Below are 282732 nucleotides of genomic sequence, written 5' to 3'. Positions count from 1 at the left end.
AGAAATGCATTGGCAAAACGCAATATAGATAAATATGAGCGTTTACTTTGTGTGTGTGAAATTTTAAGCAATTTTGTCTAGTATTTTGTTTAAGTCACTTGGCATCCCCAGTCTCAGGACCTGTGGACGTCTCGAGGGTCATTCTGAATTTTTCAGTTACTACAGATGTTCCTGGTGGGAGGCAAGCTGGGGCTTCACGGGCCACGTGACAGAACCTCCTCCTGTGTTCTCTGCTCTCTGGAGAGCTGGGCCCCACAAGGCTTTGTTTGTGCTGTGCCCTGGAGATCTTCCTTGGGAACTCCAAAGACAAGATGAAACGGAACAAGAATATAAGGTGTGCTTCAGTTTTCAGAGCTCTCTTTACATCATGATAACTTCAGCTTGCCCTTTTGTCAGGTCTCTGAAGTGATAGAGGACAAGCCCACATCTCAGTCCCCCCAAAGGGAGAAAGGGACATTGTAATTGGATGTTATCATTGTCAGTCATCTTGGGGCTTAAAAGAGGGAGACAAGTCACCTCATGGGAGAGGAGCAGTGGCTGGGCTGGGTCCACCTTTGTCTACCCTGGTAAAGTGGGCAGCACTCCGATATCTGCTTGGACCTTTGGACAACTCAAGTTGAAATATGGATGAGAGGGTGTAGGAAGCAGTGTGAGTGAGATCTGAACACTGTCATGTTACCCTGAGTAGAAAACAAAGGGACTTTATTAAAAATCCCATTTGAGCATGGCCTCTAAGAAATTCAGTTTCTTAGTCACTGACTTTTTTTTTTAATTTTGTTTTTTTGTGTGTATTAGTTTCAGGTGTACAAAACAATGTAATAGACATTTATCATTTATATCCCTCACACTGTGATAACCCCCCTCCCCCCATCCACTACCCCTCTGCCATCGCTCACAGCTATTACATTTCCACTGTCTCTATTCCTAATGCTGTACTCCACTTCTTGTGACTATATATATATATATATATATATATATATATATAATTGTAGTTGACATTCATTAATATTCAGTTTCCACTTCAGGTGTATAGTGCAGTGATAAGGCATCTACATCATCCCTGAGGTGGTCTCCCTAACGAGACAAGTGTCTATCGGATGCCCTACAAAATCTTTACAACATTATTGATTACAGTTCCCAAATTGACTTTCGTATCCTCGTATCAATCTTGTGGTTACCGATTGAGTCACTGACTTTTTAAAATAGGCTATTTAACTAATTTGGGGTCTGCCAAGGTAAAGGAATCTTCCCTGGTTTTTGGGAGCAAATTCCCCTAAAATAATAATTCAAGAGATAACAAAAATCCAACTTCCTGTAGAAGCAGGGAGACAGTAGAATAAAAATAATCACTGGAAGAATGTCCATGTTTTGAAAACCTAAATCACCACTTGATGGCACCAAACAATAAGAAACCCAAAGGGCTTCTGCTCGCCTCCTGGTGGCGTCATTTAAAACTCCATTCTCCCCGGACATGAGGGACGCATGCTATTTTGTGAACTGTGTTTGTTTAGTTCTTGGGAGAGCTTGTCCTTGACTCTCTTCCCCGGCCTGGGACAGACCTCTTTGCCCAGGCTGCAGTTTAAAACAGTTTAAACAATGATCGCTGCGACAATTAAGAGGTTTTCCTTGTTCTTGAAGGCAGAGCTGTAAATGTCCGTAGGTCTGACCTGGAGGGCTGAGACGTGGAGTGTCTGTTTTCAGACAGACTGTGGCGTGGAGGCCATGAAGTCTCTATGGAGATGAGCTGGGCGTACGGCCTGGGGAGGGAAGGGGGCAGGAATGTGAGACACTTGGCACCATGTTTAAACCCCAGGGCGTGGATAGCCCAGGAGAGGTGGCCCTGCTTTGCTTCCTGCCTGGGACCCTGGGTGGAGGGGTCCGGGGGCGCCCTGTGCAGTACCAGGTGGCAGAGGTGGGCCAGGCAGTGCCGTCGTGTGTCCCTCAGCAGCCTGGGATGGCCTCCCGCCTTGTGCAGGGCTGGGAAGCACTTAGGTTACTGCTGGGGATAGAGGTGGGATGGAGCAAGATGTCCTCCAGCCACGTTGGGAGGGTGCTGCAGAGGCCAGAGGCCGGCAGCTGGGTGCCAGCTTTGGGGAGGGCAGTGGCAGTGGCAGGCAATCCGCCTCCACAGGTGCCCTGAAGTCTTGCTTCCTAGGTGCGGTTCCCAGCCCAGGCTGAGCTGCGGGATGCTGGGCAAATGGGACTCTGCTGACAGCCCACTTGGGCTCAGGGGTGTCCCATTAGCCTTGCTGACCCTTCCTCGTCTGCACGCAGGCCAGGACCCGTCCACCAGCCATCCTTCCTGTCCCTTCGCACAGTGTCAGATCTGCTCTCCTGGCCTGCTGCTCTCGTCCGTTCTCTCCCACAGGTGTTGCCCGCAGTCCTGTGCTTGCATGTCACCCCTACCTTGTGTTGGACTCCTAGGGACTGGCTCACACACCCCCTAAAGCCATGAGGTCCCATAAGCCAGACATAGGACAAGTACTGCATGATTCCACTTACATGAGGTGCATAGCGCAGTGAACTTGTAGGGACAGAAAGCAGATTTGAGGTTCCCAGGGCCTGGGGAGGGAGGAATGGAGAGTTGGGAAGCTGCAAAAGGCCTGGAGATGGATGGTGGTGACGTTTGCTCAATACTGTGATTGTACTTAATACCACTGAACTATACAGTTAAAGAATGGTTAAAATGGTAAATTTTATGGGGTTTCTTTGGTGGTAAAATATATACAAGCTATCGAACTGTTATATAAAACATGTTCTCGCCTTCTGCCTTGACAAAGACACTTTTGTAATGACTGGAAGAGCAGGTGCAAGTTTCGAATGCTTGGACTGCGTGGACTTCTGTGCCGGAACACGGCCACACTTGAGAGCTGGCCCTGGCCCTTGTGCAGCCCTCTTCTCTTCCTGCATTTGGCCCTGGCCGTCCCCATGAGGGGCCTCAGCCACACGTGTGGGTGCCCCTGTTGCACATCTGAGTTGCGTGCACATCCTCTGCGAATAGCCGCCCCTCGGCTCAGGTGGACCTACGGGCAGCGTAATCACCACCGAGGGCGGCCCAGGGCCACGTTCTGTACAGGCCCTGGGAGCAGCTCCGTGTGTTCGGTCCAGAGAACCAGGGTCCCGGGCACCCAGAGCATGACGTCCGGCACCCAGAGCTGTGGAGGGCCACAGCGTGCAGGCAGGCCCGTGGTCTGCATCCCACGGACCTGTGGGTGGGACGTGATGGAGGTGGGCCATTGCGGGTCTTTCAAGTATAGGGCACAGGGCAGGGGCCCCACTTAATCAGGCCTTGTGCAGTATTGAATAGCTAGGGGCACATGCTATCTGTGCTAAGGATTGCGGTGGGGCTGGAGAGGCCCTTAAAACCTGGCATGGATCTTTGTCTCTCCTGTTGGTCACCCAGAACCTGGACGTCTTCACACACGGTTGGCATGGGGTGTGGATTCCCCGCCACATGATAGGCTCACGTTCCTGACCTCGCTTCCTGTGGGCTGTGGGCATTTGATGTTGGCATGGCCGGCCATATTTGTCTGTGTCTGACTGCCTCAGCTGCTGGTGACCAGGGAGAAGACACAGAGTCCTCTCTGGCGGGGGTGGGATTCGGGAGACTGAGAGCCCAGGGCAGCAGGACTGGCGCTAACAGTGCATTGGGCTCTGGGTGCCGGTGGCCGTGGGGGAGCAACTGAGTCACCCGTGGCTTGGCCGAGGCATCTGCAGCGTCTTGACGGAACCAATTCTGCACAATTTTAGCATCATGCAGTTGTTTTTGGCACCCTGACTTAGGCTGGATTTTTCTGTCCTGGAGACTCTGTGAGCTAGCTGATATTCTTTTAATAAATCCCCTTTCTACTCAAATTAACTGGAGCCTATTTTTGTTGTTTGTAATTAACCCCAACTGGTACAGGTCCCTTGGCACAAGTAGCGTTTAGGGCCAGAAGTATCTGCAAAGTACCTTCTCTGCAGTTTTAGGTGAAGTATACACCACACTATTGACTCCAAAAGCGTCCCGGAAAACTCGATGGGAAGAAGGGTGTTTGGGCGTTGCTTGATGAGCCTGCCCCCTAGTGGAGCATTCGTAGAAGTGACGTCCTCCAACAACCCAGGTGTCCACCAGTGGACGAATGGAGGAACAAATGTGGGACAGACCCATTCCACTCCATACCATAGAACGATACTCAGCCTTTAAAAGGCACAGAGCTCTGACACAGGCTGTGACATCGGGGAACCTTGGAGGCATCATGTGAAGTGCTATCAGCCAGACACAGAAGGACAAATCTTACATGACTCCACTTGCATGAGGGACCTAGAGTAGTCAACACTGTAGGGACAGAGAGCAGATTGGAGGCTTCCAGGGGCTGGGGAGGGAGGAATGGGGAGTTGGTGTTTAATGGGGACAGAGTTTCAGTTTGGGAAGGTGAAAAGGGTCTGGAGACGGATGGTGGCAATGGTTGCACAGCAATGTGATTGTACTTAGTGCTGCTAAACTGTACACTTAAAAATGGTTAAAATGGTAAATGTTATGGTATATATATTTTAACATAAGTAATTACATGCAAAAAAAAAGTCCTCCAAAGGACAGTTTTGTGTATCAGAGTCTGTCTGAGAGCAAGACTTGAACCCTATATCAAATTAGATTTCCCAGCGCTCAAGTCATCCCTTATATAAACGGGGTGCAGGATAGGAGAATGGGGTCATCTTTGTGGTGAGGATGATAGAGGGCCCTTTACATAGCTGCTCAGTGGGCCAGAACAGGTGCTCGCGGTCCAAGGCGGGCGGCCACGTTACCTGCCTGAGCCCAGGATTCAGTGTGATGGAGCTGCCGCGGTGAACGGGTGCCGCTCCCGCAGGTCTCATGTATGGATCACTGACACCTCCCCGGGAAGGGCTCCAGCTGGGCCGCGGGCCCGCAGATATTCCTGCTGCAGCCTGACTGAGGAGTCACGGCTGAAAACTCCACGCACCAGGCAGGACAGGAAATGGCGCCGGCGCCGGTGGGTGGTCCTGCGCCGAGGGAGTCACCAAACAAAGAGCAAAGCTTTGTCTCCAAGGGCCTCAAAGTATTACTGTGGAACTAAGTAGAATGCAGTGTTGACCTGGGCACTTCTGAACCGGGTGCCAGGTGGGTGGCAAACAACTAGTTTTTCCTCTTGAGAAACATTCACGCTTCTAGAGGCCTCAAATGACGACTGTGGACTTCTGGGAAAGCACACGTTTGGTACAAGATGCTAGGCTGTGGCCACTCTGAGCACATAGGGCCTGCTGTTCGTAGACAAGTAGGATTGACCGCGGCGCCACTTGGCTGTAGGCTCTTCAGAGCAGGATGTGAGGGGCGTTGCTGTGCCCAGACCCTCGTCCCTGGGGCATGCGTTGGTGTCTGCCCAGGTCGCCTGTCGTGCATTCACCCTGGTCCAGAATTCCAACATTTCACAGTATGGAATCCTCTCCCATTCAGGTGCTGGACAGGGCACGTACCTCAGCTGGCGAAGGGCAGAAATCTAGAACCGTCCACTCGACACTCCCAAGGTAACCTCAACTGGGGAGATCTAACTGAACTTCTACAAATGTTGGGCATTAGCATGTCCATATGTCTCTGGAGGCAATGCCACAAGACTTCTCGTGTTGGGGAACTAGGCTGCCCATGTCTGTCTGGAAAGAGCCAAGACACAGGAAACATGATGCAGTGGCTGCTGATTTCAGAAACACACGAACTGCCACGAATAGCCACTGACATACCGTGGAGCACGTCAGACTGGAAGAGGCACCGGCTGGATGACGGATGAAGGCTTTGGTGCTGTTGAAGGGCAGCGAGCTGCTGGGAGCCCAGGGCTTGGTCAAAACGGCCATCTGCTGAAACCCCTTGGTCTTGTCTCGGAACAGTTTAGGTCCTTACCCTAACTGGCCATTGTTATGACTGAATTGTGCCCCCCGCAGATTCATATGTTGAAGCCCTAAGCTCCAGCACCTCAGAATATGACTGTATTTGGAGACTGGGCCTTTAAAAAAGTGATTAAATTAAAATGAAGCCATCGGGGTGGCCTAATCCAGTATGACTGGTGTCCTTATAAGAAGAGGAGATCAGGACACAGACACACGCAGAAGGACAGAGAAGCCAGCCGTCTACACGCCAAGGAGAGAGGCCACAGAAGGAGCCAACCCTGCTGACACCTTGTGTCATACTTCTAGCCTCCAGGACTGTGAGAAAAAAACTGCTGTTCTTTCAGCCACCCAGTCTGTGGTACTTCGTTATAGCTGCCCCATCAAATGAATATACCCATGCAAAGTAGGGGAGGAGAGTAAAATAGGGCAAAATATCATAATCCGCAGAAAAGAACCTGCCCGTTAGGGGCATCCTTGGTGCATGCCAGTCAGATCGGGTCGGCCATTCAGAGGTCCTGACAGCTTTCCCAGAAGGTCTCAGCTTCTGCTCCTCCCTGGGGAGTCTGGGGGTGGGCAGTGGTCGGCCACAGTGGGGAGGGAGGGAGCGCTGACCTTTGCATCAGGAAGCCAGAGTGCATGTGGGCCACGGGCAGGACTGAGCCCCTGGGCACAGCACAGGGTGGGCTCAGGGTGGGCACGAGCGGAAGGGCTCACACAGCCTCTTGCTGGTGTGTGCTGGGACACGGGAAAACAGCTCTGGAGAAAGAGTTTGGGGACGTGTCGCAGCTCCTCTCTCATTGGGGAAAGCTGGGATAGGACAAAAAGATTTTCTAATATTCCCCTGAAGGCTCCTCCACAGCCCGCATTGCTCAACATAATTATCTACTGGTATTACAGGCGGAAAAAAAGGCTGCAATTTCCCAAGATGGAAAGATCAGGCGCATATTTGCAGAGCAATTTTTCCACTGACAGTGGCTGGATAAATGGTAACAGGCTGGGAAGAAGCACAAGTAGAACCACATGGACCAGGGAGTTGGGGGCATGTGCTGGGGGTACTGGGAGTGCAGGGGCTGCCTGGGCAACCCTTAGCTGCAAGACACCTTGATTTTGGACTTCTGGACTCCAGAACTGTGAGAGAATCCATGCCTGGTGTTTTAAGCTGCCCAGCCTGTGGACTTGGTTGCGGCAGCCCCAGGAAACTGATACAGTACACACATCATGCCACCCACAACGCAGTCCCATTCTGCTGTCTCTATCCCACCAGCCAAGAAGAATTTGTTGAGCCCTGTTTTTTTGGGGTTTTTTTTTACTGCATGTATTATAAAAACAACTGAATGACTTATTGAAAATATAGACCGAATTTCAGGTGACACATTCTCTGGGCCACACTGGAACACCCCACTATAGCAGCAGAAGCAGCAACAGCAAAACAAAGCTAGGACTCCTGAGTACTTACTATGCGACCTTCCTACCTCTCCCCGGCTAATTCTCACACATCCTTAGGTGTGTGGCATTGTCCCCATTTCACAGATGAAGAATCTGAGGTTTTGCGAACTTGATTAACTGGCTCAAGGTCGACAGTGGTTAAGTGGGATTGGGATTGAAACCCTGGGCCGTGCGAGCACAAAGCCTGTCGTGTTCTGTGGGCCCCCTTGTCCCCCTGCCTCCCCCTTTCCTTCTGAGTCCCTACCTTGTCCACAGGACCTCACGGTGTGAAGGTCTGCTCCGGGGTGAACATGGGGAACAGGCTTGCCCATATGTGTGACTGGATTGTCCCAGTGCAGTTTGAGGTATAAATGGCCCAAGCAGCACTTAAAGACCCACCTTCTGGTAGCAGCAGGCAGTCAGATATCCTGTTCCAAGGCTCCCTGATGTACTGATGGGGAGAAGAATCTCTCAAATTTAGTCTTCTAGCAGGGCAGCTCCCGGGGTGGGGGCAGGGCGCCTTCATCAGAGAAGCACTGAGTTGGATGACATGGCCTCTCATTGACGCTGTGCACCCAGGTCAGGGAGAACATACGGCTGGAGGACCGTGCCTGAGGAGTCAGTCAGGAAAGACTTCTGATCCTAGAACGTTGCTATTCTAGAACTTTCACTGCAGATTATTCCTTTACAGTTCCAGGGTATCAGAATACTGTAAGGGATGTGAGTGTAACTCTGATTAATGATGACATCAACTGAGGCTGGGCTTAGCTTGCCCTATATCAATAGGTCTCTGCCCACTACACGTCACCTTTCCCTGTGGATTCCGGGGGTTCCCTGAGGGTTGGAAGTACACATCCCAGGGGTCACTCGCTTTTACCTTGTTCATGGAGGCCTTCTTTCTTCATCATCCTCTCCTTCTCAGCACTTAGGAATCTACTTCTGTACCACAGTCCCCCTTCCCGCTCCCCCTCACCTCAGGGCTTGGAAGACATATAGTGGTCAGATCTTCTGACGCAGGATGGTGACGTGAGGTGACCTAACACATCCGTGTCAGCAGAGCACAAGGAGAAAATGTTCAATGGAAAATATTGAAAATCCCTCAATCTCATTTTGGCCAATAGTACAACCCTCCTCTCCAGCACATTCTCTAAGAAGAACACGAATATGGCGGGCTTACCCATCTTGTTTTTTTGGCTCACCTTTACATAGCGGTGGGTCTGTGGAAATGAGGAATGAACAAACACTGAAAGACCAGGTCAAGGACTGGGAGGGCCACACCGAGTGGTCCATACTGACCCACTGGAAGTTGACTGGACTTTCCTCTTTATCCTGAGCAGTGATTCAAGTTGGGACAAAATTAAGAAGGTTGATTTTATTTATTTTGCCTAATTTACACTGTTGTAGGCTGAATATTTTTATTTTTTCCTGATAAAATTTGTGTAACTAAGCAGAGGGTAACTGGGTAGCTCTAACGTAGCTACAGTTGCCAGAAACCCAGCTATTATTTTCTTGGCTACAGATGCTGAGTGTTCCTCCTTAGGGCGCCGTGTGGATATTGACTTACCAAGAATGAGCCCCGTTGATGGAATTCAGGTTGTACAGGTTGCTTTCAGACAACTAGTTGGGTACATTTTCATCTTTGTAATCTGCCATCAAAATCGTCTAGTAAGTGCATATTAGACCACGATAAGACACTCTGGTTTTACAAGAGTTAACAAGCTTTTACCCTCTAAAATACAACAGGCAGTAATGACAGAGGTTCCCCACACACCCAAAACAAATACGAGCCATCAGTGTGATACCGTGTTATATGCATGCGAGGGTTTACTAGGGGCCACTTATGGTCAATTGGGACAGCTTGGTTCAGCGACACACCAGCCTAGGGCGCTAGTAGGTCTGCTCTCCATTACGTGGAGCCAGGCGTTTATCAAACCATCTATCAGTGTTCAGCCCCGCGTCTTCTCAGCACCGTACAAGGCCACACAAGGATGTGTAGATGCTGTTTTTCTCCCCATATGACTTTCAGTTTAATTGGGGAAATCAGAGTAACACTGAAGAAACATGGGAAAACAACCAATATTGAAAATTGTGGTGCCGATTCTAAACATAGTGGATTTATCCAACGTATCCTTTTGCTTGGCCACTACTAAATGTGATGGGACAATGCCTCTGCCTCAAGGAGCTGTGTTTTGTGGGGAAAACAGACACAAACAAGTAACTAATAATATAATTTAATACGTGCTGTCATAGAATTTAGAGGACTCTTTTCTCATGGACCCAGAGTCACTGCTGTTTAAGTTAGCCAATTGTAGTAGTCCCAATGTGTAAGTTGCTATCATTTAGAGGTGACTTATTGTTTTTAGTCTCCTTGAGGATATGGTAGGTGAAAAAACATTGTTTGCCAAAACTCAGAGTCGTGGCAGAAAAAACAATGAATACACGTTTAATGGTGCCCAGATTTGATCTTTGACTAAATTAGTAATTTCAAACATTTTTCTTTTAAGTAACCATGTGGTCTATTTCCAAAAGCAGGTTAAATATGTGTCTTCAGGCTTCCTGGCAGGAAAAGAAAAAAAACAAAACAAAAAACGTCGACACACTTTTTGGTGTTCTGTTGGCACAAACATTGGCTGCTTGCGGCTCAGGAGAAACTCAGCTCCTCCTGGTGTAGAAATCTCCAAGAGTCTCGAGACTAGGTGGGGTGGGAAGTGTTCTAGCCAATTCCTACAGGGACGCAGTTTTGATCTTTTTATGACTCTTTTTTAAAGCCTCTAAATGCTAGCTGATGAATATCTCCAAAGGATAATTTAGAAATTACAGTCTTATGAAGAGCCAACACAGTGCTGGCCAAGTATGCGAGGCTGAACCCAGGGTAATATTTAGAACAGCTAGAGGAATGGATAGACTCCATGTCCCAAGGCAATGCTCCAAAAATATTCTTTCTCACAACTGCATGTTTTCGTGGTGTTTGGACAAGGGAGAGCACACGATTACAATCTAGGTAGGGAATCCAGAGGGCACAGTGTCTGTATAGCTGATTAGGTGCTGATTCACAGGGCAAGGAGACATTTCATTTATTAAAGCGAGGGAACCTGCTCAGTACTTTTGTCTATAAGGATGACTGCCATGCGTGCTCTCACTGCCCCTTGGCACGGAGAGCCAGCTGTCTTTGATGAAGCACTGCTGGCCTCATTTTGGGTCATTTCACATTCTCCTCATCACTCGGCAAAGACAGGAAGAGTCTCCTTTCTAGCAGATTCCAAATGGGGGGAGGGGAAGTTGGGGGAGACTCAGGGTTGGAGACCCAGCTTCCCACAGCTGGGTTTAATCTGCAGCCGCAGTCTGTTTTGGACCTTTCTCAGGGTTTATTCAGAAGTTTATCAGCTCTCTTAACTTCCTCGTGGGTTTGCTTTCTCCTGTTGTCGTACCTGCTGTGGTTTTTGCATCAGCAGATGGGCCTGTTTAGTTGGTAGAAAACAAATGACATGGGGGAGAAAATGCCATTTCTCTTTAAGATTTGTTGTTTAAGAAAAGTGCACTGAAAGTAAAGATGGTTACTTGGGAGAGACCCAACAAATCCCAGGATAGGGTAGGCTATGAGAAGCCTGGAGAAGATTCCCCAAGGCTGATGGGATTCAGATGAGCCTGGGAGAGTTATGTTCTCAGGGTTTTATCTTGGACTTTTATCTGACCAGTGAGATCTGAAGTCTCTTGCAGGACTGGAGGGCAGAGGGCGGGGCCAGCCCTGCTCTGAGATCCTGTCAATCAAATGGATGGGATAAAGAATCACTCATCACTCTAGTCAAGCTGGCAAGTCCAAATTTCTAGCATACCTGCTGTTTCCCAGCCCTTACTCTGGAGCCTGTCATCTTGCTATGAGAAGGGACACTCCCACCTGCCCCACCCATTCCCGTTCTCTCTAGGGGTGGCCCAGCCCCTTGCTCTCGAAGTCTCTTCTTTCTGACTGGGGTTTGTGAGGTCGTAATTAATGGCTTTGTCCCTAACAGCTCAGCATCTAGGGGAAAGTAGAGTTCCTTCCAGATGAGGCATATGTTATAGTCTGTGAATGGAATTCACTTTGCTTCCCTGGGGTTAGCCCTGAGCAAAGCCCCCATGGCATTGAGAGAGTTTGGAACCTAAGAGTAAACTCCTGATGGAAGAAAAGAATTCTGCCACTGATGAGGTCTAGTACGTATTGTTCCACCAACTGGTGGGATCTACCACTTACGGGTCTACAGCCTTCTGGGTTACTAAACTTCCTTCCTTGCTCCCATAAGGTCCTTTCCCAGGCCTCCTCCACCATATTTCCTTGTTGTTTTATGAGAGAAAGACGGATGTCTCTCTAGGAAACTTTGGAAGGTGTGACTTGACTTGTGGAGGTGAATCTAGAACTTCCTCCACATGGGACTTTGACGACCACACTTCACTTCCGCTGGCTCTATACACCTCCCTCGCCCCAACTGTCTTTACCTCTCCAGGAGAAGGATTACTCACAAAGACAAGCCAGGCACAGACATAGCCCACCTATTTGTGGCTTAAATGCAAGCAGTTTTATTTTTACAGAGAATTGCTATATTTCCTCTCAGTGTAACTCATTTATCTATCACAAATGAAACTCCAGCTCCATCTGCAATAGTTCCTGCTTTTGTTAGTGGTGCCAATTAGTCACAAAACAATTGGCATCTTCTACTGCCCCCTCAATCTGGAGGAAGAGAGCGCGGTCTCTCCCAGGCCCCCCCTGCCTAGCCATTGCCCCCCCGTCTACCTGTACACCATCTGGCCACTCCAGCTTCCTGGCGGCTCGGTCCTCATTCACCTTGTGACTACTATCAATTTCCAAACTGGGTGACTTGTTCTCTGCCAGTATTAATGCGCAGACTTCTCTGTTCTGTCAGGAGCTGGAAAAAGCAAATTGGTGAGGCCCTCTGTCCTGTTGACTTAAATAGTGACGTTGGAGTCTTCCTTCCAGTTGGTCATTCTGCTCAGGGTTTCACAGCCCCGTAGGGACAGGGTGAAACGTTCATCAAATCTGGACAGTCCCTGAGCTTCTGAGAAGCAGCAAATGTGGAGCAGAAGAGCAGGGCAAGTCCTGCCATTGCACCTTGTTCTTTTTCATTCCTCCTTTCTCCCGGGGGGAGCGCTTCCTTCCCGACTGTGACTTTGGGGCCATCTCCGCCAGCCCGTTCTTTCTGTCCTCCTCATATTAGCTGCCGTGCGTCTGACTCCCTTTCCACTAAGTGCTCCTTCATTTCTGCCTCGCAGCTTGCTGCAGATGGTTCTGGTTTTCTTTTCAGTTTCTGATTATCCTCTGGGGATTGTAAAGTTCTTCAGGAGGCTGACCTTCTCCTCCCTTGGAACACCATAACCAGGTAACAAAAACGTACCTCCAGCTTTTCGAGACTGAGGTCACCTGATTTTTTGATCTGCTGCTCAGCCCCTGCCGACCTGGCAGATGCCACGGTCCTCACTTTGTTTTGCCTGTGGCTGAAGGTCTTTAGGTGGACCCCCCGGGTCTCCCCTTTCTGCTTCCCACAGGTCAAGCTTCCCACAGGAGCGTTTGGCTGGCCTTTGGTCTTGCTGCTTATGAAAACAGTCTGAGGAAAGCTTCATATTCAGGTTCCCAAGTCTGCTTTCCCACAGAGTCTGAAATTGCCTTCTCACCCTGTTTTGATCTAATCGGTCCCAGGGGTCTGTTACTACTTTGACACAGTTAACCATGAAGGAATACTTTTGAAAATGAGGAACTGCTGCCATGATGGGGGGGGGGGGTCTTCACCACAGGGCTTGGCTAGTCAAACCATCCAGAGTTCTCCTGCTCGGCTTTTGCGCCTTCACATTGGGTCTGTTGAAAATGGCAACAGGGGTCAGGGGGAAAGTCACTTCTTGACTGCGGGGGGGGGGGGGGGGGGGGATGTGCACCTACCAGACACAGCTGCTCCCAGCAGCAGTCACTGAGGCTGAGATCCCACCTGGGCAACGCCGACAGCGTCCCTCCAGTCCTGGAACTTGGTCCCGGGCTTTCTCCCTCTCCTCTGTTCATTGTACTTACACATTGACGTGCACGAGACTCTGAAAATGCGTTGTAGGGAGAGAACGAATATTTAATTATTGAGCAGTGTGACCCTCATTATGAAGGTGTATACAGACGTCTCATTGAATCAGTGCAACTTGGTGGGGTGTTTTGCCATTACAAAAAAATGGTGATGTGGATAAATCTTTGTTCATCCATTATTGAAGGTAATCATTGCAACTTTTTGCGGTCATATGATTGGCTCCATTTTACAGGTGACAAAACTGAGCTTTGGCAGAGCCCGCATGGCTGGTTGCAGGCCGAGTCAGGAATCTGAGCTGGTTCCATCCTTCCGATACACGTGATTTTGTGCTTCCATAGAGCCTTTCTCTGGGCCATCTCTCTCCTTAGCCCTGTCTGGCCCTAAGGGGTCAGCCACCTCCATATCACCAGCCTGTTCCCACTCTAGATCAGCGTGAAGATTTTTACTGGAGTGTGTCACTGAACGATGCCATTTGAACACGGCTTCTGCTGATAAGCGTGGGACCATCTGCTTGACACATCTCAAATATTTTCAGCAGTGGGAGAGCAGCACTGATTTGTTCAGAGAAGGGAGGCTGCAGCCATCCTTGGAGAAGACGTTGGGACCAGAGACCCTGCAGGCTGGTGGGGCAGCGGTGCCCCAGGATGCGAAGGGACAGCCTCCCTGCTACCACCTCTGACCCTCCTGAGCGAATGGAGCTAGTGAGTCTGCACCCCACTTTTTCATTGTTCAGCTGCCCTTGACTGCCCAAGTAAGATTTTCCCTCTTCAGAAAGCTATTGCCTGGGCAACTCTTTCTGTGCTGGTTGTTTTTACAGCGTGTTAGATGTTTGGTGTGTGTTGGCAAAGACCTTTGTCTCCTCCTGCCTTTGTTTTGGAAAATTGGCTTCTTTGCTGGGTTAACTGTCCCCAAACATTGCTTTTCAACTTCAGGGTTGAAACTCCTGCGTTAGTTTTTTCTTTTTTTGACTCATGGTGGGGGTGAGGTGGGCAAGGATCTTCAGATCAATTCGTGGATCTGATGTGGACCTGGATGTGTTCAAGGTTGTTTAATTAGATGTTATGAATAATAAAGGAGTTGGGGTTTGAAAGGGTAGTTACCATATTTGATTCCTCTGGGGAAATCGCTTGATTAAAAGCAGCTGGGCAGGGCCGGAGGCAAGTTGGATTGATTTTTCTTTGCCTTTCCTTAGTGGGTATAGTACTGGCTTCTGTTGCTTTTAAAGTCAGGTGTGCAGTGCTTGGGTGGCCAGGTGTCTGTTACAAGGAATCTCCTGATCTTTGATGTATCTTGGCGATGTTTCCCAGGCAGGGTGGGTGGGGGGAAACTGGGGAGAGAATGTGTAAAATGTTGTTCAATTGCTCTGTAGGCAGCAATGAGAAGGTGGAAACAAGCCTTCCTCCAGAGCAGGGTTTCTCACCCTCGGCACCGTGACACGTTGGGCCAGACAAGTCTTTGTTGTGGCGGCTGTTCTGCGTATTGCAGGGCATTTAGCAGCATCGCGGGCTTTGACCCACTAGGTGCCAGGAACCCCTTCCTCTCAGTTGTGACAATCAAAATCTCCAGACGTGCCAAATGTCTCCTGGGCACAAAGATCACACACAGCCCCTGCCTTTTTTGAGACCAGTGCTCTAAGCTGATCTGACTGTACACTTACTTGGAAAGGCAGTGAGAAGTTTCTGCTTCTCCATGCTGGTGGCTCAAGTGTTAGGAAGATGTGAACGAGGCCTTTAGTGCCAGGGCAGATGTCCCTGCCCTGCACATTCCCGTCAGCTCCTTTGCCGACCATGGACATTCCAGCTCACATATGGGTTTCTGTTTGTCCAGGTCACTGCACACACACACACAGAAGAATTTGCCCTTTTCTCTGGACCTGCACACCTGGAAGGTCCAGCCTAGGGTCAGGCCTCTCTTTTTCGGTTGCCTAGGAGCAAGATAAGGTCTCAGATGGCCCGACCTGAAACCCTAGTTTTGTTGGCTTTTCTCCCTTCCCTTCCTTCTTTCTTTCCTTCCCTTCTCCCTCCCTCCCTCCCTTTCTTGTTTTTTCCTCCCTCCTTTCCTTTCTTCCTTCCCTCCTTCCTTCTAAGAATGATGTGCTGGACTGGGAATCCAGAATCATGGGTGGACTATGGCCAACTAAACAAGAATGTGGAAGGGGATATTCATTTCTTAGATCCCTAGAGAAAACTTGAGCAAGCACAAATGTGTAGTATTTAAAACTCTCTGCATTATACCTCAATAAAGCTGAACAAACACTACAACTAACTCTGCCTTCTTTGATTCTCCTTACTTTCCCATCTTCTCACTTTTGTTGAGAGGGAAATGCAGGCAGCAATCCTGAGGAGCCCGGCCAAGACACAGGCTTTGCCAAGCCCGCATCCGTACACATCTGCGAAACCACCGTACTTGTTTCCCTGCTTGCTGATTCATTATCTCAGTTTGACATTTCCATGAGACTCGTATTGCCTAAGTGCTGTTCAGTCTCTAGCTTTTCTTACCCCCCAGCCTTCCAGAAATGCGTTAAGCTGCCAACTATGTGAAGGAGCTGAGGTCCGAGGGGCCCCACTGCTTCGCTTAGGACTCACATCAAGTGGGCCGTTTGATGGAAAGAGTGGCTTCCAGGCAAAGCAGCCTCAGGCACCGGCAGAACTGCAGTCCCCTCTGCAGCATAACTTGAACAATGCCAAACCGCTCTTCTGCATTCAGATGCCGTGCTGCCTACAGTTCTGTTGAGTTTTGCGGGAGGGTGGTGGCTGTTAAGTATACCTCATACTATAGTCAGCCGGCCTCGCCATGGCTTGTGTGAGGCACTGGAGCCTGCGTGGGTGAAAAAACCCACATGGGGGCAGTCCAGCTGGGGTGAAGGTGGTGGTGATGACATGGAAGGGTCTTCATGGGGGGTCGCAGAGACCTGGTGCCAGGTTCAGGGTTTCTGCTAGGTGAGGAATGTGTCCCAGGGCAGGGGGCAGTGGCTGCAGTGGGCTGACATGTGGTGACAGAGCCCCATAAAGTGAGAAGGACATCTGTGCAAGGACGGGGAACAGGCAGTGATGACATAGGAGATTGTGTATCTATGGGTGGATTGATCAAATAAGTAAATACATTGAGGCTATTGGGGTCAGGTTTCTCACCATCAGAGAAGGGAGTTACAGATTTGGAGGGAGAGAAAACTAAACTGAGCTCAGTGGTGTGGGATCAAAATTGGAGATATTGGTGTGAATTCATTGGCATTCAATATACACAGTTGACCCTGGACAATCCATAGTTAGGGGTACCGGCCCCTACATAGTCAAAAATCCACATAGAACTTTTGACTTCCCCCCAACTGAACTGCTAATAGCCTACTGTTGACCACAAGCTTTACTGATAGCATAAACAGTTGATTAACATGTATTTTGTGTGTTACATGTATTGTATACTGTATTCTTACAATAAAGTAAGCTATACACTTTAAGAAAATGTTATTAAGAAAATCATGAGGAAGAGAAATACGTTTATAGTATTTATTGGAAAAAAATCTCTGTGTAAGTGGAACCACGCAGTTCAAACCTGGGTTGTGCAAGGGTCAACTGTACATATAGAAAGACATAGGAATACAGATCTCCATGTGTGTATGTATGACTGTATATATGTATTTATATACATATGTTCCTTAGCTCCATCTACTGAGGAGGCCTGGGAGCAGTGACGCCCTGATAGCAAAGGGGACACCCAGCACCCAGATCTTGGCTTCTACATACCCTTCTCTACTGCTTGGAGAAATGGTGATTCTAGGGACTGAGGCGGCGAACATACAAGATGAGTAGTGCCTGGTAAAACATCCAGTTTTTTGCCTTGGAAAACTGGGAATACCAGCGGAAGCATGGAAAAGCAGGGACGGTCTCATTTCTGTTTTGGATCAGCTGAGGCTGGTGTGCTGTCATGAGAGGCCCAGTTGGAGATGTCCAGGGCTTCTGATTACAGGGTCTGATATTTTGGAGAGATGTCTGAGTTTTAGCCATAGATTTGAATTTCATCGGTATATGGTGGTAGTTGAAATGAGGGGGTTGGATGAGGCCACCCAGGAAGAGACTATGGAGTGAGAAGGGAAGAGGGCCAGGAATGGAGCCTGGAGGCCCAAAGGGCAGTGTACACAGAGATCCAGGAAAGGAGACAGAGAAGAAACTGCAGAAAGGCAGGACGAGAGCTGCAGAGAAGAAAGCATGTGTAGGCAATGGTGTCATCTCAGAGATGGCAGTGAGGGGAGATGGAAGAGATGGAATAGCATTCCATAATATACTTGGGGAGGGGAGAACAAGACCGCATTTTCCTGCCTGTCGGAGGACTTGTCTGAAAGTACATGACGAGTGGACCAGCTCATTTCTAATATTTTCAACAGAGGTGATGACTGTGGGTCACTCCATTTCACAGAAGATCAAAAGAAACTGAAGACAACTCATTTCTGTTTGTGTATATTGTTGTTATGGTTTTGACCTTGGGTAGATGGTTCTTTAATAAATAAAAATCTGTCCTCTAATAAATGATACTCATTCTTTAATAAACAAAAGGCCATTCTTTGAAGCTTTCAATAATTATCATTAGTGACAATCAAGTTGATTGTGGAATTGGCTTCTGGTGACAGTAAAGCCATTGTTAAATGTCCCAAAAGTTCTAGTCACATGCATGGGTGACTTCACGTATAAGTGACTGTTGACAGAGGACTAGTGTGAGGAGTAGAAATAGTGCCCGTGTGGGCAATCTAGGCTCGGTTCTGGCTTTGCTGTGAACTACATATGAAAGCTCGGCTGGTTGTGTGTTAACTTCCTCACCTGTAAAATTAAGCGTGGTTTGCAGTGTCTACGTGATTCCTTCAACCTCTAAACCACAAGCACCAGCGGCGTCCAGGCAGGCTTTAACTATCAGGAAGAGGTTTTTAAAAGACTCCAAGCTGCATGCTCTTACATCCTCTATAAAAATACCCCAGTTTCTGGGGAAAAACAATTTGTAACATGACCAAGTGTTATATTTATGAAGAATTCTTGCAACTCAATAAAAGAAATGGGCAAAAAACATGAAAAATAATCAATCATAGAAGAAATACAAGTGACCATTAACACGAAAGGTCATCTCAATTCATTAGCACTCAAATAAATGCAGATTAGAACATGAAAATTTTTATATCACCATAACTTTGGAAATTTAAAAAAAATGGAGTGGTGGGGGGAAAAGCATATATGTGCTGTGAAAAACAAAATCTGTGTACTGTTGATATCAGTATAATTGGTACAGTTTTTTGGAAGACAATTTGTTAGTATGCTTTAAAAAAATTTTTTTTTAAAGATTTTGTTAGAGAAGGGGTACAGGACTTTATTGGGGAACAGTGTGTACTTCCAGGACTTTTTCCAAGTCAAGTTGTTGTCCTTTCAATCTTAGTTGCAGGGGGCGCAGTTGTGGGAGTGGAGGAATTGAACGGGCAACCTTGTGGTTGAGAACCCGTGCTCCAACCAACTGGGCCATCCGGGAGGCAGCGCAGCTCAAGGTGCCATGTTCAATCTTAGTTGCAGGGGGCGCTGCCCACCATCCCTTGTGGGACTTGAGGAATTGAACTGGCAGCCTTGTGTTTGAGAGCCCACTGGCCCATGTGGGAATCGAACCCGCAGCCTTCCGAGTTAGGAGCACGGAGCTCCAACTGCCTGAGCCACCGGGCCAGCCTATGCTTTAAAATCTTGAAAAATATTTATACCCTTTGATCCAGCCATTCCATTTCTAGAACTGTGTCCTACGGAAATAATTAAACATGTGCACAAAATCTAAGAAATGTTCATTATAGTGCTTTGCTTTAAAAAAAAAAAAAGTGAAAATCACAAGCAACTGGTATGTTCAAGATTAGAAGACGATTAAAAATAAGTTACGGTACATCCAAATAGTGACTGTTAAAGTCATGTTGTTAAAGTATATACTGACAAAGAACATGTTTATAATATGATAGAGTGAACAAAAGCAGGTTATAAAAATGCAATCTCGGGGACGGCCCGGTGGCTCAGGTGGTTGGAGCACTGTGCTCCTAACGCCGAGGTCACCAGTTCGATTCCCACATGGGCCAATGAGCTGCGCCCTCTACAGCTAAGATTGTGAATAACAGCTCTCCCTGGAGCTGGGCTGCCGTGAACAGCTGGAGGTTGGCTTGAGTTGCCATGTGCTGCTGTGGGCTACTGTGTGCTGCACTGTGTGCTGCCAGGAGCTGCCAATGTCCATGGCCGGCAGCGGGTGAGAGCTGGAGTGAGCCGCCATGAGTGGCCGACCAACAACTGGCGACCGACTCGGGGGGAGTGCAAGAGTCATAATACCAGCATGGGCCAGGGAGCTGTGTCCTACACAACTAACTAGACTGAGAAACAATGGCTTGAACCGGAGTGGGGGGAGGGAGGCTGAAAAAGGGGGGAAAAATAAAGAAAACAAGGCAGTAAAAATACCCATTTGATGTTCAGATTACACAAACTGTGAAAGGACCCTATTGGGTGAGCAGTGTTTTCAGAGGCGAGCCCTTGTGTACAGCAGGGCCATTTAGTCAGTACCTACGGCTACTTTATTCCCAGTGGAATTTAAATGCTTATGCTGGCAAAGTCACAGATAGAAATTAAACAAGCCTTTGGGGAAGAAAAAATTCCCTATAACATCAGGGAATATCGTGCCTTCAATTCCTTAAGTAGGAAGCAACAGAGGCAAACTAGATTGGAAAACATGTAACTGAGAGGCTATAAAAGGTAAGGTCTTAAAAATAGGATTAGGCCCCAGGGCAGAGTGCGAAGGTCTCCGGAGCGAGGAGCGCCCGGCTCCCGGCTCCCTCCAAGCACTGTGAATGCTGGCCTCTCGTTTAGTGTCTCTGGCTTCCACGCAGTGGTCGGGGAAGTGGGGTGTTTGATTAGACCAGCGGTTTCAGACTTTTTCCAAATGGGAGACTGGCTCAGCTCTCAGTGAGAAGTGGGGACCTGGATTCCTGCTAGCTGGCTCTGTGGTCAGGATCCCTGTGAGTGTTTGGGCCCTGACACCTGCAGGGACCAGGCCGCACCAGACACGGTGAAGGACGGGGGCAGGGGACCCGAGGAGTTCAGTGACCCAGTGGCTCTGAACTTGGCCTGCTTGTCAGTCCTTAGCTTCTCCTCTATAAAGTGGGAGCAGTAACACCTTCCTTATCAGCCTTCCAAGCTGGCTGGAGGATGCAAAGCTGGCAGGGAGGGTAGGTGCTGGGGCTCTAAAGTCCTACACAGCCACCTTCTCGTGCTCCAGGGTATTGCTTCCTCCACAGGGCTCCTGTTATGAGAAGGAAACGAGGATGGGCAGATGCCCTATGAGGCTGCCAGTGGTGCTTACAGCAGTGGTGCCATCACCTACTCTCCTTCGTCTTCTCTGTTCTCAGCTGTTTCCTCTGCCATGTTGCTGTGTTACTGACCACATCAGGGGCCTAGAGGGCTGCTAGGAGGAGCTCCCTTCCACCCTGGACTGTCACTGCCAGGTAACATGCATCCCCGCAGATAGGATTGCTGTCTAAACACAGAGCTTTGCTTGTCTGGGCACAGAGCTCACGGTACTAGAACTGGGTTGACAGGAAGGCGAGGTTCCCACAGTGGTTAGTTCCATAGTACAATTGCTTCCTCTCGTTGTCACTGACCACTCACTGTGTTCAAGCCAAAACGAAATTATTCGGAGCTAGACTGTTTTGTCAGCTAGCAGCAATTGCCCTTCTATTCTCCTACACTTCCCAACCTCAAATATTCTAGTCGTCCACCCATGAAGATGAAGAATATGCAAAATGACTGAGGAGCCCAGAGGAGGAAAGGGTTCGGCGGGTGGTGAGCAGGTGGGACCAGCTGCGTTCTAGGCGCTTCTTGCCATCCTCTGTTGCACTTAAGGGGCTGAAGTTCGATTTGGTCCAGTAAGACTGGGAATGTGACTTTTACAATGTGTTCATTTAAATGAAACACCACTATAACAAAACGGCTTGGAGAGTTATCATTAGTTTTTAATGAGATTAGTTTAATGGGATTTTTATTTGCTTTCCAATTACATTATGATCAAAATCTGCCTAATGTGTGATTCATGAGTTCTATTCTAACAATCATTAGAGAACTTTTTAATTAGCTGCAATAGCATGGGTTTTTGGGGCAGTGGTTTTCTCTCACAGGTGACCAGAGTGCTTGTCAGGACTGTAGTGATGGGCTTTATTTCGTGGAATAATTCAGTAAGTGTTTATTGAATGTCTGCACCAAGTGCTGGAGACCCAGACATGAGTGAGATAAAGTCCTGTCTTCGAGGAGTTTGCTGTTTACTGGGGGAGGTATCATTTTAACTCTACAAGAAGGAATGTTCTAAAGATCTCATGTGTGTGTCTATATTCTTTGTTTTATTAAGTTCGGCTTATTACAAAATGCAGACCCTTGAGAGCAGGACGCACAAAGTCAAGCACACCTGGGATCTGATCCTTACCCGCGCGATCCTGAGGCTTCATTCTCAACGCACCGCACACTGACCCCTGGCTCTCCACTCTCCCAGCCCCTGCCCTCCTGTGCTTGGTCTCAGCCAGTACTTCAGCTACACAGCCTCCTCGAGTGGAAAACAGCCCTCTGACTCCTCCTGTCCCTTCCCCTCACGGTCACTGAGGCCTGACCAGTGTTCTCTGAAATGTCTCTGGAATCCATTCTCTCCTTCAGCCATTATGCTCGTTATTATTTGTCCCCAGGAATATTTCCACAGCCCTTGACTGGCTTCATAGCTCCATCCATCATCCCCTCCCACCCAGCCTTTAGACCACAACCAGGGCAAACTTTCTCAGACACACAGTTCAAGTGATACTGCAGCCCTGCCTGAAAACCTTTAACAGCTCCCTAGTGCAAATGGCAGTGTTTTCCAAACCATGGCCCATGAACTACCTGCGTTAGAATCCCCTGGGCTATGAAAATTCAGATTCCAGGGCCCCATCCCAGGCTTTCTGAAACAGGGGGGCCCTGGAATTTTCATTCTTTATAAGCAACCCCAGGTAATTTTTAAGCTCTAAAATTGGATAAGCATGGCTTGTAGAATAAACTTGACATTTCACAAAGTATCATAACCAGGCTTTGCTTTCATGCTTCAGTCCAGCCGTTCACTTCCTCCCTGGCTGGGTAGTCAGACCTCCACCCAAGGTCTGCCAGACTCTTCAAACCCCGTTCACTGTTGTATCCCAGTGCCTGGAACAGTGCCTGGCAGGAAGTGGGCACTGAATAAATACGTGATGGGTGAATTTGGGAACAGGGCTGTTGTACCTACACACTTCTAACAAAGCTGGTCTCTACACAAGTCTTTGGTCAGCCATGCCATAGTATTGTGGACTCTGGTTCTTGTGTGGGGCTCCTGAGGTGTTGGGGTCCTGAGGTATAGCTTCTGTCTCATAAAATGAAAGAAGGCTCTGCCCCAGTGAGAACAGTGTCCAGTACCCCATCGGAATGGCTGAGGGAAGTGTTAGTGGGAACGTGGGGTCAGGACAGTGGAGGCAGGGACCGCTCTGGGTTTCTGCATCACACCACTGGGGAGGGGTAACAGCGGCACTGAGACCCAAACTCGGAGCCCTGCCAATGCTGGGGTTCTGCTGACTCCATCCCGGAAATGTCTAGTATCAGACCATTTACGTTCCACAAAATACCACATCGATGTCCTGCTCTGAGCAAAAGGCAGGTATCTGCTAACTTAAAATATTGTTTTGATCAACTTCCTAAAGGTTAATTATTTGCACATGTGGGGGTCCTGGTCTGCAAGGACAAATTTCAAAAAGCAAAAATCAATATTTTAGCACCCCAAGGGAGATAATCGCCATGGGCTGCCTCCCAGTCTTTCTCCTGTGGTATAAGTGACTTATATATATTTGTTATTTAAGAGGAAGAGGGTGGGGACCGTGCAAATATTTATTTTGCAATTCAGAAAGTATGAAGGAAAGTCTCTGAGAATCTTTGCTTTGCAGTCTAAAATATTCAGCGCTTCTGTTGGTTTCGGGTTAGGGCTTTGTTTAATGTCTGTCAGTAGTGTTCTCCTGCGTGGGTCTGGCCTGTGGTATGGGGGGTGTGATGACATCTCATAAAAGCTCACCATCTACCATAGAGGGTTGGTTTGCACAGCACACCTAGCCTGAGGAGGTGCCCATCTTTGTCACAGATCCTGAGACCACATAAAAGAAATGCTTTCTGATTGTTCACCCTTTCGCATATATTGGTACACTATTGAACATAATTTTGCCTGCCATCCACTCTCATTTACCTAACACTTATGGCACTTTGTGCCTTAAAAAATGACAGCAACAACATTGCCCAAACATGTATATCGTCATTGCATTTTAATGGTTGAACATTGACAATGTGCCAAGTTCCTTGGGCCAGGAGCTGGAGGTACAGAAGATGAGATGATTTTCAAAACACCATTCAGAAAGCTTGGGCCAGAACGGAAGCGGAGCCAGGAAAGGATTCTCTTTGGTGGACCCTCTTTGCTGGATCCTTTTGGCACCTGGGCACAATCAAATAATAATACATAATTAAGGGCTTTGGGGGGATCAAAAATGTTATTAAATCAGTTCTCTCTCTGTGAAATTGTCCAATTTTATCATCATTAAAAAGAAAGTTGTACAGTCTATTAAACATTTTTTTGTATAAAGTTACATGTATGCAACCTTTTATATGATCATAACTTTTGTGTGATCGTAACACGAAGGCTGTGATCCATAGCTGATATTCTCCTTTTTACTCCAGTTCATCAATGTCCATTTATTTTTTTAACTTACTTACAGAAAATTACCTGAAGAGCCCTAGCCTGAGGCCTCCTCATGGATGAGTCAAACGTGACCTCCTTTGTTGTTGAGGAGTCCGCGAACTCCTCAGCCAGCAGGAACACCTCCTCTGGGGATACACATCAGAAGATCCCAGTCTTGTCCTGGGTGATTATGAGCATCTCCCCTCTGGGGTTTGTTGAAAATGGAATTCTCCTCTGGTTCCTCTGCTTCCGGATGAGAAGAAATCCCTTCACGGTCTACATCACCCACTTGTCTATCGCGGACATCTCGTTGCTTTTTTGTATTTTTACTCTGACTGTCGACTATGCTTCAGATTATGAGCTCTCTTCTGGCTATTACTACACAACTGTCACATTACTGGTGACGTTTCTGTTTGGCTACAATATGGGCCTCTATCTGCTGACCGCCATTAGTGTGGAGCGGTGCCTGTCCGTGCTGTACCCCATCTGGTACCGATGTCATCGCCCCAAGCACCAGTCGGCATTTGTGTGCACCCTCCTGTGGGCACTCTCTTGCTTAGTGACCACCATGGAATATGTCATGTGCATTGACAGTGAAGGGCGGAGTCCCTCGCAAAGTGACTGCCAGGCGGTGATCATCTTCATCGCCATCCTGAACTTCCTGCTCTTCACCCCACTCATGGTGGCGTCCAGCACCGTCCTGGTGGTTAAGATCCGGAAGAACACACGGACATCCCATTCCTCGAAGCTGTACATCATCATCACGGTCACCATTGTCATTTTCCTCATTTTCGTCATGCCCACGAGACTCTTCTACCTGCTGTACCATGAGAATTGGTCAACATTTGGGAACCTGCACCACATTTCTCTCCTCTTCTCCACAATCAATAGCAGTGCCAACCCTTTTATTTACTTCTTTGTGGGCAGCAGTCGGAAGAAGCGGTTCAAGGAGTCCTTAAAGGTGGTTCTCACGAGGGCTTTCAAAGATGAAATGCAGCCCAGGCACCAGGAAAGCAATGGCAATCCCGCCGCCATCGAGACGGTCGTCTGAGGATGGTGGGGGAACAGTCGGCAGAAATGGTGGGACACAGGTCATTTGTAGCTTGTGCTCGAAAGACAACTTAACTGTCTCCTAAGTAATATAGAAGGACCCCCCATCCTCTATGCATGAGATGCTAATTAACCACGAGACTGTACTCTTGTACTCTATCTTTTGGAAATGCCTAAATATGTGTCGTACCTCTGTCATATCCGTACCTATCAAAAAAACACTTTCTCTTCCTCCTCAGCCCTTCCAGCGGCATTTTCCCATGAACTGTAAAAATTATTCTAGCAGGAAAGGCCGCAGATGTGTACAGGAAAAGGTAACAAAAATATTTGTTGGAACTTGAGGAGGTGGAGGCATGTCGCGGGAAGAAGACGGGTGTTGGACTCAGGTTGGTTTTGGCATTTGCTGCCTGTGTGACCTCAGGCAAGTGGGTTAACCTCTCAGAACCTCGCTTCTTCACTTATAAAATGTTTGACAGTGATAGTCCATACCTCCTGGGCTTGTGGTGAGGATGAAATGGGCTGATAACGTGTGCCAAGCACTTGGCACATTGGAATGTTCAACAAATGTCAATCTCTCCTCCCTTCTTTAAGTGGAAGAAGAAATACGTATTTCTGTGCTGTAAAGTACACACACAGCTCTGTCATACAAATATCATTATGTGTTTTTAAATGTTGAACATACATTTACAAAGGTCTTCTTTCTGCTTGCAATATGAAAGCAGTATGGTACAGCACCGCTATTGAAAACGTCTGCAGATGTTACCACATCCAACCAGCTCTGTGTTACAGCATCATTTCAGGTTGTGAAGACAGACATTTGGCCACCAGTAGAGGGGTTTCTCATGACTTCCCTTCCCTCTGTGGGAATGCTTGATGCAGGGGAAGTCTGTTTTGACATCCTTTGCTTGACATAAATTTTCATGAATGGAATTTAATTCACAAGTTCATGAGGGTGAGTGTGCTTTTGGAGGCCCTCTCCCCATGAAGCAGTGGGTTATTTATTTATAACCACAGAGTTCTCACCTATAGGCAGGCACGGGTTTCTGCACCTCTGGGCCTTCCCGCCTTCTGAGCATTTGTGGGTGTCATTCCTGGAAGGAGGCTCATTGGCAGGGGCTGCTGAGAGGGTGGCCACATCTTGGAGGAACCTTGGCAGGAATTCCTCAGCATCTTGGTGCTCTGCTGCTCACCTGCTGTGACTTGTGTCTGGGTCTTCAGACAGCACACCCCAGGTTTGAGCCTGGACACCCGTCATGGTCTCTAGACTACATTAGGTTTAGTTTCCTTCTGCCTCTTCCAGGCGCCCCACGAAAATGGCAGTGCTTCATGTGGCTCTGTGGGGAGTCAAGTGTTCACGCCGATTAGTATTGATTTTAACTGTCTCAAAGGGTCAGAGAAGGTGTGATGGAAAGGTTCTCTGTTGCCTCCTGTTTCTTTTCCATCCTCTCCTTTTCGAAAGACAGTTGCCTGTAAGCATGGGGGCAGCTTCGCTGCGGGAGACGTGCCACTCTCTCCTGCTTGGATACAGACGGCTTTTCAGTGGGTGATGACATCTGATTCAGAAATGAGGCAGCTTGCTTTGAGGAGCCCCAGATGGGTGTGGAGAGATGACATTCAGAACGATCTTGTTTTTGATTGAAAACAGAGCATCTTCACTGGGAAAGAAGAGAACCTGGAGGTCAGAGTGGACCTCCTCTGTTTGCTGTCATCTCCCAGATGCTGCGCTGGTCTCTTGGTCAGTGAAAATAGGATCAACCTCCTCTTGTCTCAAAGGGAGGCTGGTCTCGAAGAAAAACTTTAAGACTCTTAGAAACAAGGAATTTTCACCCAAGGAAAATATAGTGAACTAATTGGAAGCTCCCATTAATTGCCTTTCTTCAGATAAAGTGGCGGAATTGAATGTCTTAAGGAATATAAAAGTTCTTCTAATGTTTTAAAGAGTCGTGACTTGCAAAGAGGTAGGATTCAGGCTTTGGCAGTGTTGTAAGGACAAATTCCTCTCTTTCTTCACCTAGATTCATCCCCCAAAGTAAAGCATAAGGTAAAAATGAAAACAAGATCTAAGAACATATGCACAAATGGAGCGTAAACTAAATACCCGTTGACAATATGCGTAAGTCACCGTAGGTTAGGAGGTGCCATTTCTGAGAATTCCCTGGGTGTGGGGAGCAGGGTGTTGGGCATGATGCCTCTCCTTGACAAAGAGGAAGGGTTTGTAACATTCATGCTACAAATATTCATGGATGGCCTTCTCCACCAAACTCCATGATGTGAGCAAGGCCCAGAGGAGCAAGTGGGAGCCTCTGGGGTCTGGGGCAGAAGAAGCCACACACAAATCAATGCAGCTCCAAGCTGCACACAAATCAATGTCAGGAGAGCATTATAAACAAAATTGTGTGGCAGTCAAGAGGAAGGTGAAATCATATGTTCAGCAGTAAAGGAATGTTTCATGGTGGTGCCCTTGGGTTGTTTGAAGGCAGGTAGGATTTTAAAAGGCCAGAGGGAGGGGATTCCAGGCAGACGACAGGCAAGGATTCGAGGGTTCGGGAGAAGTCCAGTCACTTCACTTCTGTGGATTGGCTGGAGAAGAGACCCTTGGAGACCCTCGTGTTCCTGCTCACCACCCCCTGCCCTTGCTTTGCTGTTGTTATCTTTGTCCTCTGGCCCCACGTTCTTCAACTTCCTTGAAGTATGGCTGCCAGGCCTTCTGTCCGCATCCACTCTCATCACCCAGCCTTGCCGTAGTGACCGTTCTTATCTCCACAAGTCCTGCCCTGGCCTCCATCTCTGTGTCAACTCAAGTAACCTCAGCTCCTCTCCTTTCTGAGCTGCACTCTGAGCCTTGGTGCATCTCAAACCAATCTACTTCTGAAAACTAGAATTCCTCAGTCCCGTCTGACTGTGATCTCCTGTCCTTCACATCATTCACTTTCTTACCTCCACTGCCCCTGGATTTCTACACCACTGAGACCTCTTGTCTCTCACCGTTGAGTTTGCCACGTCGGTGAGTCCCTTCTGTGGCATCTCTGTCCCTGTCAGTCAGACCCCTGTCGTCCCTGGTCCAGGCACTCTCACCATGCTCCTTGATGCTCTTGCCCCCTTGCCCTCTCATCCTGCCCTCCTGGTCTGCCTCTGCCACCAAACAGCCTTCTGTGCAGTGCAGAGAGCTCTCACGGCCATCAGATTAGGGCTCCTGCAGTCATGGTTTTAACAGCTGGTCTCTCATGATGGCCCCAGAAACCTGTTCTCCCTCCCCTGGGCAGCTCTTCCAAACTCCCTTTCTCTCCTCAAACTCTCTATCTGGCACCTTTTCCCTCACTGTCCTTATCTCCTCACTAGCTTGCTTCATAGATCACTGAAGAAACGAAATAGCACCAAGGCTACAAGGCGACAACTGTCAGGTCCTCCCTACCATCTAGGAGAACCCCATTCAACACCATTGCTTTCCTCCTCTTCTCCTGTCTGAAGACTTCTCTTCCCAATTTTCCTGTCCACCGGCCTCCCAGTCAATAATCTTACTGCTGTATTAGCAACCAAAGGGTGTGTGTGTTTAAAGTAAAAACCAGGTCCTCACAGTGGGCTACAAGGTTCTAGGTGACCTGGCCCCTGTGGAACTCTTGGCACCCCCTACGGCCTCCAGGGTTGGCATGGCTCACTCCTCCAGCCACTCCTGCGTCCTTGCAATTCTTCGAACGTGCTAAGTGCACTCCTACTTCTGGGCTTTCAACTTCCTTCTACCTGGAGTGACTCCCCCAGGTCTGTGCTCCTCTCCTCCCTTCCCTCAGGCTTCTGATCAGATGTCAGCTCAATAGGGAGGCTCTCACTGTCCCCTCACACCCAGCCACCACCCCCGTTTCTCCTCCGTGCTCATCACACCCTCATGTTACACATGGATTTGTCATTCTAGAGGATAAGCTCCTGGAGTGCAGAGACTGTCCTTTGCTCCTGGCTGTGGTCCTAGCCCCTGGAAGAGTAGATGCTCCTTCTGTGCTGCAGTGATGGGGTCCACTTGTCCCCTCTCTGGGAGAGTTCTTTTCCACATATACACAGGCTTAAATTGCTCCCCTCTTAACACAGGCAACAAACTAAAACCGTTCCCTACAGTCCTATTCAGCTCCTGTCCCATCTCTCCCTCCCTTCACAGAACAGCCTTCCGGAAAGCTTCTCCCACACTCATTGTCCATACTTTCTCCATTGCAATTCACCCCTCCACGCCCAGCCAGCTGGCTGGCGACCCTCCCACCGCATTGAAATTGGCACAGCTAGGAATACGAGTGACTTCTGCATCACCACATCCTATGGGTTCTTCCCTACTGTTACCTTCGGTGGCCCTTGACACGGCAACCACTCTTCTTGACAATGTGCCTTTCTTGATTCTAGTTAGCCATTTCCCTCTGCTCCCATCTGAATCCCGTCCTGCCTTCTCAGAGTCTTTCCTCTTTCATTGCTCTTTGGCTCATCCCTTCAATGGCCATGTTTTGTGGCTTCAGGGGCTGGGCCTCTGCACTCTCCTTCGCCACCCTCCCCCTGGGTGTGCTGATCTATGATCACTCATGTATTAGTGACCCTGAGAACTATACTGACCAGAACCTGTTGCTGCGCTGTGTCTCCTGCATGGACTGATGCCCTGCCAACACTTCAAATGCAACCCGTCCGGTTGCCCACCATTTCTCCTCTATTCTTTTCTCAGTGAATGACACCGCTAGTCACCCTGTCACCCAAACGATGTGACCCTTGGCACAGATTGCCCTTCCTTCTTTTTAATCTAACAAACGCTATCCTTCTACATCCAGCTCAGAGTCGGTGTCTCAGGAGTGCCTTCCTGGAATGACCATCTCACACCTTCTCTTCTAGTCTTTCAACAGCTCTTTGTCGCCCTCGCTCTCAGCTGATGGCTTTCATCCCTTTTCACAAGAAGGGAAGCAACCAGAAGAAATGTTCCATACATTACCAACATCCTATCCACTGATCAGCTGCATTTCTCTGCATAGAGGCATCTCCCCTTCTTACGCTGGTGGAACTCAGTGTGCTCCTGGCTGAGGTGAACGCCCACACCTGTGCTACAGCTCCCTCCCCCTGGTTCCTGCCCAAGGACATTTCTCCAGTAATTCTCCCTTCTTTGTTCTGCATCATCGGTTTTAGTCCAGACCAAGAGAGGACAGATTTTCAAGAAGCTGGATGGGGGAGGGTTGGTGAACTGTCTCATTGGCCTGGACTACCTGCCCCCACAATGTGTGCCTGTTGTTTTTCTGTATACAACACTGTATCCATGAGGTAACAGCTGGAGAGCCCCAGCCTTCCCATGTCACTCATTTGTCACCATCTTGCTGCCCAATGTAGACATTCTTGGAATAGTTAGTTGCCTTCATGGAGTTGTGTGAGGAACACCTAGCAGATGCCTTATGGGGTTCCTACAATTTAACCACTCATGAAATAATCCCTTTAGGTTAAGTTTGACGTTTCACTCAACTCTTGTACAATTAGAAATCTTCCCTGGAAGGGAAAACACACCAAATCACATATCGCTCTTCCAGTGCTTTTCCTTGTGGAGGGAGCATTACAAGGCTAGATACCCAAGTGTTAAGGCTGCTGAATCAGGGGTGGGGTGGGGGACAGGGGTGCAGAAAGGAGGATGAGGGAGCCATAAAGTACTAATCTCTGGATACCGCATACAGGAAGCTTCTTTTTGTTTCGCATTTGACTCTAACATTACGAGGATGTGTGGAAAATAAAAGTCCTCAAAACATGAAAACATTAAGTACCAAATGTATCACTTATAAATTTGGTTCCCACCAAGCCTCCCTCCCTGTTTGCAAAATATTCAGGATTCCCTGAAGTTGGTAAGAGAGGTGTCAGAGAACTGCTGCAATAACTGCTGCAAACTATTGACAAAAGAGCATGTGGGCAGAGTTGTACCTGTTAGCAGTTGAATCAGAGGAAAATAAACAAGGATGGTGGTGGGGTGAGAGCTTCTAAATAGCAGTATTTTAATATCAAATGTTGAAGGATGCTCTTAGAAAAGCTAATGAAGTCCTCAGGTATTTTTACAAAAATTATCCATTGTTTTGATATTCAGGAAAAATCACTATGAAATAAAGAACATCATATTATATTGCACAATTTTGACAGAAAAAATATGCCAAACATTAACTCTTTTCGTGTATATAATGATATATATACATAACAACAATGTATCGTTATTTTTCAAGGTTCTGTGAATTAATTGAGCTCAGCTGGATGCTTCTCGTTTGGGGTCTCTTGCATCGCAGTCAGATGTTGACTGAGGCAGTGGTGATCTGAAGGCTGGACTGGGTGGGACACCAAGATGGTGCCCTCACCTGGTTCGGGGGCCTGGCTGGAGAGGCCATCAGCGTTCCTACACATGGCCTCTCGTTGAGCCTAGTTGCTTTCAACACAACTGCGTCTGAGAGGCACCTTCCTGAAAACAGTAGAGTTGTGAATGAATTTTTCCAAAAGGCCCCAAATCAACCACCAGTTTCTCACTTTTTCAAAAGAATTAGCATGTGGTTGAAATTGCAATACATTTTGATAAAGGCAAACTAAAACATTTTTTTGATAATTTTAATTTTACTTTTCAAGATAATGTACTAAGGTCTTTCTTTCTTTCTTTCTTTCTTTCTTTCTTTCTTTCTTTCTTTCTTTCTTTCTTTCTTTCTTTCAGGGTTTACTGTGAAAATTTTGGTCCTCATTTTAACAAGATTCTCTTTTAACAGATGTTTACTAAAACTATCCGTCCTTAGATAAGGAGATCCTCTCACACTAATTATTATCTTTAAGTGTGTATGTATGAGTGTTCACACAAAAGGTTGAATTGCCAAAGCAGATTCAATGTGAATTATAGATCGTACCCAACAGAAAGCTAATGATTCAAATGACACAGGCAAATGCAGGCACCAATGAGACATTCTTTTCTGGAGGAGCCCAAAGCTGAGATGCAGTTTCCAAAACGTCCCCTTCTGCATGAGAACATGAGAACATGAGAACATTGTTCAGTTTTTCAGATTGACTGGTGAGTTTTGAGCAATGTAGGCAGACATTGTTCTCGAAGGAAGCCGGTTAGTTTTGGGGCCCCTCTGTTTTATACTCTGTATTACGCAGGTAGAAAACGTGTGTGTGACTACTCCCCGTTCTCTAGTCTGCCACACCCCATCAGTCTACTATAAATTTCAAATTTATTTCCAATAAGCAACCCTGACAGGTCAGGTATATACTGCTGAAAATAGGACTAGTTCCCTGAGTACATTTTTACAAAGCAGTGTGATTGAGATTAGCTCTTTGCAAGGAGCCCTGGCTGAGGTCATGTTTCCCCAGGGCACTCACGGGAGGGAAGCAGTGAGTTACAGGCAGATGCTGACACTCCCTTTCTAATACCTCAGCCAACACCAGACTGTTAATGCCTGAGGCATAGACTTCTCTTACTACCAGGGGAGCAGTGAGAAGGACACTTCACCTGGAGAAAGAAGACTGGGACTAATAGCCAGACTCTAGTTAGTAGCTGTGCAAGAGTCGACAAGTTCATTTCTCTAACCCTTAATTCTCTACAATTGGTGACTTAGTTAGAATTCCCCCAAAGCAGATCCTGAGGTAAGGATTTGGTGCAGGTCATTTATTTAGGGGGTCATGGAGAAGGAGTATGAACTCAGACAGAGAAGGGAGGAAGCCACCGCATGGTGAGCTGCTGAAAGCAGGGGCCCAGGAAAGCCAGGATCCTCTGAGACACATGTCATGTCATGAGATGCCTCTGGTCCATCTCAGAACCGCCCTGCTGGAGCGGTGAGGGTGGCGCTGAACTACCATCTCCTGCCCTTTAGGCAAGAGTCACGCTACAGTGACAACTCCCAGCTTTTCAGGACCTGCCTTGTTCTCGGGAGCAGCACAGTGAGAACACTTGGAGGCAGAGAGGCTGAGGGAGCCATGGCCAAGTGCAGGATCTGACTACAGGTGACCTCAGGGTGGCCTTGGGGCTAACCGACAGCATCCGGTCTAGTGGGATAAAAATAGCCTGCCTCACAAAGTAGCTGTGCCAAGTAGGTGAGATCATATGTGTGAAGTGAAATAAGCCAGAGACAAAAGGACACATACTGTGTGATTCCACTTATATGAGGTCCTTTGAGGAGTCAGATTCATAGAGACAGGAAGTAACAGGGTGGTTGCCAGAGCCTGGGAGGAGGGAGGAATGGGGGGGTGTTTAGTCAAGTTCTGGAGACGGATGGTGGTGATGGTTGCTTAACAATGTGAATATATTTAATACCACTGAATTGTACACTTAACACTGGTGAAAATGGTCAAAGTTATGTTATATAATTTTGCCACAATAGAAACAACTGGGTCTTATACTTTCAAGGCACTAGGAGTTCTCCTCAGCATCCTTGACAGTATCTGGCCCAATGAGGGCACCCAGCCAACAGTACTGATGGCAGAGAAGCCAGACAAGCTCCCTCCATCACTCCAGGGGGCGTGGCACTGGCACGTTCTCCAGTGACAGTGCAAAGACAGAAGGCTAATTAAACAATCCATCTCAGAATCTGGATTTTCAAATGAGCGTAGTTTCCTCTGGGAGCCCCCCTACACGATCCCAACGCAGGCACTGCAGAGGCCCAGAAAGACACCATTTTGGGCTTCCCAGGCCATAGTGTCTGTGTTGCGTGGACTTACCTCTGCCCTTTTTGCATGAAAGCAGCCATAGGTAAAACATAAATAAATGAATATGATTGTAAAAACTTTATTCACAGGTATTAAAATGAAATTTCATGGAATTTTCACGTCATAAAAATTCTCCTTTGTTTTTCTTCAAACATTTAAAAATGTAAAAAACTACTCTTAACTTGTAGCCACACACAAAACAAGCGTTGGCCAGCTTTGGTGACAGTAGGAATTTGCCACCCCTGGCCTAGAGTATTTTGGAAAACCCTCTTCTGGAAGTCCTTTCATGTGGCCTCAGCACATCCATTTGCAATCCTGACCTCGAGGTGGCCAATCTTCATTGTTTCCTGGAAAGTTGACTTTGCAAGAGAACCATCAGACATCTTGACTCAAACCTGATGAATGAGGTATGTGTAAAGCTGAGAAATTCCATTTTTGGCAAATCATAAGGTGATCCTAGGAAATGAGGGAGAGATTTTCTTTGGTAGCTAACTTGGCTGTAGATATAATTCCAGTTCTATGTTCCAGGACCATTTTATTCAGTCATACCAAACTGTATTCTCTAGGTTCGGAGGAAATTATTGGAGTTTTTCAGAGACCAGGAATGAAATGCTCATGCATAAGGGTTCTTGTTGGGTTTTTAGAAGGATAAAAATCTCACATATGGCTTTTGAGTACAGCATGAATAAATTCTGATTGCTAACAAGTTAAAAAACAAAACAAAAACAGAACATTCCTAATATTGGGTTGATTAGCACTTGCAAGCTTTGTACCATCGCCATCCTAAACAAGAAATATAAGCCTTGTCCTGAGTTGTGGGATAAATATTTCAGGATATTATTAATGCAAAAGTTATTATCACACTGATTTATTGATGCATGCTTTTGATTAAAGTGAATTCTTTAGAATGATTTGCCTTTAGGCAAATGTAGAAAACTGAAAACATTCCTTAAAACACATAAAAGAAAATAACAGCACAGTGAAACCTCGTTAAAAATCCTTTAGCCTCATTGGCTCTGGTTGAGTGTGGTTGAATGTTTATGGGAAACTGAAGGGAGCTTCTACCTTTCTTCTTCCAAGGAGAGAGGACATGGTGAGGCCCAGGGGTAGGGGGGCCATTTCTCTTCCTGAATCTGACTGAGCCAGGGACTCACTTATCCAGCACTGATTATATTTTTGGAGGGCTTGGCACCCCCAAATTTTGCCTTTTATTTCTACAGAACAAGAACAAAGTATACACCAGTTGAATTTCAGGTTTGAAGGGCCTTCTGTTAGACATGTGAAGTAGAAAAATCACTGTTGGTTTTACACGGGTAGAGCTTGTCCATCAGCCCGTGGCTGGCTCAGTCCTCCACGTCCAGCCATTTCTGCGGGCCTATCGTCGAGGGAGGGGCGGACAGCTGCGTAGCACCCGCTCCGCAAGACCCTTCAAGTATTCTCGCTTTCAGACAGTTCCTGCTGGCTTTGACTTTTCCTTACAGACCTTCTTCTCAACTTTCAATCATTTTCCTTATTTGTCTTAAAGTTGGGTGAACTGAAAGGAGAGAAGACAAGGGCAGGAGAGCAAAGCATTCCCTAGGGCCACAGACATATTAGAGAGTCTCTGGGTCCTTGTGCGTCCCCTCCCCGCACAGATGATTACACTGTGGGGATCAGAATGAAATTATAACACTGGGGAAGTGGCCTGGGAGACGTGAAGAACCTGTGCACTTTCCCTCTGGGTTACAAAAGATGACCTTGAGTGACCCTGAGTGACCCTGGAGATGCTCTTCAAAGCTGATTCGAGTTCAGGAAAGGGCCCGTTCGGGAAGACCAGGCAGACATTGATGTCTTAGGAGCTTAACAGTGTCTGTTGGATGACTGGGATTTCTACAGGTGAAGGTTTCTCAGGAGGTGTCCCCAGAGAGGCCCCAGCCCCCACCTCAGTCCCAGCCTGTGATGAGAACAGGGTTTGACCCAGAGAAAGATTCCCCGTCTAGACTGGAGTAGCTCCTAGACTGGTTCCTGGTCCACCGTGAGACCAGACCAGAGGAAGCGTTGAGAAAAATTTATAGTGATTTGACAGAATAATTTCATGGCTGTTGAATCTAATAATTAAAATATTAGACTTGTGTTTTGTATGACTTTGTTTTTTATTTCATTTTCTAAGTCACTTATTTTTATTATATTTTGCAAAAGAAATGGTCTGTAATGGATTGGAAATACAAACAAATGGAAAATGTCCCTTGTTATGGCTTGTTGGGAAGCACTGCTTTAGGGTCTGTGAACTCAGATAGTCTTGATTTCTTCTCCTTTCTCCTTCTGGGGAGTCGTGCATAACTGTAAAGTTATGCTGTTGTATTTTGTATCATATCATATCGTATTGTACAGTACTGTGTTGTATTGTATTATAATGTATTCAATTGTACTGTATTGCATTGTACTGTATTGTGTTATGCTAGGTCTAAAGAAAAGCTGTCATCGATGACCTAAAGAATCTGGAGCTGTTGTTGAGGTGCGGAATTGCCCCATCAGGCAGAGAATGGTCAGGCTGCTGCTGCTGCGGCCCACACGGCCCGCACTGCCTGGACACTACCTGGAAGCCAAGATGCTGCTGGCTGCTGCCTCCCCGTGCCACCACAATTACATTCAAATCACTTATTTGTCTGCAAAGTCCTGGTGACAGTGGCGCTGAAAACGCCAAGTTTATACATTTACATCCCAGCTGTTGTGGGACAGGCAGAGGGAGCATCTGCCCCTTTCACTTCCCCCGCGAAACCTGGGCCTCTACGTGCCACAGATGCTACACATAATAGGACACTCTAAAGTGACAAATGCCTGTTAGAGTCCAGGCCTTTGGCTGCCCAGCATGCCCCTGTCCCCATTTGTAAGGTCCCCCACACCCTCCACTCACATCCCCATCTCACTCTGCAGCTCAAAGCATTTCCAGGTATCACATCAGCTCCAAGTCCAGGATGTCTGGGTGACACTCATTTCCCTTCCCTCTTCTTGCCCTGGAATCCTTCCTTTGGGTTTCAAGAGAAGCAATGAAATAGAAAACCCGAGAAGGAAAGAAATCACAGGGTCACAAACATTCGTCACCTGGGTAATTTGTCTCTGAAAAATTAGGGTGTATTTCCTTTAACTTATATTCTGTCGAACATCCAACTGCACACCTAGGATGATGAGTCCTGTGGTACAGTTTTTGCATGATCTACATGTGAATGCGTCCATGATAAAAATTGTACGATGGCATGCTATCTAAGTTTTTTCAATTCCATGATGTTTCACAAGAAACTAAGGGAACAAATTTTCTTATTGTTTCTAGAGCCGTGGGCAGCTTTAAGATTGGGTATATCCTTGTGTTTTAAACAGCAAAGGGAGTTGATTGTGTACAGTGACTTTTCCACAGCTCGCACAGCAAGATTCCTTTCTGGGAGGCACATGAGTTCAGAAGTAAGACCTACTGGCCAGGGTTGTGAGACTTTATTTGTATAAATAATGATATCTACTTCGTGAGAAATTGAGATTAATATTACTAACTCAAATAGCTTGCTATTTGCCAGGCATTTTTCTTAGGGCTTCACGAATCTATCTCGTTTAACACTCACAACCAACCACGTAAGTATCCTATTTTTATCTCCAGTGTCCTCAGACCGGTTACTAGTAGAACCAGAATTCAAACTGTGACAGCTGGACTCCAGAGCGCCTACTCTTCACCTAACACAAGTAATGACTTTTTCCCCCTATTGACCAAGGATTCTCTTTCACTATTACTCCCAAAAAGGAAGTCGAGAAATTTATATGTCATGTAGATGACATGAGGAATCCCTGGGGAACTATTAAGATGTTCCTTCAAGCTCAGTATCTTTCAGAGATAAGTAGCGCAGAGTTTAGCTATTAAGAAAACAAAATTGTGGCATTCTGGCTCATTAATCGTTTCCTTGTCTTCCTCCTCCAGCCCAGCTGCTGCAACGTGGTCTGTTATGGCTAAACTCTACAGAGGAAATGGAACTGGGGCTGCTCCAGTGTTCTCATTTCAGCTTTTGGCGGAAGGTTCTGCATAAGCTGTGCAGCCACTCCCTACAGACAAGACAAGAAAAACCCAGGTAGTGGAGAACCTAGTTCAGTGATCTGGGTACCAGTTCTAGGGAGTATCTGGAAATTCCTGCTGCATGGGTCATTTTCACCTTGTTCTTCCTAAAAATGGATCCTGTGGACCTGTTTCCTGAAGGAAGCAAATGAAGTAAGTGTTCCAGTGCAGAACCTGGCAAGTTGGAGGGTACAGAGTGAAAAATAGAAGACAGATGGGGCTGGAAACATGAAGGGCAGTTCTAAGGCATGTTGAGAAGAATAGGAGAGAAATTAGATGATAAAACATAGGCTAAAGGACATGAACAAATGCTCAAGCTGATGAACTAAGATGAATGAGATTGGTTTGAGAGAGATAAGAATTAAGAGTACACAAAATTATGAATAAAAATGAATTATGCAGTAGTTAGCAGGAATCTATATCTTCTTGCATCAAAGAACTTAAATGTTTTAAAATAAATAAACAGTCTTTATGCATCCTTACCCCCCTCCACAATTTTTGGAGCCTCTTCCTTTTCCAGAATGCAATAGATTTTTGCTCTTGTCCTATTTTTTTTTCCTTTCTTTTTTTTTTTTTTTTTTTTTTTTTTTTGGTGTGCTTGGCAATTTTTGGTTGCATTCTGGACATTGTACATGATAAATGTGTCAGGACCCCTTTGTTAGTCTAGTGAAACCAGCAGACTCCTTTTTAGAAGAATATTTTTAAATGAAGATAATAAAATGCACGAGATTACAAAGAAACCAATTATACTGAATTGCAATCCAAAGAACCTGGGGGTCCACAGACCCCAGGTTAGGAATGGTGTAGAAGTTCTGCATGATGTTATCTCCCCCAGACAGGGTTCACTGCAGACTTTGGTGAGGCAGAGAGAGTGGAGTTTGATCACCTTAATCCAATCATGAGCTGAGCTGATTTGAAGCTGACCTGTAGATTTGGGTGGCTTTGTCTACCTCTGGTTTGCACTCCCCTGCTAGGTGCACCACTCTAGGAGTCCCAAATAGGGACTTATCTGAATATTAGATTACTTCCAATAAAGAGAAAATAAAGGGAATATTTGGCAGAAGCAAATACATTTCCACAGATAATAGCCTCAGACAGATTGTAGATATCAAGACAATTAATCAGAGGGTTCTGACATTGTAAGACTTGGGAGTTTGGAGTGGCATTGGCTTTCAGAGACAGGCAGAGCTTAACAAGCCAAATAAATGATTCTTTAAATAGCATTTTACTAGTTCTATTTGTCATCCTTTTATGAGGAATATTAACTATTCTCTCTAGTAAAATATTTTTGTGAAAGAAGGAATGAAGATTTCCAAATATATTTATTAATTACCAAATAAGACAAATGAAAGATCAGAGGTCAGTTGCCTTCTGTCCTTTCTTTCAGTGATCCAAAAATGGCTTAAGATATTTTTAACGTATAATTCTGACCTTTTAGTTAATTTACATTGGATTTTGGCAACAGAAAGCTTTATATAATAACGTAGCCTCCTTCTACCAAATAAAGATCTGAGTTTTTAAAAAATATATCACTATTTAAATTTAGAAATATTAAATGTTTGGTCAAGAAGGAATTTTTTAAGACTTTGTTTTTTAAAGTAGTTTTAAGTTCACAACAAAATTGAGGGGAAGGTACAGCGATTGCCCATATGGTCCCTGCCCCGACACATACAGTTTCCCACGTTATCAGCATCCCTCACCAGAGGTACATTGGTTACAACTGATGAACCTACATTGTCACATAGTCACCCCAAGTCCATAGTTTACATTACAGTTCAGTATTGGTGTACATTCTGTGGGTTTGGACATGTCATTCTATAATGACATGTATCCATTATTATACAGTCATGCAGGGTACAGTAGTTCCTCATTACTGCAGGGGATATGTTCCACAACCCCCGGTAGATGCCTGAAACTGTGGATAGTACTGAACCCTACACATGCTGTGTTTTTCCTATACATACATGCCTTATCACTTAAAGGAAGTTCTTTATGGCTTCTTTTTGGCATATCCGAATTGCCAGCATCACTTTGGGGCCATGATTAAGTAAAATAAGGGTTACTTGAATATGCAGGCCCTGCGATACCATGACAGTCGATCTGATAACTAATGGGCAGGGAGTATAAGCAATTTGGAGATACTGGACAAAGAGATGATTCACATCCCGGGAAGGACAGGGAGGGAAGGCACACGATTTCATCACATTACTCAGAATGGCAGTGAATTTAGACTTATGAATTGTCTATTTCTGGAATTTTCCATTTAATATTTTCAGACCAAGGTTGACCATGAATAACTGGAACTATAGAAAGCAAAGCAGCAGATAAGGGGGCCTACTATATTTTCACTGCCCTAAAAACTCCCTGTGCTTTGCCTATTTATCCCTTTCTGCCTCCCAATCTCTGGCAATTACTGATCTTTTTACTGTCTCCCCAGTTTTGCCTTTTCCAGAATGTCATATAGTTGGAATCACACTATGTAGCCTTTTCAGCCTGGCTTCTTTCATTTAGTAATATGCATTTAAGTTTCCTTCATGCCTTTTTATTACTTGATAGCTCATTTCTTTTTAGTACAGAATTATATTCCATTGTCTGGATGTGTAAAAGTTTATCCAATCACCTACTAAAGGACACCTTGGTTGCTTTCAAGTTTGGGCAATTATGACTAAAGCTACTATAAACATCCATGTACGGGTTTCTGTGTGGATGTAGGTTTTCATCTCCTTTGGGTAAATACCTAGGAACACAACTGCTGGATCATCTGTTAAGAGCATGGTTAGTTTTGTAAGAAACTGCCTAATTGTCTTCCAAAGTGACTGTACCATTTGCATTCCCACCAGCAATGAATGAGAGTTTCTGTTGGTCCATGTCCTTGTTAGCATGTGGTGGTATCAGCATTTTAGATTTCGACCACTCTAATAGGTGTGTAGTGGTATCTTATTGTTGTGATGTGCATTTCTCTGATGATATATGATATGGAGCATTTTTTCATATGCTTGTTTGCCATCTGTATAGCTTCTTTGGTGAGGAGTCTGTTAAGGTCTTTGGCCCATTTTTAAATTAGGTTTTTTGTTTTCTTATTGTATAGTTTTAAGAATTCTTTATATATTTTGGATAAGTCTTTTATCAGATGTGTCTTTTGTAAATATTTTCTCCTATTTGTGGCTTGTCTTCTCATTCTCTTGACATTGAATTTCACAGAGCAGAAGTTTTTAACTTTAATGAAGTCCAGTTTATCAATTATTTCTTTCACGGATCATGCAAGAAGGATTTTCTCCCTTTTGATATATTTTTACAAGCTTTTCTTGTTAAAAAAAGAAACAGCTGTAAATAGTATACCACATTATTTCAATTGCTTGAGGTCAGCTGGAAGAAAAATATAGTCTTCCATAGTATGTGACTTTAAAATGGTCATTATAATTCTACCTTATCTACTATTCAAATCAGTTCAAACATTTACAGAGCATCTTCTACATGCCATCCTCTATGCTAAGCATAAATGGTGTGGCCTGGCTCACAGGATCTATATTTTGTACCATGCTTGAGTGTAAGCAGGACAGGATTGCTCCATAGGCAAAATGTGCCAACCAGTCAGGGATCAAAACATTTATTTTTTATAAAGTTATTTAGAATTTTGCATACAGAAAAATCTAGAAATTATTTTTAATTCCAACACATTATTTTTAATTGTTTTTAATAAGCTCTGAGTTTATGGTTTAGTAATAATTATTTTTAATAAGCTCTGAGTTTCATGGTTTAGTATTATTCATATTTTGAAGTGCATAGAGGGCAGGTGGTGGGCATCAACTGTTTCTGTGCTGGGCGCCACTAAAGGTCTCAGAGTAGTTTAAGTTCTGACTTTGCTGACTTGTTTGAGAAGCTAGGAGATGGAGACAGGCGACTTCCTTCACCCTGCCTGCTTCTCTTCCCCAACACACCCTCTCTCCCAGAATTCCTTGGGCGAGGGATAAGAAATCCAAGGAGCTTGAGGACTGATTCGATGCAGTGAACATCATTTGAAGGTGATCGCTGTCTTCTCAAGGATTTGAACAGGGACAGGAAGGGCCATAAGAAAGTTCTTCCATGGTACAGTGAAGATTATTGTGGTCTGTTGGAGGGTTTCAAGGCTGAGCAAGGAAGAGATACGACCACCAGATGGCAGTGTTGCACAACAGCTTCGTTGGACGGAACTCGGACAAGTTGCATACCCGGGAGGTCCCTAACAGCAGGCACCCTCCAGAGACAGGGGGCAGCGGGCCACCACTCAGAAGGAGAAGAGGGCATGGGAACTCTCAGGACTGACAGGAATCAGAGAGGAGGTTTACATGTCCTAATGAGGTCACTTAGCTGCAAGGTAAGGAGTCTCTGGGTCAGAGAGATCCCAAGGGCAGCAGTCGTTTGGGGTCACGAAGGTTAATTTTCTGCATAAGCTGACTGGGCCACAGGGCGCCCAGATATTTGGTGAAACATGATTGTGGGTGTGTCTGGGAGGGTGTTTCTGGATGAGACTAATATTTGAAGGGGTAGATGAGTAAAGCAGACTGACAGGCCCAGTGTGGGAAGGCCTCTTCCAATCCATTGAAGGCCTGGATAGAACAAAAAGGCTGAATAACAGTTCGCTCTCTCTGCCTGATTGTCTTCAAGCTGGGACATTGATCTTCCCCTGCCTTTGGACTTGGACTTAAACTGAACTTATACCATCAGCTCTCCTGAGTCTCCAGGTTGCCAACTGCAAATCTTGGGACTTAGCCTCCATAATTGCATGAACGAATTTCTTAATATCTATCATCTATATCTATCTATCTATCTATCTATCTATCTATCTATCTATCTATCTATCTATCTATCTATCTATCTCCTATTGGTTCTGTTTCTCTGGATAACCCTGATTAATACAGGGTCTTTTATAGCTACGGGGTTTGTTTTATCTGTGGCTAACAAATGGTGGGTGCAGTTTCATGGGTTATAGAAAATGGGTGGGCTCTCAATGGCTAAATATATATATATATTTATTTGAACTATATGTTAAGTAGCTGAATGTGTAAGAATTCGAGTTGGTGCTGGTGGGCTTTGAGCTAACAGTCCGAGCCTGCTATGAAGAAGAATACAACACGGAGACCATTTTAGGCCAACACAACTATAACAATTATGGAGGGAAAAGAGGAAGGTCTCAAATTAGTAAATATCGTAATGGCTAACAGTGTTTTACCTAATTCTGTAATGTTCTCTGTTAAGGGATGGCAGTGAGCTGGGGGTCTTATGTTTCATGTGAACTCTCTGTCACCCTTGCTTGTCCACACCATACCAGCCTGGAAAGGGAAGCAAGGGCTCAGGTAACCATAGCAACAGTAACAAAAATAGTTGCGTCTTCTGAGCCACCGTCTGTGTCCTTACTTTTCGCTGGCAGAGGCCCAGGTAGCTCCACGTGTTCTCCTTGGCTGGCAGCCACTTGAGTGCCAGTGCTGCAGTCACTGCTGTGTTTGCTTAATAAAGTTTATCTTTTTTTCTCCTTAAAAGATATTAAATGCTTATAGAGGATCTGAGAAGTAGAAAAATATAAAGAGAATTGAAAGTGACTCATACGAGATAATTACAAACATTTTTATATACTTCATCTAAGTCTTTTTCATGGCATGTTAATAAATGTTTAACATCATTACTATTTTGTATTCAGCTTTTTGCACTTTAAATTAAATTATATGATTTTCCTATGTCATTAAATGTTTTTTTCTCTAAGAAACAGGGAATTTTATTCAGTAAAATATAATTGATGAAATGGATAATCACAATTCTATTTTCAAATACATGAAAAATATGTTTTGTAAAAATTAAATTGGTCATGATGTAACATTGTATGAGATAATATTTGTTTTTTAAATATGTTTTAGAAGGATAATTGCTTTGTACACAAGCAGAATACAGGAAATCTTGGCCAAAAGATGCCCTGAGTTTGCTTAACTTTGTCCAGGAAGCCAGGTAGCCCACCCTGTCCACTGTTCAATGCAAGGACCAGCTAGGTCTTTGGTCCCATGGAGGTTTTTTTTCCTTCAGGCATGAAAATGTAAAATATAGTCATAAAAACAGTGACCTAACCTCTGCCCAGAAATACCGGGGATGCCAAAAAAATGTATACACATTTTAAGAGATTTTATCTATGCTCAAGCAGTAGTTCGCCATAATCAGAAGTGTCTGGGCACTGATGGTAACCACTTTGAGCACCTCTTGTAATTGCAGAAGTCAAACATGACTTGTATTCATCTTTTGTTATCAGTATAGAGTATTACAATTGTAATAGTTTTTTCCTTTCTTAAAATGTGTCTACATTTTTTTGGCACCCTCTGTATATACTTTAAAATAATTACACTTAGAAGCATAATTTTTAACGCCATCATAAAATTGCACTCTATGGTTGTAGCATAATTTATCCAATTGTTGGCTATTTAGATTGGTTCCCACTTGCCCAGTGATAATGCTCGATCACTGTGGGAACCCTGGCTGCCCCCACTGGTGTTCCAGATGAGGGTGAGAAGGGTTCTCTCCCCTGTCAGTGTTCATACTTGTAGCATCAAAGAAGATGAAAGAGCTTTCTAGGTTTCTTTCTGCATCTCCAACCTTACAACATTCATTAATTTCATTCTACCAGGAGGTACAAGCTCTTCTGAGAAATGTTGAAGCTGCCACAGCCAATAAAGCAAACTGGTTGGGAAAGGAGAGAAGAACAGGGCCGACTGGAAGTTTGCAGGGTGACAACTGAGGCACTGTTTCAACAAGAACAATGTCTGAACGCGTGGTTTGATTCTATTCTAAGATATGGTTAGAAAGTTATTCTTGCTCTGGAAGGGCTCTTCTCTGCCTGAGAAGGCCATGCCCTTCAATCAAGGGAATATCTTTGCATACCTGGCCCCAGGCCAGGTGGAACGCCTCCAGTTCCGCCAGGCGTTGGGAGTGACCTTCAGAAAGCTACAGGTGGTCAGGGCACCGTAAAGAGGAGGGTGACCCAGTGGAGGTGGTGATGTGAAAGGGGCCAGGGAGGGGTCGGAATCCAGGCATCTGGGAGAAAGACAGAGGACCCCCAGGCTTTAAGAGGGTTGGGGGGACAGGTGGTGGAAAACGTAAGGAAGGAAAAATGAGAGGGGTGGCTCCCTGGCAGTTTGGTCCCTTTCTTTGGGGACACTGCATTTACTCGAGAGACAGCAGAACGTGGTGATGGGGAACCTGACGTGGGATCCTTTGCCTGAGTCTGTGTTCTGGCTGTATTAGCACACCAGCTAGTTACTCCAAAGTACCTTAGCCTGCGTGACTCAGTTTCCTTATCTACACAGCAGGAATGACTCATGACAGCGCTCGTGTCCTATGAGGGTGTGAGGGTTAAGTGTTCTGTGTGTAAAGCATTTAGCATTTGGCCCACAGTAAGTGCTGCAGTGTCAGTGTTTATTCCATAAACCCTCGAGCCTCTGCTGTGGGTGAGGGGAGGTGACTGTGGATGTGGAATTGGCTCAGACAGGCACCCACATATTTACTGAACAGCTTAGACACAGCTATCACCCATGTCATTGGACTTGCTCGCCATGGCGAGGTTGCAGGGTAGCTATTATTACTTTTATTCTATACGGGAGAAGTTGAGGCTCAGAGAGGGTATGTTGCTCTGAATCACACGGCAGGACTTGACATTGTACTTACTTTCTCTCCTCTCTCTGTACCCTCCCTCCTCCCGTGCCCCGTAGGCCTTCGGGGAATTGTAGCCATCCCGAAGAGCATGGCTACTGAAGTAGAAAGGGGGAGGCCATGCAGGAGGCAAACGCCATTTTCCGAGTGCCTGACCCGTGACACGCCCCTTACTCGTAAGGGCCTCGCTCTGTGGTGCAGCCACTCTGAGGGCACCAGGGCCCCTGTGGGGTCAGTGAGCAGCTGTGTTCTGACCTCAGGAAGCCACTTTCACATCTACTGCCTTTGGAAACTTCCGGTGCTCCTGGACCACCAGTGGGCTTGACAGAAATCATGACAACGGAAGGGAGAGAGCAGGAGACCTCAGGGAAGTTACAGCCACTGAACCTAGCAGAGCACCCAGCATGAAACTGGTTTCTCAAGCAACTCAGTTATTTGTGTGTAAAGGAGGGTATCTGATGGCTTAAGCTCAAAGCTTTGTTCCACTAAGAGAGCCTACATTTCCATCGCTCTATGTGAAAGACCTACAAGCATTTATGAGTGTAGGGGGAGAGAGACAGACAGAGAGAGAGAGAGAGAGAGAGAGAGAATGAATTCTTTTTTTCTTTAACAGGTTCATATATGTTATTCTTTTGTTCTTGATTGTGAGAGTAATTCAAAATCCCAAATATGCACAAACCATTTGGAAATATTTTAAAAGAACAGCCAAATAGGTGTTTCTCTTCCAAATAAGTTTGATTCCACAGCTGGATTTTTTAAAACTTCTTTTTATCTGCACTAGTTATCTAACTTTGATTTTGATGCTTTGTCACTGAATAAATATTCCTAAACAGATGAAAAGAACAGAGATCATCCAAAAACATTAGTCAGACAAGGCCTCTACTGATAAGAGTCCTGAGTTGAGGACGTTTTGTTTTTGCCCTGTCATGGCGGGGTGACTTTGGAAGCCACTTACCTCTGTGAGCCTGTTGCTTCCTCTGTCAAATGAAGTGGGTTGGACTCTTAGGTGGGCAGTTATTATTTTTTGGATGTTCACTTTCTGTCTCCTTTTCCTTTGGGTCACAGGACCCTGGGTTTCCTTGGGAGAACCACTCTCTTCCGCCATCATGCATTGTAGAAGGTGCTCCACCACGAGCTTGGATTGGGGGATCCCCTCTATGGCAGTGGCAGTGGAGGGAAGGGTCTCCTTCTGGTGTGAAGGGACCGCCTAGAAACAAAATTTTAATATTTTAAAGTAAAAGTGGATAACATGAAAGTATTTCTTACTCTCTCCATTACTTAGCTATTTGCCGCATAACAAATTACCACCAATTTAGCAGCTTACAGCAGCACACATTTATAATCTCGGAGTTTCTGTGGGTCAGGAGACTGGGCATGCTCCTGGATGCTTGGCCGCAGCACCTCACCAGGCTGTGGTCAAGGTGCTGTCTGGGGCTACAGGATCACGATTAGATCCACTCGGGGAAAATTGGCTCCCGAGCTCCCTCAGGTTGTTGGCAGGAGTCATTGACTTCTTGTTGCAAGGCTAAGCCACAGTTCTCTGCCACGTGAGCTTCTCTAGCATGGCCATTTACTTCATGGCCAGTGCGGGAGAGTCTAGCATGTCTGCTAGCAAGATGGAGTCTTATAATATATATAGTAGCCTAATCAAGGAGAGACATCTCATTGCCTCTGCCATCTCTTGGTTACATGCAGGTCATGCGTCCCACTCACAGTCAAATGGGCGGGGATTATACAAAGGTGTGAATCCCAGGAGGTGGGTTTCCTTGGGGGTCACCTAGGGTCGTCCACCACCTTCTCCATCAGACCTTGGAAGCCATGGAAGGATTGACTTGACCTGTGAATGAATATGTGATGCCTTTCCCATTCCATTGGTAAGTACCTCGAAGTGTCCAGCTGGATGACCCCATGCTAGGAACACTGACAATCTTTGTCCCTACAGGAGAATGCTTCTCCCTGCCCATGGGCGTGCCATTTGCTTTAAGCTTGGTTCAGGTGCTGGTTTGGGAAGTGAGGTGCAAATGGTGGATAAAGTTTTTGCAGAGTTTCCACCATTTATATTCTCCACAGAATATTCTCTGCTACAATCTTTGTGGCGGCTGTTCTAAGACCATTTGAGCAAAAGTTGGATCATGCTGACCTCTGGGAAGAGGATGCAGGCTTTTCCCTTGTCCTGGGAATGGAGGAGGGAAGTGCAGGCTCTCCAGGGTGGAATGGACCTCGGGGCCATTTTTTAAGCTTCTCATCGCACCTTAACCACTTCTACTGCAATCAAAACAGTGTGGCATTGGCATAAAGATAGATGAATAGATCAGTGGAACAGAATAGAGTCCACAGACAAACCCACGCATATATGGACGGCTGATCTTTGACAAAGGTGCAAAGGAAAGGCAATGGAGAGAGAATAGTCTTCTCAACAAATGGTGTGGGAGCAACTGTGTATCCACATGCAAAAAAATATGAACTTGGATTCTTAACTTGGACCATATATAAAAATTAGTTCTTATTTGATCATAGACCTAAATGTAAAACCTAAAACTATAAAACTTGCAGAAGAAAGCATGGGAGAAAATCTGTTACCTTGGGTTAGGCAAAGACCTACAACACCACAAGCTCAATACGTAAAATAAGAAATTGATAAATTATACTTCATCAAAATTAAAAACTACTCTTTTAAAAATTCTGTAATGAGAATAAAAAGGAAAGCCATAGACAGGGAGGAAATCCTTGCAAAGCATATATCTGAAAAGAACTTGTCTCCAGAAACTATAACGATCTCTCAAAACTCAGCAATAAACAAACAGCCCAATTTTAAAATGGGGAAAAGCTAGCCAGATAGAAGACATAAGGATGGAAAATAAGCACATGAAAAGATGCTCAACATCATTAGACATTAGGGAAATGCAAGCTAAAGCCACAATAAGGTAACACTACACACCTAGTAGAATGGCTAAAATTTAAAAGACTAATAATGATATCCAGTGTTGGAGAGGATATGGAAAAAGTGGAACTCTCGGACACTGCTAGTGGAACTGTAAAATGGTGCAACCATTTTGGAAAAACAGTTTAGCAAGTATCTCAAAAAGTTAGACATATACTTACCATACGATCCATCCATCCTACTCCTAGATATTTACCTAGGAAAAAAGAAGACATGCGTTCAAAGGCATGTACACAAACATTCCTAGCAGCCAGCCCAAATGTGCATAGCAGATAAACGACAGTGGTACAACAGAATATTCGTCAGCAATAAGGAGGAATGGAGTACTGATATGTGTAACAACATCGATGACTCTCAAAATCATTATTCTGAGTGAAAGAATCCAGACAAAAAGGAGCACATACGAGATGATTCCATTTATAGTAAAGTCTAGAAAATGCAAACTTATCTATAGGGACAGAAAGCAGAGCTGTGGTTGCTCGCAGGGAGGATTACAAAGGAGGGGCCAAGGAAACTTCTGGCAGGTGGATATTTTCACTATATCTATTGTGGTGTTGGTTACACTGTATATATACATATATCAAAACTTATCAAGTCGTCTGCTCAAAATGGACAGCTTATCATATGTCAATATGCAATTTATTGCATGCCAATGATGCCTCAATAAAGCTATTTACATTAAATAAAAAAAAATTCCTCTAACTGAGCAACTGCCAGGGACTTTTCAGCAAAGCTCCCTTTATCAAAATCAGAGATAAGATGGTGCCAAAAGCTGCAAACTAAATGGAGTTATTTGTACCAAATGAGAGGAGATTTTGGAGCCACGTGAGCGTTCTGTGAAAGGATTAATCAGAGGAGATGTTAGGATGGAGAAGACTGGGCTGGTTGGCACATCCAAGAGCCTTCATTTCCTCGAGCTGAGTGTCCTCACCTGTAAGACAGGTTGATGTCTACCACACAAGGCTTTGCAGTACAGTGGAAATATCCTGCAGGTTTCCTTTGGACGAATCTGAACTTGAAGTCTGGCTCCAGCAAGCACTGGCCATTGTCTTTGTAGCCCTTGACCTCTCTGACCCTGATGTCCTCAGTCAGCCAGGGGAGATTATTAACCCCTTGTGGACTGTGGGGCGGGTTAGTGGATTGACGTTGAAGGGGGCCTGGTCTAGAGCAGGTGCTGAGCGTGTGCTTATGTGTTTCCTTTTCCTTATTCTGCTGGGTGTGAATCCCAGTCTGCTAAATCAGATGTGCCGGAAATCAGAGTGTTTTCTTTATGGTTTTTGGTAATGGATTTAATTTCTATTTTAAGCCATCGATCCACTGGAGAGTAGAAATTAATCAATTTCATCAGTGCCTTTACCTCAAAGTAACTTCCAAGTTTTCGAGGGTTATCAGGGGCCATGGCGGGGTGGTGGGGTGTGGGTCTCCCCCTGGCCGGGGTCTGCTCGGCCTTGACTGGCCTTTGTGGGATAATCCACGTGACTCATCGTTGAGTCATAGCTGTGGGACCTCAGCCGTCTGCAGGCCCCACTCTCCTTTGCTTTCTCCCTGCCCCATTCAGGGAGGCAATTGGCACAGAAGTTAGAGGCATGGGCCTGGCGATGGCTTGGATGCGAAGTCCTGCTCCTCCATTTCCTATGCGGGCAGAAACTTTGTTTTCACACCTGAAAAGAATGGGGGTTAAAATAATTTAACTCCTCAGGTGGTGGTGAAAATCAAATGACTCAGAACTTAACGCAGTGCCTGGAACTTGGTGAGTCTTCAATAAATGACATTTATTGTGTCCTGCTGGAGTGTGGGGCCCTGTCTGTCCTTCCACTGGGCTCTCGGTCCCTCCAGGCTCCACCAGGATAGGTGACACTTAGCCCTTCTGGTCTCGTCTCCCCCATATAATCTGCATGTTACGAGGGATGGACAGGACAGGGCCGCATCGTAACCTACTCACAGAGAGGCCCCACCTGGGAAACTCCCTCTGGTCCCGGGGAGAGAAGGTGAGGGCAGAGCTCCTCGTTACTCCTCATCGTGAGTTCTTCCAAAAAATACATTAAAAAAAAATACCTCCAACAGGCTCTAAATCTCAATGCCAAGGACTGATCTTTGTTTGTCCGCATTTCGCTTGGTGCAGAGCACCGGGGATGAACCACCCATGTGGGTACCTCTGACAGAGTGTGGGGGGCTCACAGGTACAGAGACATGCAGGGGGCACCCTTTGTTCACATTTCCAAATGTTAGCTAGCCTCTGCCTGGGTGTCTGGGGTCCAAGAGGAGGTGCCTGGTGCAGAGTGGACGTTGCCAGTAGAATTCACCCCGGCATCTTGACCCCCACTGAAGTACTGAAGCTGAGATGGCTGCATTAGACGTCTCCATGTGGGACCAGAGCAGCTCAGTCAGCATCTCCAGTAGCATGGGCTGAGGAGAATGGCACTGCGTGTTTACCAAGTGCCCTTTGCAAAGGTCAGGGCTCAGCAGAAAAGGCTGAGGGTGACCCAGGAGTAAAATCATCTCCAACTCTGCTTTCTTCGGGGGACACATGACATGTTCTAAGGTAGCCGCACGGGTAGGCTAATAATGTTCTGGAAGAGAATTTGAAGCTGGAAAGTATGTATTGAAGAGCAATGTCGTCCTGCCACCTTGTGGTAATATCCTGCTGTGAATTCTTTTTGTTCCTGTGGCCTGTGGCTAGCGACTGTCAGGGAGCATTGAATTTTCCTGAGGATCCTACACAGTGTTGTATTAAGAACCATTACACTCTCTATGAAAAATAGATTATCGAAAGGTAAAATACATCATTAAAGTCAACCTTGAGATGTCTGATACTTAAAATAGTCATTCAACAAACAGTCGTCTTCCTGAATGCAAGGAGCAGTGCTAAGTTCTGGGGGGAAGACACATAGTCTCTGTCCTCAATGAACTTAAAACATGCCAAAAATTGAGATTTTTCATAAATATCTATACTACAAGAAAAACATGTATATGTCACATGAGGCGCTCTGGATAAGCGGGATAAAAGTAGATAACAGCGTGGGAAGCTGGGAAAGGTCTAATGATGGAGGTGGCATTTGAGCCTAGGGAGTCACCAAATACAGAAGGAGTGGGGACAGAATCCCAGAGAGCAGTTTCCAGGCTCTCGGCCTCACGTCGAAAGGTGCTGGCTCGGGTAGTAGATGGCCATCAGCTGTGGCTGGTTGGCCATCAGCTGTAACCAGTTAGCCGTTGGCCACTGACATAACTGCCGTGGCTGAGTTAGCAAGGGGTTGGTTGGTGGGTTGGCAGAGAAGCAGATGGCGGGATCGTGAGGCTCCTGCTTCCTGTGTCTCCAGCTCAGCCGCCAGCAAGAATATAGTGGTATGACTCCCCTATCTATGGCTCCGTGGGTGTTCCGTTTTGGCCTCACCATATCTTGTGTTCTTGTGCAGGGAGTGGGACTAGAGACCCTGCATGACAGAAGGGACATAAGAGGATCTGTTTGGTAGAAAGGTCACTGGATTATAAGTGGAGAGCAGTGATCTGCAAACTTTTTTTGACCATGCACCACTAAAAATTGCACAAAGTGAGCATGCATTTCACCAAAAGCATTTTATTTATAAATTATAAGCATTTCTACATATTGCATGTCCATTATAAGGCATATGTTAAAAGGGACAGTCTAAAATAATAAAGAGAGAAGCCCTAGTATTTGCTTCGCATTGGATTGTCAGCCCTCCCCCTGCCACGCTGAACGTCACAGGTATAGACAAGCACGGGCAGGAAGATGGAGAAAACAGAACCAGACCATGTGGAGGCATTAGGACCGTGCAGACAAGGGGTAGTGTGGACCTAAGTAAGTGGAGACAGGGATTGTGAGAAAAGTACACGTTTTAGAGACAGAATTAGAGAATGGCCCGGAGTTTAGGCAGAAAGAACAGTTGAGTGTAACTGAGTTGTTTGCTAGGAAGATGGTGAATCATTTACTGAAAGAGACAACACAGAAGAAAAGGCAGGTTTAAGGAGACGATAATGAGCTTGTTTTATATATGTTGTGCACCAGTGATATCGGTCCAGCTTTCACAGGAATCTGGAAATTTCTGAAAGCCAGAGTGGAGTAGTGTCATCTGACTCAGAGAAGATGGCCAGGTGTGGGAGGTATGAGGTTCCCCAGCGAAAGCGTTATAGAGTGAAAAGAAAACACAGCCAAGGACAGACGCCCAAGGACGTCAATTCCAAGGGGTGATTGTGCGTAGGTTCCCTGGGAAACAGACTCTGAGACAGAGTTGCAAGCAGGTATTGTGTTGGGGGGTGTCTTGGGGTCAACACCTGTAAGGCATGAGGAAGCAGGATTGGGTTCAGGGAGAAGACGCACAGTGATGTAGTTTCAACAGGTCACAGCTGATCCTATGGGAGCCCTGAATCCATGATGGCCCTCTGAGAGGTGAGCAGTGGCAAGCTAGACTGGTTCCAACCGGCTCCTGGGAGTGACAGCATGCATTTCCTTCCAGCATCTCATTCAGTGATGTCAGCTTGATCTTGAAACTGGCCACGGTGGGAGATTGGAATCTCTCAATGTTACAAACCAGGACTGTTTTTCCCAGAGCTGGTTATTAAATACTTACCAGGATACACACCTACGTCCTAATGAGGTAAAGGGGATGGAGCCTTTGTATCTTTGGAGGCTTTGTATCTTTGCAGTGACTAATCATTGGCTGTGCGCTGCCCCCAGAGAAGGGCTGTTATCTCGGGTGGGACAGCTCCCTTCAGGTGAGGGTCACACTGGAAAACAACAGAGCTGTGAGCCCTCAGCAGATATATTCTCGGTATCTGGGAAAACCAGTGCCTTGAACGTGAAGGGGGAATACGGACAGTGTACCATCACCTTTTGTTCAACTGCTTCATACAGTGTGTCCACCTCATCTGGAAAGAGCTCAAGGGTCCAGGTTAGACTCTTTCCTGGGGAAACCTGCGCGAGTGAGGATGGTCTCCCTCGTTGCAGGTGGTCCTGAGGCTGCATGCTCTTCATCGTCTCCCTCCTTTTCTGTCCATTCTAGACTCCCCACCCCCTCAGCCAGCACCTCCGCTGGTCTAGGCAGCTTACCTGGTAGGACGACCCAGCCGCTCATCTCCAGGGGTGGAAACTGGTCATCATGCCCGTCTCAGGCTGTTGCCACAGTTGCATGATGCCTAGTTACCATCAGAATTAGGCAGAGGAAGACCAAGAGACACCTTCATGGTGCACCAGTGTGCAAATGTAGTCTTCCATTGCCCCGTGTGGAAGGCAGACCCTCCCAATGATCGGGGTCAATCGGCCCTGCTGGTGTGATGAGTCCTTTCCTTGCCAGTTCACCTCTTGGCCAAGGAGACCTGGTGGGCACCTGGTGAAAGCATTCCTTCTCTGGGAGCAAGGGCCTCTCACCTCACAGATCCAGGATCCTTCTGGGGTCCATTCATCCACTTGGACCGTGTGTGTTCCGACTGCAGTTTTCTTCAGGCTGCAAGAAAACGACTCTGGCTTTGTCTTTGGTGGGGGTTGAACCATTAGCCCATGGTTTGGCCTCAGAACAGGGACACAGCTGTGCTTCTTTTAAAGGATGCCCCTAACTGCTGTCTGTGATGAGTGGAGCTCCTCCTCTCTCGTTAACAAGAAGAGGAACAGGAAGAAATGTGATTCCTTCTGTTCCAACAGGTCTGGTAAGGAGTCAGGCCATCTCCACAACGAACGTCGTGCACTGGTCAACACTAGGGATGGGGCTTTTCTGCCTGTCTATTGTATAATATTTCCCTTTCCATTAGTAAGTAAAGCATATTCTCTTAAGTAAACTATGTCACAAGTAACATGGCATTTTCATCATGGACCTTCATCGTATCCCTCCCTCCTGCCCCCACCACCCTGTTTTAGAGTTTCTAGCCCTGATTTTGAGATAAGTCCAGGTGTCTCCATCTCAGGAGTATATAGAATTCTCAAAATGAAATTAATTTTAATTCACTTAAAGTTCCACACCACACAATTATTAAGGGTGGAGAAGAGGAGAGAGAGGAGATGAAGATTATTTGAACGATCAATAGAAAGATGTCACCACCAAAATATTAAGAATGATAACAATAGCCTGAGTCTTACTCTTTAATTGCTCAGGGGTGTTATTTTTGCCTCTCCACCTAAGTTGTGGATCCTTTGATGCTTCTGACTTTCTGTGGTGTTTCCCGCAGCTGAGGAAAGGTAGAGGGCTGGTGATAGTAAATGCTGGATTGAATCACTCGATTCTTGACAAAGAAAAGTTCACTGGATTGACTTGATTTTCAGCTTCATAATGAAGAAGCCATAACAGATTATTCTACTGTATGGCCCAACCCTTCATGTTAGGCCATTTTGCCAAAAGCCTAATCTAAAAGCTCCTCCGAGTACTTATCCCGCTTTTCTCACTCTGTGCTCAGGATAAATAGAAACTACTCCCTCACTGGAATATTACTTATTCATTCATTCATTTACCACCTGCTTTATTGGATTCTTCTCATGTGCACAGCGTTGTATTAGCCACGTGGAGGAGACAGTGGTGAATGTGTTCCTGGCTTAAAGGGGCTATGACTCCAACTGGTACAACACAGTTCAACCTTGCTTTCTCCAGAATAGGTATGTTTTCCATTCTGTGTGTGCCTGATCTTTATCATTATTACATAAAACCGGTTTCTGAGACATAATTCACACACCATACAACTTTCTTATTTAAAGTGTACAACGATTTTTTAAAGTATATTCACAGATCTGTGCAACCATAACCACAGTCAATTTTAGAACATTTTTATCACCTCAGAAAGAAACCCCATACCCTTGAGCTACCCTCCCTCTGGGCCCCACGTGATTCCCCATTAGTCTGTGTTCTCTATAGATTTCCCTTTTCTGGACATTTCGCATAGATGGAATTGTACAATAATTTTGTATAATTTTGTGTCTGGCTTCTTTCACTCGCATGATGCTTTCAAGGATCCTCCATGTTGTAGCCCGTATCAGTATGTCGCTGGTTTTTAGGGCCTAATGATATCTCATTGTATGGCTATACCACCTTTTCTTTAGCCATTTGTTAGTTGATGGACATTTGGGTTATTTCTACCATTTGGCTATTATGAGTAATGCGGCTATAAACATGAGTTTTTATGTGGACATCTGTTTTCATTTCTCTTGGGTATATACCTAGGAGGGAAATTGCTGGGTCATATGGTAATCATTTGAGAAACTGCCAGATTGTTTTCCAAAGTGGCTGCACCATTTTACATGCCCACCAGGAAGTGTACGAGGGTTCCAGTGTCTCCACACCCTCGTTGACACTCGCTATTATCTCACTTTTTTATTTTAGCCAGGCTAGTGAGTTTGAAGTGGCATCTCGTGGTTTTGACTTGCATTTCCCTAATGATTAATGACCTCAAGCATCTTTTCGTATCCTCTTTCGCCTTTTGTGTATCTTCCTTGGAGAAATGTCTAATCAGATCTTTTGCCCGTCTCTAATTGGGTTATTTGTCTTTTCATAATTAAGTTGTAAGAAGGAGCCTGGTCTTTTCGGGGAGCTAATATTGAAAGCAGCATATCCCAGTCTGGGCTCACATGGTCCTTAGGGGTTTCATGTAGGTATCATGCTATTTTTAAACATTTCCAAAAAGTGTACATATACCAGTCATGAGTTCTCACAGAATAATCAGATTCCTGTCCTTCCTTCAAGAATTATAACAACCCAGAGTGGTCACATAAGTAATGTCGTGCTCATCTAGACTGATGACAGAAAGTTTTCCAGGGGGAGTTTGAAGGTCCCCACGCAGCGGACAGCGCCACATCTCAGGTTCCATAGCTCCTGAACCGGACAAAAGCACACACTCAGCCTCAGCTAAGAATATAAAGTGATACACCAAGTCTTAGCAGCAAGTATGATCACTTATTCAGTCAACAAGCAGTTGACATTTTGTTGGTGTCAAACTATGAGAACAAGTTGCAAGGCAAATGGTTGACTTCATTTCTCTCTTCTGTAAATGCACACTTTCTTATTTGAAAAGAGACCACTTGTATTATCATTTCTCTTTAGCATTCTTCAAACTAAAGGTAATCCACTCCATTTTCTCTTACCTGGTTATCATTCATCCTGCTCGCTCCAGGGTCTTTTTTTTTTTTTTAGCAAATCTACAACTTGCATCAAGTATGTGCTTATAATTTGGACACATGGCTCTATATAGACCCTCACCAGTGGGGCAGCAGAAGGCTAGGATTATCAAAGCGTCCCTATGTCTTATTGATATACTCTAGTATCCCACTTATACTCCAACCCCCACCCTTCTCCAAATCATGGACATTACAGAATTTTAAAGCTGTGCTAAGTGCTGTTCTCTCTGGATTTTTTTCCTAGTATACATGTGCCTTACCTACCCTTGTCTCTTGACTACAGCTGGTTTTCTCTCCCCTGCTACATGCTGTGCTCCTTCTGTGAAGCCTTCTCTAGATCCACTGAGCAGAGTTAGTCATTTCTGGCCTTGAACTTCAAGTACACTTTCTGGAGTCCTTACTTAAGCTGCTTGGTTAATTTGTTTGCTTATCTACCCATCTGTTCCACAAACACTTGGCAGGTGCCTACTATATACTATATGCAGGCACAGTGCTGGGAGAGGCGGTGCCATGTGAGCACAGTAGGCAAAATTCCCACCCTCATGGAACTGATGGTCCAGTGGGGGTGACAAATCATAAATAAACAAGTGTGTCTAGAGTGTGAAATGCTATGGAGGGAAAAAGAAAAGAGTGCGGAGATAGAGATTCAGATGTAGAGCGAGCAGCTCCTTAGCTCCGTTGTAGCCAGCCTCACCAAACTTGAGACGGCGCCAGTATCCTCTGCTGGGAGGGAAAGAATGCTCCTGGCAGAAGACTGTAGACACAGAAAGCTTGAGTCAGGAAAGACCTTGGCGGGTGTGCTGGTCACAAAGGAGACCAGTAGGACAAAAGCTGAGTAAGGGGAAGCGTGGAACCGGGAGGACAAACAGGTTCTCGGTCCTGGAAGCCAAAGGCCAGAGTCTGGATAATTGACAAGTGCAATGGGAAACAATTCTACTGTTTTAGCGGGAGATGGCCATGACCTGGGAAACGGCATACATCTCTCCATCTGCTACCTTGGGTGCACAGAAATGTGACTTCTCTAACATTGAACTCAACCGAACTGACAAGTTGCCATTTCTTCTGATGGAGATCTTTGTCTTGCCACAATTCAGTTGCCTCCAGTTTCCAGTCTCTTTCAGGAAACTGCTCAGTTAAATGGGGGTTCTCTCCACTCTCCCCCTTCTCTTTTCTCTCTCCAGATGATGTCTGGGCCTGGGGGAGGCTCCGGCACAGTCCTGCTGTGGGGGACGGGCGTTGTAGTCCTTAGGTATCTTGTTCTCACAGGCCTCCAGGCAGGTACACCCTCCCACAGGCCACTCGCATTGGGCTGACTTGGGTGGTCTTTGTCCCAACCAGGAGAGCCACTTTGGGACCCCCGGGCCTCTAACTACTTTAGCCATTTCCTTGCTGCCCCACCTTCCGTGAAGCTTCTCCCCAGCCCACCTGCCAAGCACCCCATCATCACCACCCAACCACTCAGACCCCTGCCCTGTGGGCGTGGAAACTCCCTTGGGTTTGCTGCCTGGGGGGCTCTGTCCTGAGGGCCAGTCATTCCTCAATTTGCCTGGAATTTCCATCACACTTTCTGCGCTGTCCCACTCCAGCAGTCAGCTCAGAGGGAGGGTGCTGGACCCCTTTCCAGGGGCCCCCAGCGGCTAATCTATTAACGACTTTCAATTCTGTTTCTCACCTGTAGGTGGAGCTCTGCCTTTGGGGTGGGAAAGGCTGCTGTGTGTTTCTGTGTTTCCCAGTCTGATGGCAGTTACCCCAGTCCTGGGAAGTGTAACAGGCTCGGTATATTCCACGGGGCGGGGGTGCGAGAGTGGGGAGGGATAAAACTGGTTCCATCTAAGCCTGTCTTGGTCAAAGGCGACTTCCCTTCATGCCGCCCAGCCCCCACCCTCTGCGTGCTCACCCCACAAGCACCTCTGTCCTCCATTCCAGGGGACTTTGGGGTGTCCTGGGCCCTCACACAACGGAATGGGGAGTCTTGAGCCACAGGTGTGATTTAACTAAAACCAGGTAATTGGTGAGCTACAGGGTGGCGATCGTCAACAAAGGGCAGCGGGAAGTTGGTCTCTCCACCGCTTTCAGACTCCAGGCTGCCTGAGGCCCACTCTTGGCTTTCTCCCAGAGGACCCACCCCTTCCTCTCTTCCCTCAGCTCCTGGCCTATTTATCTCAGCTCTGGGATCTACAAACTAGCTCTAAATCTGCATCTGAATCTTGCATCTGGCCCTGAGGCCAGCGACTCCTGGGCCTGGCAGCCAAGTATTTGCAAACTCTGTTCCTGGTGTGAAATGAGTGACTCAAGCGGGGGCGGGGGCCCGTAGGAAAGAGAGGCCCTGAGTTACCAGTGAAGGACTTTCAGGTGGGGGTGGGGTTGGAGAGCTGAGAGGGAAATTTCACTGGCAAGGGCTTTGAAATCTGATTCTGGAGCCTCTAAACATTCTAAACCTTCCCAGTAGCTCCCGCGTAGCAGCAGAGATGGGGAAAGGCAAGTCTGGAGACTAGATCTGATGGTGGCTTTGTGTGTGTGTGTAGAAAGCTCTGGAGACGGGAGAGAACACAACTGGGATGATTTGTTTTGCGTTTGTGTGGACCCCACTATATTGTGTGCGCCTCTAAGTCAGGGACCTTTTTTTCTATATTTCAAGCCCCTTGGAGACTAGTTCCACATGTTTGTGGAATTCATAAATGCTATTTCAGTCCATTAACCTTTTTCAGCCTTTCAGGGTCATCTTGATTATATTCTTGTTCTGCCAAAGACTAGCCACTCCACATAAATTTTGATTAACGGCAACAACTAGCCAAAGAAAGCAGATGTCTTTTGTAAACACTCCCAGGATCTACTTTATCTCCTGAATAGTCCTATGCTGAGGGAATGCCTGTAGGAAGGGACCTGTTTGTAAGTGATTAGACAGTTAAGGAAGCTGCATAATTAAAGAGGAATGTGCATTTGCTGTTCCCTCTTGAAAGGTGTCTGGTTTCTCTCTTCAGCCTAAAGCTGGCAAGTTCCAGCATTCGTTCTGGAAAATCGGAGCCCGATTAGCCTTGGCAGAGCCCACGCAAGCTGTCTTCCTCGTGTACCAAAAAGGAAAGATTTGCTGGAGGGGTGCCAAGGTCAATGGAGACACGTCCCTGGTGCTTCTGTGCCTCCTGCTGAGATTTCCTGTCTCTTTGGTGGCAAAGCTGCCCCCCCTTCTCTAACCATCCCACCATCTGCATCGAGTCTGCGGAACAGGAAAACGTGAGGCAATAATCCACATATAATTAGCCCAGCCCACCCAGCATTTCCTAATGTCTGCAGCCACGGCCTGATAGCAAACTCTTGGGAAACAGAAAACCATTGTAAGAATGCTCAATGGAGCTATTCCACAAACTCGAGAATAGAACTGCTTGAAGCAAAGCACAGTGTTCAAGGTGGAAACTCAAGTGCAGAGCAAAGAGACAGAACAGCTGCTTTGCAGGGACCGTCTTCTGAAATGGCAGCCTGTAACTGGGGGCATTTTTCTTAACCTAAAAGGACGAATTCTTCCATGAGAGTGTCTGTGGGCCTGGAGCAGGGAAGACATTGCTTGTCTTGCAACTGTAATTGTGAACAGGAAACCCGCCAAGACTTATTTAAACAGACCCATCAGAAAAATGTATTCTCAAGTCAAAGGGCATCCTCCCCACTGCTCGCAGGGCTTTATAACAACATAATGGAGACTGTGCGGTGACTTATGGGTGAGTGTGGGCCAGGGGATGCCTCACAGTGCACTTGGAAAGTAAGTGCAGAAGCATCTAGGTCTGGGGCTCCTAAACGTGTTGGTCTCAGGATTCTTTTGCATTCTCAGGAATTATTGAGGCCCCAAAGTGGGTTTTTTTGTTTGTTTTTCTTCCCGTTCTTCCGCCTCTCTCCCCACCACCCCCACTCAGGTTCAAGCCTCCCACTCCGGTTCAGGCTGTTGTTTCTCAGTCTAGTTGTGCAGGACACAGCTCCCTGGCCCATGCTGGTATTATGAGCCTTGCGCTTCCCACCCCGCACCCTGGCTGAGGCAGTCCGTCGCCATTCGTAGGTCTGACTCTCACGGTAGCCCAGCTCATGGCAGCTCAAGGCAGCTCATGGCAGCCCATGGCAGCCCATGGCAGCCCATGGCAGCCCATGGCAGCCCATGGCAGCCCATGGCAGCCCATGGCAGCCCATGGCAGCCCATGGCAGCCCATGGCAGCCCATGGCAGCCCAGCTCCAGGGAGAGCTGTTGTTCACAATCTTAGCTGTAGAGGGCGCAGCTCACTGGCCCATGTGGGAATCGAATTGGCAACCTCCCGTTAGGAGCACGGCTCTCCAACCACTTGAGCCACTGTGCCGGCCCTGTTATTTTTTATTATTATATTTTTTAATGTGGGTTATATCTACTGATGTTTCCCATGTTTAAAATTAAAACTAAGAAAAATTTAAAACACAGGAATATGGAAACCCTCAACTCATTAGCTGACAGATGACAACTCAGCCTCTGGAAAAGACAGCTGTATATGTGCAAATGAGTGCAAACAGCAAAGCACATCTTATTATTACAAAAGTAGCTTTGACCTCACAGACATCTTGAAAGGGTCTCAGGTCTCCTCAGAGGTCCCCGGACCATACTTTGAGAACTGCTGACATAAAGAAATGTAAATGGCTCCTGGGTCCCTGCTGGATACCACTGAAGAACTGAATTCTGCACAGTGGAGCACTCAATTAGTGCTGTTTAGTTTAAAATCTATAGCTCAAAGAAAGGTTTGCAATACCATGTGGAAAAGAAGATGATTCCCATTTCATAGGGATTAAAGATATATCCCCCAGAGCAGCAAGATATCAGCAAAGTTGAATGTGATGTAAACACCTCTGTGCATTCAGTGGCCTATAGGAAAAGGCTCACACATCTAGATCCATGAGGAAAGGGTTCATTTGGAACATTGTAGGTACTTTATAAATTAGAATAGCTATTGATTATCTGTTTCTGGTATATTATACCTATGATATAGTTACAAACAATGCAAGCTATGAAATGTCATATTGTATTAATTTATTTCTTTGTTTCAAATTTCAAATCATCATGAAACTGGGTCATCATGGAAAGATAAAGGAAGAAATAGGAAAAAAAAATACTGCTAGTTATGCTAAACCTCCCCAGGGGGAGTGAAGAGTCAGAGGGAGGCAGAGAGAACGACAGTGTAAGTATGTATGTTAACTCGATAAGGTCCTCAGCACTTTTTGATTTTACTAAATAACCACAAATCCCTATTTATACCTTTTAGATACTAGATAATATTACTTATGAGGATTAGTAATATTTAGTATGTAATGATTTACTCAGGGGCAGAAGTTGGATAGTCAAAGGAAATCAATTTTTTTAAAACATTTTATTTATTTAAGTGTGTTTTTTCAGGACCCATCAGCTCCAAGTCACATAGTTGTTTCAATCTAGTTGTGGAGGGAGCAGCTCACAGTGGGCCATGTGGGGATCGAACCTGCAACCTTGTTGTTAAGAGCACCGTGCTCTAACCAACTGAGCAGACTGGCCACCCCCTGAAGAAGACTGATTTTTGACTCCAGTCCCACTCCCCTCAAACTCCAGTTTCTGCATTGCTATTATATTTTTCCAGAAAAGAAAGAAAGGAAGGATAGAAGGGAGGAGGAAAAGCAGCAGAGAGGGAGAGAGAGAAAGGGAAACTATAAGAACCTTCATGGCAACACTTTGACAGGCTAATAACTACTGTTGGTTTGTTTCCATCAAGATTTTTTCTTAGGTAGGTTGGGAATCTCAGGCTAAAAGAAGTCATAGTTTACTTTGTTGTTGTTGTTGTTAATTATTGAAGAGAGATGAAGGATTTTTATTTTCAATGGAATATGATGTATACAGTCAACGGGATTGAGACCCAGTGATGAATGGGGTGAGGGGTTTTTAATGATTATTTAAGTATTATATTACCAATATTCATGTTGGTAGAGCTTTATAATTTACATGTCATGGTCACATGATCCCATTTGGATTTCATAACTACCCTTTGAATAAAGTTTTCACTTAGGATGCCTTTAGCTGAAATAACAGATGACACAATTCAGAGTTAATACAGAGAAGTTAGAAATTTTTTTTAGCTCACATGAAAAGAAGTCTAGAAAAAGGCTTCTCTCTGCCATTCACATTGTCAAATTGTTCCTAAGGCTGGTAGGATAGCCGCTAGTGGTAACTGGGCCTATAGGATTTCTTGTCCATGCCTGGGGTAAAGAGAGGCTAGATTTGTGTGGTAGCATTTTCTTAAGAACACGGTTGCTGGTCTCCCAGAAGCCTCCAGTATCCTCTCATCATGTCTTATTGGCACAGAATAGCTTACGCATGCCCATTTCTGAACTAATATGGCCCAGGGGATAGACATCTTGGATTGGTTTAGACTAATCAGATAGGATGTAATAGATAGTATTGAGCACGCAAGCATAATGTCCTCTTACCTGCATCCATTTTCTACATCAGAAGTGGCAGACTATAGCCCTTGGACCAAATCTGACTGACTGCCTGTTTTTATAAATAAAGTTTTATTGAAACACAGCCACGCTTATTTGCTTACGTATATTTACAACTGCTTTCATGCTAAAATAGTAGAGTTGAAGAGTTGTGACAGAGTCTGTGTGGTCCACAAAGCCTGAAATATTTCCTCTCTGGCCCTTAATAGAAAGTTGTTTGACCCTTGTTCTAGATGAAGGAAGTGTGGTTAAGTTAAATGGTCTATCCAAAGTCGAAGAGTGAAGAAGAGGCAGAGACTAGATTCTAACTCAGGTGCCCAAAGCTCTCTGCTACCAGCTCCAGGGGGAGAATTTCCTGGAATGAGCTTGCCTTTTTTGTGATGTGTGCCAATGCAGCCTTTTATACACAATGACAGTGACATAGGCCTGCTGATGTAATACATCTATAATGACTAATTCAGTTCTAAGGAACAATACGTTCATGTGCTATTACAAATAAGGAATAAGCTGGGGCATGATAAAGCTGATGGGAATATTTACAATTCATCATAAGTTTGGTCGACATTTTAAAAGACACAAATTATCAACTGAAATAAGATTAAAAATTTTCACTAACCATTGAGATAAAATTAGAGATTTTTAAGAAAATAAGCTCAAATATATGACATGTTGATTCATGTTACTTTGATGAGTTTTATTCACAGAAAGTAAGTTTTAAAAATGAAGGGAAAATGGGGCGGCCGGTTAGCGCAATTGGATAGGTGCTCTTAATAGCAAGGTTGCCGGTTTGATTCCCCACATGGGCCACTGTGAGCTGTGCCCTCCACAACTAGATTGAAACAACTACTTGACTTGGAGGTGATGGGTCTTGGAAAAACAGATTTAAAATAAATAAAGGTTAAAAAAAAATGAAGGGAAAAACTAGTGAAAGGAATAAATATAGTATTCACAAAAAAGACACACATGTGACATTTGTTTTTCCTTTATTACGCCTTCAATACCCCCTCCCCACTGTCCCCTCTGACTTTCTGTAGTAGCCAGTCTTAGAGATGGTTCCTAGTCACACTCACCTTCTGGCATTTGTGCTTTTGTGTAGTTCCCTCCCTCATTATATAAGGGTTGGTCTGTATATAAGGGTTGGTCAATAAAACATAGCCAGCATGATGGTGTGCCACTCTGAAGCTCTGACACAGAAGGCATCACAGCTCTCCCTTGCTTTCCTGAATTGCTGGCGCTGGGGGAAGTCCAGTCACCATGCTGTGAGGATACCCAAGCAGCCCTGCAGAGAAGACCCCATGGAGACGCACTGAGACCTCGCACCACCAGCCACACCAACTTGCTGACCACGTGAGTGAGGACCTTGAAAGCAGATCCAGCTCCAGTCAAACCTTCAGGTGATGGCTTACCTCCACCTGCAGCCTACGAGAGGACTCCTTGCTGATCTACAGAAAGTGTAAGAGATCGTAAACCCATGTTGCTACTTTAAGTCATAAGGTTTGGGGGTAATTTGTTAAGCTGCAATAGATAACTAATACTCATTTTTCCATATTAGGTCAAAAGAGCAGAGGTAGAATAGGCAGGCAGGTCAGAGTGAAGGGTTAGCAATAAACGAAGGACAAAGAAGGAGGCAAATAAGTAATCAAATGAAATGAAAAGAAGGGGGGAAAAAAGGAAGATATGTCCAGTCTTCAGAGTACTACAAGTTCATTATTCTGATAACTATAATAATAAGTAGCATTTATTGAGCACTTACTCTGTGTCAGGCACTGGTGGTGGTATCTGTAAGCACAGTTTCTTTAAGGGACCGTGGGTTGTGATTTTGTGGTCTAAAAAATATGCACCTTAGAATAAGGGAAAAGGGAGGGAATAGTAGATATGAGGGATAAAACAGCTGGACAACAGAGAACATTGAAAATAGGCTACACACAAAAAAATATTTAGATGGAACTTTAAAAACTTGGCGAGATAAGGGGAAAATGTTGAAAATACCTATGTGTGTATTATAAATGTTTAAAAAACCTGTTCTTTTCCCTATTTTATTTAGTTTTCACACTCATCCAGTAAATATCTGTTATAGGTGCTGATCTGTCACAGTTCTAGACACCAGGAGTCAGCACTGAGCAAAATACTCAGAGCTTTTGTTCTAGGCGCATTTTCTCTTTTTCAGTGGATCACCTCACCAAATACCCGGTCATCCTACCAGAAACCCGCGAGCCACCCTAATTCCTGTCACCTTCAACTTCCACAACGTGCCCCAGGATTCTGAGTACTTCTTGCCAGCCTCTGTTCCCACTGCTCTTCCACTTGAACTTTCATCACCCTCATCTGGTCCTTTGGTTTCCTGGTACCTCTGTAACAAAGTACCACAAACTGGGTATCTTGGAGCAACGAAATTTTTCATTGCACAGTTCTGGAAACCAGAAGTCTGAGAGCAAGGTGTGGCAGGGCTGTGCTCCCGCTGACGCCTCAAGAGGATCTGTTCCCGGCCTCTCTTTCGTTTCTGGTAAGTTCCTTGGCTTATGGCAGCACCACCCCAGTCTTCACATGCCCATCTCCCTGTGCATGTCTGCCTCTTCACGTGATGTTATTTTTATAAGGTGTTAAAAAAGCGATGACAGGCCCAAAATGGAGTCACTTATGCAAAGCCGCACGTCACTGAACTGAGACTTAATAACTAACTTAATTGCAGTTTCAGCCTCTCCCAGGAGTGGGATCTTAAACCAGTCAGTCTGGAATTACCTGGTCGGCGCTAATGAGGTCATCTGCCTGATAGACCCCTGAGTCCCTAAAGAAAGGTGACCTTGCCACAGCCCGTCCGCTGTTCACTGGGGTGACTTCCTTGTCCTGCTCCCGTTTGCCTCTAAAAAATCTTTCATTTTGTACAGCTTCTCGGAGCTTCTTTTCTGTCTCCTAGATGGGATGCTGCCCGATTCATGAGTTGTTGAATAAAACCAATAAGAGCTTTCAAAAAAAATTTTTTTTTTATTTTACTGGGGAAGGGAAACAGGAATTTTTGTTGGGGAACAGTGTGTACCTCCAGGACTTTTTTCCAAGTCAAGTTTCAATCTTAGTTGTGGAGGGCGCAGCTCAGCTCCAGGTCCAGTTGCTGTTGCAAGTTGCAGGGGGCACAGCCCACCATCCCCTGCAGGAGTCGAAACTGGCAACCTTGTGGTTGAGAGGACGCATTCCAACCAACTGAGCCATCCAGGAGGCAGCTCAGCTCAAGGTGCCGTGTTCAATCTTAATTGCAGGGGGCGCTGCCCACCATCCCTTGCGGGAGTTGAGGAATCAAACTGGCAACCTTGTGGTTGAGAGCCCACTGCCCCATGTGGGAATCGAACCGGCAGCCTTCGGAGTTAGGAGCATGGAGCTCTAACCGCCTGAGCCACTGGGCAGCCCCCGAGCTTTCAAATTTGTTCAGTTGAATTCTAGTTTTAAAAAGGACACTGTCATGTTGGATTAGGGGCCCACCCTAGTCAGAATGACCTCATTTTAACTAATTACATCAGCAACAACACTATTTACAAATAAGGTCACATTCTGAGGTCCTGGCGGTTGGGACATTCATCTCTTTTGTTTTTTTGGGGGAGGGGACACAATTTAGTCCATAACACCTGGTTTATGTTACAGTCTTTCCACCGGCCTCCCTGCTTCAGCTAATCAATCCCTGTCACCGGGTGGTCAGTGTGTCTGCCTAAAATAAAAATTGCATCATGTGGCCACTCAGCAAAAAATCTTCCCAAGTTTGTCTTCCGGTTACCAAAGCACAAAGTTTCTCAAAACCTGCCTGCACCTCACTCTCTAGCCCCGCCCCCACCACACCTTCATTCTCACCTGTATTCTGGCTACATCAACTCAAACCATCTCCTTTGGGAATCCCTCCGGTTTCCCCTGACTGACTTAGAGGAAATTCTCTGTCTCCTTTAGCTCCCTGTAGGTAATTACGAGTACTTACCTACTTGTCACACTCAGTACTAGTTTACTTGTCTCTCTTCTTAAATCTGCAAGTCGCTTGAAGCAGGGCCTGTGCCTTTTTTGTACCCTTAGTGCCAGGTATAGTATCATCTAAAAAATAAGTACTCAATATGTGTTTGTTGAATTAGCCTTACTGTCTTCTCTTGGAATTATGGTTTTGTAGAGAGTGAGGAGAGAAGAGAAAGACGGTGGGCCAGGGAGTCACCTCATTCCTGTCACAGGTTTGTGATAGAACTCATGGGTGTAGAGTCCTGCTAACAGAGATCTAATGGTCTCTAGTTATTAATGAGCTCTTTGACTCTCCTTGTAGAGTTAGATCATTACAGACTAAGGAAACTGAGGCACCTGTCTCAAACCAGGTAATCATTTATTTAAAAGGACACTGTCGGGCGGCCGGGTAGCTCAGTTGGTTAGAGCGCGGTGCTGATAACACCAAGGTTGCCGGTTCGATCCCCTCATGGGCCACTGTGAGCTCTGTCCTCCCTGAAAAAAAAAAGGACACTGTCTACTTTTTCATCTTCTCAGTCACATGAAGTTGTCCTGCTTCCTAGCAGAACTCAAATCATGGATGTCTCTGATTAATCTGAGGACTTCGCTTTGCAACCACCAACGTAAAAGTGATATTCTTGCTGGAACTACCCAAACACAGCTGCCACCATTCACTTTCATAAGTGTTTCTCATAACTGAGCTCCACTCAACCCTCAAGTGGAACTTCACAAGAACTTTCTTTTCCTTCTTGGCCCCTGGGATTCCCCTTGGTCCTCTTTTTTCATCTCTGCTCCTTTTTTGGCTTGTTTTCTCTTCCCCATAAATTCATTCCTCCCCAAGTGTGGCAAACTGCATTTTCCAAAGATGACCATACCTGGATTCCCCCCCCCCCCCCCATTTCACATTCTCTTCTTATGATGTGACTGATGCTCTCCCATTGAGAGCTGGGGTCTAAGATTCCTCCCCTTGAATCTGGGCAGTGGCTGGTGACTGCCCTGATAAATAGTGTGTGCCCAAACCAGTGTCACGTGACTTCCAAGCATAGTCTACCTCTCTCCCTCATCTCTCTCTCTTCCTCTGCTTTACTTGGAACCCAGATACCATGTTTGATGGAGCTCAGGCTATATGTGGAGGCTACACTCAGGCATTCCAGCTGACGTCTCAGCTGATAGCCGGCACCAACCATCAGACGTGGGAGTGAAAAAGCATTCAGATGATTCCAGCTCTGAACCTTTGAATCTTCCAGCCGAGGGCCAGAAGTCATGGAGCTGAAAAGAGCCATCCCTACTGGGCCCTGTCTGAACTTCTGACCCACAGAAACTTGTAAGAATTAATAAATGATGATTGTTATTTTAAGTCACTAAATTTGAGGGTAATTTATTACATTCTCATAGATTGCTAGTACACCAAGAATCTCTTTTCTCTTTTGTTCTCTTTCCCGGGGCAATTTTTTTTTTGGGGGGGGGAGGGGAACAGGACTTTATTGGGGAACAGTGTGTACTTCCAGGCCTTTTTTCCCAAGTCAAGTTGTTGTCCTTTCAGTCTTAGTTGTGGAGGGCGCAGCTCAGCTCCAGGTCCAGTTGCCGTTTTTCTAGTTGCAGGGGGCACAGCCCACCATCCCTTGCGGGAGTCGAACCAGCAACCTTGTGGTTAAGAGGACGCATTCCAACCAACTGAGCCATCCGGGAGCTCAGCAGCAGCTCAGCTCAAGGTGCTGTGTTCAATTTTAGTTGCAAGGGGCACTGCCCACCATCCCTTGCGGGACTTGAGGAGTTGAACCGGCAACCTTGTGGTTGAGAGGATGTGCTCCAACCAACTGAGGCATTCGGGAGGCAGCTCAGCTCAAGGTGCCGTGTTCAATCTTAGTTGCAGGGGGCAGAACCCACCATCCCTTGTGGGACTTGAGGAGTTGAACCGGCAACCTTGTGGTTGAGAGCCCACTGACCTATGTGGGAATCGAACCGGCAGCCTTCAGCGTTAGGAGCATGGAGCCCTAACCGCCTGAGCCACTGGGTCGGCCCTTTCCCGGGGCAATTTCATTTACTTTGCTGATGTCCTGCTCCCATCACCAACTCTCCTGTCTGCCAGTGTCTCCCCCATAATTACTTCCAGTTCTGACTTACTGTCTGTGTTCAGTGTTGTAATACCAGTTGCCTGCTGGGAACCTCCTCCTGGGTATTTCTCCGACTTGCTATTGCACAGAAAGACACTTAGCATCTTTCTCCTTAAATTCATTTCTCTTCTTCTGTTTCCCTCTTTCTGTTCTTGGCAGCACCAATATTCCCATGTAGAAATTTTAATTATCACTAATGCCTTCTGTCCTATCTAACCAGTTGCTAAATGTTATATTGGGTCACTTGGTATGCTTTTGGCTGCAAATAACACAAAAGCCACTAAACATGGCGTAGCAATGTGAATCCAATCAGAAGATAGAAACAGGGCAAGTTTAACATAAAGAATTATTAAAAATGACAAAAGAACCAACTTTAAGAAATAAGGAAACTCTATAGGGTACCCTAGGGCTGAAGGAGAGGACCCAAGGAAAAACAAGCTTGGAAGGGGTACAGATCTCATTGGAGAAGGTACAATTCAGCTCACTGGATGGCAGAGCAGTTCTCTGGAGTGGCCAGGCAGGAGCTGGTCTGTAGGTGCAGTAGGTCACCCTCTGGCACGCAGGTGGTGAGCAGGTGAGCAGCAGCCAGTGTGAATGTGCTGGGCACAGCACGAGAACCCCTTCTCCTGCAATGTCCCTCCAGAGCGTGTTCTATGCAGAAAACTTAACATCCTGCTCACTTTAAAGGAAACTACTTACTAAAAAGAATTCCTTTATCACAGTGCACATATTGAAGGGTATATTTGGATCTGAGTGGCAATATATTATAGACTAACACACATGGCTTACGCAAATTTATTTGCTGTGTCACAAAGCATATGACCAGATACTGGCCAGTTCTAGGGTTTTGGTGAAGTCCTCACAATGGCATTGAAGAGCCTGACGTTTTCCATGTTTCTCCCACAGGGTTGGCTGGCTCTTCCCTCAGAGTTCCAAGGGACTACCAGCTACTGGGCCTTATGCAGACAGTACTACATTCACACACAAAAGGAGTGCGGCGGGGGCGGGGGGTGGTGGCGGGTTTCCTCCTTTGCATTGCTTTTTATTAGGGAGGAGAGCAGTTTGCAAAACGTCCCAGGAGACTTCCCATCAATTTCCATTGTCAAGATTGGGTCATATGCCCTCCCTCTGGTTGTAAGAATGGCTGGGATGCAAGACTCTCACACCTTTAGCTTCTTTATTGGGAGGTGGGCTTTGCCTGCAGGAAGCGAGCCAGTCATGCCTGCCTCATACCTCTATCCCTGCCCCCTCCATTCCTGTTCCCGCTGCTCTTAGGGGCTCACGGGGCCTGAGTACCACTCTGGGCCAGGTGTTACCAGTTCTTGGGGAAAGCCAAAAGGCTTTCTGCTCTCTCTTTTGTCACTTTAATTCTGATACTTTTTTTGAATCCACTTCCTGTCCATCCTGCAACCAGATGGATAACTGACTATCTCTCTCTCTCTCAGGCTGCAAATCTCTAAATGAGGAGGAAGGTTATGCGTTAAAATTATGGGCTTTCTTACCAGGTCATACAGCTCCCATTGAGGTTCTGTCTCTTACTAATTGCATGACCTTGGCAAAGTATTTAATTTCTTTATGCCTGAATTTCTCATCTCTTAAATGAGGATAACAAAAGTACCTGTCTCATAGGTATGCTAGGAGGAGTAACTGATATAATACAGGATGGTTTTTGACAGATAGTGAGTCTTCAATAAGTATTCTTTTGTCAGCTATTATTGTTCCTCACTTTATATCCAATTAAATCTAAATTTCTTAAGTGACCATTTAAGATCCTGTAGGAGCTGACCCCAGTAAAATTGTTCCAAACCTATATTAAAATGGACTAGCGTCCCTGTTAAGCCATGAACTACTTGAAGGAAGGATTATATTTTATAAGGCCAGGATTTAGCACAATCTTTGGCCAAAGTAGTTTCTTTCTATTCCCAAATGGTTTTCACTCAAGCAAGAAGGCCTGTTCATCACACAGCTTCTGTCTGCTTCTCCCTGTGCCTTGCTTTTGCTGTCTGCAATGGCCTTTTTCTATATCACCCCCACCCGCATCCTTCTAGGCTCAACTCAAAAGTAGTCTCTTCCATGATGAGGTCTCTTTCCCAACTCTCGTTTGAAAAATGTCAAACCTCCAGAAAAGTTGAAAGAATAGTAGTACAAGAGCATTGACACAATTTTTCCCTATGTTTAGCACTTGTTAATATTTCTGACATCTGCTTTCTGTCTGCACACATATCCTTTTCTTTTCTGGACTATTTGAAAGTTGCCAATATCATGACACTTTACATTCCGCACATACCACCCAAGAAGAAGAACTTTCTCCTCCATAACCACAACCTTGTTATTTCACCCAAGAAATTTAACATTGATTTGACAATACTATTTACTATACAGTTTCCCCCCCACCTGGGCAAACAGACTGTTATTCACTGTAGGAATTAAGAAATGTATTCCCCAAATGGCAACGTGCCTTGAGGGTCTTTAGTACAATTATGTTCTCCCCTGGGTGTCCAGAAAAGTTTCTGGAATTTTGTTGCATCCTCCTGCCTGACAGCTTTCCGAGCACCATCAGTTTGACAGCTGGTGGTTTGTGTTCCAAAGGGGTACCCCGTAGCTTTGCCTGCAGCTACTACTGCTCCAGATACCGAGCAGAGACATCCACAGCTTGTCACCTGAACCTGTGTTTCCAAAACCAGGCCAAGTGACAGGTGCAAGAAGATTGAGTCTTCACAGTAGTGCAGCGGTTGGAGCGCCTGGACGCCACGTCTGGATCTGTCCTATTAGTGGAGAGGTGTGCTCGTATTCTAGGGCTGTCATAACAAAGTACCGCTTGGTTAAAACAGAAATGTATTGTCTCACAGTTCTAGAAATCCAAAATCAAGGTGTCAGGAGGTCCATCCTCTCGCTGAAGGCTCTAGAGGAATATTCATCCCTTTCTCCTAGAAACTGGTGGTGCTGGCAACCCTTGGTTCCTCGGCTTGCAGACGCTACGCCTCCATTCTCATATGGCTGTCTTCTCTTATCTGTGTCTGTGTCTCTACTCTACTTCTTATAAGGTCACCAGTCATATTGGATTGAGCCCACCATACTCTAGTATGGTCTAATGTTAACTAATTACATCTGTGACAACTGTATTTTCAAATAAGGTCACATTCTGAAGTAATGGGGATTAGGACTTCAATATAGTTTTTTAGGGGACATAATTCAACCCACAACAAGGGGTTTGGTCTAACGTCTCTGAGTCTCCATTTTCTTGAAGGTTTGCTGCAAAACTTAAATGAAATATGGGAGTGTTATGCCCTATACCATTTGACTTTAGAGTTTCTCACATATAATTTTTATCCAAGTTTTTCCAGTTATCCCCAAGTGTCCCTTATACCTTCCTCTTGAGGAAGGCTTTTCTTGGGCCCGGACTCCAGTCAAGGGTCATGCATTGCATTTTGTTGTCTTGTCTCTACTCTCCTTTAATTCAGGACAGTGTTACCCAAACCTTCACGTGTGTTAGAATCTCTTGGAGAGCTTCTGAAAACTCTTTTCTGGGGCCCATCTCCCAAGGCTTTGAGTCGACAGGTCGGAGTGGAGCACATGAGCTGGCATTTCTAACACGCCGACAGGCGATGTCAGAGCTGCTCGCTTAAGCACAACACTTCTGCAAACCACTGGTCTCAAAAAGAGGTTGGCAAACTTTTTCTGTAGAGGGCCAGATGGTGAAATATTGTATGTGCTTTGCGGGCTCTGTTGAAACTCCTCAATTCTGCCATTGTAGGCAAAAGCAGCCACAAAGACAATAGACCAGCATGCCAAAAAAATGTATACAAGTGGACACTGGTCAGCGTTGCTCAAGCAGTGGCTCGCCGTAATCAGAAGTGTCTGGACGCTGATGGTAACCACTTTGAGCACCTCTTGTAATTGCAGAAGTCAAATGTGACTTGTATTCATCTTTTGTTATCGGTATATATTGAGTATTACAATTTTAATACCGTTTTCCTTTCTTAAAATGTGTATACATTTTTTTGGCACCCTCTGTATAAACAAATGGGTGTGGGTTCCAAATGACACTTTATTTACAAAATAGCTGCCTGGCCAGAGTTGGCCCTCAGCCTGTTGTTTGCTAGCCTGATCTAGAACAGTACTGCTTTATTTTTTGGGGGCAGCGGGGAGGATATGTCTTTCAGAGCATCAACATTTTTGAATTGTCCAGTGCGGTTTTCTTGTAGAATGTTTCACAATCTGGATTTGATTGTTTCATTCTGATTACATTTAGGTTATATCTTGGCAAGAATACCACATATGTAAGTGATATTTTGTACTATAGAGAAAAATTGTGAAAGACTTTGAAATGGACCAAAAATATTATTGGGTAACTTCAATGGAAAGCTGGGCATTGTCTAGTGCACCCTCTGGGTTATCTGATATTATGAAGGGGTTTGTGCCTTTCACTGTCTTTGAGCTATTTTACAACTCTGTAATTTGTAGTGTACTAATGATATTGTCTATGATTCTTCCCTTTAGAAATGCAAATTGCGTCCATTAGGTATACAGCTGATTTTTGACCCACCATTATTGACTAATCTTCCATCTGTCAGGCAAATTAACTTTAGTGTTCCTGACTGCCTATGTACGCGTTGGATTCTCTCTGGTGTCTCTTTTGAACCAGTTGTAGCATGTTACTAGCTCTCACATTAGTCAATCAGTTAAATAATATCTTTGACACGTTCATTTTACATCTGCATCTGAGTCATGATTATACTGTCTTTTGAATATTATCCTTTAGCAGTATTTTTCATTCCATCACTTTAGAAGCAGAACATGTTAGTTTTTCCAAATATTGGTGATACTAATTGTAATTACTTGATTAAGGTGGTCTACCAGAACCTTCCATTGTAAAGATATACTGAGGTCTGACAATTAAGTTTGCGAACTTGTTGCAATGATGTTGTTAACCTTTTTTGATATCAGAATGATTACTCATTATGAATTTTACCAACTGGACAGTTAACCAAGTTTACTATTTGGGAGTGCTGAAAAGGCTGCGTGAAAAAGTTACACAAAAACGACCTGAACTTTTCACCAACAATTCATGGCTCTTGCCTCAGGACAATGCACCAGCTCACACAGCACTGTCGGTGAGGGAGTTTTTAGCCAGTAAACAAATAACTGTATTGGAACACCATCCCTACTCACCTGATCTGGCCCCCAATGACTTCTTTCTTTACCCAAAGATCAAGGAACTATTGAAAGGAAAACATTTTGATGACATTCAGGACATCAAGGGTAATACAACAACAGCTCTGATGCCCATTCCAGAAAAAGAGTTCCAAAATTGCTTCAACTAGACACTGACGTCGGTGCATAGCTTCCCATGGGGAGTACTTTGAAGGTGACTGTAGTGATATTCAGCAATGAGGTATGTAGCGCTTTTTCTAGGATGAGTTTGCGAACTTAATTGTCAGACCTCACATTTTTCTCCTTATTAGGTAAAAACACTTTGAGACAAAGTGAATATTCTGGTTTGCAATAATTCTTCACCTGGTGGCTTGAGTATCCACTGAAGATCTTTGCCTGTATCAATTATGACATTGGAATTGAAAAAGATGACCCTGAAGGGGAGCAGAATATGCCACTCAGAAATGTGACACTTATTTTGAGCTGAAGGCAATCAAGACCCAGCAGACTCAAGAAAAACTTTTACCTCTCCCATAACTGCCCAAAAGAAGTTAGATAGGGGGCCTGGCTTAGAAAGAACTATCACCGGAGATAACTATTTAATCTGAAAGACTTACCTGCAGATCAAGACAAACATCTGATTACCAAACACCTGCTCTTCTTATGGTCCTGTGAATTACCCTCCTCCCCTATGAAGCCCCAGACTACCTTTGCGTGTCATATTTTTATGGAGCTGCCGTATGGAGAAATTAGTTTTTCTCCCGTTAATTTGTTTTATGTCAATTTAATTATTAGACCAGCCAAAGAACCTCGAAGAGTAGAAGGAAATGTTTTTGCCTGTACACATGCTTCCTTCACGCCCACAGTTGGACATGTGAGTGCTCCCTTTGAGCCACTATTGTCACACTTTCCTTCGGTGGGTTGTTGTTCTCTTTGGCAGTACAGCGTAGTGGCTATGCCACAGGCTCTGGGACGGTCTGGCTTCCACTCACACCCTGGCCTTTTCATTTACTAAATTCATGACGTGCAAGTCATTTAATCTGTGCCTCATTTTCCTTATCTGTAAAATGGTGCAATAAAGATACCTGTCTTGTAGGATTGCCTTAGGATCAAATGAGCTAAACAAAAGCACCAGAATGTTGCTTGGCACATAATTACCTGCTCAATAAATGTTAACTCTTCTTGAATCATGATTATTTGTATGTGTTTGAACTCCAGCTTTGCCACATCTCAAAATATCTTTGGATGGGTTACTTAACATCTCTGTGCCTCCACACCTCATCTGGAACAAGGTTCCCACCTCAGAGGTTTCCAGATTCAAGCTTGCTAAGTGCTAGCAGTCTGGTAGGAGTAGGTATTAAATAAAGATGAGCTGTTACCATCGTGATTTTTCTGTATGTTCTATTTACTTTAAGAGAAGGTAAATTGAGTTCAAGTCTTTTCGGATTTATCTTTTCACTTTCACTGTGCTGAGCTCAGAGATATTCACATAGTATGGGGTCAACAAAATATTTGAACAGAGGAATTAATAAAGCTTTGTTGAGTGGCACTCGCTTGACAGTTACACTTTTGCCTCCTGTGTTTCACATTCCTGTATTTGTGCCTTCTTCCTCTTTGGAAAATGCCCACGCCTGGGAAATAACACTCCCACAGAAGGTTGTGAGAGGCGCTAAGAGGCAAAAGTTGGGCGGCCCCGCACGCGGCTCCGCTGTTTGACTCAGTAGGGCGGGATCCAGAGCGTCACGGCTGTGCGATGGCATTCACCGCTGGGCACTTGAGTCTAAGCCCTCTCATTTCCTCCACGTCTGTCCGTCGAGGTTGGGAAATGGTTACTCAAAGTTGGGGAGCGCCCACGTGGCGACCCAGAGTGCCCACTAGGAGACACTGAGGTCGGGGCTGGGTGCCCAGAGTGGGCAGCAGCCCACGAAGGCCTCCGCTTGCACCTGCGCCCGGGTGCCCAGCCGCGCCGCTTCCTGCCCCGCGCGTGGGGCGTCACGTGACCGAGCCTGGGCGGAGCCCGGCGGGCGGGCGGGGATCACCTGAACAAGGCGGTCATGTGAGCGGGGCGGGGGAGGGGGCGGTGCCGGGCGGTGGTCACGTGACGCGGTTCCGGGGCCGCTGCAGCCGCCGCCGAGCCCAGCCGAGCCGAGCCGCGCGCCCCTCGGGCTCCTGCTCCGCTCCCGCTCCTCTCGCACTCCTTTCCGTCTCCGCCCTGGCGGCGCAACCATGTCCCGGGCGCGGCCCCAGGCAGCTGCGCGCCGCTAGCCCTGCGTTCGCCTCGCAGCCCGGGCCCGGAGAGATGGGGGCCGCCGCCGGCGGGAGCGCCCACCTGGGGCCCGCGCCCGCCGCTCGCCCGCCGCGCTCCCTGCTCCTGTTGCAGCTGCTGCTGCTCGTCTGGGCCCCGGGGGCCGCGCGGGCCCAGGGCGCCGAGTTTCCCGAGCTGTGCAGGTGGGTGGCCCGCCCGGGCGCAGGCTTCGCTCGCGGTGCCCCGGGCGCGCGGCGGGGCTGGGTGGGGGGCGGGGGCGCTTGGGGGAGGGGCTGGGGTCCCGGAGTCGCCGCTAGTCCTGGCTTGGGTCCTCTGGTCCTCGAGGGAAAGTTGCCCGCATGGTGGTGAAGGAGGAAAAGACAGAGGGAGGGGTCGTGCCCGCGGGCGGGGGCGCGGGGGGCGCGCCGTCCTGGCGCTGGTCTGGGGCGGGGGCCCTGCTTGTCCACTTGTGGTTGTCACTAAGTCCGGGGCTGCTTTGTGTGCGAGCGGCGGGCCGCCGCCACCCGACCGGGTGACACACTGCGGGCACCCTCACGCCCAGCGCCTGCCCTCTCACAGCGGAGCGCCTGCGAAAGTTGGAGGACGCAGGAACTACAGCTTTGCTTTGTTCCCACTCCACGTTTTCTCAAAGTTCCACCAGCGGGCCTTGGAGGGGCCCCTAAGTGTGGAAAGGCTCACCCGCACAAATGGCCCCGGCGTTGAGGTTTTGGTTTCAATTGCTGATTGAGTTCTTCCATGTGGGTTTTTCATTTTATCTTTAAGTAGCTTTCCTGCAGAAGGCGACTCTCCCCCTTTTTTTTTTTTGTTGGGGGACTAGGAGGTGGTCATCCTGTATTGTCTTTCAAGACTTCACCCTTCACTTTTCCAAGCCTCACTTCCTGTCTAGTTGCTCACATGATGTCATTGTCTCGTATGGATTATTCTAGTGGAGTCTTTTGCTCTGGGAACCATGATTGTACAATCGCTAGTCCTGTCGAGGTCTCTTCGTGTTCTGCGATGGCGAGGAGTCCCGGGGCTGGGGAACTGTCAATGCCGACAATTTTCAGACCAACCTTCTCTGGACAGTTTAGGATGATGGAAAATCCAGCTTTTATTTATTTTTTAAAACTTTGGTAAAAAAGGAAGAAGGATGAAAAAGTTCAGTAAGACTAATGAACAGTCCACAGTTGCCTCTGGCTCCAGCAAGTTACTTCTCAGAATGAAGTTGAGCCCACTTTTAGCTGAACTTTTAGTTTGTGGGATTCTTATTCTTCCCTTGTATCATAAGAGATGGTCTTATTAGTACCCCCACGTTCAGAACTTGCAGAAATTATTATCCTACGGAGAGTGAGGCTGAGCTCACGGTAGAAACTCTTTGGAAAGACCCATATTCTTTTCCCTTTTTTGGAAGGGGAGAGGGTAGCAGGAGTGAGAGTTTACTGCACATTGGTTTATAGGCCAGTTAGCTGCTCTAAGATACATAGTTACTCAAGTAATGAGCACGACAGGGAGAAAAGGGCGGCAGGCTGGCTGCAAGCAGACATTGTTGAAAGGAGGAAGTTTTGGAATAATGGCTGCTGCGCCCAACCATATCTCTAAGAAATTAACCCAACTGGGCTAGTGGTTTTGAAGTCTTGGTCTTGTTTGCAAATTGGATTTATTTCATACTTGTTAAAGTCGAAGTGGCCACGTGGGCAGACCCATACGCATGGCTGCTGCTGGAGGCGGCCCTTATTTTTGCATTAGGTTGGTCATCGCAGTGCCTCTAACCTTCGATCGTTAACTTCATCACCAGGTGGAACACAGTCTCTCAGTGTAGTAGAAAATGGCCTTTGTATCGTTAAATACTTCTCCCTACTGTCATATGCGGGCATAACGTAGCAAATGCTAGCGTGCTTTGAAGGGTGATATGCCTGGGTAGTGTGAGACATGTGCCCTCTGCGGTCTGAGAATAGCTTTAAAGTTGGTGTGTTTAATTTTCCTTAGGACAGCAAAGCCCCCAGTCAGTTCACAGGGCGTGCACACATTTTTCCCCCTCGTCTGTTACTGCTCTGTGGTTTCACATTGGGACTTCTCCAGAGCCATATGTGATCTCTTTCTACCCAATACCTGCCAAGTGAAGTTCTTCCTATTTGTTCCTGTTTTAAATGGATACTTTGGCCTAAATACTTGAGACTTTTTTTTTTTTTTTTTTTTTTTTTTTGGTGGGGGAAGTGTGTGAAAAAAAAGCTGTGTACTTTTTTGAGATAACACTGGCCAAAAGTTCTTTAACTTGAGCACATATTTGAAGAGTGGGAATGTTAGCTGATCAGTTTTTAATCCAGTATGAAAAGTTCTATGAACTATCACCAAAGCAGGATGTGTTAAGCTGCCTTTTTATTCCATCGCTGGGTGTCCATTTGGCTGAAATGTAAACAACTCACCCAGGTCTCCATTGTGAGTGTGAAAAGTAGCCTTCACGAATGTCACGGTTGGTGCAGCTTGTCTATGGCGGCTGTCCCTGATAGACTCAGGGTCACACTCCAGTTGTTTGTACATTGGTTGTTTGTAATGTGGAACCCATTTTTCCACTGAAGTTGTCTCACTCATTGTGGTTTGGTGCCCAGGGCAGTCCCCAGGAACCCGTCACCCAAGACACATGTTTGGAGCGCCCAGACACTGTCTGGCTTTAACTAGAGCCCTAGTAGTACATTCTCAATGCCTCTAAAACGTGGAGGTGGATTTCCGGGGACACCACCCCTCCCCTAGAACCTGAGAGGGGTTTTTCATCTGCTATCCCATAGGACCAACGGAAGTCCCAGCCTGCCTCTGGGGTGCCCGCAGGTGGGGGGCAAAGCTTTGGGGCCAGCTGTGGCCCTGACTGCTCGTGGGGTAAGAGTTAAGAGTGGTGGGCAGGCGTGCAGTTCCTGGCACCGTCGGTTGTCGGGAGAAACTGTTCCAGCAGCAGCGTGAACTCCTTTCGTGCACATGGAGAGAACAGGCCTCTCTGCTGCTTGTGCACTGAAAAGCAGGGACCACACAAGCACGATTCCCAGGATTCCCAGGATAGTCTTTCTAGCTCTACGTGGCACTTATTTAAAGTGCTTGTTCTCTGGAGTGTCTCAGTCATGTTTTCTAAGTGTCAAGAGGATTGCCGTGCCAGGTGAGAGTCCTGTGCTGTGGAAGAAGTTGGTGATTCTTCATTATTCAGCTGTTTCTCGGGAGGTGGTGTGCTGGCAGGAAGGACTGTTTCCTGAGGCCAGTATGACCGGTTGGGACAGGCACATGCAGAGGTCCTGAGGCCAAAGGACTGAGGAATTTCTGAGGGTCTGAGGGGCTGGACTAGTGGAGTGGGGAGGGGGCGCAGAGGTCAGGCCACGGGAAGTCACCAAATGTGACCAAAGTGCCCTCTGTTTGTCAGCAGCTTTACTCATTACTGTGTGAGTTACACTTTCTAAGATGCTATCTTACATACATAATAGGGTGAGCTTTTCCCCTTTATTTAGGTGTTAACATCCTTAATGAGTGAGGTCTTAACAGTTTGTACTAGTTATAAAATAATGCATTGGGCTGGCTTAATTTAAGTAGTTAAGTACTTTAAAATTTATTCAGAACCAGTTTTCCCCCAATTGTTTGGGTATAAATCCTGGAAGTTTTTTTATTATATCGAGGACAAGAGGAGAATGAAGCCAGCTGGGAGCTGAGGTTGGTTTAGTTGTCGCTAGGTTTTTCTTTTCCTTGCGATTTTTCCGAAGGAATAATGCTTATATGCGTAATTTGGGCCACATGTTAAACCTGGATCACATCCGTTTGTGTGTGGACATTTCTTGCAACAATAAGTGTGTAGAAGCCCAAGATTGTTAATTATTGGTATGTTAGATCTCATGCATTACTTCTTAGAACAGCTTCCTGACAAATTCCCAGGCATTGAATTCCTGATGGGGCTGTTTTATCAGTGTTTCACAGAGGGATTTCTAAAAGATGGATTGGAAATGGGGTTTTCCGCAGTAATCCCAAACCAATGTTTTCTAGTGTAAAATGGATACATTTTATTACTGAAGGGGAAGAGAAACCAAAAATATAGAAGCAGTATTCAAAAATGTAGCTGCTTATAGTAAAAAACAGGTATAGTGTATTATGTACTTTTGCCTAAAAACTTGTAAAACTACTTTTTAACATTGATTACAATATTTTTGCTTGGAGAACAAGCAGGAAAAATGAGTTCGAGTATTTTATTAAATGACACTGTTGAATGTGAATTGATTTGAGGGAAAACCTTGAGGAAGGAAGAGCAATTACTGGCCTATTTGCAGCTACTTTGCCTCACAGTTGGATGAAACTGGTGATGTTGGAGATTATAGATTTGTATTTGGCAGAGATGAGGAAGAAGTGCTTGACGATCCTTTAGATGTTTGGTTCATCGGTGAGAGAAGAAAAGCATTTCTCAGGTAGAGCAGAAATCAGCAAATTATGGCCCGTGTAGTTTTTGTATGGCCCATGAGGTAGGAATGGTTTTTGCATTTTTCAGTGGTTGAAAAAAAAGTCAAAAGAAGAGTAATATTTTATGCTATGTGAAAATGATACGAAATTGAAACCTCTATATCCACAAATAGTTCTATCAGAAAACAAACAAACAAAAAGGACGGGATTGAGAAAAATAATTCAGATGGTCTCATCTTTATTTTGTTGAGGGCATGTAAAACTGTATTGTGCTGGGCAGAGAGAGTTCAACAGGGTCGTAGAAGTGCAACCCATGGCAGAAAGTAGCTCATTACTTTGCAGGTACTATTCTTTTTATTTTCCTCCTCTTTGTTGTCCGAGGAACGGAGACTTCTGGGTTGTGCCCTCCCTGATCATGGGTGGTGTTTGAGGAGGTAGAGGAAGCTGAGGTTGGATATACTCATGGTCCTTTGTGTTGTCCTCATAGCTGACTCAAGACCAATGAGGGAGAAAGGCCTGAATTTATGTTAATAGTGTCTCCTCACCTTTAATCCTGGCAAGGTGACACAGGATTCATTTATTCTCCAAATAGTTCTTAAGCATTTCTGAAGCAGAGGGGAAAACTGGGAGGGGCCAGAGGTGGAATGGCGACACCACAGATGGAATGTCACACTGGGATCCCAGAAGACTGCTGGCCACCCCTGCTGTCCCCGGAGATGGAACAGCCGTGAACCCTCCACCCCTTGTTTTTGTTAACTGTAAATAATGTCATCTTAGTTTTGATTTTCTCTTTGATCCAAGAGTAATCTAGATGTTAGTAGTTTTTGGCTGTTATGAATAAAGTTGTTGTGAATATTGGTGTATAACATTTTGTGTGGACGTATTTATTTCTTTTTTGGGGGGACGGAAGGAAGATGCCAGAAAGGTGAGTGAATGTTTAAGTTTGTAGGAGCTGTCAAACGATTCAGAAGTGGTTGTTTTACATTCCCACCAGCGAGAGTTCCAGTTGTTCCATATCCTGTTAACACTTGCTCTTATCAGTCTTTTTAATTTTGGCCATTCTAGTGGGTTTGCAGTGATATCTTCGTGTGATTTTAATTGTCATATCCCTGCTGAGTCACGATGTTGAATATCTTTTCTTTGTTGGGATGCCTGGTGATGAACATCTTTCATGTGCTTATTGATTATTTAGCTATGTTTTGCAGTGTTGGTTAAAAACAATCTTTTGTCCCCATCCCTTAAAAAATTTTTTAGGGGTCATCTTATTGCGTTTTAAGAATTCTTTATGTATCCTGGCACAAGTCCTTTCTTAGGTATGTGTGATATGTGTTATAACTATTTTTGCCCAGTCTTTGGCTTGCCTTTTTGTTTTCTTAATATTTCCTTTGAAGAGCAGATGTTTTTAAATTTTGATGAACTTCAATTTATCTTTTTTGTTTGTTTTTAACGGTTTGTGCCTTTTGTAGCCTAAGAAATCTTTGCCTACCCCAAGGTTTCTTAACCTCAGCACTACGGCCATTTGGGCAGGGCAATTCTTTGTTGCAGGGCTGTCCTGTGCGTTGTGCAGTTAACCGGCAGGCCTAGCTTAACAGCAGGCCCTACCCACCTGGTGCCGGAAGTACCCCGCCCCCACACACACCCAGCTGTCACAAACAACAATGTCTTCACACGTTTTAAATGACTCATGGGGGACAAACTTACTTCTATTTGAGAACCACTGGTCTACTCTAGGGTCAAACAGATTTCCTCCTGTGATTGTTTCTAGAAGTTTTATAGTTTGAACTTTATGTTTCACCCTATGATCAATTTTTTGAGTTAATTTTTATGTGTGATGTGAGGAAAGGGTGAAAGTTTCTTTGTTTAAATTAGTATATCTAGTGCTGTTTACTAATATGTAGGATGCTTGCAGCTGTTTTCAAGTGAGATTGGGCTGTAGTTTTCTTCGCTGTGCTGTTCTTGGCTGAGTTAGTATCAAGCATATGTTTGCTTTGTGGTAGCTTTTATAGTATTTTATATGCTGTGTAACAGTTTTTATACAGGATTGACATTTTTCTTAAATTTTGGTAGAACTCGCCAGTTAAAACCATCAGGGCCTGGTGCCTTTGTGGAGGTAGATAGCAGTGAAGGGGGAGTTTTGATTATGGATTCAGTTTTATCTGCTTTATTTGGCTTTCCTGCTTTTTTCTTGAGCCAGTTTTGGTAATCAGTATTTTCCTAGAAAATTGTCCTAATTTTAATGATGTGTTCACATACAAATATGTAGCAAGGTAGCTACTCTTATACTTTTTGAAAATACTCTTTGTATCTGTAGGTATATTAAAAAAATCCTGATGTTTATTTGTGCACATTTTCCACCTTAATCATATTCACCAGATATCTACCTTTTTTACTTAGTTTTTTCCCAAGAAGTAGCATTTTGTTCACCATCTCTAGCACCATTTATTTTTGATTGTATTAATTTCTGCTGTCTGTTAGTAACTTCTACCTCATTTTTCCTTTTCTAGTTTGAGTTGAAAGTGTAGATGTTTTATTTTAAGTCATTTTATATGATTAAGAGATGAATTTAAAGCTGTATGTTTCTTTGTCCTGAGGACCATACTATTCATAGGTTTTGATACAGTTTTTAATCCTTCAATTCGAAATATTTCCTTCTTGGACCTAAAAGTTCTAACTATTTCAACTTCCTAGACTCACTAATTTTTAAATAATCTTCCCTCCGTCCTCCCCACCCCATCCCTGCTAAATGTATTTTTTCCCTCATCGTGGCTGGTAAATGTGGTAGAATTTGACATTTTCCTGTGGCCTAGCACCTAGGTTGCTAGTGTTTGGAAAAAATGTTCTCATTTTTCATCAGTTGTGCTGTTCGGCTTTCCTTTATTGTAACTTATTATTTGTCCTGCTTGATTTGCCTTTTATACTTTGTATCTGGCTGCCCCTTTGGACAGGGCGCCAGAAGAATGTCTTTGTGTCCTGTCTCCCAGCTTAGCAATTCTGTTGTTTATAAACCCTTCAACCTTTCTGTTGTGTCTTTTTAATTTCAATAAGGTCTCTAATTAACGCGTACTCATAGCCGCCTGTTGTTTCTTCATGGATGCCCCTCGGAAGATGCTGTAAAGTTTTGCTTGGTTGCTGTCTTCATTCTCCTTCCGGAGGCCCAGTTTCTTTGTTGGAGTTTCTCATCTCGTTTTCATGGTGTTGGTGCCGTTGTGGCCACTGGTGATTCCCGAGTGTGCTCCTTGCAGTAAGGCTCCCTTGGAACATTTGTTGCCTCTCTGTGCAGCTGTGTGGAGTCGGGCTGGAAGCAGTTGTTGGAGCTTGGCTCTAAATTGTTTCTGGGGAGGCTGGGGGATGGGCAGGGCGTTCCTCTCGCTGGTGTGTCTTTGTGGCTGGCCTTCCAGCCTTAGGTGCTTTTCCGCCCCCACCCCCGACCCCCAGTATGACCCCCAGCCTGTTCCTGCCAGGACACAGCTGCTCAGCCCCTGTTGATTGCGCTTGGCAAAGTGCAGTGTGTTCCGCCTGCAGCTGGAGACGAGCGGCATTATTGAGTTGGCTGTGGCAGATCACTTCTTTTCTCTGGATCACACTTTCCTCCTCCAGAGAGGTGGGAGTGGAGGGAAGTCGCTGTGCTGGTTTTGAATCCGGACTCCACCCTTCACTCGTTGTGAGGCCTCAGGCAACTTAGTGACCCTCTGAGGGCTTGATTTCCTCCTGTGTCCAATAATGTTTTTAGGATTAGTATGAGAATTATTAGACTGCGGGTTAGGTGGCTGGCCCGTGCTCATTGTTCAGAAATGGTGGGGGTGGCAGCGATTGCTTTTTCTCTGTCAGTTGGGGTGCCGCATTGTGAGATCAGTGATGGTTTTAGCCTGTTGCTCTGCACCCAGGTTCCCGTCAGCGCGGTCGGGCCTCTGCTTCAACCAGAGTGCGTTTCTTCATCTGATGCATTGACACTCCACGTAGGAATCCTTTGGAGAAAGCAGTGTTTCCCTCGTTTAAAAAAGTTATGAAACCACGGGACTGTGTGATTCTCGGGGTTCATTTTGCATCCAAAGTTCTGTGGTTCTGAGGTATGCATCCTTCAGGATTCCTTAAGTTGTGAGCAGCAGAAAGCCCAACTCAAGTTCCCTTAAACAAGGAGGAGTTTGAGGAGAGGAGGTGTGGGGTTTGGGCGGGTGCCAGGGGCCATATGTCAGGGCCGGCCCCAGGCCCTTTCCTGCAGTTTCCTTGGCTTCGTCCTCCTTCCTGTTGTGGCTGCGGCACTTCTGTCGGAGTCAGAAAGTCCCAGCCGGCTCAGCATGGGCGTCAGTGGTCAGAAGGGGCTCCTGCCCTCACTTAGACCTCACTAGGCTTCTTTGGAAGGAGGGAAGGGGATGGGTGATGGGTTCTGGGGCATCTGTAGTCGGTGGGAATGGGACCGAGAGTGCAAGACGATGGGATGACGTGAAAGCACTTCATGAGCTTGCTCCACTTTCGTGTACAACTTAAAACAGCAGCTGCTGCTGGTGAGGTTTTTGAGGTGCCCAGAGCGACACGTCATATGCCTATTTTTGTATTTGTGTTAACTGACAGGGGCGGTCCGAGAGAATCCTCCACACTCGGGGAAATCCCGGGCCCTGAGACTTGCCCTTTAGATCAGCTAAGAACTCTGGTGGGTTTCCCTTTTCCTTCCGTGTGCTTAGATTCCTGGGGCCGCCAGCCTTCAGAAACACAAGGAGGGCAGCTTGCTCAGGGCCAGGGAGCAGATTCCTAAAAGTATTTCTGTTCATGGGGCCAGGAGAGTTGGAGGAAATCAGAGATTGTGAAAGTAGCAATCTCAGTTTTGTTTTAGGACATGGAGAGGGAAGACCAAGGAACGTGGAAACAGTGAAAAGTGGCTTTTGCAATTCAGTTGCCGGTGGGCGGCCTGGGAGGAAAGTTTAGATGCTGTCTTTCAGTCAGAGCCTTTGTGCTCTGATACTGCAAATATTCTTCACACACGTGTGCAGAGTGCACGTGGAGAGCTCGGCCAGGAGGCCACTGACCACTGGATTTTGATTGTAAAATTAATTTGTTGTAGGTTATCTCTACTCTGAAGTCAGTTATATGTTTCAGAACGCTGTTGTGTACTACGACACGCCGTGTTCTTTGCCCCTGGCGTATACACAGAAACCCAAACCACTGGAGTGGAAGCGCTAAAGGAGTGGGTTCCTAGAAGTGACAAGGGTGCGTCTCCACTGAGTCACCCTTAGGTCCCTCAGGCTCCACCCTGTGCTGTCTGCTGTAGAAATGTTGCCACGAAGTGAGAAGCCGGCACGGCTCTCTCTCCTGTCTTTTTATAGTAGGTCCCTTACAGGGGGCAGTGGGAGTTACTGGCTTTGATTGACATTGTGAGGCAGGAGGAGGGGCGGTGGGGTGGGCGGCTCTATACATGGGGTGCGTGATCCCAAGGCTGTTTTGTAAAATGACATTTCAGTAGAGACCGTGAAGGATGTGAGGGTGTGAACTGTGCCCCTAATGGTGGGGGTGCTGTGGCAAGGAGCATGGCTGACATGGTTGGGAAATGGCTCAGGGGGCTGTTGTGGCTGGAGCAGCATGAGTGACGGAGAGAATGGAAGGAGAGGGCTGGACAGTAGGCAGAGAATGAGCTGGGGGCCCGGCCCGTAGGCCATTATAATGACTTGCTTTTCTTCTGAGAGAGGTGAGACCTGAGAGAATGGGGAGCCTAGGAGGGATGTAGGGGAGGGGTGGCCCACGGGGGAGGCTGGGATTCTTGGTAGCCAGGTAAGAAATGATAATAGGTTGGACCAGGGTTGTAGCAATGGATGTGGTGAGAAGTAGGCAGATTGTGGAGCTGACAGAATTTGCTGATAATTGGTTACAGGATGTGAGGAGAGAAAGAAGAGAAAGGATGACTCTTAGATTTTTGATCAGTGCAATTGAAAGAATGGAGTCGCCATTTTCAGAGATGGGGAGGGCTGTGGGAAAAGCCCCTTTAGGGGGAAGAGAAGCCGTTTGGCTTGGCCATCTCGATGTTGAGATGCCTGTTAGACATCTGAGTGGGGAGATCGAGTGGGCAGGTCGACCTGTGCCTTTGGGTTTAGGGTTGTGCTGTGGGCTGGGGACGTCTGGGAGCTGCCATTGTGTAGATGGAAATCCACTGCTGAGGTGCTGAGGGAGTGATGGAAGCAAAGCCTGAGGTACTCAGTTCTTAGAGGTCTCCCAGATGACTGGAACCAGCAGAGGATGAGAGCCAAGAGAGTGGTGTCCCAGAGGAGGAGACTGGTCAGCCGTGTCATGCTGTGCATCGAGTAACACGAAGACCTAGCCTTGACTGGTAGATTTTGCATGAGGAAGTCTTTGGTGAGGATGATGGGGATTTTGGTGGAGAGGTGGGTGAAAGTCTGGTTGGATTCGAGGGAGAGTGAGGGGACAGGAGGACATGAGAAGGAGACAGTTGGTCTGGACCACCCGTATGAGGACTTTGCTCTAAAAGGCATCAGAGACGTGCGTGGATGGGGGGTTAATGGAAAGTGTTGTAAAAAGTGGGATGGATTACAAAAGGTTTGTATGCTGAGGAGAATGCTGTGGCACAGAGAGAAAAATTGGTGATCCAGGGAGAAAGGAGAGGAGGAAGGAGAAGAGAGGAAACAGAAAGTTTGTGGGAGTGCTGTCCTCAAACAGCGGAGCAGGGCACAGGTTCAGGGTGAGCCTCAGCAACGGGAGGGAAGGCAGAGCGTGTGAGGACGATGCAAGTATGTTGGTAGACCTGATGGACATGTGGAAGTTTCTAGTTCAGTTTCCTCAATGAACTAGGAAGCAAGATCTCCACTGAGGGTAGTAGTCTTTTCTCTTCAGGCTGTGTTTAAGTTGGTGAGCGACAGTGTTTGCAGATCATTCCGTGAAAGTGAGGGACATATTGGGGCTCAATGAATGTTCCTCTTGTTCTTTTTGAAAGCCTTTAAGGATTAGATGAGATAATGCTATTCCTTTTAAAGGAACGCGTACAGGTGATGCCTGACGTGGCACGACAGGAGTGTGCTGTGTGTGTTTCCTTTTCCCCGTGGGGTGTTGGGTGTTGCTGAGCCCCGCGTGCCAGTCTGACATTTGACCCAGCACCTTCAAAGCAGGCCTTTCTCCTGCATCACCTCATCACCCAGTGAGGAGGCCTCCTGAGCACCAGGAACTAACCAGCTAAGTTGACTGCCCAGAAATTAAGGAAGGCAGACCTTCCCTTGTCGTTTGAGCTGTGAAGGAGGGATACTGCATCTGGAAGGGATTTCTGGGCCATCAGTGACGGCCGACTAGGGGACTGAGCGTGAAAGTTTGAATTCTCTGCCGCGGGCTGAGTTGAATTTCAAGGTAGCTGAGACATCCATATAATCAAGAAAGAGGTTTAACCTACAATCTAACCCATCTTTATGTATGTGAGGAACAAAGTATGAGAATATCCAGATAATTACTCCTATGTAAAAAAAATCCTTACAGAGCTTTTAGGGTTTAGGGTTGAAATACCGGCGTGTGGCCTGGTACCATAGAGTTGATTTGAGCAAAAGTGCAGCTGGCACAGCAGAGGGTGGACAGGCTGCCGGTCCTTTTTGGTATCTTTATGTTGTGGAGGAGCCCTGGCCAGCTGACTAAGAAGTACACACCTTGCAATGCAATGAAACCTCTTTAGGAAGAGTGTGTCCTGCCTGTCCTTTTCCCTCTGCTCCTGGCAGAAGTTTTAGGCTCAGGAGGCTTCTGTTCTGGTGGCCGCTGGTGGCTGTGTGGTACAGGCTTGGGGTAGGCTCAGTGTGGCTGTCGTGTACTGAGAGATCCCAGGAGGCTGTGTGTGTGTGTGTGACCTGAGCCCCTAAGCCTGCTCGGGGCTGTGTACGGGTCTGGTCTTTGTTTTGTGCTCCATCAGTTCTGTGCAGATGGCCCAAGATAAGGGCCTGCCGCTCTACCTTTCCTCTCCAGTTCCTTGCCAGTGTCACGTGACATTCCTTTAGGAGGCCCCAAACCAACACTTTTTGTGAATGCGATTTTTAGCATCCTGAATCCTTCTGTTGATCCAGATGAAAGCCTTCAATCATAGTCTCTCAAAAGCCCTACGTTCCCAGTCTCTGTTTTCCGCCCAGTGAACCTGGCGGGTGGCTCGCTTTTGTAGACGAGGAAGTTGGGGTTCAGAGAGATTAAGCATGACCCACACAGCTGGTTAGGGTGGGGCAGGAGTCAGGGCCAGGTCTGTGGGCTCTTCCCACTGTTGCCACACGCCTTTCAGAGTGACACCTCCCTCTTTCACATGACGTCTATTAGTCACTCATGATGTTGGTTTTAAAGCTTTGCTGGGCCCCCATTCCCCCCCCCCCGCCCATGCTCTGGTGCTGACCTAGAGCCTTGCTTCCAGCCGGATCCCTCTCTACCCACTGGCTTCCTGCTCCCAGAACCTGTGGAACTACCCGGGAAACACAAGGACTGTCTGGCACTTCCTTGCGTCCCCCACCCCGCAGGCGCCATATCTTTATCCACAGCTTTGTGGGTTTGTTGGAATAGGAAGTGAAGTACTTCCTATATACGCTTTGGCCGTGCTGTGTCAACCTCATGTGTCCCCTGGCCTTCGGATCAGGGTGCCGATTGTCATGCCAAGTCAGGTTTTTCTTTAGTGTCAGCAGCAGAGAGCTGGTGGACAACAGTGGTGACATTCTGCTGCAGATGTCCGTTTTGTACATTCTACCTCTTTCCGTGCCCTCCTTTCCTCTGGCCCCCTGCTTCCCTCAACCCCCTTCTTAGTTTAGGAGCCTGTTCCAGATTTTTGAAGGTTACTGGGCTGGATGTATGAGCTGAGAAACTCTCTGATCGTGATAAGGGGCAGTAATGAGCCAAACGATTTCCTGAATATTCTGTTAGAGGGCTTGGATGCAGGCCAAAGTATGAAAATCTTTTTTGATGTTCAGGTTGGAAAGACTTTGCATTCCCCTCGTCCCCCAAATTTTAGATTTGCTGCTCACTCTAGATTGAGAAAAACATTCCTCTGGCCAGTGACCACGGTATGTGAATTTAGTTTGTATTTCTCCAACTGGGTTTTTTTTTTTTTTTTAAAGGAAACCAAATTACAGATTCACAATGCTTAATTTTATCACGGATCCCATCGTGCTTCGATCCTGTTTAATATACCGATGATTCTAGCCCAGTAATAAAATGTTTAATAGTTGCATGACCATTACCGTAACCCCGAGACTCACAGGGGATGGGTGAACTAAGATATATTTCAGAAGTGTAGCTGTGTGGTCGTCCATGGGGCACGGAGAGAAGGAGAGTTCATGGAGCTATTCTGTGTGGGAGGAAAGGAACTCAGTTTTCTAAGATGTTTTTTCTTTAGGGGGTTGGGCATAGCTTACACTTTATAATTGAATTTTATATACTTTATTTTAGATGTTTGCTGTTTTTAAAATGCAAGAACCCCAAATTATATTTTACAAGGTGTTGCAGTTTTGCAGGTACTCAGTGATGACATGTATGAAAACTTGAGAGGCACCCCACGAACACACTCTTGTCAAATAGTTAAAAAACGTTGTCCAGTTGTAGCCCTCTGGCCTTTTCTTTTGAATTTTCTCTTGCTTTTGGACAGGCATGTAAACCTCCGTGAGTGGAGATGGCTCTGCCTTCCTCTTCATGGGGCTTTCTGAACTCTGGGCAGTTGTGTTGGCTGGCGAGGTCGGCTTCTTCCGTGCTGCGCCTAGCTGGGTTCAGTCTTGACCAGATGGGTTCTAAACGTGGCATTTGCTGGAGCGGTACTGGGAAAGTCAGAATGCCTTCCTGTCTCTGGGCTGGTTGACAGTGCGCTACTTGTGTGCTTCCCTGTAGTTGGTAATCTGCCAACACCTTTCAGGATATTATGAAATTTAAACCAGATGAGGTTAAAATGGGACCTCTGTGCCACTGAACAGACGCAGCCTGAGTGCAGTAGTCCGCGATCATTTCGGCAGCGGCAGTGGGATTACACTTAGGGGCAGACAGTCTGAAGCTTTCTTTAAGGGACGGACCCAGCCTGTGTGCTCAGCATGTATGGTGAAATTAACTGTCCGTGTCTGGGGCGTATTTCAGCCACAGAATTCACTTGAAAATCAGATCTCTCAAAGGGATTTGCTTGGGTGTGACTTCTGTTGCCCTCCTGGTCCCTGCTGGATCTGATGGTTTGATGGCGGGCTGTTTCTGAGTTACCGATGACACTACTCCTGGACTCTTGGTTGGGGTTTTTGAAGGGCAGCTCTCTGCTGAGCTAAGTACTCGTTTTAAAGGAAAGTGAATCTGAGACGAGGAAAACAGTAGTGATACGTTCCTTCTTAGTGGACTCCTCAACCAGCGTGGGGACAGAGTGAGGCAAGGGCAGCCAGTGGGAAGGAGGGGGCTGAGGGAATTGCTATTCTTTCTATGGAAACCAGTTGGACGAGGGAAGAGAGGTTGCAGAAGGTGGTGCCTCTGGTGTTTGGCAATTCAGACAGCAAAAGAGAAAGCAGAACTGGACCGGGTGGTGGGGGTGGGGGTGGCAGAAAGAGCAGCAGAAGTTTAAAATGTGGGGAAGAACTTGAGCGAGAAAACGTGTCTGATCATTGATCAGCGTGACATGGTCCCGCCTGGATCTTCAAAAAGTTCTCAGCTTTACCTCAGGGGCTAAACTCAAATGGACTCACTCTGGAAATCTCTACACAGTACAGAATCTGTCATTTTAATGGCATTTATTATGACAATATTGAAACTCTAAAGTTTCGTGGACTGTTTTGCCAGTTTCAGTGTTGTAATTGAAACTGAATATTTCCTAAAAAGTTAAAAAACTTTTAAGAATTGAAAATAAGTGCGGCTGTCTACTGTAGTGGTTAAGCATTTGCCCTTGGGGCCCAGATGGACCTGGGGGCTCGATCCTTTTGAGCCTTGGACTCTCTGCCTCCAAAGCTGAGGAATTCCGGAGTGTCGAATCCTGTTGGCAAGCGCTTGGGTGGCTTTGCTCGGGAGATGTTACCGCCTGTGTTGAGTGTTGTGCTGTGATGGTTGTTCGGCCACTCCACCCATCAGTGAACATTGATTCTGTGCCTGCTGGTCATCATTCAGGGAGGCCGGGCGGTTACTGTCCTGAGTAATTTTGCAGTGGGGTCCTTGAGAAAATCTGGCATTGAGTGGTGGGAAAGGCTAGCAGGGCCGGCATCAGAGCTGTGGACCGGGAGAACTTAGCGTGTGTACCTGCATTTCTAGCATTGGCAGGTTAGCTTTGAAGTGAATTTGGATTTTTCTGAGAGTGGGAGGGGTGTACATTTTACCCTCTGGAAAATGAGGTGAAACGGCAAGGATTTTGCTTGCTTTAGCTAATTTTCAAAGCCAAGGTTCTTGCACAGATGGTTTTGTGTCCAGAAGAGCAATTCTGACTTGGAATCGGCTGCCTCCTTTGAGGATATTAACCACATTTTTCAAGGCTGGGATAGTGGGCAGGGCTTCTGGGTGATGTTCCTGTTGACCATCTGCTTCCTTGGGCCTTTGGGGTCCTCTCCGCTCTCCCTGTTTCCCTCAGATGAGATGGAGGCTAGCCTGCAGCCTTAGTGACTTTTAGAAGATTCAACACTGAGATGGGTGGTAGAGTTTCAAGCAAATGCCCACTGGGTTTTCATACCTATCCTACTGCAGGAGATGCTAGTCTAGCAAATATATGTACAATGTGTGTGTGTTTAACACTACATTTCCACACAGCTTGCAAATATTTTTCTTCCAGAGGTTTGTTTCTTGCCAAAATTTAAAAATTTTAATATACAGCTTAGTTTCCTCTTTGATCAAATATGTTGGTCTCATTTTTTCTCCTGTCAGTTTTTATTCCCCTTAAGCCTTTACTTGTGTAAGCCCAAATAGCTTTGTCTGGGATATAGACTTTTTTTTCTGTGAATCTCAGCGGAATGGTCTCACTTGGCTGTTAAATGAGTCATGTTGTTGGGTTTCCTAATTTTGGCTGTGCCTGTTTACTTCAGGTAGAGCGTTTTCTAGTGGACAAGCTTTTGAACAAAAGTTTATAATTCCTCAAAGATATCATTAAATTTAACTTTGTCTGTGATACTTTTATTGCTTCTGAAACCACTTTCTGGTTCTATACTATGATCATTGTGCTTTTAAATGTTAACATAAATTTAAAGAATGATTTCAGCCTAGGCCTTTCTGGTGGCTTGGCCTTTATCTGGCAAAGAGTCTAGAATCAACTGGTTTCAAACACGTAATTTTCTTAAACAGTGCTATCAAATATTTGTATGACCTCCAAGTTTATTGTGAAATAGTCTTTAAAAAGTATTTAGTACCAGTGGAAGCATATCTAGATGATAATTTAATCTCACTAGGGTGTATACCAGAATACACACTAGTTTTTGGAAAATAATTCATGAATTTTCAGATAGATTATTTCAACCAAGTGATTATCCCCGCGCTCCTCGTGTCACGAGGCCTTCCACTTGGTTGTTTTAAAGCAGACATACGTCCGTCGGACTCAGAATGTCTCAAGTATGGACAGCCTGCAGATGCCTTGGTCGTGTAGTGTAGGCACGTGTAGATGGCCTTGGCCGTCTTTTAAGTGACGTGACTAAGGACATCAAGTGCTACAGGTTGGGAGTGAGTGGCCTTGAGGGTGCCAGCCTGGAGGGGCTGCCCTGTGGCAAGTGGTTAAATCATCCCCCTGAAACAAAGCCAGCACTCAAGTGCTTTGGTAGGACTCTCCCTTCCTGCTCATGTCACCACTGATCACTTTGGTAAATCTTGACAAAGCAAATATGAATGGAGCAACGCTTTTTATTTCTAGGGACCCTAATTTCCAGGTAAGCAGGACAATATCCCTCATTTTATTGTTTTTCAACTCTTTTCTCTGCTCCCTAAACACATACTCTGTACATCTACCTTATTTAAACTTCTACAAAAACAGCAGTGGATTTCTGTTTTTAAGAGAAGCATAGTATTTTAAGTATTGTATGGATTTCTTTAGATTTGATTTCTACCAGTCGACTCATTCTAAAATGATACCTGTACACACCCATCTCGTATGTGTAGGATTGTGAAGCTCCTGAATGATGACACTGCTAAGGTATTAAATTTGATGTCTAGTATCCTGGAAGAACTTAGTCATGGCTCCTGAATAAGAGGTTAGCAGTTTCCTCAACTAACTGTAATTAATGGAAAAGTTTTACTGCATTGTACTCTGCAAATAAAACACTGGGTTAAAATTTTAAGGAAAAATCCACAGTGTCTTCTCTTCGAATGGCCTTCCTTTGTTTCACATACAAAGTCAAAGCTGCTTCCGTTAATCTGCAAGGCCCCGCGTGGCCGTGCGTCTCCGGGTCTGACCACACCTGTCCTCAGCCACCCGCTCCAGCCACGTCACACTCCTGTCTCTTCCACCAACGAGGCTGAGTTCATTTCGGCCTCAGGACCTTGCCTTGGCCAGTCAGACTGCTGGAATATTCTTCCCACCATATCTACCCCTGGGTTGTTCCTTTTTGTCATTCAAGCCCTGGGCAAATATCCTCTCTGAAGACGTCCCCGACTCACGACTCACGTAGCTACGCAGTCATTTTCTGTCAAGTGAGGCAATTTTTTTTGGTCTGAGCAGCACAGGATTAGTAGCTGGGATTATCCTGTATGTTTGTTTTCCTGTTTATTTTCTCTGTTCCCCTGGAACACACACCAGGAGGGCAGCGCCTTTTTGTGTCTGTTTTGACCATTCCTGTCCTCTGTGCCTCTGCAGTTAAGTACTTAAGGATATTTGTGAAGCAAATGAATAAAGGGTAGTGAAGTCACCGGAAACAGGCCTTTAATGATGACTTTCTCCTGCCTGGAAATACTTGGGTTGTTTTCTTGTGCCGTTGCACCCTCCTGACTGGAGGAGATAGCTCTGAGGTGTTCCTCTTGAGCGGGTGGAGGAGGGTTCCTGGCAACTCCTTTCCCGCTGGCGTCACCCCAAGGTGGGCACTCCACAAGCACACCAGCCTGTTTTTCAGGTTTCTCACAGTTTGGTGGTTGTCAGAACTTCAGGGGAGCAGTCCACCACCCTGTCTGAATGCCTTCGTGTGCGTATGTCCCTGGGCTTCTTGGCAGGTGGATGTCAGACTGACGTTCAAGAGAATGCTGGGCGCCTTGCCTGTGAGCAACCCCATTGCGGGCTTCCTCCATTGCTGGAAGGGATCCTGGGGAGACGTCCAGGCCGGAGGGGGTGTTGCCTGGTGTTTTATGCCCAGTCATCCCTGATGCCCAGTGGAAGGGCAGCTCTGGGGAGTGGACTGCTCCTTCGGTGAGGGAATGCCTTCTGTCATCCAGGTGATACTGCTGTGGGTAGAAAGCTCCTGAAACACGAGTGGTGACCTTACGTCTTCCCCCTAGGCCCGCCCCAACTCCCAGCTAGGCTGAGCCTACTGTGGGATTCTGAGTTAATTTATCTCCCTTCCTTTCAGCAATTCCGTTGAGTTAACACAGTATCTTTGCATTTCGCAGGGAACTTTTTAGTCACGTTCCTCATTTCCTGTCTCTACCCTGGCTGAGGAAATGACCCCCTTTACAAAATGGATGAAACATTCTCCCACAGTGGAGAATTGAGAATACTTGTTTTGACAGAACTGAGAAGCCATTATTTTGTCCCAGCTATGCAGATTGATTTATTAGCAATTAGTCAATAGCTACTTTGTCAGAAGTTTGAGCAGACAGTGAGTGTTAATGTATGTAAAATGCTTGTCGCTGTGGGTCAACCCCAAAGTAAAAGTCTGATTTTGAGTCAGATAGTCAGGCACTCATTGCACAACCTCGTCTTATCAGCTCCAATCTGAACTGTAGCTGTAAAAGGTAAAACCAGAAGTAGAACTGTCTTTCATACCACAACTAGTTTTTAAATAAAATAAATAAAGTAAAAAAAAAAAAAACAACACTCCTTGGACTTTTCGGCATTCCAGTGTGATCGGATCAGTTACTGTCTTATATCCATATGACTCTTGAGCAATTACTTATCTGGGTTGATATTCTTAAGTTAACGGTAGGATTTAAAAAATTTTGATCATCGCTGAGTCTTGAGGTGGCTTCAGGGCGGATTGAACCAGAGCAGGGTGGTATTTAGTGGTTTCTGCCCTGGCTTCTATTCAACTTAACATATGTAGTTGACTTCAGTATTTTTGGTTAATGAAAGTTGTGGTCCTCTTAAGCAGATGTGGCTTGAATGTAAAACTAGAGAAGTTTAATTACTGGCAGATCAGTGACAGTGACAAATTGTTTTTCCTCCTTTTTAGTTATACTTGGGAAGCTGTTGATACCAGAAATCACATGCTTTATAAAATCAGCGTCTGCGGAAATGTGGGTATTGCCCAGTGTGGGAAATCAAGTGCTGTTTGTGTGCACGACTTGAAGACAGGCAGCTATCGTTCCGTGGGTAAGTAAATCTGTCCGTAAATTACTGGATGTGAAGAATCCCAATTTTGCAAAAAATGACTCTGTGTATATAGGTATCTACACAATTTTAATGCTTATAATCCAAAAGGTACGTTTATGTTTTATAATTGTTACAAGTGGTAATAATTTAAGTGTCCACCATGAGATCAAATTAGGTTACTTCCAGCTAGTGGATACCATGTAGTCAATCATTACAAAGAATTATTTGCATTTGTATTTAGTGATATAAAAGGATGTTTCCTGTGTAGCTTTGCCTTCTCATCTCTTTCTTAAATGCTCTCTTTTCTTCTCTCCCTCCTTCACCTCATTTCCTCTAGTGTCCAGTCCCTTTCTCCCTTGTAATGTTCTGCTTTCTTCTGTGGTGGTTTGATTCTTGGGCAGCCTGTAGTCACACGGGGTCAAAGATGGCCATTGGCTTTAGCTTACATGAACAAGTCAATAGTCCTAAGGACTGGCAGTCCCAGGGGAAAAAGTGCAAGTCCACCTTTTCTAGGGCTCATGTTATTTCCCCATATGCCCTCCTTTGGGGTCAGGATCCCTTCCTCTGGTGAGGATGATGGATCCACGTGGGCTGACAGCCCTACCAAGTGATGTGGGGTGGGAAAGGGGCAGATGCCTCCATGAAGACATAGGTGTGGGGCAGACATAAAAGCAGCCACTGTTGTCCTAGGATTTGGTAGCATGGATGTCAGTGGTGACTTTTGACCAAGGCAGTTTGGTGAAGTCTCATGGTGAGGGACCGTCACGCAGTGGAGACAGCGCGTGACTGGGGATTGGCTTTGGGAGGTGCAGCTCCAATGGTAGTAGCTCTGCCTGTCATTTTGAATGGAAATGCCCAACACAGTTAAAAGAGCTTTCTAGCAAGTCATGTTTCGAGTAAGGAGAGGGAGGTCTTCAAGTTCTGCTGGTTGAGGCCCGACTCCTGTTCGATTTTCCTCTCTCCCATGAAGGAGACTGTTGGACTGAAAACACGGTAAGAGGGATTTGCAGCCCAGGATAGAGGTCTGAGGAAGCGCCAGGTTGCTGTGAACCCTTGGGTCAGACAAATTGTATTATTTTGCGATATACTTAAAAAACTTGCAAGTGAGATTGCCGTTTTCCTGGTTGGGATTTTCTGATGATTCACGGAGAGAGGCCACAAGTGGACGTGTTGGCTAATGTAGCTCAGGTTTTCAGAAAGAGGAAGAGTAGTTTTCTTATTGACTTTATTATAATGCTTGACTGTAGTATTTTTGGCTAATGAAAGTGTGTCTTCTAGCTTGTGGTAGTCTGGTCTAGTCTAGTGTAACATAGACCAATACTAGATGCAGACAGGTCGCTCGGAGGGTGATTTGTGAGGTTGGCATGGCTGGACAAAATTTGAGAATAACCAAGTTAGGTAGGCTTTGAAAGCCAGGCAGGAGACTTGATACATTCTGGTGTTGGTAGTGGATCCATTTTAGATTCTTTGTGATGGTAATGGGGGAGGTGATCTGCTGAAATGCATTTGTGGAAAGCTGGGCCCAATGGAAGAACAGAGGGGGTCGAAGTGTCTTGAGAGGCTGAAGGTAACTAGATGAGTTAAAAGCTTAGCTACAGGTTGACGGTGACATAAACCAGCAGTTTCCAATCTCATTTTACTCCCAGACACACATGACAGAGACGTTTCCCAGAGCTTCAGACTCTGAAAGGGAGAGGAGTCTGCTAGGTGGTGAATACTTTCAGCACTGTCCACGGTTGCCCTGTCCTTCACCTCAAGAAACCAAACTAGTGTGAGTGGGTGACAGTGACATTAATATTAGCACACAGGTAATCTTGAATCGGATCTAATTTTGCTAATTTGTGTTATTCAATGGAAATAACTAAAATTGTTATTACACATTTTGTTTTATAACAAAATAATAACTAAATTTCTTGTGCACTTACGTGCCAGGTGTTATGTTTTTAAGTAAAATATCTCATTTAATCCATGCAGCAACTTTTGGAAGTAAGTAATTTCATTCCCCTCATTTTATAAATGGAGACACTGAAGCACGAAATGAATAAGCCGCTTGCCAGAGGTTGCATGGCTATGAATTTGAATGCTGACAGGCCAGCTCCAGAGTCTGTGTACTTATTTAGGGCTCTGTTGTTTGAGAGTCATAGAGGCGCTCAGACAGTTATAGAGCTAAAATGGGAACCATGACAGGAAATCTGAACTCCTGAGAAACTAACTCCTTATGAACTCTCTAGAGAGGGAAAAAATGTGAATTTTGAGAACAGCCGCAAAAACTCCCGATAAATCAGAGGAACAGGAGAGTTAGTATGGCACTAAGTCCAAATAGATATGAGAACTTCATGTATAACCAAAAATTTCGGTATAATTTAGGTATTTTATCTGTTAGCAAACAGCATCAGTCCTCTCCATATCATATAACAGAAATTACAGATCAGTTATATTAAAAGTGAAAAAACAATAGGACATTGGGAAAAAACCTAGTAAAAGTAGAAATATAATCTGGAAGAGCTAAGAGCTTCTCTTAATAAACGGTAAGACAAACAACCCAGGAGAAAAATGGCAGTCTAAGAATAGGCCTTTTGCAAAGAGCAAATCCTAATGGTCAGTGCAGCTTCACTAGTAAGCCAGGTGTAAATGCCAAGCAAAGCAAAAATGAAATTCATTTTTTCCCCAGTCAAATTGTAATCAGATCGGCAGAAGTTTAAATGGTTGCATCATATCATAGAGCGCTGACAAGGAGCCTAGAAACGCGCATTTCATGTATTGCTATAGGAGGATAGTTTGCAACTCTTTAGGGAAGATAATCGTGATGTGAGTTTTATAGTGCCCACAAGGGCAGTTTTTATACTTAGAAAGGAATGATAAGACCCCAACTTTGGTTTAAATAATATTACAATAATGTTACATTATTTTTGATTTAAAAAAGTCATACATTAGTTAGTTCTTCCTTCGGCAAATGATATTGTTAGATATATCAGAGGTTAGCATTCATTTTTATCAGGCCTGTGAACAACATTTGGTGTCATTTATAACCTAGTTGAATCATCTTCAGATTTTTAAATGATTTATGCATTTTATATATTTGAGTCCCTTTTAAAGTACTTCAGATATGTGAACTGCCAATTAAAACTTAAGCTCTAATAAAAATGTAATACTTTAAACTTAAAATATTTACTACTTTGAACATAAATGTGATGAACCTGAAATTCTCTTGGATGTTCTAATAGCATGTCACAGTCTAAATCAGTTGCTCAGTTATAACCTTTGAACTGGAGTTATAACATTAAACATTGCAAGTTTGTGAAAATGCTGAATGTGTTCACATTCCTTCTGACATCCTAAATATGAATACTATGGTTTTAACTTAATCTTTCTGAGAGTTAAAAGCTATATGTCCACTTCAGGAAGCCTGTTACCAGCCCATTGAACTGAGGGAATGTGCCCACTAGGGAAGAGTGTTAATTGAGGTTACTCACCACCAAAGCCTGGAATTCTGGCTGCCTTCCTGTTGGTGACTTGGGTAGGACACAGTGAATCTGATCATAGTCACTGTGTCAAGTGACCTCATTCACTCAGGAGCCTGGCCCTTACTTCAGGTGATACTTATATTGTGCGGCTCCTGTGTGCGCTCACAGAATTCTACAATAGCCGTCAGGGTGAGCACTGGTGTGAATTTTGCATCTCTCACTATTAAGATGTGAAAATATCTTCTTACACCCTATGTTCTTTCATTATTTTCTTAAAATGATACAATTCTATTGGATATTTTAAGATATCTGGTTGAGTTTTAGATATAACTCATGTTTTTGTTCCATTTATGGTCTCTCCTGATAGTCTGGCAATATCTGCTAAATTTTAAAACATATTCCTGTAACCTACTTTTGTAAATCTTACCAATAGATAGAGGAGTTGGTACTGTACATAGATTTTTGTACAATCTTTTTTTGTAGTGTTAATTGTGGCAGATATGCGGGAACAACTAACCATATGGGGATGGTTCAATAAATTGTATATTTTATTCTGATTTACTTGGTTAATTCACATCTTAAAATATATATGAATAAATTATATTTTAAAACAGCAAACACTTAATATTCATTTATTTATAACAAATACTTGAATGAATCAGTCACTAAAACAGACAAAAATCCCTTTTCACATGGAGCTTACAGACAAAAACAACAATGACTAGTAGTATATTAGAATATGAGTGCTGTAAAAAAGAAAGGGAAGGAGAGTTCGGAGTGCTGGCGGTCTCAGGGGTGTGTTCAGGGATATTAAGTGGGGTACGTGTTGCTGAGAAAGTGACATGTAAGCAAAGACTTGAAGCTGAGGGAGTGAGTCTTGTGGCTCTTGGGAGGAAAGCCGGTGCAGGGGACAAGGGGCAGTATCTGAAGGGGATAATCGGTGGTAGCAAGAATAGAAATCTCTTTTAAAGAGTGTTGATATAAAGAGCAGAAAAATGAGGCAGTAGCTGGAAGGAAATCTGGGTAGAGAGGATTCTTTTTCAATTTGGTGAAACAACTGATGTGATAGTCCACTTTGAACTGCACGACACGATATTAGACGGGAGAGTGGGTAGCGAGGGAAGCCTTGCTCGAGCACACTGGTGATTAGCATGGAGAGGGCTGTCTGCCTGCCTGGCAGGCTCTGATGGATATGTTGGCGAGGCCCGGGGGCCGTGCGGTGTGCCCTGGGGCCGCTCGCGAGGTTGGGATCGCTAGGCCTTGCAGCCTCAGCGAGGCCGAGTGGCGAGCTCGGCTGGGCTCGGCCGGGGACGCCGAGGGTTGCAGGCGAGGCCTGGGAGGCCCGGAGCGCGGCCTGGTCTGGCGGGCTCTGGTGAGCGCGGCCTGGCGCGCAGGGTCTGGACGACCCGGCGCGGTCTGGCCTGGAGAGCGTGGCCTGGTCTGGCGGGTACGGGCGAGCGCGGCCTGGCGGGCCTGGTCCGCAGGGTCTGGAGGACCCGGCGAGGTCTGGCCGGTAGAGCGTGGCCTGGCCTGGCGGGTACGGGCGAACGTGGCCTGGCGGGCCCCCTGGTGCGCAGAGTCGGGAGGACCTGGCGTGGCCTGGCCGGTAGAGCGTGGCCTGGTCTGGCGGGTCCTGGCGAGCGCGGCCTGGTCTGGCGGGCCCGGGCGAGCGCGGCCTGGAGGGCCCGGCCTGGAGAGCGCTGTCTGGCGGACCCAGCGCGCGGTCTGGCGGACCCGGCGTGGTCTGGCGGGCCCGGCCTGGAGACCGCCGTCTGGTGGACTTGCCACGGCCTGGCGGGCCCGGCAAGCACGGTTGGGTCTGGCGGGCCCAGGCGAGCGCGGCCTGGCCTGGCGGGCTCCGCCTGGAGACCGCGGTCTGGCGGGTCTGGCGCGCGCAGCCTGGTCTGCAGGACCCGGCCTGGGGAGCGTGGCCTGGAGGACCCGGCGCGGTCTAGTCTGGTGGGACCCCGCCAATGCGGCCTGTTCTGGTGGACCCGGGCGAGCTCGGCCTGATCGGGCGGAGCGGGCCTGGAGAGCGCGGTCTGGAGGACACGGCGAGGCCTGGCGGGCCCTGGAGAGCGTGGCCTGGCGGGCCCGGTACGCAGGGTCTGTAGGACCCGGCGCGGCCTGGCCTGTAGAGCTCGGCCTGGTCTGGCTGACCCGGCCTGGAGAGCGCCGTCTGGTGGGCCTGGAGCTCGTGGCCTGGTTTGGAGCACCGGGCCTGGAGACCGCGGTCTGGAGGACCTGGCGCGCGCTGCCCGGCGCTGTCCGGAGGACCCGGCGCGATCTGGCGGGCCCGGCGAGCGCGGCCTGGTCTGGCGGGCCCAGCGAGCGCGGCCTGGTCTGGCGGACCCGGCCTGGAGAGCGTGGTCGGGAGGACCTGGCGCGCGCGGTCTGGCGGGCCTGGCGCGGTCCGGCGGGCCCAGCGCGTGGTCTGGCGGACCCAGCGCGCGGTCTGGCGGGCCCAGCGCGCGGTCTGGAGGACCCAGCGCGGTCTGGCGGACCCGGCCTGGAGAGCGCGGTCTGGAGGACTCGGCGCGGCCTGGCGGGCCTGGGCGAGCGCGGCCTGGTCTGGCGGGCTCGGCCTGGAGACCGCGGTCTGGCGGGCCTGGCGCGCGCAGCCTGGTCTGGAGGACCCGGCCTGGAGAGCGCGGCCTGGAGGACCCGGCGCGGTCTGGTCTGGTGGGGCCCCGCCAGTGCGGTCTGGTCTGGCGGACCCGGCCTGGAGAGCGTGGTCTGGCGGGCCCGGCGCGCGGTCTGGAGGACCCGGCGCGGTCTGGCGGGCCCGGCGAGCGCGGCCCAGCCCATTTGGCGCCGTCCTCGGGAGCTGGCCGTGGGCCTGGCGTGCTGGCCGCCGCCCCGCAGTCCTCGCCCGGCTCTTGTCCGGGGAGGACGGCCAGGCTGGCCGGTTGCCGCGGTTCGCTGCCGCGGTTCGCTGCGGCCTCTCCCGGAATGCCCGGGTCGGCAGCCGGTCTCGGCCGCTGGGCGGAGCGGGCAGAGGAGGAAGGCGAGATGGATGGGCAGGCGCGATGCCGATGGGGCCTGATGCTGAGGGATGCCGGTGCCCCGCGCTGCGGCGGCAGAGCTCGGCTGGATCCCTCTCGGCCCAAGGCCAGGGACCTTCTCGTTTCCTTTTCAAGGTGGGCTCAGCAGTTATGAGGAGGCCCCAGGAGCTCTGGGCACAGGGCCGGAACGGGTCGCAATGTGGGGGACAGGAGGCGTGGGGGAGGGTCTTCAAGGTGGGGGGGCTGCGGTCTGTGAGCGCCCCCTTGTGACCGCAGCGCGCGCCGCTTCCCACCAGCCTCGCCAGCCCTCAGCGTCTCCTGGAGCGCAGGGCTGCAGGAGCGCACCAAAGCCCCGCCCCATCTCCCGGCCCTAGGCCTGCCCACTGTGGGCGGGGCTACGGGAGCTGTCCACAAGGCGCTGTCCTCGGTCCCGGAGCAGCGGCAGGGCTTTTGTACCCTTTTGACCGAAAGCAGATTTTCGAACAGACCTCGGAAATTTCAGGCAGACCCTTGCACGTAGGCAGGCAGGACAAAGGACCGCTGTACTGTCTAGCTTGATGATGTGGGGCAGCTCTGAAACCCATTACCCTTTCTCCAATTGGCATCTTAATTTTCATCCCTCCTCTTCCTTTTCTCTCTCTTCCCCTTTTGAGGATCTCAGGTGTATGTATTGAATTGGACCACATATAATACTGACTTCATGATATACACTGATCATTAATCTGTGGACCAACCTTTTTTCTCTTTGTTTTTTTAAATTAGTTGTTTTGGATAATGTAACGAACCATGTCTCCAACAAGAATTAGGTATTTGACAACCACTATCTATGTGTTCCTCCATACCTCTACGTGCCTTCACTGGAAATAATTATTGGCCCATATCCTTTATTTAAATTTTTCCTTCCTTCCTCTCTTCCCCACTCTCCCCTCCTCCCACCCCCACCCCAGTCTCTGTGTGTGTATGTGATGTTTTTAACTTTCTTGGGACTTAAATGGTAACAACAGTGTTATATTGGTAAAATCAGCTATGTTGTTACCTTTTACCGTGGCTTATTTCTTCTACCGCCTGTGTAATGCTGTGTGGGTCTCCCAAAGTTAATTGATCCACTCTTCTGTCGGTGGGCATTTGGGTTGTTTCCAGGTTTTTGCTGGTGTGAAGAACATGATATGCTCTTTTCACTTGCTTCTTGTTAGATACGTGTGCACGTTTCTTTTTCTTGTGTATATACCTAGGAGCTGAATAACTCGGTCGCAGGATATGTGAGCGTTCGACTGTAGGCATCATGCCATGCGGCGCTGGAGGGCTCTGGCCCTTCTCCTCTAACATTTGGGATTTAATTTTTTTTGTCAATGGAATGGTGGTAATTGGTGTGCCATGTGGTGTGGATTTGCAATTCCTTGTTCACCCATGATGTTGAACATTTTTTCATATATTTATTGACACATGTTTTTCTTCTGTCTGATCATGTCTTGTCCATTTTATATTGAGCTATCTATTGCATGTGACATACTCTTTTTTTCCTAGAAGCTTTAGAATTTTTTCTTTGCTTTTGACATTAAAGTTTACCATATCTTGACTACGTGTGTGTTTTTCTTCCTCCTCTTTTTGAGCTTCTCTCACTCAGAGGTCATTCATTTTCTTTTACTTCCTAGAATTATAATTTTTTTTGTTTGTGTGTGAGTATATATATATATTCTTAATGCCAGTGCTTTGCCAGCTCTGTGTATCTCTCAGTTTATAACTTGTTTCTGTTTTTGTTAAGCTAGTTTTTGATGAATATAAACTTTTAAATTTAGCAAGACAAATTTATCAGTTTTTTTTGTAGTTAATGCTGCTGTATCTTAAATATTTTCCTACATAATGATCTAAAAGATAGCTATATTTTCTACTAAGAGTTTTAAAGTTTGTTTTTTTGACATTTACATCTTTAATCCATTTAGAGTTTATTTTTGTATATGGTGGTACATAGGCATCCAGTTCTAGTTCTGTCTTTTTTCCCATATGGATTGGCATTTTGTTTCCAGTTCCGTTTATTAAACAGTCTCTTCTTTGCCCACTGATCAGATATATTACTTGTATCTCAGATTAAAGTTTGATTTGCACAAATGTCTGTGCTCTCTGTTCTAGTCTCTATTCCAGTCTGTCAGTTACTCTGTTCCTATGCCAACTACCATCACCATATTGACATTTTATAGATTTTATTTTTTATTCTGGGTTATTACAGTAACGTCCCAGGCAAACTGAGACATGATCACCCTACTTTTGGGCCATTCTAAAGAATTTTGATTTTATTGCACTTATGATGGGGAGTTATTGAAGAATTTCAGCAGCTGAGTTATAGGTTCTGATGTATATTTTTGATGATCACACTGCTGGTGCAAGATGGTTGGGGCAGAGTGTATGGTGAGGGATGAGACGAGTGGAGGCAAGGGGACCAATTAGGAGGCTGGGGCCAGAGTACAGGTGAGAGATGATAGTTGTTTTAGTAGTAATAGACATGGAGAGATATGGATGGATCTGAGATGGAGGTAGAACCAACAGGACTTGCTGATGTATTGAATGTAGTAGATGAGAGAGAGGACTTTGTGGAATATGTTTGGGGCTTGAAGAGCTGGGTGAATGGGGAGGCTATTCCTGAGATGGAGAATTCTGGGGAAGGGACAGTTTGTAAGTTTATAAGCTTTCAGATGAATTAGTGCCACTTTTAATTTGCTTCTGCTTGGCAATGGCTTTATGGTTGTGAATATTTTATAGCTTGGTCATACTCTTTCCTCTCCAAATAGGTGACTCTCTTTTGAAAAGTGCAACCAGAACTCTTCTGGAATTCAACACAACAGTGGACTGTGATGTGAAGCAAAGCAGAGGCCATAGAGTCCAGAGTAGCATCACCTTCCTGTGTGGGAAAACCCTGGTGAGTCCTCGGAGCCGCTGTATAGTCCTTATTTGGTTAAAACTGTTTTCCCTGTGGGAAATTTTAATATAGTGATGCTCCAGGAAGAATAAGGGAGCAAAATTGAAAATATAAACAGATAAACAGAAACCCCAACCAAATCACCATCACTATTAAGAACCAATAAGTAAAAAATCCTAAGTCTGTAGTTACAACTTTTAAGTGAAACTCGATGCACAGCCTGTGTAAAACTACAATTCAAAACACTGTTTAATGTTTATGTTTCAGGAATAATTTTTTTTTTCTTTCTAAAATCTCTCACTGTTTTATTTTGATAGGTTTTAGGCAATGTGTATTTTTTTTTAAATGTTTTTCTTTCTTCATTTACATTAAACTGGAGAGACGGACATCTGTCTAGGAAACGCCTTTGCCAGTGGCTAATGGGGAGCCCCACCTTTTTGGGTATTCCTCCTGTTGAAAGAGGCCGTCATTGTTCTTGCTCTCTGCATGTTGTATGTGGTTTTTTTATTTCAATCTTTACTATTTAGAAATGGACTTTCAGTAAATAATTGCTAGCTTTTAGGAAAGGCAATTTGTATACAGATCTTATGAATGTTCTCTAATCAGAGTAAGAACTCAAACGTTTAGAAAAATCAGGTTGAGTGAAACTCATGTGGCTACCAGATTGCTTTAAAATATTATTTTAGAATTCGGTGCTGTGACTGTTGTATCCTCAGGCTCACAGTGTATCATCTGAGGAACTTTAAAAACAGAACTTGCATTAAGTTTGGACCAGGCTATCAACAGCACTATTGCCTATGCTGAGACCTTGGGGGAAAAAATCTGTTTGCAGTAGTATGAAATATGGAGGTCTGCGTTACTGAATAAGCTAGCTGCTGCTTTAATTTTAACTGATTTTCTTCAAGAAGTCTGTGTTTATCATAAAAGTACCAGAATGGCGAAGAACTCCTTAGACTAGCACATGGGAGCATAGAGGTAAATTCTCGCCATGTTGTGTACCACCCAGAAATGCTGTCTGTGGTTCAGTTTGGAGTTAACATTGGTTGTAGTCTGTTGGGAGGGGCTGCTTTCCAGCACGGGGGTGTCTGAAGCGAGGCTGGTGTAGGAACTCGGTTGGGTTTGCATGGGCCTCCTCCCTTGGCTTACAGGAAACATGAGGTCACATTTTCTGGCTTTGATTTTGTTAGCATTTGGTTTAGAGAACATTTGGAGTTTGAGAAGAGAAGGACTCCGAGGATTACTTCCCATGAGTTTACTGTACTTGCATAGTTGGGGCAGTAGAACAGTTTTGGCCCGATTATACTAAAATTCCAACATGATTTCATGAAGCTTTTGTCTCAGAATTTTTGGGTTTGGGAACTTCGTCATGACCTTGTTGAACTAGAACAGTTGGGTTCACCGCCCCCCCCCCCCCTTGTTGCTACTTTAAAAATTTTCATTAGCCTCTACTGTTTCTAACTTTAAAGAAGAAAACTTTACAATATGTAGTATGGTTACTTTTTATTTTATTTTTAATAGGGAACTCCTGAATTTGTAACTGCAACAGACTGTGTGCATTACTTTGAATGGAGGACTACTGCAGCCTGCAAGAAAGACATATTTAAAGCTAATAAAGAGGTAACAAGGGCATTTCAAGGTTATATGCTTGTGAAGTACATTCTGGGGCCCTTAAGGTTTGAAATACTGACACAAACCTTTTGGGGCGGAAATCTTTGTTTCGTTTTCAAACTCCACGTCATGTGATTTAATTGTTAAAATTGTGCTGGATGGTCCTTATTTTTAGGACAGGGCGTTTAAAATATCACAGAATGTGACTGAAATAGAATGGCTCACCCACGTAAGCCAAGTTAGTTCTTGGTTTCTGGTGCTATGCAACTCAGTGACTAAGTAACATGGTTGAGCTGGGGAGTAGATGATTCACTCTGCCTACAGGTGCCATCTCCCAGCTTTGGGGTGGCTTCTGGATTGTGAATTCAAGCCCTCCAGTTCTTTGCCAGCTCACCTCAGAGACTGAAGGACTATTACTGTTCCTTCCACTCTTTCTCTGGTCAAGTCCTTGTTGGTGATCCATGAAGATCCTGTTCCCTAGAGGAGAGGCTCTGGTTCTGTCACGTGACTCGGCCTGGCCGTGGAGGAGAGCAGACGGCACTTCCCTCGGCCGCTTCTCCTCTCCCACCACCTGGGTCTTAAACGTGGTTTCCTGTGCTCATCTAGACAGTCTTCGTGGGTTCATAATTCTCACTTTTCTTCATTAGTTTTCTGTTCTGAAGGATTGAGTTCAAAAGCTCTTTTAGGAGCTAGGAACTGCCAAATGGGAGTCATTTTCACTAATGGCAAAAAGAGATAATATCGTTTAAGAAGGGCAAAAAAAGACGTTTGTTTTGAAAAAAAATAAACCAAATTAAATTGTGAATAATAAATGATCATAGGCTTTTCAAATATGGCAATCTACAAAAGATAAGACAGTGAGATGAGGGTGAGGGGAAGGCAAAATGCTGCTTCCCAGAAAAGAGCATAGGGACTGGTCAAGGAGAAAAAAGCTTCAAGGGTGAAAAGAAATAAGGCCTAATGAAATGACACGAGAATTTAGGAGATGGTGTCAAATTTAAACTAAGTTTTAAAACGGAGGTTGAACTGTTTGCCAGTAAACAGTTAGTGGCAGGAGAAGCATCTCAGAACTGCAGAGAGGTTTGCATTCTGCTCTCCCGTGAGACGCCAGACCTTTCCAGGCCCCACGGCTGTTCCCTTCAGCCCTAATTCTGCAACCTGATCGGGATACCCATTTTTTCTGGTTTAACTGAGCGGCTGTCCTCATCCCTTGCTTTGCTAAACGGACAGTTGTGTCTCCCATCACCTAGGGAAAAATTTGCTTTCCAAATTAAAGAAAGAAAGAAAGAGTGATTACCCCCCCCCCCTTTTGTTTATGTTATAGGCCAGAAGTCACAAAGTACAGCCTGTGGGCCAAATCTTGCCGTGGTCTGTGTTTGTACAGCCCCAGTACTAAGAGTGGTCTTTACATCTTTATAGGATTGTAAAAAAGCAAAGAAGAATACGTAGCAGAGACCTACGTGACTCATAAAGCCTAAAATATTTATTCTGTGGCCCTTTATAGAAGTATGCTCTGTTCTAAACTGTTTTTTTGGAGTGGAGTAGGGAGGTATAGCTGTTTTTCTCAAAACACTGACATTTAATTTCTCTGAGAAGAAGCCGATCTAAAGGTGCCTGAGCAATGTTGCAGTTTCACTGATCGTCTCTAGCTCTCGTCCGCAGCTGGGGCTTTATTCATTTAGTTTCCATTTATTGACGGCCTGTTGTGGGCTAAGCAGTGGGAATTTCATCATGCCTTGAAATTCTTGCTTTCAGGAGCCCTTGGACTAAAGGTATGGAGGGCATATCTGTTCACAACCTGAATTTCTTTCTGCCTTCGGTGTAGGTACATTAGACAGAAAAAACTGACGAGCGTGATGGCTGCTAAAATAGCCTTGCTGTCCCTGTTAGCAGAGCTGCTAGCAGATCATAATAAAGCACACTCCCTTTTCTCTGTCTTCAGTTGTATTTGATTACACCTACAGGCTATGGTATAACTTCAAAAAATTACGTTAAATGTTTTATGTACTTGTAAAACACTCCACATTCCTTAAAAAAAAAAAAAATCCAGATTTGGTTTCGAGTTGGTGTAGTCTCGATTTGCACACCTGACTGATGTCTCCTCATTTCCTGTGTTAGTATTGCCGTGTCAGGTTTAGAATGCTTTGATGGGCAAAGGTCGTGGTAGTTCCAGACAGTGCCTTGGAAAACGACCGCTATAATGCTTGTTCGGTGGATTCTGGTAGGGTTTGTCTAGATAATAATTTCTTTAAAACATTGTGGACAGACGTCCCGGACCTACCATAGCACTCGTGGGAACACAGAAAATTCAGAACGTACCAGAGTTACATAAATATGGTTAACATACATGCAGCGTTTTGTAACAAGGTTGATTCAGTGTGTGGAGTATGGAGCTGGCAACCACCTCCCTCCCCCGGCTGCTCGGTCCCTGCTCTCATGAATGTTTCCTTTGCTTTGCTCAGTGGGGCAGGAAGTGGGAGGACGTCCCCCTGGAGCCTGGCCTGCCTTTCCGAGGTACACTCCAGTTCTGTGGGGCGCTGCACTGGGTGTGTCTGCCAGTCCTTCCTGGAGTGGAGAGCCGGCCAGAGGTGGCTAACTGCCTTGTGCTGGGTGTCTGTGGCCTCATTTCCTGGAATCCCTCAGGCCTCTTGGTGGAATTGAGCTGATTCAGAACTGCGAGTTCTTTCAAGTGGGGCCCCACCGTTCCCTCCAGCCACGGGCCAGCCTGCTTGTTCCCTTTTCTTTCAGAGGCTTTCATTGTGTAGCCGGGAGAGGTAATGCTTGTCTCCCATTCTAACCAGTCAGCGGAGTCGCTCCCCTCTTGAGTTAGTGATTCTGTATTACCTTGTTGGGGGAGGACAGGCCTTCAATTTGCAGGGTTGTGGACACTGGTTACTTTCACTAGAACCTAGTGATGGCCTGTAGAAATACCTTTCTTTTCTTTTCATTGCCTCTCAAGTGGGACATAGCGTTAGGTTTGGCATCTGGCCGGCTTCGCGTGTGTCGTGCCAGACGTGCCAAGCTCCTCCATTGTCAGTGGGATCTCTGATCAGCAGCACAGGCCATGGGGGCTTTGCCTTGAGGATCTGGTTGGAATGAGTGCATGTTGTTCCCTGAGGCTGTGAGGAGGTATCGGTTGTTTGATGTGATCCATTAGTTCGCCATGAAATCTTGGAACACAGGACTGGGGAAAAAGGTCACTGGGTTAGAGCATTCCTGCAGGTTGATAGCATCTCTCTAAGAAAAATCTGAAAGCTAAATATTAAGCAGTTAACCTTTGTAAACATGCCTGTGAATAGCTGCAATCCAAAAGACTAAATTTTAGGAAAATTATCTACAGAAGATGATGAAGCAGACTACTTTAAAATGATTGCAGAAAACATGAGTTTTTAGGCTGTTCCTTTGCAGGGGCGATTAAAATGATGCCAACGTATTATTTTGGAAGCAAGACTTACAGGGGTGTTTCGAATAAAGACTTAGCAGTAGGTGGTGGTAAGTAGGTGACCGGGGCCTTTTTTAGTCTTGGATACATCTCGGGGCTTGAATGTGTTGCCTTCAGACATAGGCAGAACTTTTAAAGCATAGGATCTTGCCAACTGTAATGGGCTCCTGGACATTTTAGAAAGCAGAGGCCATTAGTTGATAGAGATGCAAGGTTATAAACGAGAGCCCAGGAAGGGTGGACTAGGTGCCCAGAGGAGGCAGTTGTCTTCATGTCTTACTGAGCGGAGGTGAGGGTCTAGGCATTGTCCTGAGTCCTTCTCAGGGCTACAGCAGTGCCAAAGGCCTGTCCCAGGCAGTGTACACTCTTGCAAGAGGAAGGCGACAAGTCAGCCGTGGCCGTCCCTGGTGATGCATAGCGGTGCTGTGAAGAAAAAGAAGGCAGGGCAAGGCACAGGGAGAGGTGGAGAGCGCCACGCTAGAAAAGGCCTCACTGAGCAGGTGACCTGGACGAGGTTTAGAGAGCCACATGGATATCTGGGAAATGCATTCCAGGTAGGGGGAGCATCAAGTTCCACGGGGGCTGAGCTGCACCGGGGGTCGTGATGCTGCGTGCAGTGGTCTGACGGGATTGTGTTCTTCGTGAGATGGAAGCCACTGGTAGATTTTGAGCAGGGGAGCTGGTGGTTGTGGAGACATAGGCTGCAGGGTCAGGGGCTTGTAATGTGGAAGCAGGGACCAGTTCAAAGGGGCTATAGCAAGAGGAGATTACGGTGGTTTGACAAGGGTAAGAAGTGAGTTGATCCAGAATCTGGTTTTGGGGTGGAATTCACGGTTGGGATGTGGGGTGTGTGGGATCTAGGGTGCCCGTAAGGGTTTGGCCTGAGCAGCTGGCCGAGGGGTGGCACCATGCTGAGATGGGGCGCACTGAGGTAAGAGCAGGTTTTGGGGGAGAAATTGAAGTCCCATTTTAAATATGTTATATTTGAGATGCTTTTGTGTATGTCAGTCACAATGATAAATAACAACTACAACAAGTAACACGTGTACCAACTTGTACAGCCACGTCTTAACCTGTTCGTTCCCACAGCAGCTCTGTGAAGCCATGACTGACATGACGCATGGGGGACACTGAGGCACAGAGGTTGGATGGGCTCATGGTCATCCCAAATGTCAGCACCACAGTCTGGGCACAGCATTTTCTCTCGAGTCTGTTTGTAAACACAGATTCTGCTGTGGTTGGCTGTTAAGTCTGGAGCGGGAGGAAGGTCCCAGCTAGAGACTTGCATTTGGGAGCCAATGGTGGGTATCGAACGCAATGCGTGAGATCACCCTGGGCATGAGTGGAGACGGGGACGTGGTCTAAGAAGCCAGGTGTGGAGACTCTGCGTTTGAAGTTAGTTAGAAGGAAGATGGGGAATGTTCCAGGAAGCTGAGTAAGAGCGGGTAGTGGGCAGAGGGAAACCAGGAGCCACTGGGGGGCCAGGCAGCAGAGTGACGAAAGGGTTTGGGCCAGGACGGGAGGATCGGTGGCATCAAATGCCACTGTGAGCCCAGCAAAGGGAAAGCTAAGGCTGAGAGTGAGCATCGGATCTGACTGGTGGTTGGTGGTGGCCTGGCAGGAGTGGTTTTGGCGGAGTGGGGACAGCAATCTGCCGTGACTGCATTCAGGAGTGAACGGAAGGGGAGGAAGAGGAGGAGGTAACGAGGATGGACAGGTCAGGGGATTTTGCTGTAAATCACCAAGCTCTGGGATGACAGCCGAGGGGGCAGAGGGACAAAGGAGGACATTTATAAGGTGGTTGGTACTTCTGCATGGGGAGGGAAAAGGATGCCCATGAGCTATGATGACTGCAGGAGCAGAGGCCTGGCGTGGGTGAGGGGAGAACTAACTGTGCAGCAGCTGACGCGCTCGTCAGCCTTCGCTTTGTCAGAGGCCATCACAGCCTCATAGGTCCTGAGCCCTGGAGGCCAGTGTTACGAGACATCGGCTGTAGGCTCTGCTGAGCCACTGGCCCCAGGAAGGTGTGTGTTGAAGACTTACCTTTCTTTCTCTCCTCTCTTCCAGGTTCCGTGCTATGCATTTGATGGAGAGTTGAAGAAGCATGATTTAAATCCACTCATCAAAATTAGTGGTGCTTACTTGGTGGATGACTCTGATCCGGACACGTCTCTGTTCATCAACATTTGCAGAGACATAGGTCTGAATCTGGGTGGGCATGGGCGTGGGGGTGAGGCATGTCTTAGAAGGTTTCAAAGCCTGTGTTCTCCCCCCTGTATTCACCTCCTTGGATAGTCAGGTCACTGACAAAGCCCCCTGAGAAGGTTTTTGTCCCAAAAGATATTCTCTGTGTACAACCCAGTCCTTGGCCCCCAGTAAATTGATTCCTTTGCAAATTCCCTTCGAACGATTGGTCCATCCCAGTGTGTTCTCTCTGCTGGACACTTTGGGTTTCAAGAGTCTCCAGTAAATCTTACTTCCAATGAGATGGGGGAGAGTGGATTGATTTGGTGTGCTGGGGCGCTGAGGATGGCTGGAGCGGAATGGAGTCAGAGTTCCTCGGCGGGGTGGGGGGTGAAGGAGTGTCTAGCCAGCTGTTTGCACCCAAGTCCCTTGGCTTTGAGTTGCAGGCTGGGTAAAAGAGAGAGGGATGCCCAACATCCTTGGGCACTTGGTCACGACGTATATTTCGTTCTGGGCCGACTTCTTTCCTGGCTTTCTCTGAAGGTGGCGTGAGAAGCTTGGGTGTCTTTGACAATTAACTGAAGGCTGTACAAGGTCTTTATCTAAAAAGGGCCATGAGAAGTTTTACTGAGCCCGTGCTTGTTCTAGCAGCGATTTCTAGAACCTAGCTTGGTGTTTCTTTCAAGGGCTATGAATTGTTAGTCCTGTAGGCCAGGACTTGTCCACCTGCTGCCTTGCTGAGATTGTGCCACGAGGAAATCTTGCTCGTAATTAACTAACAAAAAGATCATCTTTCTGTTTTTTTTTTTTTTCCATTCTTATTTCTCACACAGCATGTAGGACTTTGGCCTTAGAAAAGCTTGGAAAAAAAATTTAAAAATAAACTCAGTACGTGAGGGTCTTGTTGGGTAGTAAGTACGTGAATATTACTTTACAGTTATTCTTCAAATTGTACATATACATTATGTACCATTTTGTTTATTATTGCTAAACTGTTTTAAAAAGTGAGTATACCACATACATGGTTCGCCAAGAGTGGCCAGTGATCATTTGGATTTTTTTGTATGTCAGGTTTTTTTTTTTTTTTTAAATTTCCAAAAAGTTTTTATTGGGGAGCAGTGTGTTTTTCCAGGATCCATTAACTGCAAGTTAAGTTGTTGTTTTCAATCTAGTTGTAGAGGGTGCAGCTCACTGGCCCATGTGGGAATCGAGCTGGCGACCTTGGTGTTATGAGCCCTGGGCTCTAACCACTGAGACAACCGGCTGCTCTGTGTCAGGTTTTTTTTAATCGTCATTCTTTTGTCTTCAAAGGACAGCTTTTATTCTTTTGGAAAAAGGTAGATAAAGTCTTGGTCTTAAATGGGTCTATAACTAAAATTTGGTTATAAAGTTGAAGAGTCTTATAGATTATTGAATTCTGAAATAATATGCCATTTTAGTTTAGATGATTTCGGGGATTATTTGAATTCACTGGGTATATTCTTAGAACAGTATTTTTCTTTTCAATTGACTGGCAATTCGATTTGTACGTCAGTGACTTTGGTTCATACTAGAGGTGCCCCGATCTTTGCCCAGATATTCTCCATCCCCAGGAAATTGCCCCGAGCCTTGGACCATGTTTGAAAGTGACCCTCCAAAGCTCAGGAACAATTGTGGCTTTCCTGCTGTCTGCTTAACTCTTTGCACCCTTGGGGGCGCCTGCCTCCCATTTTATCTTCTGTAAGCCAAGCAGCTTGTCCATGTGTCACTGTGAGGGCGCTGAGCCCACGGCAGGCACAGCACAGCTGGGTATGGACCGAAACTGCCTGTTGCTGCAACTTCATAGTACAGACTTGAGACCATAAGGTTCGCTGTCCTTTCCATCAGCCTGTGGCTCCTCTCAGCAAACTGGAGAAGATGTGGTGACCCTCCCCCCTGTGATCGATAAGGCTTTAGTTAAAACCCATGCGAGGTGATGTTTACTCACTCGTGGGGGAACTCAGTTTTGAACCCCTGTTATGTGCTAGGCACTAATTGAGGAACTGAGTGATGGCAGTGACCACACGGAAGCTTCTGCTCTGCTGGAGCAGATAGTCAAGTGGAAGAAGGTGCATGAAACAAGTAAACCCCGTGATGGATAAAACATCAGGTGATGTCACAGCGATGCAGTGGAACCGGAAGCACAGCTGCAATAATCATGGCTTTTGTGGCCGGTAGTCTGTAAAGTCCGGGAGTTGCTCTCGACACACTTAGTGTGTTCTTTTTCTTGTTCTTCCCCCAAGCCTGTGAGGTGGGGCACCGGCCATGAGAGCTGTCGTTAGACCAAAGCTGTAGCGGAAGTAAGTGGTGGGTCTAAGATTTGAACCCAGAACCGTCTGTGTGTTCTTTCCACGATTCTACTCACCTTCGCACACGAATCCATGGAGAGCCCGCGTTTTCTGGTCTGTGTAGAGCTTGAAAGGGGCTGACGCTGAAGTTCCCTAGCAGGGAGGTGCACTCCTTAACTGCGATGAGCGCAACCTCCCCTGTCCATTGGGCACCTCGTGTGACCAGGTGCAGAGTGAATACCTTGCGTTCCTGCTCCCCACACTCCCAAGAGCCCTGCAGGCAGGTGGTGCTATACGAACTTCTTACATCCAGAGAGGTCACTGGCTTGTCCAAGGTCTTCCAATGGCATGTGATCCTAGTTCCTTCTTATTTCCAAACTTCTACTACCTTATGTTACTTACGGCGACTTAAAAAAAAATTTGATAAAATTTTTAAAGGGACCCTGGGCCTTAGATTAAGCATGGTTACCACTCCTGACGCATCATATGATTCACTGTCCTGTGCAACGTTTTGCAGACTCACTGCGGGACCCAAGTCCACAGCTGCGGGCCTGCCCCCCTGGTTCTGCTGCCTGCCTGGTGACTGGGGGCCAGGCATTTGACGTCGGCCAGCCCAAGGAGGGACTGAAGCTCGTGAGCAAGGACAGGTCAGTCTGCCATTGCTGTTTGTCCTCCTCAGCAAGATCCTGGCTTTTCAGTTTGTTGCAAGAGAATTCCTGTAAAATGACCGCTTCATACGTGCTTGTAAAATTCATGGTCCTTGCTATGAGCCCCGTAAGGCTGGTGGGCTCGTGGACTTTCTAATCGCGTGTCTCATAGAGCTGTGAAAACCTCTGTCTTGGTCCAGCCCATGTCCACACGTGTATCGCTTCCTAAGTGACAACTACTTTAAGGTGTCTGCTGATATCTTCCATGGCGAGTCACCGTGAAGTTGCTGCTGTGTCCATATTTATCTGTTCTTCATAAACACCATCCTCTGGAGGGCGAGAGGCAGGAAGGGCAGTTTGCTGGCTTCCTTCCAGGGAGCGAGCTCTGCTTCCTGGCTGGGGCACGGCGGCGCCCGAGTTCCCGGGGGGGTGGTTGTTTCTCATGGGAAGCTGTGCTACTTACACATGTTCTTCTCCTGCCTTTGTACCCGGACTCGGCAGAGGGATGTTTTTCTCCAGTGGTCCACACATGACCACAGCCTGAACTGGGATCAAGGATTTTGATTTTTGTCCCCATTCCAAGGGCCTTTGATAAGACGCCGGGTTGCAGCTTGCTCTGGTCTGTAACTAGTGTCACGTCACGGCTGCAATTATACATGGCACTTCTGTCCACGAAAAACACGAGCGTACTGAAATTTAAAAATGTGTGGGAGATTTCTGTGTATGTGTCTGTATTAGTTTGCCAGGGCTGCCGCTAACAAAGGACCACAGACTGGGTGGCCTCAACAACAGAAATGTATTGCTCTGGGTTCTGAAGGCTAGAAGTCCAAGGTGTCAGCAGGCTGGCTCCTCCTGAGGCCTCTGCCGTTGGCGTGTAGACCGCCGTCTTTCTGTGTCCTTACGTGGTCTTCCTCTGTGTGTGTGTGTGTGTGTTCCTGCCTTAATCTTCTTAGAAGGACACCAGTCATCGGCTGACGACCCAACCTAATGACCTCATAATAACTCAGTCATCTCTTTAAAGGCCTTGTCTCCAAATACAGTCACGTGCTGAGGTGCTGGGCGTTTGGGCTTCAACCTATGACTTTTTTTTTGTATGTGTGTATGTTGGGGGGGGTGCATAATTCAACCCTAAGCTTGTCCTAAGGGTCAAATGAGTGAATCTTCATACTGGGAGGAATAGAGAGGCCTTTGTAAAATGTGGGTATTGAATGAATGGAAGTCGGAGCTTGTCTCCAGAGAAAAGGCATGCTGTCAGTTTTCGGTGGCTGTGTGGCCAGTGCACCAGGCCCTGAGGCACATCCCCAGGGAGACCTGCACCCCTCCAGTGGCCCCAGGTTCTTCCCGGCTGTGGCTGTGGGCGGCCACGGCGGCCAGCTCGCTTGGCTAACTTCAGGTTAAGAAAAAATGATCTTTGGCTTGTACTTAGAAGCTGTTGAGCGAGGAAGTGGTTGTGCAGCCTTGTGGGCAGAAACATGCTGGACCTGCTCTGCTGTTTGTTTTGCTTGTTAGAGTATTTACATTTTTTTTGTTTGTTTTACTCAAACAGCTTGTCTTAGTATTTAAATTTACATGTTGGTCGTTTTATTTATTTTTTTAAGAAAGTAGCACACATTGAAGTTTGTTTTTAAATGTGTTTTTTTCAAATGGAAATGAATTAAAGTTATTTTGTACTATGACTTCTTTTACATTTTTAATCTTTATTCTGTTACCCTTCCCAAGCACCCCCTCTTCCCCCCAAAATGAGTGGGCTGAATGCTTAGGGCACCAGATTAATTTGAATGCGAGTGATAGTTTTGTTAACACTGTTTCTTCAATGTGTGTCATCAGGCTTGTGCTGACTTACGTGAAAGAAGAGGCAGGGAAGCCAGACTTCTGTGCCGGTCATAGCCCAGCCGTGACTGTGACGTTTGTGTGCCCGTCGGAGCGCAGGGAGGTGAGTGGCTCGTCTTCAGGGGACTTCCCAGCAGCGCCTGTCACCTCGGCTGCTTGTGAGCACAGGTCTGGGGCTGGGCAGTGTGGCGGCTCTGGGTCCAGGTACGGAGCAATAAAAAGGTGCCTCGGCGGACGCCCAGGAAGAGGTGCTTCCTGGGATGGACTCGGGGGCTCCCGGGAGAAAAGCGTGGTGTTTGCTTTTTCAAGGCCACCTGGAGGGCCTCTGGATATGAATGTACAATAGCCCTTTGTTCTACTGTTGCAGGAGATGATTGTAAGTGGCTCAAGGACAGATTTTTAAAATTCTCATAGTTATGCTGATTTGAATGGATGTTTGAAACACCACACGCACTATCCCAAACACATGATTTCATGGCTGTTATTTAGGATGAGGCAAAGTGAAAATAGCTAATTAGTGTACAGAAACATAGGAAGAAACAACTAGTACAGATGGTATGCAGACCTGGCAGCAGTTGTGCAGGCCAGTGACCGACTTTGGGGGCACCGACGTAGGAGAACTATGGCCAGAAGGAAGGTTCCTGCAGGCTTAAGTGGAGCGTTTCACCCCCTCCCTGCTGCCTCCCTCCTCCTGAGCTCCCATGCAGCTTGATTACTCTGTCCTCTGGCTGTTTACTCAATTCTAGCACAGCTGTAAACTCCGCGCGGGGAGGGCCCGTCTGGGCTGTCCTTGGGCGGGTGCCAGCGGTGGTGCACGCACGCGTTGCACGTGTGCTGGTTGTTTAAGTGTTTTAGCAGATGTGGGTGCTGATGGAAGGGATGCATCCCCCAGGGAGGAAAGGAAGGGCTTTCCTCTAATTTATTTCTGTCTTCTCATAATAGAATGAAGGGGGAGGAGTGGAATTCTTCTGCTGGGGAGCCATACTCCTCCTCCCCCAAACAAACGTGGAATTTGCTCTGGTTTCGGGCTGGCGGTTGGCCTGTTTTGTGTGGTGGGATGCAGAGACGAAAGTGCTATCCCAGCCAGCTTTCCATTTGTTGTGCCCAGACTTCCAGGGCGGTGTGGGGGCCATGGGGGCAGCTCACTGAAGACCTGCCTGGCTGGCTGACCGGTGCCCGATGTTAGTTCTGAAAGTTCAGGAACATTGGGTTATACTTTCCATTTGTACCTACACATGTGAATGGAAATCTCTTCGGCCCAACAAGACATTCCAGGCTGGCAGTGGTTTTGGTGTTTCCCTTTCTTATTTGTTTTACATTCAGTAAGAGTCGGTTCACACGCTCACAGTGGAGAGAATTGGGAGCCTCCCACGTTCTTCTCTCTGGGACATGGAGCACTTAGTGGTGTTAGCAGACGAGGCTGATTGGCTATCAGTGGAGCTAGAGGGTCCATTTCCAGCGCAACTTACATGGGATACCTTAATGTAATACTTGAAGGTGTATTCAAGCGTTTACGCTGGCTCATCGAATGCTTTTAGGAGCTGGGATTTTAGTAAACATTCATTCACCTTGTCATACAGCTCTTTTTAAAAAAGCTTTATTGAATTTACAAACTGTAAAATTCACTTGTTTTAAGTACAATTTAATGGTTGCTAGTATATATAAACAGAATGGTGCATTCATCGCCACAGCCTAATGTTAGAACGTTTCCATCACCTCCAAAAGAAACCTTGTATCCAGCTGTAGTCACACCCCATTCCTGCCTCCAGCCCCGGCGACCACAAGTCTCCTTTCTGTCTCTATGGACTTGTCTTTGCTGGACATCTCAGACGAGTGAACTGTATGTACACTGTGTGGCCTTTGTGTTCGACTTGTCTCACTTAGCTCTTGACTTCCCTGAGCTGAGTGGATAAAGCACCGGTTTTGAGTGAGACTGACAGAGCTGGACTTGCAACTTTTTCGCTTACTTAGCGTGTGACGTGTGTTTGCAAACCTAGCGCTGAGGACTTGTGCCTGGCATGTCGCAGGTGCTGGGTACACGTTTGCAGAGTGGTGGTGCTTAGAAGCAGCCCAGCTGTGCCTGATACTAAGGCCAGTAACATGTGTCTCCCACTGCCCGCCAGGGAACAATAGTGACCTCATAACATCCATCACGGTTCACACCAAAGGCAGAGTCACGTTTGTAAAAGCAGTTCTCTGCCAGAGTCTGGTGCATGGTGGGTGATGCCAGGCTTCCCACAGGGGTAGGAGCAGATACGAGTACAGATGAGGTGTACCCAAGACCCCCTTGATAGTCTTAGGAAAGGAGTTATGGACCATCCCCTTAGACGCTCACATGCACGGCGGTTCCCACTCCTTGTGGGGGTTTATCTGGCCCAGGCTTGGCACCACCTCTGATTGGAAGGAGTGAGCGATGCCACGCCCTTCACAGAGTCAGGGCTGCTTGCCGAGGTTGTGGGTGTCAGATGACGTTGAGATCAGAGTGGGCTCACTGGATGAAGCTTGAGTGTGACTCTGAAAGTGACCGGACACGTTGCAAGTAAATGGAGACAGTCAAATAATCAAAGTATGTTAAGGGCAATTATGATTCAAAAACATGGAGAGGAAAACGTAAAAACCAAATAACTTACTTTTGAGCTTTTCAGAAGCATGGGAAATCTGCATTTAAGCTGCATTTTCAAAAGTTAATTTTGCTCCTTTCTGACCCTTCCTGATAGGGCACCATTCCCAAGCTCACGGCCAAATCCAATTGCCGCTACGAGATTGAGTGGGTCACTGAGTATGCCTGCCACAGAGATTATTTGGAAAGCAGCAACTGCTCCCTGAGCAGTGAGCAGCATGACATTGCTGTTGATCTCCGGCCACTCAAGCAGGACAGAGGTGAGCGGGGCTGAGTTGACCCCGGCCACTAGGGTGGGCTTTCGAGAAAGGATTCAAGTTTGACTGACGTAATAATGCTGTAACTCTAACCCCTACGGATGTAACAAAACCTCTTCTCATTTGTTCTCCTTTCTTTAGCTCATTCTTATACCTCAGATGGAAAGGAATATATTTTTTATTTGAATATCTGTGGAGAAATTGAAGCAAAGCCCTGTAATGGGAAACAGGCTGCAGTTTGCCAAGCGAAAAGGCCTGATTTTACTCAAGTCAAAGTGGCAGGAAGATTCCAGAATCAAACCCTCCGGTGTGTAAAAACAGCCTTCACGTACTTTTTAAGTGCATTGTGTCTATTGTGAAACATAGCTGCCTCCCCTCTTCCTCCTCCATTCTCCATAAGGCACAGAAATCTGTCAAGCCAGCATTCCTTCAGCTTGACTTAGGCACGTTGCCTTTTGTCACTAAACAGTTGGATGTTTTTCCTGGCTCGACAATAAGAGTGCTTCTGTTAAAAGTGTTTGCTTTACAATCCATTGTTTGAAAGGAACCATACTGTAGGGAAGTTATTTAATTAGTTTATAGCTGATGTGGCTTTTGTATTTTAAAATTTATCTTTCCGAGGAGTTTTCATTTTTCTCTGGCACTTTGAGACTCTGAAATGCCATGCGCATTACTTAAAAGTTTTAAACAACTAAGATAAGCATTCAGCGTGATTCTTGTGACCCTTAACTTGGTAGTTACCATCACAAAAGCATGACCAAAATGTAGTTCTCTGAAAATAAGTATTGTCCGGGATCCCTTAGGTAAAACTGTGTTTGTGGCAGCTGCTGGAAAAACTGTGTGCTTCTTGGCCATTATTTATTTTGTACAAAACCCAAAACGGAGAGCAGAGGAGTCTCCCTGCTCACAGCAAAACTTTTCAGCGCTTTCTTCGAGCCAGTTATTACTTTGAAGAAAAGGACGATAAGCCTGTACATTTGGAACTCATTTCCTTTCGACGTTTTCCCCAGCTGGCACAAGAGCAAGCTGTTCTGTGTCAGTACTGATTTGTTGATGGTATGCCAAGGACTTAAAGTAGAGATATTTAAAAATTCGAGTTTCTTCCCTGGTTCTACCAAATGTGTATGTGTGTTACCAAAATGTAGATATTCCGATGGAGACCTCACCTTGATCTATTTTGGAGGCGATGAATGCAGCTCTGGCTTCCAGCGGATGAGTGTCATAAACTTCGAGTGCAATGAGACTGCAGGTGAGTGTGCCCTGGGGTTTTATTTCTTTTCTGCATTGATGGGTGGGTGTGTTCTTGGCAGCTGCGGGGAGCAGTCAGACGTCCTCCTTTGGGCGTGGCCACCTCTAGTCCCCAGACTAGGAGAAGAGTGCCCTGCCAACGACACACACCCGTTTGCATTTTCCTCCACTCTGTTTTGGGAGTGGGCCCAGCACCAGGCCTGCTGGGATGGAGGTGCTGTATTGAATTCTGGCTCACGCCACAGGGCACACAGATCCAGCAAGGTGGGTTTACTTACCAACTTCCTGTGGGTTGTCACTACACCACTCCTTTTTTACGAAGTTTCAAGATGACCCTTTCAAGATGGTGGCCCTGTGGTAGAGGCTGGATTTGGGGATTGCAGGAGGTCACAGGGCAAGTTTGGTTTTTCTGAGCGATTAGGATACCTTTCCTTGAAGTCTTGATGGACTTGGCTTTCCAAAAAGCCATGTTGCTCTCTATATCTTGAAGATGCCAGACATGGTTTGCATCTGCCAAGAGGCGATGGGATCCCATCATCAGCAGAGAGCTGTCGTAGTGGTTGACCTCCAAGCTGTGACCCCGGCCAGTTCAGCCTCCCACAGAGCTCTCGTTCTGGAGCTGACCAGGTTCCTGCCCTGTCTGTTCAGAGGCTCAAGCCCATGTGGCTGCCCCACACCCAGGGTCTTCCTGGCCCTTCATGCTGTTTGTTTTGTGTGTTTCTGTGACCGAGCTTTTGACCATTTGGTTGTGAGCCGGTTCTGACGTGGTTCACTGTAGGGTCTGGGAGTGGCAGCTGTGCGTGGCATGAAAAAAATACTGAGGACCATTTCTTTTTCTCTTTTACTTTTTATTATAAAAATTTTGAAACATAGAAGTAGAAAGAACATCACAATGAAAATTTATAGGCCCAACACTCAGATTTAATGGTCATTAATGTTTTGCCAAATTTGCTTCCTATAAACCCTATATCACTAATGGATCGTAACACTCCACCCCACCTCCGAGATGGGGCGTTCCTTCATGTAGCCTCAGACTTGACAGAATTAACAATGATGCCCTAATGTCAGAAACTCAAGTGTTTTGCTAGGCTATTTTCATTATGATTATGACAAGGAGATCCGATAGTGAGATGTTAGATGTTTTGTGAGAGATTTTGAGCCTGCTCTCAGCCTGGAGTTGGACTGTACAGTGTTTAAGACTCCTTTCAGCTCTGTGATTCAGTACTCCAAATGGAGCAAACTGTATATACTGTAAAATTATTTCATTATTACTTTGTCCACATTTAAATTTAGAGTTTTTACAGAAAATCTGTTGGTGGATTCTGTGTTAATTGGATAAATGTAGTAATGTGTTTTTGCATATGAATGGGTGTTAATTGGCTGTGTAATGTAATGTGGTTTATAGTTTAACTTGGATCTCTAGGAATTATTTGTGCTTATGAGTCTAGGGTTCATGCATTTCAGGACATTAGGTGCACAAATTTCCTTTTTTAGCCACAATATATGTATTTTTAACCATTTGTTTCAATAATTTACATCTGGTTTCCTATAATGTAGTACCTTATTGTTGGTAACGCTGTCAAGGGATTAGATCATTCTTTTGGGAAGAATAATGTATTGAGATAGACTAGTAAGAAATCCACAAATTTAAGTGGCTCATTACATTAAAGGTTTATTTTCTTTAGCTCAGTTTAGGTCATTGTAGGAGCTGGAGGTGGGAACTCTGTTCCACGTGGTCATTCAGGGACCTTCTCATTTTCTTTTTCCCCCCATACATATATATGTGTATGTGTGTGTGTGTATGTGTGTATATGTACACGTACATATACATGTATATGTATATGTATATGTATATGTATATGTATATACACACACACATATATATATTCACAGGAAGTGGAGTACAGCATTAGGAATAGAGACAGTGGAAATGTATTGGCTCATTTTCCATCTAGTGTTGCTGCTGCCTGTAGACTTGGCCTGCAAGGACTCTGCAGAATGGGAGCAGCATTTTTTTTTTTTAATGGGCTAGAAGTAAGTGGCATGGCCCAACCTCAGAGGCAGGAAGGCTGGGAAATGTAGCTTAGCTGTGAGCCTAGAGGGAAATTAAGCCACTTTGGTGAATAGGGAGCACTGTCTTTGCCACAGAGGGTGGAGAAATGGGTGCTGCCGCTACTTCGCCAGAAACCTCCTTGGTTCTACTGGGAAAATCCACTTCCCTCCCAGTTGCTCATGGAACCCACATACGTGAGGCCATGTAAAGTGATGTGCTAGGAACAAGCTGTGGACGCGGGACTTCCAGGATGGCACTTTCAGGACTGAGGGACTGAGGGAGAGATAATGAAAGGCTAACACTAATCGTGCTGATGGGTGGAAACCATCGCCCTGCCCCCACCCCTACAACCGTGGTCCTGAAGGCAAGGCCCGCTGTGTGTAGAAACAAATAAATGTGGCTTGGTAGAGAGGGGTTTTATCTTACTATTCTCCTAAAATGGTTTGAAGAATTAGACAGGTAAGATGTACCCCAATGGTTATGTAATTGACTCTGCAGACCATTAGTAAGTTTTAGGTGCAAAATCAGCTCTGAAGTACAGACGGGAGCTGGAACATTCCATAGTCTTATTTAATCGTTTGTAAACAAATCTGGTAAAAGACAAATACAGGGAATGCTTCAAGTTTGCAGAAACACAGATCTTTTCCAAATAGTGAACTAGAATTCCAGTAGGAGTCAACCCTAAGTAAACCATGTGGGTGGAGAAGAGAGGCAAGTGAGTGTCATAGCTTCTTCAGTAGTGAAGCGGTCCCAGCTAAAGGGTGGGTGTTGTGTTGTCACAAAGGAAGTCCGGAGCACTGATTCTTAGAGAACGGTTTAAAATATTTCCTGTAAGAAAGAAGGCAAAGAAGAAGAAGAAGAAACCCACAGTAGAGTATGGAAGTAATTGCCTTGTGCTTACGAGCCTGGCTCTGGGGCCAGACCGTCTGGATTTGATTTCTGGCCCCTCTGCTTTCTAGCTATGAAACCATAGACAAATTATTTAGCCACCCTCAATCTACTAAATGGGGCAAAAATTGTAGCTGTGCCATAGGATTTTTAGGATCAAATGTGCTAGCGTTTATAAAGGACTTAGCTCGGAGCCTGTTTTCTGCAGCCTGCGCCCACGTGGCACTGAGATGCTTGCCTAGCGCCCGGACCCAACTGCTCAGCACCGGGTAGCTGCTGCTGCTGGTGTTACAGTTATGATGTTTACAATGTGAAATACTGAATATAAATTGCAATTGGAACATTTGCCCTTGGTGCAAAATATTACTTCCCCTTCCTGGAGAATACTGTTAGGAAGCGCACCAAACCTCAAGCAAGGTGAGCATGTTGGCGTCCAGAAGAGATTGTTAAACCTCCAAAGGGTGGGGGATGGGCCTTGTGCCAGCGGCCTACCAGCTTGGAAAGGTGAGGAGAGAGCATTCCTGGGAAGGGGGAAAGTCAGCAAAGGTCACAGAATCCCAGGCTTTGTGGACCAGGCAAGGGACCCCGGAAGAGCTGGCTTTCAGACCAGATCTGAGCTGTTAGGGCTCCCAGTTGGGATACCTGGGGGGCTCCTTTGATGTGGTGGGCCAGGAGACCTGATCTGAGTAGGGGGTTAGAGGCACGTGCATTGATGAAGGCCCTGGGATCAAGGATGCTGGCACCTCATGGAGGTGTGCCCCCAGCTTTGTGAGGTTCCATGGACCTCAGCGTGCTTCATTTGGGAGCTCCTGTAGATATTGTCACGCTCTCATTTTAGGGATGAGCCCCAGGGAACTTGTCTTGCTCACACTCACCTCATCAAGCCAGTGGCACTCCTAGAATGGGAGCTCTGGTCTCTGCCTTCCTTTCTGTGAAGCCCTGGTCTGACCCAGAGGCTGCTCACGGGCCTTTTGGAGGCTGCCCGCAGCCCGTGAGCAGCAGAGCCCTGCCTGGTGGCTCCCACGTTCCTCCTTGGCACCTGTGCCATGTCCCCATGAAATGTGTGGTAAACAGCCTTAGGGCGTATTGAGACTATCCTATCAAGATGAAAGGCACACAGGCCTGCCTTTCCGGGTTTAGGCTTATCTGAGACTCGGCAGGAGCCGCGCTAATCTCTGAGCCCTTTGATCTCTAGGGTTTGGGACTGGAGTTTGTTTAACCGCACATTTGGCATTGGTGTCCTGTTTGCTGTTTCTTCCCTTGCTTGCTCCTTTGACATTCCTGAGTTTGGTCACATGATGACGTGTTCCATTTTTCCTTGTCACATTGCACAGCTAATGGTGGGAAAGGAGCTCCTGTATTCACTGGGGAGGTAGATTGCACCTACTTCTTCACGTGGGACACGAAGCATGCCTGTGTGAAAGAGAAGGAAGCCCTGCTGTGCAGCGTCACCGATGGCAAGAAGCGGTACGACCTGTCGGCCCTGGCCCGGCACTCAGGTAGGGCTCTCCGGCCGACGTGCGTCTCAGCCATGTATTCATGGGGGACTCTCTTGCCTCTTTCCCCATGAATATGTTTGGAAATGCTGTTACTGTTTTCTTTGTCAGCTGGCCTCCCCTTCCCCCTTTCTTATATAGTAATACGAATTCCTAGAAATGACATTGAATCAGAAGGCAGAATATCTGAACTTGAGATTGGCATTACAGTTTTCTACTTACGGTACTTTGGGCTAATCTTATCACAGTTTAGTAAAAACTGCCAGTGCCTGCTGTGTGCCAGGTCTTGTGTGTTATGTGATTAGAACCTTCTTCTTCTTCTTTTTTTTGTTTTTTAAATTTAAACTCCTGGTGGTAAGAGAGCAGATCTTAAAAGTGCTCATCACACACATTTGTAGCTCTGTGTGGTGATCGATGTTAACGAAAGTTAGTGTGGTGATCATTTTGTAATATATCCATACATGCAGTCATCAGGTTGCGTGCCTCAATCTAATACAGTGTTAATATGTCAGTTATATCTCAATTGAAAAATGTAAAAAGACGTTTAAACTGTTATGACAGCCTTCAGGTAGGCAGTGTTGCCACTAACACGTGGACAGACTGTCAGGCTTAGAGGGTGACAAGCTTGGTGTGAAGGTTGGTGCCTCTGACCCTGTGCTTTTCCCCTTTGTCTCGCTGCCTAGTTCCCCGTCTCTGAAAGGGGACCAGCATCCCTGTCCAAGCTGAGACTCTTCGGTGAGGTCAAAGGAGAGGGGATGTGGGAGCCCCTGGAAGCCAGTGCAGGGCTGTATCAGTGAGAGGAGGTGGGGTTTGCCGCAGAGGCCTGGCTCGCCTTCACGACAGATGCTTTTATTTGCTGCAGGAATTCTCGCTGAGCATTAGTTATGTGCAGGCACAGGTTCGGTGCTGGGGAGACTAGCCCCATGGGCCTTAGTAGTTTAGTGGGGCAGAGAAGAGTGGTGAGAATGGGCCTTCCCACGGATAACCGAATCTAGTTGGGAAATTTCTAGTTTTACCCTTTTAGCAGTCCTGGAATTTGACATATATGTATGTGAATTGCATCTGTAAAGTGGAGAGAATACCAAAAGGAGAGAGAATGACTTGCCTGAAGTCACAGAATTACCAGCTGCAATAGGAAGTTGTGTCCTGACTCCCACCTGGTTTGGAGAGTATAATATTAGGAAGAGGAATTCTTCTTCTGTGGAGTAGTTGAGAGTTTTCCTTTAACACGGGACTGCAGAAGTCAGTGCTCTGTGTGCTTTAGTAGTTGAACACCCGTTAAGCTGTTGGGACACACGGTGCCATGCTTAACTCTGGTACACGCGTGTTCATGAAGAGATTAGTTTTGTGCAATGTGTGGAGAAAGCTCTCCCTTCTGATCAGAGACTAGTCTGAGGACTGGGGTGGCCGTATCCAGCCGTGTTTACTTGAGCAAGTTGCCTGTCTTCTCCCCGCAGTTTTCTTACAGTAAACTGAGTGGTGGTATTAGAGCCCTTTATTTAACTTTTTTTTTTTTTTAAACATCACTGTGCAAGACACAACTTAGGTCTGTGAGGGAGGCAGAGATGCATTCATTTACTCAGGTGACTTCTGCCATCGCTCTGGTTCTGTAGGAACCTGGAGTATTTTTGTAGCATTTCCACCCAGATGAGTCTAAGGAAGCCATGAGGAGAGAGCTGAAAACTTTTCCTGTCTTACGGCTCTTCAGCTCACCCCACTCCAGCCCAAACTTGCAGAACACTGTCCTTGCTTGCATGCGTGGCCAGCATGGGTTCTTCTGGGTGACTGCCAGCGTCACTGCACCAGCCCTGAGGAGCTGTGGGGCTTTCCTCTGCAGCCCCGTCTCCAGTCTGGAAAAGGAGCTTCACATCTTTCGTCCTGCTTCACACAGCTTACCTCATTCCTTCAGCGACTCTTTATGGGATGGCCCGCCTTTAGTGACCACCCCTGGGATTTGCTGTCATGCTTTGAGCACTCAGTAGGTGCTCCGTCTGCCTTCTGTGGGTTTTTGATCCGTTTGTGTTCATATATGACTGGATCACAAACCATTTGTGTCCAGGGACCTGGACACTCACATCCTGTTTATTTTCTGGTGGCACTGAGCACTTGTCTCACACTTGGGCTGCTTGTGTGGAAGAGCTGGCAGGTTTTTTGTAGCTGCACAGGACTTCTTGATGGTCCTGACGAAGGTGCGTTGCTGCTGGCGTGACACGGTGCCAGGCACCAAGACATGGTGCTGTCCAGATTTGCTGATTTCCAGTTTCTGATCTTGTGCTCTGGGGCTTGGGAGAACCCTGCTATTTAATGCTTTGTCCTCCCATTACGCCTGCTTTTCTGAGGAGGTATTGGGCACAGTTCGTTTCTGTCACATTAAATGAGAAGGCTGAAAACCTCGGGGAATGGCTGTGTCTGCAGCCGGCTTGGGTCCAGCAACATGAGTGCCTGAGGTTCAGCGGGCACTGGCTTCATGAGCTTTGGGCCTTTCCCTTCACTTAATCATCATTTATGGTGTGACTCACAGAGAAATAATCACTGCCTTTGGCTAAAGAAGCTTTTTTTCTTTTTTTTTTAAGCAGAACCGGAACAGAATTGGGAAGCCGTCGTGGATGGCAGCCAGAAGGAAGCAAAAAAGAAGCATTTCTTCATTAATATCTGCCATAGAGTGCTGCAGGAAGGCCGGGCAAGAGGCTGTCCTGAAGATGGTGCCGTGTGCTCTGTTGGTAAGTGGTGCCAGCGCGACGAGTTGGGGACCAGTTCTCCCGAAGGAACTGGCTGCATCCAGTGAGTTAGAAAAGCTCCCTGTGGTTTATCTCAGCCTCCACTCTCTGGGGCCAGCATGTAAAGGATGGTTAAAGAAAAACAATGACCCAAATGGAACTGCTTGGTGCGGTTTGGAAACAAGAGCTCAGGGGCCAGAAGTTGGCCGCAGCCGTCTGACATTGGCAAATGCCACGATTGGGAACGGGAGGAACCATGTGGGAAAATACTTGGTTATGTATCTTCTCACTTTGGAACCTGAAGAATCACATTCCTGGGACTTGTGTAAAACTGAGTATAGTTTTTTGACACCTTTACCACCTGAAATTGTTCAAAAGTTGTGGTGTAAGGTGACTGGAATCTCATATTGTAGGCTTCGTGCCAGAGTGCCGTACTCCTTAGGTGCCTTCTGCTGTAATGGTTGGTCTGTAGCTGACCTGCAGAAATATCTCAGTCTGATGTACATATGTAGCACGTTAGTTGTCACTGAAGACTCACCTTGAAAATGACAGGCAGGGAAAGTAAATAGAATCTGCTACAACCATGAGATGGGAATTGTGAACCCAGGTGGGGTTTTAGGAATTACCCTAGTATTTGGAATTGATGGTGTGCCTTTAAAGCAGTCCAGGCATGTCCATGCCTTTATTTAAGAAGGACGTGGTGCAAAGTTTCAGGACTTGATAGTAAAAATCAGCTTAACCAAGAATTCATATGGTCGCCTTCTCAGCTTGCTGAACAAGTTTAGTTTCTGCTTTGTTCATGAGACACACTCTAGCCCCTTGGCTATGGTTTTAAAAGACCTGTATCTCAGGGGAGCTGAGGCCCCGCAAAATGGGGCAACAGTGTTACTTTACAGGATGCCATGCTTGCCTTTTTGCTTCCTGTGGCCACGAAGGATGTTGTTTATCATTCTTATATTTCCTGCTAAGCCTGGAGGTGGCCTTCGGCTTTTCAACATGGCTGCCACCAAGGTCAAATTTATTACTCAAGAAAAACCCATCGATCATCTGGGCCAGGCCATGTGAGCTGAGAAAGGGGCCACGGCACACCTGCTGGGTCTTGGCTAAGTTTTGGTACTTCTTTGTGTCATTATCAGTTTTAATCATGTCTTCTGTTTTTCTCCCCTTTCTTTTTTCCAGATAAGAGTGGAAGTAAAAACCTGGGCAAATTTATTTCTTCTCCCACGAAAGAGAAAGGAAACATTCAACTCTCTTATTCTGATGGTGATAGTTGCGGTGATGAGAAGAAAATACAAACTAATATAACACTTGTATGCAAGCCAGGTAAAAATTTAAAAAAAAAGAAGAAAAAGATGAAACTTGTGTGTGTGTGTGGCTTTTACCCACATTCTTCATTTCTCTATTTCTCGTTGGCCACGGTCACGGTGATAAGGTTGAAAGGGATGGTACCAAGCATTTCAGGTTTCAGAATCTTTAGTAGTGGTCATCTGGATTTGATTCCCCATCCCCTGTCCCAAACCACGTGGTGTCCAAGGGGGGACATGTTGTAATTTTCCAAATGAGTCTTGGGTCTCAGTGCAGCTTCCTCTCCTTAGGATTGATACAGAGTGACCAGGTGGCCGCTTAACTTCTTCCAAAGGAGGAAATCGTGAATGATTTAAAAATGCTGTCCAGGACCTCACCATTAAACACACGCTCTTCTTTACTTTCCTTTATCTATAGGTTTACATTGTTTTTACAGGGTCAAAACCTACATGCATTCTTACATTTTTATGTTCCTCGAAATGTAGTATTTTCTGAGTACTCTTCTATGTTTCACAGTATTTTTTATAATTTTTAGGGACTTCCTTGTTGATAATGTTGATAAAGACTTGGGTTTTCTATTTTTAAACATTTTCCTTATTGTTGGATTAATAGCATGTTTCCAGCGTTGGTAATTGTGCTATCACATAGCCTCTCCACATCCTGTTGAAATACTTCCTTTGGATAAATTCTCAGCTATGGGATAAGGTACAGGGCTAGGACTCTTTTTTTTTTTTTTTTTTTTTTTTTAATTAGGGTAAATATACATAATATAACATTTACCATTTTTAACAAATTGTAGTAAACCTCATATAACAGGAAATTCACCATTTTTAAGTGCACAGTTCAGTGGCATTACGCACATACACAGTGTTGTGCAACCATCCCCACCATCCATCTCCAGAACTTGTTCGTCTCCCCACACGGAAACTCTGCAGCCATTGGACACTAACTGCCTGTTCCCTCCCCTGGCCCTGGCAGCCACCCTGCTTTCTGCATCCGTAGTTTGCACTACTGTGGGAACTCATGTGTGTGGAATCATACAGTATTTGTAGGACAGTTTGCAGAATAAGATTTTTCGGGGACAGTTAGTGATGGATCTTTTCCTCCCCACTGACAGGTGATCTAGAAAGTGCTCCGGTGTTGAGGACCTCCAGCGATGACGGTTGCTTCTACGAGTTTGAGTGGCATACGGCCGCTGCCTGTGTGCTGTCCAGGACGGAGGGAGAGAACTGCACCGTCTTTGATTCCCAGGCAGGTGTGTATCTCAGCAGCTCCCTGGTGGTTTAGCGTCACCTGGACCTGCTTTTCTATAAGTGTTTTAGAGGTACCTACTTTAGAATTATAGTGTTACTATTTGACCCAAATTCTGAAAATCTGACATTTGGGGCTTATTTGAGGTAATGAAAAGCCTTAAGTTCATGGTTGAGGTAGGTTTGCTGAATATAAAACCTGAGGGTCCCAAGGAACTAAGTCATGTTTGAAAAGGCTTTTCGCATGAGTTTCTGGCCAAGAAACTCACCTCGGAGAGACTTTTCACAAAGGTCATTGTATTGTGGTCGTTCTGCTTTGAACGTACTAGTTGTGTATTTGACCAGCAGTTACAGGCTTTGAATAGAATTTTAAGGTTAACAGTGTAAAATGGTAGTGAATCCATCTCCAAGGGACACGGCCAGAACTGTGGTTCTGGTGGCCCAAAGGGAAAAGCCTCTTTTCTGCCTTTTTGGTGCCCCTTCCCCTGGGCAGTGTCTGGGAGGAATGTTTATCCTTGAAGCTGTGAGCTGAGGTTCCCTTCTTGACTGTGGTCGACTGACCTTCCGCACTTGGATTGTTTTTACTCTTTCGCAGGGTTTTCTTTTGATTTGTCACCTCTCACAAAGAAAGATGGCTATAAGGTTGAGACAGAGAAGTATGACTTTTACATAAACGTTTGTGCTGCGGTGTCTGTGGACTCCTGTCAGCTGGGCTCGGGAGCCTGTCAGGTAGCAAAAAGGCAAGTCACTGTTTTCAGTTACAGGTTTTCCCTTAGGTGTCTGTCGTATGCTCACAGGTATTTTATTCAGGCACAGGTGTGATCACTGCTAACGCCATTGCTTTACAACGAGCATCTAAACACTGAGAAGAGCTGACCTAAAAACTGGAGGCTGTTCGAAGTTTAATTTCCCAGAGAAGGAGCAGGCCACACCCTTGGAAAAGAAGCATGAATTTACATAATACCTTACTTCTGTGTAACTGGCACTTCTCAGTTGTTAGATGTTTACGTACATGTTTCGTTATTCAGTGTTGTGTTAGTTCAAATGAAGTGAGCTGTACCGTGAACCAGCTATGGGTTTGGGTCCTGGATTGGGGGTAGGGTTGTTGTCACACCCACTGTGCCTAGACATTCTAACTCAGGATCAGGGTGGTCTGTGGGCCAGGCCCTAGTCACAGCTGCGCCCCCACATGGCACATTGGCCCTTCCTCCAGCGTCACAGCGTTGCAATGTTTCTGGTCTTTTCTGAGAGACATTTGTTTGTTTTAGTGATAAGAAGGCTTGGAACTTGGGACTGAGTAATGCTAAACTGTCATATTATGATGGGATGATCCAGTTGAATTACAAAGACGGTACGCCCTATAATAATGAAAAGCACACACCGAGAGCCACGCTGATCACCTTCCTTTGTGACCGAGATGCTGGAGTGGGTGTCCCTGAATATCAGGTAGGAATGTGCTGTGTGTGCACGTGTGTGTGCTGACACCCTGTCAGGGCAAAGAGGAGAGGGCGTCAGGCTCACCAAGAAAGGCAGGGGAAGAGAAGGGGGGATTACGACAGGGCGCACAGCTTTTCTAGGGTAAGATGAGGTATGACCATAGGTGGGCTATGAACTGGGGTGTTCCTCAGGGACGAGCCGTCAAGTTTCTGCTCCCCAGGAGCCTGCGTGGGTCCTTTTTTAGAAGCAGAGCTACTGTTAGTCTGTTTTCCTGGCCAAATGATCATTTCTTGAGAATTTAATTAATCCTTTTAGATTTGCCAGGGTACATAGGCAGTATTCATTTTCTGAGCTGTTTCTTCAATGGGCCATACTCGTCAGTGATAGTCTACAATTCTGTTGGTTTTGGGTACAAAACACACAAAAGCATCAAAACCATCCCTCATTCCCGCTTAACGGAAGCTAGATTTCCGTCTTAATTTATTACTAGTCAATCTTCCATTTAAAAAAATGAAGGAAGGTGGGCGAAGTAAACTTTCTTTCCTGCAGTGTTTATTTATAGAAAACGCTCCTGTCATTTTTCAAATGCTACCTTTGTGTAACATCCCCTGTTCTCTTTGCCATCCCCCCGTTTCTCCTTGTCGTGCGATTAGGAGGAAGATAATTCCACCTACAACTTCCGGTGGTACACCAGCTACGCCTGCCCAGAGGAGCCCCTGGAGTGTGTGGTGACTGATCCCACCACGATGGAGCAGTACGATCTCTCCAGGTGAGGTGGGGTCAGCCAGCCCTTGGCGTCAGCCCAGGTCCAATTAGTGCTGAGGTCGGTTAGACCTTGCTGGTGAGCGTGTAAGTGAGTCGCGATAGGGAGTCCGTTAGTGCTGGGGTGCAGGCCCACGATGGGGAGTCTCAAGCAGAATGAATTCTAATGATGGTCTGGTAGCCTTTGTGAGATCAACCTGTTGTTGCCACTGCAAAGCTTCAGCCTTCAGCTGCTTCGTTCAGTGACTGTGCATCCGAGGGGCTGGGGGCAGTTCAAGGTGTGCTGCAGTCCGAGCTTAGTGAAAGTCACGTGTGCGCCTGGGTGGCACAAGTCATGACGAGCCAACCTCCGTGGTATGACGGAGGCATGTGTCACTCTGTGTTTCTCTCTAACTACTTGGAAATGAATTGTCAGACTGAAATCTGCAGGCTTCAGAAACATACATTTTGCTTTGAAATTTTAGTCTAGCAAAATCCGAAGGTGGTCGTGGAGGAAACTGGTACGCCATGGACAACGCAGGGGAACGCACCACGTGGAGGAAATACTACATAAACGTGTGTCGGCCGCTGAGCCCCGTGCCGGGCTGTGATCGATACGCATCCGCTTGCCAGATGAAATACGAAAGCGGTCAGGTGAGTCTGCCTTCCTGGTCGCCCGGTTCTCCCTCCCGAGCACATGCCTCAGAGGGCAGACATGCTTATTTTGGGACTCCCAGGTCAAAGGAGGCCTGGCTGCTGAAGTGGGGCCTCTGAGTAAACTCATCTGCCCCCCATGGGTGCGATCGTATGGAAATCACTGTTCAGATGTAAACCTTTAAGCAAGCCTTGGTGTTGGTGACCTCTGATCACAGAACAGGGCAGAGGGAGCCTTTGATGGAGCGTCGCGCCTGAATTCAAAGGCACCTTTGAGTGACCAGCAGACATCCATAAAGAATGGTTTTTGCTTCCAAAAGCTCTTGCTTCTGGCTAATTAGTGGGGAAACCAGCTCAGGAGAGCTGCTGTGGGTGAACTGGATCCAAGCGCGCATCGTCGATTGAGTGTGGTTACTGCCAGAACTTTGATACGTTTCCGTGTGCTCCTCACACGGTGACTCTTAAAATAAAGAGGGATGTGTGCTTCTTTAAAAATAGCATCTTGGGAATGTGCTTTTCCTGGCGTATGTTGCATGGCAGCTTGGAGGCGTCTTGAAGCTGGCACACACTCTGTTGGTTAAGAATTGCATTCCCTGTTGATACACGGATGAGTGTGTGCATGCGCTCTTTGTGGGAGCAGTGGCCTCACAGTACGGACTGGCTCACTCACAGATTCTGTATTTGCGGATTCATTTCTCGCTAACATTTGTTACCCAAAATTAGTCCTCGCAGCTCTTTGGCAGTCATTTGGGACATGGACAGAGTGGCCCAATGTGCATGTTCCCGGCTGAGGTGGAACAGGGTGATGCTCTGTGTTCTTGTCTCATTCCTACTGAGATGACCAGAGGATGGGGCAGTGTAGGGCCAGAAGCTCCTGGCTCCGGGCCAGTTGGACGGGGTTTGAGTCCCACCTCTGATTCCTGTTAGAGGGGTGGCCTCGGACAAGTCATTTACCACACCCGAACCTCGTTTATCCATTTATAAAATAAAGAAAATAGAACCTACAGCATGAGCTGTTTGGAGGATTTAAAATCATATTTTAAGTGAGATGCATAGACGGATGTATTTCCCCTGTATGTGAAAACAATGGTTCTGTGTTCACTAATTCAGCATTCGCAGCCACTTTATAGACCACAGCTACCGGGAGTAATGAGAATCAGCTGTATTAGTAATGAAGTCAGCTGTTTTCTCTTCAGAGGGGAACCTCACAGACATGTTTGTTTGCAGGGTTCATTTTCCGAAGCAGTTTCCATCAGTAACTTGGGAATCGCCAAGACAGGCCCCTCGGTGGAGGACAGCGGCAGCCTCCTTCTAGAGTACGTCAACGGCTCGGCCTGCACCACCAGTGATGGCAGGCGCACCACCTACAGCACCAGGATCCATCTCGTCTGTTCCAGGGGCAGCATGGTAAGGCGCTGCTCCTCCCATGACCTGGGTTGTTCTGCGTTCTTCTGTGACCAAGTACCTCCTCATGTGTCTCTTAACAGAGACCAGTGAGTCTGGGGAGGGGGGGGGTGCAGAGGAGTTAGGTTGCACTTAATTCTGCTTTAGGGCAGCATATGATGAGGCACAGAGCATGCAGTGGTGCTTTTGTGGCTGTAATTCCAGAAGTTGAAGCCAATTGCTGGTATTGTGACATAACACTATATGCTGTTCTACAGACTCAAGTTTTATCTCTGAGTTGTACAGGCACTGTCTCGCCTATTAGTTTTTGTGCATTGGTGATCTGAAGATCATGGCAGCAGAATGGGTCTTAGAGGTGGTTCATTCTCTAAGAGTTCACAGATAAGGAAACGGGGGCTCGGTTCAGCTCAGGCCCATGGGCAGACAATGAGGGATATATGTGCAGCTCATTGGCAAAACAGGCAGAAAAATTAAGGCCAGGAAATTAAAAGGTGATGGAGATTGCTTTTGGCTCTGAGTTCCTAAGCTGGGATAGAACAGAAGAGAAAAACTCCAAATATACACGCTTTACGGTCATTCTGTATAGTCCCAATTGCTTTTTTAGTGAAAACTATGGCAAAAAACATGTAACATAAAATTTAACATTGTAACTATTTTTAGGGGTACAAGTCAGTGGTGGTAAGTTCACTCACAGTGTTGTGCGCCCATCACCAGTGTCCGTTTCCAGAACTTCATCATCCCAAACCCAGTTCCTATTTCACCTGGAGTTTGACGTGTATACCTGATGTCATGGTGTTCGAGTAATTGCCAAACTGTTAGATAAATGCAGAGTGGAGATACTGGAATCCATGCTTATTATCAAATTGTTTTCAAGTCTGCCTTTCAAGGGTCCGTTACAGCTTCTTCTAGCTTCATTGTAATGGAGTAGCAAAAACTCCCTTCAGCAGTCCGGTGGACTCTGGCTTACATTCCAGTCGTCCTGCAGAGCCCAACTTCTCTATGTTGTTTGCCAGCACATGATGTTTTCCAAACAGATTATAAGTTACTAACAGTTGCGTGGATTTTTCACAAATTGAACACATCTGTCTGTTGTGTTACTCCACCTCCACCACCCTCTGCCATCCAGAAATACAACCCTAGCAGAGGTACCCATGAGCCCCCTTTGTACCCCCTTCCGGTCATGTCTCTCTCAGCCCCTGTCCTGACCTCTAACACCATGGGTCAGTTTTGCCTGTTTCTGAGCTTACATAGATGAAATCATACACACTGTAGTCTTTGGTGTCTGGCTTCTTGCATTTTACACTCTTGGTGGAGAGCGTTTTTCAAAACTTCGGTTTGGATCCCAGTTCTACCATTTTCTGCTGGCATGATCTCAGGTAAATTTCTTAGCGTCCAAGCATAAGAGAGAAAATCTCCAGGCTAGGAATAATGAGGATGTTAAATTGTAATTAGATAATGCTCATTAAGCACCTAACATATTGACTGACTATATATAAAAAACTTTCGGGAGGGTTGGGCTATTTTTATATATCCGCTGGAATTCTTTGGGTTAGATTGAGTTCCATTTTCTTAAATCGACTCTTCTCCTGGATTTAACCTTTCAGAATACCCATCCCATATTTTCTCTCATTTGGGAGTGTGTGGTCACTTTCCTGTGGAATACAGAAGCTGCCTGTCCCATCCAAATAACAACAGACACAGACCAGGTACGTGCGCCGCCCCGGGGCCTCTCGCCGAGCTGTGCCTGCCACCCAGGCAGCTGGCTGTGCACTCACCCCTTTTCTCGTGTTCCCAGTCTGTTACCAGCATCCCCATTTCCTCTGCGTTGGCATCAGGCATCTGGAAGTCATCCTGCGTTCCTCTCCCATGCCCAGCTCCCACATCCTGGGATAAGAACTAGGACCTTCAGTTTCACTCCCCGATTACTGTAGATTACCTGCTTGATGTGGTAGTGGCAGCCCAGGGGGCTCTGGGGTTCTCTGTCACTGCAGAGATCTGAGTTGTTAATATATGACTCCAACACCTGAAACATTCCTGTGCCCTGTCACCTATAGGATACAGCCCAGGTGTTTTAATGTGTTATTATCTATAGGACACAGCCATCTATTTAATGTGTCATCTATAGGATACAGCCTGTATGTTCCAGTGTATCATCATCTGTAGGGTACACCCATCTGTTTTGTTGTGATGTTACCTATCGGAGACATCCCATCTGTGTCAATGTGATGCTCAAGGTGTTAACGCTCCGATTCCAGCCGCTCTCCCACCATCTCTTCCTCGGCCATGTGCCTGCTGCCGTCCGAGCTTGTCCACCCTTCGGCCTTGGCACTTGCTCTTGGCCTCTGTGAGCTCTCTCCTGCAGAACATCGCAGCAGCTGCTCTGCACGGTGTCCTCTGACCTCCTAAGGGCAGCTCCTGTTTTCATAGCACTGGGTGTTTGTCTTCATAATGCAACGTACGAGATGTGATAAAAAATACGGCGAAGCTTTAAATAAAAAGTTTTTACAGTAAAAGACACATTGCCATTAATCCCCCTCAAAATACTCCCCCTCACTTCGAACACACTTATCCCGTCGTTCTTGCCACTTGCTGAAGCAGCTCTGCAAGTCCTCTCTCTCGAGTGTCTTTATCCTTCACCACTACAACGCTCTGTGTCACACATCGCTTCTGGTATGGCAATTTCTGTCAAATAAAAACATTACGATGTGTCCTGATCCACTTTATTTCCGGATCTGGCACCGTGCACCTTCTGGCTCTTCCCCAAAGTAAAAATAATTCAGGACATCGAGGCAGCCAGGACAGTGCAACTAAAGACACTCATGAAAGAGGACTTCCAGAACTGCTTCAGAAAGTGGCAAGAACTGGGATAAGCGTGTTTGAAGTGAGGGGGAATATTTTGAGGGGGATTCATGGCAATGTGTCTTTTACTGTAATAAGCTTTTTAAAATTTAAACATTCATCGTATTTTTTGATCACACCTCATATTTCCCTCCCTCCCTTTTAAAAATCTCCGCTGGGCAGCAGATCCTTTGAAGGCAGAGCCCAGGTCACCCAAAAGGACGGTCCTGGCCTCGCGGGTTCCCGGGCAAGGCGGGGATGACAGGATACTGCAGCCCGTCCTCCGTCAGCGCTTTCTGGGCTGTGGCTGCTGCTTGTTTCCCTGCATATGGCAGATGGGGCAGAAAAAAGACAGGTCGGGTGTGGGGGGCGTTCCTGACACCTAGAAGGAGAGAAGGGACAGTGAGGCATCTCATTGTCCTTCCATCGTTTCCTTTTAAGTGCATACCTGAGACAGAAGACAGAACACTTAGATCAACTTCCTTAAGTGGATTTTAAAAAATGATGTATGGGTCTCTTGTGGTTCCTCACTTTCCCCGCAGAGGTCAGCAGTGGTCTTAGTCAGGGACATACAGCAGCCTTAAGAGCTTCTGGGTAAGTTTACTATCTGAGCCCGGTGTCACGCGTGGGCAGACTTCAGGGGCCCGCTCTGGAGGGCTGGTGAGTATGCCCGGGGCTGCTCTTCTCACAGGGGTGTAAGTCAGTGGAGAGAGCGTGGTTTGCGACGTCCCACGTATGGGTTTGGGAGGTGCTCTGTGTGCCGTGCTCTTCAGGACTTGGTTGATCGTGTCTCTTCCCTGCCTTGTCCCTGCAGGCCTGCTCTATACGGGATCCGAACAGTGGGTTTGTGTTTGACCTTAACCCGCTGAACAGTTCCCAAGGCTACGTGGTCTCCGGCATCGGGAAGACCTTTGTGGTAAGTTACATGATGAACTCCCGTTTGCTTTGAAATGAGGGTAGCATGCGTTAACGCCACCAGCAGCTGGTGACCGGGGAGGCAGGTGTCCTTAGGAGTTGTCCAGGGCGCTGGGATGGAAGCTGTCACCCAGGAGAAGACAAGAGAATCCAGATTTAAGGAGGAAATGAGGTAATGCCATCACCCCCATCCTGGTACAGTGTAAACACAAGGGAGTCATTCTTCAGAAAATCAGTTATGCCTGATGTTACTGAGTGTCTAGAGCAGAGTTCCCTGGGCCAGCTGCCTTGGTATCGCCTGAACTTGTTAGAAACACAAATTCCCATGGGGTGGGGCCAGCCCTCCAGGTGATCCTGGTGTCCACTGGAATTTTTGAGGAAGCAGTAATTATATTACCCAGTGGAAGGGGAATGAGCTGGATGGCTGCGTTCTAGAATCTTTTGACAGCACTGCCATCACAGACAGCCCTGACGGGATGTCTGGAGCAGCGAGGTGGAAAATCTCCATGTTAATGCCGCTGTGATATGAACTAAGCACCACTAGAAAGGGAGAAAGCTTAAAAAAAATCCTTGTTTTGGTTTGTTTACATTCTTATGGCAAAATCCACTTTGGAAGAAGAGAATAAGCTTTGAAAACAGGAAGTTAGGATGAGACTGTCTTATAAAAATGTGATGCGGAGGGGAGCTTGGTGGGTACACCTCATGCAGAGCAGCGCACAGCCTGTCCTGCAGCCCAGGAAAACACCTGGATGGAGAGTCGCCCGGCGGCACTTGGGGTTGTTCCCCACGCTCCACTCCAAACTGCTACTATAGAGTCGGGTTTATACCAGGAGGTTTATAATAGGTTTGTTATGGGTGAGAGTGAGTTTAGCTGCCTGTAAGCCTGGGAGAGGCAAACCAGAACCTCTTTGGACCCCAGAGAGAATAGTTTAGATAACATGAACCCCTAGAGAACATGCTGGAAGAGATGAACCCTGACTGCTCGGCATTGCACTAACTGGCCATTTCTTAAGTATAGGAATCTTTAAGAAAAACACTGTACGTAGGCGTTAATTTTGTATGTATTGTCCATCAACACTTAACAGATATAGAAGGTCTTTCTATCTTCGTACCAAAGAGCATATTCTACTTCATTTTGGCAACAACAGTGAATTTAACTGAGTTTAAGTGGAATGATATCAACATCTTTAAGAAGTATGGGTATCACATTATACTCGTTTTTAATTAACATGATTTCAACTATGTAAACTTGAATATAACTTAAAATACTGTAAAATTGTGGCTTATGTATATCCTCTCGTATATGTTGCACTATTATCTGCAGTGTGTCTTTGTGCATTTAGAGGTACAGCGCTACATAAATAAACACATACTGAGCCCCAGCGGCAATTTATGGGCGTTTCCGTTGGGACTTTGATGGTTGCCTTTTGTATTTCTAGGACTTAAACTGCCCAAACATGGAAAGTTCGTAACTTGCATAGTAAATAACCACTGTGCGGCCTGGCAGGCCTTGAGTTGCTGGGCTCTTGTTTTGTGGTGAGTTCTGTACCCTGAGTTGGTGTGTGTGGTTCTTACCGTTGGCCTACAGTTTAATGTGTGCGGCACGATGCCAATCTGTGGGACTTTGCAAGGAAAGCCAGCTTCCGGCTGTGAGGCAGAAACCGAGACAAAAGATCTCAAGGACCTGAAGCCAGAAAGGCTGGTTGGACTCGAGAAAAGCCTCCAGCTGTCCACCGAGGGTTTTATAACTCTGACCTACGAAGGGTCCCACTCCGCTGCCAAAGGTGAGCCCAGAACCATGTTGATTTTGTAGCTAACAAGGGCCCTAGCTGTTCTGTGACTAAACCTTCCTGAGTGTGTAACATAAGTGTCCTCTCAGTCCGCCGCCTGTGGCACACGTGCACCAGCCTGATGCGTCCTCTTGAGCTGTCCCAGGTCCCTCAGGTGTGAGCCCGTTGGCTCCCTTCTCCCAGGCAGCCTTCTCAGCCTCCTCCAGTTGTTCCTCTGATGTGCAGTGTTTTCACTTTTCCTTTTAATCCCTTTTATTCCAGATACTGAAGCAATGATGGGTGACAGTAATAAAAATTAGTTTCTTTTTTTCCTAAACTTTTTTTCCCTCCTCTTCTTTCAATCAGTCATCATTATATCTTTAAATACCATTTTGCTGCATTAAAGTTGTTAACATTTTGACTCTTTTCTGCAACTGGGTTGTACAGCAGAAACCTGGTGTCAAGCGCCAGGTCAAGTCAGACCTTTGGGAGGCCGGTGGTGGCGCTGGCGGCACAGCTGCGCTCTGTTGAGTGCTTCCTGTGTTGGAACTCTGGGTGCCCGTTCGCCGGTGGATTCTCACCCAGCCTTGTGCCTCTTGCCCGCCCTGGTGCTCATGCCCTTCTGTTTAACCACCTCCTCACTTTACAAGCGACGAAGGCCCTGTGCCCTGGACAGAGCCGGTAGCTCATTGGTGCAGAGCCAGGGTTGGGATCCAGGTCTCTTGATTCTAGTCCTGGCTCTGCCAGTTAGTGCAGGTGAGGAAACTGAGGCCCACGGAGGTGCAGTAATTCGCCCAGGGTCTCAGCGAGTAAGCAGCAGGGCTGAGATTTGAATCCACTTCTGCCTGGATTGTAACCTGTGCTCCTCCCACTGCACCCTGCTGAACCCAGGAGGGGGAGTCGTGCGATGTGGTGGCTGGAAATACAAATGCCATCTTAGACGATGTCAGAGAAGTTAGTGTCTGGAAGGGAGTGGGTGATGGCTCTGCTCTCCTGGATTTGTGGCAGTCTAGTCATTGTTCCAGAGGTGGCTGTGAGGCTCGTTCCCAGTGGGAGCGTTGTCCTGGGCCTGCGCTGTGATTGCTGCTGTGTTACAGACTGGCCTTCTTGTTCCCCAGGGACCAGCGATGCTTTTATCATCCGCTTCGTGTGCAATGATGACGTTTACCCAGGAACCCCCAAGTTCCTGCATCAGGACATCGCCTCGCACTTGGGGATCCGAAACACTTTCTTTGAATTTGAAACTGCGTTGGCCTGCGTGCCTTCTCCAGTGGATTGCCAGGTCACGGGTACGGCCGGGAGGGCCAGGCTCTGAGAGGCTGGTTAAAGTGTGTGTGTGTGCACATGTGTGAGTGTGTGTGTGTTGTGTGTTTTATTTGACAGGCAGCATGCCATTCGTGTTACACGTTTTCTTTGATGCCTAAGAGTTAATGCTTCTGTTGAAGAGAATCTGGGTATCTAATTAATGGCTTTAAGCTCTATTTTGGGATCAGAAGCTGCTTAAGAACAGAGAAGAAAACGTGGGGGGAAAAGTCAAACACGCTGTCAGAGCTCCTTATTTGAGGATGAAAAAAAGGAAGAGGATGAAGCTGTGTGAGGTGTACCCCGCAGGCCGAACAGTGTCCCCGGGACCCCTCGTTCTCTGTGGCTTGGCCCTGTATTTCCACATCGATGGTGCTTCATTAGCACAGCAGTTTTTGAGGGTCAGAGTGGGTGTAAGTTTCTGTAGGGAAAGCCCCTGGCTTCCTGTGGATCTCATTTCTGTTGTGACGGTGAAGTTTGTGCACCATCGGTCTTCAGTTGGGGTAGAAAGGTGGTGGTCCAAAGCTAACAAGAAAGACATATCCAGCGTGTTTGCACTGCATTTCAGATGTTGCTGGAAACGAGTACGATCTGAGTGGCTTAAGCAAAGTCAGGAAGCCTTGGACTGCTGTGGACACCTCGGCTGATGGAAGAAAGAGAACTTTCTATCTGAGTGTGTGCAACCCTCTCCCTTATATTCCTGGATGCCATGGTGAGTGGATAGCATTTGACCCCCCAAGTTCAGTCGGCCTCCCCTCCCATCCTCTAACCCAAATGAATTTCCCGGCTCTTCCAGGCAGTGCCGTGGGGTCTTGCCTGGTGTCGGAAGACAGCAGCAGGAACCTGGGCGTCGTGCAGATCAGTCCTCAAGCCGCAGCTAACGGGTCCCTGAGCATCGTCTACGTCAACGGCGACAAGTGCGGAAACCAGCGCTTCTCCACCAGGATAACGCTCGAATGTGCTCACACCTTGGTGCGCGGGCGACGAACTATCCGTGTCTTGTCTTGTCTGCCTGTTGCCCATGGCCTTCTACTGTCTGAATCTTCTACCTAATTTAAAGCTTGCCTGTGTTTTCATGGGTTTTAGGCCATCAATAGGGTTTGACAAGAATGTGCTATTTCCCCCAGGCCTTACGTGGTTTGTAAGTGCTGTATATTTTTCTCGTGGTGGTTAAGAGTTGCATATGAATGTGGCTGTCATTTCACTGATTTTTTTTTTTTTTTTTAAATAAATGAAAACAAAGTAAACTTTTGATTTCTACTATAGGGATCGCCAACATTTCAGCTTCTGGATGACTGTGAGTACGTGTTTGTCTGGAGGACGGTGGAAGCCTGCCCTGTTGTCAGAGCAGAAGGTGAGGCCCAGGGCCCAGCTCACTAATGGCTGTGAATGTATGAAGTCGCCGACATTCTAAACAGCACCTTACATGTGAAACCCTGCAAAAATGGCCACACATGTGATCATGAAATGCTTATTAGTGGACAGATAACTTTTTTTTACTATTATCGAGGGATTTTTTTTTTTTTTTTCAATTATAGTTAACATACAATGTTAGTTTCAAGTGTAGCAATTAGACGTGGACGGATAATTTCTTATCTTTGAGTTTTTTACTCCACCACATCACTAACTTCACCAGTGATGTTTTTCTCATGTACCTGGATTGACAGGTCAGTGGCTTCTCACACTTGAACACATTAATGTGGGGTTTTGTTTTGTTTTGTTTGACTAAGTGAATCTTTATCTTGTGACCAAGGCTTTTCTAGAAATCTGTTTGCCAGGCAATTTGTATTTATGTATGTAACCAAAATGAGATCATGTGGAAATGACATTTAAGATAGTAGCACTTGCCTGATTAATAATTATGTAACTGTTCGCCTCAAAGCATGAATGCAATTGGCCTTCACCTCTCATGTGTTCTTGAAGGAGACAACTGTGAGGTGAAAGACCCGAGGCACGGCAACTTGTATGACCTGAAGCCGCTTGCCCTAAATGACACCATCGTGAGTGCCGGCGAGTACAACTACTACTTCCGGGTCTGTGGGAAGCTGTCTTCAGATGTCTGCCCAACCACTGACGCGTCCAGGGTGATCTCATCGTGTCAGGAAAAGCCGGGGCCACAGGGATTCCAAAGAGTGGCAGGTACCGTGATTTTTCTTCTGCTCTTGTTGCAAAGCAGTGTGATTACGTATTTAAGATGTTACGCTGAAGAATATGTCTAATTCTTGGGCGGGAAGCATGACTGTTGTGTTTTCGTAAAATAGCGTATTAGTGATGTGATTTCTGACATTCTTAACCAGCATACATGCTGACGAGTGTTGTTAGCGTTCATTTCATTCTTATTTAGCAATACCAGTTACTGATTCTAAGGTCATATTTCTTTATTGCAACATCGGGACCCACTGAAGTAGCCAGTAATGGGTGTTCAGAGGCAGTACTTTCTAGAATTGAGTCTAAGTAGACGTGCTTAGCACGGGGTTGGGCTGTAAACCTTCCAGGGCTGGCTGTTGGTTGGCACGCTATCTCAACAGCTGGGCAGATGATAATAAGTTTAAGAACCTTTAAGAAAGATGTTGAAGTAGCTGCCGTGGTGAGTACGTGGGCCACCCTTCGGGGCCACGGAGGGGACGTAACATCTGCACAGCTGATGAGGCTGAGGGGAGTCTGAATGCCATCCTTCCTGGGGTCAGTCTGTAATGTCACAACTCTGAGTGAGAGCAGCCTGGTGTTATCCTTCCTGCTGTGGAATGTGACAGGGAGCGGGTGGTATAATCCTGCCAGGCCAGGTATACTTGGTCGTCTGTTTATACAGGGTGTGCGATGTAATGTGTCTGTTATGAAAAGCATGGCGACCTGGGGACTTCTGGAACCAATCCTTGTTTAATGAGCTGCTTCTTGAACAGGTCTCCTTAATCAGAAGCTGACTTATGAGAATGGGTTGTTGAAACTGAACTACACCGGGGGGGACATGTGCCATAAGGTGTACCAGCGCTCCACAACCATCTTCTTCTACTGCGACCGCAGCACCCAGAAGGTGAGGGCTTGGAGCCCGCAGGAAGTCTCTGGGGTGGTGGGGGGGCCTACCTCACCCTCCCTGCTGCTATTACCTTTATAAAACGAATCTGCTCCTAGGTTTCATCAAATCTGCTTACTTTAGTTTAAATGCATTATTTACAGAAAATATGTTGAGACCTTGATCCATTTGCATAGATTTTAATGAATGTAATCATCCCTTACTAGTTTCATCTTTAAAAGTCAAAGTATAAACTAACGGAAGTTTCCGTGTCCTGTGTTTGTCTCTGACTTTTCCAGCCGGTGTTTCTCAAGGAGACTTCAGATTGTTCCTACTTGTTCGAGTGGCGAACACAATATGCCTGCCCACCTTTTGACCTGACCGAATGTTCTTTCAAGTAAGTTAACGCACATGCTGTTACTGCTTTGGGACAGTCGAAAACTTGATGGGATTTTGCTTTAATGGTTAATGGTGTGGACGATGGGATTAGATTAGTCAGGTGATTTCTCTATGCCTTAGCAGTAAAATGAGGAGTTGGATTAGGTTCACCCCCAAAACCGCCACAGCTGAGAGCCTGTGATTATTTTGCGTTGCACATGGGGAAGTGATTGGAGTCCAACCAGAAAACCTTGCATGATTCATAGGTGTAAGTGGAATAGAGTGACCAGGAAGTCACCTGGCCTCTGCTGCTCTCTTAGACCCTGCTGGTCTGGGGACACAGCCGTGAAGAAGGCGTGGAGAGTGTGATGGCAGACGTGCACAGGTTGGGCTGTCAGCATGAGGGGTGACACCCAGCCTGCAGGTTCTCAGTGGTTGTCGTTGGCTCCCAGTCTGTTCTTACCTGGGGCTCAAATGTACTCCTGAAATTGGGTGCTGGGCAGCTCATGCGATGAGGTGGAGGGCTTCACTGTGTGTGAATTCAACAGTCAGCCTCAGAACTATTACAGAGTGGCTATGTCTTGGGGCCGTCCCTGGAGATTTTGGTTTTGTAGGTCTGACGTTCTGAATAGTTGAGGGACCTGCTGACAGTTCTGTGAAGACCCACCCCAAAAAGAATTGCTGAGTTACAGCATCCCTCCCTGGGGAAAAATTGAGTCATTTCCATGTTTCCTCCCAGTTTTTATCCTGTCGTGTTACTTGTATATAGACAAAGTAGTAATTTTTGAAGTTTTAGTAATGTATGGAAGTGCATACATTTAGCAACTTAAAATCATAATTTAAGTTTAATAATGTTACCTGTTCCACTTAATGTTTTGTAAGCATTTTCATGTGAAACAAATTCATCTCTCCTTCCAAATGAATATGCGCTGTTCTTCTGGGTGGATGGCCATAATTTGCTTAGCTATTCTCTTACTGTCATTTGAGACTGTCTTCAGCTTCCTGATATTTGTGTACGAGGAGTATTGTTTCGATATTCTTTGTACATAAAGCTTTTTTCCAAAAATAGTTGTGCTAAGTTTTTAAAAGTAGAATGAAGTCAAAGGAAAATTGAATAATTGGTTAAGATGGAAGTTTATATATATATATTGTAATAAATTCATACGAGCACAAAAATGTATATGACGAATTAAGCTTCCCCCACCCCTGTTCTCTCACCTCAACCTCATTCCACTTTTTATCACATCTTCTTGTAGTTCTTTCTGGAGCTTTCCATGACTCTAAATGATATCTATACCCCAGTTTGTCAACCTCAAATGGTATTGATCTGTCTTAAAAGACGAGAAATTTAATTCTTCTTTGCTATCCTCCTTTCCTGTCTATGCAGCTCCACTTTTGTTCCATTTTTATTTGTTATCGGCTACCTGTAGAATATTAGATACTATACTCCAAGATCTATTTCTTGTTCCCTCACCTTTACACAACACCTCTTTACTCCCTGCTGTGTAAGGTGAGGGTCTCAGATGCTGCCGGCCCCTCGGCCTTCTCCTCTGTCTGCTTTGCCTCTCCATTCTCACCTTCCTGTCACAAACCATCACTGGCACATTGTCAAGGTTTAGAATATTTATATTGTGTTTGGTAACTCTAATGGTCTTCCCTACTTTATTCACAGGGTGATTCTAAAGAATTAAAAACTAACAAACAGCATTTATAATATTGGGTGAACATCATTTACTGCAAAATTGCATGGTGTGATTGGATCTACAGAGAATGGCATAATCCCGTGTCACTTAGCCTGCTCTTTTGGAAGGAAAACAGGCTGAGTATTTAGGTCAGGAGGTTCCCATTCCTTCTGTTTCATAAGTTGCTCCAAAGAATCATGCCACATTTTGTTTTGCTTCCTATTTGGAACTTGGCTATCTCGGTAGCTTTTTAATCTTGGCATTTTGTACTATCTTTTTCTTTTATTGTTGACAGAATAATTGGCTTTCCCTTTGTATCTAAGATGATCTGGTTCTTTGTGATGCTGTGTGTACGGGTGAATCACATCTGCTTAAGGAAGGTCTGTGGTTCCCAGTTCTGATTTCTGGTCTTCTGATTAGTGCTTGTTCTGGAGTCACTCTGGGCTTGGATCCGCACTACACTGCTTCTTGGATTTCATGTCCTTTTTCATTTGGTTAGAGTACATTCTCATATACTTAAAAAGAACCCCTGGGATTTCTGAAAATGCCATTGTTTTGCTCTCCGATCTATAGGATTAGAGATTCAAAATAATTTCCCCACAGTTTTGAAGGCAGGTACATGGTATGGCTGGTGAAAAGTTTGTTGCTTTTATCTTTGCGTTTTTCCTCCATTCTGGAAGATTTTCTGAATTTTTCCTACCAACTATCCTTTGGAAATTTACATTTTAAATTTCGAATAAGTAATGATCTCTGACGAAACTAATTATAACTTTTTTTTGTTTTCTTTTTTTTTAAACTTTATCGTCCATTCCCTGAATTATAATCCATTTTCTTTTAATGGTTGCCTTAAATATATATCCTTGACTTAACAAAAACTAAAGTTAATCAGAACTCTACCCATGTCTTTAGTGATAAAATAATGTAGAATGCATTGGCACTGACCCCCTGTCCCATCTCCATGGTCTAGTTGTCCAGTGTTTTAGCAGTGATTCATTTTCTTATTGCTCAAAGAAGTCATTATTGTGGTTGTTCAAAAATAATCATTCGTGGCTTGACTATATAAATTTCTTTTTATAAAAAGGAAAAGAAATAAATCTATCACTTTCTTTGACTTGCTATTCCTTTTTGCATATTACCCCTTCCTTTTGACTTCATTTTCCTCCTTCTTTAAGAACTTTGTTTAGTGTAGTGCTTCTCTTAGTGCTGGTTTGCAAACTATTTGCTACTGGTCTCTGATGGGACGAGGAGCTTGCACCAGAATATAAATCAGTGGTGTCACCCTCCCCCTGGACAGCGAAGGAACCAGTGTATCGAGTCATTGCTTTGCTTTCTGGCTCCTCATGCTTGCTGACTGGTCTTGGGGTACAAACCACACTTCGAGTAACACTGCTCAGTAGTTCTAACAGAGTCTGTAGAATTAAAATCCTGTTTATTTGAAAAGCCTTCATTTTACCCTCACGAGCTGAGTATGGAATTCCATCATCTTCCAGTGCAGACTATTGCTGTTAGAGAGTCTGCCCTCTGTCAGTTCTGTTTTCATTCTTCTGTAGATAAGCTATCTTTTCTGTATACATTTTTCTTGTGCTTGTTCTGGGTCTCAGTATGATTGGTTTATGTGCGGTTTTATTGTTATTATGTTGCTTGGAAGGTCGTGCTTCCCAAAACTAAAGATGCATGTCTGTTATTAGTTTCGGAATGTTTGCAGCTACCGAGTCTTTGAATGTTGCCTCTAATTTCTTCTGTCCTTTTCCTTTGGAACTTCTATTACCCGTGTCTTACTCCCCGTTCTGTCCACATGTCTTTTAATGTCGTTTTCATCTGTTTCTGTACAGTATTCTATGTCCTTAGACCTATTTTCCAATTTGCCTGTTCTCTTATCCGCTGATTTTAATTTGCTGTTTCAGCAGTTCGTTGCCTTTTTAATTTTCATGACTTTCTTCATTCTAGGAGTTCTGTTTGGTAGTCTTCCTCGCTCATCATTTCTTTCCTCCGCGTCACCCTACACTGGGTTGCATCCTTTTGTTATCATTTCTATTCCTTCTTTTAGGTCTTTAACCATTTAAAACACATCTCTATCGGATACTCTGTTACCTGAAGTTTTTGAGGTTCTGATTCTGCAAATCCCTGCCTCTCCCACAGATTCCATAGCAGTTACCGCCAACTCTGTCCTTCACGCCTTTCTCCCTCACTTCCCACTTGTGGCCCACCGACCTTCAAAGTATCTAGAATTCTCTCTCCTGGCAGCAGTGCGCCACCTGCTTCTAACCTGCCTTCGTCTCGTGCCTGCCTCACCGCAGTCACCTCTGGGTCAGGCCCCTCGCTCCTGCCCCTGCCATGCATTGGATTAGTCCAGCACAGTGATCTCGGTGGTCCTGTTAAAATGTGTGATGAGGCCACTCTTTTGCTGAAAGCCTTCAATGCAGTGCTTCTCCGGTCTCATTTGGAACTGCAAGCTGAATTCTTGCTATGAGCTGAAAAGCCCTACGTGATATTACCCTGTATTACCTGCAGCCTCACCCCCTGCTCTGTCACTCACATTCGCTCTGCTCCAGCCACACAGGGCTCCTTGCTTTTCTTCGACGGTGCCAGGCTCCCTGTGCCTCAGGCCCTTTGCCTGTGGTGCTCTTTACTGGGTCCCTGGCCGGCTGGCTGTGCCATGTCTTTCAGAGTTTATTCAGAGGTCACCTCCCAGTGAGGAGACTTGGTCTAAAATCTCAGCTCCTGTCCCCGCTCACCCCAGACTTCAGACCCCCTTTCCCTTCCTTTGTCCTGTTCAGCCCTCATTGCCTCCTGATAAACTATACAGTTAAAAACGTTTATCCTGTTTATGATCTTTTTTCCCACTAGTAATTTCTATAAACTTCGTAAGAGAGGTGATTTTTGTCGTTTTGTTCAATACAATATCCCCAGCTTAGCTCATATTTTTTGAATGAATGACTGCTTTTCATTCTCCTCTGATACGCTTGGACCTAATGAAGTGGCGTCTGTGATTATTCCGTCCTCACCTGGACCTGGTGCTCCACGGGGACCACGTACCAAGTGTTGGTCTTAACCCACCATTGACGGCACCTGGTGTGGGGTAGGCTCTCGGTCACTGTCAGCATGTGGGGTGTGTGCAGTAAATAAACCTGCAGCCCGAGCATAACGGTCAGCACCGACCCATCGTAGTTTCAGTGACTGTTGGTGGCCTCAAGGTGTCAACAGCAGGTGGCCTGCTAAGAGCGGTCTGTGCTGGGGGTGCTCCCTGTGTGTTAGCTATTTACTAGTGTCTTTGTTCTGGGTCTCTGGATGTCTTCCATCCTGAGCATGGAGAGCACGCACTTTTCAGGCTTGGTGTTCAGTGTGGGTTTTTTTTTTTTTTTTTTAATATATATTTTTATTGAACTCAGTCTTGAAGTTTCCTGAACTCAAGTTGTTGCTGATTCCGACTGGAAGTGGGAGCGGGCCAGTCCAAAGTTCTGTCCCTGGGGGACGTCTGACTCCCAGGCTGTCAGGGTGGACTGCGCCCCTCGTCCTGAGCCTGTCCAGACGGCATCGGTCAGAATACAGGTGAACCTGATGCAGTGTTCTCTTCCCTACAGAGACGGGGCTGGCAACAACTACGACCTCTCGTCCCTGTCAAAGTACAGTGACAACTGGGAAGCAGTCACGAGGACAGGGGCCACCGAGCACTACCTCATCAACGTTTGCAAGTCTCTATCTCCTCAGCCTGGCTCGGGTAAGAGGACTCTCGGGGGCCTGACGGCCTGGAGTCATTTTATGGGGGGAGGTCGAGTGGGGACGGCTCTGTGCAGGTGCATTCCGTCCCGTGACATGAGTGGTTTGGCCAGGAAGCAGCAGGAGGCACAAGTGAAGGGTCTTCATGGCCAATCCCTGGTGTGGCCCAGGATAAGTCAGTGCTGAAGCCTCTGCTGGGAACATTGTAACCTTTTGTGAATGTGAGGAGGTGGAGGTGGGTAGAATTAATCACGGTGGCAGGTAATTCTTCTTAGTAGGTGTCGTGCAGGGAGGCCTACGGGGTCTCTGCTCCCACTCCCCACATAAGAACGCAGGATATGGTGAGGCCAAAAAGGAACACCCATGGAGCCATAGGTAGGGGAGTCATACCACTATGGTCTCACTGGAGGCTGGGTTCACCGGACATGCGACCTGCTGTCCGTTTTTCTGCCAACCGACCGACGACTCTCCTCCACTCTCCTCGGCTCTCCTCTGTAGCCGCAGCAGTTATATTAGTGGCCAATGTCTCACTGGTTACAGCTGACGGCCAACTAGCCACAGCTGATGGCCATCCAATCACAGTTGATGGCCATTTACTACCTGAGCCAACACCTTTCTATGTGAGGCCGAGAGCCTGGAAACTGCTTTCTGGGGCTCTGCCCCCACAGTAGGACAGGAGGAGATAAGAGGGTGTGGAACAGTGTGTGTTCGTTGCATTTATTGAGAGTAACGTGGGTGAGTGGTCCTTTTACGATGCAGAAGCCAACTCACCCAAACCTTAGTGCCGGTGGTGAGACTAGAAGTCAATTCTTCCTGTGGGACCAGGAGCAATCCGCAGTAACCTTGGTGCCATCCACGGCCGCTTGAAATCCCGAAGAGGCCACTTGTCCCATTTTCTTGGAGTTTCATACAGCCTCACCCACATATTCTGGGGCTCAACTCGAAGGGGGCACTGTTTTTTTTTTTTTTACCTAAAGTGGTTTCTGTCCTCCGCACAGTGTGAGGCCGTGGGCCCTATTCCCTTGCTCTGTGCTGGGAAGATTGGTGACACCGTGGTCTTAGTCCATGAATAGTACTTCTGTACCCAGGGCAGGTGGCACATATGTTTGGGGACCTGGGAACTCAGAGGTCTTGGTGACTTCTTGATTAAAGACAGCGCACAAATGTATGCCATTTAAAATGTGCCTTTGGCTTTATGTAGTGTAGCTTCATTGCATTTGGGGTTCAGAAGTAATTCAGGCTGTTGCACCTTGGATTCTCCCCACACCCCATGCGTACCTGAGTCCATCTCCGGTCAAACAGCATTTAAATGAGCGAGAACTCGTGGTACCGTTGTCGTCTGATGTATGTAAAAGAGACAGATTATTTTGGAGTGACTCTTAGAATCAAGGGAGTGGGTTTGACACCACTTGCCAGACAAAGTTAAAGTCAACACTGGAAAATAACCAAAGGTGACTTCTGTGTCTTGTTGTGTTGCAGAGCCATGCCCTCCGGAAGCGGCCGTGTGTCTGGTGGGCGGCTCCAAGCCTGTGAACCTTGGCAGAGTGAGGGATGGTCCCCAGTGGAAAGATGGTATCAGTGTCCTGAAGTACACTGATGGCGACTTGTGTCCAGACCAGATTCGGAAAAAGTCGACCACCATCCGATTCACCTGCAGCGAGAACCAAGTCGTAAGTGACAGCTTTCTCAGCCCTGCTGCTGCTGCTGCTTTGGGGACAGTAGGACTCAACGGTCACCAACATCTTACTTCCCTTGGGACGGGAGTTGGAGAGCTCAGGATGACTCTGCCTGTCAGCTGGTGGCAGTGTGGCATCCCATCGGCCTGCAGTTCTCTGGCTCCTGAGATGCCTGACCTGGCAATTCTGACTTCAGAATTCACTGATTCTCTTTAAAGTTTCACTCAGATCCCCAAAGGCTGTAGAGAAAACCGATAGTTGACAACACGCCCTTTGTCTTCATGGCGGCTGCTTGGGAAAAGCAGAAGGTTGGGTGGATCTGGCTCAAAGGCAGCTCTTCCGCTTGCCACCTGGCGTCACTTGGTTAATTAGTTAGACACTCGAAACTGTTCACCCATTAATAGCACGAGACATGCTTATCTTGCCACATCTCTGTGAGGGTTAGAGAGAAGAGGTGTCAAGTGCCGGGTGTTGTTTCTGGTGGGTGGTCGGTGCACAGTAAACGGGGCTGGTCCCATCCCCGTGATGTGACTGGTTGCTTCCCTGTGGGTTGGTCTGGGCAGCTAAGCAGGTGGGCTAAAGTAATGGTTTCTTGGGACTGTTTGTCACCACAGGAAGATGTCTGCATGGGAGATTAATGTGAAGCCCCACGTGCTTTGTGTAAGATTGGGGTTTAGCTGGTTTGGGAGAAATGGCAAGCTGGGCCAGCCCTCTGTGTGTCAGGACAGCGTGCCCACTCGAGCTGTGTCTGGGAGCAGTGGTGGGCGGAGGCAGGGCGGGGGCAGCCTGGGGGCCTGGGGCCGGCCCTTTTGATGGAAGTGGCTGCTGAGGTTTCTCTTGGGAAGACTGTGCAGAGCTTAGCCTAGACTTGAGTGTGAGCTGCTGGGGTGTGGATAGACCGTCAACTCCCGACCTGAGCCCACAGGTTCATGGCGGTGGAGGAAGAGCTGTCTGACTTGTGATAGGAACGTGAGGGCCACAGGAGAGGGGTTCTGCACGTGGTGCCAGGAGGCTGGACTGCAGTGTGGCCGAGTCGTGGCCGGGCAGTCGTCACGGGTATATCTGGGAGGGGTCACCTGCTGAGTGAATCTCAGTAGCTCCGAGGTGGACGAGAGGCATTGCATTGCAGACGCGGACAGAGCAACTGGGGGATTTGAAGAAATGACTGACGGGTCTTTGTTTTGTTCAGAGTAACAGATTTCAGTTCATTTGTTTTTCAGTGTTATCACTTATTTGCTCATTTGTGACTCACAGTAGCCCTTTGAGCGTCTTTGTCCAGTCTGTCCCCAACCCCTGTCACAATGCTGTAGCACTAGGAAAGCCTGCCTGGTCCCCCATCGCGGGTTTCCGGATCTGGGTACGTCTCTCTGACCCTGCGTGTGTATGAAGCCTCCAGTGGTATCTCAGGAACAAATCCTGACCCTTTGCTTTTTCTAACTCTGCTGTCACCCGTAGACATTGGGACAGAAATTTCATGTGTTCGCGGTGTGCTGCCAAGAAGCCTGCTGTACGGTACATTATCACAAACATCAGCCATCAGCCGTGTGCCGCTCAGCAGCTCTCTGTCCTTTGCTTCTAGAACTCCAGGCCTATGTTCATCAGTGCGGTGGAAGACTGCGAGTACACTTTCAGCTGGCCCACTGCAGCCGCCTGTCCTGTGAGGAGCAACGTGCATGGTGACTGCAAGGTCACCAACCCCGCCACAGGTGAGACCTTGCCCACCATCAGCCCCCCCGAGCAAGGGAACCTGCCCGCCACCAGCCCCACAGTGAGGGGCCCTGCCCGCCACCAGCCCCCCAGAGCAAGGGACCTTGCCTGTCACCAGCCCCACAGTGAGGGACCCGGCCTGTCACCAGCCACCACAGTGAGGGACCCAATGTGAAGCTGGGCAGCAGGGCCCCCCCTAAGCGACAACACTCTGTCCTGTGTGTGCATGATTGGCTTTTTCTCGGGCCTGTCCAATCTGTTGGCTTGTGGCTCCCCTTCAGTGGAGAGGAGATTAACCATTTCATGAAAGTCGTGCTCCCCGTGACTCTTGTTTCTGAAGGATCCAGTCACACCAGCTGTAGAATTGCAGAGCTGGCTAAGTCAGCGTCCTTGTCACCTTCAGAGTTAGCATGGGGCGGCGAGGAGACCTCCAGTGTATGTCTGCACTGGGGACCCGGGAAGATGCAGGTGGCAGTTCATAGCAGCTGGAGTGTTGCCAGTGGGCCTCCCACGTCCCCCTGGAACCCTAGTGGCTTCTGTGGCCCAACTCCAGGCGGAGGAGGATGCTTGGAGCTGCTCTTTTCTGGGAAAAGACAAGCCAGCTCAGCAATTGGGGGACTGATGGCCTTGTGATACGGGCCAGACAGTCAGGCTTTTTAGGGCTCCGTCAATGAAAGGCGTGGTGTTTCATGGTGAGAAGTCGGAAGCCCTACGGCCATTGTGATCCACGTGTGACACTGATGATGGGCCTCCTGAGTCTCAGGTCCCTGGAGTCACTGTGTCCCCGTCCCCTTTCAGGACACCTGTTTGATCTGAACTCTCTAAGTGGCAGAACTGGATACACTGCTGCTTACAGCGAGAAGGGGCTCGTCTACATGAGCATCTGTGGGGAGAATCAAAACTGCTCCCCCGGCGTAGGTAAGGGCTGCGACTTCCTGCCTGATGTCTGTCTGTCCTGTCTGTGAGGTCACCCTCACACCCTCATTCCTCCAGCAAAGGGCTGAGTAGAAGCCAAGATCTAGCCGCTTCCTCTCCCACAGCACTGATCTCACGTGGGGGAGATAGGTGGCCGCATGATGTATGCACGGACAGGAGATGTGTAACATTTGCTAAGACCGCATCGCCACTCAGAATCACGACTGTTAACTATGAATGTGAAAGTCTAGATTTGCAGAAAGTTGTCCTCAGAAACTTTGTCATTTGAACCCACAATTGTGTGTTTTTCCTTCCCCTTCCATGTTTGGTGCAGGGGCCTGCTTTGGGCAGACCAGGATCAGTGTGGGCAAAGCCAACAAGAGGCTGATGTACGTGGATCAGGTGTTACAGCTGGTGTATGAGGATGGGTCCCTCTGTCCTTCCAAATCCGGCCTGAGGTACAAGAGTGTGATCAGCTTTGTGTGTAGGCCTGAGGCCGGGCCCACCAACAGGCCCATGCTCATCTCCCTCGACAAGCAGACGTGCACACTCTTCTTTTCCTGGCACACGCCTCTGGCGTGCGAGCAGATGGTGAGTGTGGGGCTGGGCACGTGTGACATTGAGAAATGCATGCCCGAGGCCTGGGTGCACCCAGGTTTCATCACCAGTTTTACTACAGTCCACTTGGCCCCCCAGCAGATGCCCAGCGTATCTCATCCACCCCTCGTGGTCCCAGTAATAACTGGTTCAACGTGCCCAGTGTTACGTAACCAAACGTCTAGGGCCATTAATTCACCCTTTGTGCTTTTTCTGTTGTTGATCAGCTTTTAAATTCTTTTGGGTGACGTAATGGGAAATTTTACTTTGACTCCAAAGAACTCTTTCCTCTTTAACAGCCAGAATGTTCCGTGAAGAATGGTAGCTCCATTATCGACTTGTCTCCCCTCATCCACCGCACTGGGGGTTACGAGGCGTATGACGAGAGCGAGGATGACACCTCCGACACCAACCCCGACTTCTACATTAACATCTGCCAGCCGCTGAATCCTATCCACGGGCTGCCTTGTCCCGCCGGAGCCGCTGTGTGCAAAGTGCCGGTCAACGGTGCCCCCATAGTAAGTGTGGGGAATCCAAGCGGGGGAAACAGTTGTTGCAAGGTTTGTAACAGTAACCTTCATGTTGTGTCCCTTGCTTCCAACGGAGTTACTCAAGCAGAAAGAACGGAAAAGTGGGGCGGGACTATGTATGTTCTGTGACCAGGGGCAAGAGTCATGGCAGGATTAGTGCGTTGAGCTATCAGCTGACGACGATACGCAGGAGGTCTTTGAGTTGTGGAAGAAAATGTGAACACACGTGTATAGGCACATTGTTTTGTATCATGTTAGGAGTCTCAAGGGTGACTCTAGTGGAGAACTGTTTTACGTAATGTGCAAGAAAGAACATTGGCAGAGCTTGGGTTTCTTTGAAATGCAATGTCTTGTGTCATTGAAACGTTTGTGAAATGCAAGCACTTCCTTTGCTAAATGAGTGGTAATTAAGGACAAAAGCAGATTTGCTAATGGCTAAATATTCTGCTTTGAAAGCCTTGGTTTTACACTAGCATTTTTTAATTACAGAGTTTGATCTTCAGAAGTCGTCTTCATGAGTTATATTCATGTTTTGTCAAATCCTTGGTAGGCTTTATTATTTGAAATGCAGCACAAAGGTGGTTTTTCTCTTTTTATTCTTTAAATAGTGAGCCCTGTCATAAGGCATCTCGATGTGTTTTTAAAAGCTGGACATTATGTGCGGCATCGTCATGGTGCGGTGCTGGGAGTGGGCAGGGAAATTGGCCATGACGTGAATTTAGCAAAGCCACAGCTGTGTGGGGGTTGGGGGGCCTGGATGAAGCGTGTGTTAGTGTCATCCAGTCCAACAGTGCAGGTTGGGGTGTTGATGTGTGAGTCTTTCTCTGAGAGGTTCGAGCTGCTGTATTTTATTGCCTGGCTACCCTTTTTCAGATTTTGAAAATTGTAGTAAGTTCTCTTAACTGGAGAATGTGTTGCGTTGTCGTGGCCTCCTCACACTCACTCATCCCAGACATACATACCTCTCCTTGCCGTTCATCTGTCTCTCATTCCTGTGTTCATTTCCTCAGAAATACTGACTGAGCGGGCAGTGTGTGTCAGGTGCTGTGCTAAGTCGTGGGAGGGAGCAGAGAACAAGCTCTGCCCTCCCTGTGGACAGACTGGGGGGCATTGCCGAGTAAGCGGGCAGTCCCGGTGCAGCGCCAGGTGTGAGGAGACGGTCAGCATGGGACATGTACAGGGGTTCTGCCTCCCACCGTCAGGTCATAGAAGACTGTGTAGCATTCTTGATGTGGCTGGAGAGAAAAATTCCTGTAGCCTGGAGTCTTTGAAAATGGACTATGAGTAGAAATAGAACAATTGTACTAACCGTAGCATCAAAACTGATAACCCCCGAAACACTGAATTTTCTGTGTAGCATCTGATTGTCAAGGCTTGCCAAGTACTCAGTGCTGTAACCCAGTTTCTTTAGGGGCTACTCATGTTCCAAACTGGTGAGGTCTAATTTTTGCAATTCTGTATGAACCTGGGGAACAGTGAATTTCCTGAAATGTTTATATTTTTCTTTGTTTAGGATATTGGCCGAGTCTCAGGACCTCCAATACTCAATCCTGTAGCGAATGAAGTTTACTTGAATTTTGAAAGCAGTACTCCCTGCGCAGCGGACAAGCATTTCAACTACACCTCCCTGATCGCATTCCACTGTAAGAGAGGCGTGAGCATGGTGAGTGTGCCGCCTGTTTGCAGCCTGGACACTGAGGTGTGGATGAGCTGGAAACCCACAGAGTGTTTCAGATCTAAGGATGCCGTAGTCACAGCATCCCCCTTGGAGCACACGTGGCAGTAGAGCATCTGAGTAATTTAATGAATGAATTTAGCAGTGAGTAAGCCCGCCCTGAATTAACACGGCGGGTTTTGCACATGCAGGCTTACTACCATTTAAAAACATGAAAACTTAAGTGTAGACGTGGTATTCACCTTGGCCTACCAGTGTATAAAGGGGTCATAACCTTTTCTTTTTTTAAAACCATAACATTACGCATTCTATTCTTACTGGGAAGTCTGACAGACGTTTGGCAGCTACAATCACCTGAAATGCAGAACTTAGCAAGCAAAAGAAGACCCTTGGAATCAAAATAGGTTCCACAAAGTTCTACATTTGACTTCTGAGGAGGTTATTAGTTTCTGTTTTACATGCATTTGAAAAAGATACTACTGGCTTCTATCATAATGAGTACCATTTTGTTATAGAGTTTTTGCGTCTGTTTTCTCATGACCCCCTCTGTGAAGAAGAGAGAAATGGGAGAGTATGGTCCCTTTTCTCTGTGACTCAGAACAGCTGAGTGACGTGCCTGACATCACACACCTTGCAGTGGCAGCCAGGCCCCTGCCTGCTGCTCAGGGGGGAGCTCTCTGCTCTGGACAGCTCGGCTCCCCAACCCCTCCCTCACCTGTGCTTCTGAAATCCACGAAGCATTGCAGATTTGGTCATGTGGCCTGAGGCTGCTTATGGTCTATATTTGTCCCATCTAATGTGAATATTCATACATTTCTTGCTACTGGAGTATTAACGTACTTGATACAGGAGTGTGTGTGTGTGTGTGTGTGTGTGACGTAATAGAAACATATTCCAAATTGCCTCTTATAATGCTAATGATGACGAATTCTAAGGCTCCGCTGGTCCTAGGTGTTCAGGTAATGGACGGTGGTTCTCTAATGTGTCTTCTATTTTCAGTAAGATGACTTGACTTCTGATTTCTTGGCCAGTAGCAGGTTTGTAAGGGAAAGGCTGCCAGATATGGCAGGCAGTGACCTGGCAGTAGCCTGCCAAGGAGGGGCAGTACAGTAATAGAGAGAGGGGGAAAGACAAATGATTGCCACCTGGGGCCTCTCCACCCAGAGGCCGCAGGCACCTGAGCCGTTGGACGGCCCCTGTGCACACATGGTGGGCAGTGAGGATTATCTGGCCTTGTGAGCCGTCAGCTCCTTTGTCGCTTAGGCGTGTCTGTGTGTTTGTGTGGGTGTCTGAGGAACGCTTGCTTATCTCACGTTGCCAGATAAACAGCGTGTGCCTGCTTAGCTCTGCAACTGCCGGCAGAGCCACAGGTCAGACGTGCCCTGGACTTTGGTCAGTTCTCAGGGCATCTGCTCCTGGAGACTGATCAGTATTTATGTGTCTGTAGAGATGAGGGCCCCCACAGTGAATGTTTATTCCAGTTCTGGAAAGATTTTAAAGCCATTTTCTTCCCCTGTGGTTTTTATCTTAGTGGAAATACTTTTCCACTTGAGTTTCTAGAAAAAATGATTCTCAGCAGTAATGAAAAATGTAATCCCCCACCAGCTGCCTCATCTGTGTTTGTGGCTGTTGTTGACTGAGGGAATAAATACATGGATTGAAAAGCCTCCGTCTGGCTGTGGAATGCCTAGCCCTTCTTGTAAATATCCTGTTTCTAGAAATGTTGGAGTGGAGACGCTGCTTATGCGCGTGTTGAAGCACTTGTGCAGTTCCCTCCTTGCCATGGCGGGGTCTCAGTTTCACACACTCTGTGTCGTGACATTTTCCCCCTCCCCCCACGCCCTTTCTGTTGCACTGGCAGCATGGAGCGTGGAGTCTGTCTCTAAGTGCAGGGGACTGCCTGGAGGAAGCGAGGGTCCCGGGTGTGCGGCGGGCTGCCGGGCAGTGCTGAGAGCACAGTGTTGGTTACTGGGCATGATGAGTGCCCCTCCCTTTTGGGGACAAGCTGCTGTGGGTCACCCAGAGCACCGAGCTGCTTGTAGCTGTGGCTGCAGCCCCTCTGGCAGGTGTCTCGGTGCTTGTCGGGTTGCAGAGCGGTGCGAGGATGCCATGCCTAACCCACGTGGGTTTTTAAGACCCGTGTTCTTTTTCTGAACAGGGAACTCCTGAGCTGCTGAGGACCAGTGAGTGTGACTTTGTGTTCGAGTGGGAGACCCCGCTTGTCTGTCCTGACGAAGTGAAGGTGGAGGGCTGCTCTCTGACGGATGAACAGCTGTATTACAGCTTTAACTTGTCCAGCCTTTCCAAAAGCACCTTCAAGGTAATGCCGCTCACCAGGCCCAGCGATCTCGGGCAGCGGCCTGGATTCCTTCTGCTACCCACTGTGTTTTAGGTAATGTGACGTCTGTGACCACTGGAGGACATGTTGCCACCGAGGCAGTGCATGGAGGGATGGCGGCGGTCTTAGCCCCTGTACTGGGGACCCAGATCAGCCTGTCGGGGGTTCTGGGTTCTGTGGCCAGTCAGCCACAGCTGACTCTTGAGTTGTGCTTGCTGATTCAGAGTTTTCCATTCCTTATGGCTTTGTGAGGCTTAGATGATCTAGTGATGTCAGCAGGGGGCCCTTATATCGCAGATGAAGAGCTGGAGGTGGCTTGGGACGGGCTTCAGACCACGTACCCTTAGGGGCAGAGCCAGGTCTGGCGCAGCTGGCAGAGGCCACATGGAATGCCACTTGGTGTAAGCCTGGCTCTAAGAGAAACGGGCTGCTACTTTGCTGACCACAGAGGATGGGTGTAGGGAGCTAGCAGGTCTCCCAGACTTGAGATGTATTTGGGCGAGCGTAGGGCATGTCTTGCTCCCAGCCTGAGTGTCGTGGACTGTTTGTTATGTTGATGAGGCTGTGGCCATCTCGGGTCACTGATGGTCAGGGGACCCTAGAACTCTAGGCCTACGATCTAATCATACAGCTGTGGGCCATGCCCACAAGATCCTGGCACCTCCCCAGGGATGGCAGCTGGTGAGTGGTCAGCTTTGAATCATGTGCCCTGGGTCCTGTAACAGAGAGCTGGCCTGGGCACAGGCCCTCCCAACAGGTGCACAGCAGGTGTGAGCCTGCAGAGGCCAGGGCAGGCGAGGAAGGTAAGGTACATATTTCATCTTGGAATGTCACTTGAGGCTCATTAACTTAGTCCTCACCACTCCCCGTGTTACAGGTGGGGCGACGTGGTGTCAGGAAGGGGGTGAGCAGCCTGAGTTCTCACAGCTGGCTCCCTACCACAGGCCCCCCGTTAGTGCATGCTGCCACTGGGATGGGGCAGGGGGAGGAAGCAGGCCAGGCCTGGGGTGGAGTGGGGTGTGGGTCCTTGCAATGGCCAGAGGCCATCACCCTCCTGAGGAAGGCCGGGACTGGAGGGAAGGGAGGTGAGTTCCGAGGCTCTGACGCACGGCACCAGGTACAGCCCCGCTTTCCTGCACGCGCCACCTCCCTGCACTGCTAGCTCTTTCTACCTGGAGACCCATCCACAGCCCCACATGGTGTTGTCTGTCCAGGTGACTCAAGACTCGCGCACCTACAGCGTGGGGGTGTGCACGGCGGCAGCGGGCCTGGACGAAGGTGGCTGTAAGGACGGAGGTGTCTGTCTGCTCTCTGGAAGCAAGGGGGCATCTTTTGGACGGCTGGCATCCATGAGACTGGATTACAGGCACCAGGATGAAGCTGTCATTTTAAGTTATGCGAATGGAGATACTTGCCCTCCAGGTGAGTCTTTGCAACGGGGAACATTTACATTCTTAGTAAATGCGAAATTAGACAGAGCTGCGGGAGAAAACTGAGGAGTGACGTTCCAAATCCAGTGAGTTCTGTGGTCCCGATTGCACCGCGGGACACCCCAGCATGCGCGTGCTCAGGCCCTGAGCACTCTCTGGCCTGTGAACGGCCTGTCACACTGTGGCGGGAGGCCTGCTGGTCCTGAGGGTGGTTTAGGGTGACCCTCCTAGGAAAGCCTTGCTGGGCAGTTCTGCGCGTCGCAGCGGGCAAAGCGCAGCCGCCGCTTGGTGGCACTCTGGGTTATGCAGGTGTTCTTCTTCCCAGAAACCGAGGAAGGTGACCCCTGTGTGTTCCCCTTCATATTCAATGGAAAGAGCTACGAGGAGTGTGTTGTGGAGAACAGGGCGAGGCTCTGGTGTGCCACCACCGCAAACTACGACCGAGACCATGAGTGGGGATTTTGCAGACACTGTAAGTAGTAGCGCGGTGCGTCCGGCACAGGCCGGTGCGGTAGACCCGTGGGCTCCCTTCCTGTGGCGCTCACTCTAGCTCCAGGTAATGGCAGGAATTGCGTTACACATTAGTTTTTTTCGGTCAGAGCGATTTCCTGTAAAGAGAGGACAGTTGTAATCGTTCTGTGGGATGTACTGCATCGCTGTATAGACCACAGCAGGGCCGACACACGAGCTGGGTGGTGAGCCAGGCCCCTCACTAGCTCACGAGGCTTGTGTCCGCACACCAGTTGTCAACACTGGTGGTTCAGATTCGGGCCTCAGCGAGACTGCCCCTTTTCCTGGGTCTGCAGGGTGGAAGAGGGGTAATCAGGGTTAGCAGTGGGCTTATTCATCGACTGTGCTGTGTGGCAGGCATGGGCCAAGAGCTGGGGGTTTCATGGTGAGTCACACTTAGCACCCTTACACCTGCAATGTTTAGAGCCCCGTGGCAGAGAATGCTACTAGTGTGTGTGGGACAAACTGAAGTGAGTTCCCAAGGAAAGCGAGGTGAGATAAATGCATAGAAAATGATGTAATTCTTGTATGTGATCAGGGAACAAAGTGATACGTGTTAAGGAATTATAAATGTTACACTTACCCGGGATTACTGTAGTTTTGTTTCGAGGCTTATTGTGACAGGACTTTTCTCTGGTGTGTTGGATGACACTCCAACATTTTTAAGTAATTGTGGATCTCTTATTGTTACTTTGTTTAATTTTTTGTTACCATTTGTGTGTTAATCAAATTTGAATACGTGTCGTCGTCGGGGAATTGTGCTTGTGCTGTGAGGTTATTAAGAAGCACAGTAAGAAACACTTGGTCTATTTAGGGTTAAGATGTATGTGAATGAAACAAGCACGATCTGGCCGGGGCATCCGTGATGGCAGGCAGGCCTGTTACAATGCGGCAGGGCGGGAGGAGGTTGAGAACGGGTGTGACACAGGCCATGTGTGGTCTGACCTTTTTCCCGTGTGCCGCTCCACAGCAAACAGCCACCGCACATCTGCTATCATCTTTAAGTGCGATGAAGATGCTGACATTGGAAGGCCACAGGTCTTCAGTGAAACTCGTGGGTGTGAAGTGACATTTGAGTGGAAAACAAAAGTAGTCTGCCCTCCAAAAAAGATGGAATGCAAATTCATCCAGAAGCACAAAACCTACGACTTAAGGCTGTTGTCCTCTCTCACCGGGTCCTGGTTCTTTGTCCATCAAGGAGCCTCGTGAGTACCTTCGCCACTTGCCAGTGATGTCATCCTCTCAGGAAGGGGGAGCCTGCCATTCTTGATGGTAGTGGGTCATGGTGGGTCACCTCCGATTCTCAAGGTGGGCCTGCCACGTCAGTCTGAAGTGTAGGGAGGCTTGGATGCCTCTGGCTCCTGGGAGCGGCCCAGAGCTGTCAGGCGTGGTGTAGAATGCAGAGGTGAATAGAAATGGAGCCTTCAGAACCCAAAGACGCAGGTGATCAGCTGTTGGCCTGATCCAATTAGTCTCTTTGGTTTATGTTTGTGAGGGGCGGCCGTCCGATGCTGGGTTTCTGAAAGGCGTGTTAATGTCTCAGCTCTTGGGCACTGACTCCTTAGGCTGTGCTGCCCCGGGGTTCATTAATTGTGCTGACAGCTCCATGCGTGGAGCGCCTGCTCTCTGCCAGGCTCCTTCGTCCTTAAGTGTTCCCCTCAGAGGGGGTGTCGATTTGGAGGACTTGTCACCTTGAGTAAGGCAAACAGCTCACCAGGATTTGAGCCGCTGTCTGTCCCAGCTCGAAAGCCTCTTGAAACTATACAGTGTCTCAGGATTTGCCCCCGGGTGCCTGGTCGACATACCCCTTCATCAGTAGTTAGCGCTCCTCAGCCTGTCTGCATCTGAAAATGTGTTTCAGTGCTGTGGTCACAGGCGCTGTGGGACCCGTGTTATTGGAACAGTGACAGTCATCGTTCTGGAAGTAATGGAAAGAGCTGCACCCGAGTGTCGGGGCTGGCACTGACCTTTCCCCTGGCCCCTCCCTTTGTGTTGTTTCATAGGTACTACATAAATTTGTGTCAGAAAATACATAAAGGGCCCCTCGACTGCTCTGACAGAGCCAGCATTTGCAAAAAGAGCGCCTCTGGGGACGTGCACGTCCTGGGGCTTGTTCACACACAGAAGCTGGACGTCAAAGGTAAGGCCTGGGTCCTTGTCACGCAGTTACAGGTACTGCGTCTGAGTGGGGCGGTGAGGTGTCCCCGAATGGCCGGGAAGGGTCAGCAAAGGCTCTGGGTGAAACTTCAGGTACTATTCCCATGTTGTGAGACATTCTGGCAACCCCTCGAATGTTAAAATAAGTGCTACTTTGTCTTTCCTGAGACGACAGCCCTTGAGCGCGTGTGTTTAGAGGGTACAGCTCTCTGGTGAACATTCTTCGAACCAGAAGGAAGGTTTAGGGTTCCTCGGAATCCTTGCTCCAGCGGGGGGTTGAGTGTGTTTATGTGGGAAAGCTGACCAATCACACAGGAACATGGTAAAGATAACGGGTATTTTTTTTATAATGTCTTAACAATTTGGGAGGTAATAATGGAGCTCTTTTTAAATAGAGTTAATAGAAAATCATCTTGCAATGGGTTGTTGAGTGGGAGGTGCTACCTTTCATTGTGTAAAGGACGAAGGTAGGCCTCACCTGGTTTAGGAACAGTCGGGCTGTGTTGTGGGGACCAGCAAAGAGGAAACTTCACCTTTTCCTGTTAGATTAGAGTGGGGTTCCCGAACTGTCCTGATTGAACCACAGGTGACATGTGTCCACCTGACGTGTTGACATGGAGAAAGGCAATTTTGAGGGAACTGCTGTCACCCTTGATGAAAATCAAGCCTGACTCTGCAGGTTCTGGGGGGGAGTCACCCCACAGGCAGGAGTGTCAAGAGCTTTCAGTCCACAGTTTGCCTTCCTTTGCAGGATTTAGCTACTGCTGCCCTGTCCACCTGCTCACAGAGGGCTGGGGGGTGGACGGCAGCTCCTCCTCGGCCATCTCATGGTCACTTGTGGCCACTGGACTAGTCTTGCCTTCTGTTTCCCACAGCCAGCTGAGAAAGACGGGGACATTTAAGGCTTCACTGGAAGTCGAGCTATCAGGAACCGCCTGGTCCCCGACACACCAGGGGGAGCTTGCTCTTTGGCCCCAACAGCACAGCCGTCTAAGGACAACCACAGGGACCCCCACATTCATTTAGGAATGCACCCTTAAGGGGGTGGAGAGCTGGACTCTGTCCCAGGATTGAACGCGTATGAGCCACGGGGCTGTATATGTGTGTCATCCTCAGCAGCCTCACGGGGTGGGAACCTCACCTGTATGGCCCAGCAAGTGTGGGGTGTCTGCATTAAGGCCGACCCTTGTCTGGTTCCAAACTGCAGCCGTTTAAGAATTTAAGGCCGTGAAACTCTTTCTTCCAGAATTTTACACAGAAGCCCGATACTTATAAGGTTGGTACAAAAGTAATTGCGGTTTAAAAGGTTAAAAACAATTGCAAAAATCGCAGTCACTTTTGCACCAACCTAATTAAACAATTCACCTGGTGTTCAGGTTTGAATTTGGGTGGCGCTGGCTGCGGGCCAGGGCCTCACCAGCACCGTCAGGGCTGAGCAGCCATGGTACCTCGGGCCGTGTCCCATGGAGACCACTGGGCATACTGTTTGCTCTGCATCCCCTGCCTCGGGCGTGCCTGTGTGAGAGCCAGTGGGCTCAGGGCAGCGCCAGGTAGCCACTCGCAGTAGCTTGGCACCAGCACGAGGGAAAACCTGTCTCACTCTTCTCTTAGACCCTACAGGTGAGGCATCTCAGTGGTTTCTTTCACCACGTTATTTTCAGAAGCTGAAAGAGCTCAATGTGGAGCCAGAAGATGTGAGAAAAGCAGAATTGTTCTGTATCTGGCTTTTCTCTTTGTGGAGTGGACATGTGCCACCTGCCCTTTGATTACTGGGGGGGCTCAGATGAGAGGACATGTTAGGAAGGCACCTAAAATGACACAGAAATGGGGCAGGATTGGAGCAGTGATGACAGCTGCAGTTAATTGAGGTCCTGCTCTGTGTACACACATGTGCCAGGACTTTCCATGCTCCTTGGAACCTGCGCACTGTGGGTAGTATTCCCATTACACACGTGACGAGACTGAGGCTCGGACGGTCACAACTGGAGTCATGAAACTAGTGAGCAGGAGCCTGGGATTTGAACCTGGGTCTCCTCTTGCCGTGTAAGTGATGGCGCTGCCAGGAAGCTGTCACCGGGCTCTGCCCAGGTGCTGGTAACCCAGACAATAAGTTTTCAGAGAGCCAAACATTTTTTTCTGTCCTGGTCCTTAATATAGATTTTGACTTCCGACATGGAAGGTTTTTAATAATGCACTAGAAATAACGTCTGTTCCATCATTTGTGTGTTTCAGATGACAAAGTCATTGTAACTTATTCCAAAGGTGATCAGTGTGGTAAAAATAAGACTACATCTACCGTCATAGAATTGACCTGTGCAAAGACAGTGGGCAGGCCTTCGTTCAAGAGGTGAGTTCAAACGGGAGCCATGGAGACTGTGCACCGGGAGCTCTTCGGAATTTCTGTGGTTTTCACTTGGGGCGTTGTGATGTGGGAGTGGGGAGAAGGTGTTCACAATGCAGAGGGGACTGGCTGCTGAGTTAGGGCCTGCGGTGGGGCCAGGGCTGCTGGTTATCAGTCAAGGCCAGTATTCAGGTGACCTGTCTTGGACCCACGGGCAGGTGGGGCCAGTACCTGGTATGCTTTTGGGATATACTAGAATTCTCCAGGCAATTCTGTATCTGCTGGTGCGGGGGGTGTGGTTGGGAAGTTTGACCAGCAGAGGGAGCATGTGAGCTGCTGTTCGTGATCAATTGTTTCCTTCCAGAAGCTGGTCTTGGACAAGAGGAGACCCAGGAATTTAGTGAAGTCATGAGTCTAAAAGGCTTGTCAAATAAAAATTCAAAAATCTAGGAGCAAATTTTTTCAGCCTTTAGACATTGCAGTTTCTAAATTTAGAAAAACCGTATGAAACCCTTGCCTACTTTTTCACACTGCTGTTTTGCTGTCCTCTTTCTTAGGAGGAAAGCAAATAAAACAGCCATGCTTGCCCAGCACGGGAGGGCTGGGCAGTGGGGTGCTTGTGGGGCCCTGGGACTCAGGGAGCCAAGCGTGAGGTCCCTCACGCAGCCCCCATCTGCTGGGTTTGACTGCGCCCCTGCCGCCTCCTTCCAGGTTTGACACCGAGACCTGCACTTACTACTTCAGCTGGGACTCGCGGGCTGCCTGCGCTGTGAAGCCGCAGGAGGTGCAGATGGTGAATGGGACCATCACCAACCCTCTCAACGGCAAGAGCGTCAGCCTCAGAGACATTTATTTTAAGTATGTAAAGCATTTTCCTTTGACCACGGCTTGTATTAAAACATAAAGCAGCAATTCATATCTTGCCCTAGCGGGGAGCACTGCAATAAATAGGCTGTGTGTCATAGTTACAGTTTCCAGGTAGTTGTCATAGTTTGCTTAAACCAAGGGAAAGCTATTACTCAACTATTAAGTTTTAACACCAAAGATGGTGAATGCTCTCTAGTGTAAAAATAAAGCTGCCCATTCCTACCTCACTTTATGATAAGCCCAGGGGTTGAAGCCCAAACCTACTGAAACAATGTTTGATTCGGAATCTGTGGGCTTATCATCTTATGAAAAGAAAGTCAGTTATTAAGCAGTGTCATGGGGGTGGTTCTTGGGGTCCAGTGGCCAAGGTGACTGGCCATGCCTGCTGGCTGTGCCTGGGGCAGGGTGAGGTGGGCGTGGTGCTGGACAGTTTGCTCAGAACAGAGCGTGGAGCAGTGGGACGATGGGGATGGGGCCCACCGGAATCTTCGTGGGCTCGTGGACGTGCCACCCAGACTGGGAATGCAGGACAGCAGTGTCCTGCAGCCCTGTGGTTCCCAGGACTTCGGGTCTGTAATGAATGGTTTTCTTAAAGGACTGCCGAGTCACCGCCATCTTTTCTGTCTCTCAGGCTGTTCAGTGCCTCTGGGGACATGAGAACAAATGGGGACAAGTACCTGTATGAAATCCAGCTTTCTTCCATCACAAGCTCCCAAAATCCAGCTTGCTCTGGGGCCAACATATGCCAGGTTAAACCGAACGACCAGCACTTTAGCAGGAGAGTCGGGACTTCTGATAAAACCAAATACTACGTTCAAGGTAATTTCCTTTTTTCCAGTATTGTTCCATATTTAACTTCCTCAAAGAAAGAGCTTTAAAATTTTTGTGAACCAACCCTCTTCAACTGGAATGTCAGGTACATTTTAAAGCAAAAGCCCTGGTTTGATTCTGGTTTGATGTGCATTCATCCAAATGGATGGAATAGCCTGGGCTTCTGGCTGTGGCTGACTGTGACAGTGTGAGCCACCTACGGAGTTTGGAGGGGGCTGAGTCCACACAAGGCTCCCTTACTTCTGACGCCAGCTGCAAGTTGGGGGGGCTGCCATCACCAGCCTCAGGCTCCGTAATTCACTAGAAGGGCTCAAGAGAACTCACTGAGAGCTGTTACAATTATAATTTATTACAGCAAAAGGATCTAGATTAAAATCAGCCAAGGGAAGATGCCTGGAGGGCAGAATTCAGGAGGGAGCCAGATGCTCCATTGCTCTCCCGTGGAATTGGGGGGCGTTACATTCCCAGCGTCAGTGTGACAACATGGTTGGGGTATCGCTAACCAGGGGAGCTCACTGCCCCTTGGTGGCCATGGCTTTTATTGGGGCTCCATTGTGTAGGCTTGGGTGATTGGTTGGTTGGCTGGCTGGTTGGTTGGTTGGTTGGCTGGTTAGTTGGTTGATTAGTTCCTCAGACCTCTTTCTGGGCAAGATTCAAGTCTTTCCTGCACACTGACTTAAGTAGGGGCTCCATAATATGAGTGAAGTGGTCTGTGAAGAAGAGCAGACCTGGGACATTTGACACAGGATCCTCATGTCCGATTTGAAGTCTATGTGAACCTCTTATAGCCTCTGAAAAGATAAACGCGGCTTGTCATTGAAGTGGTGATGGTAACGTTGCTGGGGTTGTGTGTGCGCCTTTCTTTCTGACAGATGGTGACCTAGATGTGGTGTTTACCTCGTCCTCTAAATGTGGACAAGATAAGACAAAGTCGGTCTCTTCCACCATCTTCTTCCACTGCGACCCGTTGGTGAGGGATGGGATCCCGGAGTTCAGCCACGAGACGGCTGACTGCCAGTACCTCTTCTCCTGGTACACGTCTGCCGTGTGTCCTCTGCGGTGAGTGTGGCATCCGGGCTTGGCAGGGGCTGACTCTTGGTCAGTTTCCTCTTTGCATAGATGGTCACTTAACATCCGTACCCTCACCTCCTCTCTCACACCTAAGCTCAAGCATAAGTTCGTGTGTGTGTTTCCCCCCAGTGTTTTATTATGGAAAGTTTTCAAACATACACAAAATCCAGAGGAAGTGGTAGAAGTAAACCCCACATAGCCAGCACCCAGCTTCAGCTGTCCGTGTCGTGCCCTCTTGGTCCACGCCGCGTCACTCCCAGTGGCATCAGCCGTCTGCCTTTGTGCGCCCGGCTTCCGAGCACCTCTCACGTTCCTTCCATCTTCCTCAGCTGATGTTCCCCTCGGTGGCTCCTGGAAGGTGGGGGCTCCGTCCTGTCTTTGTTCCCAACGTGTCTTTTCTTCGTGTTCTGGTACAAATTGTGTGGTAAACATCACTTTTACTTGATGGAAGTATTTTCACATTTGAATGAAAACCTGTTCTATGGCTCTTGACAATCAGATGTAGGCCGGGTTTCCATGGGAGGTAGATGTTTGTGCTTTGAGGTCTTTCTGGTGAGAGAAGGGTGACCACGGCCTCCACGGCCTCCATGTCGCCTCGGAGAACCTGCCTCTTGTCATGTCCCGGGGCCTTTGTTCCCTGGCCCAGTTACACTGTCATGTTTAGAGACCCTCATCCAAAACAAAATATTATAAATTGCTTTCCTCTTGGATTTTTGTTTTCTTTCTATTTCATCCAGGTCACCATCTTACAGAAGCTTTATGTTCTCTGCCCTGAGACTTTAAAATCAGGAGAAAAATGAGTTCTTGCCGTCTTTCTTTATCTCTTGAAAAAGGGATCCTATACTCCGCAGAAAACAGGGGTAGGGACAGTGCAGGGAAAGTCGAGATCATTTAGATGTTAAATCCGTTTTGTTTTTTACATTCTATGGGTGCTAGCCCAGCAAAAACACACACACACACAAAAAAACAGCTTTGTCCTAAATTTTCCAGGACATACACGTAAGGCAAATCTCGACAAATTTCTAAATGTTGGTGCCATATAAATAACATACATGATGCAGTTAAGTTAGGAACCAGTAACAAGAAGTTAACTGAAAAAGAGAAATATATTTGGAAACTAAAACACGCTTTTAAATAATTCATGAATCACAGAGGAAACCAAAAGTGGAAATGAAAACACACTTAGAATGGAGTGATAGGAGTATGTCCCATCAAACACTGGCTGTGTCTGAAGTGTCCCTGGGTGGCCCTGGCTGGTTCTGCCTCAGCTGGTGTCTGGCTTTGGGGGCAGAGTGCTCATGTGTGTTTGTCATGTGGTGATGTCCCCACTTGAATAGACGGTAACAAACACATCCACGCTGGAACTAAACTCCATCCTCTCTGAGGGCTTGGAACCCAGATTGTTTGGCTCAGGCTGAGTTTTGATTAGAGCAGTTATCTTTAGGTCAAGTCATCGGTTGCCCTCTGACCCAATTATTTGAATTAAATATTTTTCTGAATTAATAGCCAGCATCTTAGCATCCAACTTTGTCACGTGCATGTGGCCTCCCTTATCCCGAGCTGTCCAGATACCACCACCGTCTGCTTCTCGGGATGGGGGAGAATTTCTGTTCTGTGGTTCTTTACTGTCGGCCTGGTGAGCCTGAGTGACTGAAGGCCAGAAGGACCAGAAGTGTCAAGTCAGTACTCAAATGTCTAGTTCTCTGAGCAGAAAGGGAAGTCAGTGAAGACGTTTCTAATATTTTATTGGTTACCTTCCTGGAATGTTTAATGTCATGGAAATACACTGCTTTTTCTCACCCATGAGTGGGGATTGTGAAATCTTAGCTGATTGAACCAGCTACTGTGTTTGTCACTAGCCCGGCCTCCTGGGACTTAACAGGCCTGGATAGAGAATAATGGCTCGATCGGGTGCCCATTCTGTGCCCGCAGTGGCCCGTGGAGGTCCCCCGACCCCGAGAGGCACTGAGCCTATGTCCCACGATGAGATGGTGGGAGGGAGAGGCTATTACTGGGCTGTCATCACTGTTTCTTCCCAGAGAACAGACTGTGGTCCTGGGAGAGGAGTGGTGACTGCTTATCCCCCCAGGTCTTTGCTTCATTAGACCCATGTGCCCTGAGAGCCCCCCAGAGGGACAGGCAAGGACGAGGAGGGTGTCCTCAAAGCTCGGCTCTTCTTCTTCCCTTAATAATGGTCCAGGTAGCTCGAGGCCGTGTCTTCCCACCTGTTTTCCTATACTCCTGCCTAAACTCGTTATCGGAAGAGTTTACCACTACTGGTCTCCGTGTCTGCTGCAGCTTGTGTTACGCTGTGCCCTTTGTCTAGTCAGGCCGCTCCCTTGGGGATTGCTGGGGTCTTTGCTGTTGCAGAGTGTCCCTGATTGATGTGGCTTCTTTCCAGAGTGGGCTTCGATGACGAGAGTGCCGGAGAGGACACACAGACGCACAGGGGGCTCTCGGAGAGGAGCCAGGCCGTGGGGGCCGTCCTCAGCCTGCTGCTGGTGGCGCTGACCGGCTGTCTGCTCACGCTGCTGCTCTACAAAAAGGAGAGACGGTGAGGAGAGGGGGGGGTGGCTGCACGCCAGGGCTTCAAAGTTGCACCCTGGGCTCAGTTTTCTGTTTTGGTTTTGAGCCCAACAGCAGCCAGAGTCCTGAGGTTCTAAGTGAAAAGTGTGGAAGGGGCCCCCAGATGTGTTCTGTGCATGTCTGCATTTCTAGGACAAGGTTTCCCATTTGACTGGAGCCTTGGAACCTGTCCCAGGTGCTTGAGTCAGGTTTTGCCGCTCATGTCACATGGTGGACACTCTGCGGACCCTCGGCCTGGCCCACCCATTTCCAGGACATCGGTCTCTGGATGTATCCGAAGACGGACAGAAAATTAATTAAACACCAGCTGTCATGAGCAGACTCCCCGTGTAGTCTCTGCGCAGCCTTGGTGTTCAGGAAGGTGTGGTCTCATGGCATTTACACCTGGAAAAGCAGAAGCACGAGTGTCCAGTATCTTGCCCTAGAGTTGCTAAACCACTGAGAGGTGGAGCAGGATTTGAGTCCTGTTCTGTCTAATTCTAAAGTGTTCTCACCTCTGAACTGGTTCATAACCCTGCCATTGTGGGCGGGTTGCTGGTCGAGCGGGAGGGGCACCGCCTTCCCTGGTAGCCGCCACCTGAGGAGCCAGGGCTTGGAGCAGCTGGCCGGTAGGCCCCTGCCCCGCGGTTCCGCCTGGACTGACCACGGTTGGTCTCTTACAGGGAATTGGTGATGAGTAAGCTCACCAGCTGCTGCAGACCCAGTGCAAACGTGTCCTACAAGTACTCGAAGGTAATTTCCTGTCTCCCCCTCCACCCCTAGAATATTGAGCTGTGGATATTGTTATAATGCCAGTCGGTGACGAGAAGAAAAATGTCATCATAGGCACTTTGAAGTAGAAAAGGGAAAAACGTTATCACCCGTTGCTTTTAACCCGAACACTCTTTTGTCTTTTTTCATTCAAGTTTTTCTCATTGTGGTTGCAGCTGATTTCCTTACAGCGTTTAATATTTGGGTGGCTCCTACTTTTTTGGCTATTCTGAAAAAATACACATACGTGCTGATGAAAATTTGTGTGCATCCGGCATTTGGATGGTTTTCTTCAGATACGTTTCTAGAAAAGGAGCATTATTTGGACCGAAGGGCATCAATATGCTCATGGCTCTTGATACGTGCTACCACACTGCTATCCAAAAGGCTTGTCTCAGGCAGACTCAGACACGTGTGCTCCGTGTGGCTCCTCTTCCTGGCTGCACGCCCCTCCCGCCCAGGGCACCTGGCTGTTGATCAGTAGCGGGAGGGGCCCAGACCCACTGGCCCACTTTCCTGCCCCTCGTGCCGCTGTGTGCTTTGGTTGGGCCTTAGCAGGAGCTGGCAGTTCCAACCCTTGTCTTCTTCTCCCTGGGGTCCCAGGACCATAGTGGCTGTGGTGGGCAGGGAAAGAGGGTCCCCGACTCGGGTGGGTCGTGGGAGGAGGGTCCTGGAGGAACAGAATGGGTTCTCAGGTGGGCTCCATGAGCTGTGCTTTGTCCCCGGCAGGTCAACAAGGAAGAAGAGGCAGATGAGAACGAAACTGAGTGGCTGATGGAAGAGATCCAGGCGCCGGCCCCGAGACCTGGGAAGGAAGGGCAGGAAAATGGCCACATCACCACCAAGTCCGTGAAAGCCGAAGCCCTCACCTCCCTGCATGGGGACGACCAGGACAGTGAGGATGAGGTCCTGACCATCCCAGAGGTGCGAGTGCACTCGGGCAGAGGGACTGGGGCAGAAAGCGCCAACCAAGTGAGACACCCGCCGAGGAAGGTGCCCCGGGAGCGAGTGGACGACAGGGTGGGGCTGGTGAGAGGCGAGAAGGCGAGCAGGGCCACGCCCAGGGCTGCAGCGCCGAAGACCGCGGCCTCGGGCACCCTGGCGTCCTTCCACGATGACAGCGACGAGGACCTCTTGCACATCTGAACTCCTGGTGCCTACACGGGGACGTGGGTCGATGGCACAGCCAGGCACCTCCAACCAAATAAGACTTCAACTCGATGATGCTTCTATCATTTTTGCCTTTAATGAAAACTGTTTCAAAAGGGAAGAGTTTTTGTGATGGGGGAGGGTGAGGAGGTCAGGCACCGCTCATCCGTGATTGGTCGGTCATTGGAATGAGGCATCACTCCAGTTGCCAAAGGCGGTGTCAGGGGCCCCGGGTTTTGTCCCAAGTCCTCATTTAATAGCATGGCTGCTGTGCGCTTCATAATACGCGCCTGGGCCAGCTGCATCTGGGAACAGAGGGCTGTATTTGAGAAAAACCCTTGCTGCTTTAGGCCCTATAGGGTATTTGACCATTATATTTTAGCATTTAATTCTCTCCTTCTATTTATTGACTTTGACAATTACTCAGGTTTGCGAAAAAAGAAAAAAAAAAACCACAAAAAACAAAACAAAAAAAAAACAAAACCACCCAACAGTTTCTTCCTGTAGGCAGAGGATAATGTACTAGCTCATCTGTTGTCAGAAGGGGAAGCTGTCGGTGTAATGGGTTGGTTTCATACGAGATTTTGAACTAGTCAATAATGTATCCTCTAAGTTAGAATAATCCATTCTGTCTCCTTTCCTCTTGGCTTTCTGTTTCTTAAGGGCACACGCACGTGCACGCACACGCCGCACGTACGGGGTCCCTGAGTGCCTGGGCTTCAGAGGGTTCGCCTGTTCTATGCCTTCAGTCAGGAACGGCTGCGGCTTTTTGCATGACATCCTTAATCCTAGGTGCACAGAGAACATTATCCAGTATTTTTTTCACCGGCTGGTGAATTCAAACAACCCACCCAAAGATTGATTTTGTGTGTGTGTGTGAGAATGGAGTTGAGATGTCAGAGAAAAATAACTTTTTTCCAGATTTTGGGTATAGGTCTCACCTCTTCAGGTTCTCATGATACCACCTTTACTGTGCTTATTTTTTTAAGAAAAAAAAGTGTTGATCAACCATTTGACCTATAAGAAGCCTTAATTTGCACAGTGCGTGACTTCATGGAAATTGCATGAAAGCCGATGGGCTGGAATCTCGCCCTAGTGTTGCACTTGGACTCTAGCTGCGGGGCAGCCGAGGTCAGGCCTCAGGGCTGCAGGACGGGCAGCGCCGCTGTCTCTTCCCCGCTGCAGGCTCCTTTCTTGAAGTGTTTAACGAATGACTTTTCTCTTATTCTAGAATTGTACATAGACTCAGTGGTAGTCATATACTGAAGGCAAACCGCTCTACAGGATTCCTTGGTTTGTACTCAGTTTGGCTGGCTTATTTGATTTCAACATGAGTGTATTTTTAAAAATTGATTTCTTTCCTCATTTTTTTCCAATCAAATTTACTGTAATATAAAGTATTCAACAATTTCAATAAAAGATAAATTATTAACTGGGTGTTACTGCTTTTTCCCCTTAAGACTGAAACGTGCCCGAGCTCCTTGCCAGTCTGGCTGCCCACCTGCTTTCCTGGGAAGTTACAGATGTTTGCGTTTTAACTGCAGTGTCCCAGCTGAGTCTCCCCGAGTGGCACTTGTGTCTTCTCTCTGGAGTCTTTCCCCTGTGTAAGTGCTCGCTCTAGGTCCACCTCGTCTCCGCGTCCCCTGGGTCTGGTTTCTCCCGTTTCTGAGAAAACAGACCTCGGTGTTCCCTGCTTACCAAAGCAACCATGCTAGAGGGCAGATTCCGACGACACCACGAAGCCCCACCATGTGCAGCCTTGTGTCTGGTACATGGCGTGTTTTCTCTTGTGCAGAGTCCGAGTCTTCCATCGGAAATTACTGACCAGTAACGAGCGATTCCTAGGTGTTCGCACACATGCAGACAAAGAAGGAAGTTACCACACGTCAAACTAGACTTCTCAGCGTCAGCATGCTTCCCTTCATCTCACTGACTAATTATCCAGTTGGAGTTAGTTACTTACGATGATTATTTTTTAGGGTTTTACACTCTGTCTCCTGAAGGACACTCTGGGGTCTTCTAAAGGTTTACATTATGAGCCGAGAGTTGCTGGTCCCCGGGCACTGTGTATGGGGGCCTGTTCTCCAAGCTGCCCCTTTCCCACCAAGACACAGGAAGCCCTCTAGGGCAGGAGGGGCCCTGGAAGACACTTGCTGGCCCTGTTGGTCACTCGATGGCAGGAAAGTTCTTCGTACCCCGGGTTGCCTGCAGAGAACAGGAGTGACCATGGTGTATGGCAGGCCCTTGAATTGCCTCTTCCTAAGTGTAATAGGTAATGTAGATTACCTAGGTAACCTACACAATCTCACATCCTTAAGCCCCTGAAAACAAACTGTCCTTGCCAGCTGTTGTTACAGGTAGTTTTAGGAAAACATGCAAGAACAGCAAATGGGAATTAGAACCTTAGCAGGGAAATAATTTTATTGATAAGAGTACAACTTTGCTATTTAGTTTCCTTTTAACCAACTTTTTGAGACTGTCCTTTGAATAGCAGAGAAATGGAGTAAGTGGGCCATAAGGATGACACAGGCAAACCCTATGCCAAGGGAATCCAAGGAAAGAGGAAACCTGGCTCTTACATGAACCTTGAAAAAGCATTCGAAACCAGTATTCCACCAACTGCTAAAATACACATCGCCCATGATGAGTCCCTCAGAAAGGTTGGCTGCCACCTGGGCATAAAAAAAAAACTTTGCGCTTAGTCCCATCTGTTACGTGGGTCAAAGAACTGATGGCATGTAGATCTTACCTCTTCTTGGGGATCAGGTCACAAGGGGATGGTGTGCATGTTGGGGGCAGGTGGTGTAGACAAGGTGATATTTATAGAAACCCCTTTCACACAACTTACTTCTCCAGCTGCACTTCATCAACTTGGGGTTGACCTCTCACGCCCTTGAGTTAAACTTGTGGTGCCTCCTAGGAGAGTGTGGTAACCAGGGAGAGCAGGGCTTCTGTGGGTACTGGGCTGGGCATCCTGGCGGGGGTTCCTGTGGCACCTGTAGAGCTCGGGCAGGCAGCGAGGTGGCACTGTGTAGGTAGGTCCAGAGAGCCATGTTGAGTTTGGGGACAGAATGGCTGGAGGGCTGGGTGCCGGCCCGGGGAAGCTGGCCTTGCACTGACAAAGGAAGTGATTGGCGGTGGGCTGCTGGAGACACACAAAGAGCACAGTGCCCCAGAAAGAGCCGGAAGAAACTGGAGGGCCAGGTCTCAGACAAACCTGGTGCCCTGTGACTTCAGATTTTTTTTCCTCTCTCTCTTTTAAATTTTGAGACAATGAGAACATACAGAAAATTTGAACAAACAGGACAAATAACTTATTTTCCCTGAATCCTTCAAGGCTGGATTTCCTCTCTGATGCCTCACCATCCCCGGACAATTCAGGGCGTCAGTCCACGTGAGCACAGAGCAGCCACACGACACAGAACACGGTGTGGATCCATCACTATAGCTAAGCCTCACTCAGGTCCTGTCGAGGTGTTACCAGCCGTCATAGCAGTGCCCTTTTCAGTAAAAGGACCCCGTTCAGAATCTCATGTTGCACTCAGTTTCCATGTCTCTTTAGTTTCCTTTAGTCTAGAAAGTTCCTCAGCCTTTCTTTGACCTTCATGACCTTGGCATGTGAGGTTGCCCTCCTTGCGGTGCTCAGGCTCTGACACCCCTGACAGGCCACCCTCACCCACCTCACCACTGGGACATGCCTGTTCTGCTCCGCCCCACCTTGTGGCTTCAGGAAGCGGGGAGGGCGGGGGGAGGAGCCTCAGGTGTAATGAAATGATACTTGAACTAGAAAATCTTGTTAGCATACATGCTAGCTGGATTGTCATACAGCAGCAGTTCCCAAAGCATACCGCATGGAACACTTGTTTGCCATGATTTTAACAGATGTTCTACAAAAAATGGGAAGGACCCAAGCTCAAGTCAGTTTGGAAATGATGCATTAAAATGAGCATTTCTTGCTCTGAGACCTCCCGGAGTCTAAAAGGAGAGACTGCCGTGTGTACATGAAACTACACTAGAAAGTGTGGTCAGGGAACCTCCAAGAAGAGGGTATCATGCAGCATTTTCTAAATGTTTGCCCGTGTCCCCTTGGGGACCTGGTGGTGTGTGAACAGTCCATGGGGAAGTGCTGTCGCCGTGGGACACAGCTCAGTTGTCTTCAGGAGGATCAGGTTGGGTAGGTTGTACGAGAACACACCGCTGATTGACAGTGAGGGCCAAGAGAAGACGGTCACATGCTGCTCAGAACCTGCTCTTCCCACAGGAAGCCCCCGCCCCCTCAGCCTGTCGGCCTGGCCCCTGCCATCTGTGCCCACCCCCAACACTCCTCGCCCCTTTTGGGGCAAATCTCCAGGAAGTTGACCTCAGCAATGATATTGTTGAAGTACTGGAACCACTGAAAATGGTGCTTCTGACCCATTCCTCCATTTACTCCCCCTCGTTTGAATGCCGGCGTGTTGAGATTGCGTGTTGAGGTGCTAACCCCCAGAACCTCAGAAGGTGGCTTTATCCAGTGTAGGGTCTTTACAGAAATAATCAAGTTAAAGTGAGGTCAGGTGGGGTGCGCCCTAACCCACTATGACGGGTGTCCTTATAAAATGGGGAAATTCGGACACAGAGACAGATCCGCACAAAGAGAATGTAAAAACACGCGTGTGTGTGTGTGTGTGTGTGTGTGTGTGTGTGTGAAAGCCGGCCGGCTACAAGCCAAGGTGAGAGGCCTGGAGCAGAGTCTCCCTTACAGCCTCAGAAGGAACTGACCCCGCCCATACGTTGTGATTTGGGACTTCTGGTCTCCAGAACTGTGAGGCAATACATTTCTGTTGTTTAAGCCTCCCAGTCTATGGTACTTGGTTACGGCGGCTCTAGGATGTGAATCCAGAGAGTAAAGGCCCATCCCCTGGCCGCCTAGAGGGGTCAGGCGGTGAGGAGACACACGGACAGTGACACACGGCCACGTGTGGCTGAGGGGCGCCAGGCGCTGGCCGCAGCCTAGGCCTCCTGACCGTGACTGTTCAGTGCCTTCTTGAAATTTACAGAAAACATGATGCAGAAAACCCATTTGCTTTATTTGTTCATCCATTCAAAAAGATGGTTCTGAGTGTCTAGGCCAGGTGCCACGAGAGACACTGGCGGTAGGAAGCCGAGAGTGACCGTCCTCACGTGAGTTCCTCCTGAAGGAGACACAGGACCGGGTGGGGCTGCGGGTGAGCAAGGTGGGGCGTTTCTAAGGCCCCTCATCCTGAGTCTCTTTCCTTAACTGCTTTGGATTTTCATCAGAGACCAGTCTGGGAAATGCTTTCAATCCCAGCTGGGGAATTAATGGTCAACCAGCAAGACATGAGTCGCAGAAATCTCTTCCTCCTGTTGTCATAACAATGGCTACCAGTTTGCTTTGAACTCCGACCCTGAGCCAGGCCTGAGCATTAAGTCCTTCATCTGCCTACGTATCCCCATCACCTGCTTTGGTACGGCCCACAAGCTAAGAACTTAAATGATTGAACAAAATAAAAAACTAATATTATGTGACACATGAAAATCAGATGAGATAAAAATCTCAGTATCCCTGAATGAAGCATTGTTGGAAGCCCCCACCCTTGCTCATTTACGTCTCCTCTGGGGCTGCTTTAGCACGGGTACCCCAGGCATGACAGCCGGCAAGGGACTGACTTCTTGCGCCTTGGTTTCGTGTTAGGTGATGAGCAGTGTGCTCAGCGAGGTTCCTGGCCCGTCGATCTAGAAGCTCAGTCAGGATGGGCACAGGGCCTTTCCGGTTGGCCTTGGCCACAGACCTTCGTGACCATAATCACTTCTCCCCTTTGCAGTTACGATCCCTGGGGATGTCCCAGCCACCTCCACATGGACCTGCACCAGGCCTGGGTGAGGCAGAAAGGAAGAGATGCAGGGCAAGGTGAGGGCCCCGATCTCGGGTCCAAGTGAAAGAAAGAGTGCCCAGCCCTCGGAAGAGTGCGGAGGGGGGCAGCTGTTTTTGCCAAGGAAAAACGTGAGCGAGGAGCCTCACATCTGGGATGGCATGGCGTGGCGTGGCTGCTGGGGACAAGGAGGGACCCTGTTTTCTCCCCAGGACGTGCTGAAAGCAGGAAACTTCGTACCGTGGCTGCTTCCCAAGCAGAAGACTCATGTCTGGGGAGCCGCCACATTTGGGGCTGGTAGTGTTAGAAAAACCCGGTGGCCTTCCTCCTGTGCAGGGAAAAGCCCAGTGCTTCCTTCTCCTGTATGTCTCCTTTACTGCTCACAGCACGAGTCCCGTCCGACACCGCTGATATCAGATGTGTGGATTTTCTCCCACACCAAGAAATTCTCTGTGACACCCGCTGGCTCGTCTACATTTTAACTCAATGCGGACACTCTCTAGCTGGAGACAACACCAGTTCCCACAGGTTAAGGGCTCAGTCCCATGAGGCTGACCCCCACAATCACAAGATGCCAATCACAGGTAGCAGGTCCCCAGGTTCCCCACAATTCTTTGTGACTTGGCTGCAAATTGGGGTTTCCATGACTCCCTCCCCCTTGGATTTGATTATTTGCTAGACTGGCTCACAGATCTCAGGGTAACACTTAAGTTGACCAGTTTATTAAAGGAGATGATAAAAGACACAGGGCAATAGCCAGGTGAAGAAGTACACAGGGTGAGGTCGGGGACGAAAAGGGGGTGTCGCTAGCATAGGAGTTTCTGTCACTGGGGAGTTGGGCTGTGTCACGTTCCAAGTATGGATGTGTTTACTGACCTGGGAGTTCTCCGAGCCCTGTACTATTGGATCTTATGGAGGCTTCCTCACGTAGGTGTGATCAATTATTAACTTCGTTTCCAGCCCCTACCCCTTCTCAAGAGAATGGGATGGAAAATTCCAACTTTCTAATGGTGTCTTGGTCTTTCCTGTGACCAGGAGCCATCCAGGAGCCACCCAGAGTCACCTCACTAGAACAAAAGACACTCCTTTCACCCAGGAAATTCCAAGGGTTTCGGGAGCTCTGTGCCAGGTACCCGAGGAGGAGACCAAGACAGTGTGTTTCCTGTCACACTGCCGAGTGTGCTGATGACCTGCCTTGGAGAGGTCGCCTCTGGCCCTCTTTCTTGAAGCCTCTTTCCCTCCCCCCCAGCCACTGCTTACCCTCTGGCCACAGCCCAAGTAGGGAGGGGATCTCACAGAGGCAGCCCCCAGGGAAAGGGCTGTGCTTCTTACCAAACCTCTTCTTACCTGCGCCCCAGGCCAGAGGACTGGTTAACTGGAAAACCAGAGACTGCTTTCCGGGCAGCCTTGCGTTGCTGAGCTACAACCAGTTAGCACCCATGTTCCGGCTCCGCCACGTATGTTTTGGGTGGCTTTGGGCAAGTTGCCTCACCATTCTCAGCCTTGGGGCCCTCATTGTGAAATGCAGGAAGAGGATGTGGGAGTCTCTGCCTGTGTTTGGGGTGCAGTGGTGGGAGGACCCAGTTGCTGGCTCCCAGCTCTGTCCCATAGCGACATACAGTGCTCTGTATTTCCTAGGGCAGCACAAGGTGGCTCAGGATGCCCCTCTGCCCCTACCCTCTGCCCCCAGAACAGCCACGAGGCAGGTGTGTGTGCTGATGGGCAGAGGGAAAAGCTGCCCACGTCCTGGCCTCAGAGGGCTGCTGGCACCCAGGTGTCCCGGAGGGCTGTGTGGAGCGTAGGTGGAAGGCATAGCCTTGCAGACAGGGCGGTGCACAGGCCCACGGAAGTGGGGCCGTACTCATCCCTCCAGGTCTTTCAAGGTCCCACTGCCTCCAGGAGCCCGAGCCATTTCTCCTGGTCCACTGCCACGAAACCACATTACCCTTGATTGAACCCTGTAAAGCCACACCTTTGCCTCCCAGTTTCTGGGGGGCTGGAGGGTGACCACAGTGTTGCTGGACCCACTTCTGAGCTCACGTGTTTCCTGCAACTGTAGGACTAAAGCTCTCTGTCAGCTCCTTGCCACGCGGCCCTCTCCAACAGGGCCACTCACTGTCTCAAAGCCGGCAACGGGAGAGGGACTCCCAGCATGACGGCTGTTACAACCTTATGTGATGTAATCACAGGAGTGGCCCCACCATGTTTGCCATCTTCCACTGGGTACAACCCGGTCTGAGGTCCCATGTGTACTCAGGGTACAAACACCAGGAGGCGGGGCCATTGGGCCACCTTACTGTCTGTCTGCCTCACCTCCTGTCCCCCCCCTTCATCCTGTTAACTTGCCGAGTATGAGGAGCATGCCAGGCGAAGGGGCCAGTTTGGGGCTCCCTTGGTGCCCACTGCCTGCTGCTGTCCCTTTCTGAGACTGTCTCCCATGGACTGTAAGCTATTTGGAGTTAGGGACTGCTCCATCTCTGTGACCTAGAGCCTAGCACTGCTTGAAATGTGCAGGGACTCAGGGAATATTTGTTGAGTCAACAAATGAACCAACACTCGAGCTGGTGAGCCAAAGGCAGCTTCATAGATTAAGAACTCTTGCTATGGAGCAGTCCAAGTTCATTCAGTAACAGTGTGAACTTAGAAAGTTGTTGTTACCTCCCTAAATCTGTTTTCACAGGTGTGCAATGGGGACAGTCATAGCATCTATGATGAAGGGTGTCGTGAGGAGGAATTAGGTAACACACGTTTGAGCCCCAAACAGGTGCCCCAAAAAGGAGGCCGATGCTTTCCTCCCTGACTGGTTTACCTGGCAGATGGATGGCTGGGGTCTCGAGCGATGGCTTGTGGTCATTCACTGCTTCCTTTTCCATGAGATTCTGGTCTTCAGAGCCCTGACAGACAAACAGAAGTGGAGTCTGGGAGGCAAACACGTGCTGCTCAGCCGAGGCGTGCTCGGGAGCCAGGCTTCGCCGTGGGCTATGGGGCCAACCAGTTAACGGAGTGAAGGCTGTGGGATTTCACAGCCCCTGTAGCTCCGTCTAGCAGTCAGTTTGCTATCTTTGATTTACCAGTATTACAAAAAGAAGTTTTCAAATAGATCTCTTTGGAAGAGCCCTCAAGATGACTGAGAGTTGACACGCCACCTCCTGGCTCTCTCCTCTTGCTCTGTGAGTGAGCTCTAATTCAAGAGAATTAGGACCTCAGCCTGGCTGATTCACTTCCTTGCCAAGCAATTTGCAGTCACCTTCCTGTTTTCCACCTGTGCCTGATGCCGGCACCTTGGGGTAAAAGATTATTTCTAATTGGTTGGCGTCCAGGTGTATCATGCTTAGACAGCAACTTGAGTTCAAACCAGCCCATTGCGGAGAAACCCACATGAGACATTGACCTTGGCCACTGCAGCCAAAGCAAGTCTGGCCAAAGTGATGAGGGTGCCGGCCCAGTCATGCCCACCGTGGATGACGTTCTGGAGCAGGTTGGGGAGTTTGGCTGGTTCCAGAAGCAAGCCTTCCTGACCCTATGCCTGCTCTCAGCTTCCTTCGCCCCCATCTACGTGGGCATCGTCTTCCTGGGCTTCACCCCGGACCACCGCTGCCTGAGCCCCGGGGTGGCCGAGCTGAGCCGGCGGTGCGGGTGGAGCCTGGCAGAGGAGCTGAACTTCACGGTGCCGGACCTGGGGCCGGAGGGCGAGGCCTTCCCCCGCCAGTGCCGCAGCTACCAGGTGGACTGGAACCAGAGCGCCCTGGGCTGCGTGGACCCGCTGGCCAGTCTGGCCTCCAACAGGAGCCACCTGCCACTGGGCCCCTGTCTGCACGGATGGGTGTACGACACGCCCGGTTCCTCCATCGTGACTGAGGTAAGAGCAGGCCCTGCATTTTGGGGAACGGGTAGGTGTCAGGGGCAGGGAGGAAATACACAACAAATTTTGCAAGTTTTAGCTTCACATCGGGAAAGAGGGAGGGATTATATGCACTGAACACTTAGTGTGTGTCAGGGTCTGTCCTGGCTGGACACTCTGCATTCTTCCCTGTTTAATCCTTCACAGGCTGTGCGTGTTAGAGGAGGAAACTGAGGGTCAGAGAGACCATCGCAAGCCAGGCTGAGATGGATTGTTTGGACATAGTCTATGGAGGGACTGGGGTTTCTCCTCTTGCTGCCCCCACTCCCTGGCCTCTCCAAGATCCTACAGCATTCACCTGTGTTCCAGCTTCCTCATTATTAGAATTGTGGGTCCCCCTCCCTCCTGTTCAGAGTCATGGACACATGACAGCTAAACACCAGCTGCTGAAATGGTGTGGAAATTGCCCTGGCTTGGGAGTCAGCTGGTTTGAATTCCAGCCAGGCCTCGCGTTACCTGAGTATCACTGAGTAGGTTACTCAGCCTCTCTGAGCCCTAGTTTCCTCACCAGTAAGCCAGGAATGATAATGACCCCCTCATAGGTTGTGAAGTTCAGCTGAAAGTGCTTTGTGCAAGTGCTGACCAAACATAAACTGAGTTCCACAGGGCGGCCCTGTGGGTGGCCTATGGGCTAGAGCGCAGTGGGGTCAATGGACCTCGCTTGGACAATTTAATGGGTGATATGAGCATTTTGCTTTGAGAATATTTTAGTAAAAAGCCGCCAGATTTTTTTCCTTCGTGGGCCCTTTTGAAATTGTTGCACTGTGACAAGTGTGGGCACTGGGGAATGAGCACCGTGGTCACTCGGCGGAGCCACAGGCCAGAACCTATGCAGAGGCTCTGCGTCAGCAAAGCCTGTCTTGGCGAGGGCACAGCTTCCCTGAAACAGCAGGTAACTTAGTGGTTTCAGGGTCAACACACTTGGGGCTGTTACTGGGGGAAAGCACTGTGTCCCTTCTCTCCTGCCTGACCAGCACGCTATCTGGGAGGAGAGGGGACAGAGCAGCAAGTTTCCCCTTCAGGAGAAGCAGACGCTGGTGCAACTTGCCTTTTGTGCCACTGTGTGGACACCTGGTGTCCAAGGTCCCATCCAAAGACAAAACCGGTTGGATGACACATCAACCAGGGGCACTAAACTGTGCAACGTTCTGCTGGGACTACAGAAGCAGCCCACAGCGGGTCACTTTGCTCTCTGTGTCTGAGACATACTCTGCCTGCAAAGTATCAAATATAGTCACCTATCTGTTCATTCAATAATCGCGCTCTGAGCTGTTCCTGGGTTCTGGCACTGGATGTGACGCTGGGAGGGGCACAGAGAAGAAAGCTATGAGGTTCTTTCTGGTTTGCAGTCTCTGGGGGAGCGAGGGAGGGAGGGAGGGGCTGGTGAGAATAAGACCACTTGTGGGCAAATGCAGAGGGGCCAATGGCTCCCTCAGGAGGGGGATCTTAGCTGCTGAGCTGACCCCTGGAGTTTTCTGGCAGGAGGTGGCATTTGAATGGAGGCTTGGGTGGTATTTTGAGCAGCAAGGAGAAAGGGAACAGGACGGAGAGAGGGAGCACATGCGACATTCAACATTCGGGGAGCAATGAGTTGTTAAGTTGACTCAGACTCAGGGTCCTGTGGAGGAGTGGGGGGGCAGTTGGGGAGAATGATGGTGACATCCTCACCTTTGGGCCAGAGCAGAGTCCTTATGTCCGGTCACCAGATAAAATACAGGGCACTCAATTAAATTAGAATTTCAGATAAACCATGAACACTTTTTAGGATAATTATGTCCCAGATATTGCACAATATTTGGTACTGATGCTGGAGGCAGGGAACACAAACATTACATGGGACATACTTATACTAAAAAAAGTGTTGTTTATCTGAAATTAAAGTTCATCTGGGCACCCTGGTTTTTTTGTTTGTTTGCTTATTTGGTTGTTTGTTTTTGTTAAATCTGGCAAGCCTGCCTTTGTGCCAAACAAGGGAATTTGGTCTTGTTTAGGCAATGGAGTGAGACCTTGCTGGGCCTTGGCAATGGTCTGAACGCAGGGTATTGGTGGGGATGGAGTGGGCGCCCCTGGAATTCTCCCTGATGACTGTGTCCAAACTGCCTTTGCCTCCGCCCCTCACGCTATGCTGAAGCTTTCTCCTGGGGAATTCACCTTAGTTACTCATTTCTCCAGAAATAATCTTTAACTCAGCCTTGCCTTGGCCGTTGGAATTTGCTGAGGGGAGGACAAAGAGGCAACTTGTTTGAATTACAGGTTTCACCCCCCTCGGGGCCCCCGGGGAAGGATTGTGTATTCCTGCTATTGACTCCCCTGTCGGGAGGCCTAACCCTCTCAAATGCAGCTCCAGCCCTGCACCAGACTAGGGGTGCCTGACCTTGAGCATGGCTTCTGAATAGTCCAAGAAAAGACGGACCCAGGGCATTTCAGGGAGGGTGGCCGGGGTATCTGACAGACACTGATTGCAAAGATTAGAACAAGAGACAAAACACAGGGCCCTGGGGCTTTAGTGAAATCTAGTGTCCACAGAACATCGTCTTGGATAATGTGGGTGGGGGCTACAAAGAGAGAGTTGTGCAGTTTGAGATACAGACCCTGGGGAGCCAAGTGACACCCAGAGGGATCTGTCCCCATGTGTCCTAATGCCAGCGCCCCCGGCAGGCTGGAGAAGCTCCGTGGGGAGGGCATGATTCCAGCTGGAAGGGCATGAACACCTGGATTGGTAGAGAGAAAGGCAGTAATGCAAGTGGTAGCTGTCGGCCCCCCAGAACTGAACTACTCCGGGAGTAGACAGCGGGGTCTGGACGTAAGACAGATAATAGGGCTGATTATCAGTTTCTGAAAGTCAGGTGGTAGCACGGAGTTTTACCTATATTTTATTTTAAAAAGTGCTCCTCTGAAGGAAGTCAGCGGCCAGTCAGGTAGAACTCCAGGCTGGCTGAGCGCAGAGGCTGGGCTCTGAGTGACTGACGGTGACATGACTCAAACTGGTAAATTCAGAGGTTTGAGGGTGGTGGGTAATAAAACAAGTTAAATAGCCTGTTATTTACCAAAACCATTTTCCAGTGACTTCCCTTCTAGGTTCACAGTAGCTTTGTGAATGTGACAGAACAGGCACAATACGTTTCAGACTGGGAAACTGAGGCCCAAAGTTGCTAAGTGACTACCCTGCTGTCAGCCCCCCAACCCCCAGGGTTGTCTGGTAGGATGGGGACGTGACTCCGTAATAAATAGGGAGGAAAGGGAGAATGTGTCTCTGGATACCCCCCATTGGGCTGTACCGAGAATGGGGTGGGGTGAGGGCTGGCTGCGCCCCCGCAGACCGTCTCCTCTCCCTGGATCTGCGTCCGTCTGTCTGCCCTCTCCGAGCTCTAATGAGGAGAGGTGTTGCTACCACATTCAGGCCTCCCATGTGCCCAGGTGTGAACAAGCGTCACCCATGCTTGTGCCAGGCACGGGGGACTTCCTCTAAACCCGAACAAAAAGAAAGCTTCCCCAGGCAGACCTTGCCTGCCTGTCCTCTGTCTCTGCCCCCCACCCCTCCCCTTTCCTGGCTCTGGGCATGGGCCCGCTCTGAGGCTCCCCTAGCCCTGGGCCCCGCCCACACACTGCGCTAGAGCAGGTGCTGCCCCCAAGAAGCCCGCCTTCTCGCCCAGCGTCTTTGCTCAGTTTTTCTCACGTTGCCACTCACAGCTCTGTCAGTCACAACAGAATTTGCAGAATTATTGGTGGAATTTACATGATTAAATATGTAATAAATATGTATTTAATTAAGGACTTTTGACTAATTCTGGAAAACATGTTATATTATTTTGGTACATTTTTGTTTTTGGAAAATTGCTTTGCTGTATTTCTTTTTACTTTGCTGTATTTCTTTTTAGAAAAGCTACCAGCCATGCTGTCCTTTGATAACCAACTATCAGTGGCTGAACACTTGATGATAGCCTGTTTAATTAATATATAGTGAGGATCAAAGATATTAGGCATATATTGAAATTGAGATTCACCAGAAATCTTGAATTTGTTTAGTGAAAATGTGGTAAGAGAAAATGATGTGAAACACCCAATTGATTAACCTTAAAAGAGCCACTGTTCGCTGAGGACGGACGAGTGGGTGCTCAGGTGGGGCAGTGATACCCAACAGACCCCACTATCCCTCAGGAAAGCAGTGACGTGCACCTCCCGATGGGGACTCTTGCTTTCTCATTTGCCCATCTGACCTCAGATACCCAAGGAGCCCACAGTTTGTGCTATGTATTTGCTTTGTCTGTAGAGAGGATGGAAGGTGACGTTTGACTTACAAACGGTCTTGTGTTTGCGCCCCCTGCAGTTTAACCTGGTCTGTGAGAACTCCTGGAAGGTGGACCTCTTTCAGTCCTGTGTGAATGTGGGCTTCTTCCTAGGCTCTCTGGGCGTCGGCTACATCGCAGACAGGTATGTAAAGGCCGATCCAACTACACAGAGTGCCGACGCGATCAGGGGAAGGGCTTTTCAGGGACAGGGGTGGAAGAATACAGCCAGTTGGAATCTACTGCAGAAGTTTCTGGAGACAACACGGTAGCTCATGCTTTGGGCTACTGTGGGGAGCAAGACGGAAAAAGGTGAAGATTTACGATGGCTTTTGGAGGTTGAAACTGCATGCAGATTGTGTAGTTAGAGTGGGGTCTAAGAGAAAGGGGGACAAAGCCGACGGTTATGCTTTGAGCAACTGGATGGGGGTGGGACCATCTTTTGAGATGGGACAGAGTGGATTAGGAGCAGAATTTGTTGCAGCTCTGTGGGGGAAGGGGTGGGAAGCCATCAAGAATTCTGTCTTAGACGTGTTAAGATCAGAGATGTGTTAACAGTAGCCTGTGAGACATAGAAGAAATGTCAAGTAGGCAGCTGTAAATACGGGTGCTGTCAGATGAGAGGTTTTGCCTAGAGTTATATATTTGGGATTGGTCACCAGTAATTGGCATTAAAGCTATTAACCATGTGTTAGATAAGCTAGAACAGGGTATAGAGAGAGGACTTCAACATGTAGAGGTTGATAGAGAAGGGGTTGCTGGCAAAGGAGATTTAGAAGAAATGGCAGCGAGATAAAAGGACAGTCACCTACTGGAATAGTGTGATGCTACGGGAAATGAGAGAAGAGACCGGCCCGAGGAGGGGGAGTGGTCAGTCTGTGGACATGGCGGCCGCGAGTACCCATGACAAGAATGGTGTCAGTGGAAGGTTGAAGAAAAATGAGAGATGAGAAAGTGGAGTTTCTACGCGTGGACAAATTTTTAAAACGAGTTGGCTGCGAAGGGCAGCTGGAAATGAGGGTGTACTGGAGAGGTGAAGGGTCTAGGATAAGTGTGACGTCATCGTGGAGAGAGCGAGGGAACAAAGGGGCATAGACAAGGGGCTGTCTGAGGGCAGCAGGTGGAGTGGCCTTTGCTAGGAGACACGAGACAAGATGGAGGGGATGGACGCTGACGCTGGTAGGTCTGAATATTCTGAGGTGAGAAGATGTGGGCTTCTGATGAGAAGTTTCTATATTTAGTAAAGGATCAGGAAGTTTATTGGCTGGTGTGGGTGGCGTGGGGAAGGGACAGGAGATTTGAGGAGAGAGGATATGGAGTAGACAAATGAAGTGAAACATTGGAGTCTAGGAAGGCGGATGACAGAGAAGAGGAGGGCACCTGCTGGGCCAGGGGAGAGGTCTTGGGTGAGGGTGAGATCATTCTGACCGCATATGAGGTTGGGCTCTCGTTTCCTTTCTTACTGGGAGAGAATGAGGGATAAGATAGAAAAGATCGATCAATAAAGCACGATGCTGGGATGAAGCTTTAGCAAGTCACTTGCCAACTTCATTCATGAAAAAAAGGAAAAATAATTCTCAGAAGTCATACTATTAGAACTGAATATTTTCCCAGAAAAGCTTTTATGACCATTGGTAAGTGTGGGGAAAAGCCTGGTTTCTGGTACACCCTGTTGAATCCTGTTGATAACAATGCAGTCTGTTGAATACAAAGGTCCTGAGAGGAGACCAGTGTGGGAACTGGGAGAGTCGCTGAGGGAAGCCACCCACCCATGTTGCTGAGAGTGGCCAGGATTCCTCTTTAGAGAAAATTGATTAACCTTAAAAGAGCCACTGTTTGCTGAGGATGGACGAGTGGGCGCTCAGGTGGGGCAGTGATACCCAACAGACCCCACTGTCCCTCAGGAGAGCAGTGACGTGCACCTCCCGATGGGGACCCTTGCTTTCTCATTTGCCCATCTGACCTCAGATACTGCACACCCCCGCCTTACCTCCCTGTCTCCCTGCCTCGCAGGTACGGCCGTAAATTATGTGTCCTGACCACCACCCTCATCAGTGCCATCTCAGGTGTCCTCACAGCCGTCGCACCTGACTACACATCCCTGCTGCTCTTCCGTCTGCTGCAGGGGCTTGTCAGCAAGGGCAGCTGGACGGCTGGCTACACCCTGAGTAAGCATCGCTGGCTTGAGGTTTCCATACATTATAAGGAAGCACGGAGGTCAGGTAGTGGAGTAGAATGGATGGAGCCAAGTGTGAAGGGGGGCTTTTTTTTTGGGGGGAGGGGTGTTTGTGGGATCTGGAGAAATCGTAATAACTCTAGTTGTGTTGTCTGTGTGACTAGGGCAGGGCATGGTGGAGGGATGGCCTCTTTTTCTTTCTTTCCCTCCTTTGACCCCCCCCCCCTTTTTTTTGTCTGAAAGACACTTAACCACTTAAATAGATCAGTATTTCCATATCGACAAATCTGTTTGGGAACAAAAACATCACATGTTAATATGTTTAGAGAAGTGGTGGTGCATGAAGGAGAGACATGTGGGACTGTGTTTTAACATTATAAATATGAAAGAAACAGCATCTCCCAAAAGAAATACAACCAACTGAACTGGTTTGAAGGACATTCAAGAGTTAGGAGAGCAGACATAAGAGGAAATAAGAGAAGAGACAAACATCATGATTTAAAAAAAAAAAAAAATTGAGGTGTAAACCAATGTCAGTAATTCTTTTTCCTTTCAAGTCTATGAAGGGTAAGACTAGCAAGTGAAAAATACTTTCTTAGAAGAAAGTCGTGTAAGAAGCCGTCTGTGCTTTGCTCAGCCCATGGATGGGGCATCTCAGACAGCAATGAGGATGACCCACATTTTTGCTCATTTGTGGAGAACAGAGAAGAAACAGCCACATCTTGCCACCTCTGAAAGCTATGTCCTATGGTTTGGCATTCTGAGAAATGGTTCACTAAGGCCAAGAGAAATCATGCTCCTCCCTTGAGAAACCATGAGCACGTTGGTTAAGTTTAATGAGGTCAATGCACATTTATTGAGAGCCTAGTCATGTGTACGCAGAACATGCACTGTCTGGCTCACAGCTAAGGGGGTTCACTCAGGGTCAAATCCACGCCCCTAACACTGACGGGCTCTGTGATCTCGGGCAAGTTCCGTAATCTGTAATCTCACTGAGACTCCTGTCCTCAAAGTGGGAATGACTGTGCCATGAGGAGTATATCTACAGCTACCATGTTTCCCCTAAAATAAGACCTCGCTGGACCATCAGCTCTAATGTGTCTTTTGGAGCAAAATTAACATAAGACCCAGTATTATATAACATACATGATATGATATGATATGATATTATATAAGACCCGGTCTTATTTTACTATATAAAATATGATTTTACTATATGATATTATATAAGACCGGTCTTATTTTACTAATATAAGACCGGGTCTTATATTAATCTTTGCTCCAAAAGACGCATTAGAGCTGATGGTCTGACTAGGTCTTACTTTCGGAGAAACACGGTACAGCTTAGAACAGTGCCCGCTGGTCATCTTCCTGCAGTGTCACTGTTGGCATGTGGCAGGCGCTGGGGCAGGACTGCAGGCACTGGGAGATATGGTAGACTTCCTACCTCCAGGCAGCTCAAGGGCTAGACAGGGAGGGAGATAGACGCTGGAACTCCATCTGTGATGGAGTGAGAGCTTACGGCTGGCTTGCGTTTCTCCAACGGGCTTCCCCAGTTGGGTGCAGGTCACATGCTCCCTGGTCTCTGCTGGTGTCTCCTTCTCAGTCTCCTTTATTGACTCCTCAACGTGGCAGGACCCAGGACTTTGTCCTCCCCCACCCCCAAACCTAGTCCACCTGCAGACCCCACCCCCTCAGTCTGCAAAGTGCTGTCCGATCAGGCGCTCAGGCCGGATGGCTTGCAGTCAGCGTCTCCTCCACAGCCGGACTGCGCCTACTACCCCCTGAACTAAACTCCCTGCCACCTTTCTTTAGCCACGTGGTCCCTCTCTTTATGGTCCTTTCTGCCTGGGATTTGCTTTCCCCGTGCGTGAGGCTGACTCCTGCACCTAGCGGTCTTTCCCAGGTTTCACCTGTGATGCCCACGCCACCGCTCTCTGAAAAACCAACCCCTCACCCTCGACTCTCCTGATTCCCCTTCTGCACTTAACTATTTGTCTCCCCATTGCACACATTGAATTCTAACCAGGCATCTAATTTACTCACTTGCTGTGTGTATTGTCTGCCATCTCTCATGAGAATGCGAGGTCACAAGGGCAGGACTCTGCCCATTAAGTCCACGGTGCAGTCCAACACCCAGAACAGGCCAGGTCCCTTGTAGGCACTCAAAGACATTTGTCTAATTGATGAATACTCCTGGGGTCATGAAGAATATTCTAGCTCTGTCTGGAGCTTACAGGAGGAGAGCCCCGTAACCTGATAATGAGAACTATAGCTGGTCAATGAGGGGATGGGAAAAGGGACAACTGGAGACAAGCTGGGACAAAACAGCGTGGTGTGTGTTGGGGAAGCTTGAAGCCGAGTATCAGCAGGGCAGGGGGACGAATCTAGGTCTTGGGCCAGGTTGTCATTTGGGGCAGGAGAAATGGATGACACACCTGAGAGGAGCCTGGGGAACAGGCGGTGGGGGCAAGACTGGGGCTCACGAGGAGGAAAGGAAGGGCCTGGGGACGCCCCGCGTGTGCCTTCTGTCCTCTGAGGAGCCCCGATAGTGATGTGCCTCTTGTTTCAGCCACAGAGTTTGTGGGCCTGGGCTACAGAAGAACGGTGGCGATCCTCTACCAGATGGCCTTCACGGCGGGTCTCGTGCTGTTCTGCGGGGTGGCCTACGCCATCCCCCACTGGCGGGGGCTGCAGCTGGCCGTCTCTGTGCCCACCTTCCTCTTCCTGTTCTACTACTGGTACTGCCTTTCCAGTTCCTGACACCACACTCGGTTAACCGAGGACTGTACGCCGACCTCAGCTGCCACATGGGCTGTCCCCCAAATGGCCATGGTGGCCACACGCATGGCACAGGGCCGCTCGCAGTGCCCAGTGTGTACCGCCATTTGTGCCATTTGGGGTGTCCTAACATAACAGGCTGGCTGGCCCGCATGGCACGGGGACCTACTCTCTAATGGAGCTTCTTTTAATTCGCATCCTCCTAGATAGAGCGTGTGATGCTACAAGGCAGACAAAAATGTACCCAGCCACATAGCAGGCATTTGCTCTTTGTTGACTGAATGGATGGATGGATGGATGAATGAATGAATGAATGAAATGTTCTCTGGGGAATGTGCACCTTAAACCATTATGAAGCAAAACCAGCTCAAATGAGATATTAATCTCATTATCTATGAGCACATGGCAGGGTCTGAAGGAATAAGCAGACAGATGAGTTTGTATTGTGGGAGAGGAAAGAGAGGACAGCAGAGAAGGAGGTAGAGAGAAGTATCTCATCCACGCACCTTTGTGACACTAAGTAGACTCAGTCTCCCTGCATGAAGGCTGGCCCCTCGGTGTGGTACATTTACATTCGGGAAGGGCCTGCCTTGTCCTTGTCAGTGTGAGACAAGCAGCTGTCCAGTGGGAAAGGCCTGCTTGGCTGAGTCGGGACGGCGGGCGGGATGGCTCTGTGCCTGTGCCTTATCAGAGACTCTCAGTCTTTGCGTTGTAACATCCTCTTCCCATTTGACATAGACAGCCTGGTGTCCATCTGATGTTAGTGAAAAGTGAATGCAGTTTTTGGGTTTTGTTTTGGAGAGATTTTGAGACTTGTTCAATAGCGCTTGTATACATGGAGACATCCTGCTGTAACACAAGCGTGGGGGACATGGGACATGTGGCACATCTATTATGTGTGAGAAATTTCCCAGACGGACAGACTACCAGCTTCCAGGAGAGACCAGGACCTGTGCTTCACGGAATAAAGGCTACAGAGGGCAAGTTCCCTTTTGGTCAGTAACTCTTAGCAGGTGGCGCTGAGAGCACCAGTGGCACACAGAGCTCCTGCGTGGGCCTCCCAGGGCAGCACTGACGACCCCGGGTCCTTGTCCACGAGAACTACCATCCCCACGTGAGGAGGGTGCACTGCTCTGAGCAACAGCCTCGCGCTGATCGGGGCTTGATATCAGACGAGCTCTGGGGAAAATGCCGCATACTGGCGATCTGTCCACAGGTGTGTGCCCGAGTCTCCCCGATGGCTGTTATCGCAAAAGAGAAACTTTCAAGCAATAAAGATAATGGACCATATTGCCCAAAAGAATGGCAAACTGCCTCCTGCTAATCTAAAGGTGACCAGCTAGCAAGGGGTTTCTCAGGTCACTGAATTTTTGGGTTGGGTGTATGTGGGGCTGCCTTGGGAAGCAGGTAGGCCCGGGCGGGTTTTGGGGTGATGGATGCAGAGTGCAGCCAGCCATGGTGATGGTGACCTCAGGGGGCCCTCTGACGGCTTTTCCTGATCACGTTGCTTGGAGATGGGTGGATGCTCTGATTCTCTCCTAGATGCTCTCTCTCGAAGAGGATGTCACCGAAAAGCTGAGCCCTTCGTTTGCAGACCTGGTCCGCACACCGCACCTGAGAAAGCACACCTGCATCCTGATGTACCTGTGGTAAGGGGCCTTTCTTTCACCTTCCCCCAGACAGAATTGGCGTGCTGCCCACACACGGGGGTAAAAGTCAAAGACAGTGGAACAACTCAGGGAAGAGAGATGTGAAAAGGAATTTTAAGATGGTTTTTGAGTAGTCAGAGAGCTCTTAGAACGACATCCTTATTTCTCCCTTGAGGACTGAGTAATGGGGGAAAGGCCTCATTTTAGTAAGAAGAGGTTCTGACACATGCGAGGTCAGCAGTAAGATGAGTGAACAATGACGAAGGGTTCCCAAGGTTGCCTCAAGTCCCACATGGCTAGTCTTTTGGGAATAGCCAAGGTTCGACCTAGCTCCAGCAGGTGGATAGGATTTCAGTGGCTCCTGGTGCTTTCAAGGGGGAAGAGCCCTTCCTCTCATTTTAGAACTTCGTCTACCCTGCCTGAGAGTGTTTGTGCTTTTGTCATCCACCAACTAGGAAACTCACATAAAGGTAGAGTCAGCCACGTACCCCTCACCCGCACCAAGGGTCTGCATCCCCCTCCCAGGTTGCTGTCTTGAGGGGGACGTCTCACTCTATTTTCTCAGAGGACATTGGGTGGGCTTCCCAACTTCAGGGCTTTCTCCTCAACATGAAGGTGGTTCCGGTCACCCCCCCAACACCTGGGATGAGTAGCTGGACTCTGGGCTTCCCGACTCCCCCCATCAGCCGCTCTGCTGCTGCTACACTTGTGTGCACTCCCATGTAAGGTTCTATTGGACCTAAGCATCTGAATGAATATGGCCATGCCTGGCACACAGTATGCCCCTAATAAATATTTGCTGAAGGTTGAATGAACAACCGCAGTTCCGCAGAATCCATCCCCAGTTTTGTAGACGCAGGCTCCCCACGCCCTGGGAGTCCTGCATGTAAGCCACGTGACTGCCCAGGAGCCTTTGCCAACACACCAGGGCCGGGTGCATTTCTGCTGGTACTCGGTGGCGTCTCATCGGTGTAGAGGCCGGGACCGCGGCGGAGAGAGACACCTGCTCCTTCTCTTGTGCCGCTCCGTCCCCCTCGCCATCCCCAACACGTGTTTTTGACTCCTCTGTTTTCTTACACTTCTGCACCCAACCCTTCAGCAAATTATGCTTTCTTGAAAATATATTCAAAATCAGCCATTTCTCATCACCTGCTCTCTTAGCGCCCTGTTCGAGTATCATAAGCTTTTGCCTGTTTTACTGGAGAAGCCCCGTGGCTGGTCAGTCAGCTCTCACCCTGGTGCCCCTCAGGCCCTGGTCACAAAGCAGGCCGAGGGAACTTCCTTTTCAAGCTTAACAGACCAGGTCACTCCCCTGTTCACACCGTCCACTGGCTTCCTAATCCTCTGAGAATAAAAGCAATTCCTTTCCATGGACCACTCGACGCTACCTGATCTGGCCTGGAGGCCTTTGCTCACCTTCCTCTCTCATTATAGCAACTGGAGAGGTGTGTCCACCACCTCATGGCCGTGTGGCTTTGGGGAAGTTTCCTAACCTCTCTGTGACTCAGTTTCCTCATCATCCAAAACAATAACTATCTCATGGGCGTTTTGGGACAATTAATGAGATACTATGTGTAAAGGGGTTAGAACCGGTGTCGACATAGATACTGGAAATGCTCCCCCACCAGCTGTTCTTTTAATGTCTACATGCAGTTCATGGATTCTGCCAGAAGGTGGCAGCCCTGCACACTTGGTGACTGAATTTTTGTTTGTTTTGGACAAGAAAATCTAGGTTACCCGACTCCTTTCGCCCAAATCAATCTCTTTATCGGTAATAGGTCAGTGTTCCCATTGAACTGGCTAAACGGCCTGGAGGGGGCACCTGGGCATGTCTAGACTCACTGATTTGCAGTAAGCACCTTCCTTCTTGTTCTCTTGACACTTTTGTCTAGTCCGGAATAATTTGGGACTAGAAACAAAAGCATTCCAGGGCTTCTCTGGTACAGCTTTATCGAACCAGGGGATTATATTAATAAGAAACATCAGTCGTGAGCTCAGTTTTGGAGCTGATAGGGAATTTCCATGCTGGGAGATGATAGTAATTTCTTATGAACCAAAATCTTTTCTCAGAGAGCAAATACCAATATAATCATAAAATGGTTCTGTAATAGCCTCCAAAATTAATACATTTTTTTCCAAAAGTGACACATGGAAGCCTCTAAATTTTCCCTGGAGTGAGAGCGACTTAGCTGATCCCCATTGGCCTATGTGCCATATTCTGAAACATGGCTCTTCTTTCCTTGAATACGGATGGAGGGGTCATGCAGTGGGCTATGGGGTGGAAGACAGTAAGTAAATAGCACTCGTTAAAGGCAGTGCGATGTGGTAGAGGGAGCAGCACTGTGGAGATGGAGAGACTTGGCCTGTGTCTCTGCTTCGTTTTGTTCTGGATACTTGATCTTGGAAATATGACAAGATGACAACAATAAAAGCTCCTTTACTGAGTGCTTTACTGAGTATGTGCCAGGACCTATACTAAGGACTTTTTGTCCATTAATTTAATGAATACTCAAGACAGACCAATGTGGTAGGTGCTATTATTGCCCCATTTGCGGACGAGGGACTTGAAGCACAGAGAGGTTAGTGAATTTACTTAAGGTCACACAGCTCATACAGCAGTCTGATTCCTGAACTGGCTCACTTACCACTGTCTTCTGCCCATTGTCTCGGAGGCCTGTTGGAGTATTAGATGAGGTAGGGCATGTGTAGTGTTCAGTGCTGGGCCAGGGACCTAGCTATACAGTAAGCAGTGGCAATCATCATTTGTGACCTCCAGGAAATGTGGGAATATCCTGGAGTTCATACTCTCACATAAACTGTGAAAGGAAGTTTTCATTCAGGGCCTTTCTAGGATACCTTTTCTGATATTTACCCCTCTCTTCTCATATTGCTCTAGGACATTCTAAATCAGGGGGCACATGCTTCTCTCCAGCTTATAGGGTCCTTTGTCCTCCTTCCAGGACCCTCGCTCTCCTCTTCCATGGAGCTTGCCTTTGACTCGGCTTCTCTTTGCTCAGGTTCACCAGCTCTGTGCTCTACCAAGGCCTCATCATGCACATGGGTGCCACGGGCGGGAACCTCTACCTGGATTTCTTCTACTCCGCCCTGGTGGAATTCCCAGCAGCCCTCATCATCATCCTCACCATTGACCGCGTTGGCCGTCTCTACCCGTTGGCTGTGTCAAATCTGGTGGCAGGGGCAGCCTGCTTCGCTATGGTTTTCATCTCACATGGTGAGTGGTCCATTTTCATCATCTTCCAGGTAACTGGATTGTGGGAATAGTGTTTTAACTGTTTGATAAGCTCCTGGAACAAGAACAAAGGCAGGGTGGGACCGTAGCCTACAATTACTTGTTTTTAATTTTAAATTGAGGCATAACATACATACAGTGAGCAAGTTATAAACGTACAAAGCGATTAATTTTGACATATTCACTGTATATAGCTGGGTACCGCGACTCGGATATAGAATTTCCAATACCTCAGAAGGTTCCACCTGCTCCTTCGCAGTCAATACTCACAACTCCTCTGATCTCTGCCCCCGCAGATTAATTTTGACTGTTTTCAAACTTTGTGTAAGTGGAACCATCCAAGTGTACTCTTTGTGTTGCCTCAGTTCATTCACGCATCGTTACGCCTGTCAGATTCATCCGTGTCATCACATGAGAGTGTAGTTTGTCCTTTTCATTACTGTGTAACAAACATCCCACTGTCTGAATACCACACTCTATCCATTCCCCTGTTGAGTGACACATGTGTGGTGTCCAGGTTCTGTCTGTTGGGATTAAAGCTGCAGTGAATGTTCCAGCACATGCCATGTGGGATGTGTCCAGGAATGCATTTGCTGGGTTGAGGGGTGGCATAAGTTTAGCTTCAAGTAGAGACAGCAAGACGGCTTTCCAAAATTGAACCAGTTTGCAGTCCCGCAGGCGAGGCATGTGTGTTCCAATTGTTCCACACCTTCAGCAGCACGTGCTGTTGCTAGTCTTTTGGTTTTTTTTTCCTTCCACAACCATTTGCTAGTCTTTTTAATAGCAGCCATTTTGGTGGGTGTGTGCTTCAGTCCACAATTCTTACGCTCCAAGATAAGCCAAAGCAGATTAATTTTAGCCAGTTTTAATTCAAGTGCACATGTTGCCTTTCTCATTTGTTACTTTTAGAAATGTTGTTAAATAAATACTAAAGTGGATTTGCTATTTCCTCAGCTTTTATAGCTTGTGCTCTGTACTTGTTGGTTTATTGAGTCATTTTGACAGGGATTTGGCCAGGGTATTGTGGGAAATGTCCCATAAAATCTGCACAGATGATTTTCAATTTATGATGAGGTTACATTCCGATAAACCCATCATAGCTTGAAAATAATGTAAGTTGAAAATGCATTTAATATACCTAACCTACCGAACATCATAGCTTAGCCTAGTCTAACTTAAATGTGCACAGGACACATTATCCCCAAAAATGCTGGCGACACAGTAACCTGTAGAGTGTGGGTTGGTTACTGACGTGCTCGCGGGGCTGAGTGGGAGCTGTGGCTCGCTGCCACTACCCAGCTCAGGAGAGAGTATCTTGCCACATGTCGCTAGCCTGGGAAAAGATCAAAATTCAGAACTCAAAGTATGGTTTCTACTGAATACGTGTTGCTTTCACGCCATCATAAAGTCGAAAAATCGTAAGTTGAACCATCATAAATCGGGGACGGTCTGTATTCTCAAGAACCAGGTTGTACAGGTTGGAAACAAAAGAGGTGGAAAAATAAAGGTCAGTGTTCTCTGTCCTTGCATGAGGAGAGATCCAAGAAGACAGGGAAAGGGCAGAGTGCACCTGAAATAGGTTTTACCCATTTTCTCCCTTTTTTCCCCATTTTTTGGAATCCTGGTAACACATAATGAATGGGTAGATTTTTGTTTGTTTTTTGTTGTATGTTATTTTATCCCATTTCCCCCAACTACTAAAACAAGACAAAATGGTGGAAACAATCTCCTACTTGTAGTTCTAGATGCAGATGATAAAAAGTGTTTGCATACATTTAATCAAGCAGAATAACTGTGCGTCTTGATTATCTGTCATTAAAATAAAAAAAAAGCTATACTTCAGCTCTTGGAAAATACTTGACAACTTTAGTGACAGAATAACATTTTTTCTTTTTCTTTTCCTTTTTTAAAAAAAAATAAGGTAAAAAGGAATCACATATCTGAGGCAGATTTTTTTAAGTGACAGCACTGAGGGCTGGGGAGCCTGAGGTCTGAGTGGTCATTTATCCTCTGGGCAGAGCCCAGGACCTCCTCCCAACTCTCCACTTGCCTCTACTTAGTCCTCTCCACATTAGGTGATAAGCATTCATTGCTTCCTCCAGGAAATATTTTGAGTACCTTCTATGAGGTCAGCAGGTGTCAAGGTACTAGGATCTCAGCAGTGAGCAAAGCAGAGAGCATTCCTGCTCCATGGAGCTTACATTCTAGAAGGAAAAAGAGATGGGGAGGCAATTCTTTGTATGGTGGTCAAGGGTAGCCTTAGGCGCCCTGGAGACATCTTGGGAACAGCAAATGTGAGGACCCTCAGGAGTGGAGAGGGGCATTTGAGGACCGGCAAGAATCCTGTGACTAGACTTGGTTGGCAAGGGCAGGAGTGGTGGGAGTGAGGTCAGGTGGTAGCAGGAGACAGCCAGCCCCTGATTTTATCCCGAGTGTGATAGGAAAGCACTGGTGGCTTTGAGCAGGAAAGTGACGTGACCTGACTGCAGTTCTAAGTGGTTCCGGTGGAGAGTGGCCCGAGAGGACTCAGGGCAGCTCTCTGAGGGTCACAGTGCTCGTGTCCAGTAGAGCATCTCGCCAAATTAAAGGCCCCGAATCTGTGAGCAAGGCCCTCTCTGGGTCTTTTATCTTTTGGAAGCTGGGGGAGGGGGTGTATGTCCTTAAGTAAAGGCTCCCCTTGGGCTCTCTACCGGGTGGAGAGCAGCAGGAGGCCTGGAGAGACGGCTGGGTTCAGCAGGCGAACTTGTTCTTAGGCCACTGCGTCCTTCCTCTCTCCTCGGAGCCTCACGCTGGCTGAGTGACATGAAGCACGTCTTCCATTAGTCGTCAGTATCTGGGGACAAGGGTCATAATGTCTGTGACCCCAGAGGCTTTGCGAGTGAGCTGGCGTGTCACAGGAGCCACTGGCATTTTAGCGTTTGGGGTAATCCAGGTGAAGTGGATGATGCGTCCAGCCCTTCGATTGGTCCCCAGGAAGGAGGGGGAGCCCTGGACCTGCAGGTAGTCAGAACCCCACAGCAGTCTACCGGGATGGGACGGTTTCGCCTCCCTAATACTCACCATCTGACACTATTACGAGAGATGTTTTGGTTAAAAATTGTGTTCGGAAGTGAACATGAGCTTGAGGATTAGAAACCTGGTCTATCAGTTCCAGGCCTATTGCCTAAGAGAACCGTGTTTATTGAGGACCTACTGTGTTTCTGGTATTGTGCTAGCAGCCACACTATTGCATAATAATTAAAAAGCCAGCACTTATGGAGTGGTCATGTGGACATTGGGCATATATTTCTCTAAATCTCACAATAACTTATAAGCCAGGTATAATGATTCCTATTTTACAGCAGAGGAAACTGAGGCATGAAAGCAAACAACCTGCTTAAGTCACGCAGCTGACAGGAGACAGAGCTCAGATTCAAAAAGCACGTTCTTTCCTCTGCACAATGGGAGGCTCCCCTCATGTGTGTTTATTGAGTGCCGAAATCTCTCAGGACTCAGTTTACAAATCCAAAAATGAAGGGTTAGATAAGATAAACTTTCCAGCCTTTCCAGGTCCGAGTCCTAGCTTCCTGCGGGAGGGAACTCCATGGGCACTGTCCCCATTCGAGTTCTACACCCTCTGTGTTTCCTGTCCAGATCTACACTGGTTAAGCATGGTAGCAGCTTGTGTTGGCCGGATGGGGATCACCATCGTGTTCCAAATGGTGTGCCTGGTGAATGCTGAGCTGTATCCGACGTTCGTCAGGTGAGTACACAATGGTGACAGTGGGTGGCAGCCACTGAAATAGCTGTGTGCCAGTCAGGCGTAGTGAGGACCAGCTCTCCAGAGCAGCCCCCAGTGGCTGATCCATTTGGACATTGAGATGGGGGGTTGGGCTTCAAAGAGAAGGTCAACAGCTAAGTAGAGCAGAGAATGTGCAATATGGAGGTTGGAATAGCTAAGGGTCACGTTGTGCCCTGTGCAGACGGTGGCACAAGAGGAAAGGTGTCTGGTACAGAGGAAAACACTGGGCAGGGAGTGGGAGGCCGACTCATTGTACAAACGTTAGCACCAGTGCGGTGTGTAAACTGCAGCCCCTCCACTGACACCTCTGGACATAACCTGCTTAAATCGTTCATATTTGTATAATGATACACAAAGCAGTTCCAGACAGATGATGCAGTTTAGCCCTCAAAATCACTGTTACCCCATTTTACATGTGAGGGAGCTGAGGTTTAGAAAGGGAAATAGACCAGCCAAGAGCCACGCAGCTAGGAAGTGGCAGGACATCTTTCTGACCTTGAAGCTGGTGCCTTTCCCGTGACACAACAATACTTCTCTGTAAACTGATGGCAGGCCCAGAAGACTTACTGTGTAAAAAGTCAGGTTTAATGAGGTAGCATTTTCTTAGAGCAAACTCACTCTGGAATGCACGGTTTGATGAGATTTGAGCGTATACGCGTACATTCATTTAAGCACCAGCGCCATCAGTGTAGAGACATTTCCATCAGCTCCAAACGTTTCCTCTTTCCCTTGGCAGTCACTCTCCTCCCCCGCCCACCTCCAGCACCTAATCTAATTGTTCTCCCTCTGGTTTAACCTTTGCCAGAATGTTGTGCAAATGAGATACGGCACATAGTCTTTTGTGTTTGGCTTTTTTCACGTAGCACGACGGGACCCATCCACGCTGTTGCGTGTACCCGGGCCGAGCAGTTTTCCAGGATTTGTTTATCATTTACCAGTTCATGGACATTTGGGCTGTTTCCAGTTTGGGGTGATTAGAGTACAAGTGCTAATAAACATTCACATCTTTGAGTGGACATATGTTTTCATTGCTCTTGGGCAACAACTTAGGAGTGTGTGTTTAAATTTGTGAGGGACCGTCAAAATCTTTTCCAAAGTGGCTGCACCATTTTGCATTCCACCAGCCATGTGTGAGAGGTCCGGTTGCTTTCCATCCTCATAGGCACTTGGTATTGTCAGTTTTTTGTTTTATTATTTTAAGTCATTCTTTTCTTTTTTTCCCTCTTCTTCTGCCTCCCCCACCCACCACTCCACTTCAAGCCGTTGTTTCTCAGTCTAGTTGTGTAGGACACAGCTCCCTGGCCCATGTGGTATTATGAGCCTTGTGCTCCTCCCGGCTGAGGCAGTTGGTCGCCGGTCATGGGTTCATGGCAGCTCATGGCAGCTCGTGGCAGGTCACAGCAGCTCATGGAAGCCCAGCTCCAGGGAGAGTTGTCGTTCACAATCTTAGCTGTAGAGGGCGCAGCTCATTGGCCCATGTGGGAATCGAACCGGAGACATCGGCATTAGGAGCACAGTGCTCCAACCACCTGAGCCACCGGGCTGTCCCTATTTTAAGTCATTCTTGGAGGTGGTGATATTATTGTGACTTTAATTTACATTTTCCCAGTTACTAGTAATGTTGACCATCTTTGCAATGTACCCACTGCCGTCTGTGTCTTAGAAGACTTAGTTGAAACAAACATTATTTCACCACTTTATTTAAACTTAATTCTGATCTTTGTTAGAATTTGGCGTATTTCCTTAAACTCTTTTTTTTCACTCTCTGTATAAATTGTTTCTTCTCCCCATGTGATCAGACCAATGGTTTCTGAGAACTAGTCCAGTTCCCCAGTCTCCTCTTACACTCGCACTGCTCTCTGAGCCCCTCGCTGAGCCATAAGACACAAGAATAGTGCTCATTCAGTCTCCTCTTTCCTCCCCGTCCCTTTATTAAAAGTCTCATACTCTCATTTGTAAAGGTTGCTTGGACTGAGTACTAAAAGATGAAGGCAAGTTAATGAGAAAATCTTCCACATTTGGCACGTCCGAGCTCACAGTCTAAAATAGCCAGGCCAAATAATCCCATTGCCATGGCCACGGGACCCAGGGGGCTGACTCAAGATGTAAACCATCAGAGGTACTGAATAGGAAGACCAAGTAACCCTGTCCCGAAGAGCCCGGGACCTCCATGCAAAGCCAGCTGGATGAAGTTTCTTAGTGACAAGGAAGGATGTTCAGAAATAATTGTAAACTTGATCCATACACACACAAAAATAAGACAGCCATGAACATTCCAGTATTTTCAATCAGTGTAAGCAAATCTAAATTGCTAAAAAAAAAAAAAAAAAAAAAAAAAAAGAGGATGATTTCTGTTACTTTATTACTTTATAAGCACTTCAAATTCAAATAGGCACTATTTCAACCATGAAACCCTGCTTCTTCAGTAGCAGGGGGCATTGGGGTTGAACAGCACCCATCTTCTGTTTGCAGCACATGTTGTCAAGAACATTCTGTTGGCATCAGTATGCACTCCCTTGTATTGAAAGTTGTCTTTTTATTTTTACCTCCTTACTATGTTATGAACACCTTGAAAACAGGAATCTCGTATCGTACATCTTTGTGACTCCTGAAACTGTTTAAAGCTCTACTAACTGGTCACTAGCCCTTGTAGAATGACTGACTGAATGAAGTATCACAGGCATGTGAATTTTAAATAAGGGACCTAGTTTTGTACTTCTTATAGCTTCTGTGTGCTTATCAAAAAAAAAGTTAAGACTTATTTTCTTAAAATAGTAAAAAATAATGGTGTCTCTTCTTTCTCCTCTTGGGAACCATACTAAAGCTATTAGAAGAATGAGAAGGCAAAAAACCCTAGAGATGCCATCTGTGAAACTAGGATGACCCTGGAAGACAATACATATGAGGAAGGGCTGCCTAATGCCGTGAGGTTTAAGAGGGCCTAGAAGAGTCCAAGGAAGCACACCTGTCACAGCAAACTTTAGGCAAGGCCAGCAGTTTTCCAAAACAGGAAGTATAGCTTGAAGGGTATAACCCACGACCCCTTGTTTGGAATAGCAGGATGGATGCAGTGGCTGGAGGTGTTTTCTTTATTCCCTGGACCTTGTGTGGCTGGTTGTGAAGCAGGGAGGGCAAGGCTATGAGAAAACATTCAGGGAGCTTTCAGATAGCAGCATAGGAGAGAGAGAGAGAGACCTTGCATGGGGAGGGGTTCTGCACAGTCCAGCTGTAGAAAGGGGATAAGAGAGGTCAAACCTTCTAATCACATATAACTCTGGCCAAAAAGAAAATTTCTGCTGGCTTAGAACGTGGCCTGGTCCCTCCCCACAAATTCTTCTGAAATTGCTGCACAGGAAGAAATCACCATATTAAAAGATGAATAATAAACAAAAAAGTAACTTGCCCAGGAGCTATACAAATATATCATGAGAATAAAAGGAGAAACGAACAGGAAAAGCAAATGGAAAAGTAAGAATACTCATCAGAAAAATATTGTCACAAAGCAGATGGAAAGTGTAACCAAATGTACTACAACTAAAAACAAAATATTAATGAATCATTCATCTCTATAATATAAGAGTTTAAAGCAGAGATAGTTCTTGGGAGAATATATGCAAGACAACAGAAGAAATTAAAGGCAGCTCAGGAAAGAAACAAAAATAAAGTTAAAGCATTTCAGAAATGAAAAACAATTTAAAAGCAGTACAAAGGAGAATTGGTATAATAATGGGAAGGCAAGACAGGACTGAGAATTGAAAACTAAAATTGAAATAAGCAAAAAGGCTAAAAAGCTTAGAGATTATGTTTATATATATATATATGTCTCCAAAGAGATAACTGAAATAATGAAACAAACAAACAACAACAACAAAACTTTAAGAAAAGTTCTGGAAATGAAAGAATGCTTAAATCTATGATTTGAAGGGGCACACTGTGTAACAGGAAAAACGGACCCAGAATGAACAATGTTAAGGAATATTCTAGTTAAGTTACTGTACTTCAGAGATACAGAAAGACTCATCAGGCACCCAGGCTGACAGTTTAAGTCATGTGTAGGTAGAGAAAATCAAATTGATATCATGTGATGAAGACAGTGAAACAATGCCTGCAATGACCTCAAGGAAAGTGTAACTCAGTGAATTTTATCCAGTCAAACTCTCATTCCTATAAAAATAGCAGCCAATGATTTTGAAATTTTCAAAGAATATGGTTCCTATAAACCTTTCCCCAAAAAGCTGTTAGAGAAAAAATTCTCAGTAAAAAATGGAATAATGCATCAAAATTATTGTTGATGATCACTGAATCTGAGATTTAAATAAATGTGGTTTTGCCTGTAGAACAGAATATAAATGTCATAAATTTGACAATAAAGAAATGCTATAACTAACAAAGATTGGAAAGGAAAAGGAAAGAGAATGTGAAATGTGGTATAATACACACTGATTTCCTCCAAGACCTAAGAATCTCAATAAATTCCAACACACAAAAAAAAAAAATCAAGAAAGGCACATCATAAAAAAATCTTAAAAAGCAGTCAGAGAACAAAGACATCACAAACAGGAACAAAGATAAGAAGGACAGTAGATTTCTTGTTGAAAACAATGCAAACAAGAAGATAATAGAAAACATTTATAAAGTACTGAAAAGGGAAAATACTGTCAACCTAGAATTCTTGACCCAGCAAAAGTATCTTTCAAAAAAGGATGGAAAATAAAGACTTTCTTAGATGGTACAAAAGCAGACTTGCACTACAAGAAATGTTAAAGTCTTTCAGAGAGAAAAAAAATGATATCAGATAGAAATCTGGGTCTACACAAAAAATGAAAAGCACTGGCAGTGGTCACTACATGGGTAAATAGAAATACTTATTTTTCCTGGTAATTTACTTGAAAAGATAACCAATTGTTGAAAGCAGGGATTGGCAAAATTTCCTAATGAGCCAGATAGCCATGTTTTAGGCTTTGTGGACCATATGTGGTCTTTGTTGCATATTTTTTTCTTTCTTTTAAAAACTCTTTAAATATGTAAAAAACATTCTTAAGTCAAAGGTCATAATAATGCTGGATTCGGCTGTAGTTTGGGCTATAGTTCGCTGACCTCTGATTGAAAGCAAAAGTAACAGTATGTTGTAGGATTTGTAACTTATGTAGAAGTAAAATTGTGCAACACTGAGAGGAGAGAAATGCAAGTTTACTCTTGTACGGTTCATATATAATCCATGAAGTGGTATAATAGCAATTGGAGGTAGACTGTGCTGAGTTAAAGATTAGTACTGTAAACCCTAAAGCAAAAACTAAAAAATAAAATATTTTTAGCTATTAAGCCAACAAAGAAGATAAAATAGAATCATTTAAAATATTTAATTCATATGAAGGCAGAAAAAGAGGAAAAGGGTAACAAAGGACAGATGGAATAAAAAGAAAAGAAATAAAAGATGATAGATTTAAATCCAACCACTTCAAGAATTATAAGAAATATTACTGGTCTACACACCCCAGTTAAAAGGCAGAGATTGTCATATTGGACAAAAAGTGAGACGCAACTATTATCTGTCTATAAGAAACTCACTTTATATTTAAGGGCAGACAGTTTAAAAGTAAAAGAATAGTAAAAGATGTTATAAATACAGATAGAGTAAGAGTTAAAGGATGGAAAGAGATAATCCAAGTGAACACTAATCAAAAGAAAGTGTGTCTGTATTCACATAAGATAATAGCTTTCAGAGCAAAGACTATTACCAGTAAGGATAAGGGTTGTTTCAAGTTGATAGCTTCTCTACGTTTCTCCTCTAGCTTTCTTTGCCTTCCATTCCTTAATATCTTCTCTCTACTCTTCCCTATATCTTCACGAAAAAGAAAAAAATGAACACAACCAATTCTCCAACTTTCCAAACACCAACTAGGTGTCCTTTGATTCAATCCTGACATTACCTACCTGGAATTAGTGCAGACTTGTAGGTTAAGGGCTCAGTCCCACAAGACTGTCCCTACTTCAGAAGCCAGTTGCAAGTCCTAGATTGTCCATCTGTACTTCTGACCAATTGGCTATAAATCAGGATTCCCATGACCCCCTCCTCAAGTTCAATAATTTGCTATAATGGTTCACAGAACTCAGGAAAGCTCTTACTTACGTTTACCAATTTATTATAAGGTATATACTGAAAGATATAGATGAACAACCAGATAAAAAGTACATAGGGAGAGGTATGGAACAGTCCCAAACACAGGAACCTCTGTCCCTGTTGAGTTGAGGATGTGGTGAGCCACCTTCTGGGAATATAGATGTATTCACTACTCTGGGAGCTCTCTAAACCCCATATTTTAGCGTTTTTATGGAGGCTCCATTACATAGGCATGCTTGATTAAATCACAGGCCATTGGTGATTAACTCTACCTCCAGTCCCTCTCCCCTCCTTGGAGGATGGGGGCTAGGGTGGGCATTGTGTTTGCTTAAAGATAAGGTTAACATCTGGAAGCATAGAAATGTCATCTTTTTTTTCTCTGTATTTTATCAGGAACCTTGGAGTGATGGTATGTTCCTCTCTGTGTGATTTGGGTGGCATTATCACCCCCTTCTTGGTCTTCAGGCTGGTGGAGGTTTGGCAAGGCTTGCCCCTCATTTTGTTTGGTAAGACTTCATGGGACATTGATTATTTCTTCTTTCCAGCCCAACATGAGTCCTCAATAAGTATTTGACAAGTAAATGATATCCCCCACCAAGTTTACAGAAGGCAGGATGGCATCACCTCTTCTGTTGCCTCCTAGCTCACTCTTTCATATTTCATGGGAAAGACTGGATGTAATTTCTAGAAGGCGGGCCAGAAGTTTACATACTTTGGTTCTGGAGTCCAATAATTCATCCCATAGGACAGGATCTGAGAGACCTTCTGACGTAGACTCCTGCTTTCTTATGAATTTGAGTCCCAACTCTTGTGCCTTTAACATATACTTGCTGGAGGTTGAAAGATCTAAATTGTCACTCCTCATCTGCTTCCTGATCTTAACAACTGAGAACAGACACAAGGAGACAAAAGGGAATCAGAGTTTAGTATCAGCTTTGTTACTGTTAAGGTTGAATTAGAGAAGGAGCAGGGGACTCCTCCTTTCCTCTCCAAACCTGGACCTGCGATACCTCGAAGACCCTACTTACCCACTTGGTGAAAGGCAGAATGGTGGCCCATGTTCAGAGAGCTCCCATGCCTAGGCCAGGGGAATCCATGATGAAGAGGGCGGAAGAGAAAGGGAGAGAGAGGAAGAGAGAGAAGAAGAGAGAGAGAGATGGAGGGAGGGAAAGGGAGAGAGTAACAAGAGAGGCTGATATATATATATATATATACTCTGTATAGCATATATGTATAATAAGATAATATTTATATATAGTAACTATAATATATATCCTATCAACATATATGCAGTAACTAGTCAAAATAGAATTTCATATTGTTCTTGAGGTACGTGAAATCAACAAATCCCCTAATACTTAAACATCAGTTACTATAGAACTTTATACTTACATAGAAGTAAAATGAAGGCAATATTCCCTGTCTTATCTGGCATTTCCTTATTTATTTTATTACTTTAGTTTTCTAGATGTTCCTGACTTTTTTTTTTAACAGTGTCTTTCACACATGCGTTATCTAGGCATCTCTTTAGTTAGCTGTCACCATTCCTGTAAATGGTATTGGCTGTGCCCTAACGGCTCTCTGTGAAATCTGTCTCTTTTGAAGCGGTGCTGAGCTTGGTTGCCGGGGGAATGACGCTGCTCCTTCCGGAGACCAAGGGGGTTGCATTGCCAGAGACCATTGAGGATGCAGAGAACCTGCGGAGGTGAGCCCTGTGGTGCTCAGGACTTGGGGGTCCCACGTTAGACTGCCCTCTGTTAGACCTATACCTCCACCTTAGAGGTGTAGGGCAGCTTTACAGATATTTGTGTGCCTTCTTTTTTTATAACTGCTGAGCTGATATGTAGAAAAACACAACACAGTAGCCATTGGCTTTATAAGGAAAGAATGGAAAAGCTTGGATATGCATTTTTGGTTGACAGTTATCTGTTCTAAACTGGGGGACAGAGAATGATTTGTCTGTGATGCTGACTGTATGAGCACCGAGATCCCTTGCTCACCCCAAGGGTTAATGGCTGTCAGTTGAGAACTATTTTTAAATCAATCTTCTGTCCTCTTAGCGATTGGCTCAGATTCCTTAGCGACTTGCTTCATGAGGAAGGATGACTTAAAAGCGTCATTCTTGTGACAAGGACAAGTGCTTTAAAGGAGTCTCAGATTCTACTCTTAAAGCAACAAGAAAGGAAAGAAGAGAAATGCTCGATGAGGTGATCTCTCAGGCCCCTTTCCAGGCTGGCTTGCATGGATTCCGTAGTAAGGACAAACGTGTCCCTGTGAAGTAAAGACAATGGTTTGTGGAGTCAGAGTTCTGGATGTGGTTACCAACTTGGCCACGTGGCTTTGAGCATGTCATTGAACCCTACAGAAACTTAACTTCCTTGCCTGAACAATAACCACAATAATACTTAATTCAGAAGGTTACTGTGAATATTCAATGAGATAAAGTAGGTGACAGAGACTACTCCATTGCCTAGCACATAGTAGGTGTTTAATAAATCTTAGATTTTCTCCATTCTTCTTGCATATGGTATGATTTCCTAAGTGGTTCTCAAAACTTAATATGCAAAAGCATCGTGAAGGGAGCTTACTAACATTCAGATACCTGGATTTTCTAGGTTTTTGACTTAGTAAATGAATGGTGGCACCAGCGATTCATGCTTTTAATAACCTCTGCTGATGATGCCTGCTTAGACACCCTATAAACCCCACTTTCAGAAATTCTGCATTTCTCAGTACTGATAAGGGACAAATGCCCTATTATAACTATAATCACATTTTGTAATGACTGACAATATGCTTCTTTTTTGGTCCCAAGTAGAAATATATAGCTAATGTTGATTACATGATTTTTAAATGTGTCACTATAATTTTTTAATAGGCACTTTGTCATCTTTTAAGATGTTTCATTTATCCCTGTACTTTGTCGTCCTAACCATCTCTGCCCTGCCAGAGGAATCTGGGTGCTCTCCCTCTGAGCCCCACATCGCCCTGCATACCCTCTGTTTTCGACAACACTCTTCATATTTCATAATAATTTCTTATTTCATTATCTGTCTTCTCCACTGCACTGATTTCATAAATAGCAGCCACAGTCTATTACCAGAAATATCATTTCAATTACTCCTTCTTCCCTACTTTCCAGGGGAAAACCTCAGGGAATGAGAGTAACAGTAACCTCCGCTAACATTTATGGAGTGCTAGACTTCACAGACAATCTCATGTGCATTCTCACCCAATCCTCTCAACACATTATGAGGCAGCTGTTATTGTTATCATACCCATTCTACAGATGAGGGAAATAGTGGCAGGTACCCCCAAAGTCCCAGATTCAAAATGGCATGTTGGCTATAATATGATGGAGGTAGGCAGCAACACAATAGGTGCTCTACTTCCAGTGTCAGCACATTTTTCTGAAAGGGCCAGGTGGTAACTATTTCCGGCGTGGGGGCCACACAATCTCTGTGGCCAGGGCTCAACTCAACAGCATGAAAACATCCATAGATGGTACATGAATGAATGGATGTGGCTAGGTTCCAGTAAAACCTTATTTATGGATGTTGAAATTTGAATTTCATCTAATTTTCAAGTGCCAAGAAATAATATTTTTATTTTGATTTAAAAAAATGATTTAAAAGTGTAAAAAGCCACTCTTAGCTCACAGGTAAGTTGCGGGCCAGAATTGGCCCACAGGACATAGTTTGCCAGCTCCCTTTTTTCTTTGTTGCTTGTTATCCTTGTTTTCTCCTTTTGTTTTGAGACTTATGCCCACGTATAACTTTGCAACAGTTTCTTAATCAAGACATTGATTCTTTATTTTAACTTTAATTTTTATTTCCAGTTTCTACAGGAAAGCGAAGCCCAAAGAAAAGAAGATTTACCTTCAGGTCCAGACATCAGAAGTACAGACACCTGAGAGAGACACTTCCCAGGGGGCTGAGGGGCAGAGATGAAGACGGAGTTTTTCATGTTCAGAAGCCCTTACTTTTCTATGCTCTTCCTTGTTCTTGCCCCAAATTAATATCAATCCTGAAGAACACCAAAAGTACTTTTTATTATTTTATTTTATATTTTATTTTATTTTATTTTATTTTATTTTTTTATTTTATATTTTATTTTATTTTATTTTATTTTATTTTATTTTATTTTTTTATTTTATATTTTATTTTATTTTATTTTATTTTATTTTATTTTATTTTATTTTTATTTTATTTTATTTTATTTTATTTTATTTTATTTTATTTTATTTTATTTTATTTTATTTTATTTTATTTTATTTTATTTTATTTTATTTTATTTTATTTTATTTTATTTTATTTTATTTTATTTTATTTTATTTTATTTTATTTTATTTTATTTTATTTTATTTTATTTTATTTTATTTTATTTTATTTTATTTTATTTTATTTTATTTTATTTTATTTTATATTTTATTTTTTTGTCTTAAGCCCCTAAAGCCCTGATTATCTTTCTAATGGGAGCTGTTGATGGTTACCAGGTACTTAATTATTAAAGTGATTTGAAGATGCAATAGAATTTAAACATTGCTATAAAAGAGGCCCTGTAACTGGTTTCTTAGAATAGTATTGATTTATTCACTCTCTGAAAGAAAATGTCTTTGTGTTTGTAGGTATCTATGTTGGCAAAAGCATTTCAACATGCAGATTTCTTGGAGGGCACTCGGTTTTTAAATATGGCGGCTATTCAAGCAAACTACACCTTAATTACGTGTACATATGTGTGACAGAATAAAATATGATCCTCATTCGAAGGTCAGAAGTATTATGACCTTTTTAGGAAAGAAGTTTCCGCCACCTATGTTCCAGCAATATTTTATTGTTTTCAACCTTGGTTTTGGTTCTCGTTGGTGATTCTAGAAGGTGAACTCATATGCCAACTATGAAATTTCACAGTAAATATATCCAAAAGAGTTCAGTTTACTACAAGTTATATAGCAAGTGTGATTTCCTTCCTGGAGTATACGAAAAGCTTTATTTTAAAATTTATTTCCCCATGAGACAAACTCCAGAGAAACATAACAGCCAGTCTTCAGAGTACATTGAGGAAAAAAATCCTAATGCCAGTTGGAGGTATGATGAGAGACAATTGGTTGTATTATAAACACTTCTGGCCTGATTGGCTAAGCTAAGTGATGGCCTCAGAGAATTGAGATCACGGTATTCGGTCCTGAGCAGCATTTGGTTTTCCTTTAGAATGGACATGGGCTACTTGGAAACCTGAAGTTTTGCCCTTGCCAAAAAAAAAAAAAAAAAAAAAAAAAGCACACCTGTCTTCCTAATTCTATTTTATTAAAACCCATCTGGATGCATGGAGGGAAACTTGTTCTTCTTCAGCTTCTCCAAAGCAAAGGCCTTCTTTGTATCTTCTGAATATAATGATTATACTCTTTACATACGAAAAACAGGCATACCTGTTTTATCCCGTTTCACAGACATTGCTTTTTTCACACATTGAAGGTTTATTGCCACCCTGCATTGAGCGTCTATTGGCGCCATTTTCTCTAGAGTTTCAGATGATGGTGAGTTGTTTTTAGCACAAAGCATTTTTGAAATTCAGGTATGGACATTGTCTTTTTAGACATATGCTATTGCACACTTAATAGACTATCGTATAGTGTAAGCATAAATTTTATATCCACTGGGAAACCCAAAAATTCATGTGAATCGCTTCATGCGATACTTGCTTTATTGCAGTAGTCTGGAACTGAACCCGCAATACCTCCAAGGTCTGCCTCTATGTAAATGGCAGGCTTTTAATCAGTTTTTTCAAGTGTCTCTAATCCTTCTGAGAATCCTTTGGCCAAACTTCTGAGGAAGGCTTTAAACAAACAGGGGTCATCATAAAAAACAAGAACAAATCATCTGACTTTCTTTCTGCTCTCTAGACGTGTCTGAACAAAGTAGATGTGCGCTGTTCTTGTTGGAGGCAGCGCAGCCAGGACTCACTTACAAAGACGACGGACTGGATCTCAGTGCGGTTGGTCTGAACAGTGAAGACGTGCGTGTGTCTGTGCTCTCCGAAGGAGGACGGTTAGTCCTGGGGACGAGTTCTAAAGTATAACTAGGGTATTCGAATATTGTTCAATGTGTCACCTGGTAATGTTGGCCACCCTGCCCCTCTTGCCTTCCTCACTGTGGCTATAGTGGGGCCATTGTCAATCCAGATAGAGTGGTGGGTGAGGGGTGGAGGGCAATGTCAGACAGAGTGAAGACAGAAATCAGTTGGTCACAGGGACAGATGGCATTAAACACTTGGGAAGCCTGGGAGGTGACACAGGCATCAGGAAACAAGGTCCTGCAGTGGCAATGCTGTCAGTCCTACTCTCTCAGCAAACGTGCTGAGTGCCTGCTGTATGCCTCAGTCATCTTGGGCTCTCAGAAAAACCTGGAAACAGCTACAGGGTGTGCAGTGAATAATGCTGACGTAGAATTCACAGTAGCAATGGAGTGTTTGTGAGGTCATTCAGGTCGAACTGTTAGATGTGGAGGAGCAGGAGGCCTAATCTTAGATGCAGATGGAGGGGTTTGAGTATCTTGAAAACCATCCCCCGTCCTGCCCCAAGCATTTCTTTCTATGCCTAGAAGGCAACCTTTAGAGATTTCTTGCTGTGGGCCTTGAGAGCCAATCACTGAGATAGAAAGAGAAGTAAAAGCCAAGCAAGCGATGGGGTGGGGGCCGCGTCAGGTAGGAGCAGAGGGGACTGGAGGTCCAGAGACAGTGCCTGCAGAGGGACAGGCATGGAGGCAGGGAAGGGTGTGGTTATTTCCAGCCTGGTGGCCTAGGACACCATGTGGTCTTGGAGAGGCAGCGTCATGTCACTGGAAGAGCCCAGAGTCTGGTATGAGCTGGGTGTAGTGTCCACGCCTCCTTCATCATCTATTGATCTTATCGCCTGAAGCAAGTTCCTCAACTTTCTGAGCCTCTGTGTCCTCCTCACCCCCACCTCCAAGTGGGTTGGAAGGATGCTGAAACAATACAGAAAGCTGTAAGCACCACCTGGGCAGAGGTGCATTCAGTCTGAGTGGCTGTTGGGGCGCTATCCCAGCCTCCCTGCCACGTGGTCCATGCGTCTGGAGTGTACAGGGGATCCAGTGATCTCCAGCTGGAGAAAGGACTGAGCATCCAACCAGCTCACTCCCTGCACATGGTTGCTAAGAGCAACGTGTCCTATTGTCCACCCCACCCCTGCCTCCTCCCTGCAGGTGAAGGTTGAGTGTCGGATGTTTTGAGATGTCACTGGAGCAAATCAGAGACTTAATGAAAAAGATATCTGACAGAAGGTCCTTTATGAGACACACTCAGTACGCACTGATTTGGTCACCGCAACACCGTTTTGAAGCAGACTTTATTATCTCCATTTCAATATTGTGGGGGTAATTTTCGTGACGGTAAATGACTTTGTGTTGACAGGCTTGGGGCTGGGCCTTGAATTTAGACCTTCTGGGCCGGATCACAGGGCAGATGACAAGCTTGGACACTGAGCAGGAAGGATGAAGAATGCAGGGAACCTGTAAGTGGCATGGTCTCTTACAGTTGAGTGTCTCTGTTTTGGTGACTTCCATTCCGGGCATTTCTGATTACCCACCTGTCCCTTGCCCTAGGCCTGTGAGTTGAGCAGAAGGACAGAGGGAAATCCTAAATGCACTGTGGGCAGTGTTCACAGATCTGTTCCCAGAGCCATGGCACATCCTGGCAGCCTGTTCTTACTGTTGACTCTATTCTTCAGCACGTATGGGTGGCATTTATCCCCCTTCAGGTTCCTGTCCGAGTAGTTATGTATTTTATCTTTTTATCTCACCTGTGAAAATCACAGGCACCTTTAAGCTACATATACCTCAAAGCTGGTTTATGGAGGTGCTGGATTAATCTCAACTTCTCATTGTGGGGTGCCTCTGCTTGCTTGGACTAATCTTATTGTTTGGTTAAAAGAGCTATGAGACTCTGGTTGCCTGGGAGTTTTGAGAAATGGAAGGTTGTAACTGTAAAAATAATAATAGCTCAGATTTACTCAGAACTTGCTATGTACCAGGTGCTATTCTAAGCATTTTATATGATACTGTCTCATTAAATTCTCACCACACCTCCATATACTGAAGAGTGCCTAATTGTAAAGAAAAGAAACCTGAGTCACAGAGGGGTTCTGCTTTGCCCAAGGTCACCAGGTAGTGAGTGGAAGGACCTGGGGTGTCTCTCCAAAATCCATGTCTTTAACTGAGATGCTGTACTCTACCCACTGAGGTCCAGGAAATAGTAGCCGTATGTGTTAACACAACGCCAAAAGCAGTAAAATCATCCTTCTGTAGAGAAGACTGAAAGCTTTTCTCAGTTGCTCTGAGCAGGAAATTTTCAGGGGACTGCCCTTTGGTGACCCTGTGAGACACATTCTCCCCAGAACGGCAAAAATTAAGCACCTATCAGCAACCAGAGTTCTGGAGACTTCTCCACAATTATTCAGAAATTGTACCTTTCCTGACGCCTTCCTCTTGATTTTTAAAATTTTAAAACATCAAGAAACAAAAAAGGTGAAAATCACTTCAAAACTCACCACTTACAAGAACTGTGTAAGGAGAATTAGTTGGTCACTCCCCCACCCACTCACCCACAGCACCCAGTGTCACCCCCAGGGGGCACTGCTGACAGTGGGCTGAGTTCACATCCTGTCTCTTCATGGATGGAGCTACAGATGTGAATATTTGGCAGGATGGCATTCTGAAGCACTGAGAATGTATATTTTCCCCTCATTTTCCCTTTGAACCCCGACTCTGGCTGCTACGTGAACAGCAACCTTTGTCCCAAGCTGAGCTGTCACAGCATAGCCAGAAAACACAGGTTCTTGGCACCTCAGTTGTCAGCTAGGTATGGCAGACATTCAGAACAGGAGAAAAGGGCCTTTTGCTTCTCTCAACAGAGGGTACAAAATTGCCCCGGGCTGGGCAGACAGTGCAAGAATCGCAGAGGAAAGTTAGGGGCTGGTCTTTGAGAAAGGGCCCTGGGCTCCTCATGGCCTCCCAAGGGGCTCTGTTAGTCTGGGTTAAATTTGCCTGTGAGTAACGGAAATCTCCAAAAGATCAGGAGTTTAAACTGGATAAAAGTTTATTTCTTTCTCGTATTCAAGAAGTTCAAGGATGCCCGCCCAGAGCTAGTGGGGTGGCACAGAGAAGGGCCCAGGGGCCGCTGTCTCATTGCTCTGCTGGGCAGGGCTTTCCTCGCCAGGTCCCACATGGCTGTTGGCACTCACCCATCATATGCACCCACATTGCAGGGGACCGGGGGTAGGGGAGCAGCAATGAGTGCAGCCTTCCTTTAAGGACGTTTCCTGGAAGCTGTACATGGCTCCGTATCTAGAGAGAACAGGAAGTGGGTGGGGTGGACCCTATATAAAATTGGAGTTCCATTACTGGAGAAGTAGATGAGAGTGGATATTAGGGGTCAACCAGCTGTCTGTGCACTGGTTGGTGGGATGGCTGACCCTCCAAAACAAATTTGAGGGTCCGGAAGTAGAGGGGACCTGCAGTGTTGCTCTAGTGGCCATGACACCCCTAGGAGGGTTGTCCAACCACCGTGGCCTGGGAGGGTTGAGTATAAATAAGTGAATGGGTTCCTGAGAGACAGGCCTGAGGCAGCTTCGGAGATTCTTTTTGCTGTGGGTGTGTGGAGCAGCGAATCGCTTCCCCATGAGGTGGGAGTAGCCCAGTGTGGCATAGGGCTGTCATGGCTGGGATGAAGGTTGCCATCAGCAGCTGGTGTGTGGAGTGTGCGTCTGGGACCCCAAACACGCAGAGGGTACTCATAAACCACCCTCTGCAAGGTACTGTCCAGCCCGATGGTCTAACTGTTCAGAGTGTTTGGTTTTTATCTGCTCTGGTATCATGGTCATTAGTATTAGCAATACAATCTAGAATTGTTCTTCTTTATAAAATAGCTCTTTAAATGTTTGGTGGTTGACCTGTGGGAGGCAAGGCTTTGGTGGCCTAATCTTAGTCTCGGTCCAAATTTGAACTTTTGGCCGAGAGTCTTGAAAGTATTTATAGTTTCACTCAGGGGCTGAGGCGGCCTCTGATATTGCTCTGCCTGCTACCAGAGCCCACAGGACCTTCTCATGTGCTCTGCAGCACCCAGATTTTAGTCTCTCATACAGAATTTGCTAAAACAAAGTTAAGATTTTAAGAAAGGTTGCTATGGCTAGGGACCTAGGAACAATACAAATTCAAAATTGCAAAAGTATGAGGAAGTGTTTTTGCCAAAGAGCAAGAACTGCCAGAGATGTCAAAGATAGTGTTAAAAAAGCATATATATATATATATATATATATATATATATATATATATATATATATATATATATATATATAAAAGATAGTGTTAAAACGACAAAAAGGCCAAAAAATGGAGGGTTCACAATAGCCAAGCTGAGATCATTTCAGCATCGTTAAAACAGCAATTAGAGTCAATTGGAATATGTTCAAACTATAAAAAGTCCATGATAATGCTCAAAAGGAACAAATAATAGGAATTGTGCCAAGGAAAAAGCACACATGAGTTTCTAATATAGTTTACAAGATGTTCTGTTAATTGTTCAACACAACTAATGTGAGTTCTCTACTCAAGGTTAGATTAACACCAAAGTTAACAGTCAGAGAGAAGAAACAGATGCAGAGAGGGACTAAAGCATGTTTAAAGTATATAATGTTTATGGTTTGATCATTTATTTTATTTTTGTGCGTGTGTTCCTTAGCTATTATTTCATAATCACAGACTTAACTCTGCAGCCCAGCTAAACTTGGCGGGGGACAGGGAAAACACGGAACCCAGTGAAGTGCAGCGAAAGCACAAAGATTATGAGGCGTTCTGAGGACATGGGGGTGAGGGGTGCTCTCCCCACTGCAGAAGGAGTGATCTGGTGGTTAAGGTAAAACATCGCATTTATCAGAGTTGTCCACAGTCAGCAGTGGTGATCTTCTTGTTCGTCTTGCCATTCCTGGACCAAAAACATTCCATGGCTGCCATAAGCCCTCTTTCATCTTGCCGAAGACCACATGCTTGCCATCCAACCACTCAGCCTTGGCAGTGCAGATGAAAAACTGGGAACCGTTTGTGTTGGGCCCAGCATTTGCCATGGACAAGATGCCAGGACCCATATGCCTCAGGATGAAATTCTCATCATCAAACTTCTCCCCATAGATAGATTTGTCTCCTGTGCTGGTATGGCGTGTGGAATCACCACCCTGGCACCTAAATCCCAGAATGAGTCTGTGAAAGCAGAAATCTTTACAACCAAATTCTTTCTCCTCAGTGCTCAGAGCATGGAAATTTTCTGCTGTCTTTGGAACTTTGTCTGCAAACAGCTCGAAGGAGACGTGGCCCAAGGGCTTTCTGTCTACAGCAGTGTCAAATAACACGGTGGCATTGACCATGGCTGGTGTGGGCGGCTCCAGGGTGGTGGCGTCTGGAAGGCCTATGGTTTGATCATTTAAAATTAAAATACGTTGGCCATCCAGGTTTACAGGGATCTAGAAATCACAGCCAAATCTTTCAGGTATTCAATGCAAGTTGAAGACTATAGGTTAGGAATAGACAATGCAGACTTGTTTGACCCATGTGGACAGAGACGACCTGTGTAGGGCAGAGGGCTGGCAGACAGAGGGGGGCGAGGAAGCCCATGAGTGTTGCCCCAAATATGACTCAAAATGCAAACATGTAGCTGCTGCCAAGGGCCCAATGCCCAAAAAACCATGAAGTTGTGCCTTGGACAGAAATAGTCACAGAATTGTTTGTCCTCTTGAAAGATGAAAACATGAAAAACAAAATGGTATCTCAAAATGATACAACTTCTTAATTCATACTGAAAAATTGGAAATTGTGAGACAGTTTCTTCCTACCTCATCTATTACACCCCTAACAGTATTTATGATCAAACTTTCAAATGGCACTGGAAATCCCAATCTAGAACAATGAAAAACTCTGACATTCTTACAGGCACAGGCTCTCCCCACTTCCTCCTGCCACTGTGGACAGCCCTGTGGCTGGCGTCGCAGGGGGAAAAACAAGGTGAAGAACCTACTACCCAAATCGAAGGCATGGAGAAATGTTGTCTGGGGATCTGGGAAATACAACTTAAAACCCACTGTCATGTGGAATTTGGAGGTTCTATAAGATTTTTCCTTTTCTAGTCTGGTCCCTGTGGACCAGCTCTCCCTCACGTGTGGCTATTGTTCAAAGCTGGAGACACAACTCAATGTGCCTGGACCAGACCATTGGTGTTCCAGGGCCCAAAACAAAAGCTGCTCTCTTGGGACGAGAAAGACGGACTTTCAGGACGCATGAGACTACCCCCCACCGCCTCAAAGGCTCATGTGAAGTCTTATACTAGGCAGGCTTTGTTCTAAAGGACAGTTGTGCAATAGTAGACCACCCCTATCTGTGGGAAAGGGCTGGGTAATTCCAACTTTTGGTACAGAAATCCTTGTTAATTTAGTTAAAATAGCATATTTTCTGCCAGTGCCTCTGTGAGAGCCCCTGCATAGAAGGATGTGGAGACACTAATGATGTGTTAAAGGAAAACGGCACCCTTGCTAATGACAAAAAGTCAACATCAAGGACATACAGTAAATGAATTGATGACCCATCTGAGACTAATAAATGGCCGTCTCCTGATGGGGCCAGTGAAAAATGCTCTTGCCTGGGTATTGTGGAATCATTACAGGATTAATCATCATTGTCAGGCTGCACAACCAGACTCTCCCTCCTCCCACCCCCATACTTTTATCTTGGGTAAATAAAGGCCAAAATCAAGGGATACTATGCCGCAAGATATCTCATACCTGCTTCCATCCATTGATCAATCCATCAATCCAAACATCCACCGTTAATTCATTTAGCAGTCATCAATCGACCATGTGTTGTGTGCCAGACACAGGGTTAGGTACTAGAGATCCAGTTAGAGAAGAAGATGGGCAAGATCTCTTGCTCGTATAGAACTTAAATTCTGGTTGGGGGATATAGACTAACAACAAATAAATGACTGAAGTAATTTCAGAAGGAAATAAAGTCACCCAGGCTGATGGGACACAAAGATTTGAATGGATACCCCCCCACACTGGGGCTAATTTCAGTTAACTAATTGAGTAATAATTTGCCTTTTTTTTTCAAGTAGAGAATATGAATACATTTATACCACAGTTACTGAATGGGCATATAATTCTTTTTTATCTATTGATTAATAATACATGTAACTTCTTTTATTTGATGTTCTTTTCTGAGGGACCTTTCTGGCTTCTGGTTGCAACACCCTTCCCCAATCTATTTAGGGAGAGAGTGTTGTCTTCCTTTAAGGCTCTGTTCTTGTTCAGTAAGATTTATTGACATTAAACCCCAGGGAGACTGTGAGTGAATTTCTTTATCAAGCTTGTGCCTTCTTAACTTTCAATTGCTGGAGTGGAATCCTCCCCAAATTTCCAAATGTCAACCCTATTCTATTTGTCTGCCTCCAATGGGAATGACAGCTCAGGGACCCACACCTGCTCAGTCTTATAACTTTCCAATCCCCATGCAGAAGGCTGAAAGCAATGCAAATGGTGTTAAGAAACTATTTGGGAATCACATTGAATCAGGAGAAAACAAGTGGGTGAAGTCCTTTGACCAATGTCAGACTCTCGTTGGCAGGACATTTGCATCTCATTGTGAGCAAATGAGCAAAGTCTGGCCAGAGATGGATGGCAAGTCCAAAAACTTGGAAGAGTGACCCACAGATTCTCTCTCTGTGTGTCTATAGTGGTGGCCTTTCTATGTAATAGCAAGAAATACTCTGCAGGAACCTGTCTCATCTACTAATTCTGGAGGGGAAAAAAATGTAGCTTTCATTTGTGAACAAGAAATGAGCAGAGAAAATATAATCAAACATTAAAAAGATTTAGGAGCTCAAGACAAAGGGACAAACTTGCGATAACATGGATCATGCTTCCTTTTAAAAGAGTTCCCCTGACTAAAAGGGAAAAAACTTAAGAAAATGTCTATTTCATGTTCTCTCCAAGTTTCTAGAAGACAATGAAGTCATGAAAAAGGAAAACGTTTATTAATAGATATATTACTGTTAGTAAAAAAAGATCTGGAAAAGCAGAGGCAACAAAGAGTAGATTGACTATGTATTACAGAAAACAAAAGTGGTGAATTAGAAGATGAACCTGAGAGATTCTTCCAGAATTCAGAGAAAAGTGGCAAAGATGAAAATGATGAGTAAAAAGATGAAAGATGAGAAAATCAGACACAGGAGATGCAATGTGCATATGTCGAAGGGTAGTATTTGATATTTAACTTCCATTTGTTTTACCCTGGGCTTCAGGCATTGCCTGAGTCCCACAGAAAGCAGAGGAGGACTTGGGAATGGAATTGAGGAAGCTGGGAGCATGGGAAGAGGGAAGCGAGGCCGTGGGGGCAGAGACACATGAGGATGCATTATTTTGGTGATATTCAGAGATACTTGATCAAAACCCAAGACCTTTGAATTTAATCACACCAAAGTCACTCCTCAAGCATAGAGATACTTCTGAATACTTCCTAGAAGGGGAGAATGCCACCAACACCCTCCAGTTTGTATCAAATACATTCTGGTTGAATTATTTAAAGGTGGAAAATAAAACTATTTGAAATACTAGAAGATGATATAGGTCAATAGTTATATAATGTGGGTTTGGGCAAGATCTTCTAAACATAATACCAATAATAAACTGTAAAGAAAAACACATAGATTTGCCCACTTAAATTTTTTTTTTTTTAATTCTATATTTGTAAAGTACCAAATAAAAAAAACTAAAAGGCCAATGACCAATTCCAAGAAACAATTTGAGGATTACATGCCAGTCAAAGGGTTATTACCATTAATATATAAAAAAGGCTTTTATTTATTAATAAGGAAAAGTAGGATATCAAGGAATAAGGGCTAAGGACAAAAATAATTACTTCATAATAAAAAGAAAATTGCCAATAAACATGAAAACAAGTTCAACCTCATTATACTCAAAGAAATGCAGAAAAAATAGCCATAAGATAGTCTCTTTTAATCAACTTCTTTTGATCAACTTTGCAAAACCTTGTGTGAGAGTGGTGTGCATGTGTGCACTGGTGTGTGTGCGTGCACTGGTGTGTATGTGTGTGTGTGTGACAGAGAGAGAACTGTGTGTAGCAATGAGGATATGGAAAAGTGGTACTCTCTGGTAGTATGTTTGTGGAATTAATTTGTAACACATTTTGAAGAATAATTTGAAGAATATAACGAAAGTCTTACAATGTACATCACATAGCTAGTTAATGGAAAAATCTCTCTAACCCTCACACTATCTCTGCTTTAACTAATCCTCTCTACTGCCTCAGGAAATGACTGTGGTTGTAGACAAAGTACAGCAGTAAAGACAACTCAGGTTTCCCTCTCAGGACTTCCTAACTCTCTCTGACACAGTCTCACCTCTTTATCTTCTACTCTCTTACTCACCACAGCACAGTGATTTGCCTAGCTTGTTCCTTTTAAGAACCCTTTTTAGATTTCCGGTAAGATGGCGGATAGATAGGTAAATGCTGTGCTCACCTCTGCTCAGGGCCACATCAGTTACAACTAAACCACAGAACAGCCATCATTGAGACTCGCCTGAAGTCTAGCGGAACCAAAACTCTACAACTACTGACCTACAGAAGAAGCCACCTTGAGACCGGTAGGAAGGGCGGAGACGCGAAACAGGCTGGTTCTACATCCGTGTGTGACCATTAAAAATTGGGAGGGATATTTCAGCTGTGGAGGTTCCCCCATCCCAGGAGCAAGGGGTCCCAGCCCAGGGTTTCAGTGCTAGGGAAAAGAGTTCCCATAATTTCTGGCTGTGAAAACCAGCCGAGATTGTGGCTGAGTGAGACCCAGGGCAGCTGCAGTCCCAGGTGCTCCTCTTAACGAGACAGTGCATGGACTTACTCGCTCTGAGCTCCAGTGCTGGGGCAGCAGCTCAAAAGGTGCCAGGGACATATGGGGCAAAGCTGAATTATCTGGCTTCAGGGTGTGGGGTGGAGGGGCAGCTATCTCCTGGATGGAGGAGCTGGCAGAAGCCATTCTTTCTTTGTTGAGACCTCTCAACTCCTAGTGTGCAGACTCAGGCAGTTGCCATATCTGAGTCTCCATCAAACTAGCTATCACCTTTTGTCTGCCCCGCCCTAGTAATTCCCTGAGACCACGCCCAAGCAGGCACACCCAATCCCCTTCAAGTGGCTTTTTCATATAAACAGCCTGCCTTGGCTCATGCTGCAAACTTTCCTAAACTCTCTCAAAGGATCATGAAACCCAAACCAGCAGCATCTGGCTTCAGTGTGCCCCGTACCTCTGGCTGAGCAGCCCTGAGCCTGGCACTAGTGACAGCTGGCCTTGGTTTGTGGCTTGGCCTCTCAAGGCACCTCCAAGCACAGCACAAGTGACAACCATCTCTGGATTGTTTTGTGGCTCATGCCAGGTGGCCCTGGGCAGGGCACAGACTGCAGCTGAACTTGGCCTACAGCAGGTCCCATCCCAGGAGATCCCAGGACTGGCAGTCCCAGTGGCAGGCTTCAGATTGGGCCAGAGCATTACCCAGCCACGTCCAAGGACAACACACTCAAAGGGCAGACTGGGCAGGCACCGGAGCCCTGCTAAAGTAAATCCTGCTCTGTAGGGTCAGCCCCTCCACAACAGCTCCTCCACTGTAGTCACAGCCAGTCCTCACAACCTCTCAGCCTGAGGGTCAGTCACTCCCATTGATGCACAAACAGCAATCAAGTCTCGACTACAATAGGAGGCCACATACAACCCACACAAGTGACATGCCTGGAGCACCTGGTGTGGTGACCAGGGAGACTACACCACTGGGTCCCACAGGGCAACTTCTACATAAGTCCACTCTACTAAGACTGGGAGGCATAGCAGCCCTACATAGAAACAAAAACAGGGAGGCAGCCAAAATGGGGAGACAAAGAAACGTGTCCCAAATAAAAGAACATGATGAAGCTCCAGAAAAAGAACTAAACAAAATGGAGACAAGCAATCTACCAGACACAGAGTTCCAAACACAGGTTATAATAATGCCTAATGATCTCAGGGAGAACTTAACCAAGAGAAAGGAAACATGAAAATGGAGATAGAAAACATACAAAAGAACCAGTCAGAAATAAAGACTACAATAACTGAGATGAAGAATACATTAGAGGAAACCAAGAGTAGACTAGATGAAGCAGAAGATCGAATCAGCAATTTAGAAGCTAAGCTAGGAATAAAACACCCCATCAGGACAGCAAAAGGAAAAAGGAATCCCAAATGAGGAGAGTTTAAGGGACCTCTAGGACAACACCAAGCATACCAACATTCACATCATAGGAGTACCAGAAGGAGAAGAGAGAGCAAGGGATTAAAAACTTAAAAAAAAAAAAAATGACTGAAAACTTCGCTAACCTGGTGAAGGAAATAGACATACAAGCCCAGGAAGCGCAGAGAGTCCCAAACAAGATGAACCCAACCAAGCCCACACCAAGACGCATCATAATTAGAATTCCAAAGGTTAAAGACAAAAAGAATCTTAAAAGCAGTAAGAGAAAAGCAGTTGGTTACCTACGAGGGAGATCCCATAACTCTGTCAGCTGATTTCTCAACAGAAACTTTGCAGGCCAGAAGGGACTGGCACAAAATATTCAGCATGATAAAAAGCAAGGCCCTACAACCAAGATTACTCTACCCAGCAAAGCTATCACTTAGAATCCAAGGACAGATAAAGAGCTTCCCAGTCAAGAAAAAACTAAAGGAGTTCCTCACCACCGAACCAGTATTACAAGGAATGTTAGAGGAACTTATTTAAGACAAAAAGAAAAAAAAAAAAGAAAGAAATCAAATATATGAATAATAAAATGGCAATAACTACATATCTATCAATAATTACTTTCAATGGAAATGGATTAAATGTTCCAATCAAAAGATAGGGTGGCTGAATGGATAAGAAAACAAGACCTTTACATAGGCTGCCTACAAGAGACTTTAGATCAAAAGATATACATAGACTGCAAGTTAAAGGATGGGAAAAAGATATTTCATAAAAATGGAAATTTAAAAAAAAGGAAGCTTTGGTAGCAATACTTATACCAGACAAAATAGACTTTAAAACAAATGCTATAACAAGTGACAAAGAAGGACCCAGTAATCCCATTTCAGGGTATTTATCCCGAAGAAACCCAAACTCTACTTTGAGAGGACGTGTGCATCCATATGTTCATTGCAGCATTGTTTACAATGGCCCAGGTGGGGAGGCAGCCTGGGTGTCCATCAATGGAAGAATGGATAAGGAGGACGTGGTACATATATACAACGGAATATTGCTCAGCCATGGAAGGGAATGGGTTCTTGCCATCTGTGGTGGCCTGGGTGGACATGGAGGGTATGTGCTGAATGAAGTACCTTAGACAGTGAAAGACAGATGTAGTGTGATTTTGCTTATGTGTGGAGTCTAGAGAACAAGATAGACAAACAGATGGAACAGAAACAAACTCATACATACAGAGAACATCTTAATGGTGGCCAGAAGGAAGGTAGGTTGGGAATGGATGGAAAAGGGGAAGGGATTGGGAAGTACAGATTGGTTGTTGCAGAGTAGTCACAGGGATGTAGGGTATAGCATAAGGAATATGGTCAGTGATGTTGTAATAACTATGTGTGGTGTCAGATGGGTACTAGATTTATTGGGGTGATAGATGGGAGGGGGCTTGGGGGACAGGGTGAAAAAGGTGAAGGGATTAAGAAGTACAAGTTGGTGGTTGCAAGTGGTCCTGGGGATGTGAAGTGAAGCATGGGGAATATACTCAATAGTATAGCAATGGCTGCGGGTACTGCCAGGTGGGTGCTAGACTAGTCAGGGGCATCACGTCTTAGATTGTGTGGATGTCTAGCCACTGTACTGTATGCCAGAAATTAATGTAACATAATGTTGAATGTCAACTATAAATGAAAAATTAAAAAGGGAAGGGGAAATATGAATGCAAGATTCAAATTTCCAGTTATAAGACAAGTAAGTCACGGGGTTGTCATGTACAGCATGGGGAATATAGTCAGTAATATTGTGACAGCAGGTACGGTGTCAGATGGTTGCTGGATTTATCATGGTGATCACTTCTTTAGGTACATAAATATTGAATAACTGTTGTGTACAACTGAAACTAATATAATGTATGTTAGCTATATTTTAGTAAAAATGTTAAAAAAAAGAGAACCCAGTTTAATTGGTTTGATGGGGCTCCATTTCATTAGGGACACTTGGCCTTTATCAATCCCTCCTTCTCTGGGATGTCTCGGAAAGAATCTCTCCCCCAGCTGAAACTGGCCAAGTCCCCAGGGCCAAATTTAAAGGCAGGGAGGAGGAATCTCTTCTTGTGAGTTTCCCTTTGTTCTCCCATTAAGTTCATTACTCCCCCTGCTGCACTTCCCAGGGAACAGCACTCTTTTGTCCCAAGAACAGAGAAACCATTATTTTAAGATGTTTCAGCTGAGATAATGATGTGTCAGTGTCAGACTTTGGGAGGTCATTTCCTACTTAGGAAAATTAAAAACAGCAGGCTTGGCTTTGGAGGAGTCCCCTGAAATCCTTAGGAGCTGGTTTCCTTTGAAGACCCAGGCCTGGACCCTTTCCTTGCCTCCCAACCTACCACGTCTAAAAGAAACAAGTGACCTAAGGTGTCGGCTGTGAGAAAGCATTTTTGTGCATTTTGTACTAACTCATGTTGATAAGGGCCCTTAGCAGAGAGCTTGTGGGAGTGGGTGGAGCATTGGGAATGTCTCCTGGTTAAGTCTGAGTTTAAGGATCCCAGCCGAGGACATGGGCCATGGTTCCATGGGGAATCCTTCTCAGGGTGGGAGCAGCCTCCCAGACCAGAGACACACAACATCTTAGTTATGTATGATTGTTGGTGCTGAGGCCAAATGGTTTTTGCACAAGGATCATTGTAAAACACATATTTACAAAACAAATACTATAAAATAAAATTAGAATGAATGTGTCTGTGGCTTCCCTGGGTATGCATAGGAAACTGAAGAAAAATTATGATCTATTTTTTTTTTTTAAAATAAAGGTCTCTGTCTTTTGTGGAGTGTGTTTCGTGATTTGTATCAGTGATTCTGTCCAAGGCTGGTGGGGTATTAGATGGAAAGGCCATCGCCTCAGTCATACATCTAGAAACTGGAACCCTTCTGTACTTTTGGTGCACTGTGGGAAACAGTATGGTGGGTCCTCAAAAACTTAAAAATAGAAGTAGCGTATGATTCAGCAATTCCACTTACGGGTATGTATCTAAGAGAATTGAAGGCAGTGTCTTGAAGAGATATTTGTACACCCATGTTCATAGCACCATCACCTGCGGCAGCCAAAAATGGAAGCAATGCAAGTGTCCAATGATTGATGAGTGGATAAACAAAATGTGGAATATACATACAATGGAATATTATTCAACCTTAAAAAGGAAGGAAATTCTGATATTTGTGGCAACATGGATGAACCTTGAGAACGTTATGTGAGTGAAATAAGCCAGTCACAGAAAGACAAACACTGTTATTCCACTTATATGAGGTATGTAGAGTAGTCAAATTCATTGAGACAGAAAGTTAATGGTGGTTGCCAGGAATTGGGGAATGGAGAGATGGGGAGTTAATGTCTAATGGGGACAGAGTTTCAGTTTGGGAAGATGAAAAATGTCTGGAGCTGGATGGTGGTGATAACTACACAACAATGTGAATCTACTTAATGCCGTCAAACTTACAAATGGTTAAGATGGTAAACATTATGGGTATTTTACCACAATTAAAATAAAATGTGTCCAGTAAATACATCACAGTGCCCAGGTGAGTTTTCTCCACACACGTCCAAGTAGTTTGAAGTAACAGATAGAGTTAGTTTATCCCCACACGTTTGACTGTGGTCACTGTGCGTTCATCCTGCAGATCTCAGCGAAAGTCCTCCTTGGCTCCCAGACTAAGTCAGGCCTTTCCTGTGACACTTCCTTCTCCTTCTGGGCTGATGTTTGTTAAGCACTCTACTGTCTCTGTCAGTCATTGAGTTGGATGAGTGTGTCCTAGTTATTACTTTAACCTGGCACTGTAACTCCTTGTTTAATGTTTTCTCTCCTTTGACATGAATTCCATGATCCAGAAGTAACATCTCCTTGCTCCATGGTGAATCTTTATGCCCAGTACAGAATTTGCATATAGAAGACAGTAAGTATTGGTCAAATAGACGCTACAGTGAATGTCTATTTTGCTTTTACCCGGTGGAATTTAACACTGTTTTTTCTTGTGCATTATGATTGGCAGAGACTTTTCAATAAGACCTCCAGACAACATTGAGCATAGCAGTTCTAGAACCAGGAGCTCTTAAAATTATTCACGGCAAATCCCATTTAGCCACTCTTGGTCTTGCTGGAACCCCCAACATACATGTCTCGTAGGTTCTGATGATTTTAAGCACTGGCCTTGCTGTGTTTCTTCTAGGTTTCCCAGGACCTGAATAAATAGGAAATGACCAGGAATGTCCTTCCAGATGCTTTGTGATAATATTCTTCTCCAAGAAGAGCAAAGGCTCAAACCTTGGATGGCATGGTCACCAAAGGTAGGTTGTCTTAATTTAGATTGATTCCCCTGAAGGTGCCACAGAGTCTGGGGTTCACCAAAGATCTGTGTGGCAAGCAGAATTTATGTTTCTCCCTGTGTGTTTCTTTCCCTCTGCTCTGGTAGCTGCTCCATCTGATCCTGTTCTGATGACAGCTTACTCTCAGAGCCACAGACTAGCCCTGCAATCCATCAGATATTTAAGGGAGTTTATTTTACAGTGGATTTAACCCCAGAATCAGCTGTCAGAAAATTTATTAGTTTAGTTAATCAAAATAAACCATTTAAAACTTTGTTGGCTATTGCTCGCTTTTTTATAGTTTCTGATGTTAGAAACTTCGTGACCTTCTGTTTAATCTCATTGACGTGGTTAAGTTGCAACATGTGCAAGTGGTACTTCCTTTCCATCCTATATATTAGAATTTTTTGTTTCTTAAAAGTATGTAAAAAAAAAGATATGTTATGCTAAGTCCTGTTTTCAAGTAATTATTACCAGATTATCATCATCATCTGGTTTGAATGATGGAAATATTCCATTTAATCCAACTGCTTTCCTATTTGTAAGGATTATTGGGTCAAGTGAATTAACATTGTTTTCTAACATGTCAAAAGAGTTTGACTCTTTAATCATCAAAGAAACTTCAAGTACACCCATGTGTTTCTTTTCAGATAAACAATTATTAAGTTACTTTACAATTGTAAAGTTTATTTGCTTTCATAGAATAGGAGCTTGTAAGATCTTTCCTTGGCTACTAACTGGTTTGATTAGTAATTAAATTGTATTTTATCTTGATTAGGAAAGTACATTTTGCTACTTGCTACAATTACTGGATCAAATATAGTCAAGAAAGACTCAGAATTATGTATAAATACAATTACATATAAGCTTCAAAGTGTAAAACCTGAAAAATAGTGCTTCAGGACTTTAAAACTCCAAGTGATAAATTACAGTGGAAAGATACATTTTGCAAATGGTAGAAATATTGAATTAAAAACCAAATCCTTTAAGTGTTTTATATGTTTCTGAGCATAAATAAATGATACACATGAAGACTTCCACTTCTGGCTATTTGGAATGGAGAATTAGAAAAACAAAAACAGAACAAAAAACAACAAATAAACCCAAAATAAGAAAAACAGAGATAAAGATAAGAGCAGAAAAATAATGAAATACAAAAGAGAGATTAAAAAATTTAGAGATGCATGTGTGTGTGTGTGTGTGTGTGTGTGTGTGTGTGTGTGTTGTGATAAACATTAAAAGCAAGGAAATGAGACAAAAATCTGGAATAGTTGTTACCTTTGGTGTGACGGGGATGGACCAGGAATGGATTAAGGAAGGAAATCTTTATTGGTGACTTATGTATCACATATGTGTTTTTATGTGCATCAAATATGCCTAAAAAATATTTTTAAAAATACATGCATTACAGAAAATTGGGGAAATGAAGAAGAAAAGTAGAAATTATCCCATTCTCAAATTTTTTCTCTCTTTTAATCATTTTGGATGAAACTTTCTAAAACATCTTATTTTTTACTTGCTTCCTAAAAGAGTCCCTTTTATGATTTCTAGTTATTTTGTGTACAAAAATCATTGTATGTGCTCTAAGATACTGATGACCTCGGGACTGGTAGAGCTGCCCTGGGGTATTTGCTCCTATATGAAAAGTCTCCAGGCTGCTCAGCATTTGGGTTTAGTTTCTAGTTTGTTTGTTTTCTGTTAGATTGTTATGGGATAATTCTCATTGCTACACTTTTCTTAAATTCCTTGTTTAACCTTTGGCCCCATAGCTAATCAGTCGTCATTTATTTTTCCTCCCTAAATCTCTCTCTCTCATCTCTCTTCTCACGGCCTCCAGCACTTGGCTGCTATGTGCCTCCTGCTGCCCGTGGGGTCTCTCCCAACTGTCTTTCCACAGCGTTGAGGCCACACACCCCTGGCTGCTCTCCCTGCCTTTCCAGCTCCTGCACCCAACCTCAACCACACCGGGTCCCGCTCCCCATCCCTGCTGCTGTCTCTGCATAGAAACACTTTCTCCTTTGTCCACCTGGCAAATCCTGCTGAGTCCTAGAATTGTAGCTAAGTGTCAGCAACCCAGCAAAACTTGTCCCCACTCAGCAAGCAGAACCCAGCTCTGACTTTGTGAGCCCAGGCACTTCCTGTTTGTTCCCAGGCACTTCCTGTTTCCACACTGAGCTGTCATTCCCAGGTTATATCCTCTATCCCCCTGTGATAACAAACCCCTTCTCCACCCTGTTGCCTAGTATAGTGCTGGATTATTGTTCGATAGCCAATAGTTACTGAATAGAGGAGGTCCTGCACAATTTGGACACCGGTTAGTGGAGTGGTTAGAGAGACAGCACACACACAATATAGTTCTAGTTACAGGACCATAGTTTGTTGTTCAAACAGTGGCCTCTCTAGGACGTGAGCTCCACGGACTCAGGGGCTAGGCTTTACTTCTGGTGCCCATGAGAGATGTTTTAGCAAATGTGCAAGCAAGATATGGATATGGGCTTTATCAGAATTTTTCCTATCAAGATCTAAAGACAATAAACATTTTAGTCATCAGCAGTAAAATACCAATGAGAAATACTGTCTATAAGAAACCCTTGGGATGTCTACATGGTGATGTCTGGATCTGGGAAGAGAGTTGTAGACTAGAATCATTGATTGACTTGGGAATCTTAGCCTGGGCCTGGTGTTGAGTCACTGCTTTTTAGGAGCCTTGGGGCACACAAGTGCTGAGTATGGAGACCACTGTTTCCCATAACACAGCCAGACTGGTTTCCAGGATTAATGTGCTCTGCCCCCACATATCACTCCTTAACAACGTCCTAAGATTCTGGGTTACAAAGCACTTGTCTTTTGATGAGGGGCCAGAAGGGAGGTTTCTTGGCATCAAAGGGCCCTGGATTAGCCAGGTGCATGGGGAGGGAAGAGAGACAGCCCAGGGACAAGACGACCTGGAGGGGCAGGCCTCCATTTTGCCAGGGCCAGTCCTGAGGAGGATGGTGTCCTTGTGCGCTCTATGCTTGAGGAAAAGCATTTATGGCTCAAGGTTTGTTATCTTCTAGGCCTGCCAGGGAAAACACAGCGTAAGGTGTTAAAAAACAAAATTCAACTGAGAACATTTGAAGATCTAATTGGCCTTATTTATGATTCATGAATTGGGCAGCCTCCCATCTAGGAAATAGAAAGGAACTCCAAGGAGCTGTATAAAATGGAAGGCTTTCATAGGCAGAAGGGAGCAAAAAAAGAAAGTTTCTACCAGAGTGGATTGGGAGGGTCGGGGTGGGGGCGGGGTGTTATCAGGCAGATGACCTCACTAGTGCTGACCAGGTGATTCCAGATTGATTGGTTAGCAGTCACATTCCTGGGAGGGGATGAAACTGCAATTAAGTCTTGGTTTGCTGATTTGGGGCTTAGCACAAGTTACTCCATTTTGGGCTTCTTTCTTTTTTTAACAGAGGGAACACTGATATGACACAAACCTGAAAATTAAAGTGGCTGGAGAGGTTGTGGACTAGTGCATCTTTTACTCCATATCTTCTGGCCTTGAATACATTGTTGCCAGAGATATTTAAACATAAACTTGAGCCTAAGACCCATTTGTCTGATGCCATCAAGTAGAGTCAGACTGTTTTGGAAAAGACGACTCTGCCAAGTCGCTTTTGATTCCAGGACTCGACGAGGGTCACGAGGGGCCCCAGCTTCAGAGTCCGTGTTAATCATGATCTCATGCTAAGATCGACAAAAAGGAAAGAGAGTTTTATTCTTGGTGGCAGGTCTGGGTGGTGTTTCCTACACATTGTCCTATTCACCAAGGCTGGTGTGAGGGAAATAAAGAAAAATTCTGTGTTTTCTTTATTTGTTTAAAATATCAGCATTGGGCTTAGGAAAAGCTCAGGACACCAGCCTCTACCTCACTCACAGGATTATCCCTCTGCAATGGTTACTTTTATGTGTCAACTGGAGGAGGCCCTGGGGTGCCCAGATTAACGGTACTCCTGCAGTGTCTGTGAGGGTATTTCTGGATGACATTAGCATTTGAATCAGTGGTCTCAGTAATGGAGACCGGCCTCCCCAATGTGGGTCAGCATTCAATCCACTTAAGGGCCTAAACAGAGCAGAAGGCAGAGGAAGGGAGGGCTGTGCCCTGCTTGCTGTCCTCCTGTCCTGCCTGCCTGTTGAGCGGGGACATCTGTCTTCTCCTCCTCTTGGGAGTTATCCCTTCAGCTCCCCTGGTTCTCAAGTGTTCAAACTCAGACCGAATGACACCACTGGCTTTCCTGGGTCTCCAGATTGCAGACAGCAGATTGTGGGACTTCTCAGCCTCCATATTCATGTAAGCCAAAATTTTCTCTTCTGTGTATTTATTTCCTAGTGGTTCTGTTTCTCTGGAGAACCCTAATGCACTGTCCTCCTGCAAAAAGCTGCTGATGGACCCTCAGCTCCTGCGAGGTGGCCACATTCTAGCGTACTCACCCATCTGCATCTGCTAGAGCGACAGGCTGCCCAAGAATCGGTTAGCTTTGTTTCCAAATCTGTTTTTTTTTCCTTCTCATTAGGACCATTATTGCGAGCTCTCAAATTCTCTGGCAATTGTTCAACTTGATATTGTAAAGCCGTAATTTTATTTTCTTCTTGTAATTTCTCCAGTGGAGTCAAAAGCTACCAACTTACCCCAGAACTTTTGTGGTCCCAATTCCCACTGTAGTGATCAAATTCAACCTTGGCCTCCAAAAGTCTTGCTTTGGATAGGCATGTCATTTCAGGTACTTGGAACATAATTTAAGTAACTGTTTTGCCACTCTGTTTACGGATAGATACTATCAGCACCCCACTTTTCCCTGACAATAATTCCGTCAATGCGTTAACCCCAGTCACATCATTTAACAAACCACACATTTCCTAACAAACCACATATTCCCATAGTTGGGCATTTATTTCCTGGGGGTTGTCTACTCATGGATATAACGAGAATATTAATCTGTGTTTAATCAGCAAAACAAGACACTGTAGGTATTTCAAAAAGAGGCAATTTAATACATACACTTGTTTACAAAATTGTTGGTTGAGCAAAGGGAGACAGGCGTGCTAGAGTGAGAAGAGGATGTGTACATAAGACCAGGAAGAGGCAACTGCTCCTGGCCGGGGCTGGAGAGTCTGTTCTTGCCATGAAGTTGACGAGGCACTTCTACTGTCACTGCCACTGTTAGAACTGCACCAGTGCTACTGAGCAGGGACCAGGGGGCCTCCGTCTCTCTGGTTCGGGTAGCTAGACTTCATGATATAGGGGAAAATGGCTTCTCTCTGCTCCTGCCTTCCTATCTGGCCAATGCTGCCCACTGGTAGAGACTTGTAGAAACCTAGATGGCACAGGGCTGGGGACATGTGGTTTGCAGGTTTCAACTCCTGATGTTACAGAAGAGATTATAGAAGGACAAGTGTGTGTGTTTCAGGGTGGTATTGGAAGATGTGCTTCTTCAAAATGAGGGCGAAAACCAAGAATGAGGGTGACTTGGGGTTTGAGACACGGGAGATTCAACACAAGAAAGAGGCACTGGGAATGTTCAGTAAGGTGGAGAAAGGACAGCCCAGGGCAACAGCTGTGCATCAGGCCTAGAGATCAGCCATGCCCCACTGGAGCAGGAGGGCACAGGCTCCAGGAGGGAGGTCTCTCAGGAAGAAGGAGCAGGAACCAATCTGTGAGGTCTTTGAATGCATTGAGAGATTTATTCTGTCAGAGAGTTGGGGGGAAATTAATGATGAATTAATAAAAAACAAAGCAATGAAAACCCAAGTTCAGGAAAAACAGAATGTGAAATAAAGTAAGTATAATCATAATATAGTGTGTGGCTCAGCTTTTAAGAATAGTTACATAGCCATGAGGATGTGAATGTTGATTATTTGATTTAATAAAAATGTGACAAAACAAAGTTTGAAGGGAAAAGAGAAGGTGTGTCTGGGATGAGGGGAGAGGTGAAGAGAACTAAATCTTCATCTTTTATATTAAAAAGTCAATTGGTAATATTTAAAACTAAAAAAATCAAGAAATGTCAGTATAAAGCAAGTTGTTCAGATATATGAAGATCAATATCAGGGAAAAACAGCTGAGATAGTTGAAAATTATCTCTGAGGAGTTGCTAGAGGTAGAACAGGGTAAGGAACTTTTGTTTTTCATTATAGGTTTTGTAGTATTTAGCTTTTAAAAATCTACTTACTATATTTGGTAAAATAACATATTTTAAATCTACAAACTTCGACCAGACTGAAACATTATCACCCATGGTTTAATTATGCCAACTTGAACACTGCTTTTTATTAAACTCTTCTCAAGATCTTTTGTAGAAGGCACAATTTGTACTTCTCCAGTCTAAATAGACTTAGTGATTACTCATTTTGTGTTCCTGATTAATGGATTTCAGTTTCCCTTAAAGTCTAAATCAGAAAATAATGTTTAAATTTTTCTTCACTTGTGATACTGAAAGGACTATTTAAAGTTCCTGACACACATCTGGACAGCCTGATATTGCTTTGGATATTTCATTTATTTAACAGGCTCTCTGCTTCCAACTTTATTGCTTTTCAGATATTTTTAGTTCTCTGGCCCACAATTCCCCTATGTGTTTTGGTTTGATATCATTGTAGAGAAGGGAATAAAATAAAGAATTACAAAGATAGAAAAGAAAATCCCAGAAAACCAATAGCCATTGTCCAAGGAAAGCTGGGGATAAAGTGAGCTGGAGGAGTTTGTAGGATCCGGTCCCACAGGTAGATTTTTATACAGTAGTAAATCAGATCCCATTTGGTCATAGATCTAGGTTAATAGGATTCAAAGAGAAGTAGGGTTGAATTGTATGGGATTTGCAATGAGAGTAGAAATCTCTGATTCTGGCCTTGTATTAACAGAGCAAAACCATAGCAGGTCTCAGCTTAGTGGAATGTCTTGTTTCTTGACTTGGAGATAAATCATCTTTTCTTTGTTTTTTCTTGGTCTGCAATAATAAAAATGGAGAGGGGAGAAAGAAATTATGAGGAGGCTGAAAACCAAAATAAAGTGGATAATAAATAAATAGCACAACAAATGGGTGCAAGCTTTGTCCAGGATGAGTTTTGCAATGGGTTCTGAGTGGTGATTCTCCAAAAGAAAATGTACACAGAGCTGGGTGAGTAACTAATGTGGGTGGAGTGATTCCTAAAACTCTCTCTGAGGAGTGGGACTGACCTAAGTTCCTTATGTAAGTAAGGTACTCTACCCTTCTCTGTAATAAATAATGAGGAAAATGCCTAAATTTAATCATAAAGGTTAAAAAGGAAGATTGGAAAATCTAGACACTGTTATCATCAGTTCTCCAAATAGAATTTGAAAAATTATTTTTACCAAAGTTCATTTACTGTTCAACAGTTGGACAAGTGAAAACTCAACTAAAAAATTTGTTTAGATTGCAAGTTTTCTCAGCCATCTTGTCTTTATGAATACCAACAGGTTGCTGATTTCATAGAAATGCTGCTTTCTCCAGTTTTTTGTTCCCAGACATGTTCTCGTGACATGTTCCTGTTGATAGTAATGTTGACATACAGTGTGGGGTTGCTACTGGATCCCCAAGCTCCTTATAGAATTGCCCCCACATGGAGGTACTTAGTCCTTCCTCAGTTTCTGGACCAATTTGAGAAAGGGAGAGTAGAAGAAGCTTATCTGAATCACCCAGTGGTGCTGGAGTCCTCTCAGATTTCAGATGTAAAGGCCCAAGCAAGTCTGCTGAGCTCCCAAAGTCTTTACGCCAACAACACAACAGCAACAGCAACAGCAACAGCAAGAACAAAAGCAGCAACAGCAGCAACAACTACAACAGCAAAGGCAGCAATAATAGTAGTAATAGCAACAACAGCAACAATAGCAGCATCAACAACAGCAGGTACCACAGCAGCAACAAGTACAACAGTAGGAACAACAGCAACAACAGCAACAGCAACAGCAAAAAAAGCAGCAACAACAATAACAGGAACAACAACAGCAACAGCAGCAACAAAAATAGGAGCAGCATTAACAATAGTGACAACAATAAAAGTAGGAACAACAACAGCAGCAACAGCAGCATCAACAAAAGCAGCAGTAACAGGAGCAACAACAGCAACAGCAGTGGTAATGGCAGAAATAACAACAACAGTCGCCACAGAAAGAGTAGCAACAACAACAACAGCAGTGACAGCAGAAACAACAGCAACAATAGCAGTAGCAACAGCAGGAACAACAATAGCAACAATAGTGACAACAATAGTAGCAGCAACAACAGTAGAAACAACAGCAGCAACCACAGCAGCAGAAGCAACAATAGTAGCAACAACAATATCAGCAGCAACAAACTTGTGGGGAGTGTGTCATACATTTCTCTTTATTTAGATTTTTTTGTTTACTTTCTGAATAGGTTCATATGGTTCAAAATTCAGGAAGTACAACAAAGAATGTGTTGAAAAGTCTCCCTCTCACAGCCACTCAATTCAATGATAGCCAGTGCTAGGGTTCTTGCATATGTGTATACTTGTATATGAGATACAAGTAAATATGTGTATTTATTTAATACATATATATTTTTCACTTTCTTCCCACGAATGGTAGAATTTATATTTTCTATATTTTGCTTTTTTCGTTAATAATATATCTTGGAGAACTTTTCTTGTCAGCGTATATAAAGCTGCCTCACGTTTTTTAGTGGCTGTATGGTATTTTATTGAATGACATACCATAATTTTTGTAACTGACCTCCCAATCAGTGGTCATGAGTTTGTTTCCAGTCTTTTGTTACATTGAAAAAAAATTGCTTTAAAGAATAATCCTGTACATACGTCATTTTGCACATGTAAATTCCTAGAAGTGTGGAATTGCTAGGTAAAAGGATATGCACACTTGTAATTATTTCACTATTGTCATAGTGCCCATCATAGAGGTTTCAAATTTCTACTCCTACAGGCAATGTAGGATTCTTCCCCACGTTATTTCCTAACTCAGTATATTCCCAAGCAGTTTGGTCTTCAACAATCCAAGTGGAAATTAGCACAGTGTTCATTTGTACTTCTCTTATTATGAAGGAAGTTGAACATATTTTCATATGTTGAAGAGCTGTTTTTATTTTCATTTCACTGAATTATCTGTTTAAGCCCTTTGCTCATTTTTTTCTATTGCATAGTTGCGCTTATGGATTTGTTACAGCTCTTTGTACATTGGGGAAATTAGTCCTTTATAGAGGAGTAAATATATTCTCCACATTTGCTATTTTTAAAAAGCTTATGGTAGTTTTTCAATACAGAATTTTTAATTTTTGTGAAGGCAAACTTATTGATCTTTTTAAAAATGGGTCCTGGATTTTTGGCCATATTTACAAAGACCTTCCCCACTATAAACGTATAAAGGTATTCTCCTCTAGTATTTTCATTATTTTACTTTTATTTTGTACTCTTAAGTCTGATTTCGTTTGAATTGATCTCAATGTGTGGTATGAGGTATAGATTCAATCTCATCTTTCCTTCCCACTTGCTACAGAGTTGGCGCCAAACATGTATGGAATAATTCCTTCCGGAATTTCAGCTCCCCACCTCTGCATGTTTTCAACCTCATCAATAGTCTCAGGCAAAGTCTTCCCTTTGGTCTCGGGTAACAACAGCACCAGTCCGCCAGCAATCAAGCCAACCACAGCTGAAACCCAAACAGATGTAACCACATTCAGAAACATTCAGGCTTATAATTAGAGCTCCCCTTATTTCTTAAAAAAATGTTTTGTGTGATTTCCTATACTTACTAATTTATTTGCCATCTGACGGCCCTATTCTCCATCATAAATATTTTGTGGATCCCAAACTCCATTGGGTTACAATTCCTTATAGGGAAATGAAATACTTCACATTTTGAGTCAAAGTTATTCTAGGCTAGAGGACATTGCCACAATATTAAGATACGTCGGAGTTAGAAAATAACTCTGAAAAAAAAAAATCAACTCTAAGAAAAGAAGGAACATAACCCTGCCAATATAAAGCACTTAGTGATGAAAAGGAGTCAGAAACTTGGATCATTACTGGCAAATAAAAGTAATGAATCATGTATGAGGCAGGACAATTCAGTTCGTGGACTTGTTGCAACGATGTTGCTAACTTTTTTTGACATCAGAGGGATTATTCATTATGAATTTGTACCAACTGGACAAACAGTTAACCAAGTTTATTACCTGGAAGTGCTGCAAAGGCTGCATGAAAAAGTTAGACAACCTGAACTTTTCACCAACAATTCATGGCTCTTGCATCACGACAATTCACCAGCTCACAGGGCACTGTCTGTGAGGGAGTTTTTAGCCAGTAAACAAATAACTGTATTTGAACACCCTCCCTACTCCCATGATCTGGCCCCCAATGACTTCTTTCTTTACCGGAAGATAAAGGAAATATTGAAAGGAAGACATTTGGATGACATTCAGGACATCGAGGGTAATACGACAACAGTTCTGATGGCCATTCCAGAAAAAGAGTTCCAAAATTGCTTTGAAGGGTGGACTAGGCTCTGGCATCAATGCATAGCTTCCCAAGGGGAGTATTTCAAAGGTGACCATAGTGATATTCAGCAATGAGTTATGGAGCACTTTTTCTAGGACGAGTTCGTGAACTTAATTGTCCTACTCGGTATTACTGCATAACAGCATTCAAAAGAATAGCCAGGACTTTGGGTTTGAATTCAGGTGTTCAATAAATTCCTGTTGTTCTTTTTTTCTTTGTCTCCAGCTCTAGTTTTTTTGCATACGCTGGGAGATAGTAGTAAACATTGTAGTATTTTTGTTTCTTTAAATTCTCAATAAAGTTTTGGGGTGTTAAGTTTACATTTTTATGTATTTTTCTATAATAGAGTGCAAGAAGTGGGATGTAGGTTCTCAGTAGTTTTGGAATTACAGAAAAATGCATGCCAGCCTACATTTTTGCATCCTTAAAAAATGGTGGCATAGAGGCCAGAGTGCAGTGGTTCTGAGTGCCAGCAGCTCTGGGCACCTTTTTCCCAGCTCCGACGCCCGCTTTACTGGTCTTAGAGCCCTGAGAAGTGTTACAACCTCCCTGAGGCTCTGGACTCCCCTGTATAAACTGGGGTGATATGCCCACCTCCCAGGCTTGTTCTGAGGCTGAAATGAGTTCCTGTTTGTTAAGTAGTTTGTTGAGTAGCTTAGAACAGTGCTATGAACCAAATAGCTAACCTCTCAAATTCTCTCCAGACCTCTAAAAATGCATTTGATTTAACCCATGCAAGCAGTAAACATATTCAGCTGGCTTTGATTCTCTGACGTGAATGAATTATGAAGAGAATACAGTAGAGTAACCAAATCATCAGCCATTTGCCGCTTTTATATTTGCAAAGATTCGACTAATCAACAGGACCTTCTTTATCACTTTCTCCAGTGCTCTTTCAAGTGGGTTTGTTGATTTTCAGGCTCCTAGAGTTCTGTTTCTGGCTATTTCAAGAACACAGTTAGCGCACCGTTATGTAGAAAGGAAGGGAAAGAAGTTAACATGTAAAACTATTAGTTGTGCCTCCTGCTGGCTACTCAGATTAAAGGTTGGTGGAGGAAGTTGAAATTACTAGCAAAAATACAATGGGGAATTGTCACAGGGTTTACTTGAAATGTTGAAATGCAATTAAAATCCTTTACTTTTTCAAGGGGAAGGTGAGGTCTGAGGGAGTTTCAACAGTGGTGCCTCTGGGTCTGGCCTTTGCACTGCTTTGTCAAATAGGACTCAGAGAAACCTGAAGTATCTCGTCTCTACCCAGAAATATCCCATGGACCCGTTGATCACTCATTGCCCACTCACCTAAGGGAGTGATGGAAATGGAGGCATCTCCACCTTCGTCCCTGGAAGGAAGGAGTCCAGAGGGTGTGATGGCACTTCCTAACATGGAAAGGGGGCTCTGGGGACAGGTCTCTCAGTCAGTGTCGGGGGAAGAAGGAATCTGGGGCATGTATGTCCCATAAGCAGTGCCAGCCATTCTGCGACCATGTTATGGTTATCGCTGGATAAAGAGCTTGTGTTCTACCGTTTGGCCACGTTGTTGTTAAGTTGGAATATGGCGAAATTCATAGGGGCTGTTTCGAGGGTGAGTTCTATCAACGGTTTGGAACTTTTACTGGCAGATCTACAGCAGTGGAAAATTTTCCCTCACAAATCCCTGAGAAGAGGAAGGAGCAGAGATACTTGTGTGTGACAGAGTGAGCAGAGCTCCCCTGGGGTGCACCTGAGAGGGTCTCTTCCTTCCTCCCCCCAAATTAAGTGAGTGTCGTATGCCCCTGGGGAAAAGCGTTACATTTTTGTCAAATTAAAATGGACTCAGAATGGATCTGAAAGGAGACTGAAATGGGTGCATTGAGGCGTTCTGGCTAACATGAGAAGGTGAATGTTGTGTGTGTGTGTGTGTGTGTGAATCTGGAACTGTGTGTGTGTGTGTGCACGCATAGGAGAGGATATGTCCCGTAGCCCATAGCTGTGGGGAAAGGCAGTGGTGTTGGTGAATGAATGGAAGTGGTTCCCAGTCCCCTGTCACAGTCTGCAGACTTCTTGTTCAACACATGCCTCCAAGTGTTAACTGCTGATAATTAGATTTGTCCTTGTCACTTTCTCTCCACCAGACTGGTCAGGCACGGGAAGGCTCAGCCTTGGTGCATTCCTGCAGTGTCAGAAGGGACGTGCTGAGCCAGCTCTCCTTAATGCTAATTGCCTGAGGAATCTGAGGAAGTGGGCCCAATACCAACACAGATGTTCCATTATGCTAATACATGGTCGCTGTTTCCCAGGGTTTGAAATTGCCCTTTGCAAAATGTTAACAGCCTTTCCTTAAAGCGATGGAGTAAAGAGTTTGTATTTTTCCACATCTGAGGAATAGAGGAGGCAGAAAGAGCTTTTTGATGAAGAGACCCAAGGAGGGGTGAAAATCACAGAGGAGAGATAGGGACCTTCTTCGTCTTGCTCTTTCTTGACTTTGTACGTCTACAGGCAAGGGTCTGAATGGATTTCCATACTTGAGTATTAGTAGCTACTGACAGTAGCTACTACTAACATTACTAGTGTTACTAATACTAGTATACTAACACTAATACTATTACTAATTACTAGTCATGTTTAGTAATTACTGACAGGCATGACGCCTGTTTTGAGGTAGAAGAATGCAGGTCCCTAGAAAAATAGGTTTTCATTCAAAGACATCTCTTAGGATTTCTTACCAAAAACCAACAGTGGAAACTCTTGCCAGACGTCAGTGAGCCGGTAGACCAGGAATGGCGTGATGACGCCACCGATGTCACACATTGAGGAGCAGACAAGTACACCAAGATTCCTTAAATGCAGGAAACTGATTTCACTTTTTAACCTATCACAATACAGTAGTTATCTCCCACCCGACACCCAAGTAAATATTTCCCCAAATCATTAAAATGTCTGTGAACTGAAAACAGTGTTCACATTATTTTTAATACACATAAATGATATACGGTACACTGTTTCATTCATATTCTGTTATATTTGTTTTATATTAACTTTCTCGAAGATTTTTAATTGAGGGGCGGTTTTCACTTTCCACTTTCATCACCAACATCTCTGTTTCTATGGTTCTGTTTCTGTTGTTTCTGATCACTGTCTCCTGTGGCCATTTGGTAACCTCTCTCTTGCAATTCATTACCTTCTGTTCTCACCACAGTTTCTGTGTTTTACCCCAGCCTGTAAGTGTGAGGGTGTGACCTGGCTACTACCTTTAAATGTTCTTATCCCCTCTTACCCTGTGTTTTGAAAAGCAAGGTGTGCTCTGCTGGCACCCGGGGTAGTTTTAGTCAAGAAGCAAATGCCCCAACCACCCTCTTCATGCTGAGAAAAATGTGTGCTCACCTGATGAATGTGGGGTACAGTTCCGCGTTGACGAGGCAAACCATTTGGTAGGCCATCGTGATCCCCATTCTACCTAGGCACGAGACTGTAACTCTTAGCCATTGTAGATCTGAGGGATAAACATGCCGCTTACACATACCGAACAGCACCCCTGGTCTTCACACAGTGCTCCAGGCGGGGATTTGCACATTCCAGAACGGGACAAGAAAGCAGAATTGGTTTTTCCATAGACTCAAGATAATGTCAGCATATTTCCCACGTCTCTTTGTTTGAACTTTAGACACAGTCCTAATACTTTCTTAGCTTTAAACCTCAATCATTAATGACACCAGAATTATAGCAGTTTCCAAAGCTGGGCCAATGTTAGTCTATAGAGGTCACCCAAAAGAAATGGCAAAAATATGGGCATATTTTAAATAACTGCAAATAACTGGAGGATTCCAACAAAACTGCATGTTGGTGCAAAAGTAATTGCGTTTTAAAGGGCTAAAAACAATTGCAAAAACCGCAATTACTTTTGCCCAACCTAATAGGATTGTGCAGGTTTCTGCTCCCATTCATTGGGAAAGTATTTGAAAAGGAAAGGGCGGAACTGAATAATTGTTAATGGATGGCATTCACCTAATTGTTCTTACTGATTCTACAGAACAGTGGAGCGAGGTCAAGGGGATTGCCCAAATAATGTCTGGGAAGTGCTGGAATCAGACCAACCCTGGGCCTGCTCTACCTCAGAGCCCCGGCTCTCTGCTCTGGGCTGGCTTGACTGCCTGTAGCAGGGTCCTCCTTATCACACCAGAGAACAACTGGGTGTGATTATATTACATCAGGCATACACTGGGGTCGATTGTTCTTACAGGCAAGGTGGCCCTATGGGTTTGTCAGGAAGGTGTGAGATACTGTGTTCATTCTTTTCAAATTGATTTGGATGGTAAATTACATGGTCTTCCTGTCAAAGGATTGTGACACCCCTCTTCTTAGGATCTTGGAAAACAGGACCCCCGCTTGGCCTGACACTTACCATCAGGGATAAAAACCGAGGCTAGACAGGCTGCCCCTGCCACCACATTTGATGCAGCCCACGGATAACGGCGGCCGACGCGGTCAATGGTGAGGATGATGAGGAAGGCTGCTGGGAATTCCACCAGGGCGGAGTAGAAGAAATCCAGGTAGATATTGCTCCCTGCCAGGCCCACGTGCATGATGAGGCCCTGGTAGAGAACAGAGCCTGTGAACCTGAGTAAAGAGAAGAGCTCAGGTCAAGCTAAGCCCCAACAGCGAGTCTCCGAAAGGGGGAGACTTCTGGAAAAAATAAGAGTTGACTGTAGACCACCTTTTTTTGTCATCGCCTTATTGCTATTCCCTTCCATTGCTTTGACACTGTCTGACCCACTGCTAAGGCTGGCTGTGACCCCACAACGAGCAGAGGGGAAAAATTAGGACAGCATTCCCTGGCCAGGTTGAAAGGCAAGAACTGTCTTACTAGGATGATTTATTTAGTAAAACTCTATTGGGTTATTAGAGGTTGTTAATTATTTCTCTGTGGTCTTCTTGTACAATCGAGACCAAAGGCTTGACTACTGAATTCAAATTTTAGGAAACCAGAGCACCAAATGGGTACAGCCTTTCGTCTTGATGATTCATCTTCTGCCATGATACAAATAACGTTTTGACAATGTTTCTAGTTCTGTGGACTGAAAGTATTCATGGTCTGTCATGGAAAATATGATGATAACTGGCAAGAGTCACAATGATTCAGACTGAAGCATTTTTCATGCTATACGGTGAAGGTTGCTAAATTAATTCCCCATGACCTTTGCTTTTGTCAGTGACTATCAATCTTCCGTCAGCTGTATGAGTCACCCCTGTGCTGCACACTGAAAGCAAAGCGTGCCATACTGAAGAAGGCTTGGGCGCAGCACACAGCTCAGCGCCGAGAGCAACCTGCAGGCAGTGAAAGCGGTCACGCTCGGGCAACTGGACTGTGGAGCAGTGGGTTATTCTTGCGATTCATTCTTGTTCAAAAGGTTTTGTTTTCTCCTCCAGGTAGAAAAGGGGAAAAAAAGGCCCTTGCAATTGAGAGAGATGTACACCCATCATCAATTGATTTATACCGATAGTTCTCAATTTTGGCTATATATTAGAATCTCCTGGAGAATTTAAAAAATATTGGTTCCTGGACCCTTCCCATGACTAATTTAACAGTATCCTTGGCAGGGAGGGGGTCTGGCCTTGGTATTTGAAAATCTTCTAGGTGATTCTAAGGTGAGGCCAAGGTTAAGAATGTACTAATTAATGCTTTGGGCCTGGAAGCTGATTTCAACATCTGCCTGAGAAAAATGGTATCAGGAAAACCTGCTATAAATGAGCTGCCCTTGCTAATATTATTGATGCCATTGATGCTAAGACTGGAACTAGGCTATGCTTCGAAGGTCCTCGTGGCCTGCCCCTTAATGTGCATGACTGAGGTTAAAAGGATGTGGAGAGATCTGTGAGAAAATATTGTGAAAAATATTCCTTACCAGTTGTACATCAAGATCAAAGTGTGTTTCCTTATCTGAGGGGTTCTGACCAAGTCAAGAAATGAAGGATTCATCTTTCCCCCGATTTCCTCATCAGGTCTGAGGCTCTAAGAGTAGAAACAACAGGAACAGCTTTATGTATTTAATGATGGTGTCCCTGGGTCATGCAGGAGTCACGATAGTGCCTTACACTTGCGGAGTATTTACGTGCCCAGGACTATGCTAAGCCCTTCACACGTATGAGCTCCTTTAGTCTTTACAATGATCCTAGAAGGTAGGGTCTATGCTTTTCACCCCATTTTACAGAAGAGGAAGATGGATACACGGAAGTTAGGTAACTCATGCACAAACACAAAGTGATACTATATAGGTAAAGCACAGTGGGGTAAATCGAGGCCCATGTGATGGTGTGTGAAAGATCGAGAAACTAGGGGACGAAATCTCTAGTGAGACGAGCAATGACCAGACTTATTGCCTTTACATGAACTCTTAACTCTGGCGAGACAATGGCTCATGAGTGCTTTGTTCCCTGACCAATGTCTGCACAGGTATAAACCTAAAGGTTGATGCTATGCTGGTCATTAGTGGAAAAGAATGTGTATTCCAACCACCCAGAAACCAAAGAGGAAGGGAAGAAGAAAGGCTTCTGGGCCCCAAATCCTCATTCTAAGTAAAATCTTAAATTCTCATGGGTTACCCATCATAGATCCTCATTCAGAAATGATTTATTCTTATTTTGACATAATTTGCTAATACATTTTTCTCTTTTCCAGCCCCTGTCAGATGAAAAGATTTAAGTTAAAGGTGTAAGGTCTACTAACGGCAAAACAAAAGGCGGAGAAAACGGACACCTCAGTAACTCGTTCTATTCAAGAAGGCAGAGGATCGCTTAAGACATCTCAGGACAACTTCTATCCAATTTTTTTTTTAACTCTAAGAAATTATTGTGTTTGAAAATCTGTTTTACTGATCTGGGAATCCCCTCTGGGGAAAACCCCCTTCCCTGAGGATGCTGACGGACACACAGGTAAACAAGACGTCAGGTACTAAGGCGTGAGTGGCTAGCACAGTCTTGAGAAGCACAAGCCAGAAGCTCCTCCTTCGAATTTTACATGATTTTTGGTTTCCTTCTAGTTTTATGTTTTTCCATCTGCTTAAAATATCTGTCCGGGGAACCAATAATCTTCGTACAACAGAAATACAGTCAAAGGTGGCACCCCTTTGAGACAGTGCTTGGAATTCCCAACCTAATACTGCAGCAGCTGGCTCACCTGAAGAGAAGCAGGTAGAGATTTTCCGTTTTTCCTTGCGATGTATTTAATGACTGTCATGGCTTTAGCATTTTTGTTCTGGGAGATTAGCCACCTCGGAGACTCAGGTATGCACCTAGGGTACAGTACAAGTGTTATGAGCACAAGTTATTAAGTGGAGGGGAAATCTTCCTGAACCCTCTCCCCCCTCCAGCGGCCATAATCAGATTTCTGTGACGGGTCTTGCACAGTGAGGTTCGGGTGGGTCTACAAAGGAAATGAAATAGTGCGGGGGCTGCACAGCTCAGGAAACTGTCTATGGAATGGAAAGACAGCTTGCCGAGTGGGAGAAGATCTTTACAAATCATGGATCAGATATGAGGTTAATATCTAAAATACATAAAGAACTCATATAACTGAATGGCACAAAAACCCCAAACTGATTTAAAAATGGGCAGAGGATCTGAATAGACATTTTTTTCCAAAGAGGACATGCACATGGCCAACAGGTACATGAAAAGATGCTCAACATCACTCACTATTAGGAAAATGCAAGTCAGAACCACAGGGAGATACCACTTCACACCTGGTGGGGTGACTGTTATGAAACAGACAAAGATAACTAATGTTGGCGAGGCTGTGGAGAAAAGGGAACCTTGTGCCCTATTGGTGGGATTGCAAATTGGTGCAGTCACTATGGAAATCAGTATGGCGGTTCCTCAAAAAATTAAACATAGAGCTACCTATGAACTAGCAATTCCACTTCTGGGTGTTTATTTGAGGAAAACAAAAAACCACTAACTCAAAAATATATATGCACCCTCATGTTCATTGTAGCATTACTTACAATAGCCAAGATATGGAAGCAACCTAAATGTCCATCAATGAATGAATGGATAAAGAAAATGTGATATACATTATATATACACATATAATGGAATATTATTTAGCCATAAAAAGGAATACGATCTTGACATTTTGACACATGGATGGACATTATACTAAGTGAAACAAGTCAGACAGAGAAAGACAGAGTATGATTTACTTATATGTGGAATATAAATAAAGAACAACAAAAAAACCAAATTCATAGATACAAGGAACAGACTGGTAGCTGCCAGAGGCAGGGGGTGGAGGGTAGATGGGTGAAGGTGGTTAAAAAGTACAAATTTCCAGTTGTAAAATAAGTAAGTCCTGGGGATGTAATGTAGAGCAGGGTGACTGAGTTAACAATGCTGTATTCAATATTTAGAAGTTGCTAAGGCAGTAGATCTTAAGTCCTCACCATAAGAAAAACATTTTTATAAAATTGTGCAGGGGAATATATAAGTCTTTCCTCCTTCAAATGCTGACTTCTACTCAGCCCTGTGCAAAAGCCTTGGTCCCCTCTCCAGAGAGTTCCCGTTGGAGCTACAGGAAGCAAACCACAGAGCAGGGTATGGCTGAATACCCAGGTCTGGGCTACAGGGGGAGGCAGGTCAGCTCAGGTGGGCACCAGGCTTGTTACTGTGGGAACTGACAGGCAGGGTGGAGGTGGAAGTATGCAGACCATCATGGGGGAAAGCAAATGTTTTAAACTTTAAAATTTTATTTTAGGTGTGTTTTTCCAGGACCCATCAGCTCAAGTCAAGTAGTTGTTTCAATCTAGTTGTGGAGGGTGCAGCTCACAGTGGCCCATGTGGGGATTGAACTGGCAACCTTGTTGTTAAGAGCACCTTGCTCTAACCAACTGAGAAGCAAATGTTTTAGATGGATATTATTCTGAGAGCTGATTTTTTAAAGTAATGAGATAAGCATTTGGGATCAGATGGTGGGAGAATTTTTCAGCCAGGCTGCACACATTCAGCTTGACCTAGCAGGACAAAGGGAGCCCCTGTATGTCCTTGAGCAGGACTACAGCCACTTGGGTCTGTGTTGGGAGAAGATGTTTTGAGTGCTGGTTCAGGGTAGATGGGAGGAAGAGGGACTGTGAGAAAGGAGGTGGCAGGACTGCTCCAGTTATAGTTCCAGGGAAGAGTCAGGAAGGCCCCCGCTGGGTCATCACTCAGGGAGAGAAGGGTTGCTCTGAGAGGCAGGGTTCAAAAGGAAATCTGATGCATGTTTCTGTGGGAGTGTGATGGAGAGGAGGGGTCCAGGACAATTCCTCGGTGAAGACTGGACATCAGGAACAGAAGCTCAGTGGCAGTCAATCCACAGCTCACAGCACGGTCCTCTCTGCTGTGACGTCACAGGGACATTTTTCTAGATCACACTTGGCATTATGTTCAGCTCTGGCCGCCTACAGTTCAGGAAGCAGAGTCAGTCTGGCTAACTGTTACCTGAGGCCCAAGAAGGTGAAGGACTTGGGAACCAGGTCAGAGGAGGTAGGAGCCGGAAATGGTTAGCCTAGAGGTGGAGGGTCTGGATGGATTCTGAGAGGCATATCCAAATAGTTGAAGAACTGATGGGTAGAATAGAAGGTAAAGTAACTTTTTGAAGCTTTAAGTGCAGAATTAGGAGCACTGGTTAAACTTGACAGGAATGTAAATTGTGGCCCAATGAACCTTCTCTTGATCCTGAGCTTTGGGTTCTGCAGTAGAACGGCTTGCTTGATGCAAAGTAAGCATTATCCATGACAGTGCTCAAGCAGAGGCTGGATCATCATCTGTGGGATCCTTGCCCTGGACAGGAAGCTGGGCGGGAGGGCCCCTAATGTTACCTGCCCCCAAAGAGCTGACAGCTTACTGGGGCACACAGTCAAGTCATGCAGTGTCAAGAGGACAGTCAATGCCAACAAGCAGTGAAATGTGAAGGCTGCAGAGGTGTGTACACAATGCCATCAAATGGGACAGAGGCCCCGCCTGGGCAGGCTGACCAGGGTCACCTTCAGGGAAGGTGAGGCTTGCACAGGGTTCCTCCTCCTGTGATTCCACACCCCCTCTGTCCCTGTAACTCCTTTCATGCCGATGGTGCCACCTCATTCTTCAGTCCTGGCTCCTTGTCCTTACGTTGGCTTTCAAAACTGGTGTTCTGTCCTGTTCTGCCCCATCCCCTTCCTCTCCCTGTCCTGCTCATTGTCTCGGGGTGAACTCATCCATCCCCACAGTTACAGTGAAGACGTGACTCTCTGCACTTGATGTCCTTCCAGCACCTGAAGTTCTGCCTACCCAAAGCTCACGTCACCTCCTTCCCTTGGACACCCGCTCCTCCTCCTGTGGTCCTTCTGTCTCTGAACGACATACCTGTCAACACGCAGACACACAGCCTACACTCTGGGTGCCATCCACACGGCACCTTCTCTCTCTAGACTTCCACATTCAGTCTCTCACCAAGCTCTGTCATCGCCACCTTATTGTCTATAATTTTTTCTTCCTCACACCTACAACTTCTGTCTTAATTCAGGCTCTTATCCTCTCTTGCAACGATTATGGCAATTGTCTCTCACCTGATCCCCTTGCCTCCATTCTTCCACCAAAACACCTGTTTTCTACTCTGCATCTTGAGTGATCTTTTGAAAACGTCCCATCACAGAGCTGGCACAATTATAAGTCAATTCAATGTGACTCTGTTGGGTGAAAGTGGCAAGAAGAAGTGCTTCAGAAGAGGTCAGAACTTGGACAATAGATGGGCCTTTCTGTCACGCTAAGGTATAAGGCCTTTATTCTGAAGGGAACAAAACTATTGAGACTTTTAAGCTGGAGAGTTACATGGTGGAACTGGATTTTAAAAAAAGGATCAGAGGCTGGTAAAGCAAATGTCAAAGAGACCAGTTCTGAGTCTATCACAGCAGTTCAGACAAGAAATCATGAACTCCTGATGGGAATAGGAAAAAAAGGGGTGGATTCAGAGACACAAAAGAGGTAGAAATGGACATAAAGAGGGAGCTAAGGATCACTCTCAGAGTTTTACTGGCTTTTGGAGGAGAAACAGTCTTCCTGGGAAGGTTGAGATATTTATTTCTTAGACAACCCTGGGAAGAACAAGTGAAGATGCCCAGAAATGAAATACATGGGTTTGTTGCATGGGAGAGAGCTTGGTTGATAATCCAGTATCCTTCTTGCTTTATTTCAGGTGACATCACATTAGAGGTTTTCGATAGTTTTTGCTGTCTCTACTGTTTTCCACGTTTCCTGTGGGCAGGGTGACAGGCATATTTCACTTGCCCTGGAAACTATGATTGATTGGTATGGTCTGTGTGCCATGTTGGCCTTATCTGGGATAAAGACTGCTGTGATTGATTGGGGATGTCTGTTTTGGGCATGCATATAGGGAAGAGGTGACACAAGTGTCATGCTCTGCCTCTCTAAAGTTTTCTCTGAAGAGGGACAGAATAAGAGCAGTAATATTGTCAGTCTCTTCAAAGGGTACCACAGCCACTAGAAGCTAATTTAAACACCACATAAATAATGTGAAAAATGTAAGATGCACGTTATAAAACTCTTAAGGCCAAAGTGAAGGGACATTTGATTTCCAGAGGGGGGACAGACTGACAGCCTTGGTTTTTATCCCTGAAACATGGACCTGAGCTTCCCGTGAAACAAGACAGTGAAGGAAACCTTAGAATTCAGAAAGATGCTGGGCATTACGGAAGACAGAAATAAAATATTTCAATTTGTTTCCTATTTGTTCCAAACAGACTTACCAATAATAGAGCAAGAAGCAGAAGTTGGGCAGAGTAACTGTGAACTGCAGCCACCTCCAGTGAGGAAGCGCGTATGCCACCCCAGCAAGCACCAGGAGCCCGACGGTAAAGGCAACTTGGTAAAAAATCCCCACTGTTCTCCGGTAGCTCAGCCCGACAAATTCTGTAACTGCAGAGAGAACCCATGTGGTCAGCGCAAGTCAGTACAGCAATGAGCTGGCTGTCCAACTATGCAGAAACTAGAATGCCAACCTCAAGAAAGTAGTCCAAATTCTAGAATTTTCTATATAGCTCTCTGAAAGTTTTAAATGTTCTTTAGAACCTATTTTGTTAGAATTATTGCGGTTGCATTAATTAACTCTTTTGCTGCATTAATTGATTTCAAGTGTTTTTTTTTCCAAAATATGTCAGAAATCCACACAAAAAACAAAAAGTTGATATTTTGACTATTTTATGCATTTAATAATAACAATTTGAGCTGCTTTGAATATGAATGACATTATTTTATGTATAAAAATTTCATATATATTCATTTGGATATATCCGACTATCATGGTAAAAGGATTAACATAAAATCTTATAATCCCACAATAGATGGTGGTGAAAGGCCTGCCAAGAGGAGCAAAACTTGATTTATAGAACAATATCATGGACAAGTGCAATTGTATTTTGGATACATAAAAAACTTTGACCTAGAGTAATAAGGCAGTGATCATTTAAGACCTGAATAAATGAACCAAACATTAAGTTTAGATTGTAGATGATTTCTACGTAACTGAATACAATACAACTTGTTCTCTTGTATGAGTTGAACATTTCCTTAGCAATCCTGTTAATGTGTGGAAATGGCTTAAAAACCTAGCAATGAGTTTCCAGCTGGCTGGAGTCAGCTAGTTCTGGCTTGCAAAAACTGATCTTCAAGTTTTCTGGAATTTTGCAAGCTGGTTGTTAAACCCATTGATGTCTTAAAAATCTGTCATGGTGGGGGTAGTTACAACCTAGAAATCCGAAAACACCGTAAATCAGAGTTTTTATTTTCCAAGAGCCAGTTTATCAGCATACCACTGCACATGGGATAATAATCAGCTTTATCTCATCCCATGACTACATCGTGGCAGATGTATGAAGTCTGTGGTCCATGAATTTAAGGAATAGTTATGTTTATATCACAAACGTACTAGAATTGAAATTTCAGATATTCCATGAGCCACACAATTTTTGTTTTAAATGTTTGGCAATTATGTTAAAGACTTCAATCATTTATAAACCAAATAGAAATGCATCCTAAAAATATTTCTATAAATTACTGTGAATTATCCCGAAGTGTTTTATAACAGCATTAAACAAAATCATGCAAGTGCCCAATATATAGAAATGTCTATCTTTCAAAGTGGTTGGGTCACGGATGGATCTGAGGATGGGATAGCACAGTCTCGTAGCAAGGGGTATCTCCAGGACATCCAGAGGGAGTGGAAAAGAAATTAATGGGAGAAGGCGGAAATTAACTGTTGCTGAAATTTAAATGTACAGAATTGAATTCTACATAGTATGTGTTCTAGAAACCAAGTTACTGATGGAATAACTGTGTACATTAATTCCTTTGTTGACCAAACATAGATTAGGTGCCTGCCATGACAGGCACCTAATAGTATCAAGCACTTTCTTTTCTTTATCTCACAGAATTGCCCTAATTAACTTTGCAGGTAAAATTTTAAGAAGCACACATATTCCAGATCTCTCGTGTGCCACGAGAGCTTTATTATTATTTTTTTCAATTTCAGTGTTCATCTCTCTGGGTATGGATGCTATTTGAATGTAGCTGAAGGGAAAGTAATGATGGGATAATTTCCTAAGATCTAATAATGGCGGTAATTTTTCTTAATATTGCTTTAAAGATATTATGCTATCAGAATTCAAATATTCTCCTATACTCTGTGGAGCTTAAGCTTCACTCTGGCTCCTAATAAATAGGATGTAAATGATATTCCTGGTCCTGCAAATGGATGAGGAGCCTAGATTGACCATCGCACTTATATTCTCAGTTCCCTGTATATAAATTGAGGATAATTATGGTTTACTAGAATAGATTTGTGCAAAGTATTAAAGTCCCTTATAAATGTAACATATCTCTCATCATTGAATTTTCTTTATGTATAGGCCTGGTTGGCTACATTTTTCTGTCTCTGCAACACCCCAGGGTACAGAAAACACAAATTCCTAACGAGTTATGTAAGAATCTGGATGGCATGTTTACCCTCATTTCTGACTTCATTGTTTTCTTTATAGGTGGAATGCAGAATGAGTTGATTGAAAAGATTTTAGAAATTCTTTTGATACAGGAAAAAAAAAAAATCTCTCAACACTGTCTTGAAGCTGAGTCCATTTTTCCACACAGCAATCCCCGACCTGACTATATTTTGGCAGCAATGACCCTTTGTTCCCCCAGCTGCAATCACAAGCATTCTTACTCAGGATGTAGCCGATTAACCAGCTTGCCTTGCTGACCAGTCCCTGGATCAAGCGAAAAATTAGCATCCATGTGTAGGTTGGGGAAATGGCCATGAGAACTCCAGATGTAGCATTTATGAGGATTGTCACCAAGAGGCAGAGTTTACGGCCAAACCTGCTAGGAGAAAAACAGAGAGAGAGAAGAGAATTATATTAGATGTAGGAAGGTTGTAGAACTTTCATGGAAGCTATGGAAATCTAAAGTGGAGGTTAACTCTGAATTACGGAAATTCAGGAAGCATGGATTAATACCCACCAAGAGAGTCTGACTTCAGGTTCAAGAGTTTTCAAGACTTTTGGTCAGTGCACACCACGCATACATTTTAAGCATAATAGGCCCTTCCCCCAGCACTGGGGGCACTTTCCCAGTCCCACACTGTGGAGCGCATTCAGGGAGGGGGCGATTCTTCCAGGCCACCCAGTGCCGAATGCCCTAGGGGCTTGTCTAGGTCTTCCATCACCATATGAGCTGGGGCCTCTGCACCAACAGTCTCAACCACCTGCCCACCCAAGCGTTTTCTCCTTGGAGAAAACAAAATTCAGTGTTTGGTGTACTCCCCCATCCCTTTTAAACTCTGCTCTTGGACTTTGTGGAAATGGTCTTTTGTGTCTCCTGGTCTGTCAGTCACCTCACATGTTGCCACCCCATAGGACCTTTGTTATGGAGTTCCCTAGAAGGATAGCTACCACACATTTTATTTGACAGTCTTAGGTTTATCAGTGTAGAGACCTGGAGACAAGTGTCTCAGTACACAGAGCAGAGGAAAACCTGGAAGCCTGGATTGAACCTTACCACTTACTATGGTTTCAGGTGAGTTATTCAACCTTTCTCAATTTCTTCCGGAAGAGAGCTATTGGACCCAGATGACAAGAGGATTAAGAGAGATATTCCATGTAAAGAACTTGGCAGAAAGCCCTCCTTCCCCCCGCCCCTTCCTTCTGTTTGCAAAGCTGGCTCTCAGAAAGTTGACTTGGGGCTCAGCACTCTTATGTTCACATTTTTATCATGATCTCCGGGTTTTGTTCTAAAAGATGCCCTGATTAGCTCTTAATGGATATTTTAATAATTCTTCATAGAAAGCAAGATTTTATTAAATCTTTGTTTGCTTCAAACTGAATAGTCATTAGAGCTTCATGTCAGTAACATTGCACATTCAGGGGTGGTGGCTGGACAGTTGTGATTGCAGCTTTTCTTTTATTTTTAAAAAAATTTTCAATTACAATTGACATTCAATATTATATTAGTTTCAGGTGTATAACATAGCAGCTAGACATTTCTATAACTTACAAAGTGATCCCCTCAATTAGTATAGTATGACACCATATGTAGTTATTACAATATTATTGACTATATTCCCTTTGCTGTACTTTACATCCCCGTGACTACTTTGTAACTGCCAATTTGTACTTCTTAATCCCTTCACCTTTTTCACCCAACCCCCAAACCCCCTTCCATCTGGCAACCATCAATCTATGACGCAGAAAAACTTCACTGGGGACGTGATCCAAATAAGGATACAATGCTATTTTAAAAAAATAAGTCATGGCTTATTTTGGAGATCTAGAATAATGGTTTAAAACTTTTCCCCCTGCAACAAAACCCCTTCAGTGGTTCAATGAAAACAGAGATAAAGCAGGGGGGTGACTTCTTAAGTACTGCTGGCTTCTTAAGTCCTTAACTGCTGCTAACAGAATATGGCCCAAGGTCAAGAGCATCTCATGGGAATGGTCAGAAATGCAAACTCTCTGGTCCACTCCAGACCCGCCAGATCAGAACAAGTATCCTAATAAGATCACTGGGGGAGTGGGGAGAGGGGGTTTATATGCACATTAACATTGGAGAAGAACTGCTTTCATTTCTCTGAGCCTCAGTTTCCTTATTTCCAAATTGGGGATAATAAAATCTCCTTTTAAAGGCTGTTACCGTGTTTCCCCGAAAATAAGATGTAGCTGGACCATCAGCTCTAATGAGTCTTTTGGAGCAAAAATTAATACAAGACCCAGTCTTATTTTACTATAATATAAGACCGGGTATAATATAATATAATATAATATAATATAATATAATATAATATAATATAAACCTGGTATCACATTAATTTTTGCTCCAAAAGACGTAGTAGAGCTGATTGTCCGGCTAGGTCTTATTTTCGGGGAAACAAAGCATGATCCTAACTTAAATAAACACATGAGGATGCCCAATACACGGACTGGCATATAGTAGGTGGTGGAGAACTTGATTTAGAAGCTTCCACAGAGCTGGTAAGTTTGACTGTGACTGCTGGGACTTTGATTCTGCTTTGCTCTAGTTCCACCAGGAAATCCAGCCCCTGCGGTACAGGCTCTTGAGAGCTGATTATTAGATTTTCGGAAAATTTGTGAGCTAATTGTTAAACACAGCCATTATTAAAAATTAAATTATACACTTACAATTAAGTAAATTATATTAAAAACAAGTGTAATAAGTATGCAAAATTTATTGCTTCCTAATTGTTTCACTGTGTTTGACCGTTATTTGTGCTCACAGTGTTATTTACAGCTGTGTCTGTATGGTGGGAATAACATCTGATGGTGCATATTTTCGCCAACTCTGTGTTCAGTGACCTCAGTTGGGTAGCTCGCAATGGACCACCATGGGAGTATTTACACCATGGAAGTCAGCAAATGCTACAAATTGGGACTTTTCCCCTCAGAGAGCCAGTTGTCAAACATTTACAGCATGCCACTAAATATAGCACTTGTAGTTGCTGATAAATAGAGTAAAAAATCTTGAATTGGTGAGAGATTCCATTTTTGGGTCAGGTGACACTCAAAATCATCCTTTAGGAGGTTATGGGTGATGAAATAAATTAGACATCTAATAAAAGGTTTATTTTCAAATTCTCTAACATATGTCTCCCTTCCCTCCCCGTCCCTTCCCTTCTTCTTCCTTCCGTTCTTCCTTCTGTTCTTCCTTCCTTCCTTCCTTCCATTTGCAAAGCTGACCTTCAGAAAGTTGGCTTGGTGTTAAGACTCAGTATTCTTATTTATAACTTTTTAATCTCCTCCTAATCAACTGTCAGGTTATATGTTAAAAATTTGTCATAGAAAACAACCTATTTTATTTAATGTTGGTTTAATCTATAGCATAAAATGGGTTTCCATGAGATTCTTGTATAAAATTTGAAAAATGTTCAGAAATAGCATTAATTATGCAAAGGTAATTGCCTTTTTTTGAACTCTATGGTGGTTATCTTATTGCACACTCTTACATGCATACACAAATAGAACAGAAGAAGGGGCAACAACCGACAGAACTTCAGATAGTTTAAGAAAAAACCCCACAGAGATATGTACACAGCTTTTTGGGGAATAATAATGAGTAATCAACTTTACACAGGAGAATTAAACAATATGAGCAAAATAATGAAGTCATCTAAGAAGGTGGATAATTGACTGGGGGTTATAAGTCAGGAATGCACTGTCAGTAGAGAATTATAACCTGTCTCCAACTCTGAGTGGGATGAGAATAATTAACTCATTTACTTAACCAGCTGTGAGGCTCTGTTACCTATTTGCTCGCTTCCGTGCAGGTGAGTTGAGTGTTAGTGTCTGCGTCTGATAGTGAAGGAGGGAGTGGAGAGGGAACGAGGAGCCAGTGGGTTAGACAGCCACACACGGGAGCAACACAGACTCTGGACGGCCCCTTGCCAGTGTGTCTCTCCTGACTTAAGGGGTCACCTCCAAACAACTGTCCTCAGTTATGCAGCAATAAAAATAAAGGTGAATGAACTTCCTCTACTCAAGTCTCCCACAGAATCCCAGAGAGAGCCTCGAAGGGAAGCTGCACAGACGGTTATAGAGGTGGTGTGATAGATGGAGCTACCTGCGGCCCAGCATCTCAAATGTCCCCCTTCCACTCCCCTGCTTTATAATGGGCTGGGCTGTGAAAATGCAGATGCCCCTGGGGATGTGACAGATTAAGCCATCCTTACCAATCTTTAACACATTTGTAAATTTTAATCCAGCCTGACAACATAAGAGAACCAGAGAAAATGTTCGGTTTACATTTTATATTATACTCACAGGTTTGGGTTTATCTATGTCTTAGATATAGTTGGGGAGCAACAAGCATAAAGTATATTTACATTACCATTTATCTACCACTAAAATGACATATATTTGTATATTACTATCTCACTAGGTGACTGATGATGAAAGAAAACAACACTGTTCAAATGTTGAGCAGGGCCTGGCACATGGAAAATAGTCCATAAACAGTTGGCATTGTGTGCATTGAATAATTAGCTCTGATGGCCAAGTTATCTAAAGTGCTTATCAAGTTAAAACAAACTTTTCTGTTCCTTTCCCTTTGAGGACTCCTAAAAATATCTAATTGGTCATCAACAGAGTAAAGATGCAAGGTAGAAGGAACTTCCAGCACAGTGAATCTGGGATTCTCTAATGATGGATAATAAAATGTATGGGATTACTCCGAGTCACTGAATATTAGCCCCTGCACACACAGACTATCTGAGTGGACCATCTCCTGGCCCTTCCACGTGGAACAGTCTTTCCGTATCTCTCTCCAGGGACACTGACATTATGGAAATGGATAGTTACCTCTCTCAGTGCAGACAGACCCGCTTCCCTTTCACCAAATTTCATCCTAGGTTCCATACTTATAATTACATCTGGCCTCAGGGCCCCAATTCAGGAACCCTGCAATCCCACGGGCCAACGTAAGGACAGCAGGAGGGCGAGTCTGCTCTGGCTCTGGGACTATGAGAGGCAAGAAAAGGAGGGGCAGCTCAGAGGTCCTCAAAGAACGAGACGGGACTCCAAAAGGGATCAAACCACCTATTAGTCTTCCTTTGTGCTCTAGGCTTCTGGGTAGCCCCCCAAGGGAAACCTGTGGCCTAATACTGAAACACCCCTCTATGACCCAGCGCACTGGAAAATAACAGCATTGGCCATGCTTATCCATGCAAAAGAAAAAGTCTGAGATTGTCAAGACAACCAATGGTGGGCCAGGCAATTGTAGTCTGTCTGAGTGGGAAAGGATGGTATTCAAGCAAGGACAGGTGAACTCAAGTGCTTTCAGAACCTGTGGCACCCACCTGTCTGCTATGTAGCCGATACCGACGGACCCGATAAAAAATCCTACATTCACTGCCGATTGAAACAGGTCCAGCATCCAGGAGTTGGCACACACTAGGTTAAACTGCCGAAGGGCAAGAGGGGTTCCAAATCAGGAGAGAAAGAAAATAAAATCCTGTTAGACACAACTCAGCCGGGGGACTCGTTATGTATCCTGGACATTGCACAGATGTAGCTGAAAGGCCATAAACTCAGTTTTCTTGCTATTACGTTAACTTTCTCTACCCGACCAGAAGATTTGTCCCACAATCTATGTAGCATTCCATTTGGCAGTATGCCATTAGGGTAAACTCTACTGGTGGCTAAATCAGCTGAAACTGGGTAATCTTCATTTATGCACAAAACCATTTTCTTTCTAATTTTCATACACAGAGGCAAATAGTTGTCTGAACAGGATACAAATGGTGCCCCGAGGAGGCTGGGCTGTTCAGTGTCTCTTTGCTGTCTCTTCAGTAGCTGGGAGATTAGGAACCTTTGCAAAGGCTGTTTGTTACCTTTGCTCTCATTTGGAACCACAGGCAGTGTCTAGCTAGACAGGTGCTAGCCTGGAAGTCAGGAGATCCGATTTCTAGGGCTCACTGCTAACTCTCTCACTCCGTGGCCTTCAGCAAAATGTTTCTCTGCTCTGGGCCTGTTTCCTTACCCCTGTATGAAGGAATGAGACCAGCCATGCTGAAAAACCTCTTTGAGTTGTATGGTGTTAAATCTGGTCTTCCACATTTCACGGAACTTTTAGACCAGTTTAGATCCTTAAAAAAAGGCTCCTGTAGCTAAATGTCTGTCCATACAGAATATCTTCACATTAGCCAAGCAATCTTTTTAAGTTAAGCTAGGCAACTGGCTTTCTCTGTATTTTCAGAATAATTGCACCACCTCATTTTGCTTTTCCTCTAATAAAAACAAGTCTTCACAATTAGATGTTAATGTTGGCTGTAGTTTTTAATAACACAATAGTACCCTAGCATAAGCTCCAATGCCAAATGGTTTAATACGGACACTCTGACCACACTGAATAGAAAAGATAGCGATTAAGAGAAAGTATATCGTATCACAGTAAGGCCCCGTTCAGGTGAGTTCCATGAGCTTTCAAGTGTTCATCTGCATGATGGAAGAATGGAAGGGGAGGGAGGGCTTCCAGAAAAAGAGGAGGCTTGCAAATTTCCCCGTTCCTGGCATTATTTCCAGCAATTCTCCTATGCTTTTGCTCGTTTCTTACTGCTGAGAATTGCATACATGAGAAGCATTATTGCCTAAATTGGATCAAGTTTTACCTGCTCCAGACAAGGAAGAGGCTGCACGTTTTTGTCGGAAATTAGGATTTTAAAAGATATGTTGAGTCCAAAGAGCATGTGTGGGCCTTCCTGGCTTCTTCCTGAAGAAAAGCCTCACTATTTGCTCTGTCGTTTCTAAGACCTGCCTCACTTACCTCAGTCACGATGGAGGAACCGGGCGTGTCGTACACCCATCCGTGCAGACAGGGGCCCAGTGGCAGGTGGCTCCTGTTGGAGGCCAGACTGGCCAGCGGGTCCACGCAGCCCAGGGCGCTCTGGTTCCAGTCCACCTGGTAGCTGCGGCACTGGCGGGGGAAGGCCTCGCCCTCCGGCCCCGGGTCCGGCACCGTGAAGTTCAGCTCCTCTGCCAGGCTCCACCCGCACCGCCGGCTCAGCTCGGCCACCCCGGGGCTCAGGCAGCGGTGGTCCGGGGTGAAGCCCAGGAAGACGATGCCCACATAGACGGGGGCAAAGGAAGCTGAGAGCAGAGCTAAGAGGAAAAACGTCTGTCTCTGGAAAAAGCAAAATTCCCCTATGTGCTCCAGAATGTCATCCACCGTCGGCATTTTTACCGGAGGCAAGAGACGTCTTGATGCTTTCCCCCTGCCTGGGACAAGTGGAACTTGAAAGAGAGGCTGTGGCCAGCTCAGCACAACTCTTGACCAAAAGTCAAAGGGTGAGCGTGAGTTTAGAAAGAGCAGCCTTTGGTCCAGACCTTTTCGTGCTCAGGCTAATCTCCAGCCGAGCAGTTCTCCGGTGGGTGTGCGTCCTGCCGCTCCCCTGAAGCGCCCTGAGCAAGTAGGAGGGCGAGATGCTGTGTTTGTTGTAACATCACTCTCTGCTAGTATGTTGCTACCTCATACCAGCACCACAAACAATCCTTCCTCTGTCTCACACAGTGAGAAATCTGACCGCTTTCACATATCACAGACCTGTTAATCTTCCCGAGTTAACTAGGTGTCGGGAAATGAATATATTCCTGTCTCCCCCACACAGCCCACTTTTTCTCCAAGTGCCACAGAGAACGCACACGCATTTGGCTTTGCTTCACTGGTGTAACGGGACTCGTGGTCTTGGGTCAGAGCCCGTGTCTGCGTTCAAGGTGGTTTGCAACTTCTACCACCAGGCTTGTTCCACAAAGCACAGCAAATGCACTGCTGACACATAAGGTGGATGCTGGTTTGGGGTTTTGTCCAGATTTGAAAATTCTGCTTTTTTTTGTTTTCTTTTTATTTTTTGACATTCAATATTATTTTCTGTTAATTTCAGGGGTATAGCATAGTGGTTAGACATTTATATAATTTAAGAAGTGATCCCCCTGACTAGTCTAGTACCATCTGACACTATACATAGTTATTACCATATTATTGACTATATTACCTATGCTTTACTTTACATCCCTGTGACTATTTTGTTACTACCAATCTGTACTTCTTAATCCCTTCACCTTTTTCACTGTTCTCCCAACACCCTCTCATCTATCACCCCGATAAATCTAGTACCCACCTGACACTATACATATTATTACAATATTATTGACTATATTCCTTATGCTATACCCTACATCCCCATGACCACTGTGTAACAACCAATTTGTACTTCTTAATCCCTTCTCCTTTTTTTAATCGTACCCCAGTTCCCCTCCCATCTGGCAACCAACAAAATGTTTTCTGTATCTATGAGTTTGTGTCTGTTTTGTTTGTTTATTTTGCTCTTTAGATTCCACATATAAGTAAAATCACAATGCATCTGTCTTTCTCTGTCTGACTTACTCCACTCAGCACAATACCCTCCAGATCCATCTATGCTGCCACACATGGCCAGAACCCATTCCCTTCTATGGCTGAACAATATTCCATTGTATGAATGTACCACCTCCTCTTTATCCATTCTTCCATCGACAGACACTCAGGCTGCCTCCACATCTTGGTCATTGTAAACAATACTGCAATGAACATATGGATGCACATGTCCCCTCAAAGTAGAGTTTGGGTTTCTTCAGATAACCACCCAGAAGTGGGATTACTAGGTCTGTCTCTTGTTATAGCCTTTGTTTTAAAGTCTACTTTGTCTGGTATAAGTATTGTGATCCCAGCTTTTTTGTTTGTTTGTTTCCATTTTCATGAAATATCTTTTTCCAACTCTTTACTTTCCATCTGTGTGTGCCTTTCAATCTGAAGTGAGTTTCTTATATGCAGCATATGTAAGGGTTTTGTTTTCTTATCCATTCAGCCCTCCTAAGTCTTTTTATTGGAACATTTAACCCATTTACATTGAGAGTTGTTGATAGATATGTAGCTATTGCCGTTTTATTATTTTTATTTTCATCTCTTTCTGTTTCTTTCTTTCTTTTTGTCTTAAAGAAGTCCCTCTAACATTCCTGTAATACTGGTTTGGTGGTGATGAATGCCTTTAGCTTTTTCTTATCTGGGAAACTCTTTATCTGTCCTTTGATTTTAAATGATAGCCTTGCTGGGCACAGTAATCTTGTTGTAGGTCCTTGCTTTTCATCACGTTGAATATTTCATGCAATCCCTTCTGGCCTGCAAAGTTTCTGTTGAGAAATCAGCTGAAAATCTTCTGGGAGCTCCCTTAAAAGTTACTAGTTGCCTTTCTCTTGCTGCTTTTAAAATTGTCTCTTTGCCTTTCACCTTTGGCATTTTAATTATGATGTGTCTTGGTGTGGGCCTGTTTGGGTTCATCCTATTTGGGACTTTCTGCATTTTCTGGGCTTGTACATCTATTTCCTTCACCAGGTTAGGGAAGTTTTCAGTCATTATTTCTTCAAATAGTTTTTCAATCCCTTGCTTTCTCTCTTCTCCTTCTGACACCACTATGATATGAATGTTGTTACACTTGACATTGTCCCAGAGGTCTCTTAAACTATCCTTATTTTGTTTTTTAAGAATTCAATTAGATATTTATTGAACAAATGCAAAATAAATGAACTAGGGGATGTTTTAACCTGAAGATGCAATAAACAGCTTCAAATATTCAGAGGATTATCCCCCAAAAAATGAAAGACTTATTCAGTATTTCTCCAAAAGGCAGAACTTGTCCTGAGGGATAGATAGGAGCCACCAACAGGCTGCAGGATAGTTGCACAAACTTTATCCCTTATCTTGGTAGCTTCTTTCCCAATATAACGCATTCCATATGTACGTTCCTTTCTTCTGAAAGGAAATATGACAACTTAATACTCCTCATGAACGTCCCTAATAAGTCGTATTTTCATGGCAAGCCCTCCACCGCCCGCAATGGATGTACTCACACCATCAGAAAAAAGTCTAAAGTTAACAAACTCGTTTACCAAGGAAACGATTGTTTTGCTGCTCAGCTGTATTTCAGCATGCTGGATTAGTGCTCTCAGGAGGTGAGGAAAAAAGAGAATATCCTCCAAAGAAGGTGAGTCAGAATGCCCCACCATTCAGATACTGCCCCTAGGGACAGCCCCCTCACACCCCAGATGAATCACTACAATTATCCATCAGTGGTAGGGGTTTGGAGTGTGCTGTGTGCCTGGGCAAGAAAGACAGCTGACAGTTGAGGTGCTACTTGGAGCAGGAGGGCCACATTCACGAGCCATGAGGAAATACAAGCTGACGTAATACTGATGGGCTCCATCCAAATCGTCAATTACAAAATGAGGATTCTTTCAACAACTATTCAGCATGATGTTTAAGGACAAAATATACATAATGTACTTATATTATATATGTATTTTATCACATACTCAGTAAGGAATGCTGAGGTGCTTAATCCACCCAATAAACTGAAAATAAGAATTTGACATTTCTCTTTTTGTCAGTATACAGGATGCTGAAGGTGGGTCTTGGACTCAGAATGGTAAGTCAATTTTTGAGGAAATAACCAGTCAGTCTGGCTAACTGCTATTAATTGGGGATTGGTGGAACTGTGACAGGCTCTGATGAAGGAATAAACCTGTGAAAGGAAACATCCAGGACCCCTGCAACTGGCTCTTTGGGCATAAGAATTCTGTGGTAGAGTCAGCTTGCTATCCTTGCTCTAATATAACTTTCACAGACTCTTCCACAGGGAACCCATTAAAGCTGAGAAATTGTTGGTGATGACTGAGGTGTAAGCTTGAGAGGCCAGGGCAAATGCTTACCTCCTTGCTGTATCTCTCAGCACTTCCATGGGTGGCTGGACTGTCTCAGGCCATTGGTGAGCTTTGATGGCCATATAGAGTCCAGGGAAATCTCTCTTCCAGATTTGCTGTTTGACTGACCAAATTCCCCCCAGCACAATTTGCAGATTTTATAGCAGGTGGTATTGTTTTCCAAAGATGATTTGCATTGTTCATGTCATTATGGAGCAGATACAAAGCGAGAAGCTGACCACACACTGGGGCTGTGGCAACTCCTTCGGGAGCCTCAAGGCTCCTGGCTCTTGCACTGATCCATTGACTTTTTAAAACTAAAAGCAATTTCTGCCATCATGACATCTTCCCAGGCATCTTCCCAGGCTGTTGTAGTTGTGCCTTGATTGCTATTGGCATATCAGTGGGTGAGACTGACCCTCAGGCTGATAGGCTATGGCATTTGGCCATGTCAACAGTTTAGGGGCTGCTGTGTGGAGAGCTTACCTCACTGAGTGGGATTCACTCCCGTGGGTTCTGGTGCCACTTGAGACTACTCGTTTTGTATGACCCTTGTGGGGCTAATTGAGCCGTGCTCTGCTATGGTCTGAAGCCAACCTCCAAGTGTATTGGTTCTAGGGCCTCTTGGGAGGGGATCTGGTGCAGGCCCAGGTCACCCACATCTTGTGACTGACCAGGACTACCTGGTAGGGGCTACCAAGTGATCCGAGGTTGTTTGCTGCCTGCGCTGATCTGAAGGTACGTGGGAGAGGCCATGCTGTGAACCAAGGATGTCTGCCACCAGTACTGGGCCAGGGAGAGCTCTGCAAAAAGCCAGGACACCCTGAGGCCTGCTGCCACCTACCGGCTCCCTTAAGGTTCAGCCAGTGATAAAGCCTCATGTGGTATGCAGATGTGTGAGGCAGGGTCTCAGGGAGTCACTAGAGTGAGAAGAGTTGTGATCTTGGTAGATTCTGGTTTGGTGCCAGTGCTGAGCCTGGAGCTACTCAGCAAAAGTCTCAGAGCACACAGAGGCCAGTTGCTGTCAGTCCTCTGATAGTTTTCCAAGATAGAGTGCAATGTGGGGGGCGGGGGGGCTGGCTGCTCTTGGAGAAAGTGCCTCTCGTGTTGGGGGAATTGGGTGGGGCGTGGTCTCAGCAGAGCTCATCAGGTCAATCAGATGCAGATTTTGCCGTAAGCGTAGGGGGAGGGCTCAACACAGAAAAGATGGCAGCCACCTGCTGCCTGTCGGCTGCATGGGACCCCACACAGGGAAAACGGTGACTGTCGTCTGGCCCTTGAGCTGAAACTACACACACCAGTGTGTCCCCCGCACGCTTCTGACACCTCCCGAGTCATCGTCCCTCCGTGGGAGCCAAGGGTGAGTGCCTGCGAGTGAGTGAGACTGTGCAAGGGCTTTTTAAGAGGATGTCTGGGTTTCCCGCCGCCTTCTGTCCCAACCGGATGGTCGGAATCCCCACTATTTTTCACAGCCAGATGTTGTGGGAGCCCTTGTTTCCAGCACCAGTCCCCTGGGCTGGGGAGGCGGGTCTGGGGATGGGGTCCCTCGGTCCTCTGGGGGGAACCTCCATAGCTGAGGTATTCCTCCTGATTCTCAACCACCACACAGAGGTTTGGGGCCAGACTGTTTTGCGTCTCTGTCCCTCTTACCAGTCTCGATGTGGCTTCTTCTTTATATTGTTGGTTATAAAACTTCTGTTCAGCTACTCTTCAGATGGTTCTCCAGGTTAATTGTTCTATAATTTAGTTGTAATCTTAACGTGTTCACAGAAGGAAGCAGGCAGTGTTTATCTACTCTGCCATCTTGAATCTCTCTAATTCTACAATTCTACTTTTTAAAGAATGCCAGTCCTCACCTTTCAACCCTGAAGTGTCCTTCCCTTGACCCATTTGTGAGGAAAAAGATTCTCTATGCATATAGGTCAAGTGTAAGTGGTGCAGGCAGGCGTGTTCTCATTCTGCTGTCTTTTTGTCCTAGATATTTCTTTCTGGGGACAGAGTGCCTCTTTAGGATGGTGTTGGGTACATGCCAATGCAAGAGAAACAGGCAAACCATCTTCCTCATGGGCAAAGGGGTCCTGACTATGGTGGGAAAATGCCACACAAGGGAGGTAACCTGTTGATAGATCTGCCCATTAAAATACCAGAAATTTAATCCACTTTTCTTTCTTCTTTTTCTTCTGTTGACTAGTTCTTGGGTATAATAGCCTGGGTTGAAGAGTACTGACATGTGGAGTCCTTTTTCCTCTGGCAGCTGCAGCTTCTTGCTTTCTTAAAAAAGTGAGAAGCAGGGTGCCCATCGGGACCCACCAGCCCCTGCTGCACTTTGGCCTGGCTCATAGCGGTGCTCTTCTCAGCGGTGGCAAGATGGGAGGAACTCTGCCTGTGTCTGCTAAGTGAGTGGGTTCAGACTATAGAACCAAGAGTTTAGGGGTGCATTTCTGGCACAAAGTTTGATTTACAAAGCGCATTCATGCAGTTATACCCACTGACTATGCAATAGGAGAAAACAAAATGAATGAGAACTGGATTACATTTTTGGTTCTACAGGGAGTCCTCACTTCACATCCTCGATAGGTTCTGCAACTTTAAGTGAAATGACATATAATGAAGCCAATTTTACCATAAGCTAATTGATATAAACCAGAGTTACATTCCTATAGCATCTCATCAAAGTGATAATGAAACAACGTTGAACAAAACGACATTATTTTAGGACCTGCTATACTGGCCTAAAGGCCAAGGGTAGGCGGCAGTGAACAGAGATCTCAGGTTCTGAGGTAACAACCCCTCACAGGCTGGAAATGCCAGACTCCTGGAAAACTGGGGTGCATTCTGTAGCCATCTTGGATAACAGAAAGGATTTACAGAGAGAGGAGGCCATAATGATGGCCACACATGGTACACATGCGTGTGGCCATGAATTTGGAGATGCTTTTCAGTTCTTTGCTCAGGAGTGCTCTCCTTTTTAAAGATTTTTATTAAAATATAGCTAACATACAATATTATATTAGTTTCAGGTGTACATCATAGTTATTCAACAGTACCCTCCTGGCACTCTACAGAGTTATTACCACATCATTGATTATATTCCCTGTGCTAAAGAAGTGATCACCATGATAAGTCCTGCAACCCTTTGATACTGTACTACACTATCTCAATATTATTGTCTATATTTCTATGCTGTACATTACATCCCCAAGACTTATTTGTTTTATATCTAGAACTTTGAACCTCTTATTCTTCTTTATCTTTCACCTCCTTTTTAATTTTTCCATTAGAGTTGACATTCAATATTTTTTTAAATTAGTTTCAGGTGTAAGCACAGTGGTCAAACATCTACACAACCTAGGAAATGAACCCCCCGACTAGTACCCACCTGGCACAATACATAGTTATTACCACATTATTTATTATATTCCCTATACTTTACATCTCCATGACTATTTTGTAGCTACCAATTTGTATTTCTTAACTCCGTCACCATTTTTACCCTGCCCAAAATTCCCTTCCCATCTGTCACCCCAATACACCTAGTACCCATCTGACACCATACATAGTTATTACAATATTATTGACTATAATATTCTTTATACTCTACCTTACATCCCTATGACTACTGTGTAACAACAAATTTGTACTTTTTAATCCCTTCCCTTTTTGACCTGTCCCCAACCCATCTGGCAACCATCAAAATGTTCTCTGTAACTGTGAGTTTGTTTCTGTTTTATTTATTTATTTATTTTGTTCTTTAGATTCCCCTTATAAGTGAAATAATATGACATTTGTCTTTTGCTATCTGACTTATTACACTCAGCAAAACACCCTCTAGGTCCATCCATGTTGTGGCAGATGGCAAAATTTTGTTTTTCTTTTTTTCACAGCTGAGTAATATTCCATTGTATATGTGTACCACCTCTTCTTTGTCCACTCATCCCTTCAGGGACACCCAGGCTGCCTTAATATCTTGGCTATTGTAAATAATGCTTTAATGAACACGTGGACGCACACGTCCCCTCTAAGTAGCATTTTGGATTTGTTTGGATAAACACCCAGAAGTGGGACTTACTGGGTCCTTCTTTGTCTCTTGTTATAGTCTTTGTTTTAAAGTCTGTTTTGTTTGATAGACGTATTGCTACCCCAGGTTTTTTGTTTGTTTTTTTCCATTTTCATGAAATGTCTTTTTCCATTTCTTTACTTTCAGTCTGTGTGTGTCTTTCGATTTGAAGTGAATCTCTTGTAAGCAGCATATGTAAGGGTCTTGTTTTTTTATTCATTCATCGCCCCTATCTTTTGATTGGAGCATTTAATCCATTTACATTGAAAGTAATTGTTGATAGGTATGTAGTTTTTGCCATTTTATTCATATTTTTAATTTTTTTTCATCTTAAAGAAGTTCCTCTAAGCTTCCCTGTAATACTGGTTTGGTGGTGATGAACTGCTTTAGTTTTTCTTGACTGGGAAGCTTTTTTATCTGTCCTTTGATTCTAAATGATAGCTTTGCTGGGTAGAGTAATCTTGGTTGTAGGTCCTTACTTTTCATCATGTTGAATGTTTTGTGCCAATTCCTTCTGGTCTGCAAAGTTTCTGTTGAGAAATCAGCTGATAGTTTTATGGGATTTCCCTTGTAGTTAACTATAACTGCTTTTCTCTTGCTGTTTTTTAAGATTCTCTCTTTGTTTTTAACCTTTGGCATTTTAATTATGATGTGCCTTGGTGTGAGCCCATTTGGGTTCATCTTGTTTCGGACTCTCTGCACTTCCTGGGCTTGTATATCTATTTCCTTTACCAGGTTAGGAAAGTTTTCTGTCATTATTTCTTCAAATATATTTTCAATTCCTTGCTCTCTCTCTTCTCCTTCCGGTACCCCTATAATGCAAATGTTGGTATGCTTAAGTTGTCCCAGAGGCTCCTGAAACTCCAGGAGCTCTCTAGATGCAGGGATATTTTCCAAATAAAAATGAAAAATCATTAATAAAATAGAGGAAAATAAATAATCCCAACCAGCAAAAAGATAAGACAATGTCAAGTAACTTCTGCTTCCAGGAAAATGGGGTAGATATACTTTTCCTTATTTTTCCCATTGACTACAACACTCTGGATACTGTATATAAAATAATCATAAGACAACTGAACAGCGGAAACAAGACAAACTGGCCAGGCACCCCAAAGAGTGACATAGTGGGGGTTTTCTTCCTGCCTCACAGAACCAGGCTCAGTGCTGGGGAAGTGACAAGCCAGAAATACCAGTGGTGCAGACAGCAAAAGCCCCAACAAAAGCCTGTTTCCTCTAGAATCCCAGGAATAAGTTGGAGCTTTTCAGTGATTCCAATGGACATCTCTTTCCTTTTAAGTTTTTTGGTCAGTCTCTTGTTAGCCTCAAAGTATCATTATCTCGTATCTGAAAAGAACCCCAGAACTCCATAAACCGTAACATTGCTTTAAAAATATTTGTCTGCAAACACTGCAAACAGTCTGCAGTATGATTTAGTCATCTGAACAAGTGTGCTGAGCACCATGGATGTTATTTCCCAGTTGGGAACAATCAGCAAGGACCCGCTGTCACCTAGGCTAACCTTTGTCAAATGTATGCATCCTGAAACGAGATCTTCAACACATAGCCACTCAACCTTGGAGGCTGCCAGCTTTACTTCCTGACATTTCTAATTAGTGGAAAAATTCCATCTTATATAACTCTAGTGCTTGTCCCTGTGCAATCTCTACCTACTGGCCTGGTTCTCCCCTCCAGAACTCCCAGAATAAGGCTCCTTCCTCTCTAGGGTAACATCTATCACATGTTGAAGACTTAGTAGCATCGCCATGGCTGACTTGGGGAGACTGTGGCAGGTTTCTCGTAGGAGTTAAACATGACCATCTATGGCTTTGGTCTTAGCACCATGACCTCCACCTTCAGACTCTTCTCTGACTCTAAGCATCAATGGCCAAATCCAGAGGAGGACAGGCAGAGTGCCGCTGCCTGTGGCAGAGAGCATGATGGGAGTAGGGGAGGAAAGAAGGAAGCTCACATCTGCTAAGCATGTGCTGTGGTCCAGGCCACCTGTGAGGAGCTGTTTCTCCATGATCCACAGAACGTCCTGTGGGGGTAGATATAGTGCTCCCATTTCACAGATGAGTTCACTGAGGATCAGAGCATGTTAGGGGCTTCCTGTGCACCAGCCAGTTAAGGATAAGTCAGACCCTGAGGGAAGGGTTCCCTGAACTTCCCCTGCTTCCTGTCATTCACCGGAAGTGCCATGGGGGTGTGTGAATTAAAAAGTGACTACGGTCATAAAACCTGCCCCCTCTCCCAGGGACCCAGAGGTACTCCTGAGTGCCTCTTACTAAGAAATTTTATGAACTCCCACACTCTGAATTTAACTCACTGATACGGTCCATTTTGAGATACCAGGTCTCCATGCTGCGAGCAAGAAGGCACCAGGTGAGAGGCAAGAAGAGTGTCGCTTGCCAAGGAGAAATGCTGTTGAAATCCACAGGGAATGATTGACAAAAGCGATCAGATAAGGAGAAGCTGAGATCGTTTACAGCACTTGATTTACCTTGTCATTCTATACTTTTCCATCGACTCGCTGGCACAGGAGCAAAAGCCACAGCACGGCTGCCAGAAATCCATCCTCCTTGGGTGACAAACTTGACTGTGTCTGCAGCAAAGCCCCACAGGCATTGAGCAACTGGAGGGGAGAAACTGCAGAGAGCGGGGGACGTAGCGAAGGAGCTGCCTTACAATTTGGATCTGGCCTCGTGCCCTCGTCACTGCACCTGTGGCAGGTGCTCACCTATTCAGAAGTGTGACAAGAGGCTGGTCCCATCCAGTGCTGCCTGATCATTTAATCCATGTAATCGGATGAGGCATTTTGATTAATGCCGGAAGTATTTCTTAATTTTTTATCAGGTTCCTTTGTAGTGTAAGTAAATATCATCACTCTCTTCTGGCAGCACCGAGGGAGGCCAGCTGTGCCCAGACTAACTTTCTCAGCTCCCCCCACCGGAGGACAGGGAGTGGTTCAGGTGGGCTGTTAGAACTATGAATCCTACCCAATGACAAGCCAGGCACCAGGATGACAGGGCAGAAGCAGGCAACCCATCAGCAAAGCAGGGGAGGTTCTGCAGCCACGTATTACGGCAGGGTGATGTTAGCAGTAAATACCTGACACACTGAAAAGGCACGACACAACCTCAGATACTGCCCCTCAGGTTAGTTGAAGTTTACCTGACACAAGGATGCCTGAAAGCAGATTGCCTTCCTTCCGTTGTACCAAACCAGTCCAGATGATAAGTTTGAATTTTATTTTAAGGAAAGAACTTCTCATACAGTGTGGAGGGAGGACCATTCTAATACACACACGATCTGACAATTAAATTCACACACATGGTGTAACAATGTTGCTAAACTTTTTTGATATCACAGGGATTATTCATCACAAATTTGTATCAACTGGACAAACAGTTAACCAAATTTACTGTTTGGAAGTGCTGAAAAGGCTGCATGATAAAGTTAGACGACCTGAACTTTTTACCAACAATTCATGGCTGTTGCATCACGACAATGCACCAGCTCACACGGCACTGTCTGTGAGGGAGTTTTTAGCCAGTAAACCAATAACTGTACTGGAACACTCTCCCTACTCACCTGATCTGGCCCCCAATTATTTCTTTCTTTACCCGAAGATAAAGGAAATACTGAAAGGAAGACATTTTGATGACAGTCAGGACATCAAGGGTAATACGACGACAGCTCTGATGGCCCTTCCAGAAAAAGAGCTCCAAAACTGCTTTGAAAGTTACATGAGGTGCTGGCATTAGTGCATAGCTTCCCAAGTGGAGGACTTCGGAGGTGACCATAGTGATACTCAGCAATGAGGTGTGTAGCACTTCCTCTAGGATGAGTTTGTAAACTTAATGGTCCACATGAGTATTCCACACTCATTTGAAGTAGCCAATCTTGTAGAATTAGGTTGAGAGTTACAAGACCACAATAGTTTTGGGGAGAGATGGCATATCTTATTAGGAAGTGTTGAATGAAACCACAACAAACCTTGAGAATAAGAAAAATAAAAAACATAGGATCTGTTGACGTTTGTTGAAGAACTTAAATATTTTGATGGCACTCACACTTTTCCTGAATCCATTTGCCTAACTGTTTCACAATGGTAGATTCTGAAAGTGTAAATGGCTTATTTCAAAGCACTTTAACATTCCAGCATTTCCCAAATTTTATTCACAACATTTTCAAAATTTCTCTGTGTATTTTTTACTTTGCTATTTTGTGTTCTTGCTAATCTCGCAGTCTTATGTTCACTGTACTCTCCAAAAAAATTCTACAAATTCATAGATCTAATGTGATGATTTTATCGCAAAATCAGTGAGTGACTTTTACAAAATGCTGTATCTTTATGTGAGATCATGCACCTAACCCAGGGGCCATAAGTAAGAGCTCAGTAAGGGTTTATTGACTGACTGGCTGGCTGGCTGACTAAGTAAAAAAGATGAATTCCAAAGAACTCAAACACAAAGCCACCCCATTGGAAAGCTCCTCATATCCGTGGGTCTCCTTATTTCCAGCCCAGTGCCCTCTGCATGACCATGGTGCTCTTCCTTTCAGATACACTTTTGTTTTAAAACACAACCTGAAATTTACACAAGAATGTGTAAATGAAAAAAAAGATTTTGAGAAAAAGGTCTTTACAGAAACATTTATGCAAGTGAAAGCACAGGACTCTTATGCTATGCGGTGAGACAGAGCCTCAGGTGGTCCCTCGGTGCCCTTCTCATCTTTGATAGCAATAGAGCCGTTAACTTTCAGATGAGCATGTGGCCATCCAGCTGCTCTTTCAGCTAAGTGTGGCCCTGTGACTAAATCTGGCCAATGAGATCAATTGGAAAGCATCACGTGCCAGCTTCTGAAAACCTTTCTTAAAAGACAACTTGCGTATTCCTTTTGCCACTTTCTTCTTTGTCTCCTCTTGCTTTCTCTGCCTGCAGCATTCTGATGCCCTTGTCTCCAATGTGAACCATGAAATTAAAGGTTAGGGATACCTGACCTGTGAACCAGAAGGAGACAAACAAGTTCCCTGAGGCGCCATGGCACAGAGCCTACGCCAGGTTCTGGGCTGGAACCTTCAGGCTGTTCCATGAGACAGTAACTAATGCCAACTGAATCCACAGTTATTTTGGATCAGTTTTACCTTGCAGCAGAACTAAATCTTAACTCCTATCACTTAGAAAATTCCAAATGACTCAGCTACTCATTTACCATGTAAATACCAATTTATCAGCCCATGGTGTGAATGGCTGTTTGAGGGGGGGAAATATCAAATCAGGTATCAGAATAATTCATTATAAAGTTTGGGCAATAAAACCAACTTCCACTGGATTTTAAAGTTATATATGTGGTTCACTGAGCCCCAAATTAGGGATCTAAAGGCCTGTAGCCAGTTTTGTTGCTGAAAGGACCGTGTATACAATGGAACAAGTACCGGAGTAGACAAGAACCTGTACTTTGTCCTGGATGGGCTATAACTTGCCCTGTCACTTTAAACTAGTCAGAGAATGAACTAAAACTGTAGGGTCCCTTTAAACATCGTAAATTAAGGACTTAGTAACTTGCTAGGTGGCAAATCCAAGTCGTTTATGTCATGCCCAGACCAAGACTCTCATGATGCTTCTTCTGCTCTAGATCTATCATTATAGTGTCTCAAACTTCCCCTTTAGTATACGTCAGAGCCCAGCTGGTTTGTGTGACCAACAGCTACCTACATCCTCTTCATTTCCTTGGATTACCACCCTCATTAATTAATTGAAAAAATTACCAAGCGTGTCACTGACACAATTCCTCCAGAAACTTCATTTTCCTAAGAAAGACAAATTCAAGTAGAAAGAAGACTAAGAAAAGACTTGCAGTCTTCTGGTTGACATGAGAGATGATGGCAAATGATCAAAGTGTTTTGTTTACATTTGGGAATTCCTCAAGATCAAATATCATAGTGTAGGTTCCTTTGATGCAGGAATAGAAAGAACAGGCAGCCTAAGGTCATAGTTTTCATAGGATGTGAAGTAAATGAGAGGACTGACAAGTCATGTCCATTTACCCAGAGCAAAGCAAGAAAGGAATACACAGTGAAGAAAAGAGTGTACAACTAAGAATTAAAAAAAAGATTTTTACCTCTTTTTTTATATTAATTTTGGAGGGTGAAATAATTTTTGAGGAAAGAATTAATGTGTGATAAAAGCAAGTGTGGAAATGAACAAGAACTACCCAAATAAGAAACAGCTACGGTATTTATTCAGAGTTTGCTGTAGCAAGGGAGTCAGCCTTCATTGTTTGCATTTGGCAGAGACACAAAGGTGGGCAGAGGAGGGGAGAGCTCCTCAGTGAAGAAAGGGGCGGCTCCAGGGGTGACCTGATGGAGGTCGTTGGCTTGGGGAAGCTGGAGGTAGCTGACTGGAGGTGGGGTATCATGTGATTGGTTAGGGGTGCACTTTCTCTGATTGGTCCTGAGTTGGAAGCAGGGACAAAAATTAGGGATGCTGTCAGTTATTAATCAAGTCCTGGCCATTCTGGATTGATTGCTACAGGGCTTTTTATTTGGCTTTCTGGACTGATTGCTACAGTCAGAGTTCTGTCTTCATATATGTGCTGGCCATTTGTCTGTCTGTCTATTCATTCTCTCACATGCTAGCCATTTGTTAGAATAAGCTTTAGCTACCATATGCAAAGAAGCCAAAACAGCAGTGGCTGGGGAGACAAAATAGTGTTACGGGGGAAACAGTCACAGGAAATGATAACATATGCTATTATGTTTGAGGGTGTGGTCTTCAGGTCTCATCAGACAAAATAAAGAGCTCAGAGAAGAGAGAATTTGCATGGAGGAAACTCTCCCTTAGACTTCAGGTCTCTGAGATTGTAATAATGCAATTAGCAATCAAATTTACCTGGTTAATTAGAGAAAAGCAGCTCCATCAATGTAAAGGGAGAAGTCTGGTAAGGGTGTGTATTCTGGAAAATTATCTGTTTTTCCTTCAAATATTATTTATGCCCCATTCTCTCAACTGGAATCTTTTTATAAATAAGTTTATGCTTTTCATCCTTTTCTCCATTTTTTTTTAACATTTTGTCTATGTTTTTCCATCTCTTAATTTCTCTGTGATGAAGTTTATGTTATATTCTCAGATGCATCTCCAACTCATTAATTTTCTCTTCTGCTGTGTTTAGCCTGTAGTTGAACTTGTCTATGGCATTTTATTTTAATGGCTGAATTTCTATTTGAAGCCTTTTCCTTGCTCTCTTTAACAAAATTTTGTATTTTTGCATTACACATTCAGATACTTCCTTTATGCTGTCAAATTTTTAAAACATACTCATTTAAAATATTTTTCAGATTCTCTCATTTCTGTATTTCTGGGGTGGATTATCTCTGACCCTTAGTTTTATTTTGGGAGCTCAGTTTCAGCTGCTCATCACATACAGGCTTGGATCCATGCCTGCTCTTCCTTGGGCATGAAACCTCAGTGCCAAGGGGTTCATGACACTCCGTGGGCTCAAGTCATGTTGAAACTTACGAGGCACCCCTCTGATTTCCATTTCCTGCTATGACTCTAGTGCCTAGTTATACCCTTTCTCGCTTCTGAGCTCGGGTCTCTATCTAACAGTGATTCTACCCAGCATTCCTTGTGCGAGGACCAGTGAGATTTGCTGTCTGCCATATTGATCAGTGTCAACTAATATTTAGGATGTGCCTATTGTATGTTCGCTGTGGCAAGGTGCTGAGGGTGAGAAATCACAAGGCACAGCCTTTTTCCTCAGGAAACTTAGAGTCCAGAGGGCCAGGCAGACCAAAGAAACAGCATTTGTAATAAAATACAAGAAGTTCAAAGCTGTAAGTATCACGAGGTTCTGTAGAAGCTCCAGGAGCCGGGGACATCTGGCTGAGGCTTTCGGGGAAAGGTGGGGGTCAGTGAAGAGAATGCATGTTTTCTAAACAAAGCGTCTATTGGAAAAGATGAATGTGACAGGGCATTTTTGTGGGGAAAACATTTTTAGTTGTATTTTATTTTTCAAATCTGTGGATAGGCCCAACAAGCACAGTTAGACACGAAAGTCCCGGCCGACCTGCTTCCCACAGTCTAGGATTTTCACAAGCTTCACGTTTCTTTCAGCACCATTCAAACAACTATTAAAAGAGCCTCCCAGAAGATGAATTTTATTGCTGGGGTATGTATTTTTCCCTGGAAGACTTTGAGTCATTCCCAGCTGCCATGGTACACATTTATGAAGATTTGCTCTTCCCAAAGACTTAGCAAGCTTTATTCTGTTCTTGTTGTTTTAAATATTAAAAAGTGCTTATTGTCCACATATTTTTGGTAAAATATAAAAATTATTATTTATATCAAGATAAATAATTTGGGACAATTTAAAAATAAGAGCTCAACAGAAGGAAGATATTGAAACAGTATCTGCAGAACTGTCGGGTGTGTGGGCTGGATATTTCCTGGTTGAAAATCTAGTCCAATCTAGTTGAAAACAGGGTCCCTCAACCCAGCTGCAGCCAGGTCTCTACCCACTAGATGCCAGTAATATCCCTGCTCCCTGAGTTATGACAAAATGTCCCAGACATTGCTGAATGTCCCCAGATGAGAACTACTGGTGCAGACCCTTTATTTCAGAGATGAGAAATGGAGGCTCAGCGAGGTCTGTGATGGGCCTCAGATTACTACGCCTTCACCATGAGTTAGATAAATGGCATGCCAAATGGAAAGTCTGTATGGTGTGATGGGACATGGAATGGCAGCACTGGCTCTTCAGGAAATTTGTGGCGTGACCTTGAGTGGGTCACTTGTGCCATTGGTTCCGTCAACCATGAGACAAAGCAGCTGGATCACAAGCTAGTTCGAGAAGTCCCTGGTATATCATCCTGCATTGGTTGCTGCTCTTCTCCGCTCTTTTCACAGAAACTGCAACAAAATCTCCTGGCCAGTATTAGTTAACCACGTGGTTTTATCGACGCCAGAGCCTTGGGCTCAGACCCTAAAATAATGTAGGTTCTGTTGCAAACCTTAGGCTCAGCAAGCTTGTCCTGGTGGGGTTGTCTCCAATTGATTTCAGAACCAACGATACTCATGGAGCCGATTGTAAGCAACGAAAATGTTCCTCCCAAACTCACACTTTCTTTTTGGGAAAGCATCTGTTTCTCCTTCCATCTCCTTTACTTGTGAAATAACAAATGCCTTGAACCAGCCCCAGAGGATATTGGTACATTTGATCCTTTTCCATGGTACTGGGGACTGGGTGACCATATGCTTGCCAGATAGTAAATAAATCTGTACACAGCTGCTTTGGTTTGTTGGATAATTGGGTATAATCTATGCAAAGTTAAAGTTCACTTCATGAAAACATTTGGTTTTATCTGGCGTCCTTTCTTCTGATTGGTGCATTCAGACACCTAGGGGGAAAACCCAGATAATTCACATTTTTGAAACCCTGCGGTGCTGTCATTCTCCTCTTATTCACCATGTAGATAAATAAGTAAAAGAGACAGCAAACGGTGAGTGAAACCAGACTCCAGAATGTTCTTCCTCAGGGACTGTACCACTGTGAACTCGCCCTCCCTACCTAGCTGGCAGGAAGCGCATTCCCTTACAGGTTGCTCAGGCTCGCTTGGCAGGCCTGGCTTGGATTCTGACACTGCAGCGCTGTTGTCATTGAGGCCACCAGATTTTGTGGTTGGCAAAGATCACCTGAGCCAGCAAACGACCAGTGACATTCCATCTCCACTCCAATTTATGTCAGTGTGCCAGTGACGAAATTCACAAGTGTTTCTCAGCACTCCCGAGGATCCATCTGACAGGGCAAATCCTCCCGCCAGCCCCAGCCAGTGCCAGTGGTCACAGCGAGTGCTTCTCCTTGCCCTTTGTTGAAGTGACCTCCAGCTGCGGGAGATAGCTCAGGAATGCTGCTGACGCCATCCGGGGCTCAGCACCCTACCGGCTTACGCTCCGCTCTGCCAGTAAGAGGAACTGTGCCTCCGTGTTGTCAGATGTCCTCATTGCCCCCAGATGATGAATTTGTTGCTGGCTTTGTGCAAAACCCAGAAATATCCATAGTCAATTTGAAGGATGGAGGGTGGAAACAAATCAGGTGAATGCTGCATGGTCAGGTCTGCTGGAGGCCCCACAGCACACCCGTCCCTTTCCCCTGGTTCACTCCATCTTCTGCATTGCACCCAGAATCGTGCTGTGATGGAGCCCGATGGGGACAGGGACACAGGCCTGTTTCCTGGCCCGCTGTCATGTGCAGTGCAGTGTCTAAGATGGCAGCATGGGACCGCAGTGAGGGCCCTGATGGAAGTGAATGTAAACATCTGGGTTCCAGCCACGCTCTGACGGTTGTGAGCTTGGGTGAGTAGCTCAGCAGCTGGGGCCTCGTTTCCCCACAGCTCTCCCGAACTGTGGTTTCCCACTGCTTTTGAGGGTTGTGCAAACTCACAGCACTGAGCATTTCCTCCTGAGAATCTGGCCAGCAGAGGCAGTCATTTGGCTTCTGAAAACCTGGTTAGCTCTGACAGGCATAGGTTCCCAAGGTTGTGATCCAGCTGCTTTGTCTCATGGCTGACGGAACCAATGGCACAAGTGACCCACTCAAGGTCATGTCACAAATTTCCTGAAAAGCCAGTGCTGCCATTCCATGTCCCATCACACCATACAGACTTTCCATTTGGCATGCCATTTCTCTAACTCATGGTGAAGGCGTAGTGTAGAAATAGGAATATACTTTGTTCTAAAAGCTTCTTGGTGCATTAAGATTTAAAAGATGCAAACTTTTTGGCAAGATGATGTGTTTTCCAGGGCCTCATAGGCAGGACCCCTGTGAATGTAATTCTGTGAGGATGATGGGACCCGACTGCCATCTCTTTGATACTCTGGAATTCTCTCTGTGCCTCCATCATGATGGTGTGTCTTGGCTTGGAGAGCACCTGATCCGATCTCACCGAGGTCACTTCAGTACGTGTGGAATGGAGCAGCTGGTCTTCTCTGCCCCGGCAGAGCTGGCAGCAGAAGTCTATAGATGCTGTCTGCTAGAACTTTCTGCAATGACTGAAGTAGTCTGGGTGTGCCCAACATGGTAGCAAGTGGCCACATGTGGCTATGGAGCTTTGAAAATGTGGCAAGAGCGACTGCACTTTAAATTTGATTTCCTTTTAACTAAAGTTACACAGCCATGAGCGGTTAGCGACTACTATATTGGACAGCGTGATTAGAAAAACACCCCACCTGGGCTCCCTGGGGCTGTGGTGGTCAGCTGTGGCAAGTCTGGGGACGTTCACCTAAAACCTCAGGTCCTGTCCTCTGGGCTGTGCAGACTTCAGTCTGGGTGTCTGTTCCCCATTTGGGCTCCAGGTTGCCCCTCACTCGTCTCCCAGTGTACATGCATACACACGATCCCCATCCCGAGGTTGAATTCCATGCATGTCAAAGGAGGGGCAGGCAGGTGGCACCTCTTTGCCCTCCATGCACCCCCACACCCCCAGCCTCTGCCGACATGAGAAGCAGCAGCTCCTGCCTCTGAGGGGTCATGTTTTTTCTACTTCTCCCCCTTTCAAGGCCTCTGCTCCTACCTCCACGTCCTCTCTCGTGTGGGGGCACAGACGGTGGAGCTTATTTTTCTTTGCAGCTCTGCTTTTTCACTTTTACATGGGTGAAGCCACGAGTGAATGAATATTAAATGATACGATGCAGAGATTCTCAAAGTATCCTCCAACAAAGCACTGATTTTGCCCAGACTGGATCCATTTTAGCTGCAGCTAAAACCAGACTCTCTCACCCACCTCTGTGTTAATGACCAGATAACAACATCTCAATTTTAAACTTTTTCTCTAGCAATTTTTCTTCTCAGACTTGACTGCTCCCAATTATCAAGCAGGTAACTAATCAAGTAGCAAATGAGCTAGTTTTATTTTTAAGTTTGAAATACTTTTATTACCAGCTTAAAAAAAACCCAAAAAACTAGCTCAGATTTTTCCACTTCCTGAAAGGAATTTTAATGCAAGCTTGCAAGCCGAGACACTTGAACTCGGCCTTAATAGCAATTCCATTCTTCCAGTCCCTCAGGCCAAAAACCTTGATGTCAATCTTGACCTCTTTCCTCTCGAGCACACAGGCGACCCATGAGCTCCACCTTTACCAAATATGCAGAATTGGACACTTTCACCGTCCTCACTGCCACTGTCCTGTCCAAGCCATCATGGCCTCTCACCAGGGTGAGTGCAAGGCGCCCTCACCTGGCCTCCCTGGTTCCTGGGCCCTTTACAGTCTCTTTCCCATCCAGCAAATAAAGGGATCCCATTCTTTCTCAGTGGCTTTTTCCTACCCTAGAGTAAGTCCTGCAGGCTTTCCCCCTTCCCCACCCCACCCCCACGCACTCTCCCCAACTCACCCGCCCCCATGCATGCAGCGGCCTCTCCCACGCAGAACCCCACCCCTCCTTCAGGACTTCACAGTGCTTACCTTCACAGGGACACCTCAGCTCTTTTATCTGAAGTTACAGCATCTCCTCACCCCCAACACACTGCCCTTGTTTGTATGTTTTTTTAGAATTCGTTCATTAAAGCATACTTTACATAGTTATTGTGTTTATTTTTAATCTCCTGCATTACAGTGTAGGTTTCCAAGGACGTGGGTTTGGGTCCTCATTGCCCAGGGGAAGGTCTAGCCCCTCGCAGGCCCTCATGAATGTTGTAATATCTTCACGAATGAATATTTTCCAGGACCTTATCCACGTTCCGTATTTTGGTATAAAAATTGTCTTACATTGAAATGACGGTCCCTAACATTGATAAATAACTCAACCCTTGGCTTAAGCCACCCTGCCCACCCTGCAAAAACCCTGCAACCTTAGAGGCGGGTTGTCACACTTGTAATTGATAAGAAAGCTTTTTTAAAACAGCTTTTTGAGATGTAAATGGTATACGCTACACTGCACGTATGTTAAGTGTAAAATTTGACATTTTGACATGTATGCACCCACGAAACTGTTACCATAATCAAGATGATGAAAATATCCGACATCGCCCCAAACTTCCTCATATGTCACTTGCAATCATCCCTCTTGGCCTCCCCACCCCTTGCCAAACACAGCTACTGATCTGCTGTCACTATGGATTAGTGAGATTTTCTAGTTTCATATAAAAGAAATCATACATGATGTACTTTTTCCAGCTTAGTTCACTCCACACGATTATTTTGAAAAGCATCTATGGTGTCTATATCAGCAGTTCATTCTTTTTCACTGCTGAGTAGCATTATACATTTACCCACTCATCTGTTGATGGACATTTGGGTTATTTCTAGTTTGGAGCT

At 45.9% G+C, this 282732-nt stretch overlaps 4 protein-coding genes, 2 long non-coding RNA genes and 2 pseudogenes across 23 annotated transcripts; 5 read left to right on the top strand and 3 right to left on the bottom strand.

Moving 5' to 3' along the window:
* The first annotated feature begins 12078 nt into the window (after nt 1-12078).
* Nucleotides 12079-43816, top strand: MAS1 (MAS1 proto-oncogene, G protein-coupled receptor). 11 transcript variants are annotated; one of them, XR_016020098.1, is made up of 4 exons: nt 13433-14056; nt 24142-34225; nt 36260-36312; nt 37759-43816. XR_016020098.1 is itself a non-coding variant. In XM_088795264.1 (2 exons), exon 2 carries the CDS (start codon nt 24178-24180, stop codon nt 25153-25155), a length of 978 nt encoding a protein of 325 aa, XP_088651390.1. In that variant the 5' UTR covers nt 12079-12671; nt 24142-24177; the 3' UTR covers nt 25156-43816. The 11 variants fall into 11 exon arrangements, 4 of the variants coding, with proteins under 4 accessions (XP_088651390.1, XP_074189873.1, XP_019605236.2 ...); XR_016020100.1 differs by lacking the exon at nt 36260-36312 and having other exon boundaries at nt 24142-27112; XR_016020099.1 differs by lacking the exon at nt 36260-36312.
* A 12970-nt stretch (nt 43817-56786) lies between these two features.
* On the top strand, nt 56787-68375 carry LOC141571923 (uncharacterized). Its single transcript, XR_012496966.2, has 4 exons — nt 56787-60313; nt 64321-64524; nt 65239-65574; nt 68133-68375. It is a non-coding gene; the product is annotated as an uncharacterized LOC141571923 (long non-coding RNA).
* An 8028-nt stretch (nt 68376-76403) lies between these two features.
* On the top strand, nt 76404-175088 carry IGF2R (insulin like growth factor 2 receptor). Its single transcript, XM_074333775.2, has 48 exons — nt 76404-76750; nt 96215-96354; nt 105607-105734; nt 107253-107351; nt 112852-112984; nt 115792-115921; nt 117749-117854; nt 120469-120631; nt 120770-120935; nt 121774-121877; nt 126152-126316; nt 128890-129033; nt 130210-130353; nt 131453-131590; nt 132181-132325; nt 132854-133031; nt 133676-133791; nt 134249-134417; nt 135645-135824; nt 137426-137527; nt 139474-139575; nt 141163-141358; nt 142462-142632; nt 143214-143357; nt 143442-143617; nt 143912-143999; nt 144569-144784; nt 145546-145676; nt 145955-146052; nt 151297-151433; nt 152912-153102; nt 154688-154814; nt 155614-155733; nt 156065-156321; nt 156627-156845; nt 158371-158520; nt 160691-160852; nt 162085-162292; nt 162626-162772; nt 163781-164015; nt 164814-164950; nt 167200-167314; nt 168020-168166; nt 168807-168994; nt 169879-170065; nt 172479-172631; nt 173326-173395; nt 174143-175088. The coding sequence occupies exons 1-48, from the start codon at nt 76602-76604 to the stop codon at nt 174557-174559; spliced, it is 7488 nt and encodes a 2495-aa protein (XP_074189876.1). The 5' UTR covers nt 76404-76601; the 3' UTR covers nt 174560-175088.
* Nucleotides 175089-183053: 7965 nt separating this feature from the next.
* LOC109456767 (solute carrier family 22 member 1) lies at nt 183054-230279 on the top strand. Of its 6 annotated transcripts, XR_012496811.2 has the most exons (14): nt 183054-184291; nt 188661-188764; nt 190633-190787; nt 193368-193536; nt 194793-194907; nt 195119-195225; nt 198243-198457; nt 202109-202217; nt 208771-208883; nt 209983-210082; nt 212216-212261; nt 214280-214424; nt 229915-230032; nt 230158-230279. XR_012496811.2 is itself a non-coding variant. In XM_088795245.1 (13 exons), the coding sequence occupies exons 1-12, from the start codon at nt 183881-183883 to the stop codon at nt 214379-214381; spliced, it is 1746 nt and encodes a 581-aa protein (XP_088651371.1). In that variant the 5' UTR covers nt 183054-183880; the 3' UTR covers nt 214382-214424; nt 219688-219825. The 6 variants fall into 6 exon arrangements, 5 of the variants coding, with proteins under 5 accessions (XP_088651371.1, XP_088651362.1, XP_074189880.2 ...); XM_088795245.1 differs by lacking the exons at nt 229915-230032; nt 230158-230279 and adding an exon at nt 219688-219825; XM_088795236.1 differs by lacking the exons at nt 229915-230032; nt 230158-230279 and adding an exon at nt 219576-219685.
* Nucleotides 218762-219808, bottom strand: LOC109457070 (peptidyl-prolyl cis-trans isomerase A pseudogene; annotated as a pseudogene).
* Nucleotides 230280-235055: 4776 nt separating the features above from the next.
* Nucleotides 235056-262060, bottom strand: SLC22A2 (solute carrier family 22 member 2). Of its 3 annotated transcripts, none has more exons than XM_019749748.3 (11): nt 261398-262060; nt 259932-260035; nt 254793-254950; nt 252325-252493; nt 247725-247839; nt 246454-246560; nt 244953-245167; nt 243935-244007; nt 243277-243389; nt 239627-239726; nt 235056-237030 (listed from the first exon to the last, which is right to left on the bottom strand). In XM_019749748.3, exons 1-11 carry the CDS (start codon nt 261806-261808, stop codon nt 236964-236966), a joined length of 1632 nt encoding a protein of 543 aa, XP_019605307.3. In that variant the 5' UTR covers nt 261809-262060; the 3' UTR covers nt 235056-236963. The 3 variants fall into 3 exon arrangements, with proteins under 3 accessions (XP_019605307.3, XP_019605297.3, XP_019605305.3); XM_019749738.3 differs by having other exon boundaries at nt 243935-244043; nt 261398-262056; XM_019749746.3 differs by having other exon boundaries at nt 243935-244043; nt 254793-254947; nt 261398-262048.
* Nucleotides 245642-247726, top strand: LOC148758734 (uncharacterized). Its single transcript, XR_016020035.1, has 3 exons — nt 245642-245923; nt 247227-247480; nt 247588-247726. It is a non-coding gene; the product is annotated as an uncharacterized LOC148758734 (long non-coding RNA).
* A 3033-nt stretch (nt 262061-265093) lies between the features above and the next one.
* On the bottom strand, nt 265094-265702 carry LOC109456793 (COP9 signalosome complex subunit 8 pseudogene; annotated as a pseudogene).
* Nucleotides 265703-282732: the final 17030 nt, after the last annotated feature.

The sequence above is a fragment of the Rhinolophus sinicus genome, chromosome 2 (assembly GCF_057876585.1).
Source record: "Rhinolophus sinicus isolate RSI-liver-muscle chromosome 2, RSI-T2T, whole genome shotgun sequence".
NCBI classification, from domain to species: Eukaryota; Metazoa; Chordata; class Mammalia; order Chiroptera; family Rhinolophidae; genus Rhinolophus; species Rhinolophus sinicus.
This window is presented reverse-complemented; position numbering and strand designations above follow the sequence as displayed.

Bases quoted from the DNA above. Each gene is read 5' to 3' on its own strand.
- MAS1 (XM_088795264.1), top strand. From the start codon at position 24,178: ATGGATGAGTCAAACGTGACCTCCTTTGTTGTTGAGGAGTCCGCGAAC.
- IGF2R (XM_074333775.2), top strand. From the start codon at position 76,602: ATGGGGGCCGCCGCCGGCGGGAGCGCCCACCTGGGGCCCGCGCCCGCC. The intron at 76,751-96,214 runs GTGGGTGGCCCG...CCTCCTTTTTAG, and splicing joins GAGTTTCCCGAGCTGTGCAG to TTATACTTGGGAAGCTGTTG. The intron at 153,103-154,687 runs GTAAGTGACAGC...CTTTGCTTCTAG, and splicing joins CCTGCAGCGAGAACCAAGTC to AACTCCAGGCCTATGTTCAT.
- LOC109456767 (XM_074333779.2), top strand. From the start codon at position 183,881: ATGCCCACCGTGGATGACGTTCTGGAGCAGGTTGGGGAGTTTGGCTGG. The intron at 208,884-209,982 runs GTAAGACTTCAT...TCTCTTTTGAAG, and splicing joins CTTGCCCCTCATTTTGTTTG to CGGTGCTGAGCTTGGTTGCC. The intron at 210,083-212,215 runs GTGAGCCCTGTG...TTTTATTTCCAG, and splicing joins GATGCAGAGAACCTGCGGAG to TTTCTACAGGAAAGCGAAGC.
- SLC22A2 (XM_019749738.3), bottom strand. From the start codon at position 261,808: ATGCCGACGGTGGATGACATTCTGGAGCACATAGGGGAATTTTGCTTT. The intron at 244,044-244,952 runs GTAAGTGTCAGG...TTTATCCCTCAG, and splicing joins CTCGGTTTTTATCCCTGATG to ATCTACAATGGCTAAGAGTT. The intron at 237,031-239,626 runs GTGGGGAGCTGA...TTATTATTGCAG, and splicing joins GAGGTTGAAAACATGCAGAG to ACCAAGAAAAAACAAAGAAA.